This window comes from Globicephala melas, chromosome 19 (genome assembly GCF_963455315.2).
Source record: "Globicephala melas chromosome 19, mGloMel1.2, whole genome shotgun sequence".
Lineage (NCBI taxonomy): Eukaryota > Metazoa > Chordata > Mammalia > Artiodactyla > Delphinidae > Globicephala > Globicephala melas.
The window spans coordinates 56,119,709-56,394,366 of NC_083332.1; the positions used below are offsets into that span (position 1 = coordinate 56,119,709).

A 274,658-nucleotide genomic window follows, 5' to 3' on the forward strand; every position below is an offset into this window, starting at 1 on the left:
AAAAAAGAAAGAAATTCTACACATATATCGTTGTAACAATATATTATGTACATTAGATAACATGTACCAAAATAGAAATGATAAAAGGATTGATGGAAATAAATATAAATTGAAGTTGTTAAAAAAAAAAGGCAAAGAAATTTAACCCAGATTCAGCCATCATTCCTGGGGAGTTGGCCCCATGATTACACGTGGTGTCAAAGATTTCTTTAAAAAATGGTGCAGTAAGTGATCTGTGGGGAATAGCAACTAGTACACCCCGGAGCTAGGAGCAGTGAAAGAAATAAGTCCAGATTGCCTAAAGTCAGTGAATGAGCCCTGTGGCTTTAGGTATTATATTTTCAGCCAGAACGATATTCATAGATTTAAAAAATGCTGTAACTCAAGCGGCTGATGAGTAGAACTGACGTGTCCTGACAGCTCTGTAGGTGACTGGAAAGCTGGCTGCAGTCACAACGGACTGTAGGCAAAGATGCATATGAAAGGTTTGAATAAAATTGCTTCATGAAACAGGAAAGTGGAAAAAAGCAATATTTCTCTTAAAGAATATGTTACATCATACAATACGTGACTTGAGGTAGGCTTGGTGTAGCCAAATGAATCAACTAAATACCGTCATTAGGCATTCGACCATGTCGTCTATATGCTTAGAAGTTTATAAAGTGAGCCATAAAAAATAATCTCACTGGGAAAATGGGAGATCAATTCCCTAGTATTCTAAGTTCCCTACAACAGACTTTTGGGGCCGGCACTATTGTGATCATGTCTGACAGATGAGAAAGCTGAGCTGAGGGTATTTACGTGGCTTGCCCCGGGTAGTAAGAGGCGGTCACCAGCGCAGCCTCAGTAACGATTTCAAATTAGGGCCATGACCTGCCAATTCCCGTTGATTATATTAAATGCATGTAAAACACGTGTGTGCAGTAGGAGCTCCATAAAAGCTAGTCTTTGCAAGTGACTTTGCAAGTGAGGAGGGGCAGGTCGATCCCCTCCGGCTGCCTCAGTTTCTTTCTCGGCCCACGGAGGCGGGGTCCCAGGCCTGGTCCGCCCCCAGGGAGGACGCGGCGCCGGGGGTGCCCTGAGCTGCGGGCCGGGGGTGGGGCGGGCCGGGGCGCGGGGGGCGGCCCCGGAGGAGTCACGTGGCGCGCGGCCGCGGCCGAAGCAGAAGTAACGGCGCCCGCGTCGGAGGGCGTGCGCGGCAGGGAGTGCCCACAGCCAGGACGGCGGGCGGCTGCGCGCGGGACCCCAGAGCCGGGACCCGCAGCGGGGGCGCGGCCAGGTGAGTGTCCCGGCCGGGTGCGAGCGCACGCGGGCGACCGCGGAACCCGCGCTCGGGGAGCGGCGTCCAGGGGGGACCTGTGCCCGGGCGCTGCCGGTGCTGGCAGGGGTGGGGCACGCCGTCGGGGCCCCCGCCCGCTGTGCCCGGGGCCGGCGCGGTGACGGCGGGGGTCCGGGCTTCGTCGCCGGCCACTTCCTCACTCTGGGCCGGCGCCACTTCGTCGGTTGGTGTCCTGGGTCCGTCCGGCTTTGAATGAGAGCCTGGAGGAAGCGGCGCGGCTTGCGGTCTGGGGTTCGTGCGAGCTCTGGTGGTGTAGGCTCCGGTGGCCGGGGGGGCGGGCGTGTCTCCTGACCACCTCTGTGCCCAGGGCTTGTTGATTCCAGGCGGAGCCCTTCGCCCTGAGAAATAGAGCTTTCGGGGGATTCAAGATTCCGTCTCCCCCCGCAATAGTTGTACGCATCATTATGTGCGTCTCTGAGTTTTCGTGGTTATGTTGTGGAACCCCAGAGAGGTCGTTACCCCCATAGCGGAAGAATTCGCGGGAAAGATGTGTCCCGTTTCGACGGGGGGCGGGGGGCGCTTGGCGCCTGGATTCCAGAGGGGGCCCGGGAGGGGCTCTTGTAGCACCCTGATCTTGAACTAGAGTGAGAAAGTATGGAGGGGGGTGGCACGCGCATGGGAAACAGGAGGCCTTGTCAGTCAGTGTAATTCGAATTTCTGTTCCACCTGTGTAACCTTGGGCAAGTTGAAGAGTCTCTGAGCCTCAGTTTCTTCGCCTGGGTACTTGGGCCACCCAGGCCTCCATTCCAGGGCTGTGTGGAGAATTGGGGCTTATCTGCTACTTCTTCACCCTATGCTTAAGGGCCCTGCCTTGGGGCTCGGGCCATCATCCTTAGCTACAGTCTTGCAGGGAGTCTTAATTTAGGGGTTCCTGGCCGCCTCAGGCAGCTACCCTTATTACAAAGATATGAATGCCCCGTGTGTACCAGCTCAGGACGATACTCACTGCAGGTTTCCTTGATGCTGAAATGACCTAATCATGCTGCAGCCCTCCCCCCTCCCTCTCCCTCTACCTCTACCTGGAGCCTGTGAAACTCCTCTGAAAGAGGCCAAGCCAGGAACCCCATAAAGAGCCCTTTGGCTGAGTGGAGTTGATGGAAAATTGCGGGTGAGGAAATTTTTGAAAGCACGTCTTCATTTGGAAAACACTTAAAAACACAGCAGAAAATCTCATCCATTATGTTAGCACTTAAATCAGTAAAAAGTCAGGTCAGACCCTTTACCTTCTCCCGCTCTCCAAAAGTAACCCCTCCTCCTGGGTTTATAAGCAGACCGCCTTTTAAAAAATGTAATTATATTTATGCTTTTTAGTTTGCAACTCTTCTTTCATCCACCTCACGAATCTTTCCAGATCAAATTGCGTGTAAATCTTCCTCATTCTTTCCAATAGCTACTGAGCATTCTTTAATGTGTGTGTCCCATCATTTAAGGGACCACCCCCATTCGTGAGCTGTTGAATTGTTTCTTGTTTTTTTTTTTTTCTCTGTTACAAATGATGCTTCTGTGACTATTTGTGTGTGTGTTTCTGCACAGCACTGGATCAAAGCATATACACGTTTTACATTTTAGTAGGTGCTCACAGGTTGCCCTAAAAAAAAAAAAGTTGCAGTAATGCACATTCCTACCTGCTGCAGCTGACACTGCTTTGTTCCTCCAATGAAAATATGTATCGCTTTAGCCGCATAGCACAGGGATATCAGCCTGGTGCTTTGTGACCACCTAGAGGAGTGGGATAGGGAGGGTGGGAGGGAGGGAGATGAAAGAGGGAAGAGATATGGGAACATATGTATATGTATAACTGATTCACTTTGTTATAAAGCAGAAACACACCATTGTAAAGCAATTATACCCCAATAAAGATGTTAAAAAAAAAAGACAACCAACAAGGACTTACTGTATAGCGCAAGGAACTATACTCAATATCTTGTAATAACCTATAATGGAAAAGAATCTCAGAAAGTATATATATATATATATATAACTGAATCACTTTGTGGTACACCTACAACTAACACAACATTGTAAATCAACTGTACTTCAATAAAAAAATTTTTTTAAGTATAAAAAAAAGAAAATATGTACCGCTTTGTTGCTGCAGGGTGGGTGTGAGATGCAGCGGTAACATCCCTCGGGCTGTAGGATGGGCTGTTACCTCTCAGGGATGCGACTGTAGCAAAGCCTAACAGAATTGTTTCGTGGGATTTTGTATGAAATTCTGTGCTTCTCTAACGTGTGCGGAGAGCACTGAAGAGAACTCCCCTGCTTCCTGGTTCTGGGTCCTTGTATCCCAGAAGTTTATTTTTTATTTTATTTTTAATTTTTTATTGGAGTATAGTTGATTTAAAATGTTGTGTTTCTGCTGTACAGCAAAGTGAATCAGTTACACATATACATATATCCACTCTCTTTTAGATTCTTTTCCCATATAGGTCATTACAGAGTAATGAGAAGAGTTCCCTGTGCTCTACAGTAAGTCCTTATTAGTTATTTATTTTATATATAGTGTAGTGTGTATATGTCAATCCCAGTCCCCCAATTTATCCCCCCTCCCTTCCCCCCCCCCCCCGGTAACCATAAGTTTGTTTTCTACATCTGTGACTCTATTTCTGTTTTGTAAATAAGTTAATTTGTACCATTTTTTTAGATTCCACATATAAGCAGTATCATAGGATATTTATCTTTCCCAGAAGTTTATTTCGAATAGAAGGACATGAAAAGTAGAATCTTGTTAAATCTCAGCCACATTTGTATTTACACCATAAGTCACTTTTATAAAGTTACCCAGGGAGGATGAGAAACAGGAACAAAAAAGGGATTTCGAGGCTATTTCTTTCTTTTTCTTTTTTTGAAAGCAGAAGCAGAATAGAAATTGCCTGTGATGGCTCGTGCCCTCCCCTGGGGTCAAGGCCTCGGAGACCTCCTTGCCTTAGTTGCTGAGCACTGAACTCTGGAAGGCTGAGTTGGGAGCCGGTGGATTTTGGTGGTTGACTCCAAGGATCTTGTGGCCGTGAGGATGTCTTCCCAGTTCTTGGGGAAGGACGTGAGAGACTTGGTGTTTATGGTTGAATCAATCCCCTGGGCTTCTAAGTGGGAAGTAACCAGAATCCTGGGAAGGTTAAGTCCAAGGCCCTCCCAGAGTCAGAAAGAACTGAGGGCCTTGGTGCTTCCCGGTTGGCTGGTTTACATGGCAGTGTTGTGAGGGGTTGTGTGTTTCCTATTTGTGCTCTGCTACATGTGGGCCTTGAGCCCTGGGAGTGGGGAACTCAGGAGGTGTATGGCTGGGACCTGGTCCAAATCTTGGTTCTGACACTTTGCAGCTGTGTGACCTTGGACAAGTCCTTTGACCTCTCTGCCAAGTTAGTTACTGTCTGACCAGATTCTGCCACCAGATTCTGGATTCCAGAAGGCGGGTGCTGAAGGAGCAGGGGCATGGGATTCAGACCGGGGTTCCGATCCTGATGTCACCATGTGTCTCTGTGACCTTGATCACATGATTTCACCTCCCAGGACTTGAGTTTTCACCTCCGGTATTTCTCGTTGAAATAAATGAGATGAACGAGATACGGCAGGTGCAGGCACCTGGGGAGGGCCGATAAACAGCTAGTTTACCAGGATGAGACTGGCCTCAGGCACCTTGTTCATCCCCTGACCTGGGTTCGAGGGCGGTGAGGCAGGAGGCTCAGGTCAGGCAGAGTTCTTGGCATACTCTGTAGTCCTGCTGCCGGGCCTTTGCTTAAGCCTGTTCCTCTGACTACAACAGTGTTCCCTCCCGCTTCATCTTTTTTTAAAGCTTGGATTCAGATGCTGCCTTCCCCCAGAAGCTTCCTATGAGCACTGTCAGTTCCCAGCCTTACCCCAGACTAAGTTGGGGACCCCTTCTTGCTACTCTCTTTATTACCCCCACCCCCATGTCTCTGCTACTGCAGAGTCATTGAGCTGACTAGTCCCTTTCCAAATGGGTGGAGAACAGGTATAATTCATGACCTTATCGCTGGGCTGTCAGCATACCTGGGAGGTGCCTTTGGCTGTGGGTGTGAGGTAGAGGGATGAGGGAGCAAAGGACAGGGCCTGGGCCGCTCCCTGCACCCCTCATTTACATAAAAGTCCACCCTCCATTTCTGTCATAGAGTTGACCCTTGATTAATGTCTTGACCAGCTGGCTGATTAATATGATCAGAGGCCCTGCTAGATGCTGGGGGCTGTACATACACTGTGGCGTCTGCTCCTTCCAGAGCCCCTCGAGGGTGGTATTGTTATCCCCATTATACAGCTGGGGAAGCTGAGGCCCTGATTTTGAGCAACTTGGCAAAGAGACTGTGGGGAGGCTGAGCCAGTGTGGAGGCCCAGACAGCCTCGACTGAACACCAGTTTCTCTCCAGAGTAGCAACTGTGGGAGCCTCAAGGGATTTGGAGGAGGGGAGGAGGTAAGAAAGAGACAGGGGACAGTGGATAGTGACAGTAGCAGGAGCTGAATCTGAGGAGCATTGACTTTGCATCTTTGTTCTACGGGCTGAGATATATTATCTGGTTCGATCCTTACAGGAACCTTTGGAGGTTCTTTCATCTGTCATCTTCCCCTTTACAAGGGTGGCAATTCAGCCTGTGGGTGTAGGTGACTTGGGGTAGGGGCTGCGGTCTGCAAGCCTGAAGTTAAGTCCCTTCTGAGTGAGGGGCAGTGTGTCTTCGGACATTTGGGAGGCAGACTGGGGGGAGGGTTTTTGCAGAGCAGGGGCTTAGGGAGCGACATGATTTCACTCTTGTTCTTAAAGCATCCTTTTGGTTCCTGGTCTGAGAGTGGACTGTAGGGGCTGGAGCAGAAGCAGGGAGACCAGTTAGCAGGCGATCAGAATGACCCAAGTATAAGATCCTTGGAGGGACCAGTGAAGCAGTGAGACTGATTGCATTCTGGGTTTGCCTGTGGATTGGATGTGGGCGTGAGAGAAACCAGACAAGGAAGGCTCTGAGATTTGGGGCGCAAACACCTCTCTGGGAAATGCCAGCTGTGCAGGAGGATGAGGGATAGCCAAGGATACCCCTGGATGTTGAGCGGCACGCCAGGTGCTTCACAGGTGGCTTCCTAACTGTTCTGATGAAACTGAGGCTCACGGAGGTCACGCAGCCTGCCCAGGTCCACACGGTCAGTGGGAACCTACACCACGATTTGAACGTGAGGCTGCTGGGTCCTGCTGTCTTCTGCCCTTTTTGCCCCAGTTCCATGGACACATTCGGAAGGGGTTTTTTTTTTTTTTCCTGTTCCCAACTTCACTCGGGAAGTAAAGGGATGGTTGGAAATCTCTTGGCAGGCTGTCAGGGGTGGGGACAGGAGTCAGTCTGGGCTGCTCTGGCTATTCAAATGTTCCACAGCATCAGAGTATGTGGGGAAGGAGTGGTAACAGCCAGGCTGGAGTGATTTGGTTATTTAAAGCCGGGATAGTGGTTGGGTCACTGAGGTCGAGGGCTCCACCCACACCTCACTTCCATTTAAACCTCTGTGTGTCCTGCCTGGGCTCTCTGAGCGGCCAGCAAGTCTCCGCCACTAGAACCTTCTCCCCAAACTCATCCCGATGGGCATGAGACAGGATCTTCACTCTTGAAGTCGAAGCCAAATCCCACTCAGTTAACTAAAAGCAGTTCCCTCCTTTATTCCGCCCTTCCAGCCTCCCTCGTTCTCTCACTCCTTGCCTCCCCCTGGAGCTGGCAACCATGAGCACCACGGTCAACGTGGACGCCCTTCCGGAGTACGAGAAGAGTCAGATCAAGAGGGCCCTGGAGCTGGGCACGGTGATGACGGTGTTCAGCTTCCGCAAGTCCACCCCGGAACGGAGGACTGTCCAGGTGATCATGGAGACCCAGCAAGTGGCCTGGAGCAAGACGGCCGATAAGATCGAGGGCTTCCGTGAGTACCTCCTCCCCTTCCTGCCCAGACCAGTGGTCACGGCAGTTGTTGTCGGTTTGATACCTTCTGAAAGTGAAAGTGGGGCCGCTCTGTCTGGGTCTCTGAATGGGTTCAGAGCAGGTGGGGGAAGTTAGCCAGGAAACAGCAGGTGAAGGAACAGGAACCTGCGTGGGCCAACTTGGAAATGACATCCAGACAGCTCACCCGGGATGGCAGGGGCTGGGCTCCCTGTCTCACAGCATCGGGGACCATTTGGTTCGAGCTGATGGTCAAGCCGTCTGCCCTTTGAGGGCTTAACTGGCCAGAGCTTGTGGAAACTCATAGCTTGGTAGCCAGACGAGCAGAGTGAGAAGCCTGTGCTTTAGCTCCAGGTGGACAGAGCGCACTGCTGAATGTTCTGTAGCTCTCAAGTGAAGTTCTGGTCCAGGTGGAGGCATCTTCTTCTCCCCATCCTCTTTACATTCGGCAATCGGCTCAGTGCCTAAAGTTTCTAAGACTGTTTTTAACAAACAGAGTTAGGAGACTTAAGCAATTTTCAGTTGCAGAGACTTGTTTAATTTGACTTTTTTATTGGCTACTTTTTAATTGAGGAATTAAAACGTACACTTGGGGGAGAATGAGACGATTCTAAATAAGTGTCTCTTCCCCAGCCCACGTCTTGCTCCAGCGCAAGCTCATTACCAAGTTCTTTGGTCTTCCAGAAGTATTCTGTGCTCGTGTGATGTGTGTATTGTGTTTCCTACATGAATGGGTACCTACTACGTACACCTCTGCACTTTGATTTCTTTTTTTAATTTAACAATTATCTTGGAGGTGGTTTATTATTGGCCTGTTGAGCTGCCCTTTTCTTTCATGGCCACATAGCATTCTGGCTACAGTGTAACAGTTTAACCCCTAGAGACGGGCACTTTGGGCCTTTCCAGTCTTTTGTTATTAGCTGCAGTGACTATACTTGGATTCTAGTTTTTTTCTTTTTTTTTTTTTTTGCGGTACGCGGGCCTCTCACTGTTGTGGCCTCTCCCGTTGCGGAGCACAGGCTCCGGACGCGCAGGCTCAGCGGCCATGGCTCACGGGCCCAGCTGCTCCGCGGCACGTGGGATCTTCCCGGCCCGGGGCACGAACCCGTGTCCCCTGCATCGGCAGGCGGACTCTCAACCACTGCGCCACCAGGGAAGCCCGGATTCTAGTTTTTTAAAAAAATTTTCTGGTAACAGATTTATGGAGATACAATTCACATACCATGTAATTCATCCATTAAAAATGAACAGTATATTCTGATATGTGCAACCACTACCACAATTTTCATCACGCCAAAAAGAAACCCTGCACCTTTTAGCCATCCCTCTGTTCCTCATCCACCTGTCCTGCCCTAAGCAATCATTAGTCTCCTTTCTATCTCTAAAGAGGTCCCTGTTCTGGAGATTTCCTCTAACAGGGACCATATAGTATCTGGCCTTTTGTGACCGGCTGCTTTTACTTAACACAATGTTTCCCAGTGTTTTCAAGGTTCGTCCACGTTGCGGTGCGTCTCAATACGTCCCTCCTTTATGTGGCTGAGTAATACTCCACTGCATAGATATTCCACAGTTTGTTGATCCATCATTTGTTGGTGGACATTTGGGTTTTTTACACTTTCTGGCTACCATGAATCCTGCTGCTGTGAGCATTCATGAGTGATTTTTTTGTATGGCTGTGTGTTTTCATTTCTCTCGGGTATCTGTCTGGGAGTAGCATTGCTCCTAGGTCAGTATGGTAGCTTTGTTAATCATTCTAGGAACTGCCAGCCTATTTTCCCAGTTGTGGCACCATTTTACCTTCCCACCAGCTGTGTGTGAGGGTCATCCTTGTGTTATGCTTTCATGCACACATGTTTTGTGTTTACCTGAAGGACAGCTTCCTGTATGTGTTATTTCTGAGTTAAAGGGTACAGGCTATTTTAACTTTGAAAGGACAGTTGGAGAACATCCCACAGAGGCCCATGAGGTGTTGAGGGCACCTCCCGTTCCCCACACCCTCGTCCACTCTGCCGTGGGGTTCTGAACTTGGCCGTTCACAGGTGGTCTCTGATAGCTCCGTGCAGTTCTTCGTGTGATTTCTTTTAACATGAGTGAGATTAAGTAGCTTTCCAAAAGGTTTCTCCTAGCTTTGGAGCCGAGCAGGCCTCCGGTGGCACAGAGCCAGAAGCCCGGCTTTGAAAGTGCCCGTGTCTGGAGGCAGCAAACTCTCCTCCCAGTTTGGTTTGCATTGGCCACGCTCCACCTCCCAGGTGGCCCAGAGACCTGTGGCAGCTGGGGTGGGGGTGGGGGCCTGCCTGGGGATGAAAGGGCATAGATGGTAAATACAGGTGTCCTGTACTGAGAGTGGATGGCTGGTCCCTTCTCTTCTGGGGGCTGAACATCGGAAACACCTGGGGGGAGCATTTAAAGATACAGCCTACTGGAACTTTCTCCTGAAAGTTCTGATGGGTGTGAGACAGGATTTTGCCTCCTGAAATCCACACGCTATAGTTCTCCCCACTCATTAACCAAAAGCAGTTCCTCCTCCTCCTTGGAGTGGCTGAGGAGGTCTGTCATTCACCAGGTTGGTTGGGATTCAGTATTTTAATAGGCTCCCCAGGTGATCCTGGTAGCTAGCCAGGTTTGGTAGGTACTGCTCTAGAGACTCCCTCCCTCCCTCCATCCTTCCATCAGTCCATCCACCCTTCCCTCCCTCCCTCCCTCCATCCTTCCTTCCTTCCCTCCTTCCTTCCTTCCACCCATCCTTCCTTCCACCCATCCTTCCGTACCTCCATCCATCTATATTTGAATGCCTGCTCTCCCAGGCACTATTCTAGGTCCTGGAGATACAGCAGGAATTACATTAGACTCCAGTCCTCGCGGAGCCTACATTGTTGGATTAGGTACAAGCAGCGTGGAGCTTGACTTCCAGCACATTTGATGAGCTTTGCCATGTGACTGCAGGGCAAGTTACATGCACTTTCTGAGATCTAATTCTCTTATCTGCAGAATGGGAGTAATATTGGTATCCATGCACACGGTTACAGTTGGGCATGAGTAAATGAGTCGATACATCAGAGGGTCGAACATGGTGAACGGCACAGGGTAAGCCCCGGACCAGTGGCAACTGCTGCTGTTACTTTTGCCATTGGCTGTTGATGACGAGCGGCATCCAGCTTGTCCGGGGCAGCAGGGTCTTGCTTAGGTGTTTGGACCTTTTCTGGAGAGCAGTAGGGTCCACCGAAGTGTTTTCAGAAGAGGGACGATGTGAACACGTTTGCGTTTTTGAACGTGCGCTGGCAAGTCTGTGCGCTATGGCTGTGTCAGTAGTGTTTGTAAAGCAACAGAAAACCCAAGTTGGGAGTAAAGAGCTTAGAAAAGGTGCTCCCCTGACCACTTAGAAAGAATAGGCCTGTGGGCCCTAGATGGGGACTCTCAGCACCGCATTTTCAGCCTCCTGACATAGGGGTGTCCTGGGGGGACCCCCACAGCTGTAGTGTTGCTTCAGCGGTCCTAGTTAGCGGGATCCTCCAGGTTACTGTGGCGTCTGCCAGGGGCAGGCAAACAGGAGGGAGCACGAGCGTGTGGTCCTGGGGTAATTGGCAAGCAGCCTGTGACCTTTGGACAGCTGTCACAACACCCCTTTCAGGCCTGGGTGAAGGTAGACACCCAGGGGTCCCACTGTGCAAAGCAGTGAGTGGTTCTCAGCCGGGGCAATCCCACCCCCACCCATTCAGGGGCATCTGGCAATGCCTGGAGATGCTGTTAGTTGTGATTATTTGGGGGGTAGCTTCTGGCATCTAGTGGATTGGGGCCAGGGGTGCTGCTAAACACCTTACAATGCACAGGACAGTCCCCGCCCCCACCAAAACAAAATGATCCTATATAAAGTGTCGGTGGTGCCAAGGTTAAGAAGCCCTGGTCTAAAGTCACGCGTTTGCTTTGCTTAGAACCGTAAAATGGCACTGGGTATGTTCGGGTTTCTCTTTGGACCCTGTCATGACGGAGCTGTGTCATGTCTTCAGCCCATATTTGCTGTCATATTGGGTGCTAGCTTCTGCTAAGAGAGAGGAGGAAGGATGGAGTCCCTGCCCTGGAGGGAACAGATGCAGCAACTGGGAATTGCAGGATCGTGTGGTCGGTACACAGTGCAGGTCTGCGCTGGGTACTTGGCGAGGAAGGAAGGCTCTTGTCCCCCTCAGTGGGGATGGGGGGTGGTCGGGAATGGGGGGAGGCATCATAGCAGAGGAGCTGCTTCTGTGGAGAGTTAAGGGAGGGGCTTGTCAGGTGGCCAGCAGGACGCCTGCCCTGAAGTGGGGTCAGTAGGTGCCATTGGATGCAGGTGCGTAGATTTGGGGGTCAGTGATTCGGACACGGCTTAGCTGGACGGTTCTTCTACTCTTTGTGGCCTGGACTGAGGTGGCACTCAACTGGCATGTCACCTGGTCTGAAAGGTTCCAGAACCTTGACTCCCATGTCTGGTGCTGTGGTGGTGATGGCTGGAAGCCTGGGCTCAGCCGGAAATGTTGGCTGAGCACCTGCTGCTTGGCAGTCCCAGGGTAGCTGGACTTCTTACATGGTGCCTGCTGTCTCCCCTGGGTGTGTGTCCCAAGAGTCCCAGGCCAAAGCTTCTGGGCTTCTTATGACTTAGCCCGAGAACTCCCAGAAAGTCATGTGCTCAGGTCACCAGGGCCAGCTCGGGTTCAGAGCATGGGAAATCTCCTCTTGGGGAGGGCGAGGCTTGCACGTCCAGGGCGGGGAAAAGTTGACGGCAGCCACCTTGGAGCCAAGTGACCATGAGAACAGCTGGACTCTGGATCCAGACTTGTAGCTCAACTCCCTGCTTGACCAAATACTAGGTGCTGCGTGATCCAGGGCAGGTTGTTTGACCTCTCTGTGCCTGTTTCCCCGTTGGTCAAGTGAAATGATAATAGTCCCTACCGATAAGATAAGGGTGAGAATCAGATGGATTTTTATTATATGTACTTTTTTATTTTTAAAATTATTTTTTAATTAATTTATTTATTTTTGGCTGCATTGGGTCTTCAGTGCTGCGTGCAGGCTTCCTCTAGTCGCGGCAAGCAGGGGCTCCTCTTCATTGCAGGGCGCGGGCTTCTCATTGTGGTGGCTTCTCTTGTTGGGGAGCACGGGCTCTAGGCGTGCGAGCTTCAGTAGTTGTGGCGCGCGGGCTCAGTAGTTGTGGCGCACGGGCTTAGTTGCTCCGTGGCGTGTGGGATCTTCCCGGGCCAGGGCTCAAACCTGCGTCCCCTGCAATGGCAGGCGGATTCTTAACCACTGCACCACCAGGGGAAGTCCTTATGTACTTTTTTATATGTACGTGTTTTATCTGTATATAAAAGGTACATATTTTAATGGATGGGAGTCCCAAGGCCTGGCTTCTAATAAAGACGATGGTCTCCAGCCAGACACTCACAAGACGTGGCTGTCATTCTCCCGTTTACTTTCCAAGGCTGATGGGCAAGGTGGTGCCCTGGGTTCCTTCCTGCACTGGCTCCTGAGGCTCTGGATGTCGGGAGGGAGCTCATGCCGGGAAGTGCTGCCTCTCTGGTTTTTCTTTCTTTCCAGGGGCACCAGCTGCGCAGACGCCAGCTGGAAAGGAGCCCTCTTGGGGACCTTTCTGAGTTGAACCTTTGGGGTCCTCTTGCATGTTGTCCATCTGGGAGGCCGGTCTGGAATGCATCTCAGGAGCCAATGTGATGCCAGCTGTTTGTGGAGTGTGGATGGGGCCAGCTGTGCAATGAGCTGCCTTTGAGGACGTGGAGCATGTCCATTTCGACTGAATGGGCCCTTTATCCTCAAGTTTTCACTTCTGCTTACGCGTGTTTTCTCCGTCTGCTTATTTTTGGCAAGTGGTGGCGGCCCGTGAATGAGGGATTCTCGCAAATAGGAGCTGTTCTGTTTCCCTGGTGTGAGGTCCTTGGCTTGCCTGTGACCCTGTGAACAGGAAGCAGGAATCATCCCCACTTTATTACGAGGAAACCGAGTCCTGGGGAGACTAGGTGACATGCCCAAGGCTACACAGTCAGGAAGGGGCAGAACTACAGTTTGCCTTCGTTCAACCTGCCTTCAGAGTCGCAAGTCTTCTGCTCTGTGTTGCTGTCTCCTCTTACATGATATCAGAGATGTCTGAGTGCTGTATGGGATAGAGAAGCACCCTGCTGGGGACCTAAGAATGATAGCTTCGTTCAGGTTTCGTTACGACAGGAGGGAAGGCACCGGTTCCTATTCGCGCAGAGGACACGCTCTGCCTGGTGCTGAGGTGCCAGGGGAAGGAGACTCGAGAGGTGCCTGGTTAGCGGGGAGCCAGACATGCCTGCTGGAGACCCCACGGTGGAGACAAGTGCGGACACGGCCAGGGGCGCTGAAATGGGCTCGTCCTGTATCCTGGCTTCTTCTGAAATCCAACCTTGAGCTTCTTACCCATCTTTTTAAAAAAAGTATTTTTCCAAGTTCTTATTTTAACAAAGTGTTTTTCAAACGATGGAGAAATAGATGTTTTTTTTTTCCACTGGCATCTTCTGTCTAAGAAGAAATCCATTGTCTGAAAGTGGTTCCCAAGCTCTGTCAGTCAAGTGTCCCGTCAGAAATAAGATTACACCAGTGCCCCCAGTGTGTACAAACTTATTTTTCTTTTTAAAGAAAATTTTTTCTTTTTTAATTGAGGTATAGTTGATTTACAATGTTGTGTTAGTTTCAGGTGTACGGCAAAGTGGCTCAGTTATACATATATCTCTTCTTTTTCAGATTCTTTTCCCTTATAGGTTATTACGAAGTATTGAGTATAGTTCCCTGTGCTATAGAGTAGGTCCTTGTTGGTTATCTTTTTTTTTTTTTTTTTTTTTGCGGTACGCGGGCCTCTCACTGTTGTGGCCTCTCCCATTGCGGAGCACAGGCTCCGGACGCGCAGGCTCAGTGGCCATGGCTCATGGGCCCAGCCGCTCCGCGGCATGTGGGATCTTCTCGGACCGGGGCACGAACCCGTGTCCCCTGCATCGGCAGGCAGACTCTCAACCACTGCGCCACCAGGGAAGCCCTATCTCTTTTATATATAGTAGTGTGTATATGTTAGTCCCAAACTTCTAATTTGTCCCTTGCCCCTTTTCCCCTTTGGTGACCATAAGTTTGTTTTCTGTGTCTGTGAGTGTGTTTCTGTTTTGTATATAAGATCATTTGTATCTTTTTTTTTTTTTTTAAGATTCCGCATATAAGTAATATCCTATGGTATTTGTGTTTCTCTGTTTGGCTTACTTCACTTAGTATGATAATCTCTAGGTCTATCTGTCTTGTTACACATGGCATTATTTCATTCTTATGGTTGAGTAATATTCCATTTTGTGTGTGTGTGTGTGTACATACAATTTTTGATTATAGATGTGCAGTTATGGTAACAGCACAGGCTCTGGAGCCCGAGTGCCTGCCTTCAGATCCCAGCCCTGCCTCTTCACTGGAGGGTGACCTTGGACCATTCATGTCACCTCTTTGTGCCTCTTTTCCAAGTCTGTAAAATGAGAATAGTAAAAGAACCTGTCTCCTAAGGCTCCTGTGAGGATTAAATGAAGTAATACATGTAACCTGCTTTCAGCAGTGCTGGGCACAGAGGAGGTAGGTGCTCAGGCATCTGCTGCTCTTGTCCGCCTCCGACGTGAAGGGAAGTGGCATTGTGGAAAGGATGACGTGAATATGAGAACTTGCATTTATGTGACGAGATCCTTGTTTCTTTCCTGCACCCGAATGGGTTGTCCTCCTCCTCTTCTGGGGTGCGGATTCCCTAGGGCAGAGCCTGCTGGTGTGAGAAATAGAGCTCTTGTTTTCATTCCTGACATTGATGGAGACCTGCCTGTATGCTGGTCAGTGGAGGAATTGGTTTCTGTGTTCAAGGGCTGTCTTCTGCCCTGGATGACCATCACTTGGTGTGATGAGAATTCAGCCGTCTGTTGGTTTAGCAAACACTCAGAGGGCTTGGTGTGTGTCGGGCGTGGTGCTCGAACCTGGGGACAGCGTGGTGAGCGGGACAGTGTGGACCCCCAGAGGCGCTTACGGTGCCACGGGAAAGGCAGAACAAGCCAGGCTAATCACCCAGTCATTCTGGATCGTGTTGGCTGCTAAGAAAGGAAGAAGCAGGGCGCCTTGGCAAAGAGTCACTGGTGAAGAGCGCTGTTTTAGGAGGCCACGCCTCAGGGAAGCATTTCCATGGAGGTGACATTTGAGCTGAGAACTTGAAAGGTGATAAGGGAGCCATGAGAAGCTCTAAGGGGAGAGCATTCTGGGCAGAGGGCACAGCAATAAAGCTTCTGTATTAGTCAGGTTAGCCTAACAGCCGTGACAAGTGATTTCTTGATCTCATGCAAGTTTCTCACTCAGGTCATGGTCTAGTGGAATTGGGGGGTGGGGCTCTGCTGTCTGGTGGTACCACTGTCCCCTCAGGCATCTGAGGCCACTGCAGGGTCTTCTCTTCGGCCAGCATGTGGTGGAAGAGGAAGAGTGGGGGATGGCTTAGGAGGTTTTAGGGGTCATTTCTGGAACCGATGTGCCTCTTCCCTCCCATCTTCCATTGACCAGAACTTGGCATGTGACTGGCTACAAAGGATGCTGGGAAACGTGGCCCAGTTGTGTGCCAGGAAGAATGGGAAAGGGGCTTGTCAGGTGTCCCCCAGGCTCTTCCACGGCCCCTAATTTTGGAAGATGCAGAGGTGGCTGTAGGAGCCCCACTGATGGCTAGAGAATAGAATGATTGCAGGGATTTAGGGATTCTTGCAGGAATTCAGGGAAATGAAGAGCCTTTGCACTGGGCCTCCTGGGAAGGGGAGGTGATGGCACTGAGGACTCTCCCATCCCATCTGTGACAAGAGCTGCCGGTGGTGACGTTTCTCCATAGATGGGCTTTGTCGGCCGTCTTAGGTTTCCTCATAGTCATGGCTAGACCCTCCCCAGCAAAGCTCTCCACTTTGACAGTGTCGGCCCATCAGTGAAGGCTTTGGGTCCCAGCCTCCCAACGATGGATGCCTCTGATTGGCTGGGTCTTCTGAGCCCGTGCTCGGGGGTTGGCTGCCCTTGAGACCAGTGTCATCTCCGGTCAGCTTTGGTGTGGAGGGTGGGTTAGACGGGTCTCCTGCTAGAGAACATGGTCTGGCTTCTTCAGGACTCTGGGCAGAGATGGGTCCCTGTTATGGGTGAATTGTGTCTCCCTTCCAAATTCATGTGTTGAAGCCCTAATCCCCAGGACCTCAGAAGGCGACCTTATTTGGAAATAGGGTCTTTGCAGATGTAATTAGTTAAGATGAGGTCATGCTGGCACACGAATGGGCCCCTAATCCCATATGACTGGTGTCCTTATAAGAAGAGGGCTCGCGCGCGCACACACACACACACACACACACACACACACACACACACACACGACGATGCCTCTGTAAGCTCGGGGACACTGAGGGTTGCCGACATCCTGGGAAGCCAGGAGGGAATCAGGGAACCGATTCCCTCTCACAGCCACAGAAGGAGCCACCCCTGCCAACACCTTGATCTGAACCGGGAGACAATGCATTTCTGTTGTTGAAGCCACCCAGTTGGGGGTGTTTCGCTACAGCATCCCTAGCAGACTAACACACTCCCCTTTAAAAGGAGCCCGAGGGGCAGGGAGGTGAACCCAGCGGTTGATGTATCCACGTGGCCGCAGATAATATGGACAAGCTGGAGTTTGTTGTAAAGGAATTTGAGAGCCCTTGCTTTCTTCCAAGTGTCATCTCAGTTCCTGGCTGCATTGGTCTTGGCTGTAAGGGTGTGAGAGGCAGTGTTGGGTGCTGGTTAAACGTGGGGACTGGAGCCAGCTTGCTTGGGTTTGAGTCCCAAGTCTGTGGCTTGGGCAAGAGACTTCCCTCTCTGTGCCTCTGTTTCCTCACCTGTAAAATGGGAAGAATGACAGTACCCACCTTATAGGGTCTTCAGGAGGATCAGATGAGCTCCTGAAGGTAAATCACTTAGAAAGGTAGGGGAAGCGCTATGTGAGGTTTGCTCTCGTTACCATGGCTCAGGCTTCTCGCCCGTCTCTTGGAAGTACATCCCTTGAATTCTCTCCTAGTAACCAAGCCTCCCCTTTGGAGGACGCTGTGCGTGTCTGGTTAGTTGTGGTCCATCCAGTTCCCTGTGCTCCCAATGGCTGTGGAGGTGTGGACAGGACTCTCTTTTGGTCTGGCTTTTGGGGATCTCGGTGTCCCAGCCCAGAAGTCCATCTGGCCGTTGGGGAGGAGAGGACAGGAGAGAGGGGCAGCTGCAGTGTGGACACACCTGAAGCCAGAGGGCCGGCACAGGGAGTGTCTGTGCTGTAGTGCCAAGCCCTGGGAGGCACACGTGTTGCTGCTTCACACAATTAGAGGGTCCCCGACAGTGGGTGCAGGTTGGCTCTCTTACGCATGTCTGACTAGGGGAGGGAGCTATTAAAAGGCATCCCGTGGTGAATCCTGTAGGAAAGAAAATAATCTGCCTCCCCCTCCACCCTCCCCAGCCCACCCTCACCCCTACCCCCGTCTGTCTTCGCTGAAAACGAACATTTTCCCGTGTCAGGCGGGCGAAGTGACACGTCTTGTTTTGCCTTGGAAGAGACCTGAGTGCTGTGCACCTTGAGGTTGAAGCCAGACATCCTGGTGTTGACTTTTCCTGCCCGCTGGCAATGCGTGACCCCAGAGCCAGGCCCTCGGTGCCTGTCACCCCACACACTGTGAGCTCCGGGAGGCTGGGGCCCACGGCTTCTGATCACCAGGGAGGCATCCCAGCACCTGGCCCACACCTGACCTGCAGTGGGTGCTTCTCAGAGACGTGGTCAGCAGATAGATCCAGGAAACCACCCCTGGCTGCCCTCTCAGCCTCTGTCCCCTTCTCTCTCCCCAGAGGTGGCAGTGTCTGGGGTTAAGATAGGACAGCTCTGTGACGACTTCTCTAACCACACTTGATGCTTCTGGCCTGGGCCTGTGCTTGCCTCAATTTCCTCATGCGTGAGATGGGTAACGAATGGCTGGGCTACCCTGTAGGGTGGTGGTGAGGATTACATTTGTAAGTGCCTCTGACACGCATGGTAGGTACCTGACAGAGCTTGTGTGTGCCGCATCTGTGTGTGCCTGGGGGCGCTGGGGGCGGCCGTCGTGTAGCCCACCCATGTAGAGGCTGGCCCCTCCTGACGCGTGTGCGTAGGGGTCCTACAGGGTTAAGGTCCCTTGGGTTTGAGCCTGGCCGTCGGCGGGCAGCCCAGCTCCCTGCCTTTCTCCCTGCGCAAGTCCAGGGAGGCCTGGAGTTGGAGGAGGAGCGTCCACAGGGCAGCGGTGAAGTTTCGGTGCTGATGCCACTTTAGAGCAGGAGAGCCTCTCCCACACTCCTGGCACGGTAGGGAGAAGCTGTAAGATGCTTTCATCTTACACGAGGTGTGCCGGTGGCCATGGTTGGGAGTGAGTTTTGAGGGGTAAAGTGTCTGTGTGTGAAGGACTCTGTTCTGAGAAGGAAAAGCCCGGGAACTTGCTGATCGGTAGAATGGAAACTAGCAGTTAGAGTCAGCACCGCACAGTCGAGAGCGATGTGGCAGGAGGAGGCCTCCAGGACTCACAGGGGCAGACGCACCTCAGGACTGGGGGCCCGCCGGGGGCTCCCTGCCTCAGCTTCTCAGTCCGATTGGATCTCACCGGCCAGGTGTCACCTGCCTGCCATGCCTGGCCACTCCAGGCCACTCCTGGCCTGCTGCCAGCCTCTGCTGGTGGGAGCAGGGACCTGGCCGGGGGAGGACCGACGTCCCTGGGGAGGCAAGAAGGGCCTGAGCTGGGGTGGCCGATGGTGAAAGTTACACCCATCTCCTGTTGAAGACAGCTCCCAGCAAGGCCCCTCTGACGTGGTTTTATTTCCCCCTAATTAAACGGCTCTTACTTTGTTTTTCTTGAAGAAGTCACATGTGTCCATTAGTAGAAAGATTTTTTTTTTTTTTTTTTTTTTTGCGGTACGCGGGCCTCTTACTGTTGTGGCCTCTCCCATTGCGGAGCACAGGCTCCGGACGCGCAGGCTCACGGGCCCAGCCGCTCTGCGGCATGTGGGATCTTCCCGGACCAGGGCACGAACCCGTGTCCCCTGCATTAGCAGGCGGACTCTCAACCACTGCGCCACCAGGGAAGCCCCTAGTAGAAAGATTTTAAACTTTGGTGAGGATTACGAGCTCTTCGCCACCCCCGACCCAGAGGGATGTGAGTTCATACTTGGTGTAACCCTTCCAGATTTTTTTTTTTGCAAGACACAGTTACATTTTTACAAAACATAATCCTTTCATAATACTCTTTAGTAATATGCATTTTTCATTTTGTGCTATATTGTGACCACCTTCTTCTCTTTATGAGTTCTTTAAAATGTTGAGATTGGTGTAGAGACAAAGATGACAAACGCCTGTGTACTTAAGAGCATGTCCTCTAGGGTCTGACTGCCTGGGTTCAGATCTTGGCTCTGTCACTTACAACGTTTGTGACCATGGACAAGTTTTTTAGCTTCTCATTTTCCCATCTATAAAATGGGGTAATAGTAATGCCTTCCTCACCGCATTCTCATGAGGATGAGGAGAGCTAGCTAGCACACTTTGGGCCTCACGGACGGCTCAGAGCACTCAGTAAGAGTTAGCTGCTGCTATTACGACCACTACTACTACGACTACTGCTATCATTATTATTATTATTTCTATCTATTCTGGGGATAAACCACCCTGCCCCCCAGCCCAGTATTCACATCCTAATCCTCAGAACCTGTGACTCTTGCCCAATGTGGCAAAAGGCTCTTTGGAGATGTGATTAAGTTAAGGATCTTGAGATGAGGAGATCATTCTGGATTATCTGGGTGGGCCCAGTGTCATCACAAGGGTCCTTATGAGTGAAAGGGAGGGACTTCCCTGGTGGCCCAGTGGTTAAGAATCCACCTGCCGATGCAGGGGACACGGGTTCAGTCCCTGATCCGGGAAGATCCCACATGCTGCAGAGCAAGTAAGCCCGTGGGCCACAACTACTGAGCCTGCACTCTAGAGCCCACGAGCCACAACTACTGAAGCCCGCGCGCCTAGAGCCTGTGCTCTACAACAAGAGAAGCCACCGCAGTGAGAAACCCGCGCACCGGGATGAAGAGCAGACCCCGCTCGCCGCAACTGGAGAAAGCCTGTGCGCAGTCCCGGAGACCCAACGCAGCCAAAAACAAATAATAATAAAATTTTTAAAAAAGAAAAAAAAGAAAGGGAGGGAGGAGGGTCAGAGTCAGAGGAGGAGACGTGACGTCAGAAGCAGAGGTTAGAGTGATAAAGTCAGTGCTTTGAAGGTGGAAGGAGTCCACGAGCCCAGGGATGCCGGCAGCCTCTAGAAGCTGGAAAAGGCAAGGGAACAGACCTTCCCCGGCACCCCCAGAAGGAAGGGAGTCCTGCTGACACCTTGATTGTAGCCCAGTGAGACCCATATTTGACTTCTGACCTCCAGAACTGTAAGATAATAAAAAGATAGTAAATGGTGGCCCTGCATTGGTGGTAATTTGTTACACAGCAGCAATAGGAAATGAATACACCCTCCTAATCAACATAGACACATTGTAGTATTTGCTTTGGATCTTTTTTGTCTGTTTTTAAGAAATTAAATATTACAGTTAAGTCCTCACGTATACCCCTCCTTCCCTGGAGAAACCAGTATCATGCTTTGATAAGTGTCATTCCCATGCATATTTTTTACATTTATTTCAAACATTTTAGTCTGCAGTTCATAATAGTATATTATTTGTGAGGTGTCCACACGGTATCAGTAGCTTTATCTGAACCGCCCATAGCTCTTTTACTACATTAGTTCACCTTGATAGATGCACCTGTCCTTTAGCTTATGGAGACTTAGGTGGTTTCCAGTTGTCAACATCTTTCCAGTCCAAGTATATGCCTTCCCTTTTGTTTTAAATGGCTATACTTTTCTACCTTACTTTTTTTTTTAATAGCTGTTATTTAATTTATTTATTTTCCTTAATTTTTTTTTTGGCTGCGTCGGGTCTTAGTCGCCGCACACAGGATCTTTGTTGAGGCGCGCAGGATCTTTTCGTTACGGTGCATGGTCTGCTAGGGTTTCTCTCCATTTGTGGCACGCGGGCTTCTCTCTAGTTGCGACTCGCGGGTTTTCTTTCTGTAGTTGTGGTGCACAGGCTCCAGGGCGCGTGAGCTCTGTAGTTAGCAGTGTGTGGCTTCTCTAGTTGAGGCGCGCAAGCTCAGTAGTTGTGGCGCGAGGGCTTAGTTGCCCCACGGCATGTGGGATCTTAGTTCCCTGACCAGGGATCAAACCCGCGTCTCCTGCATTAGAAGGTGGATTCTTTACCACTGGGCTACCAGGGAAGTCCCTCTACCTTATTTCATAATTTTTATTTATGTATATTTTTATTTTTTTACCAAACTTCTATATTTGTATATTATGTAGTTTGTTATTTTGCCATGTCAAACAGTGATCCCGGGAACATTTTCATATCTAACTCATAGGCACATCCCTGTTAATTTCCTTAGGATAAATTTCTAGAAGAATTTCTGGGAGGAAGGCAGGCTGTGTCGAGGGCTCTGGGCATAGAGTTCAGTTGTCCCCAGGAAAGCTTCACCGACTTGTATGCCCACCTACCACCCCTACCAGCATCTGGATGTCCGTGGGCTCTCACATCTTTTACAGATATGAAATTCACAGGCAAATGAAGGGTCTTGTGAGTGTTGTTTGGGCGTCCTTCTCCTCCCGGTTTGCCTTTATTCTGTCCCAGGCTGCGAATCTAGCAGCTTGATTCCCCTGTTGGCTGAAGGCTGTGTGTCTCGCCGTGACATCAACAGGACCACTTTGGATGCTGGCGGAAAACTTAGGAGCCCGTACTGTGGGCCGAGGCTGCTGATGGGGCCTCACAGTAACCCCAGAAAGTTGATAGGAGAAATTTGATGCTGAGGGAAGCTGAGGAGCTTTCCAAGGGTAACCGTGGGGATTTAGTTGCAGTTATTCTGATTGCTCAGCTCATGCGTTTTACTAGGACAGGCTCTCTTCTGGGATGTGAGTTGGGTGTCATTTTCCTTGCTCGAGAATAAGGCTCTGGACGAGCTTCCGTTTTGAAGTTGGTTCCAAAAATGTATGGCTATGCAGAGTTGCCGACCAGAGCTGGGTCTGGAATGAAAAGACTGGACTCTGGTTCCTTAAGGCGGGGGTTGTCTTGTTTGGTCTCTGTACTTCTAGCTTCTGGCACCAGTGCCATCAGTAGGTGCTCAATAACTGTGTGCTGTTGAGTGAATATCTTCCACCATGATCTACCACTTTCTTTTTTCTTTTTTCTTTTCTTTTCGAGGAGGAACTACTTTCTCTGTCTATAGATTTGCCTATTCTGGGCATTTCATTTAAATGGACTGTCTACCCTTTGGCCCCTGATGACTTTCGCTTAGTATACTGTTGTCAGTGGGCGTCCACATTGTGGCATGTATCAGTACTCACTCCTTTTCATGGTTGAAGGATATTCCATGGTAAGGATAGACCATAGTTTGTTCATCGCTTGATGGACATTTGGGTTGTTTCCACTTTTTGGCTATTGTGGATAATGCTGTTGTGAACATTTGTGTACATATGTTTGTGTGAATATATTTTCATTCTCTCGGGTGTATGCCTAAGAGTGGTTTTGCCAGGTCACATGTAACTCTGTTCACTTGTTTGAAGAGCTGCCAGGCTGTGTTCCAAAGTGGCTGTACTATTTTACATTCCTGCCAGCAGTGTATGAGGGTTCCAGTTTCTCCACATCCTCACCAGCACTTGTTCTCGTCTGTCTTTTTCTTCTCCCAAATATTTATTTATTTGGTCGCGCCGGGTCTTATTTGTGGCATGCAGGATCTTTAGTTGCAGCATGCGAACTGTTAGTTGCAGCATGTGGGATCTAGTCACCTGACAAGGGATTGAACCCTGGCCCCCTGCACTGGGAGCCGGGAGTCTTAGCCCCTGGACCACCAGAGAAGTCCCTTGTCTATCTGTCTTGATGTTAGCCATCCTGGTGGGAGGGAACCATATCTCATTGTGGTTCTGATTTGCATCTTCCTTTTGGCTCGTTGTTCTATTTTATTTATTTATTTATTTTTGGCTGCTTTGGGTCTTCGTTGCTGTGCACAGGCTTTCTCCAGTTGCGGCGAGCACGGGCTACTCCTCATTGCGGTGTGCGGGCTTCACATTACAGTGGCTTTTTTTGTTGCGGAGCACAGGCTCTAGGCACAGGCTTCAGTAGTTGTGGCGCGTGGGCTTAGTTGCTCCGTGGCATGTGGGATCTTCCCAGACCAGGGCTCGAACCCGTGTTCCTTGCATTGACCGGTGGATTCTTAACCACTGCACCACCGGGGAAGTCCCATTGTTCTATTTTATTTTTATTTATTTATTATTTTTTTAAATCTTTTTTTTAAATTAATTTTTAAATTAATTTTTTGGCCGCGTTGGGTCTTCATTGCTTCATGCTGGCTTTCTCTAGATGCGGCCAGCAGGGGTTACTCTTCTCCTCTTCGCTGCGGTGTGTGGGCTTCTCATTGCTGTGACGTCTCTTGTTGCGGAGCACAGGCTCTAAGTGCGCAGGCTTCAGTAGTTGTGGCTCACGGGCTCTAGAGCGCAGGCTCAGTAGTTGTGGCACACGGGCTTAGTTGCTCCATGGCATGTGGGATCTTCCCGGACCAGGGCTCGAACCTGTGTCCCCTGCATTGGCAGGCAGATTCTTAACCACTGCGCCACCAGGGAAGTCCCAGAACCATTTTTTGAATGGGCTGGCTCATCTTACTTTCGTTAGTAAATTTCAAGTTCACTTGGATGTGGTGGCTGAAGTGTGGCACAGATTTTCCATCACTTCAAGATTTAATGCCTTGTCCCCAGGGTGTCCATACTTGGTGAATCTTTTCACAGAGCCGTGGAAATGCCTCCTCCTTTCTTAACTGTCTGCTTGAGCCCTTCTGCCTGCCATTTGGCTGCCAGCTACCGTCTAAGGGGAGTTGCGGGGGGAACTGGGAGGCACTGCCAACAAGAGGACAGGAACACCTTGAAGGCAGAATAATTATTGCATTTATTGAGCATGTGCCATGAGTCAGCATCATGCTGGGTATTATAAGCACATATGTACCCATGTGATCATGTGTATGGATATTCATGTATAGTGTCCAGTCATCACAATAAACCTGTGAGTTTTACCCTATTACTGGTGAGTTAAGTGAATTAGGCAAGTCAACCAAAGGTTACCAAGGCTGTTAGAGGAACTAATAAGGTTAAAATTTCCCAATCACTATGTGCTATAAAACCTTTAGGTTGAGATTGAAAAGACAAGGCATAGACTGGGAGAAAATGTTTGCATAACATGACTAATAAAGGACTTGTATCCAGAATATACAAAGAATCCCTAAAACTCAACAATAAGAAAACAAACAACCCAATTAAAAATGGGCAAAAGATCTGAACAGAGACCTCACTTGCTCTTTCCCCCATCCCACCACACTGCCCACCCACCTGCCTCTCCATTCTGCTGTAGTGAAGGTAGGCTACTTCTAGACCAGCTCTGTCTAAAAGAAATATAATGAGAACCACCAATGCCGGGTACATGCATAGTTTCAAATATTCTAGTCACGACACTAAAAAAAGAAAGAGGTGAAATTAATAATATGTTTTATGTAACTCAGCATATCCAAAGTATTATTTCAACATGTACACAATATAATTTTTTTTTTTTTAATTTTTGGCTGTGTTGGGTCTTCATTGCTGCACGCAGGCTTTCTGTAGTTGCGACAAGCGGGGGCTACTCTTCGTTGCAGTGTATGGGCTTCTCATTGTGGTGGCTTCTCTTGTAAGAGAGCATGGGCTCTAGGCATGCAGGCTTCAGAAGTTGTGGCACGCAGGCTCAGTAGTTGTGGCTCGCGGGCTCTTGAGTGCAGGCTCAGTAGTTGTGGCTCACAGGTTTAGTTGCTCCGTGGCATGTCAGATCTTCCCAGACCAGGGCTTGAACCCGTGTCCCCTGCATTGGCAGGTGGATTCTTAACCACTGTGCCACCAGGGAAGTCCCCACAATATAATTATTAATGAGATTTTTACATTTTTGTTTTTGTTCTGAGTCTTCAAAATCTAGTGTGTCTTATACCTACAGAACATCTCAGTTTAGACCAATTCAGTTCCAAGTGCTCACGAGCCGTATCTGGCCAATAGCTACTGTATCGGACAGTGCACTTCTAGAATATACCTACTTCCTCTTTTTGCATTCCCCACTTCCTTTGTGATCCCCATACTCTTCCTTCTTCCCCAAGCAGCAAAGCTGTTCTCCGTGTGGCAGCTGCTGTGATGCTCCCGAGGGCAAATCTGCATCCTGCTTCATGAGGTCCGGTGGCTTTATTTTCCCACAGCGACTGAACATGTGGAACTGTGCATGTCTGCTGGCTCTGCCATCTGCCTGGGCATCTGTTCTAGATTTAGGTGTGACACCTGATCCCCGGGGCCTGAGCGTCCACTTCCAGCTGTGCTTCTGCAAATTATTTGGTAGTCCCAGTAGAACCTTCTTCTGGTGGTGCCCTGCATCCCGGGTGGCACTGGTCAGCTAGCAAACTGGGGAGCACGTGTGTGTGTGTGTGTGTGTGTGTGTACATATGCATGTGCCTTTCCCCTCTTGCTGCCAATTGCCCAGTCTCCTCTGTTACCTCTGTCCTCACTTTAGAGAGAGTGTATCTCATGCCCAGTTCCCACTGCCCCGAGCATGAGTTGGAATCTTTGGGCTGCAAGGGTCAGAAACCAGCTTACGCAAAAAGGAGAATATACTGGAATGTGTGGCCGAGAAGGATGCTCTGTAACTCACCAGATCCAAGGAGCTGGGGCCTTGGGAGCAGAAACGGAAACTGCCTCTCTCATCCTTTGCTCACCTTGCTGCCGGTCCTTGCTTTTTGCCCTGTTCTCTCCTTTCAGAGACAGGCCTCGCTATAGAGCAGATCGTGTAGCCATGAGCAGCCCCAGCCCAGCAGCCCTACAAGAGTGCCAGTTGCCCTCAGCATCCACCCTTGGTCCTCACTCGTGGATTCCACCTTTCCAAATTTGCTTACTCGCTAAAACTTATTTGTAACCCCCGTACCAAACCTCGTGGCTTCTGTAGTCATCTGTGCACATGCGTAGAGCCGTGAACTTTTTTTTGCTTTTTTGTTTGTTTGTTTTGGGCCACGCCTCTCAACTTGCGGGATCCTAGTTTCCCAACCAGGGATTGAACCTGGGACCTCGGCAGTGGAAGTGCAAGTCCCAGCCACTAGACCGCCAGGGAGTTCCTAGAGCCGTGGACATCGGAGTTGCCCGAGGTATGCGTTCCCAGCTGGCTGCGTGCTTGTTTCAGCTCTCGCAGTGTAACAGGCTAGTTAGCACCACGCTTTTCTCACTTTTTTGCCTTTTGGGTGTGATTTTGTCATTTAAAAGGCCCCCAACGGCTGTCTAGTGTTCCTATGAAGCACAAGAAGGCTGTGCTATGCCTTATAGAGAAAATAACAGGTGTTACATAAGCTTTGTTCGGGCGTGAGTTACATTGCTGCTGGCTGTGAGTTCAGTGCTAAGGAATCAGCAATATATGTTAAATAAGGTGTCTAAACAAACGTATAAAACAAGGTTTTGTGTTGATCAGTTGAGGAAAATGTTGTGACCAGAGGCTCGCAGAAACCTAACCTTGTATTCCCCCGAGGAGTAATGGTTCCAATATTTGCCTATTCAGTGTTTACAGTGACTTTACAGAATGTAACTGCTGTGAAAGGTGAGAATTGACTGTATATGTCAATCCAGGGGCAAGACTGGCTCTGCTTTGGTCTTGGGGCCCCCCACTTGAACCAGTGACGTGAATTCTAGAAGAGGATGTGCAGAGGCCAGAGAATGGGTGGGAGCGCGTGTCTGGCCTCTTCCCCGGGCTTGAGAGAGCGTCTCCTGCCACCAAAGCCACCCACTGGAAGTCTTGGCGAGAAACTCAGGCCCACGTTTTGCTTTCTAGAACCTTCTGCCTGCTCTTCCCACAGCCCCCGGAGGTACCACACCTCAAGTCTGAGAGGGAGGAAGGTCTGTTTCCTTAGAATTAGCCTCTTCTACTGTAAGGTCGTGAAAGCCCTTTGGGAACCGTGGTTGGGAGAACACGTCTCAGCTGTGGCTCTCAAAGGCTGGTCAGGAAGAGAGGCTGCCAACGAACTGGTTGTCTCTTTGCTTTTTTTTTTAATTTATTTATTTTTGGCTGCATTGGGTCTTCGTTGCAGTGCACGGGCTTCTCATCGCGGTGGCTTCTCTTGTTGTGGAGCACGGGCTCTAGGCGCGTGGGCTTCAGTAGTTGCCGCACGTGGGCTCAGTAGTTGTGGCTCGTGGGCTCAGTAGTTGTGGCACACGGGCTCGGTTGCTCCCTGGCATGTGGGATCTTCCTGGACCAGGGCTCGAACCCGTGTCCCCTGCATTGGCAGGTGGATGCTTAACCACTGCGCCACTGGGGAGGTCCCTGTCTCTTTGCTTTTATTCATCATTGCTGAATTCATTCCTCCCATTATTTATTCATTTAATAACTAGTGATTATTTGCCAAGGGCAGGGAACCGTTGAGTTCTGATCGAAATAGACATGGTCTTTAATTTCACGGACATTATTGTTTGGGGGATCCGGCAAACATTGGTAGAATCCACATACAACTGCCTTTGTAATGAAAATGAAGATAAGTTCTGACACGTTCTTTGAGGGACCACGGGAGGTTTCATACCTGACAGGAGCCCAGGGAACAGCAGCCAAACGGATCTAACTGTGGCCTTTCTGGTCCCAGGGGCTGTGCTTTGTGGCTCGAGGCCAAATCTGACCTGTGTCCCAGAGGGCTGTGAGTGTGCACTTCCTGGGGGGACCCTGGGGCAGCTGATGGGCTGCGGGAGGTCACATCACGTGTAACAGCAGTGTTGGAATTGGACAAGCCTGGGCTTGAGTCCTGGCTCTGCTACTCTGTCTGTATGTGACTTCCTGCTTCAGTGTCTGCATCTGTCAAATGGGTGCAGTGATGGTACCTGCCTTGTGAGTTGGTGTGCAGACCAGAGGCAGCTCTGTGAAGCCTTTAGCTCAGTGTTAATTGAGTGCTTTTGTTGGCAGTGTCATTGGTAGGGGAAGGCTTTGCTTACCCAGGGTCCCGGACTCACAAAGGGGGAGACCTTTCCTGGTGTCAGTCTCCTGGGAAGGCGATACGCCCTCTGCCTCCCCATCCCCCAGGCCTGGAAGCCAGTTTGGGGATGGTGTTTCAATTCTCTATTGCTGTATAACAGACCATCTCAGAACACAGTTTTGTGGGTCAGGAATTTGGGCAGGCCTCGGCTGGGTGTGGTTCTGTCCTCCTGGGGGTTGACTGCAGTGCTTCACCTGGATGTGGTCAGCTACTGGCTGGGCTGGAAGTCCCAAGAAGGCTCTCCGGTCGTGTCTGTTCCTTCATGCTCCTTCCTGCAGTCAGTCTGTCTGTCTGCCTCCCTCCCTCCACATGGCTGGCTTGGGCTTTCTCACAGCTCAGTGGTCTTGTAGTAGTTGGACTTCTTACACGGTGATTGGCTTCTGTGGGCGGGGGGCACAAGAGGGAGAGGAACCTGCAGGTCCTCTTTTTTTTATTTTTATTTTATTTTATTTTATTTTTAACATCTTTATTGAGGTATAATTGCTTTACAATGGTGTGTTAGTTTCTGCTTTATAACAAAGTGAATCAGTTATACATATACGTATGTTCCCATATGTCTTCCCTCTTGCATCTCCCTCCCTCCCACCCTCCCTATCCCACCCCTCCAGGCTGTCACAAAGCACCGAACCAATATCCCCGTGCCATGCGGCTACTTCCCACTAGCTATCTACCTTACTACGTTTGTTAGTGTGTATATGTCCATGACTCTCTCTTGCCCTGTCACAGCTCACCCTTCCCCCTCCCCATAACCTCAAGTCCGTTCTCCAGTAGGTCTGCGTCTTTGTTCCTGTCTTACCCCTAGGTTCTTCATGACATTTTTTTTTTCTTAAATTCCATATATATGTGTTAGCATACGGTATTTGTCTTTTTCTTTCTGACTTACTTCACTCTGTATGACAGACTCTAGGTCTATCCACCTCATTGCAAATAACTCAATTTCGTTTCTTTTTATGGCCAAGTAATATTCCATTGTATATATGTGTATATATGTATATATATATATTCCATTGTATATATGTCTTCTTTATCCATTCATCCGATGATGGGCACTTAGGTTGTTTCCATCTCCGGGCTATTGTAAATAGAGCTGCAATGAACATTTTGGTACATGACTCTTTTTGAATTTTGGTTTTCTCAGGGTATATGCCCAGTAGTGGGATTCCTGGGTCGTATGGTAGTTCTATTTTTAGTTTTTTAAGGAACCTCCATACTGTTCTCCATAGTGGCTGAACCAATTCACATTCCCACCAGCAGTGCAAGAGTGTTCCCTTTTCTCCACACCCTCTCCAACATTTATTGTTTCTAGATTTTTTGATGATGGCCATTCTGACTGGTGTGAGATGATATCTCATTGTAGTTTTGATTTGTATTTCTCTAATGATTAATGATGTTGAGCATTCTTTCATGTGTTTGTTGGCAGTCTGTATATCTTCTTTGGAGAAATGTCTATTTAGGTCTTCACCTGCAGGTCCTCTTAAGGGTTGGGGTCGAAAGTGACAAGGTGTCACTTCTGCTGCGTTCTTCTGGTCAAAGCAAGTCACAAGGCCAGCCCAGAGTCAAGGGGAGGGAAGTAGATTCTACGTTGTAATGGGAAGAGTGGCACAGAATTTGTGGCTGTCTTTAACCCACCAGAGATAAGACTGGTAGCCAAGGAGTCTCTCTGACTCTCTGGGCCTTGACCTTGGACATGTCTGGATGTGCAGAAGGCTGCTCTGGTAAGGGCATATTAAGAGGGTCTCCTCCTCAGGGAGAGAGGGTGGGAGGTAGAGGATGGGGAATCCAGGCCAGGGTCTGTACAAATGTCTTAAAACACAGTAAGAAGGAAGCACTTGGGTCTGAGGGATGGAATGTCTCTTTGCTGTTCGTTTTCTGTTCCACTGTTTATGTCACTGTTGTCCTTGGTGGACATAGTCTTTGGAGGCGACCTGCCTGTTTTAGCTGAGCCAAGGGGTAGGGAAATAGTCTTAGGTCAGAGCGTTCAGGAGTAGAGGACCTGCCTGGGGGGATTAGTGAGGTGAGTATAGCAGGGACTGGACTGAAAGGCACCCCATGGGAGATGAAACACAGGGAGGTTGGAGAGCAGAGCCCCCAGCCCCTGTCATGGCCCTGTGCTCCCTTGCTGTGTGACCATGGGCAGTTGATTTAACCTCTCTGAACTCAGTTTCTTTGTACCGTGGGACTATCAAGGGTTGGGGTAAGGATCAAATGAGCTCACACGTGCTAGGTTTGTAGCACAGGGTTTGGCCCAGAGTAAGTGCTCTGTAAACATCTGTGCTGAGGATCATGCTAGCACGTAGCTACTTCTGTAACTCCTGGGACTGTTTGTTTCAGAAGTCCTGCCAGGGCTTCCCTGGTGGCACAGTGGTTAAGAATCCGCCTGCCAATGCAGGGGACACGGGTTCGATCCCTGGTCTGGGAAGATCCCACATGTCACGGAGCAGCTAAGCCCGTGCGCCACAACTACTGAGCCTGTGTTCTGGAGCCCACGAGCCACAACTACTGAGCCCGTGCGCCACAACTACTGAAGCCCGCACGCCTAGAGCCTGTGCTCCACCACAAGAGAAGCCACTGCAGTGAGAAGCCCGTGCACCGCAACGAAGAGTAGCCCCTGTTCACTGCAACTAGAGAAAACTCATGCGCAGCAACGAAGACCCAACGCAGCCAAGAATAAATTAAAAAAAAAATTAATAATAATAGAAGTCGTGCCAACCTGACAAATCTCCTTCCAGGACTAAACCTTCTGGCTGTTGAGGTTAATTTTTAAGCGTTTCTTTCTTCCCAGCGTTGAAAGGAATGTGTAGTCATTGTTCACAGTCAGGCAGTTCAGAGGCTTAAAGTGAACCACTGTGAGGCCACCTCCTGCGATGGCCGTTCGTGCCGAGTGTGAGTGAAGGGAGACGCAGCCGTTGCACGAGGAGGCTTTCTGGACGGAAGAGGGGAGGGGTCTTTCACCTGGAGGGTCTCTGCTCTCCCTGTGGGGCCAGGCTAGCCGGTGAGCCTCTCCGAGTCCTCCCCAGGGGGTCTTGGCCTGAGCAGGTGGGGGCCACGCAGGACAGCGAACTGCTCATGCTCGGCCAAGCCCTCAGGGTCCCAGAGGCAGAAGATACAGCCGCAGGGTGACCTGTCCCTCCAGGGGCAAGTCTGGGGGCTGTGAGACCCGCCTCCAAGGCTTCCTGATTTGTTTCTTTAGAACCACCATGGTTGGGGACTGTTTTCCCTTCTGCCCAGCCCTGCTTGGGTTCTGTCGACTCATCCTGTGGCCCTGAGCTTCTCCTGGCCCTTCCGAAGGTTAAGGGAGCTCCGAAGCCGTCCAGAACGCAAGTCCCTCTCAGGCAGCCCAGGGCCTCCTTGGGGGGATCCAGTTTTGCTGCCTGATGTTGTCCCAGCCCTGGTGTAGCTGGCTCCTTAGATGCCCGTGGCCTTCTTGGCGGAAACCCCTGAGGGCCTGTAATGCATGGTATTTAGCACCCTTACACTTAGCCCTCAGACACTGAGTTGCTCGGCACTACCCAGTTTGGGCCATGAAAGGGCCACGTGACAAGTCTGAGAAGGGGCCCTTGTCCCTGGTTAGAGATGACTACTCACTCCTGAGAAGGTGGGTTTCCAGAAGGGAGAGCCAAGATGGTGGACACATTGTTACTGTGCGTGGGGCAGGGCTCGGATGCCCGGGGCCACGTCCCGGTTCTTTCAGCTGGGCTGTGGGTCTCCTCTGAGCCAGTTTCTTTGCTCCTGTACCCATTGCTCAGCTACCTGCTTAGAGCCTGACAGGCACTAAAGGTGTTGGATGCTGCATAAATAGGCAAATGACAAGATCCTTCTCGTGACCCTCGTAGGCTGGTGGGAAGAGGTGGGTAGTGAAAGGGAACTGAAGACGAAGACCCGTCTTTACTAATGACGGCACCTCAAGGGGCGGGAGAACCCACGGCGGGGTGGTCAACAAACGCCTCTCTGAGGACGTTGAGGCCGCAGTCCCCCCATGTGTAAAATGGGAGTGTTAGCACCTCTGTCCTTGGGCAGCTGTGATGATAGAATGAATTAGGGCCTGTAAAACATCTGCCCCTTGCTAAGAACAAAAAGCTTTCTTAGGTGTTATTATTTTTATTATTACGCTGGAGAGGAGTCTTATTCTTCTGGGGAGCTTGAGCGAGTGTGTGTATGTGTGTGTGATGCCCAGAGACCACGCGTGGTGTTCCAGCCTGTTTGTGAAGCTCGGACGTGGGCTGCGTTCAAGAGTGGTACGTGGTGTGTGCCGTCAGCATTTTCACAAAGAAGTAGGCAGCGTTGATCCAAAGGCAGTCGTGTGGCTTTAGAATGAACGTATCAGTCTGGGGAGACATAAGGAATTTCGTTACTGTAGAGAGAGGCCAGTGTAAAAGAGTGGTTAAGAACCAACACACTGGAACCACACAGTCTGTCCAAATCCTGGCGTGCTCTCTCTCTAGCTCTGTGACCTGGAGCACACTACTTCACCTCTCTGGGCCCTTTCCCCATTCGTAAAATGAGGATAGTCACAACTACCTTGCCAATTGTGGTGAATTTTTAGTGAGTTAATTCATGCAAAGCATTTTGTTGAATTGCTAACATACAGAGAAAGCTGAATCAATGTAAGCTCTTATTAGTGGTAAGGGATTAAGATTGTGGGCTTGAGTCAGAGGATCTGAGTCCAGATGGTCACCGGTGGGTGTCCTTGGGTAAGTCACTTCACCTCTTGACACCCTAGCTTCCCCTTTATGTAGAGTAGGAGAAAACGTTATCCACTTTATCAGAACGTTGTGTGGATTAAATGAGTTAATGTACGAGTGATGAGGAGAACTCCTGGCACATAGTAACTGCTAAACGAACGGTAGTTTTTGTTGATAGTGGTCATAATGGTTTCAGTTAGCTATGGCTCTGTAACAAACTACCCCAAAACTTAGTGGCTTAAAACTGCACCCATTTGTTACGTTGCACGGTTCTGAGGCCGTTCCTCTGCTGGTTGTGCTGGCCTCACTCGCGTGGTTGGCAGTTGGTGCTGGCTGTTGGCTGGGGGCTTCTGTTCTCCGTGTGGCCGCTCATCCTCCAGTAGGCCAGCCTGGATCCCTAATGTGGCAGTCTTAAAGAAACGTTCTGATGGGAACTTCCTTGGCAGTCCAGATGTTAAGACTCTGTGCTTCCAATGCAGGAGACGCGGGTTTGATCTCTCGTCAGGGAACTAAGATCCCACATGCCGGGCAGCCAAAAGAAAAGAGAAAAAAAGAAAGAAAGAAATGTTCTCAGAGGCAGAAGCGGCAAGGTTTCTTGATGTCTGGGCTCTAGAACTTGCACAGTGTCACTTCTGTCTCATCTTGTTGGTCAGAGCAGGTCACGAGGCTGGCCCAGATTCAAGGTGAGGGATACCCCTCTTGGTGGGAGGAGGTGTGAGATGAAATGCACCCACTTGAGGGTCACTGTCTACTGCCTCGTCAAGGTACTTTATCAGTTGTATATTGTGTGACTACAGCTTCAGTAAGCACAGTTGGTCAAAGTGAAGTTCTCCAACTGCACCTGCCCTTCAGGAAAGACTGCAAATGGGAATGCAGCATTTCAGAGGGTAGGTGATAATTCTGTCACGTAACACATTTATTGAGTACTTTTGACACATGTGCCTGGTCGTGACACGTTGCCTGCTTGCACGGAGCATTTAGTCTAGTGTCCCTTCCTCTCTGGGGGAGGGAAAAAAGGATTAAGTGAATCTTTGGGGTTGAGAGCAAGACTGAAAGGAGAAGTCAGATTCTGGGAGGGAGGGGCACGACGGAGAGAGCTGGGGGTCATCTCCTCTCTGTTCCTTCCCACCATGTGACGTGGCTCAGTCACTTCCTCTCTGCGGGCCCAAGTGCCCTATCTGTCAAGTGAGGATTGCAGGACTTCGTAGGGCGGTCGTGAGAATTCAGTGAGCTGGTGTCTTAAGGTCTTAGAGTTTTCCTGACCACTTCCACCCTCTGTGCCTCGGTTTCCTCCCTGGTGAGGGCCTTTCTGGCTCCGGATCTGAGTTCAGTTGACTCCTAGCCTCCTGCCTCCCTGTCTGGCACACGTCCGCGTTATTCTCTCTCATTCCACCACGCCCTTCTCCTGGGGAGCTTTGCGCAGCTGGTGATCACTCCTTATTTCTGTGGGTTTTGCATTTGTGTCAGCCCTTGGAAGGGGGGCCGTGCTTGTTCTGCTCAGTGTTCCAGGGCACTGCCCAGTGACCAGCACATGCTGGGTACACTGTACACATCATCTCAGTGGATGAATGCCATCCTTCCCCTGCCTAGCCTAGCGATACCCTTCAGCTGTAGTGAAATGCAGCTCTGGAGACCTGAGCTTCAGGAACCATCTGTCCAGCGAGGGCAGTGTTTCTGGAGGCCTCTGTGGTCTGGATGACAGCCAGGCCAGAGCCACCCATCCAAGCACAGCCTTCGTCAGATGTGGCAGGCCTGGTTGGCACTCGCAGGCAGAAGGAAATGGTTGGCGTAGTTTCCTTGAGGGTGCCCCTTGTCATGAGTTTCCATGGAAACGGAGGGCTGCCTACCTCATCAACTTGGCATAAGGGAGGAGGATGGAGGGGAGCATCATGGGAGCTGGTGGGTTTTTTTTTTTTTTTGTGGTACGCGGGCCTCTCACTGCTGTGGCCTCTCCCGTTACGGAGCATAGGCTCCGGACGCGCAGGCTCAGCGGTCATGGCTCACGGGCCCAGGCGCTCCGCGGCATGTGGGATCTTCCCGGACCAGGGCACGAACCCACGTCCCCTGCACCGGCAGGCGGACTCTCAACCACTGCGCCACCAGGGAAGCCCGTATCTGGTATTTTAAAAAAAACTTTAAAAAATGAACTTTATGGAGAGATAATTTACATGCAATGCAATGGTCCCATTTTAAGAATATGGTTAAGTGCATTTTGACACGTGTACGCATGTGTAACCACCACCCCTCCATCACCCCAGAAAGCTCCCTCGTGTTCCTTTTGCAGTCAGCACCCGCCCGTTCACTCCTGCGCCAGTCACCTCCTGACCTGCTTTCTGCCTTTCTGGGCTTGTTTTGTGTGTATTAGAATTTCACTTAAATGGAATAGCACATACAGTATGTGCTATTTTGTGGTTGGCTTCTTTCACTCAGCGTGGTGTTCTTGAGGTTCAGGCGTGTGGTTGCAGGTCCTAGTAGTCTGTTCTTTTCTATTGATGAGTGGTATTCCACCCACCCTTCTGATGGATGACCTTGGGCACCTCAGTTTCCCCTTCTGTAAAATGGGGGGAAAATATGGTCCACTCCACTGGATTGCTGTGAGGATTTAATGAGTTCCTGTGAGTGATGGGGAGAATGCCTGGCACACGGCGAGTGCTAAATGATGGTGGTTGTTACTGAGAGTAGTAATAATGGTTTCAGTTATCTCTTGCTTATAACAAACTACCCCCAAAACTAAGTGATAGACATTGCAGGCGTTTTCAGTCCGGGGCTCCTTTGAATAACGTGAATGAATGAAGAAAATAATAAGAAGGGCAGCCTCCGTGGCCGTTGCCTTTGTCGCAGGCTTGGACGCTGTGCATTTTGGCGACAGGCTCACGGGCAGACTCTGCCGCTTCTAACATGGCTCGGTTTTGTTTGGAGGCGGGCCCTGGGGTCTCTGACCTGCTCGGAGCTGGCCCTGCTTCTTGCCCTGCGTCCTGCTCTGAGCCGGCGCTGGTCTTGCTGGGCAGACTCCCCAGCTTGCCTCATTTGAGCCTCAGGAAGTGGCCTCTGTAGAAAAAAATGTATAAGCAGCGGGTGGTGAGTTTGAGGCCGAGTAAGCAGATCACTGGAGCGTGAAGCCCCCAAATAGATCTTTCTCTGCTCAGTCTCCAAGCGAGTGGAGGCAGTGGCACATGCTTTGCATAATTTCCTACCCAAAAGGAAGGGTTTTTACTGTGAACAACTTTTCAGGACCAAAAGAAAAAAAAAATCTCAAAAAGATCCAAGTTTTTTCTGTGTAGCCCAGTGTGAGAGCCGGCCAGGCCTGGATTTGAACCCTGGATGCACCATTTGCAGGCTGTGAGATCTTGGGCAAGTTCCCTAACCTCTCTGAGCCTCATTCTCCTCTGGGCTAACTGGCAAAGGTGAGACCAGACTCTCAAGTGTGTATGCAAAGCACCTTGCCCTGCGTTTGACACACGGTGGGCTGCTGCAAATAGGGAGTTGTTTTTGTTTTTGTTTTTTCTTTTTCATTTACCCTCTTTCCTTGTCCCAGAACTTGTGCCTCAGTGTCTGGAAATGTGGTAGGCATGAGGGGAAGGGGAAGCTTTGGCTTTCCTGGAAAGATACTTGCAAAGCTGTCTTTGAAGTAATACCGTGCTCCTCTGCAGATCACTGATAGGGAGAGTTGAAAGGTAGGGTGTGCATAATGGCCCCAAAGATGTCCACGTCCTAATACCCAGAACTTGTGGGTATATGTTCTTTTATGTGGCAGAAGGAACTTTGCAGATGGGATTAGGTTCAGGATCTTGAGAGGGGAGGCCATTCTGGATGGTCTGGATAGGTGGGTCCAGTGTGATCATGAAGATCCTTTCAAGTAAGAGGCAGGAGGGTCAGAGTTAATAGAGGCGATGACAGAAGCAGAGGTTGCAGAGATGTCCTTGGAAGCTGGAGGAAGGGGCCACGAGCCAGGGAGTGCAGACGGCCAGGCCACTGGATGCTGAAAACCATGTGGAAATGGGTTCTCCCTTAGAGCCTCCAGAAGGGACCATACCCTGTCCATACCTGGATAACCCAGCTTAGCCTCGTGAGACTGATTTTGACCTTGGAACTGAAAGAGAATAAATTTAGGTTGCTTTCAGCCACTAGATTTGTGGACTTTGTTACAGCAGCCAGCAGAGGCTTGCACAGCCTGCCAGGTTGATGTTGCTATGGTTCCGCAGGAGGTCACCTCCCGTGATGGCCCCTGTGCTCATTTTTCTGTTCTTACCCTTCTGGCGTGGATGGACTGTTTTGCTCAGGCCTTTGGGACATGAGATACTCTGGCTTCCCTGGGGCCTGGCCTCGGCGCCTTGGTCTCTGTGGTCAGGTGGCCGCGAGCCCCCGTGGCTAGGGGAACTGCTGCACAAAGGCTTCCTCTCTCGAGCAGGAAGAGAAACGAGCCATGCGTTCTCGGGGCCAGGCTTCCTGTGTGCCGCCTTCGCCCCCCGCTGTGTCAGGTTCCAGGTGGGGCGGGGACGGGACTCCGCTACCCGGTGTTCTCTGAGGCGAGCTCCTCTCTGTCTGGTGTGGGCTTGTATTTAATTTTTTTAAACGATTCTTTTATTGTGATGTGGCACTAAATGACCCCTGGAGATGAGACCACTGCCAACCTCCGTGGAGAAGCAGGCCCTGGTGCTGAGTGGGACTGACTGCAGGGCTGGCCGTGCTTCTCTGTTGGGTGCGTCGTGGGCCTTCTTGCCGTGTTCCTCATGTGCCACATTTGTGAGGTGATGGGCCGTGGTAGGAGTTGGGCATTGAAATTCAGTAGTATGTGTTGTAATGAAAGAACAGCACTGGGGCTGAGGCATAAAGCACACCCCATGGCGGGGGTCATCTCTCTGGTTGCCATCTTGTGACCTCTAACCTTTTGGTCTGTTCCCAGGACACCCCCCTGTGTGGGTAGAGTGGTGGTCCCCAAAGATGTCCAGGTTCTAATCCCCAGAACCTGTGGATATGTGACCTGACATGGCAAAAGGGACTTCGCAGGTGTGAGTAGGTTAAGGGGCTTAAGATGGGAGATGATCCTGGATGGTCCAAGTGGGCCCGAGGACATCACGGGGTCTTTAAAAGATGGAAGAGGGAGGTCGAAGATCAGAGTCAGAGAGAGGCTGAAAGATTCTGGCTTTGAAGATGAAGGGTCCACAGGCAAGGGACGCAGGCGGCCTCTAGAAGCCAGAGAAGGCAAGGAAACGGATTCTCCCCAGAGCCTCCGGAAGAGGCAGCCCTGGTGAGACCCATCTTGGAATTCTGATCTGCGGAAATGTAAGATCATAAATTTGTATTGTTTTAAGCCTCTTAAGTTTGTGGTCGTTTGTTAGAGCAGTAACAGGAAATGAATACATTCCCAAATATGCATCTCCTTCCAAGATCTTTTAGATTGACCCATTTAGTAAAGACTTATTGAGCACCGACCATGTTCTAGACAGTCTGCTGGGCAATGAGGTGACCAAGCTGAATAAAGCAGAATCCCATCTCTCAGAGGTTCACAGTCTGCGGGGGAGATAGACAAGAGGTGATGATGCTACGACAGGGGTATGTGCAGGGTGCCGTGGAATTGTCGGGAAAGGCGTGGGACCAGACTGGGGGCCGCGGGAGGTTTCTCATAAAAGTCATTGGGAGGATCTCCGAACTTGGAGTAGGAACTCTAGAAATGTCCAGTTGCGTCTTGGTTATCCCTACTTGGACCTCTAGTAAGTCTTTTAAGCTGAAACTGTTTAAAATGGAACTTGTCACTAAAAAAAATGAAGGCCTTGCACTTCCCTGGTGGTCCAGTGGTTAAAACTCCAAGCTTCCAATGCAGGGGTACGGGTTCGATCCCTGGTCGGGGAAGATCCCTTGTGCCGCGTGGTCCAGCCCAAAAAAAAAAAAAAAAAAAAAAATTAAGGCCTCCTTGTTTAAAACCTACTCTTTGTTTCTCCACCTTGTTGAGAAGCTCACCGCACCCACCCAGTGGCTCATGCCAGAAAACTGGAGTCCTCCTGACTCCACTCTCTCTCCTTCACCTTCGACACCAACCCTGCCCCCAAGGTCTGTGGGTTTTATCCCCACCTGGAGGTATGCTTCCCTCCTGCTAGATGCACAGCACTAGCATCCGGGCTCAGAGACGGAGGGGAGGATTGAGAAAAACATCCAATGTAACCGGTTTTCTCATACAGGTAGTAGGAGGCCGTAAGTGTCATGGCCAAAAGGGTAGATTCCAAAGATGGACTTCCCGGGTTCAAATCCCAGCTCTGCACTTAGCAGTGTGCTCCTGAGGTCCAGGTGCTTCACCTTGAGTGCCTCAGTCTCCTCACGGACGAAATGGGAATAAAAATAGTACCTATGTCATGGGGATGTTTTAGAATTAAAGATGTTAAAATATGTGAAGGACTTAGAATGATATCCTGTATAAATGGTGGAGGTTGGTGGAGAAGCACTAAAAATCCTAACAGCAGCAGCCACTTTCCGTGTCCTCTGAAGGGTCTTAACAACCTCTGTCCTTGGTGCTTTATAAATCCTCCTTATAAAGCCTCCCCATTTTACAGATGGGGAAACTGAGTCTCACAAACTAGCGCGACCTTCCTGAAGCCACTTAGTCGGAATGGCTCTGCCATGATTTTTTCCAGTATGTCTCTCAAGGTGGCCTGAGACAATTTTGAGCACCTCTTGGGTTTTTTGAAGGTTCTTCCTGTACCCACCTGGAAGTCTGGCTCTTACTGCTGGAGATGAGCAGAACCAGGCTCCTGCTTCGTCTGGATCAGGTGACTGAAGCCAGGGCACTTGGCCCCGAACTCCTCTCTCGGTTCAGCCTCCTCAGTCCCCTAAGGAATTGCTTCATGATCTACGGACTGTGTGTCACCGTGCTTGAGTGTCCTGAGGGTGCATTTCCCTGTGAGCTTGTGCTGCAGTCAAGACTCACTGGGCGTTTTCCTGGGACCCCGTAGATGGGATGTGTGAGAAGGAGCCTAGTAAATTCATGTCTGCTGCAGTTATAGAGGGTCTCTGTTGTTCTGGGGCTCTGGCTACTTCTGTACAGCATCAGTTAAGTTTTCAGGTCCAAAAACAGAATTTTGCACTTATTCCTTTAAAACTCTACCTCCTCTGTTCCAGGTGAAGGACTAGAAACTCATCTACTTGTAGGAGGCCAGGCAGGTGACCTAAATAAGAGAACTGGACAGGGTCTAGGGAATGAATGACAGCACACCTGGGCCGCAGAGTGGGTGAGATACGAGGGCGGGTGGGAACCGTGGTGGGTGGGGAGCCCGTGTGTGCCCGGTACGAGGTGAGCAGATCGTACCCCACACTGTAGGCACAGGGTCGACAGATCCGCAGCTGGAAACGTAGATCGTTAATGCAAAATCGGCTCATTTTTAAAACGTGCTGACTCATTTAAACAAATAAGCAACACGATCTTGACCTAACCAAACACGTCTGCAGTCAGATGCAGTTCCCTGGCCAACGAGTGAAAGTCTGTTTTAGGCCGATGAGGGTGTTTGTGATTCTTATTGTTGCGTGGCACGTGGTGCCTTGTCCTTTGCTCGTTTCGGCCACAGTTGCAATCAGTGGGTCTGCAGGGTCCACAGAGGATCCTGGGAAGACATGCTTGTGTGACCTTAAGCAAGTTATAGAACTCCTCAGAGACTCTGCTGACCTTTATAGCACCACCCTTGCGAAGCTGCTGTGGCGGTTGAACTTGCAATGTTTTTCAGAGCGTGAAAGGTGTGCTCCATCCAAGGTTTCAGTAAATGTGAATTTCTTTCCCATCAATTTGCATTCCTTCTCTTTTCCAAATTTTGGAGTAAAATTTAAAAAAGAGCTGAGAAAGGCCGAGAACCCTGGGGTTTATCCCTAGAGACCTCTTTCCAGGGAGACACGGCACATCTCCCAGGCATCCTGACACCTAGCCCTCTGTCTGGGTTTCACGTTTGTTTTTGTTGGTCTTGTTCAGACTAGGCTCGGGTCTGGAGATGCCCCTGGCAGTCTGGCATAGAGGGAAGAGTGAGCGCCGCAAGAGAACGGGTTCTGAATCCTGGCAAATGCCAAGGTCCCGTAGCCAGAGAGCATTTGCTGTGTTTAAAAAAAAAAAAAAAAAAGGCAAGGAGGGTAGGGTGCTGATGAGAAGCAGGGTGGCTGAGCTGTGCGCATGTGGTCATTATAGAGACTCTGCGGCATCGACCGTATGACTGTAAGCTTTTTTTATGTTTTTAGTTTGAAACAATACACATTAAATATTCAGTATAATGACTAATTATTAGACGAACTACCATGTAACCATCACTGAAATCCAGACCGAGAATGTTGCCAGCTCCCAGAAGCTTCTCCTTATCCTCCCAATCACCCCTCCTCCCTTACCAACCAGCCCTTCACTTTTCTTTATAGTTTGACCATCTATGTACACAGAGGGTTTTTTTTTTTTTTTGCTTTTGTCACTGAAGAATAGCTCAGGAAATTTCTCCAATTCAGTTGACACAGATAGTCTACTACGCCCTTTTTACTGATTACATAATAACCCATGGTGTGGCTGAACCAAAGGTAAATCACCTATTCTTCTGCCTTTACTACGTTTCCAGTTTTTTGTTTTGTCAGTTAGCCACTGTGAACATTGAGACAAAGGGGCCTCATTCTTGCTGTATTATTACAAAAGCATTACCTGCTTACTATAACAAACTCAAAGAATGTAAGTGAGGAAAAAAAATGTTCTGTCCTTCCTTCTCCCAAGTCTTGAGGTAACCAGTGTTAACCGTCTAGTGTATTTCTTTTTACATCTTTCCTATGTATGTATATATCCATATGCACACTTATACACATAAGTTTACGTACAGTTTTTTAAGCAGAAATAGGGCCACACGATGCACGTTGTTCTGCAGCTTGCCTTTTCTCTTTACTGTGCTCTGTGCAGCTGTCTCATCAGTACACGTGGGTCTGTTCCATTCTCTTTTGATGGCTGCCTGGTGTTCCAGACAGTGGCTGCGCTGTCGTTTCTTTAACCCAAGTTCCCTACTGGTGGACAGGAGGGCACTTCCAATCATCCAGAATAGAAGTGCCCCTGGACCTGCATCTTTGTGCACCAGTGCTACCATTGCTGCAGGGTGAGTTCCTAGAAGTGGAATTCCTGGGTGTGCACATTGAACATTTTAATAGATTGTGTCATATTATCTCACCAGCTGCATCCTGGTTTTAGAGGGAACACTGAATGAAGTCTCTGCTGTGAGTGTTGAATCTCTTAAAGATTTCTAGACTCAAAAATAGTCACAGCGTCACAGAATCTGGGTTTTCATGATGCTCAGGCACGTGCCTTAGCTCTGTCCTGCCTTTTTCTGCTTCTGTGCTTTTCACTCATTCATGAACTTTTAATTATTTTAATAAATACATGTTTGAGTTTTTAAATTATGAAATATTTCAAACATAAAAAGCAGAGCATAGAAAATAACATAAACCGTACCTACGCACCATGACCCAGTTTCACCAGCTCTTAGCATTTTCTTCATTATATTTGCTAGAGATCTCTTTTTAGTAAATGTTATAGACACGGCTATAAAGCCCTCTGTCAGTTCTCCCAGAAATAACCATTTCGTGATGAAGATGTGTACCCTTCTCTCTCTCTCTCTCTCCTTCTTTTTTTTTTTTTTTTGGCCGCATTGGGTCTTTGTTGCTGTGCACGGGCTTTCTCTAGTTGTGGTGAGCGGAGGCTACTCTTCGTTGCAGTGCGCAGGCTTCTCATTGCAGTGGCTTCTCTTGTTGCGGAGCACGGGCTTCAGTAGTTGTGGCGTGTGGGCTCAGTAGTTGTGGCGTGTGGGCTCGGTAGTTGTGGCTTGCGGGCTCTAGAGCGCAGGCTCAGTAGTTGTGGCACACGGGCTCAGTTGCTGCGCAGCATGTAGGATCTTCCTGGACCAGGGATCAAACCCGTGTCCCCTGCATTGGCAGGTGGATTCTTAACCACTGTGCCAGTGGGGAAGTCCCTACCCTTCTCTTTTATGTCTTATACTTTTCATACACTGGGGTAGCTGGAATAACAGATACGCATGACAGTTGGTTTGTGTCTTTTATTTATTTATTTTCTTTTAAAAAAATTTCTTTCTTTTATTTACTTTTGGCTGTGTTGGTTCTTTGCTGCACGTGGGCTTTCTCTAGTTGCGTCGAGCGGGGGCTACTCTTCGTCCTGGTGTGCGGCCTTCTCGTGGCGGTGGCTTCTCTTGTTGCAGAGCATGGGCTCTAGGACCGTGGGTTTCAGTAGTTGTGGCACGTGGGCTCAGTAGTTGTGGATCACGGGCTGTAGAGCATAGGCTCAGTAGTTGTGGTGCACGGGCTTAGTTGCTCTGCGGCATGTGGGATCTCCCCGGACCAGGGCTCAAACCCGTGTCCCCTGCATTGGCAGGCTGATTAACCACTGTGCCACCAGGGAAGCCCCGGTTTGTGTCTTTTAAATAAAAAGTCATTACCATTTGTATAAAATTTCAAACTTTTGCAACCTTTTCTGTGCTTAGCATTTCTTGAAACTAAGCTTTTAATTTCGGAATAATTTGGATATACAGAGGAGTTGCAGAGATGCAGAGTTCCCATGTGCCTTTCTCCTACGCTCCCATCTTACGTTACGTGATGAATTTGCCCAGACCAGGAAATTAACATCAGTGCATGGCTCTTAACTAAATTTCAGACTTCATTTGGATTTTACCAGCTTTTCCACAGATGTTCTTTTTGTGTTCCAGGATCCGTCCAGAGCAGCACGTTGCACTGGGTTGTTTTGATTTATCCACGTTACTATGTGTAGGTCTGTCTTTTTTAATTGGTGGAGAGGGATCCGTGGATGAGGAGAGCCAGTTTGCTCAACTCCTCCAGTGATGGATGCACACGTTGATCCTCTTTTCCTTCTGCAGGTGTGAGCTGCCCCACAGTCAGCCTGGGTGGGTGTTTCTCATGGGTGGATGGACTCTGAGAGGTGGAATCGCCTGGGGAAGGAGTGTGCATTTCCAGTGGCTTTGGTGATTGCCACGTCGCTGTCCAGGGGCCTTGTTCTGCCTGTTGGCTGAGTCCCCCCTTGGCCAGGTACTGAATGCTGCAGATGCAGAAGTGAGAGGGGGACAGTTAGCCATTTAGTAGGTCTCAAAAAATCATGCCCAGAAGCCTCCTTGTTAGCAGTGCAGGGACTTCAAGAAGACCTACTGCTGTGTAACAAAGAATTGGACCGGTCTTTGTCCCTGGTTCCTGGGAAGGAGAATCGAAATCTTTGGAATTTCCCAAGTAAAATAAGTGTCCTTATTATGTAGAGCCGTTTGGATCACACCTGAGTTTATACTAATGAGATGAGATGACTCAGGATGGGGCTGGTCAACAAAAAGCCAGACTTGTGATGAGAGGGTTGGGATGTTAAAACAGCCTGACCTCCAGTGAGAGAAGAGAGGAAGGGGTGTTGGAGATTGTGTTCAATCATGAGGTCTACGTTCAATCAATTATGTCCATGTAATGAAACCCCAGTTTGAAAAACTCCGGACACCAAAGCTTGTTGGTACTTCCTGGTTGGTGAACATGCCGAGGTGCCAGGAGAGTGCTGAGCCCTGATTCCCCAAAGAGAAGGGATGGAAGCTCTGTGTTTAGGACCCTCATAAACCTTGCTGTACCTCTCTCTTCATCTGGCTGTTCCTGAGTTCTGTCTTTTATAGTAAAACTGTAATCATAAGTATATAAAAAAACATGGCGCCACCACCCACCAGGGCCACAGCACACTCCAGAGGACCCCAGAGAGAGCCGGCTGGTTACAGTGGGTGACGGTGGACAGGGATGAGAAAGGTGCGGGGATGGGGCTCCAGGCAGGTGCAAAGGCCGTACAGGTGTGTGCGCCAGGCAGGAGGAATGACTGAAGGTACACATGTGGAGCTGGTGTGATCAGAGTGTACAGGTGGGAGAGGTGAGATGGGCAGGCACTGGGGGCCATGGAGGCTCCAGGGAGCACATGCCGTGTGTCCGGGCAGCGCCCTTCTGTTCCTCACATCCAGGAGCTGAGCAGAATGCAGGACACACACGCACATCATTTCCCCTCGGGGCCTTTGTACTTGCTGTTTGCTCTTCTTGGAATATTCTTCCCCAGACATCTACATGGATCTGCCCTTGCTTCCTTCAAGCCTCAGTTTAGAGAGCACCTCCTCCGAGGCGGCCTCCCGCATCCCACCTGCTACCCAAGCTTCTCCCGTACCCCGTCACCCTCCAGGCCTCACTCTACTTTGTTTTGTTCTTTTTTCGGCTGCACCACACAGCATGTAGGATCCTAGTTCCCCAACCAGGGATCAGACCCTTGCCCCCTGCACTGGAAGCGTGGAGTCTTAAGCACTGCACCGCCAGAGAAGTCCCTGCTTTGGTTTAATTCTTAGAGCACTTACCACCACCAGATATAATACATATTGATTTACCTGTCTGCCTCCTTAGAATAGAATTCCTTGAGGGCAGGGATTTGGTCTGCTTGGTATCCACAGGCCCTGCCACTGGGCCAGGCCCGTGGACCCTCAGCGCCTCTGCCAGCTGGATGAGTGGTTGGGCATTACCCTCATCGTGATGACCTGTGGGTGACAGCAGCGAGCATTTAGCACCAGATTGTGTCCTGCGCACCTCTTTGATGTGAGCTGTCGACTCCTTAAATCCCCGCATCACCTCCATGAGCCTGACCCTACTTAATGTGTCTCTCTTTTGCAGGGGGAATGGGAGCTGGCAGGGTTGTGGGTGGAGTGACCGTGGGGCTGGGACTTGACCCTCTGATGCCCCGAGCTCCAGTTGGGAGCACAGCCTGGCTCCCTGGCAAATACTGGGAAAGAGGAGGCACGCTGTGGGTTTCCGCCCCAGGCTGTGGAGTTAGACAATCGTTCATGCCCCCGCGCTGGACTCATATCCTTGTGCAGGGAGGTCTCGGGGTGGACCTGCCTGGACTGGAGTGCTTGGGGGACCCTCTTGCCCCAGTCCTGCCCTCTCTTAAAGGGAAGGAAGGCTCTCACCTTCTAGCTCGTTGTAACAGGAACTGCCACCCCCTACCCCGCAACCTTGGTTTGCAAAACTCTGAGCCTCGTGGGGAAATGAAGGGCTGGCTCGCTAACCACAGTGAAAACTCATTTGCAAAGGCAAAGCAGGGGCCACAGGGCCCTTCTCTGCCCCCAGCAGAAGGGACCGACATCTGCAGGCTGCTGTCTTGCTGGAACTGGTCATGCCCCGCCGTTGGGCTTGGGAGCCTGGAGCCAGTTACCAGCTGCCGGCTTTCTAGTCTTCCAGCCTCAGTCTTCCCCTCTGTTAAATGGGAGTAATCATAATAATATTGTGGTGCTCTGATGCTCAGACGAGGAAATGCACGCAGTGCCTGACGCACTGTGGATACCGGGAGGCCATTAGCATCATTTCCATGGTGGCGATAGATGGTCGGCATCCTTCTCCCGGCCTCCGCTCCACATAGCAGCTGCTTTTTAGGAATAACCCTCAGGTTAAGCAGCAAGGAGATAAAGGCATATTTCCTGATGCATTCATTCCTTTTCCTTTTCGAGCAGAATTTGCCATTTTAGTTAACCTTCTCTGAGCAGTCTGATACTGAGCTGACTGAGGGCATCGTGAGGGCCAGAGCCCATTCCTGCAAAGCTGAAGAATGAGGCAGAGGCTGGCCCTCCTGCCTTGCGTCTGGCGGGGGAGACCGCGGTGCCCAGTTAACTGTAGGGGAGCATGATGGGAGCCGGCACAGGCAGTTGTTAGGCTCCCAGAGGTCCAGGCGTCCGCGCCTGTAACTGTTTGAAGGCTTCTAGCGTGCCATGCTTGCCCGGGGCCCGGGGCCGGGGCCGGCACCGGCGCCAAGGTTGTAGCGCTAAAGCAGAGGAACGAGTAATTACCGTAAGTGTGATGAGGACCCGGAAAGGGGAAGTTGAGAAGAGGAAGGAAAGCCCTCCCAGAAAGGGGGCATTTGAGCTGGGCCTTGGGCTGAGATGAATGCTCTTTCCTGCTTCTGGGCTTCCGGAGAGTCTGCTCCTTCCCTGCCTGGAAGGCACTGTGTTGGGGGTTTAAGGACCCCACGAAGGCCCACGGACCCCAGGATGAAATCCCCCTTTAAAGGATGAGGGCTTTACTTCTCTGGAGGGCTTTCTAGGCCGGGAGGGCCGGGTGGGAATGACCAGTGTGTCGTGTGTTCACCGCAGGACTCTGGGGACGGCTTCTGGAAGAGCAGGGCCTTCTTTTGCGGTCTGTCCTCATCCCTCAGAGCCCTTTCCCTTGATCATGGCCCTGTCAGTCACGCCGAGGGTCCTGAGCCGTTTTTCTGGCCAGCACGGCCCAGTGCCTGCAGGAGAAGCCGGAGGGTGAAAAGGTATCTCTGCCTGTCTCATCCAGGGATTGACTTTGGCAGTGGGAGCCCCGAATACGCTTGGCATCTCCCTCTGCCCCCTGAGGCTTGGCTTCAAAGAGAGGAGCTACGTTTAGCCAGTATCTGTCCTGTTCACGCAAGGGTTTTCGGAGAGGCCCTGGGGGGAGCAGCCCGCTCGGAAATAGAAGTGGGGAGGGGAGAGAGCCAGGCTCCCCGGTTTGGCGGGGCGCTCTCTCTACACCACCACCAACCACATCGCCACCCTGCTGCCTTTGTCATCGAGGCCCAGCCAGGTGGCCCTGAGGGAATGACTTCACCTTCCTGAGCTGAGCCTGGAAAATGGGGGTTTGTTCCCAAGGTTGGCAGAGGATTAAGGAGATGGTGAGGTCAGCTCTGGCACCTAATAAATATTTTGTAAGAAGGGTCTGGTCTGTTTTCCCTCCAACTCAGGTGTTTCTACCCTGGGCTTGACCTTGGCCGGGCTCCGTTTTCTGCTGGCGGAATTGGTTGTTGAGTCCGCCTGGGTGGGTGCTGGAGTGTGCCGGCTCTGGAGCTGGACCAGCAGGACTCGCACCCGGGTCACCCAGCCTGCCAGAGCCTGTTTACTCCTCTGCAAAGTGGGGGTGCTGACAACGGTGGCCACTCACCCCTTAGGGCTGCAGGAGGCACCGCTGAGGTAATGGACACTGAGTATTACACTTGGTTGGTGGTCGGTAAACTGTGAACTGTCAGAGTTGCTGCTGTCTGTGTAGGGCTTTCGGAGCCGGGACCCTTGCAAGGATGCTCCCGAGAGGAAGAATCTAGCAGGACCCAGTTGGCCCAGGGTGAGGTCTGAGCAGCGGGGAGGTCTTTCTTCCCTGTATAGTGATTAAGAGCACAGGCTGGGAACCAGACTGCTGGGGTTCAAGTCCTGGCTCCACCAGTGTGGCCTCAGTCTCAGTGTCCCCATCTCTGGGACGCAGATGACGATCTCGGCTCACATCAGAATCCCTGATGTGTTGCCTGGCTGTACTAGATGTTTCTGTGAATGTGGCTTCCCTGCCCTTTTGCTCCTCTTTGGTTTCCTCTGAAGCCAAGAGGTTCCTGGTAGAAAGATGAGGACCAGCGTTTTCCATGGGAAGATTCAACATCAGTCAACCTCGAGAATTTTCTCTACACAAACCTGGTCAAAGTTGAGATAATTGTCTGTATTCTCAGAACCTTTCTTTTCCTGTGAAAAAATAACAAGAAAAGAACCATCAGACTCAAAGAATGAGTGTGTGTTTATGTGTAGTGCTGCTGGTTGGACTGAGGTCAGGCAGGGGGAAGATGGGACGAGAGGCTGTTCTCTTGTTACAAGGGGAACCCACGCTGTCCTTCTGCAGGTGCTGAGAACTCAGGCTCCTTGCGGACGTACATAGAAATTGTGTTTTTGGCTGCCGTCCTTGGCCTTTGCAGAATGAGTGGGGCCCCAAGCTAGGCCCCGCCGTGGGTCCCCTGCAGGCCACTTCCTCTGGGTTTCAGTGACTGACTTATCGGCCAGCCCCATGCGCATCTGTTTCTGGTCCGGCTAGAAATAGTATGGATTCCTGGTGGAAGGAGGAGCACAGGGCTGGCTCCTAGAATGGAGAATCAGCCTGTGGGGAGGGGTAAGGGATGCTGTCCCCAGTGTCCCCCAGGGGAGACCATGCTCGGGGCCCTGGCAAAGCACGATTTCCAGGCAGGGCCTGTGGAACGTGAGCCGGTGGTGGGAGCATCCTTCGCTTCAAAGTTCCTTTCTGGTCTTTCTAGTCATGTCAGGGAGAATATCTGTTTGCTACTAGCATGGTTGGTTTCTTTCTTTCTTGATATTCTGTATTTCTTTTTTTTGTAAATTTATTTATTTTTTATTCATTTATTTTTGGCTGCGTTGGGTCTTTGTTGCTGTGCACCGGCTTTCTCTAGTTGCGGCGAGCGGGCTTCTCACTGCGGTGGCTTCTCTTGTTGCGCAGCACGGGCTCTAGGCGCGCGGGCTTCAGTAGTTGTGGCACGTGGGCTCCAGAGCGCAGGCTCAGTAGTTGTGGCGCACGGGCTTAGTTGCTCCGCGGCATGTGGCATCTTCCCGGACCAGGGCTTGAACCCGTGTCCCCTGCATTGGCAGGCGGATTCTTAACCACTGAGCCACCAGGGAAGCCCCATACTCTGTATTTTTAATTGAAAATTTCATTGAGATAATTGAAGATTCTTTTGAGATAAATGAAGATTCATTTTCCAGGTGGACTGTGCTGTTTCCCCCAGTGGTCACATCTTGCAGAACTGTAGTGTGACATCACAGCCAGGACGCTGGCGCTGATTCAGTCCACTACCCGACTTACTCAGATTTCCCCAGTTGTCCTTATACTCTGTGTGTATCTGTTTGTTTTGTACGATTTTATCCCATGGGTAGGTCCCCGTATCCCCCGCCACAGTCAAGATATTGGAAGTTCCATCACCACCGAAATCCCTCTTAATAACCACACCCACCTGCATTTCTAAAATTTTAACACGTCTCATTTTGAAAGGCATTTTTCTTTAATAAGATATAACAAACCTATGGTAAAAGGCAAGCGAGGTGAGCCTGAGCTCAAATTGACACATGTCCAGCTCTGTGGCCACTGTCCCCACGAGGCAACCACCGCTTTGCTTCTGTGTCCTTCTGTGAGTCTTACTTACTATGGTGAACTCGGCCTCACGCCCTCTAACACGCCTGCTTTTGTCCTCTTACAACGCAGAAGCACATGAGGGTTTCTTTTTGGCATCAGCTGGTTTTAGGCAGAATTTAACACTGTCCTGTTTCCACTGACTGCGTTATTTTACAATTCCTGTAACGTATGGTGGGCGGGACTGGTTTTCTTTTTACCGTAAGGCATAAACCCATTTTTTTTTAAATAAATCTATTTATTTATTTTTGGCTGTGTTGGGTCTTCGTTTCTGTGCGAGAGCTTTCTCCAGTTGAGGCGAGCGGGGGCCACTCTTCATCGCGGTGCGCGGGCCTCTCACTATCGCGGCCTCTCCCGTTGCGGAGCACAGGCTCCAGACGCGCAGGCTCAGTAGTTGTGGCTCACGGGCCCAGTTGCTCCGCGGCATGTGGGATCTTCCCAGACCAGGGCTCGAACCCACGTCCCCTGATAGGCAGGCAGATTCCCAACCACTGCGCCACCAGGGAAGCCCCCCATAAACCCATTTTTAAAATACATCTGTTCAAGTGAAAAAGGTGAGTTGATTTAAAGATAAATATTAGACAAACAGTGCCAGCACCATGCAGGTACGGCTCACTTGACAAAGTTGATAATCAAATGACTGACATTTGAGAAAGTGTCAAAAGCACATATGACTCCAAAACACCCCAAACCAAAAACTGGTTGATTCCCGTGGGGGAAATATCTATATATAGCCTTTGTACAACGAAGGCCTTCTGTGTAATTTTGATTCACAATACTGGTCTAAGGCAAAGCAAATTAAAATTTTAATAGGCTGGGCGTAAGGGAGTGAGTCCTTCCTTTAATGCCTTAATGATGTTTGAAATATCTGCACAATACCTGTTTTATATACATATTTTAAAATGGACTCTTTTTAACTTAAATTTGTAGAGAAGGAACTTTGATCTCACAGTTTAGAGGATGCTAGATCTGTATTTTTCCAATTCCTATTAAAATACATCACAATTAAGACATCAAAAAAATGTAGCTACTCTTATTAAAGTCCTCTCCCATATCACACGCATGGGATGATTTCATTTCCAGCAGGAGGGAGGAAACATGAAGTTTAAGTGACACTAAAACAATGCATATTTAAAGAATTATATTTGATGGTTAGTTAGTGCTTGGGGTTTCAGCTGACCAGTTCATAAGACTCCTCTTTCTCTCATGTTCTCTTGAGTTTGGAAACAAGAACTGAAACTCAGGTAACTCGTAACTGGCTATGAGAAGGTTTGCTCTGTGTTTGAGCTGCCTTAAGAGTCTGGTTTAGAATTGACCTCTGGCCCCTGACCCCTGACCTGCTCACTCTGTCACTGGCACTGTTGGATGTCCACTCCATGTGGCAGGGAGTAGGGCAGGGCATGTGGTTCTTGGGGGATGGATTGGACCAGATCTGGACCAGGAGGCTGAGCTGGGCAAGCCCGGTTCCTTCTTCCAGACTCTGCTGTCCGAGAGCGTTCCCTGCTCCCATGGGGAGAGGGAGTCCCCGGAGGGAAGAGGAGGCCAGTCAGTTTCTCCAGGATCACTTAAAACTCATAAACACCCATAAAACAGTCCTTCAAACATTTTTGCCTGGATACAGAGCATTCCAGGAACAGCTAAATAATTATTGGCGTGTTGTGATTCTGGAAAAGTCTCTCTGTGGAAGCATGAGGTGGCATATTCTCCTCTGGCTGTCAGCACAGTCTCATCCATTGTTTCTTACATTTTCAACAAGGAAGATGAGAACGGCCCCCCTCACTTCCCATCTCTAGGCTTTAAAATAATTTTTAATGTTCTACCAAGTTCTTTTAGGTATGTCTACCTGTGGGAGGGATATTATTTCCCCATGTTACCTATAAGAAGGCAGAGGCTAGGCTAGAATAAAGAAACCTGTCCCAAACTGCATAGCCGGGACAAGTAGAGTGGAACTTTAAGCACGTGTCTTCTAGATTCTTTTAAAGTTGGGCCCTTTCTCCTCTCCCACGTTGAACCTCTTGTAACTGTGTTCTGTGGTGCATCTCAGTTTTTTTATCTGACTTCAAGGTCAGATGCTGCTGTGTATGTGAAATAATCCCACACCCTTGGTTTTGTAAAGCAGGGTCCTTCACTGAGACAGAGCAGCACTGAGACAAAGTGAAACCACCAGCAGTGGTGAAGGTGTTATTGAAAGATGCTACGAAAGAACATTCATCCCAAGAGCTCAACTAACCCTGACTGTGAGACCGCCTGGGGGCCACTGCAGTTTTTATTTAATGTAATTTCATCTTGTTTGCAGAGCAGCTCAGTGAAGGAGCTACTGTACCACTGTGAGTGCAGATGAGGAAATTGCAGAGAGAAGGGAGGTGACTTGCCCAACCTCCCAGGCGTCTTTGGGGAGCAGAGCTGGGATTTGAACCAGGGTCTCTGGAGCCCGGGACTCCTTCCAGGGCTTTCTGCTCCCCCTTCACCAGGATAACTCTAGCCTTCAGAACTCAGCCAAGATGCATGCCCCCGAGAAGCCTTTCTTCTCCTTGCTGGGAAGAAGCCCCCGTGTAGACTTGATTTTGCTCCCTTGAGGTGTTTAGCGTGGTGGTGGGTTTACGTGCTTGTGTGCAGGTTCGGACAGGGTCTGTCCTCCCAGGCTCTGAGCTTCTGGGGACGGGGACCGTGCCTGTCGGCTTCATCCTTGGCACTCAGCGAGATGGTCACTACCTACCTGGTTGGTTGAATGACTGAAAGATGGAAAAAGGAGGGTGGTGGGTATGTGCAGGAAGGTCCCCGAACCTTCTCTGTCTCTTCCCCTTGGGTACATCTGGAGCTTCCTTGAAGATACTTTGTTCAGCTTGTTGGGGGGTGGTGCCACTTGAGGTCGAGTGAGGAAATTGGGGAATAGGTCACGTGAGGATAGGAGGATGTTCCAGGCGTGCGGCGGGTCAGCAAGACGCGGCCCAGAACCAAGAGTGGGAGGAGGAAGGAAACAGGAGTCGAAGAACAGGGGCATGGGGACAATCGACAGAGGGGGCAGAGAACCCCAAGTGTGCATCTGTAGGTGATGGGTGGGGAGGGGTGGCCGGACCTGGGGAAGACCCGAGGTGATGCCGGGAAGCAGGGGGAGGTTTCAGAGACAAGGCTTTGCTTCTGTGGCTGTGTTATCTTACTTCTTCAAGCAGGAAGCACGGCTGCAGAGCCCGACTGCACGAGCACACTCGGCCCGAGCTCTGGCCACCAGAGTCGACTTGGAAAGTAAAGTCGGTCCTCTTACCGACTCTGTGCCCCTTGGCCAGAACTTCAACCAGTGCAGATCAAGCTCCCGTTGCCGCCGTTTGCGCATCCCCCTTCCCACCAGTAATCCCTATGGTCAGCAAATTGGTGGGAATCTCTTTTTTTAACGTTTTCTCATGCTTTTACACACATATGAGCACATGTACAAATACAGGCATCCCTCCTTAGCTGAGCCTAATGCATTCCTGGAAACACAGTAGAGAGCATCTTTCTTTGGATAGCAGTGTATTATGTCATATTACATGGATACAAGTGGTGGCACATTACCAACAGCTCGAAAAAACCCAACCAGCTTCCCCAGTATTGCTTGACACCCTTAATCACCTAGAAACCAGCCCATCAAATATTTCTGCAACCATACGAAGCATTGACAGCAACAAATACCTAACGATTTGATGCTTTCATGAACTTATTACTCATACATATGATACTACATGGTATTGGTTCTGAATTTTGATTTTTTTCTGTCCTGTAACTACTTTGTAACTTGATAGAAATGACAATGAGATCTGTTAAAAATACTGAAGAGGTCATCTAAATTGGACTGTGGCTTGCCGGAAGTAGACACTAAGACTGAATAGGGTGGGCAGGACACTAGGTTTGCTGCGTGATGATTTTCAGCGTCAGGGCACTGGACATGTTCCTCTCTAATGCGGACTGATACACAGCAGTATTTCCACAGGTGCCTGCACCTGACCTTCCTGTAGCAGGTGTGTGATCTTTGTGGTGCATTTTAGGTAAAAAATGTTTGCGAGTTACAGTAAATATTAATATAGTGAGAATTCGAACAGCAGCGGGCACCTGTATACAAGGTGTGCACGCACACGTTTGTACATACATGTGGACCCACACACGCACAGATGCAGGCACGTAAATCTGGTGTCCTGTTTATGTAAGCTGTCGTGGAGCTTTTCCACATCACTACGTAAGAATCTGCCTCTTCAGTTTCCACAACAGATAAAAAAAAAATAGTAGCTGACAAGCACTTAGAAGTTACTACATCTTCATTAGTTAAAATTACCAGACACTATTTTAATTCACACGCACGCGTGCATGCACGCACACCTACGGACACACTTTCATTTAATCCTCAAAGAACACCGCGTGGGGAGACCATTGTTTCTCCTATTGCTCACATGAGGAAATGGAGGCAGGAAGAGGTGAAGTTACTGCCTGAAACCACCTGCTGGATTTGAACCCAGGTGGACTGGTTCCAGAGTCTATCTGCTCCTCACCAGCCATGGGCTTGTCACGACCTGGGGGACCCTTGGAAACCTGTGGATTTGCATCCCCGGCACTAGGGTTTTATTCCCAGCGGCAGGTCCGAAAGGTGGTTTGGGATTAACCCGGCTGGGTGCAGCCGGCCTTACGCTCTTGCTGCTCCGCACGCCTGGTGTGCTGGGACCACCCTTCAGCAAGGAAGGTGCCCCCGTGTGATGCAAGATCAAGTACTGGGCATGCCAACAAAAATGCCCAAAGGGCCCTTGCAGACTCTGCCAGTTGTCAAATGGAAAACCACTCCCACTGGCCAGGGATTTCCTTCCTGACTTCCTGGGGCCCCTGGTAATCAAGGGGGTGGCCAGAGAGTGAGCACCTCTGTGTCTCTGGAGGTGGCCCCTGCTTGCCCAGAAGGCCTGGGAAGTAGTGGTGACAGCTTTGAAGGGCTCGGTGGTAGCTCACGCACAGCAAGTGACTGGCCACCTACATACGGGCACCATCGCTGGCCCGGGTTGGTGGCTGGTCAGCCGCGTGGCATGAAGGGGGCACGTCACCGTTACACCTGCAGCCCTGAGGGTATAGTCGATAGAGGACCAATTTCCACTCCTACCAGAAACCTGAGATAACTGAAAACGGGTGTTCAAAAAGAAACCTGTATGTTCAGACAGAAACCTGTCTGCAGATGTTCATAGCTGTACTATTTACAATAACGAAAAGGTGGAAACAACCCAAATGTCCATCAGTGGGTAAATGGATAGACCAAATCCATACAGTGGAATATTATTCATTCATAAAAATGAAGTACTGACACGTGCTACAACACGGAGGAACCTCAGAGATCTTCTGCCAAGTGAATTTAAAAGCGAGACACAAAAGACCACGTATCGTATGCCTCTCTCTATATGAAACATCCAGAACAGGCAAGTCTCTATAGACTGAAAGTAGATGAGTGTTGTCCGGGGGCTGGTGTGGGCTGAGTGGGAAATGTGGAGGCTGAAGGGTATGGGTTTCTTTTTGGGGGGATGAAAATGTTCTAACATCGATGCTGGTGGTGGTTGCACAAGTCTGTGAATATACTAAAAGTCATTGAATTGTATACTTCATGTGGATGACCTGTATGGCATGTGAACTATATCTTTAAAAAGCTGTCACATTAAAAAGAGAGAGTGAGCGAGGGAGTGCACTGATACCTGTAATTCCAGAACCACCTGCTGATCCAGGATACCTCTGGGGCTACAGAACGTACCGGGGCAGTAACATCTCGTCCCGTCTCCATGTAGGATCTCTCCTGGGGGAGCCCAGAGACGCTGTTCCCGCAACAGCTGGGACTTGTCCACATCTGCCACTGTTCTGCCTGAACTAGAGAGACATTGCAGCTTTGACCCCTCAGACATCTGATCGCCGGGTTCCATGGGGGTAGCATAGAAACTACCAGTTCGATAACCTGATATAGCAGAGGATGCCGAGGCCTAACCCTGCTGCCATATTAGTCACTGCTGCACGTTAAAGGCCCGTTGCCGTGAATGCTGCAACTCTTTGCCTGAGGCCTGGGGAGTTAAGGGCCCCTAAAAGCAGCCCTCAACCAATAGCAGTTGGAGGTTGGGGGATAACACCCCAGCTCCCTCCCTCTCTCGGTGGGGCAAACTCTAAGGGGCTCCCAGATCCCCATGCAGCTCCCTGTGCCCCTGGGGTACCAGGATGATGACATAGCAGCCTCCTTATCAGCGCCTTCCCTTCTCTGTCTCACTTCCCTGCTCCTCTGCTGGTGTTTCCTGGGATCAGCTCCTGGATAAACTGCATGTGCTCAAATCCTTGTCTCAGGGTCCGCTTCTGGGGGAAGCCAAGCTGAGACACCCAGGAAACCTAATCATGTGTTCCACGGCAGTCTGAATTTCTGCTCTGATCCAGGCTCTGACGTAGCTGGGTGTGAGGCTCCAGTCGTGAACAGGGCGGACACGACCCTTGTCCTCCTGGGGCTTAGAGGAGAGAGCAAACAGGCAGCCAACGAAGAAACCTATGAATGCGGGTGGTGCTGGTGAGGAACTCTATGGCACAGATGTAAAAATGACGGGCTGGATCAGTGCAGGGAGGGGGAGAAGGAAGGCGGTGTCGAGAAGTCACTGAAATGAGAGCCGACATAGCCAGGAGGCCCATGTACGGTGAGACTTGCTGACTGGAGCGCGGTGGGAAGAGGGCTGCGTGTCCTGACGTGGCTTCTCAGCGTCGCCTGCTTGACCGTGAGAAGCAACGTAAGGGTTCAGATCCTGGCTCTTCCACTTGCTGGCTGGTGACCCTGGCCGAGGTACTTCACCTCTGCATGCCTGTTTCCTCATCTGTATAATGGGGACAGTCATGGGACAGCAAGAGGACAGCCTCGCTGTTTCCAGGAGACTCACTTTCCTGGTGTGATCCAGGCTCCAGCGCCTCCTGTGACCATGCTGAAGCCCGTCCCCTGCTGGGACCACAGCCTAGCTTTATTCTCCTGCCTCATCTATTTCTGCAGTCCTTTGTCCTTTGACCACCCTCCCGCCACCCCACCGCCCAATAGAAACCTCAAAAAGAATCCTTGCCTCAGGCTTGGCTTCCAGGGAACCGACCTGTGACATGTGCAGAGCATTAGCACTGTGCCTGGCATGTAGGAAGTGCTCTGTAAGAGTGGTACATGATTATTATTATTGCCTTTATTTCTAGTCTCATGGATGAAGCTAGTGTGTCTGTAGGACCTTTGGAGGTCAGGAGTGTGTACATCCAGGAGAGCGTCTGGCTGACAAAGTATGCTGAATAAATACTCTGCGTTTATGGATAGAAGGACTCAATATGTCAGTTCTTTGCAACTTGGTGTAGAGTCAACACAATCCCAGTCAATATCCCAGCAAGTTATTCTGTAGATATTGACAATCTGACCCTCAAGTTTCTATGGAGAGGCAAAACACCGAGAATTGCCAGTGCAGTATTGAAGAAGAACCAAGTCAGAGGTGTCTGCTGCCCCACTCTGAGGCTTACTAGAAAGCCATAGTTATCAAGACAGTGAGGCGTTGGGGAAATAATAGACAATTAGATCAATGGAACAGAATAGAGAGAACAGAAATAGACCCACACACATCATCAACTGATCTTTGACAGTGGGACAAAGGCAATCCAACGGAGAGAGCGTAGTCTTATCAGTAGCATGATGGATAGGCCAGTACTTATCCCGGAACAGGAAAGGGGGAAGTGAACAGGATGACCTCATGGAGGCAGCCAGTCCTGGCTGGCGAGGGTGGATGCCTGCGGCCCTTTCCTGGGACAGGGCTGGCCTCCAAAGGATCCTTGCTTGCACTGAAGTGAAGGGCGGTGTAGGGCTGGTCAGGGCTGCTTGCATCATCAGAGTGGCTGTTTATATTTTAGTCTTTTCCCGTCTTTTCCCATGTTTCTTTCTCTCTGACTTTGTACGTTGCATGGTTGTGTCTCCCTCCCTCCCTCATCTGGATGGCTTGTCTTCTGTTCATATCTGGTTGTCTCTGCCCCTCTTTTACCCTGTCTGGTTGTTTCCATTTGTGTGTGTTCGTATCTGTGTGTATCTGTCTCCCTCTGCCTCCCCCTCTGTCCCATCTCCAGTTCTGTCCCTGTCTGTGTCTCCATCTCTCTCTGTCCGCTTCCTCTTTCAACAACTATTCATTGGGCCCCACTGTGTACCAGTTGCTCTGCTAGGGGTGGAGATACAGTGGTGAGGAAAGATGCACCATCTAGGGAAGGAGCCATGAATCCACGGTTCACACCACTAAGCACTTGGCGTCTTCAGTGGGGGAAGGGGGGCTTGGTGTGTGTAGTAGCAGTAGTTGGAGGGTATTCTGTGCGTCTGACGGTGATTGAGCTGAAACTGGAAGGGAGAATGTGGAGCTAACTAGACTAAAAGCGTCCCCAGCAGAGCCAGCGGTGGTGTCCTGTGGGGCAGTGAATGCAAGCTGCTGGCCAGTGTGGCTGGAGCACAGCAGTGAGGATGCACAGTTGATCCAGATGGCGTCGGCAGGGTCATCACGTGGCCTTGGTTCTTAGTCCTAATAGTACTGGGATGCCATCAGCAAGCTTGAAGCCCAGGGGTGGCTGGAGCATGTCTGCATTTCATAGAAAAGACTATGGGGGTAGCTCCTGGCTACTTCAGTAGCGCAAGCGAGAGGTGGCAGTGGCTTGGATTATGGTGTCGGCCCTGGGAATGGGTAGAAGATAGATTCAAGAGTGATTTAGAAGGAATTGATAAGACTTGGTGATTGCCTGAAGACAGTGTTACATTATCTGAAATTTTTTTCTTTAGTTATGAACGCATCAAATTTTTATTATAATTTTGCTGTAAGGAAAAAAGCTCACAGTTGGCCAATTCAGAAATTCCCTCTTAGAGATATTTTATGGGGAAAGAGAATGGTTAGATAATCATTGTTAGACCAGCTAGGAAAAAAAAGAGTATTGCTTAAGGTCACTAGACTCTTAACTGGCAGTCAGCTGGGTTGGGTAAGTAACTGATTTCTGAGAACAAACATTAATACCTCAGATGTTCTCAGATAACTGCTGAAGCAGGTAAATCAGCAGTGCTGATTTAACCCCCCAGAAGGTTGTGAATCTGAGCGCGCACAAAGACTCTGTGTTTTGTTGTTAGTTTTTGAGGAATGAAGGACCCCCTTGACCCCACCCCCACCCCATAATAGGACCACCCATAATTAAGTGGGTTTAAAAAGATTTTTTTAAATTTATTTTTGGGCTGTGTTGGGTCTTTGTTTCTGTGCGCGGACTTTCTCTAGTTGCGGCGAGTGGGGGCTGCTCTTCGTTGCGGTGCGCAGGATTCCCATTACGGTGGCTTCTTTTGTTGTGGAGCACGGGCTCTAGGCGTGCAGGCTTCAGTAGTCGTGGCACGTGGGCTCAGTAGTTGTGGCTTGCGGGCTCTAGAGCGCAGGCTCAGTAGTTGTGGCACATGGGTTTAGTTGCTCCGTGACATGTGGGATCTTCCCGGACCAGGGCTCGAACCCGTGTCCCCTGCATTGGCAGGCGGATTCTTAACCACTGCACCAGGGAAGTCCCTTGATAAGTGTTTTAAAAGACATTTTAGTTTGAAATAATTTTAGACTCATGATGACATTACAAAAATAATACAGAGTTTCTGTGTACCATTCATCCAATTTCCCCCTGTGATAACATCTTTCATAACCATAGTTGTCAAGCCCAGGAAATGGACACTGGTATAATGTTATTAAATTACAGACCTTAATTAGTTTTTTTAAATTTATTTTTTATTCAATAATAGTTGAATTACAGTATTGTGTTCATTACTGCTGAACAGCAAAATGACTCAGTTATACATATGTATACATTCTTTTTCATATTCTTTTCCATTGTGGTTTATCACAGGATACTGAATATAGTTCCCTGTGCTATACAGTAGAACATTGTTGTTTATCCATTCTACATATACCAGTTTGTATCTGCTAATCCCCAACTCCCCGTCCAACCCTTTCCCACCCACCTCCCCCTTGGCAACCACCAGTCTATCCTCTATGTCCCTGATTCTGTTTCTTTTTTGTAGATAGTTTCATTTGTGTCATAGTTTAGATTCCACATATAAGTGATATCATGTGGTATTTGTCTTTCTCTTTCTGACTTATTTCTCCAAGTGTGATCATCTCTAGTTGCATCCATGTTGCTGCATATGGCGTTATTTTGTTCTTTTTTATGGCTGAGTAGTCAGACCTTAATTAGTTTTCACCATTTTTTATGTGGACTCAACTTTTGTTTGTTTTTGTTTTGGTGTATAGTTTCAAGGAATTTTATCACATGTTTAGACTTGTGTAGCTACCACCACACACAGGGTACAGAACAAATGCTGTTTATTTAAAGTCTTTTCACTTCACTTCATGATTCTTGTCCCCCAAACTGTTTTCAGTCTAGCTAGATCCATGGTAAGAAAGTGAAAAGCCTTCGGTTCGGGCTTCCCTGGTGGCGCAGCAGTTAAGAATCCGCCTGCCAATGCAGGGGACACGGGTTTGAGCCCTGGTCTGGGTAGATCCCACGTGCCGTGGAGCAACTAAGCCCGTGCGGCACAACTACTGAGCCTGCGTCTAGAGCCCGTGAGCCACAACCACTGAGCTCACGTGCCTAGAGCCCGTGCTCTGCAACAAGATGCCACCGCAATGAGAAGCCTGTGCACCGCAACAAAGAGTAGCCCCCGCTTGCCGCAACTAGAGAAAGGCCGTGTGCAGCAACGAAGACCCAACGCAGCCAAAAATAAATTAAAAAAAAAAAAAGGCTTTGGTTCATTCCATCCCCTCCTCCCCTAATTTAATACTCTGTCTCCTCCTCCTACTGTTATGTGTGAGTGGCCGTGAACCTTTCCTGCCAGTTCAATTCTGACTCTAAAATGCCTGTGTTCACTTGGGTCTATTTGCTTCCTTGATCTCAGGTCAAAGCTGAGGTCTCCTTCCCTACTCTCTCATTTCCAGGAATACCTCTTTCCTGTATCTCTGTGCAGTGTAAGAACAAAGATGTATGTCCCAGGATTCTTATGGTTACATGTGACAGAAACTCATTTCCCACTAACCAAAGCAAAAAAGAGAATTTATTGGGTCACCCAGGTAGCATGCTCCAGGGCAGAAGTGGCTTCAAGCCCAAATGGACCCAGGGGTCAGTAGTGCATCAGGGATGAATCTTTGCTTTCTGTATGGCAGGCCACATGGCCTGCTACCCCCAGCCTGGCGGCAGCAGCAGGAGAAATTTGATGAATAGCTTTGGCCACATAAGTCCCAGGAGGATGCTGATGGGGGCAGCTTAGGCCGTGTGCTCATCCCTGAGCCCATCACCGTGCCAGGGGTGGGACATCGTGGTCATTCCTGGGACCTTGGCCCCTCCTTTGGCTTGTTGTGGTGAAAGGAGCCGGGGTGTGGATCATCTTCACCTCAAGCACGTGAAATGGGTTCATCCCAGGAAAAGGTGCTTTTTTGACAGAAGAAAGGGAGGAAAGGATGGATGGACTTGCCACTCTGTGACACTCCTTAGTTCACGGGACATCCTATGGCAGGAAGGGGGGGTCTCCCTTGAATCAGGTGGCCATCCTGTGAGGGGAGGGGGTCATTCTTGGGCCAAATGGCCACCCTGTATGTGGGGGTCACCCTTAGATGAGATGGCCATCCCATGGAGGGAGGGGTCACCCTTGGGTCAGGTGCCACCCTGGCCAGGTAGGTTTTGGCTAGGCGTGAGTTGGCATCACGTGGCAGCAGGGGTTCTAGGGAGGATGGGTTTCCTCCTTTTCTGTCATCTATTGCTGTACAGCAAGTCTCCCGGTACTTAGTGGCTCAGAACAACAAGCATTTCATTTTTTGCACATCATCCTGCAAGCTGGCCCAGCTTGTCTTCACTCTGGGGAGTGAAGAGCTGGGCTCTGTGTGTCTGGGGTGCAGGCACATGGCTGCAGCCTCAGATGGAGTGAACTCCAGCTTCTGATTGGCTGATGTTAATTTTCCTTCAGTGGATATCATGGAAATAAAGGAAATCCGCCCAGGGAAGAACTCCAAGGATTTTGAGCGTGCGAAAGCAGTCCGCCAGAAGGAAGAGTGCTGCTTCACCATCTTGTACGGCACCCAGTTCGTTCTCAACACGCTCAGCTTAGCAGGTGGGTGCATGGCATGTGCTTTTCTCCCTCCCTGGGTCTTTGTTTCCTTCCTAGAAGGTTCACTAGCAGGATGCTCACACCTGCCCAACCGCTAATGCGTGTTTAGGGCGTCATGGTTTTGAATCCTAACCCTGTCCCTTTCTAGCTGTGTGACTTTGGGTAAGCGACTCAGCCTCTCTGAGCTGCAGTTCGCTCAGCTGTGAAACAGGGAGCCCAATAATGCCGACTCCACTGGCACGTGGAAAGGATTACGTTAAGGGCCTACCTGGCTCGTGCAGAAAGCTGAAGGCAGGTACATTTTTCGTCCAGCAGAGTCTGGCCTGCACCATTTATTCAGCTTAACTGATCCGAAGGAACTATCCTGAAATCTTCCACCTCACACATGTAAACATGCGTACATACACTTAACAGTAAACGCATACATGCGCACACACACGTGCACACACGGAGACACACGTATCTGGAAGTGAGATTTCAGGCCATCCCTATGAGTCCACCAGAAAGTCCAAGAGGCCTCTGAGCAGCCAGGAGAAGGGCTGTGAAAAAGCCCAGGCACTTTGCTCAGGGGCAGAAGCCTGTAGCTGCCTTCAGGTCTAATCCCAGAATGTATTGACTTAGAACTTGACGTACAATCATGACTGACGAGAGAGAAAGTAAGTAGCATTAAAAGTAGACCAAAGTGGGGGGAAACCGTGAAAGCTGAGTAGCGTTAGAGACTTTGAATTTAGGGTCAGGTAGGGACTTCCCTGGCGGTCCAGTGGTTGGGACTCCGAGCTTCCACTGCAGGGGGCCTGAGTTTGATCCCTGGTGGGGAAACTAAGATTCTGTAAGCCATGCAGCACGGCCAAGAGAAAAAAAAAGTGAAAAGACAACCCACAATATAGAGAAAAAGAATTGCAATTCGTATGCCTGATACAAAACATATCTAGAATATTTAAGAACTATTACAACTCAGTTATAAAAGACATATAATTTAGGGTCAGATAGGTCTCATTGGTTTGAGTTCTCATTCATGCTTGCATCAGGCATCTTTTGAGCATATGCCCTGTGCCAGGTTGTACTACGTGTCATTGGGGCTGTAAAGAGGAATAAGACCCAGTTGCTGCCTTTAAGGAGCTCACAGTCTCCTTGGGGAGACAGATGTGTGGACGGGAACTTAGAGTACTCTGTGATAAGAGCAGTAGTCCAAACATAAGCGTGCTGCAGGAATACACAGTGCCTCATTCCCTGGAAGGCTTTGCAGGGGAGGTGACTTTTCAACTGGGTTTTAAGGCATCAGTAGGAGTTGGGGTTAAAGAGGGAGGATGGTCCAGGGAGAGGACATTGCATGTGCCAGGGCTTGGAGGAGGGAAATTAGCAAGCTGGATGTAGGAAGTGTTGGGTGGCCGTCTGATTGATGGTGTGTAGCAGGAGGCAGAGATGGGGCAGGAGAGAGGGGCCCGTGACTGTGTCCCTGAGCTCTGTCCACGTAGCCCCCCTGCAGGCTGAAGCCTGGGTGCTCTTCTTGGTAGGGAGGCCCTGAAAGCCCAAGCAGGACGTGGAGCCCAGGGTGATGTCTGGATCCCAGCTTCTTATTTACTGGCTCTGGGACAGGTCCCGTCACTCTTCTGAGCTGTAGTTTTCTCCTCGTCCACACGGGAAGAGTGAGAGCAGAAACCTCAGCATGCTCTATCTAGACTAGCAAACTCCCTAGCTTGGAGATGTTTAATAACTGGACTAGTTGTTTGCATTGCCATCTCCACTTTACTGGTTAGGAAATGAGGCACAGAGAGGTTAAGTAACCAACTGAACATCACACAGCCCTGAAGCGGTACACTGGGACTTGGCGATGATGCCAGGCTCTTAACTGGTACTTGTTGCCGCTTCCCTTACAGGCATCAGCATCACCTACTTTCCACCCCTCTCTCTGGCCTTGAAGGGAAACAGGGGAGATGCTCAGGGCTGCTCAGGATTGTGGTACAAGTTATCCCAGGTCCTGCCTCTTGTTTGTTAGCATAGGGCTAAAACTTTTAAAAAGTCACCGGCTTGTCACCCCTGCTGTAGGAGGCTCGCCATGGGCATATGGCCTCATCTGAGACAAAAAGTAGGTCCTAGGAACCAGCACAGGCTCCTCCCAGCCACGTGGTCTGTGTGGGGCTGGGAAGGTGGGGCGGGGGTCCCTAAGCAGCAGTCTGTCTTCCCAGGGAGTAACAGAGCATTTCTGTCCCCTCACCTCTGCAGCCGACTCTAAAGAAGATGCAACTAAGTGGCTCTCTGGCTTGAAGATCTTGCACCAGGAAGTGATGAGCGCATCCACCCCCACCATCATTGAGAGGTGACGGTTTGGGCCTGTTTATCTCTGTGTTCCTTCACTCAGGCATTTATTCTGCTCCCTTTAGCCAATATGGTGAAAGAAAGAAAAAGGGAATATTGCGTCTTGGAGGCTCATGGAGTGTCCTGTATGCAGTAGGTGCCCATTAGTGGCTGTGGACTCTCCAGCATCTCACAGAAAAGCCTGTCTCAGTGCTGGGCCTTGGTCTTCGCCTGCTGGAGTGAGGAGGGCCCTGGGGCTGAGACAGAAGCTCCTACTGATGTTGGGTTGGAGGGGAGGGCCCGAGGCTTGTTTCTTAAAGGATTTAGGAAGAGGGATTAAGCTGACTGATCCGAGGACCCCAGGCTTGAGGTCCAGGATTTTCCACCTGCCACTCCCTTTGGGTGGGATTGGTGTGTGAATTACTGTCCCTCCAGCAGACCAAAGCCCTCTGATTTACACCATTTTCCTTACCAGCTTTTTGGGGATTAACTCATAGAATCAGAGGGAATTGTCAGTTTAAAGATTGCCAGCCTCTGTCAGAGGGGCCCCTTGGCCCAGCTGGAGCATTTCAACCACAAGGAGAAACTGCTGCTTCCCAAGTCGCCTGAGTTAGAAAGTTGGAAAACCTTCCTTTTCGTTTCCAGTTTCCTTTGTCCCATCCTGTAGAACTCACTTAGACTCGTGCTGTTTCCTAACTTTCTCTCTTTGTCTCAACTCTCTTCAACTCTCTTCCCTATAGAACTCGCTTCGACTTGTGCTGTTTTCTGACTTTCTCTCTTTGTCTCAACTCTCTTCAACTCTCTTCCCTATAGAACTCGCTTCGACTCGTGCTGTTTCCTAACTTTCTCTCTTTGTCTCAACTCTCTTCAACTCTCTTCCCTGTAGAACTCGCTTCGACTCGTGCTGTTTCCTAACTTTCTCTCTTTGTCTCTCTTCCCAGTTGGTTGAGAAAGCAGATTTATTCTGTGGATCAGACCAGAAGAAACAGGTAAGGTTCGCTCACATTTTTGTAGTTTTCTCCCGATCGTTTTGGACTCGGATGTTCATTCTTTCTTTAAACATTCTGAGGGGGTTGGAGCAAGTTCTCTGCTGTGGAAAGCTCCTCATGAAGTTAGATTTGACTTACAAGGTGCCGGACACAGTGCTAGGTGGCGGGGGTCACGGTGACAGACTCTCCACCCGTGCAGGACCTCACTGCGGTGGAAAATTCCGGTCCACCTGCAGAGGTGGCTCCTCTTTTGTGGAGCACTTGCAGCACGTCCTTTAGGCCTTCACATGTGAGCCCCTTCTGTGTCCCGGGGAGAAACAGGGTCACCATGGTGCCTGCCCTTCCTCTGTGCTGGGGGATTGACCATCAAGAGGTAAACCCAGTTCAGTAGCGATGGTCGTAAGGGCTGGGTGGACGTGAGTGGGGCGATGTGATAACACGTAATTCAGTGTCCTTGACCGGTTCACCGAACAGCACGTCTTGGAGTGGTTCCCTGTCGGCACACACAACGCTCCATGCCAGACATTTTTGTATCCAATGCGGTTTGTCCTTGGATGGATGCGGTGTAATTCTCTAACTGGTGAGAAATCATTTCCTTCTTGATGGACATGAAGTTGTTCCTGGTCCTTTATTATCATACCGTGAAAGCCTTCACATCTCCCTTTTTGTAAACTTAGGTGATGAGGGTATGAGCAGGATAAATTCCCAGAAGAGGAATTCCAGCGGCCAGGTGTCCTCGGGTCTGAGATTTTTGAGAGAGGTGGTAGCGATTTCTGTTTCTACCAACAGTGCAAGAAAGTACTTGTTTCACTATGTCTCCAGAGTTTGACCTTTATTAATCTGTGGGTAAAAGGCAGCAGTGGATTTTGGCTTAAATTTGCGTTTCCTTGTTTATGGGCGAGGTTGAACATCCTCTCCATTTTTTTTCGGTTATGATCCAGTTCTTGTTAATAACGTAATGACAAAAAAAACCAGCATTTATTGAGCACCCAGCATGCCAGGCACTGTACTGAGCACTTGACAATCAATTGTATCATTTTAGCCTCACATCAGACCTCTCTGAAAGTTTTTAAATGTTTTTCCTTCCTTCCATTCTCCATTAAGATGTGGCAGCATCACGTCAGTGAGGCAACAAGTAACCTCTACAACTCACCTCTCTTGTTCCCGAAAGTCTTTCCATCCCTGAGGCATTCTAGATTCAGGCTCGTGTCATCCATCACTTGTTGATTTCAGAGCCTCTGTGGTCTCTTGTACACGTGCCCCACGGGATGCTTTGCAGATGGTAACCAGGAAGCGGTGAAAAGTTTAGTGACGTTGTTAGGTCAGCCAGCAGCTCAGTCCGTGTCTCTGTCCGTCTTCCTTTCCCTCCCTCCCTCCTCTCAGCCAGCGTTCTGTGGTCCCACACCTGGGCCTGGCCCGTGTTACGGAGGGTGGATCAAACGAGGTCCCCTCGCTGGGGGATTTTATACACACTGGCCTCTTTCAGTCTCGGAGGTGGCGCCTCCCATGACTGTTTCCCTTCTCTGTGGCTTTGGGGTGAATCACAGCTGAGGTTGGCACAGAGCTGAGAGAGGGAGCCCTCCTGGGCCCTCTCTCCACATGGTGGGGTATGGCGTTGTTGAGCTGGTTCCACAGTCTGCTTCTCCAACTTCTGTTGTCAAGAAGGGGGAGCCTCCCTCCAGCTCTCTCGCTCAGAATGGATTCTTGCAAGTCCTTTACAGAGAAGTCCTTTCCAGAACCTTCAGCAGACAGCAAGTCTGTCTCTGGCCATGATTCCTTGTTCCCTGCTTGCCGTTCCCGCTCCCCGACCTCCCTTCCGCTTGGCGGAGCCCTGCTGCTCTGTCAACACGTGGAAAATCCCACCTTTCCTGTGGTTCTGGGAGGCCCAGAGGGAGTTTTTCAAAAGGAACTTGACCAAGGTGCCAATGAAAGGGCAACTGACTTCTGCCAGTCTCCCTCCTTTCCTGTCTCGCACAGTGGTCCCGTTTCCTGGAAGAAAACAAAGGAGCTGCAGCACGAAGGAAAGAGCCTGGGGATGGGAGGCAGACTGTGGGCTGGCCCGGCTCGGGCAGTGTCCAGTCCCGGGTTTTTGTTGGCCTGAGCATGTTTCCCTTTTCAGCCTCTCGAGAGGCAGCATGGCAGCAGCTGGCGTTTGTGAGGAGTCACTTTGTAACCCCCGCCGTTCTGAGCACTCTCCTTACTTAGGGAATTGGGGAAAGCTTATGGAAAGAAGGCTCTCAGACTGGCGAGCTGGGCACCCTCTGGTCCATTTTATGAGGATACTGAGGCCAGGAGAGGTTAGATCACTTGTCCACAGCAGCCTAGCCGGTCAGCTGTGGCTTAGCTGATCACTGAGCTGGTAAGAGGCAGAAATCTTCCCTTCCCCACGGGGACCTCCTTTGACTGAAAATTACGTATGGGTTTCATTGTGGTGAAATATACATAACATAAAACTTGCCATTTCCAGTGTACGCTTCTGTGCGTTCGTGTTGCTGTGCTGCCATCACCATCCGTCTGCAGAGCTCTACCCCTCTTGCAGAACTGAAGCTCTGTACCCATTTAGCCCTCACTCTATTACCCCCTCTGCAGCCGCTGGTAACCGCCGTGCTATTGGCTTGGCCAAAAAGGTCGTTGAGGTTTTTCTGTAAAATGACATTTACGGAAAAACCTGCACGACCTTTTTGGCCAACCCAATATTTTCTGTCTCTGTGAAGTTGACTCCTGTGGGCCTGTGAGCGGAAGGATGCTGCATTTCGTGACTGGCGTACTTCACTGAGCACGATGTCTTCATGGTTCATCCACGTTACTGTAGCAAGTGTCAGAATTTCCTTCCTTTTTAAGGCCGAATAATATTCCACTATGTGCATGTAACACGTTGTGTTTATCTGCCCATCTGTCCATGGACACTTACTCCAGGTGCTTCCACCTTTTGGCTATTGTGAGTATTGTTGCTGTGAATATGGGTTTCTAGTCTCTGCTTTCAGTTCTTTTGTGCATTACCCAGAAGTGGCATTGCAGGATCAAATGGTAATACTCTTCCATTTTTTGATGAACTGCCTACTGTGTTCCACGGCAGCTGCAACCATTATACATTCCCACCAGCAGGGCAACAGGATTTCATTTTTTTCTCACTTCCTTGCCAACACCTAACCTTCCTTCCTTCCTTCCTCCCTCCTTCCCTCCCCTCTTCCCTCCTTCCTTCCTCCCTCCTTCCCTCCCCTCTTCCCTCCTTCCTTCCTCCCTCCTTCCCCTTCTCGCCTCCCTCCCTCCCTCCCTCCCTCCCTCCCTTCCTTCCTTCCTTCTTCCCCCCCCCACCCCCCTTCCCTCCCTCCAGCCATCCCAGTGGGTGTACAGTAGTATCTCATTTTGGTTTTGATTTGCATCTTCCTAATGACTACAGATCTTGAGCATCCTTCCATGTGCTTTTTGCCATTTGTATATCTTCTTCAAAGAAATATCTAGACAAGTCCTTTGCCCATTTAAAAACATCACATGGACTTTTTTTTTTAGATATGGTAAACAAGCCTATGTTTTATTTAATTTTATTTTTTGGCCGTGCTGCAAGGCATGTGGGACCTTAGTTCCCTGACCAGGGATTGAACTGGCGCCCCCTGCATTAGAAGCTCAGCGGCGTAACTGTTGGACCACCAGGGAACCCCCAAGCCTATGTTTTTTTGTTTTTCTTAAACATCTTTATTGGAGTATAATTGCTTTATAATGTTATGTTAGTTTCTGCTTTATAACAAAGTGAATCAGCTGTACATATACATATATCCCCTTAGCCCCTCCCTCTTGCGTCTCCCTCCCACCCTCCCTGTCCCAGCCCTCTAGGTGGTCACAGAGCAGCAAGCTGATCTCCCTGTGCTATGTGGCTGCTACCCACTAGCTATCTATTTTACGTTTGGTAGTGTATATATATTATGAAAGTAACTCATGTTCGTTATAGAAAATTTTGGAAATACTGAAAACTAGAAAAAATTTGTGTGAGTTTGACATTAAATGGTAGGCACTGTTTAACTCTGGGTACAATTGTTTTCAGTTGATTTCCATCCTCAACTTTATTGGTTTGTGTTCATTTTACTTCATTAATATGTAACTATATATATGACTTTACATTGTGTTCTTCTTTAACTAATTTTAAAATTTTGGAATAATGTTACCTTTAGAGAAAAGTTGCAAAGATGGTACAGAGATTTCTCATATACCCCTTTGGCCAGTTTTCCCTACGGTTCACATCATTCATGTCAAAACTTGACAAACCACATTTGCTATATGACCGTTACGTAAACCCTAGACTTTATTGGAATTCACCATTTTTTCCACCAGTGTCCTTCTCCTGGTCTTGGATCCCACCCAAGACCCCACATTGTACTTAGTTGTTCTGCCCCTTTGGTGTCCTCTAGGCTGTGACGGTTTCTCCATCTTTCCTTGTCTTGCATGACCTTGACAGTTTTGAGGAGTAGGTCTCAGGTATTCTGTAACATGTCCCTCCATTTGTGTTAGTCTGATATTTTTGTCATGATAAGACTGGAGTTAAGGGTAACCTGAGGTTGTGTTTGGGAAGAATATCACGGAGGTGAAGGTCTTTTTCTTCACCTTGCTCAAGAGATGCCTGCTTTCACCGTGGCTTGTCAAGGGTGATGGAAACCTTGATTACTTGGCCAAGGTTGTGTCTTCCAGATCTCTCCTTTGTAAAGCCCCCCCCCCCCCACCCGCCTGCCTCCACTCTATTTTCTGGGAATCAGTCACTAAGTCCAGTCCACATGCAAGGAGGGGAAACTATTTTCACCTCACCTTAAACCATAAACACGTTTACATTTTGTTGCAACTCTTTGGGAACAGTATTAACGTCTACATTGTAATTCAACCAATGGGATCTGATATTTGGCTTGAAAAGTTGCCTTTTGTTTGTCATTTAGTTTGTGTCTGGTTTTTATTAATGTTCACAGTTTCACTGAATTGCGTTCAGAGGGAACGTTATGGAGCGACCCTCACGAGAAGCGTGTTTCGGGTCATCGTAGGATTCTCGGTCTTAGTGCTAGTCTGTCCCGTCGGCTGGACGCTCTCTGCTTTCTTAGAGTCTTCCCCCTGTTGTTGCTGTTCACACCGGTGGGGGCTCTCGAGGTCGGGGATCCGGCTGGTTCGGTCTTTGTAGTGTTGGTCAGATGAACGAAGCCCTCCCTTTTCATTCGTAGACATAGCATCGTAACAAGGGACAACCAGAACGTTCTCGTCCTTATAACATTTCCAGGCCTGGGGAGACTGAGTCAAAGGCATGAATCGTTTAACATTAATCTTGACCAGGTTTCCAGAAACCCCCTCTTTTTGAGTCTCTAGAGTTTAGTTGCCTATTACCTGGGAATTAGGTTCTAAGGTCAGTGCATTAGGGGAAAACTTCTTCGGTCAAAATACCCCTTGCGAGAGCCCCTGAACCTTCGGGGGTGGAGGGTGGTCACTGGAATTGCATTCCTCAGGGTGAGGCTCACGGGCTGAGTCCTGCAGAGGGGCCAGCAGACCTACGGGCTGGGAGCAGGTTGTCTCTGTGGACATCTCTTTCCCACTTTGCCCCTTGCCCCTCGGCATGTGACACTGACTTTGCATAAACCGAGTGTGCACTTCCTGTTCTCGCTCAGCCTGGCCTTCAGGAGGCGGGAGGGTTGGGCGTGCAGGTGGGAGGCAGGTGTGCGGTCCAGTTCTGTCTTCAGCAGGCATGCAAATAGGTTCCCTGCGGTCAGCAGTCCTGGCTCCAGCACGTCGGACAGCCTGGGGGGGCTTTACCTGCAGAAGTGCGCTGCCTGTCCTGCAGAAGTTCTGTTGCACTGGGTCTGGGTGGGGATCATGAATGTGCCCTTGTAACAAATTCCCAACTGATGTTGATCCTGGCGTTCCGGGGACCCTACTTAGAGAAGCAGGCTTCTAGAGCTGCACTGTCCACCTGTGACTATTTAAATCTAAAGTAATTAAAATTAAATAAAAATTTAAAAATTCAGTTCCTTGGTCGCCCTAGGCGCATTGGACAGCCCTGATACGGAACGTTGCCATCATCCTAGAAAATTCTGTTGGGCAGCGCTGAGGTTTGAATCTCAGCACTAACGCTTACTGGTTGTATGAGTTTGGGTAAGTTCCTTGACTTCTCTGTGCCTTCGTTTCCTAATCTGTAAGAGAGATCATAGTTCCTACCTCCTGGGATTGGTTTGAAGATTCAGTGGTTTCATTTGTGACGAGTGCTTGGCCAGTGGCTGGCTTACGGTAAACACTAATGAATGTTTATTACTGTTACAAGAAGCTGGGGGTGGTGGAGGTGTTGGTTACCAGCCTCAGGGTGGCAGGTAAGTTTCCCGGGGCTGCCAACCTCAGTTGTTTGGTAAAGGCTGCCCCAGGGGGCAGCGTTGTAGCATCTGGGAGCATGCCAAGCTGAGGAGGGAAGCTGACAGGATTGTTCAGTGCCCGTGGGGAGGGGGTAGTTTTTGCCATCCCTCCCCAAAGGGATTGCCCTGGTTCCCTAACGCACGGTCACAGGCCGAGCCTGCAGGAAGCAGAATCTGAGATGGGCTTTGTGTGCAGGAAGCTTATGGGGAGTGTGTGCGGGGCCACACCTGCGAAGGCAGCTGGATTGTGATGCAGGCACAGTCACGGCCTCAGCTGGCCCCGTGGGGAGCTCCGGGGAGGCCCTGCAGAGCTGTCCTGAGTTACGGCCAGAGGGCAGACCATGATCTTGGCTGAGATCTGATGACAAGTCCTGGACGGGGAGAGGGGTGAAGTTGGGAGCTGCTGGCTTCCTACCCGCCAGCAGCTCCACGGGCCAGTCCTAATCCACGTGCCCAGAGCACGTGGAGTGAGGGCGCGGCATGGGGAGTGGAGTGGAGTGGCTAGTCCCTGCACGGGAGCCCAGAGAAGCTCTCTGGCCCCCACCTTTACCTGGGGGCTCAGTTGCTCCACTGTAAGGCGGGACCTTTGGAGACGGTGGGTTCAGATGCCCCAGTGCTCAGATTCTCGCGCCCCCGGGCCCTATGTTTGCCCCACTGGCCCCCCCGGCAGCTGCACTGGCTCCCAGCTCCCCAGTCTCTTTGTTCCTGGGTGTGGGAAGGTTTCCTGGCCCCATTTCTGCCTGGAAGTTCTGGGTTCCCCAGGGGACGCCGACCTCTTCCTTGGTCCTGGGTGAGCCACCTCGGCTACCAGCTAGGCCAGACCCTCTCCCTGCCTCGTTTTACAGCGCCATCCCCCACCACTCCTCGCCCTTCATCCTGCCCTGACCAGGCTCTTCGTGGACACCCCGGGGGCAGGGTCCTAAAGGAGGTCTCAGCCAGCCTGCTCACTTCTCTGTGCGGCCAGCCCCGCCGGGCCTGCCGAGGGCTTTGTGCTGCCCTCACCGTCTCTCTGGAAAGGCCCTGGGTGCCGGCCCCAGGAGTGGTGGGCGGTGGGGAACACGTGGCCCATAAAGGTCTCCCACATTAGGGAGGCCGTTAGACGAGAGACAGGGATGCTGGAGGTCGGGACACTGGGGTGGCCAGGAGTCCTCTTGGCGGTCTCCCGGGGCAGCTTCCGAGTGTGACCTGCTGCTTCCTCCCGGGCGTGCTGGCAGAGGCCGGGTAGACATTGTGGCGGAAGCTGGGCCGTTCCTGCCCACAGCCCAGGCAGACTTCCTTCCTGGCCACGCACAGCCCCTTGCTAGTCTGACGTCTCCAGGAACGCAGACCAGTTTTCTCTGGCCACACCAGAGGCCGCCCAGACCACCCTCTCTCGCTCTGCCGGACACTTGGCTCCGCAGCCACGAGGGTCTGGATCTCAGGCCCTTGACCCGCCGCCCTCCATCACTGTTCATGGCGTTCCCTGAGAGGCTTCAAATGCAGTGGTTACACGCAGACCCGGAGGCAGGCTGCACTGGAGTCCGCCTCCGCCGCGTGGTAGCACCCAACGTCTCTGAGCCTCGGTTTCCTCACCTGCCGCGTGGAGTGATAATGGTGCCCACCTCCTCAGGTCGTCAGACCAGCTCCGACCTTGAGCCGCATACCCTGCCCCCATCCCCGTTGCCTGTTCTGAACCCTGGGGCTCGAGAATGCATACTGTGTGGGGGGTGAGGTGTAGCGAGGGGTGAGGTGACGTCATTGCCTGGAGATCCCCGGGGCAGCCTGGCACATAGTAGGTGTTCAGAGAAGGTTGGCTCCTTCCCCTGCCTGTCTCTGGCCTTCAGTGACCTCGTCTTGGCTGGAACCCCTGTGACATTTCGCGTCTGCCGAGGTTATCCGACACCATTTCTGCCCTCACTGCGCATCTCCAACGTGATCCGTGTCCACAGCCATCTCTGAAGGGTGGAGACCAGCCTTGCACATCGGGTGTCTTGATCCCAGAGTCTGTGTTCCCAGCTGGTGGTGGAAGATGGGAGCTGACAGGAGTAGCCAGATCCTCCACTCTTGACACCCCTCAAGGCTGACGGGGCTGGGGTTCCCCTCTTTTGCAGCATCAGCCTCCGAGAGTTGAAGACCATCTTGCCCCTGGTCAACTTCAAAGTGAGCAGCGCCAAGTTCCTCAAAGATAAGTTCGTGGTAAGTTTTGTGTCTCAGCCTGGCGATTCTGTGAACCCAGGGCTACGTGTGCCTTTCCCATGAAGCCACTACGTGCCTTTGAGCTCCACTGAATGGTGCCCAAGGAAGTCCCCCGCCTCCAGATTCATCCATCCTAGTCCAGACAGAGGGATTGTGTGAAGACCTTAAGCCCGTGTTCTCAGTCATGGCAGAGGACGTCATCCACGAAGACCATGTTCACCGAGCTGCTTGACTTGGGACGTTTCCACCAGTCCAACTTTCCCTTTCCCTCACTATCCCACAGCCTGTTTTCCTTTTAATAATATGAACACATGTGTTTCTTCTGGAAAATATTATGGAAGATTCCTTATGTAGGTTGCCAGGGATGTGGCGTTTTGTATTCAGGTCCTGATAGCGTAGTTGTCAGAGGCGACTCTTCTCTGCCCTTCCCCTCTCCTCGCACCCACCCCTCCCTTCATCCACTGATCCTTCCTCCCACCCATCCTCCCATCCCTCCATCCCTCCATCCCTCCTTCCGCCCATCATTTAATTTGTTTATGTTCTTGTGTAATTAAGCCATTGGTAGATCTGAGGCGGGTCATTCCATGAGTGATGGGGTAGCAGAGGTCAGGTGGGGCTCTTCTGAAGGGTGTAAGGATGGAGGTGATCCATAGGCATTCTTTCTGGCCTTCAGAGAGATATTGACTCTCGTCAAGGAGCCCAACAACACTCCATCCCAATAGTCCCAGTTGGTGGACTCACAGGGGCATGTCACCAGATTCCTCAGCTGAAGAAGCTCATTCATTTTTATACCAGTGAGCTCCCGGAACAGTTAACCCACTTTATGGCTTATCCAGCCATCTTTTGGCCCGCCCCCATCATTCGAACTGGTCCAAGAAGGCAAAACCAGAGGAGGGTGGGGACTGACAGAAGAGAGATGGGAGAGGCATTTACCACTGACCGCCATGTAGTTGGAATTTTGTTCCTTATCAAGCCTTTACCATGCAGGTGCTACGTGGATGTTCTCTGGTTTGGTTTCAAGGAAGTCCGAGGAGGGTAATGGTGGTTCTCCCATTTTACAGATGAAGAAACGGAGGGTCTGAGAGGGTCAAGTGATTTGCCCAAAGCTGTTAAGCCATTCAGGGGACAGACCTTGACTGGAGTTGAGGTCTGTTAATTCTAAGGGCTCGGTTCATTTTCTTATGCTTTTAAAAATGACCTATCTGTACATACCCTATAAATATGTCTAGATTTGAAAGTGTCTTCTGCCCCCAGAAGGAGGAGTTCTGCATTATGGCTCTTGGAATTCTGGCGAAGATCCTTCCCTTCTGGGGAGTCAAGGGAAGGATCTCACCAGGGATCCCTGGTGGGTATGTTCTCCAGGCAGATAAATTAGGAAACTTGTGGATAGTTGGGTTCAGAGGAATGCAAGTTTGATTTTAACCAGTGTTGTAGCAGAGCCATGGTATTTCTGTGAACAGGGAAGAGGCATTCTTGTGGTGGACAAGAAAAATCGTGTGGTCACTTTTTTTATATATTTACAGGAAGTAGGCGCACACAAAGATGAACTCAGCTTTGAACAGTTCCATCTCTTCTATAAAAAACTTATGTTTGAACAGCAGAAATTGGTAAGATGATTCTTTTTTTCCCATTCACTTTTTGAAGGTTTTGATAGTCTTACCTTACTTTTAAAAATTGAAGTATAGTTGATGTACAATATTATATGAGTTACAGGTGTACAATTCACAATTTTTAAAGGTTATCCTCCATTTATAGTTATTATAGAATATGGGTTATAGCCCCTGTGTTGTACAGTGTATGCTTGTAGCTTATTTTATATGTAATAGTTTGTACCTCTTAATCCCCTACCCCTATACTGCCCCTCCTCCCTTCCCTCTTCCTACTGGTAACCACTAATTTATTCTCCGTGAGTCTGTTTCTTTTTTTGATATATTCACTAGTTTGTTGTATGTTTTAGATTCCACGTGTAAGTGATATCACATAGTATTTGTCTTTCTCTGTGTGACTTACTTCACTTAGCAGGATACCCTCCTTACTTCACTTAGCAGGATACCCTCCGTGTTGTTGCCAATGGCAAATATTTCATTCTTGTTTATGGCTGAGTAGTATTCCACTGTGTGTGTGTGTGTGTCTATATATCTGTATATCTATCACATCTCCTTTATCCGTTCATCTGCTGGTGGACACTTAGGTTGCTTCTATATCTTGACAATTATTAATCATGCTGCTGTGAACATTGGGGTGCATGTATCTTTTCGAATTAGTGCTTTTCTTTCTTTCGGATACATACCCAGGAGTGGACGTGCTGGGTCATATGGTGACTCTGTTTTTAGTTTTCTGAGAAATCTCCATACTGTTTTCCACAATGGCTGCATCAGTTTATATTCCCATCAACAGGGTAGGAGGGTTTCCTTTCTACACACCCTCCCCAGCGTTTGTTATTTGTGTTCTTTTTGATGATGGCCACTCTGACGAGTCTGAGGTGGTATCTCATTGTGGTTTGGATTTGCATTTCCCTGATGATTAGTGATGTTGAGCATCTTTTCTTGTGCCTGTCGGCCATCTGCATGGGTAAGATGATTCTTGAGCAAATGATCGAATGATATTTTTGTTTCCCCTGTGTTTCAAAGTCCGGCATGTTCCTAAGAGACCCATGAGATGTGTTCTGTCTCCCTTCTAGTCAAGGAAATATCAAGTGGGAATGGCAGTGACATCATATTTTCATCTGTTAGATTGGCAAAAGTTTTAAATGTTATAGAGCTATGGGGACAGTGTGGGGAAATGGTGCTCTCATACCTTCGCGGTGGGAATATGAGTGGCCGTCAGTCTGATTGGAATTTAGTCTGAGCCTATTAAAGTAAAAAAAGTTCTACTAACTCTATCATCTTGTTCTGGAAGGAAATTTACCAAATTATTAATAGTAACTTGTCTCTGGGTTGAGGGATTTTTGTATGTTGTTCTTTTTATACTTTTATTCCTTGTTAATGAGAATATGTTTTTTGATTAAGATAATATGCTATTGGGACTTCCCTGGTGGCGCAGTGGTTAAGAACCCGCCTGCCAATGCAGGGGACACAGGTTTGAGCCCTGGTCCGGAAAGATCCCACATGCCATGGAGCAACTAAGCCCGTGTGCCACAACTACTGAGCCTGTGTTCTGGAGCCCGCGAGCCACAACTACTGAGCCCGCATGCCACAACTACTGAAGCCCGCGCACCTAGAGCCTGTGCTCCGCAACAAGAGAAGCCACCGCAGTGAGAAGCCTGCGCACCGCAACGAAGACTAGCCCCGGCTCGCCGCAACTAGAGGAAGCCTGTGGGCAGCAGTGAAGACCCAACGCAGCCAAAAATAAATTTAAATCAATAAATTTATTAAAGAAAAGATAATATGCTATTTTAAAATTAAATTAAGATGTGCGTACATTTTGACCTGACAGTGGCATTTTGGGGCCTCTGTTTTAGAGAAATGAAAGCACTGAGGCCTAAGAGTGTGTCACTAGATTGCTTATTGCAGCATTATTTATGCTGCCAAAATACTTGGGAGCCATCTGAATGCCTCTCAGTAGAGCAAAAGCTGGGTAAGTTATGGTCCATCCATACTGTGTGACACTGTGCAGCTGATTAAGAAGCCTGAGTCCATTGTGTTTCTGTCCATCTGGAGGGATGTTCATGGTATTTTGTGAGGAAAACCAGCTGCAGATTCATGCAGGGAGCTAGGTCTGATTTTTTGGTAACAAACAGTGCTCCTCCTATATATGTTTGTGAGTGTTTTTTATGAACAAGGAGAAGGTATGGAAGAGTATACATACCTCATGTTTAATGGTTTTTTTTAATAGATTACTGTGGTTTAAATTTATTTATTTTATTTATTTATTTTTGGCTGCATTGGGTCTTTGTTGCTGCATGTGGGCTTTCTCTAGTTGTGGCGAGAGGGGCCTACTCTTCATTACGGTGCACAGGCTTCTCATTGCTGTGGCTTCTCTTGTTGCGGAGCGTGGGTTCTAGGCACGCAGGCTTGGTAGTTGTGGCAGGTGGGCCCTAGAGCGCAGGCTCAGTAGTTGTGGCTCGCGGGCTCTAGAGCACAGGCTCAGTAGTTGTCGTGCATGGGTTTAGTTACTCCACAGCATGTGGGATCTTCCCGGACCAGAGCTCGAACCCGTGTCCCCTGCATTGGCAGGCGGATTCTTAACCACTGCGCCACCAGGGAAGTCCCTCATATTTAATGTTGAGTTTGTGTATGTCCTGGAGGGATTTGGAAAGATGCTCAGGAGAGATAATTAAATTTGTCTTTGTACCACTCCGTTTTCAACTTGTTCCAAGTAGCACATTACTTTTGCAATTAAAAAAAATGTCCCATAAAGCATAAGGCTTAAAAAGGGAGGCATTCAGTTCAGTGCAGGGAGTGGCGTGCCTGGTGTGTGGTTACTGCTGTTACTGTTGGAAAAGGGCTTTGCAGGGGGCTGAGGTGGGTCCAGAGCAGAGCCGCGAGGGAGCAGAGAGTGGGTAGGACTTGCAGCAAGACAGATCTGCTTTCTTCGGCTGTGTGACCTTGGGCCAGCCACTGACCACTCCCAGCCTCGGTCTTCTCATCTGTGCAATTGGGGCTATGATTCCTGCCCCACCGGGCTCTGCGGAGGACTGACGAGGGACTGGAGGTCAAGAGTGCAGGCATTTTAAAGTGATGAGTGTGAAAGACAGTTATCAGTTGCCTTCTCCCTGCAGGCTGGGCGCAGGATGAGGCCTCTTGTTAGGTGACCACTGGCCTTGGGACTTCGGATGTATCTGAGGTAGAGAAATGGGAGAAGCATTTCTTTTCTGCGTAGATTGGGGAAAAATACATTATTTCACAGAGTAAAAGATTCAGTCGCAGTGTGTTCACTTTTTCACACAAGTGATAATTAGTTCTTGGTTTGCCAAATAGAGTAGAAAGATCGTAGGCTTTGGAGGTTGAAAGACCTGTGTTCCAGCCCCAACTTGACCTCTAACTGACCAAGTGATTTTGGTGAAAGCCATCTTTCCCCCCGTCACTCAGCCTCCTCTGTAAAATGAAGGTATTAAATCAGGTCATCGGTTATACAACTTTAAAGCTATCTAACCCTGCTCCCCTTTTTTGTACGAAACCTTAATTAAGAAAACTCTGCTGCATAAAAGCTGATCAGAACACTTTTTATGTGAAAATCTGTATCTTTCATTCATAATCAATTCTTGAGAGCAATGAAAATGTTGTGATGATAGTATATAAATGAAATCCAGAATAATGACAATTGCTGTCTTAGGCAGTTGACCAGAACTGAGAAAAACTTGATTCGCTCAAGATAAGTAGTTGCAAAAAGCAGGTTTTATAATCGTTTGTCTGGAAATTTCAAGATACTGTCTCATCAGGCAGAGAGCAGGCGAAGCTTGGGAATAAGGTTCCCATGAAAGCTGCTGCACCTGCCAATACAGGTTACCCGCCACCGATGGTCTCCACCGCGATAAAATTCCACACAAGAGCACTTTGCGTTGCGGTTCTTTCTAAAGCTCATGTATGTGTGTTTGAGAGGGAGAAGGAAGGGAAAGAAATTTGAGTCAGATTTCTGCAGAATCCCTGAGTCCTCTGGGCCTACCCTAGATGGCCCAGTTTTGGGGAAAAACATCTGTACGTACCAGAGGTGACCCTGGTGGCCAGCATGCCACATGCAGCCAGCATTCGGCTGTACTTGGCCTAATGGTTTAAATGTTTTTTCAATGAATTGCCTACATTTAAAACTTGGGGGATTTCTTATTAAGATCCAGATTTTTCACTTCTCTTGGGGAAAAAAAAAATCGAGATCTGGCTAGATTTGGCAACCTCTGAGCGGAGGGAAGCATCCTTTCTCTGGTTTGCCCCAGCCCTTCCCCCAACCCCCCTTCCAGCTCTCTCTGCTAATTTATGTCACCTACCCAGTCCCTAAGACCTTCTGGGTCAACAGCCTCTCCATCACTGGAGGGTATAACTGTCCAGTCTGGCCACTGCATATTTTAATTCAGTGACTTGGAATTTGAATAACAGAGCCCCGGGCTCTATAGATAGTTACTGGCCAACTTGAGAAGCTCAGTGCTTTTGCGTAGGTAAATGCTTCTCCCTTGTCAGCCTATCATTTACTTACTGAGCTCCTCACTGGAAGCTCAGGGCAGAGAAAAGCATTACCTCCGTGCTGTTAGGGGCTCAGCTGGCTTTCCTGGGCTCCTTGGGGAGACAGGGCCATTCGTGCTGATTGATGATGCCCAGACCTAAATCCAGGGAGCGGGGTCCTGCTTATCAGTAGCTCCAGGTTTCCAGCTTGAAGCTGCCAATCCCTCCTTGTGTCTAACCACCCGCTTACGTTGCTGCTGTGAAGCCTCAAAGCTTCCAAAAGTTCGGCAGCAGCAGGAAGATGAGAAATTTAATTCCATGTGTGTCCCCCTGGGCGGGGGGACATACCTCTAACTAGGCTGTCATAACAGTATTGTGAATAAAGATCAGAGCTAACATTTCCTAAGTGTGACCTCTGTGCTGGGCGCTGTGCTATATGTCTTACATACATTGAATTCTCCTGGCAACCCTGTGGGAGAGCTACTGCTCTTATCCTCACGTTGGGGATGAACTTGCTGACACTCGGGTTACTTGCCGGAGGTCGTGAGGTTGGTAGAGCTGCAGAGCTAGAATTTGAGTTCTCCTGTGCTCAGCTTCACTGCCCACCCGCTGGTACTTCTTTTGAATTTTTTAAACTTTGGTAGTAAGGGAAATGTCAAACAGAGACAAGCAGAGATAATAGTATAACAAACCCCCAAGCACCTGGCAGCCAGTTTTCAGCAATGGTCAACTCATGGTCATCTTATTTCATCTATGCCCTTACCCACCTCCCTCTCCTCAGATGGTTTTGAAGCAAACCTAAGACCTTGTGTTTTTTCTTCCTTAAATATTTGAATCTAATACCCAGCTTCATCACTGCTACTTTGCTGCCTCCCCAGCAAACCTGTGAAGTCCCCCCTTGGTTACTGGAGGCTGGGGGTCTGGCATTTACAGGCCCTGATTATGAGTGAAGATGGTTGACTGATATCACTCTTGGTCTCGGCCCAGGACTGGAGTTTCAACCCCATGGGATGAGGTGGTTGGGTTACTGTTGATTCGTCTGTTTTTACCCCCTGCCGTTTCGCATGCTCTATTCTTGCTGCCCTCTGGTAGATTAGTTTGGAAATGCGTTAGCGTTCTGTATTACTCGTGTATTGCTTACGTATTATGTGTATGAGTTCTGTACTGCTGGCATGTACATAACAGTATTACCACGATGCACGTTCTCTCTCTGTTTCTGGGGCTCAGGCATCCAGGTGTGCCTTAGGCTGGATTCTCTGCTCTGGGGTTTCACAAAAAGCTGAATTTAAGATATCCACTGAGGCTGTGGTCTCATCTGAGGCTCAGATGGGAAAAGATCGGCTTCCGTGCTCATGCGGTGGTAGCAGCATTCAGTTCCTTGCCGTTGTAGGACTGAGGGCTCCAGCTTCTTGTTGGCTGCCCGCAGCTCCTAGTGGCTGCCCACGGCTTCTCCATGTATGGGGCTCCCTGCCTGGCTGTTTGTTTCCTCAAAGCCAGCAAGACAGGTTCTCCAAGCATATAAAAACATCATCATGTAATCATATGCACATAATTGTGTACCTCCATTACCTTTGCAAGTTACAGGGATAAGGCAAGGGTTTGCGTACCAGGAGGTGGAGATCCTGGGGCCGTCTGTCCACCATGGGTTCCCATGAACCCAAGTCTGAGTCGCTCTCCAGCAGCTCACAAATAATCAGTAATCGACTCACAAATTATGTCCAGTGCAGTTGAAAGAACAAATGCCTTCCCAGCCTTGCAAGGTGCCAGGGAACATAAACACACACAGCTCTCTGCCATCCCATTACTATCCCACTGGGGTCTGAATATAGGTGATTTCTGTTGCTTGTTTGCCTGTTAAAGTAGAAAACAACTCTGCTATAATTTAAGGTGGCACTGATTTTCCTTTAGCATTGCTTTTGGCTAGGAGCAGTGTTAAATTTCCTGACCGTCATGGGGCGACGGTGGCTATCCTAGATGGTTGTTGCGAAGATTAAAAGAACTGGTAGAAAAAAAACAACTGGAAGGTCTCAGTCAGCCAGCACCGGGTCTGGCATGCAAAGCTGCCCTCAGAGCGTGGTATCTGCTATTACTGTCAGCCTGTCTCTACGAGGCAGAACCCCCCTGGGAGGAGGTGAGGGCAGCCGGCCTCTGGTGCGCTTGCTCTCCTGTTTCTAAAAGACCATCTGGGACACGGAAGCAGCCTAAATGTCCATCAACAGAGGAACGGATGAAGAAGATGCGGTCCATATATACAATGGAATATTACTCAGCCATGAAAAAAGAATGGAATAATGCCATTTGTAGCCACGTGGATGGACCTAGAGACTATCATACTCAGTGAAGTAAGTCAGAAAGAGAAAAACAAATATCACACGATATCACTTATATGTGGAATCTAAAATATGGCACAACTGAAGTTATGTGTGAAACAGAAACAGACCCACAGGCGTAGAGAACAAACTCGTGGTTGCCAAGGGAGAGGGGAGGGGGAGTGGGGGAGGGATGGATTGGGAGTTTGGGATATTAGTAGATGCAAACTATTATATAGAGAATGGACAGACAACGAGGTCCTACTGTATAGCACAGGGAACTATATTCAATATCCTGTAATAAACCATAATGGAAAAGAATATATAGATATCTATATAGATATAGGTATATAACTGAATCACTTTGCTGTGTGGCAGAAATTAACACAGCATTGTAATCTTCAATAAAATAAATTTTTAAAAAAAGACCATCTTGGTCACAATCAGTGGATTTCCCAGCATGTTCTTTGATATCTCATGTACTGAAGCAGAAGACTAGGCAGCCCTCGACAGGAAATTTGTTTCTGATATCTGGATACATTTTACTACAAGCAGAGTAATGCATATTCAGTCCATAAAAGTTGAAAGTGCATTATAAAATAAAAAGGAAATTAAACTACCTGCAAGCCTACCCGTGATTAGACCTACAATTAAACGTTCAAGAAGAAGTTTGATGTTTTCTCTTCCAGATTTTCCATGGGTGCGAGCGTGTGGGAAGAGAGCGACTAACATTCTGTCATGTGTTGGTGGAGGAGTCTAGGGAGTATCACAGGCTATCCTAATCAGTGGTCAGGGGAGAGAAGGGTCCCCAGTGCAGAAGTTAGCAGTGAATCGGGTTAGCTTTCCTATCACTGTGGTTTGTCCCCATGGCCGCTTCACATGACCTGCAAAGCACAGACACTGTGGAGGGCAAGTTACAGCCCCAGAGGATGTGATCACCCACAACGATGTGGGAAGATGCAATTCCCTGACCTTAGGTGGACCTCTGGGCCGTCATTTATGTCCCCTCCCTTTGGCATAGCCCCTTCCCTTGTCTAGCTGGTAACTGCCTCTTCTCCTGAGGACCAAAAGTCATAGGTTACTTTTCCCTGTAGCCTTTTTATTATTATTATTATTATTTTTTATTTTTGGCTGCGTTGGGTCTTCGTTGCGGTGCGCGGGCTTCTCATTGCAGTGGCTTCTCTTATTGCGGAGCACGGCGCGCGGTCTTCAGTAGCAGTGGCTCACGGGCTTAGTTGCTCCGCGGCATGTGGGATCTTCCCGGGCCAGAGCCCCTGCATTGGCAGGCGGACTCCTAACCACTGCGCCACCAGGGAAGCCCTCCCTGTAGCCTTTTAACTTAACTTAATTTTAATTTAATTTAGTTTCCCTGTAGCCTTTTACTTTTCCCCAGCGAAATTAATTTATTATTTTAGTCATCCATTCAATAAACGGGTGACACAAGAAGGCACAGTGGTCAACTAAACAGACGTCACCCTGACCTTATTGAGCCTTTATTGGGGTCTCAGGGCGTCAGAGGTGTTGCCCAGAGTCACAGAGGGCTGAATGCCCTGGCTTGGTAGGATTTGGCCATGTAACCGTACACGGCAATGTGAAGATAAGTTAATCGCTGCCTCCCCTGTGTGCTCATAGTATCTAGAGCGTTCTGCCCTCGTTGCTGGGATGTTGTCATTTATATTATGTGCCTTTGCACATACTGTGTGGGGCAGTGGCGATGGACCAGGGTGGGCCTGGGTTGAAACTCTGGCCCCTTGACGTTCTCGGTATATAACCTTGGAACAATTACGTGTGCTCCCTGAGCCCGTTTCTTGCTTCTGAAACAGGGTTTATTTTACTGCTTTCCTAATAGGATCGGCACAAGGAGTAACCGAGGTCGGGGCTGCCCTGCATCAGCTCGCAAACGTGCCGTGTCCGTTTCCCAGGGTGGCCGTAACAAAGGACCCACAACTGAGTGGCTTAAAAGAGCCAGAACTTCATTCTCTCACAGTTCTAGAGGTTAAGTCTGAAGCCAGGTGTGGGCAGAGCCACACCCCTTCTGATGGCTCTAGGGGACCATCTGTTCCTCGCCTCTCTGCAGCCTCTGCCGTTTGCTGGCGATCCTGGGTGCTCCTTACCTTGTAGACGCACCTCTCCAGTCTCTGCCTCCATCATCCCATGGGCACCATCTCTCTGTGTGTCTGTCTGCAGATCTCCCTCTTTGTAAGGACTCCATTCATTGGATTTAGGGCCACCCTAATCTAGCATGACCTCCACTTAACTTGATGGCATCTTCAAAGACCCTGTTTCCAAATAAGGCTGCATTCACAGGTGGTGTTAGGACCTGGATGTGTCTTTTGGGGGACGCAGTTCTACCCATAGCACGTGCTGCACATTCTTCCATCTTTAGAACATCCTCCTGACACACTTCCCCCTTCCGGCTGCCGCCCCATTTCTCTGGCCCTGTAGAGTGACCTGTTCCAAGAGTGCCATCTACGCACCGTCTGCGCTGGCTTCCCTCCCTCCACCTCTGGAGCCCATTCCAGTCGTGTTTCCGTGCCTCCTACCCCACAGCAGTTCACCTTGTCACATCACCACTGACCTCCGCCTTGACAGGTACAGTGGTCCACCCTCTGGTCTTTGTTTTGTTCGCTCCGTGGCATGTGACCCGCGTGGCAGTTGGCCGCTGTCTCCTTGATGTTGTCGCTTGGCTTTTGGGTGCTGCACTGTCTTCCTTCTTCTCGTGCGTCGCCTCCTGCTGGCTCTCAGCCTCTTTAGCTGGGTCTTCGGTTTCTCGGCTTCTGATGGTTGGCATGACCCAGGTGAGGCCGGTGCTTGGCAAGCAAGTGCTGATACCAGTTGTTAAACTAGTTGCTGCCGGAGGGAGCTGGTGACTCCCCTCTGCCCCACCAACCCGCTGGTCCCCCAGAGTCTTGAGTGGACCCCACGGGGGACCATGCAGTGCCCGTCAGCTCCTCAGCCAGCCCCCTGCTCACACGCACTGGCGTGTCCTCAAGCGTCTGTGGCCAGAGATGGTGAGGGACAGCTTTCCCTGCAGTTATGCTGACACCCAGGCGGAGAAACGCCCAGTACCCGCTGCATCCCCAGACTGGCCTCCCAGCTGCTTTCAGGAAAAGACCCACCATGCTATTGCTGGTTTTTTGTACATCCCTACCCAAAACTCAGTCCACAGAACTCTTGTCTTCTCTGTTTACTCTTGGTGTGATCCTATCTGGTCCCCCGGCTTCAAATAGCATCTTTATGCTGATTACTCCCAGAAACACGTCTCCGGCCCCCACATCTCCTCTGAATGCCAGACTCCCCTGACTGCCAGCTTGCCTCGCATCTCACGCTAGAGTGTCCAGAAGAGGTGGCGTGATACTCAGCACCGACCCCCATCTCCACTACCATGCACCCATACCTGGCTGCCCCACTGGGACAGCCCAGGAATCATCTTGATTCCTCTCTCCCACTTCCCACGACCCCTGCCCCCCAGTGCATTCTGCCCATCTCCTAACGTATCCTCAGGCACCTTGGCCTTTGAATTCTGAGAGAACTGGCTTTGCTTCCATGTGTGCTACCTGAGTGGTGAGCCCTGGGCTGGTCATATTTGCCTCTTTGATTTTAGTGCGTTCTCTGCCCTGCTCTGTACCCCGAGGGGCTGATTCTTACAAAGAGGTTCCCAGGCACCTCTGCCTCCAGGGGGTTCAGCAAACGGGGTGACAGGAGATTGCAGGCAGAGGAGTGGGGGAGCTGAGGTGTTGCTCCCCGTCTTCCCTGGCTCTGGAGAATCTCCACAGTAGAGGCACCTCCTCCTGCATCCCAGCTCCTCATGTAGCTGAAATGGGGTGCAGCTTTTTCTGTACATCATCGCAAGGCAAGGCAAGGCAGGGGCTGGTTTTAAGTAAGGACCGCGTGGAGTGGACAGTTGAAGGGGGGTCACAGATGGCCTTTCTCCAACGTAGGGAAACCAGTTTCGGGATTTGGGTTTGGAAATGATCCGGCCTTAAGCACCAGATTGACCCAGTGATCTAAGGGCCAAATGACTCCAGATAACAAACAGCTGGCACTGCCTAAAGTCCCTTTTCTTTTTAAAATCAATAGCCTTGCTGTAAATGACACATAGATGAAAGGAAGTACTTCTAAGTCATTCTGAAAGCGACTCCTCATCATTTTTGGTGACCTGCTTCCTTGAGATGCTCATTAAAGCTGTGCATCATCTTTCCAGAAAAAAAAAAACCCAACATATTTGCACAGACTTATGCAGATCCCCTGATTCTTCCCAGGGGCCTGTGGATACCTGTTCTAGAACATAGAGCTTCCACGTCATCCTGGAGTGCAAGCAGTTTGGCAAGAGGACTTGGGGAATCTAGAGCAGGAGTTGTTTTATATCGTTAGCATTTGTAACCCGCCAGGGGCTACATTTCCATCTGTGCCCTGAATTACTCAAATGCTTATCCAATCGCAGTCTCATTAAAGATTATTTCAGTGATGCTACCTAGCCAGAAATGGGCGCAGTATGGGTGTGCGTGTGTGTGGCGTGTGAGTGTGTGCATGCATGCATGCGTGCGCGTGCATGTGGAAAATGCGTGGCCAGTGAGTGGAGGCTGGGGGTTGGGGGACCCCAGGCCTTCCTGGTGGAGGAGCTCGCCATCCTTCCATCAGTGGTTGGGAGATCAGTAGGCCATGAAGTGTAGGACCAGAGCTGTCGAATATTTGTTTCTTTCTCTTGAATTCAAGGATTAGAAATGAGCTCATTGAAATATTAAGGATTGGAAATGTACCCGTGAGGGTGCAGAAAAGGGTGTGCATTCTCTGGTGGGCCTGCGGGTCAGGACAGCTGTTTTGAAAGCAATTTGGTGAATCTGCCAAAGTACACACCCCGTGTCCAGGCGCTTTCCTGCCCAGGAAACTACCCACTGGAAATGCTGGCACAAGTGCACAAAGATATACATGTATGAACGTTCTTTGTGGGACTGGATATAATAGCAGAAAATTGAAAGACAGACATGTTATGGAATACACTGTGGGTTTTGAAAGTAGTGAGGTAGGGCGCTTTGAGGTTGCTGAATAATACGTAAAGCTTGAAACAACAGCAAAAAGTTGGGAGACATAGATGTACTATAATATGATAAGATAGAATTAAATGAATATCCATAAAACAGACTCGAGACGGGAGAGCTGCCAAATCGAGTGATTGCTTTTCAGAAAAAAGACTCTGCAAGGGTGAGGAAGACTTCCACCTTTTGTGTAAAGATGTAAATATTTGAACATTTGCAAGTCACATAAACGACAATGATAAGTTTTTAACAACAAAAACATCTGTTTATTTGCATTAAGTGGCTCGACTTGTCTAACGTTGTTTCATGGGTGTGTTCCTTCTGTTTTCTATTTTAGATTCTTGACGAATTCAAGAAGGATTCCTCCGTGTTCATCTTGGGGTGAGGCGCCTCTGCTGGGTTGTTGTTCTGGGTAGTTGTGCCGGGCGTTGGTGCCCTTGTGGGTCCTCCCAGCCTTGCCATCGGAACTCCAGGAGGTCACCTCTCTGGCAGGCACTGGTGGGGTCCCCCTGTTGGGGAACTGGCCATCCCAAGCCTGTGCCACGAATAAACATGCACAGCAACAGGGCTTGTGGAATGTTGGGAGGGTGGCCCAGAAGGTTCTGTAGAGAAGCCTGCTTGCTTCAGGACCTCCTTTCCCAGAGGTGAGTTGGGGAGATGCCTGGCTAAGCAGAGTGAACTGAATTCAGATGAGTCGAAGCATATCAAGTGCCTCATGTGGTGCATGGCAGGGCTCGTAAATAGTGCCAATGATGTTATGATTAAAGCCTAAGTGCTGCAGGACTTGTCAGGACCTCTACTACACTTACTAATTCCCCTAAGTATAAAGTGGTCTATGTCCTCCGAGCCTGTCTACCTGGGAGAGATGTTTGCCATGGAGTTAATAGCGCCTAGAATGGGATTTGCGGCCCGCTGACCTGGGCCTGCTTTTTGGAAGCAGCCCTCATTGATGAGGATGCCCTGGCAACTGTTCCCTCTGTTACCTTCTAAGCCAGAAACCCCAAGACTCTAAAATGTATATAAAACGAATCCAATTCTTACGTGGTATTTTAATGAAAAGATTAGTATTGTTGGACCATGAGGCTGGTTAGGAAAGAAGGTTGGAAATGCACTCAGAGACAACAGACTTCTGGACCCTGAGTGTTTAGTAAAGAGAGAAAGCTTAAAGCTTGTTTTACCTCCTGTATTTCAAAAGAGACCCTCCACCTTCCACCCCCGCTGCATGTGCTCAGGGAAAAGTACAGATTTCCCCGGAATGCTCTGCTCTGCCGGATACACTTTCCATAGCGAACAGGGTTCCCAGTCCAGTGAGGTTCTGGTTTTCTGGTAGCTATGAGCATCCTCTCCACGAGGCCATCAGTCAGCAAGCTGCCGGCCGAGGTGGAATCTCCCTTTATTCAGAGTGAAGGGGTCCGTGTCAAATGGAAAACTCTCCCAGCAGCGGGCCTCTGCTCGCTCCACAGCTCTCATCTTGCAGGTTCCAGCTGATTCTCCCTGTCCGCCAGAGTTGGGGGCTTCATCTGGCCCGCACCCCTTCTTCAGAGCCCTCGACGGCTCAGCCAACTCTGGAGTCGTTTCTCCAGCATCGCCTACCCCAAACGCTCTCCACATCCAGCCCTGTCCGGGCGTTTGCTGTCCACGCCTGTCTGTGCCCGCCCACCCTCCCTCCCCCTTCCTTCTGCCTTGCACCTGGACCACCTGGGAGCAGCCAAGTGTAGATTCCAGGGCCCAGTTCTCCCAGGTTCTGGTGTCAGGGCCCCTCTGAATCCTCCTGGGTCAGGCATGTCGTCTGGGTCACCTTCGTCTTCCTGTTGGCCAGCCTGCACCAGGCCCTGCAGGGGGCACTCGGCTGGGTGTCTGGGTGGCCGTCCTGCTGGCTGGGATCGCCTCCTGACTGTTGGCTGCCCCTCTCTCAACACCCTCCCTTTCCCCGAGGACAGCAACACCGACCGGCCGGATGCCTCCGCTGTTCACCTGCACGACTTCCAGCGGTTTCTCTTACATGAACAGCAGGTGAGAGGACAGCAGGGCAGGGGCTTCTGGGGTGGGGCTGCCCCAGCGGTTGCTCACCTTCTCACCACCTGCCGTCATGAAACAGGTGTCGTCTCCCTGCTCAGTGCCACCTCGGGGGCTTAAACTCTGGAATCAGATTGGCCTCTCATCAGCCCCTTTCCCAGGCCCCAGCTGGAGGAAGGGAAGGAGGACACCACAGGGCGGGCGGACGGTGTGCTCACCTGCCGGCTTCTGCTCCTCTCAGCTCATCTCTGGTGTCGCTTCCCCAGGAAACCTTCCCTGACTCGTGGAGGGTGTGACTAAGGTGGATGGGCCTGCGGGTCCTCTGGGGGATAAGGTGGCACAGCTGTCCTTAAACAGATGACACGTGGACGTCTCCCGGAATGTTTGCGTGTGGGCTCCAGGCTGGTGGCTGAGTCAGAGTTTGTGTCGGGCAGTGGTTTTCTAGGGGATGGTTCTGCCCCAGGGCAGTGGCTGCAGACTCGACTCAGAGCTGCCACTGCCATCTGGTGCGTAGAGCCAGGGATGCTGCGCAATAACTAAAGGTGCACAGGTCAGCTCCCCGCCCCCCAACAAGGAATTACCCAACCCCACATGTCAGTAGTGCCTCAGCTGAGAAACTGAGTTAGAGTGAGAGAAACCTGACATCCTCTCACCAGCTCTGTGACCTTGGGCAGGTGGTTTGACCTTTCTGTGTCCCACTTTCCTCCTCTTTAAGTGGGGATGAGAACCCTACCTCTCAGAATTGTGGGGATTAGACAAGATGGCCTTGATCTTTTTTTTTTTTTTTTTTTTGCGGTACGCAGGCCTCTCACTGTTGTGACCTCTCCTATTGCGGAGCACAGGCTCTGGACGCGCAGGCCCAGCAGCCATGGCTCACGGGCCCAGCCGCTCCGCGGCATGTGGGATCCTCCCGGACCAGGGCACGAACCCGTGTCCCCTGCATCGGCAGGCGGACTCTCAACCACTGCGCCACCAGGGAATCCCATGGCCTTGATCTTTGTGTGTGTGTATGAGTACATGTATATTGCGTAGTCACATATCTATTTCAAAGTTTTGTTTATATCACTGGCGTTTCATTTGCTTTTATTCTCTTTAGTTTTTTTTAATAGATTTTTTCATAATAACAATATATAGTCTTTTTCATAGTAATATTCAGTTCATTTACTTTAAAAAAATACTGTGTATTATAGAACATCTCAAACATACACAAAAGTAGACAGGCTGGCATCATAAGCCACCCTGTACCCATCACTCTGATTACAAAGAACATTCTGCCGCTTTGATTTTGTCCATCCTCCATCTCCATACCCACGTATCTCCCTTCCCTTCTTTCCTTCTTCATTTACTTGCTGGCAAATTCTAAAGTAAACCCCGGACTGTGTATCATTCCATTTGAAAATACTTCAACGTGTCTCTCTTATGAAATGGACTTTTTTTTTTTTTTTTTTTAGAAAACATGGCCATAATACCCCTGCTACCCCTTTCACAATGAACACGAATTTCCTAGTGTCAGGCAGTACACATCCCACGTTCAGATGTCATTGATTGTAGGGAACGTAAACAGACGCACGCTTGCGCGAGGGGCAGAGCTGGTAGCTGCTGTGGTGCGTGATGAACGCTGACCGAGGGCTCTGAGATGTCGCGCTTTCCCCACGTGGGGTGAATGGCAGTGACCAAGAGAAGGCTTCCTTGCCCCGCCTGAGACTACAACCCAGGGCAGGTGAACCGAGGGGGGATCCGTGAATTCTGTTGAGCACGATTACACGCACGGTGCGGTGCTGCCAGGAGAGTGAAGCAGAGACAGAGGCCCAGGCTGTTTGCTTTTCCGCCGTGTGCTTCCTTGCGCTGAATTACTCAGTTTTGTACAGAGCCGTTGAAGTTAAACAGTTAAACTCCTAGAGACAAGTAGTCTTATATCCTGGAACCCACCACCTCGTGCTCAGTAATTTTATTTCAGGGGAGGCTCACAGGCTTTCCCTACACCGGCCCCGTGGCTGGGCTGCCCTCAGAGATCAGGGCTGTGGGCCTGGAGCAAGGTACAGGGCGTTAGGATCCCGCATCCGGGAGTGAGGACGCAGGCAGCCCATGAGCATGTGTGTGGGTGCGCGTGACGGGAAAAAGATGTGCTGCCAGGGATGGGGCCCCTGAGCCGTACGTTTCGTGGACCCGGAATGTCCCAGCTTCCAGCGCTCTGTGGGATGCAGGCATGGAGCAGAGTCAGTGACCTAGGACGTTTGTTGGGGGTGGTGGATGCTCATATGTGGAATAACCACTGTAGCACTTGGTGTGCGAATTAGTACAGGTTTTTAGAAAACACATTGGCAATACACAATTAAAATGAAAACTTTGAAAAAAGGCTTATATACTTTGATTAAATAATTGCTCTCCTAGGAACTTATCCTAAATAATGGCAGCATTTTTAATAGAAGTGAGAACTTGGAACTGATCTGAGTTTCCACTCGAGGGCTGGTTAAATGCGCCACAGTCCAGCCCTGGGAGGCATGGGTGACACTGACTGACCCGGAACTGATGTGCCTGTGTTGGTCTTGGGCTCATCATTAGGTCAACTGAATTAATGACTGAAGCCTCAGCTTTCTTATTTATATAACTGGAGAATAATATTATATGTCCTGCCTGGGCTTATGTGAGTTCAAAATGAGCCACCATGTGACAAGGTTGAGCACAGAACCTGGTGGGCTGCCCCTGCCCAGTGTTGACGGCCTCACCATGCTGGTTCCTCTCATCACTACTCTGATCATTTTCATTATTACATTGATAGTTGCCCAACTCAATACCCCACACCAAGTAGATACATTTTTCTACCCCCCCAGACTATTCATATTTTAAACTCCTTTAGGTAGAAGATTTCTTATTCACAGCTAGTGCAGTTCCAGGTTATAGCAGCTAAGTTCCCATTTTTTTGTTTTTGTTTTTTAATTAACTAAGTAATTAATTTATTTGGCTGCATTGGGTCTTTGTTACTGCACGTGGGCTTTTCTCTCTAGTTGTGGCGAGCAGTGCGTGGGCTTCTCATTGCGGTGGCTTCTCTTGTTGCGGAGCATGGGCTCTAGGTGCGCGAGCTTCAGTAGCTGCAGCATGCGGGTTCAGTAGTTGCAGCTCGCGGGCCCTAGAGTGCAGGCTTCAGTAGTTGGGTGCGTGGGCTCAGTAGTTGTGGCACGCGGGCTCAGTAGTTGTGGCTCATGGGCTCTAGAGCACAGGCTCAGTAGTTGTGGCACACAGGCTTAGTTGCTCTGCGGCATGTGGCATCTTCCTGGACCAGGGATCGAACCCATGTCCACTGCATTGGCAGGCGGATTCTTAACTGCTGTGCCACCAGGGAAGTCCAGTACCCGTGTTTTTTTATGCGAAAGCTTTTTAGGAGAAGGAAGCAGGAAGCTTTTGGCCTTTTGGGGGCGTCTAGGGCTGGCAAGGCATTTGCATTAAGTATCCTACAATTTGAGTTTCATGCTCTGGTATTCAAGGATTGCATCACTGCTGTATTCAAATGAACTGGATGCTCCCCCAGCTCCCAGCTATTGGGTGTCCTTTATCCAAGTAGATTTGCAAGGATGAACAGCAAGGCTTATTGTTGATTTGCACCCACCTCATTTGTGTCTGCCCTTACGCTTTTCCTTGTTTCAAATGTCCTGATCTGACCCTTCCCATCCAACTGCACACATCGGGTAACACATGTGCTTTTATGATTCTTAAAGATGGAGATTTTAGAATGTTTGGAACCCAGAAACATGAGTCAAAGTGGAACCTGTGGCTCAGGTGTCATCCTCTTGTCTATGAATATTTGGGGTTTTAGGGTTTGAGGAGGAAAACAATAAAGTTACTTTATGTTATATATCCTTTTTCTAAAGGGCTTTCGAAGTTCTGAGACCGTGCAGAAGCTGTTTTTGAACTGGTCATGTATGTTTCAGACGTTACTGTTGTCTGAGCAGCACACTGCTTCACTGATCTGGACTGATTCTATATCCGTTTTCCAAAGTTCAGTTATTTGGAAGCCCAGCTCTCCTACTTACCAGCTGTGTGAAGTCGGGATCATCATGTGATGTCCTGAGCTTCTGTTTCCTTGTCTGTAAAATGACAGTGACAGTGTGTGACCTGCAGAGTTTTCTGGACTAAACGAGATGTCACGGGAGGATGACGATTGCTCACACAATGCCGTGATTTGAGCACCTTCCGTGTACCGGGTGCTGTGTTAAGCACAGACCCTTATTTCATCCAGCCCGTCACAGCCTCTGTGCGTAGGTACCATTACTCCCATGTAACGGATGAGGAGGTACAGAAAAGGTGTGTAACCTGCTCAGCATCAGCCAGGCGAGTAACCCCAGGGGTCTGATGTCACTGTGCTCCCCGCCTCCTTGTGATAACGCGTATAAAGAACTAGCGTAGAGCAGGAGTCGGCAGACTACACCCAGGGGCCAAATCTGGCCCACTGCCTGTTTTTATAAATAAAGTTTTATTTACAAACGCAGCCACAGTTATTTGTGTGCCTGTGGCTCGTTTTGCACGACAGTAGCAGAATTGAATGGTTGGGGCCCAGAGTCTAAAATGTTTACTCTCTGGTCCTTTAGGGAAAATGTTGGCCCTGCACAGGGTAAGGCCTGGATGGCATGTGCATGCAGAATACGTCCATGTTTGGGTCTTCGACTGAAACCGGATCCTGAGAGGCAAAGAATTTTGCAGTTCCTCTTTCTGATGATTTCTTGTTCTCTTTATCATTCTAAGGAGCTCTGGGCGCAGGATCTGAACAAAGTCCGTGAGCGGATGACAAAGTTCATTGATGACACGATGAGAGAAACTGCCGAGCCCTTCCTGTTCGTGGATGAGGTAAGTGGGCCCCTCGTCCTGTTGGCATGGCTTTGTGATTCAGGTGTCTGTCCTCCGAGGTGTATTTTCTGGGTCTCTTCCCTCGGAGGGCTTTGCCGTTAGATGCCCCGAAACTGGCTCTCTTAGTCGAGAACTCTTTTTTTTTCCTTCCAGGTCCTGAACCATCACAGCCTTTGACTTTTCTCTTCCTCTATTTGATCCTGTAGCCTGGGCGGGATCTTTGCTTTTGTCACTAGAGGGCGTGTGCTGCCAGGGAGTCTCTAACCATTACAAGCAGAGCAAGGAAATTCCAAGGTTTCTGGGGCTCTTGCACGATGTGGAAATGGGTGCTTTTGGCCCTGTGTGAGGGGGAACTGGGAGCTCCAGTCCCATGTACCGTGGTTCCCAGGAAACAGAGTGTTACCCGCTGTCCCTCAATCTTCTGATTTTTCTTTTTTTTTTAAGGGGTCAGGAACTGGGATATGAAATTTCCTGACTTTTAGATGTTACGATACTGGCATGTTCTGTTTCTCATGTAGGTTCACAACTGTTCGTAATGTTATTATGCCTTAAAACTTATATGTGGGCAGCATATACTCTTGTAGCCTCACATATTTGAGGCTACACATTAAAAAGGTAAATACCGTACAGGTCAGTGAAACGTGTGTTGCTACAGCCTATTGCAGTCTGAGTTTTCTGCACTGAAAACTTGGGTAACTGAGGTCTGGAGACCATCTGTTGAATATTCATGTACCATCTCCCCGTGTTGACACAGACCCAGAAGAACCCGGCACCACCCGTCCTCAGTGTGATGATCCCCTCTTTGTGTTTGTGACTCTCCTAGTTCCTCACGTACCTGTTTTCCCGGGAGAACAGCATTTGGGATGAGAAGTATGACGTGGTGGATGTGCAGGACATGAACAACCCCTTGTCCCATTACTGGATCTCCTCATCACATAACACGTGAGTTTCACCGCGAGCCTGCAGCGGGTCAGGCAGGTGAAGGGCAATACGGTGGGCGCTCAAGGGCACTGCTCTGGCAAAGCGCGTGGGCAGAGTGCAGGCCCTCGCTGCTCAGATTGGAATATATGAAAGCTTCTGGAGGATGGGGGGACGCATCTCTCTTTCCCAGTTGGTTTTGCAATAATAAACCTTTTTCTGTGGCCCTAAGAAGCAAGTCAACAAAGCTGGTTGGCTGTTTGGGCATCCCATTCTTAGTGGTCACAGGAAAGCAACTGAATTAGTCACTGAACTGATATTTACTGAGAGTTTGCCCTGTGCCAGGCCCTGTGCTTGCTGGGTGCTGGGGATACAGCAGTGAAAAGGGCAGGAGCAGCCCCGTCCTCATGAGCTTGGAGGGGAAAAGGCCTCCTTTGAGTCTTCAGATGAGCCGCCGTTGGTGAGAGAAGAACAGGTGGCGAGGCGAGGAGGAGGGTTCAGACAGAGGAACGGCATGTGCGAAGGTCCAGGGGCAGGAGGAACTGGGGGGGTTCTAGTAGGACTAGAGTGTAGAACCTGGCAGGGTGAGTGGCAGGAGAGGAGGACAGGAGGGTCAGCTTGAGTGGAATCGTTGAGGTCAGAGCGAGGGCAGTGGCAGTGGGAGCCGCTGATAGCTTTTAGGCCAGAGAACACCACACTCAAATGCGTATTTTTGGAAGATTACAAAAAAGAGCAGACGGGAAGGGAGAAATGGGTGTTACACTCAAATTCTGATACTCAGTCTGCTTTGTCAGGTGAGGGGGTGGAGGCCCTGGGTCCTGGGCATCCAGAGAGCTGTCGACTGGTACTTTACCAAGTGTCAGTCCAGGCAGGAGTTGGAGAGAAGGCCCTTAAGTTCACCTCCCGGCATTTTGGAAGGTACCTTCCTTTTCCGGGGCCAATTGACTTCATGGTTCTCTCTTCCCCACCACGTCCGTTGGTTTGAGTTTGTGTCTTAGAATGGTCAGTCCTGCCAAACCTAGAAAACAGCTGAGCACCACAGACTCTTAAAGGGGGAATGTGGTCAGGAGGAGAGTGAGAAAAATAGGTATTTTCACGTCAGTTTTGGTGGACATAGTTCATAGGGTGGTAAGTCCCATCTGTTCTGTGCTTGGCCTGGGGCCCTGGTATCAGAATGATGGCCCATCTCTGCCCTGTTGAGACTGAGGGCCTAGTGGGCAGCGGTGGGGCAGGGGGGTGGTTAATTTATCATTATACGTCAGTCTCCCGCCTGACACCCTTTGACCGAATTCTCCTCGAAAGAACACACGTGCTCGAGCCCACACTTGGATTGCCAGGATGGTTATCCTTATAGCCCACGATCACGGCCTGAGTCTCATGACTGGCTCAGCCACACGACTGAATGTGTCTGGCCTGGATCCTAAATGGGGGTCTTTGTGGACAGGGAGAACTCAGGCCTTTGGGAGCTCGGGCTGAGGAGTTCCCCGGGGATGCCCTGAGCTGCAGGCCTGCTCCCACACAACCGCCCACCTCCTCTCGTCCAGGTACCTCACGGGTGACCAGCTTCGGAGCGAGTCGTCCCCGGAGGCCTATATCCGCTGTCTGCGGATGGGCTGCCGCTGCATTGAGCGTGAGTACCCCCTTCGTGCTGGCGGCCACGCGGTCGGCAGGCTGAGACTGGCCGTGTTGTTGCTGGATGCTTTGTTTGTTTGGAGGCCCGAGTAGTGGGGATGCACGGGACAGATGGAGGGAGCACCCAGGTGCCCGTAGCATCTGGGGTGAGCCACGCGGCCACCAGCTGGGGACCTTTCCCCAGAAGAGAAGGTTGCCACGACGAGGAGTGGTGTTGAGCCGGGCCAGGCTGGAGCCACAGCACCTTGGGCTCCAGAAAGTGTCCGGATACAGTGGAGGGGCTGGGAGGCCAGTAGCCAGGACGGCCTGACTGTCCTCCTGTCCCTCGGCTTCTTTCTGGGCTGCTGTGTTCGAGGCAGCAGACACCCTGCGTGCTTTAGCAATGGCCCTGCCATGGCCGCCACCCTGACTCTTTTTTTTTTTTTCCTGCGGTACGCGGGCCTCTCACTGTTGCGGCCTCTCCCGTTGCGGAGCACAGGCTCCGGATGCGCAGGCTCAGCGGCCATGGCTCACGGGCCCAGCCGCTCCGCGGCATGCGGGATCCTCCCGGACCGGGTCACGAACCCACGTCCCCTGCATCGGCAGGCGGACTCTCAACCACTGCGCCACCAGGGAAGCCCCACCCTGACTCTTCTGTCCCCAGTTGCTCACAGCCACCCCGGCAGAGGTGATTCCAGGCCCCGGACGTGGCCGGGGGCCAGTGCTTCCTCCTGTCCCCCCACCCTTCGCCCCCGGCCCGACTCAGCGCCAGAGGCTCATGGCTGTACTGGGCTGAGAAGAGGCACAAACCACTGATGTAGGCTCCGGTTTTATCAAAGCATCCGTCACGGCATCAGGCCTTAACGGCAGTTATTCCTACAGAGTGTTCTTAATTTATGCCTTTGTCCCCCCTTAGGAAAAAGCAAACGTGAAAAAATCAAGTTTGAAACTGTCAGCTCCTCTTCCTATTTTGGGGGGTCAAAAATATAGGGGATGCTCACCTTCTGCATAACCTAGTTCGGTCTGAATATTTTACCGTGAGTCTTTAAAAATAAATTTCCCATTGCTCTGTATTCTTTCCGCTGGCAGAAGAAGCAAGCCAAGGTTTAGACAAGTCAAATCAGAAGATAAAACACATGATAAATCTCTTGTTAAAAAAGAAACGTTTCGTTTCTTTTGGACAGCGGGACCTTTCATTAGACGACCAAAATCTTCCTGTAACCGCATAGGTAACACGCGTCCTCATGTTGGTGGCCCCTGAGGGCGATACCGGGTCTGGCCCCAGGGTCCTGGTGACTGAGCCAGTGCGGGGGCCAGGGCTGGTGGCGCGGTCATCACCCGGGCAGCGTGGCCGCCCTCAGAGGACTAGGGAGGCACGGGTGCTGAGATTGCACGTCTCTGCCCTCAGTGGACTGCTGGGACGGGCCCGACGGGAAGCCCATCATCTACCACGGCTGGACGCGGACCACCAAGATCAAGTTTGATGACGTCGTGCAGGCCATCAAGGACCATGCCTTTGTCACCTCGAGGTCAGTTGGCTGATTTCCTTCCTGGTGGTTCACCTTTAAGGGGAAGGCGGCTAGGGTTGGGTGGACACACACACACACAAACACATCCCCCCTGCAGACACACCCCACATGGACACACACACACACTCAGAGACACCCTCTCACAGACACGGGCAGCCCCCCCACGGATGGGCACAGACGCCCCCTTCCCCCCAGCGCACGCGCACGTACATTCACGCACATCCCACACAGATGCTCACGTGCAGAGGCACCGCCCGCATAGGACACCCCCAGAACACAAAGACACACAGACACCCTCTCCGCAGACACGTGATCAGACGTATATTCTCCACGTACAGACACACATGTACACCCCACATAGCGACACAGATACCCCCCCGCACACACACAGCCCACCCCAGGCTCCATCCTGGCCAAAGTCACTGCTGAGAAGCCCCAGCTGAGTGCTGGCGTGCCCCGAGGCCGAGAGCACAGGGCACGCCCTGGTCCCGGAGGCCGGGCCAGGCAGCCCTGCGGGGGCGGCCCCCCGTGCTGAGCGCCCCTCCCTCCCTCCCCGCCCGCAGCTTCCCCGTGATCCTGTCCATCGAGGAGCACTGCTGCGTGCAGCAGCAGCGCCACATGGCCAGGGTGTTCAAGGAGGCGTTCGGCGACCTGCTGCTGACCAAGCCCACGGAGGCCAGTGCTGACCAGCTGCCGTCGCCCAGCCAGCTGCGGGAGAAGATCATCATCAAGGTAGCGGCCCGGGGCTGCCGCTCACGTGGGGAGAGCCGGCGGCTCGGGGCACAGGCTCCCCGTTCTCCTCACTGACCTCGCGCCTGACCCGGGCCAGGTCGCTTCACCTCCCGCTGCCTCTGAGTCCTCGCGGTCTGGGGGTTCACCACAGAACCCGCATCGTTCACGTGCTGCGAGCGTAACGCGGAAGGCCACGTGCGGAGCGCTTGGAACTGCCCTGTCCCACAGCAGGTGCCCCAGAAGTGTTCACTCACTCCCGTGCATTTGTTTTGGCCAGTCTTCACCATGTCCCGCTCTGCGTCAGGCCCTCGTGAGGAGCTGGGGCTGTTCCACCAGGCTCTGTTCTCACGTGGGGGCTGGGCTGGGAGTGAACAGTTGCCCCAGAGGGCTGCGTGTACTAGGGGCGACAGGTGGCTGTGGGGAGGGATGAGTGACGGCTGTACCACAGATGCCAGGAGGGGTGACGTTTGGGCATGTATATTACTAGGGTCAAGAGACCAGACGGACCGTGGCTTCAGTCATGTAAGTTCAAGACTCGATGTGCGGGAGAGTATTCTAGGAGCTCTGAGCTCTGGTCCGCGAGGCTGTCCGGGGACTCAGGATGTTCTCATCTTGGTCTGCGGTCTCCCAGGGAAGGGGTTTTCAGATGGGGTTCTGCAGACCCCCAGACAGTCCACAGATAAAACTTGTGAGGTGGTGGCATGTGAACTTTGGGCAAAAATGGTGCCTCTATTAACATGTAGGTGAAACTTAACATTTCCTTCCATTATGAATATTGGCGACAAGCCGCTTGAGGCTTCGTCACCAGCAGAAATCATGGATAATTTCATAGCACTTCTGCCGTTGTTGCCAATATCTCAAGATAACGTGTGCTCGTCACTACTTTAAAATTATGATGGTTATTAGATCTGCCTGTAGATCTTTTGGAAGATGTTAGTAAAGAAGTACATGTATTAGTATATTGCAAGTATTTTTTATTTACTTGGTAGCTGTATTTCGATGCAATTGGATTCTCCTTTCATTTTATGCATTATAAACATTATTCTGAGAAAGGCATCCATAGTCTTCCCCAGACTTCAGAGGGGGTCCATGCCACAGAACTGGCGAAGGCTCTGCCCTAGGGGGCACTGTCCTTGCGTGTGGTCCATGCTGGGTTGCAAGGCACATTGAGCTCCAGCTCGTAGAAACGGGAATGTGAGGGGTCCAGGGCGAGTGATTCCTGGTAAGCAGGTGGGACATCAGTTGGACAGTCCTGGGCTGTTGTGTCCAGTGCGTGAGAACTTAGTCACATGACCGCACCATCTGCAGGGGCTGACTCTAGCTGGGCAGCCATAGGTGGGAGGAGCAGTGTGGATTTCAGTGACAGCTGGCAGGTTCGTAGGAAGGACAGACAGGGATTTACCAGGCAGAGAAGGGAGAAGGCCCTTCAGCTTCGGGGATGACATCCATGAAGGTGGGGTAGTGTGAACGCGTGGTATGTTCCCTAGATTGTCACTGGACCACTAAGATGCATTGGGGACATTTCCTACATGCCAGGAGATCACGGTCTTCTAGGGAGACAAACCGCTTGACAGAGAAACACCAAATTGCGAGGGGGCTTTGGCTGAGGCCCATCCAGAGAGGAGGAGGCTGGTGCCCTCAGGGATCAAAGCACCAGCATATTTGGAGAAATCGGCTAAGATCCCGGGGCAGGTTCCGCTGAGACGCTCAGGGAAGCTTCCAGCGTGAGGAATGCGGGATGAGAGGCAGAGGGTGCTTGGCCGGGCTGGGGAGGTGTCCAGGGCTCCTCAGGTTTGGCAGTCAGTCTTCAGGGAACCTCGTTGCATCTCTCTGTTCCCGGCTCCCCCGTGGCTTCCCTCTGTTTCTGTTAGAACAGCTCTCTGCGTGTCCCCAGGTATTTTCCAGTGCTTGTTTTAGGGTGTGAAGACTCCTTTTAGAGCTCCCACTGCCCCACCTGTGGTACCTCTTGGTTCAGCCCTTTCAATTTCAGGGAAAAGGGGTGGAAGTAGCATTTGTGACGTGATCACTGAGTGCCACACACTGGGCTGGGCACGGTCGTCAGTGTTATTCAGTCTCAGGGCAGACCTGCAGGACTGATAATCCCGGGCCCCCAGCCCACCTGACAGGTGAGGACCCTGAGGTCTAGAGGTTGACTCAGCTGAGGTTACACAGTTAGTTCCTACCAAAGATGGAACAAAATGGAACATTTATGTCGTGCTGCACTATCTACAGGTATCCTACACGCCCACTGCCTTACGGGACAGGGGGGCTATGTTACCCCCATTTAAAAAATATATTTATTTATTTATTTGGCTGTGCTTGGTCTTCGTTGCGGCATGTGGGATCTTCAGTTGCGGCATGTGGGATCTTTAGTTGCGGCATGTGGTATCTTAGTCGCAGCATGCGAACTCTTAGCTGTGGCGTGTGGGATCTAGCTCCCTGACCAGGGATCTAACCCAGGCCCCCTGCGTTGGGAGTGCGGAGTCTTAGCCACTGGGCCACCGGGGAAGTCCCTGTTACCCCCATTTTACAGGGGAAGTTACTGAGACAGATGGTCATGCAGCCAAGGCCACACAGCGAGGAAGGTGATAGGCCCTGAATTCAAGCCCAGGTCTGACTCCCAATCCTGAGCTCCCTCCACCAGGTCACCACAACTGGGACTTATCAAGGCTAGTCCACATGGGCAGTCAGTGAACTCGCCCAGGTGGGCGTTGTCGTAATCATCCTCTTAGGCTTGCGGATGAGACATGAGAGGTTCAGAGAGGTGCGGCCACCTGCTCAGGGTCACACAGCCGATACAGCAGCAGCAGTGCTGTTTGCACCCAGGTCTTCTAAGTCTGCATCCCCAGTGTGCCTTCCACTGCCCTGCACAGCCTGTGCCCATGGGCTGGCTGTGATCTTGCCTTGCCCTCTGTGTGCTGGAGAATGCGGGCGCATCATTGATTCATTGAATATTTATCGAGCGCTATCTGCTAACCTAGTGCAGGAGGTTCAACAGGGAACAAAACAAAGTCCCTGCCCTCATGGGGCTTATAATCTAGCAGGGAAGACAGACAGAAGACAGATAGATACGTAGATACACTTAGGCTAAAGAGCGTGAAGATGAACTGCCAGGGGCTAGAGAGTGGCAGGGGTGGGAGGGGGAGTGTGGGCTGTTTTTAGGGAAGCTCCTCTGAGGAGGTGACGCCGAGCACAGAGCGCAGTGTAGTGAGAGAGAAGCCGGGCAGAGAACAGACAGTGCAAAGGCCCTGAGGTGGGACGATCCGGTGGATGCCTGGCTGATGTGAATGAACGTTTGCTGGCTCACAGATCCTAACCTGGGTCTTAGGGAGACAGGCTTTGTGTATTTTTCCCCTCAGCATAAGAAGCTGGGCCCCCGAGGCGACGTGGATGTCAACGTGGAGGACAAGAAAGATGAACACAGGCAGCAGGGTGAACTGTACATGTGGGATTCCATCGACCAGGTGCGTCTTCTCGCGCCCCTTCTCAGAGCCCTGAGAAAAAATCCTCCGGGAGGATTCCTGTCTCACTCCCACTTGTGCCAAGTGAATTTGTCATTTTAAGGAAACTATTCTTCTTTTGCATCATTAGTGTTTTATTTTGAAGTAGTTTTATATTCAATGTAACATACTCTAGATTCTCACACACATACAAGCACAGAGAGTTCTCATACGTGCTTCACCCAGTTTCCCCAAATAGTAACATCCTCTGTAACCAGAGTATAATTATCATAACAAGGAATTGAACATTGGGCACAATACTACCAACTAATTTGTGGACCTTATTCCAGTTTGTCCACTCATGTCCTTTTTCTGACCCAGGATGCAATCTCGGATGTGATAATGCAGTTCGTTGTCCTAACCCCTTAGTGTCCTCCAATCTGAGGCAGTTCCACTGGAAACATTATTACTGTTATTTTTGGCCGAGCCACGTGGCTTGCAGGATCTTAGTTCCCCTGACCAGGGATCCAACTCGGGACCCCCTGCAGGGGAAGCGCAGAGTCCTAACCACTGGACTGCCAGGGGAGTCCCAAGGAAACATTATTTTTTGATGGGAATGAGGCATTTTGAATGTTAATGCCACTTCTCATATCCCATAACCTAACATGGCAGTCTATTTGAGTAGGTATTGATCAATTCATTGATTCACTGATTGAAGTGTATTTGATTTACAATGGTGTGTTAGTTTCAGGTGTACAGCGAAGTGATTCAGTTATATATATATGTATGTATTTCAGATTATTTTCCATTATAGGTTATTACAAGATACTGAATATAGTTCCCTGTGCTATACAGTAGGTCCTGTTGCTTATCTATTTTATGTATAGTAGTTTGTATCTGTTAATCCCATATTCCTAATGTATTCCTCCCCCCAACGTTCCCCTTTGGTAACCCTAAGCTTGTTTTCCGTCTGTGAGTCTGCTTCTGTTTTGTGTTTAGGTTCATTTGCATTATTTTTTAGATTCTACATATTAAGTGGTATCATGTTATGTTTGTCTTTCTGCATTTGAGTATGTCTTTACATGTCTATTCTTACATTCTAGGAATAAAAATTTAAAATGGTTGAAATTTAAATATAGAATGAAGTCACATTTAAATGTTGAAGAAAGGGTCTCTAGACAGGCTGGCTGAGAAATCCTGAAAGTCTTAAAAAAATGGGTGAAATAGAAAAAGGCAGTCGTGAGGACACACACACACAGAAAACAATCCCATCATTCGTAAAAGCCTTCAGATTAAAGGAATACAATACTACGTTGTGTCTACCCTTAGACACACTGAATAAAGAAGCCCTGAAAATGCCAGAAGAACCCCAGAATAAATAGATGTTTTAAAAGAAATGTCTCACAGGGGATCGAATTCTGTGAAACCACCATAAATGGCTCCAAGAGTGGGAAAGGCGAGTCCCCAGTGGATGCTGGGGTGATGCCAGGCAGGGGCCTTGGGCCTCAGAGTTGATGGAGCAGAGACTTTGGGGAAGCCCTAACGCTGGTTTCACTTTGTAGAAATGGACTCGGCACTACTGTGCCATTGCTGATGCTAAGCTGTCCTTCAGCGATGACATTGAACAGACTATGGAAGATGAACAGCCCCCGGTAGGTGGACACCTCCTGTAATGCTGCTCTCACCCGGTGGCCGGCAGGCCTGGACATGCTCAGTCCAAGGAGCTGCCTCTTCGGGTACCAAGGCTTGCCTGGCTCTTCTCGGATTGGCTGGCTGGCCCATGTGCTTAGCCAGTGAGGTTCAGGTGTCTTTCCTGCTCTCTGAAAGGCGTGCTTGGCCTGTGCTCCCTGGGGAGGATGGGGACATTTGGATGTTCTGTCCAGCCTTACCCACTAGCCTGTTCCTGGCTCTGCTGCCCTCCCCCCCGGGGCTGCTGGTCATCCTTGGTACTGTCCCTTGAGTGCAGCCCCCACGGTATTATGGCTCTCAGGCTTCCCGTACAGTAGAGTTGAGGGCTGTACTGGGGACCCCTTATCCCGGGACTCAGAACTCCAGGAGGCCACCACAAATGGGGAGGTGTCAGGAGTAGGTGGCTGGAGGGTGGGGAGGGCAGTGGAGGCTGGCTTCCCAGACCTCTTGGGGTAAAAGTGAGCTGAGGCCGTTTTTGGTCTGTTACCCAGTCCAGTCTGTTATTCAGGAATCAGCATACACCGAGGGACTAGCCTGATGATACTGGGGGTCTGGTCCGGGTTTTCAGAAACCCCTCCTCTCTTTGCGGCCCAGGATATAGCCCCCACGGAGCTGCATTTCGGGGAGAAGTGGTTCCACAAGAAGGTGGAGAAGAGGACAAGCGCCGAGAAGCTGCTGCAGGAATACTGCGCCGAGACGGGGGGCAAGGATGGGACCTTCTTGGTGCGGGAGAGCGAGACGTACCCCAATGACTACACCCTGTCCTTCTGGTAACGGCCGTCTTCCCCGGGGCACGCGCCTTCTCCTCGCAGCTGGTGGGGTGGGGTGCCGTGAGGCAAGTGGTGGCAGCTTAGGCCAGGCTTGGGTGGGGCTGGGCTGGAAACCCAGACTTTATTTAGTGAGCTGTGTGGGGCAAGACTTGGGTGAGGGCCCCCAAACTTAGTCAACAAGATTAGCGATATTTCAGTGCAGTATTTAAAATTGTCAAGTGGCCTTATGGAACTGTGGGTGAGGCTGTATTGACTCATCATTGACTCAGTCATCTGTGCATGAATTCATCAAAAGATATTTATTTATTGGGTACTTGGTCTGTGCTAGGCACAGTGACTTAGCAGTGACAGACAGACAGGGTCCTTGTCCTGATGGAGATTAGAGTTTCAGGAGGGAGATGAACAGTGGAAAAGGAATCAGGCAAATGATACATAATTCTCGTTGTGACATGCGCAGTGGGAAAAGCGCAAGACGTTATGAAAGTCTGTAAGAGAGGGGTCTAGTGTGATGTTGGGAGAATAATCCAGGAAGACTTCCTGAAAGAAGTGGTGTTTAAATTGAGACCTGAAGGATAAAAGTTCTAATATTAACAACATACAAATAATCGCGACAGCTAACGCCTGTAAGATGCTTACCAGGTACCAGGCAGCGTTCCGAGCCCATGCTGTGTGTGATCTCGTTTCATCCTCAGGACATCTCTGTGAGGAGGATACTATCATTGTCCTTGTTGGACCACTAGGGTAATAATAGGGAGACTCAGGGAGGACAGGTCACTTGTTCACGGTCACTTAGCTCCTCAGTGGCAGAGTCAGGATTGGAACCTAGGCTGTCTGGCTCCAGAGGAACAGTTACGTAGGTAAAAGGGGACGGCGGGTAGAGGAAGTAGGTAGAATGGTCTGGAATCCAGCCCCAAGGATCAACTTGTGTGAAAGCGCTGGGCCGGTGCTAAGAGCAGACGGAGGCTTGTGTGGCCGCATGTAGCGTCCACTCCTGGGGCCCCGGCTGCAGCTGTGGCCCACCCTGTGCTCTCTGCCGTACCGGCTGCGGGAAGGGCCAGCCGGCCGGGCCTGGGCTCTGACGTGGTCCCTCTCCCGGCAGGCGGTCGGGCCGCGTCCAGCACTGCCGGATCCGCTCCACCATGGAGGGCGGGACCCTGAAGTATTACCTGACTGACAACCTCATGTTCACCAGCATCTATGCCCTCATCCAGCACTACAGCGAGACGCACCTGCGCTGTGCCGAGTTCGAGCTCCGGCTCACCGACCCAGTTCCCAACCCCAGCCCTCACGAGTCGAAGCCGTACGTGTGCCCTGTGCTCTGGGGGCGCGACTGCGTTCACGGATCAGAAACACCAGCCTGGAGGGTGTGCTGGGGCCCAGATTCCCACGGGGCGCCTCACCCGGGCCCACCGGGGTCTCTTGCAGTTCCCCAGGGTGGCCGCTGTCCAGTTACCTATGGCCTGTTTCTCTCTCCTCTCCCTCTTCCTCTCCTTTCCTTTCTTCTCCTTTATCTTCCTTGTCCTGAGGTCTTGAGCGTTGATTTTCAGAGATAATTTTGGCCTGGTGTTACTGTTTTCTGTCCAAGCTCGTTCCTTTTGGTCTGAAAGCGAAAAAATAATTGTCAAGTGAGTATCAGTTAGGCCTTGCAAAGGGTTGACTAGTTGTGAAAAGCAAAGAGTAATTTTTAAGCAGAAGGCTGCTCAAATGCACATTTCACAGGAAGCCATGTAGCTATGACACCTTTATTTTTTACTTTTCTTGTCCATATTCAGATGGATTGCCGTAAAATTTGCTATTTCACATCTTTAAAAACAACCTAAAAACCCTATTCCCTATCTTTTCTGCCTCTGCTGTTCTGAGACACTGTGGTGACTGTGCCACCCTCTGATGCTTGGGTCGGGGGTGGGGGGGGTCGGGGTGGGTGAAGATGTAAGTTGATTTATTCGCTTATGCTCCAAGCAGACCCACTGCATGAACGCTTCACCCAAACTGTGTCTGGGTGATCTTTTTAAAAACTTCTGTCTTCAGAGGTGATTTCGGAAGCGGAGGCCCACTGTGTAATTTCCGTGGTGGGTTCCAGGGCCGTGTCTCAGGCATCCCGGGAACCCACCGTTTCCTCCTCTGCTGCCGGTCTCAGCGGCCTCTCCCTTGGCCATTTTCCCGGCCCTGTGCTGCAGGTGGTACTATGACGGGCTGAGCCGTGGAGAAGCGGAGGACATGCTGATGAGGGTTCCCCGGGATGGGGCCTTCCTGATCCGGAAGCGGGAAGGTTCTGACTCCTACGCCATCACCTTCAGGTAGGTGCACGGGCTGGAGCCCACTGTGTGCTCTGCAGAGACGGCTTGGGAAGGGCAGGTGTGGAGAACAAAGGGGGAACTGCAGGTGGAGGCTGAGCTCTGTGTCCTCCGCCCAGGGTGTCTGCCAACCACGACGATGGCGATAGTAAAGAGCGAGAGCAGACTATACTGACGTGTGCTTTCAGTGTGCTGGGCGCTGGTCTGTATTCTCAGGAGCACTGTGTTTTATATTAATTCATCTCATCTTCCAACGACTGTGGGATCAGCATGACCGTGATCCCTACTTTTCAGAGGAGGAAACTGAGGCACAGGGAGATTAAATAACCTGCTTGAAACATGCAGTCTGTGAGTGGTGGAGCTGGAATTCGAACCCAGGCAGCCCTGGCAACCCAGATGGGTGATGTTGTAGATGTTGTTTCCTCCCATCCACAGTTGACACCCCACTGCCAGTGGTTGTATGGACCAACCATTTCTAGGACTGTGGTTCTCTTCGTTAATTCTACCTCAAGATGCCCAATTCCTCCAATTTCTACCAAAAGCAATGTGAGGGAGGTTCAGACCCAGTTCGTCATACTTTCCCTCCGTCTCCCCATTTTCAGGGTTTCCCTGTGTATTCTTGATGATGGTAATAGAATGCTGGCTACCATATATTGAGTTCCTAACTGATGTTTGGGACACTGGGCCGCCTTCAAGGCCTCACCTGTTCGAGGCCATCACTGTAGCCCATGAGGGGTAGATCCAGTTATTACAAGTAAGGAAATGGAGGCGCAGAGAGGTTAATTGACCTGTCTAAAGCCACACAGCCTCACCCTAGGCTGAGTCAGGGTTTCAGACTCAGGCCTGTCCTCCTCCAGAGCCTGCGTGCTTTACTGTGAGGTCTAAGCAAGAGGCTTGTGGGCCAAATTGGGCCTCTGGGTGTTTTGCTCAGCCTGCACGGTGATGTTAAAAACGGAGAAGTTTTACCTGGAAATTCAGATTGCTTCTTATGAAAAATGGAAGGAGTTGGAAGCTCTGGGCCCACGGTTCCCCGTGGTGAAGGTGGTTACCGGCTGCACAGTCGGGGCCCTGGTGCGCCAGCCTGCTCCTGTCCTCCCCTTCCTGTTGCCCTCACCCATCCCCCTTGGCTACTGTTCCAGTCTGCCCCCCATCCCCCCATTAGCCCCGAGCTGCCTTCTTGGGGGTGGTGATGGTCATTATCACTGCTGTTTATTGAGGACCTACTGTGTGCCAGCTCCATCCAGCGTGGCTCTTTTGTGCTTTGTGCCGCCAACAGAGGGGTCTCTTTGCTCTTTTCCCCACAACTCTTTACGGTGCCTGCTACCCCTGGATGGGAGTTGAATGTGTTTAATTGAATCTGTGCTGTACCAGGCACTGGGCTGGATGTTGGGGGTCACATTGTGCTATAGTCTGTCGTCAGTCGGGGTGCTTCTGGGTGCAAGGGACAGAAACCAAACTCTGTGGCTGAAAGAAAAAAGGTGGGGATTTAGTGGCTACAGGCTGAGATGCCCAAGAGGTGATACTGGCCTCCAACACACTCGGATACAAGCCTCGTCTGTGACCCTCAGGAGACTAGCTCTGAGCATCTCGGTGTTATGCTCCATTGGCTCTGTTCTCACTTGACCTTGGTGCCAGGACAGCGTCCACAGAGAGGATGAGTCTTGTGAGGTACTCCCACTGGCCCCTGCTTGAGCCCGGTAACTTGATTCTGATTGGGCACCTTCAAGCTGGCGATGAGGTTGGGGTCACTGGAAATGCATGGATGAAGCGGCGGGCTCCCAGATTGATACTCAGCTTATATACATCCACCGTGTTCTGCTTGCACATCTGTCCTCCCCATGAGATTGGAGGCACCCTGAGAGCTGGAGGTTTTCTTTTTTAGAAATCAATAGATGTTTGATAAGCCCCTGCTCTGGGTCAGGTCTAGAAATTCAGGAGCGATAAAAACAGCCCAGCCCTTGCTCTCATGAGGCCAGTGGCCTGGTGGGGATGAGAGGTGTCATCACAGGACTTACAAGGGACTCCCCTTCTTCCTTCCTCCCTCCCCCCATATATCTGTGGGGGTACTTCTTCTGTACCAGGCGCCGTTCTAGGCCCTGGGAACATATACTAACCTTCTGTATGGATTTCCACAGGAGGGAAGTGTCTGCTTTCAAATGCATGCAAAGAGACGAGGTTGTTTTCTGGGTGTGAGTGGTGGGAGGCGCCCCTCCATGGGATGAGGGGCTTCATCGCGAAGCTAAGCCCTCAGGCGTTAGTGTCCACTGGCTCGTAGCAACACACTCCGGGAGGCTCATACTCCAGCCCTGTTCTCCCCTTTTGATTGTTCTGTCTCCCAGGGCAGTTTTGGCTTGCCTGTGAATATTTTCCCAACCATCCATTTCTTTAGTTTCTTCTGGGTGCCAGACACCTTGCAAAGGGCTTACCCTGGGTTACCTAACAGACAGCAGTCCTGACACTTACCTTGAGACAGAAGCTGTGCATCCCCAGATCTGTGCATGATGAAACTGAGGCTCAGGGAGGTTACCTGAGGCTCAGGGAGGTTACCTGCTCTGAACCTCGGTACCCCAGAGCCTCCCTGCCCTGCGGAGCTTTTGTATAAAGTTTTAAAATTAATTTTTCACTACGTAAGTATATTAGCCTTATAAAAAATGAAGATACTGCAGTGAAAGCTAAAGCCCCCTATGGTCTTTGCCATCTCAATCTTTGTTTTGGTAGAAAGCACAGTTTTGTAACTAGCGTCTCCATCAAGACTCAAAAAAAATTTTTTTTTACACACATATGTATGTACCTGTGGGAAATATATAGCGCCATTCTGTTAGTGGTATTTTGTTCCGTTAAAAAAAATACAAATAGGATCATACTATGGCTGCATACTGCAACTTGTTTTATTTACTCAGCAGTATTTCTTTTCTTTTTTAAAATAAATATTTAATAAAATATCATTGCACGTAAGCTACTGAAGAAGTAGTCTCCTAGCATTTTTTTTTTTAAAATAGGAGTTTTGGAAGAAATGGCTTAACGGGATGTATTTTTTAAAACAGTAAAAAATGTCTGTTAAGGTGCAAAATTTTTAAGAGAAGTAGTTTGAGCATAGTAACTATTTCTGTTGCAGTTTTCACGTGCTCTTGGCTGTAAAGTTAGGGTCAAACTTACTGTCACAGATATTTCTGTTCTTGCTGATAAAAGTTAGTAAGACTGAGGATTCTATTTTCTTTTGGATTTTTTTCTGCCTCTTGTTTCAAATAGGTGAGGAAATAAAAGATTTGTTTCCCCTTTTGGAAAAAAAAATTCCATTTGTGCACTAGTTGGACCACTAAAGATAAGATTTAAGGATTTGGGCATCAAGTCCCAGAGTTCTCGAGTAGAGATGGGCTAATGTTTTCTATAAAGGATCAAAGGATAAATATTTTAGGCCTTGCAGGCCAGTTGGTCTCTGTTGCAACTGCTCAGCTCTGCCGTTGCAGAGTGAAAGCAGCCACAGGCAGTACATAAACAGATGAACATGGCTGTGCGTCAGTAAAACTTTATTTACAAAAACAGGAGAGGGGGGTGGATTTAATCTGTGGGCCATAGTTTTCTGACCCTGATCTGGACACTGGGGTGTTCTGTAGTCAAGTCCTATAGTTGGGGAGGAAGGGAAGGGCCAGAGGAGCTATAGCTGTTGAGTCACTCTGAAGTGTTTCTTCTGAGGTACCGGTTCTTCTGTATCTGATTTGCAAAGACCTACATCCTTGTATTCCATGGGAGGGCTGTGTGCTCTTCATTTATTTGGTCCCCTAGGTTGGATGACTAGGTTGTTTCTAATTGGTGGGCTTATATGGCCACCATCTGGCTGCCAGGATGTCAGCACCATGTGGTCTCCCCCCAGGGCCAGGGGCAAGGTGAAGCACTGTCGCATCAACCGGGACGGCCGGCACTTCGTGCTGGGCACCTCCGCCTACTTCGAGAGCCTCGTGGAGCTGGTCAGCTACTACGAGAAGCACGCACTCTACCGGAAGATGAAACTGCGCTACCCCGTGACCCCCGAGCTCCTGGAGCGCTACAATATGGTAGGTGGTTGACTCACTCGAGATTGGGTGGAATATCTTGTCTGAGGTTACGATTCATCTGTTTGTTCATTCAGCAAACCTTTCCTGAGCACTTACGTGTGTCCCACACGGCTCTACGTCCAACAGCGTGGACAAAGACCCTGCCCTTGGGCTCTTACAGTCTAGTGTAGGGGAGACAGACAACAAATGAAATTTAAAAAAATATACAGAGCATGTATCAGCTGGTGGGTGATAAGTGCTATGGAGAAAAACACACTGAGCAGGTGAATAAGTGGATAGAGCGATGGGTAAGGGGCTGCACTTCTCAAGGGTGCCCAGGAAGATCTCGCTGACAAGGAGACATGTGGGCAGACACAGGAGGTGGAGGAGGGAGCCCGCAGCTATGAGGAAGAAGAAAGAACAGCCAGTGCAAAGGTCCTGAGGTGAGAGCGTGCCTGAAGGCACAGAAAGGAAGCTGCTGTGGCTGGTGAGTGAGCCAGGGCGGGGGCAGAACTAAATAAGGATAGAACTGGGTGGTGTAGGGCCACTGTGAGACACGGGCTTTTATTCTGAGCCGTTGGGAGGGTTCTGAGCAGACAAGACAGCCGATCTGATTACCATGTCTCAGTTCCTATCAGATAGAGTCATTAACTTACTGAACAAGTGCTCTTGGCTGTAAAGTTGCACATGGTTGGCTGCACCAACCATGTGCCAGGAACTGTTCTAGATACTGGGAGTATGGTGGAACACCATCAGCCGCTGGGAAATTTGGGCTCTAGAAAAGGGAGCTGGGTGACACACACGCACCGGGCAGGGTGAGTTACAACGAAGAAGAGAAAACAGGATGGTGTGCTAAGGGATGGGGCACTTCGTTAGACTGGGGCCACAGAGGTGGGAGCAGGCCTCCTGCAGAGGGTGAGAAGGGAGCCCAGGGAGCAGACTGGCCGGGAAGCTGTGCAGAGGCCAGTTCCGGGGGTGGGGGAGCAGGCGTGCACGAGACGGGAATGTGGCTGGTGGGGCTAAAGGCCAGTGAGAGAGGCAGAGGAAGGGCAGGAGGGATCTTCAGTGTGTGCTGGTGGAGGTTTACCCACCTCTCTGTGAAACAAAGCCCTGGTTTGTGGCATCTGCCAATTTCTGTGGTGTAAATACTGCCACGGTGGCCAGCGTCAAGCTGGTGACGTTGAGTGGCGGTCGGGAAGAGCGGTGAGCTCGCTCCAGCACACCACTGGATCTCAGGGTGTGTGTTCTTTTCTTACGTAGGAGCACTACACTGTGCCTGGCACAGTGTAGGCCCGCATGGGGACCGCTCTCATTTTGGGGTAAAATTTCCAAGTTTTGGGGAACTTCTTAATAGCTTTTTACTGTCTCCACCCGCAAGGTGAGTAAACGATGAGGTTTCAGCTCTTCTCCTAGAGAGCAAGAAACCACAAAGGTGCATAGCATCCTTGTTCTAAGGAAGGGCTGTCCCGGGAGCTTGGATGGCTCCATTTATTTTTCTCTCTTCTTTTTCAGGAAAGAGATATAAACTCCCTCTATGACGTCAGCAGGATGTACGTGGATCCCAGTGAAATCAGTCCTTCCATGGTACGGTGCCGAACTTCCAATTCACGCTATTCCTTAGTCGCTAGATTGACATGGGGCCCACCCCCAAGTTAAAAGAGGGTAAGGGAGCATTTTGGAAAACTTGGCCCCCCATAATGTTTTTTTGAGAAGAAACTGATGATTGACAATACGACATCTAGTTTCAGGGAAGAGGTTAATAGAATTCCATCCAAACGCGACTGTGTTTTGCTAAAATTCTGAAGTTTGATGAACCACCTTTGGGCCACACAGCTTCTAATTAAAAGTCTTTCACATGTTTCTTGCTGAGTGACTGAGCCTGTGGTGTTCATAAATTCATTTGGTTCAGTGACTTCTTTGCAGTGCAAACGGTATCTTACATTCCCACCCCAGCTGCTCTGTAATTTCATGCAGGTGGGCCTGGATTTTTACTGTTAGCCTGCAGCTCCTGGTTTCATCTCAAATTCAGTTTGAGCCTGCGGCGAATTTTCTGTTTGGGGGGGCTGTCTGGTACACGATTAGTGTACAGTTCTCACTTAGGAAGGGGCCCTGCTGGTGGGCTCTGTAGAAATCCAGAGAGAAATTTGTTTAAACTTATAATCCTTGGCCAATGCAAATCCCTTTCAGCAAGAAGTGAAGTCTTGAAAAGTTGTGGGTGAATGGAACTGGGTGTGAAAGGCATTAGGGCACTTGGCTAAATAGCAAAAACTTTTATTAGAAGTGACAGATGCTTTGGTTATGAGAATGACATGGCCTCATGTCAGCCAGGTGTCAGGGTTTGGTGGAGGCCACGGTAAACTGGGGACACACAGCCCATCTCAAGGGCAGCCGCCCACCGTTAGGAGTCGATGGCTGCCTTTCCAGAGATAAGGCTGGGTCTTCTGATTTCTCGAGACAAGCCAGTAATCTGGATGTTTGAGGTGAAATCTCCCCATTATAAAATCCTGGCAACTAAACCAAGTTGTAGAGAAAGTCTTCCTACACTCAGTGAGCCAAGTAAGACATGATTGTATGCAGAATTTGATCGCAAGCTGCCAGACCATGGTGAGTGCTTCAAAATAAAATTATTATTACTGTGACTGAAAAAATGATGTAACAATTAAAGAAAACACTTTGAAAGCAAGAAAAAGAACCAGCCCTGGTCTCACCATCCCAGTGCAGTAGCTGTCTGCGTCTCTGGGTGTTCCGTCCCTTCTCGTCTTTGTCCGCATGGAGGTGTATTTTAGCGTCACCACCACCAGCACCTGCCATTTTTATTCTGCTTTGTACACCTGCTGCTTGGCCACAGGTTGAGTTTCTCCACTGCTAAGCTACTTAATGACCATTTTTGTTTAACCTGGTAAGCCAGGCAATTTAGATGAAGTACATGGACTGGAATTTTAACTTAAAAAGAGAGTGTGTCTTATGCTGTAGAATATTCTGGGTGACTGTGCCCATTTGGCTGTGTCCCCATCAGTGGCCATTTGGGTTGTTTCTAGGCTGTGCTCTTCTCATTAACACTAAACTGAACTTGCTCACCTGTGAGGCTTTGTATCTTTTGCTTTATGTCCTTTACATGAGCTCTTAGAACTGGAGTGATCAGATCAGTAATAACAGCTGACACATACTGATGACCACATAGAGAGCATTGTTCTAAGCACACGATGGCTCATTATTCCTCATAACAGCCCCAGGCATTGGGTACCATTTTTGTGCCCATTGTACAGATGAGGAAACTGAGGTACACAGAGGTTGAATAATTGCTGAGGAAGGTGTGGAGCTGGGATTTGGGTGCTCCCAGGAGTGCACTCTTAGCCAGTTTGCTGTGCCACATGCCCGCTTGGTCATCCAGTGGTGGTTCATTTCTCTAGTTCATGAGGGACCTGACATGAGGACCTCTCCTGCCATCTGTCAGGCTGGAGACTTGCTCCTTTGGAAGCCGTTATATGGCCCCCCCGCCCCCCGCCACTGGCTATACCTTCCTTGTGGCCTTGGAGTCTGGCAGTGACCTGTAGGATTTCATGGGGTAAGATGTGGCTCTGGTCCTTAAGTCTGCCCTGGAAGCAGGATGCACAGGTAGAGCCTGCACTGTTTGCAGGTGGGCGAGTCAAGGGCGAAAGCTCTGGTGGGAGGTTCCTCTGGCAAAGTTCATAAAACCCACATTGCTTCTTATGGAACATCACGAACTATGGCAGTAACTCATATTAATGGGTTCTTTCTCTGCTCAGTCACTTACCAGTTGGTTGACTTTGGGCAAGGATACTTCTTTGTGTACCTCTGTGTACCTCTACTTCCTCATCTGTAAAACAGGATATACTCCTACTGCTTACCTACCTGTGAGGGTTGTTGTGAGGATTAAGGAGATACTATAGATAAAAGGCCTAGAACAGGGCTTTGACTAAGAAATGCTAGCTCTTGTCATTTTTATCCTTTCGTGCATTATCTCATTTAATAGTCTCAGTGACCCTGTGAAGTATGTAAAGTTTTAATTCCTGTTTCACAGATGGGGAAACTGAGGCTGAGAGCGCCTCAAGATTATAGAGCTGGTAAGGAAGGGGCACACCGAGGATTTTAACCCACGTGTCTGACTCCATAGCCCATGCTCTGAGGAGTTTTATGGATTCCTTATAAAACCCCCATCCCCATTTCCTTGGGTTGGGGGAGGGGCGGCCACTGATCTAAACAGGCTGGTTGTTTCTGAGGTTTTCCTCTTAGTGTTTGCTTGCTGTGTGTGTGGGTGTTCATTTTGTCATTGATTTATGCTTGCCAAGCAGCCGGCATTAAAGCAAGTTCACTGAAGAGAAATTTTGTCCTAAGTTCTGTCTTGTTTCTGCCAGTGCAGAGACCTCCTTTTGGTGAATTTCATGGAGGAGCACCTCAGTTACTCTTGCAAAATGTCAGCATCCTTCAGGAGCCTAGTTAGGGGATCACTGGCCTAGGTGAAAATGCTGGTGAGACTTGGGGATGTCCAGAAACGGTGTTGAGCTTGAACTTCCGGGAGGATGGACTTCCGGGAGCACAGGCACTGAGGACTTCAGAGGAGGAGCTTGTGGCTTAATGTGAAAGGCATGTCCTTTCCTTGTTGAGGAAATCGAGCAATACTGGCTCACTCTGAGGGGCCCTAGGCTCCGACTTAGGCCAGTCCCCATCCCCACTCCCTGGTATATGTCCTGGGGGCCGTGGCTCCCTGGCAATGCCAGCCCTTCACCAGCAGATGGCGTGGTAACCTTGGACTAAAGCCTCCCTCTCTTTTGAGAGGAACCAAATGTGCCAGAAAATGCAGCCGCCTCCTGCTCTTGTTGCCCGGCCTGACCTTTACCCTCTTGTTTTCCCTGAAAGCCTCAGAGAACCGTGAAAGCTCTGTATGACTACAAAGCCAAGCAAAACGATGAGCTGAGCTTCTGCCGTGGCGCCCTCATCCACAATGTCTCCAAGGAGCCTGGGGGCTGGTAAGGCTGAGGGGAGCTCTGACCCCTTTATCTGCTGTTCTGGGCTGGCTTTGACCTGTTGTACTTTCTGTAGGAAGGTGACTGATGCATGCTGTATTCAGAAAAGTGGATAAATAACAATTACAATTCTCATGTCCTTTATCATATCATTACATCTTATTATGTATTATTTTAATTATAACAGCAGCTGCTATTTCTTGAGGTCTTACTGTGTGCCAAGCACTATGCTGACTGCTTTCATACAGTAACCAAATCCTTGTTACAACCCTGCAGAGTTAGGACTATGATTATCCCCACTTATAGATGCAGTGAATGAAGCTTTCCAAGGTCCAGCTACTAAACAGCACAAGCCTGTGCGTTATTTTAAATTCAAATTCTTGTGCTATTCTTAGTCCCGTGCCCTACGCGCTGGCCCCATCCTGGACTGAAGAGGTACATTTTTAGGCCAAAGGCACCTGGGTGTTCGAGGGTTGAGTTCTCTCTTCTCCTTTTTCACCTGGGAATAAGAATTCTCTGCCCATCCATAGGTCCCTAGGCAAGTGGGTTCCTGGGATGATTCCTACTTTAGAGCCATAAGGACTTGTTCATAACCATGAGCACTTGCAGAGACTCAAGCACCTCACAAAATTGGCACCTCTTCCTCCTGCAAGATAGCTGCACCTGACTTAGAAATCTGAACAGCAGCCTGAATGGAGCACTGTCAAGCACTGTCTTAAGCACTTCATTTGAAATAATTCATTTAATGCACACAGTGATCCTAGAAGGTTGGTTCTGTTCTTACCTGCATTTTACAGACGAGGACACTGAGGCACAGAGAAGTGTGCAGTAACTTGTCCAGGGACACACAGCAGCCTGAGATTTGAAGCCAGGCCTTCTGACTCAAGAGGCCACACTTTTTCCTTACTCATGTGCTAGACCCAGAGGTGTTCAGACTTTTTGTTTTTTTAATTTGGAGAACCCCCTCTTTCCAACCTACTTCTTACCTGGATCCCCAGAGATCTTGTCTCAAGATGAGTTAAGAGACTGGAGTAAGTGCCTTTAGTGAGGGACTGAGGGTAGACCTTATGCCCAGCTGAGGTCCCCTCATTTCTTATTCTCTCCCTGGTGACAGTATTGCCACCTAGTGGGATGTCTGCCTCAGTCCACATTTTTTTGCATCCTCCCATGCTAGAGGACCAAATAATTGTGGTTCAAACCAGGATGCATTCGAGAGTGGAGGGAATGCAGTGTTGACACTACATCTGGACCACAGGTATAAACCATTCAGTTCTGGGCAAATGGTCCATACGGTCGCCCTGAATACAGCCAGACTTTGCTGGAGATGGGTCTGGAGAAATGAAGGTGAAAAGAATGTGAAAGAGGCTCACAACTGGCAATTCTGTGTTTCCACCAGGTTGTGGGACAGTCAGTCCTCTCTGCTTGTTCAGGTTAACAAACATTTGTTAAGCGCCCCCGAGGACAGATATGATTGAGACCGAGAAAGGTCTCACATCGAGGAGAAGACCGATGTATAACCGTTAAGTTAAATATAAGGCACGGACTGGTTTGACGGCTGTGGGAACAGATGCCAAGGAGCACAGAGGAAGAGCACTCAGCCTAGGTGGCAGTCAGGGAAGGCTTCTTGGAAGAGGAAGGCCCCAGCTGAGTCTTAAATGGTTAGGGGCAAGCTGGCTATAAAGGGCATGGACCAAGGCATAGAAGTTAGACAGCATGGCAGGGCCACATGGGGAGGTGGCCACAGGTGGTCTGGAATGAATATCAGGTTCAAGTCACAGAGAGGTAGGAGTCGGGGTCCAGGAGCCCCTTCGGCTATAGCGTTCCAGGCTCTGATTGCCAGGCTGAACAGTCTAGGCTTAATTTTGAAGGCCTCAGGAGCTATTGGTATGGTGGGGTCAGAGGTGCATTCTGGAAGGAGCCCCCTGGCTGCAGAAAGTGGCCCACAAGAGGGGTTGGAGGAGGAGCCCTGCATGTCCAGGCACCGGACCTGGGGGCACATCTTGGAGGTGCCGCCAGTTTGGTTGAATCAAGACACGTACAAAAGTTGATTATGTCTCGTGTTATTAGTGTTGCTACAGAGGTGGGAAGGTCAGGGGTGGGGGGCACGATTTTAGCTGAGTAACAAGAACCAACACTGTTGGCCGCTTAATATGTACTAGGTGCTACTCAAAGCTTGTAGTGTATGTTAACTCATACAGTCCCAATAAAACCCTCTGAGGGAGGCACTGGGATGATCCCCACGTACAGATGGAGGGTCTGAGGCACAGACACCTCGTAGCTGATGGTGGAACTGGGTTTGATTCCAGGCCGTCTGGCTCCAGAACCTTTCTTATCCCACCCCTGTCTCTAAATTCACAGCCCTCCCTGAAAGGGGGCTGGGCCTCCGCTAGAGCTGAGCTTTCGTCTTGTATGGCGTCTGATGTCCACTTAAAGCACTGAAACTTTTGACTTTTGGTGGCTTTGACCGAACACTAGGATCATGGTAAGGGGAGGACGTGACCTCCAGCACTCACTGCTGATAAAAAAAAAAAAAAAAAAAAAAAAGCAGAGGATCCCTTTGATAGGCTCCGCTGTCACAGATAACGACCCCCTCTACTGGCCACTCAGTCACTTGCCCCCTTCCCCCTCCCCCATCGGCTGGGAGCTAGTGAGCAGTGACCATCGCTCGGCCAAGGCCCTCTGATCCCCTCTGTGTTTCCATATAGGTGGAAAGGAGACTACGGAACCAGAATCCAGCAGTACTTCCCGTCCAATTACGTTGAAGACATTTCAACAGCTGACGGGGAGGACCTGGAAAAGCAGGTGAGTCTCCATCGTTCATCCCAGGGAGGGACCCACCGATCCTATTCTGGGGGGTCCACTGAGCCAGCTCCACGTTTTGTACGCGCTGTCCTGTGTTCCCCAAGGAGCTCCCGAACAGGGACAGCAGAGTGACGGGGAAATTGGGACTGTCCCCCGAGCTGTGGGTGACGGTCACTGTGACAAGACAGTCAGGTTTAAATCAGGCTGCTGCGCTGGGCTGGAAGGCTTTGCATATGCAGAATTCCCTCCGCAGTGAAAACGGCCACGGCCAAGCGGCCTGCGGATGAAACGTTTCGCTTGGCCAGCCTGGCATTCAGAACGTGCTTGGTGTAAGCAGGCCGGCCCAAGGGAAAGGTGCGTCGAGGCCCTCCTGGTGACATTGCAAACCTGGTTTCTGTTCCCCGCTGCCTCTTGCTCAGAAGGCTCGAAGAGCAGCTACTTTCAGTGCAACAGCAGTGCTCCAAGGCTGGAATCTTAGACTTTCTTCTAAGGGACTCGGGGCACTTTAGGAAGGCTGCATGGAGGAAGAGGCCTTTGAGTGTTAAAAGTCAAGTTAGAGTTCAGCAGCCAGAGACCAGCAGAAGGGAACTGCAGGTGGGAGGTACAGCCTAAGCAAAGGTGTGGTAGTGGAAACAGTTTTGTTCATTGCGCTCGGCCTGAGGCAGAGACGGTAACGCCCCCCCCACACCCCTCCCCAGCTGTGTCCATCCCGCATTGCCCTTTACCCGCACAGTCGGCATTAGCCTGGGGGAGGGGTGGGGTAGTACATGTGATGGGCAGATACACAGTTCTTCCAGCTTTCCCGAGACCAGGAAACTCCCCACCTCACCTGACCCCTGGGATGGTTCAAATGTGCCGTGCGAGAGGAAGAGCTGGAAGACTGAGCAGGGCCCGGAAAGCCTTGAGGCGAGACTGCAGAGCTTAGGTGTTGCTCCCATAGGACACAGGGAGCCACAGAAGGTTCTTGAGCTGGGCTTGGAAAGGGGGCCAGTCCCATTTCCTGATAATGTCAGAAGAAAGGGTCTAGGGTGTTTCTGAAACCAGATCCACGGAAATGCTTCGAAACCTGCTCTGGAATTCACAAGGCGCCTTTTTACAGATTGGAAAATGAAACGCTGAACCTGCCAGCACCTGCTCGCTGCTGGGTCCCCACCAGCAACATGCTTCGTTATTTAGCTCTCTCCCCGTGGACGTAGCCTGTGATGAAAGTGCATTTTAAACAGTTCCAGAGGCAGTGCCTCTGCTAAACGGTATACTTTGGAAACTGGTTATCTTTTCACTATTCCCTTTAAGACGAGCGTGAGTTATGTCTTGTTTCTTCACAGATTATTGAAGACAATCCCTTAGGGTCTCTTTGCAGAGGAATACTGGATCTCAACGCCTATAATGTTGGTATGTGCACACATGGTCTCAGCCCAGATTTCCACCCAAATCTCCCCCCAGCCTGGCCTCAGGACCGCCCCAGACAGGGGGTCAGCTGTCCTGGGTCCTTCCAGCTTCGACTTGGTTGCTGAAGCTGAGTATTGGGCCAAGCTGGTTAATGGCTATCATCTTACATCTTGATTGCTATGCTATTAACATCCGTAAAGCGCTATAATCTGGTGTTATATACCCTGGTGCGTATATATTAAGTGCTGGACTAATGGTGGCTGTTGTTATTCCCAACATCATCGTCCTCATTGCAGGGGTCTGCCTGGGTCTCCCATGCTTTTCTAGGAGGAGCTGAGACGTTGGCTGGGCTGCAGTGGAGCATAGAGTTGGGGGTGTCTGGTTCTTAGCCCAGCTCTGCCTCTCAGTTGCTGCGAGACCCTGGGCCTGTCATTTCCCCTCTCAGAGCTGCAGCTTCCTGGCAGCTCAGCTGGGCGTCAGGAAACCTGGCCTCCCCCTCAGAGTCTGGTGCAGGAGGGAGCCCACAGCCTCAACCGTGGTGACAGGGGTGTGAGATGCATGGTGCTTCCTGGGCCTTTGAAGTGAGCATATAGCAGCTTCCAGACGAAGGAGCTGAAGGCAGTGAGGAGAGACTTTCTGGGCAAGAAGCCAGAGCGCCTTTCTTCTCTGAGCAGCCCGTGTTTCCATAGCCGGCCTCCGTGCCCCCTGTAGTCCGTCAGTCCACTAGCCTAGGCAGGTGGGCAAAGGATTCTTGGTTCCATTTCCAGTTAACAGATGAGAAAACCAAGCCCTGTCATGACCACAGAAGCTGCCTGAGCTTCCACTGCGAGTTGTGAGACGAGCTGGGTCTGGGGCACTGGGGGCTCGTGCCCTCCCTGCTGTTACCCTTTGTATCATCCTGCGCTGAACTTGCACAGGCACGTGGCTCAGGGTGATGAGGAGAGAGCTTGGAGTCAGGTCTGACTTGAGCCCCAGCTTTGCCACTACCAGCTCTGTGACCTTCCGTGGGTTACTCTGCCTCAACAAGTCTCTGTTTCCCCTCCTGTGAAATGGGCAGAACAAGAGTAGCACCCCAAAAAGCTGTGATTAGACTTAAAGAAGATACAGAGCAGTGCCTGGCACGTGCGAGCCCAGAGATCTTCGTTGACGATATCACGTGGCCGATAATTTCTCCTCTCGTAGCCTTCATTTTCTCTTTCCAGAAAATACTTTCCCTGTAGAGAGAACCTATTCCACGCCTAGCTGCTCATGGCTGCTGGCGGTCCGTGGCTTGAGCTGATCACTGCAGTCTCTGCCTCCCTCTTCAATGGCCAACTAACGCCCCTGGGTCTCTGCCTCAAATTCCCTCTCCTCTCTCTGATGAAGGACACTGGTTCCTCGATTTAGGGTCTACCCAAAATGCAGGGACGATCTCATCCTGAGATCCTTCCGTACATCTGCACAGACCCCATTTCCAGATAAGGTCACATTGACAGGAACTGCACATTAAGACGTGGACCGCTACCTGATACAAGGTAGATGTCCCGGTCGGCGCTTTGACAATGATGGTGGGGTTGGGGTCATAAGAGAAGTGGCCTGGGGAAGTGGAAATCTGGTCTTCTTGGGCTTTCTAACAGGCTGATCAGGCCTTTTGTTATCCTTTCCTAAAGTAAAGGCCCCACAGGGGAAGAACCAGAAGCCTTTCGTCTTTATCTTGGAGCCCAAGAAGCAGGGTGACCCTCCGGTGGAGTTTGCCACAGACAAGGTGGAGGAGCTGTTTGAGTGGTTCCAGAGCATCCGGGAGATCACCTGGAAGATCGACACCAAGGTAAGCCTTTTGCTTACCTGGGCTCAGGTGGGCCTGATATTCTCAGGCTTGTGGTACTCTGCTGAGGTGGGGTGGGTCCGGGCTGCCGGAGGAGCAGGCCCAGCGGCCCCACAGAGTTCGGGGGTTAGAGGGGGGGTGTTCAGACGACAGGAGCACTGCGGAGAGGAAATGGGTACTGGAGGTCCACCTGCGGAGCTGGGTCTGGTTTGAACCTTTGAACCTGAAGGCTCACGGTGTGTGCAGTGTCCCTTGATGTTTGGGGCCTGTCGGGTCCTGTGTGTCTTAACAAGAAAGTTTTGCCTTCCTCATTTGGAAAGTTTTCTTGTTTCTTAATACTGTTCAAAGCAGCCTGGATCCTTCCGGTGCACGTTCACTGAGCTCACGTCTCTGGACTGGAAAGGGCCCTGGGAATACTGTAATCGACAAGACACAGCCCTTTCCTTCCAGAAGTTTGTATCCTTGTGGGGGGAACTTCCAGTCTTGATGGGAATGAGCTTTTGAGGGTTTATCCTCAACGGAGCATTAGGGTTTGTCTGGAGGCCTTTTGAAAAGGGCGAGGTTCTAGGTAAGAACAGGAGGTTTAGAATTAAGCCAACTGGAGTTTGCATCCTGGCAGGGTTGGACCCTGAGCAGGTAACCACCTCTCTCTGGGCCTCAGTTTCCTTGTCAGTAAAATGAGGAGCCAGATACCTAACTCACAAGATGAAAGGAGATGATGCATAGAAAGTGCTGGCCCAGAGCCTGACCCACGGCAAGGGCTCAGGTCACCACAGGATTTAATCATCACGTTGTCTTCATGCCAGGAGGACATGGGGAAGTGTTGCTGTGTCTTGGATGATGGAGCAAGGTGCTGTCTGCTCTTTCTTGTGGCCACGGAGCTGGGAAGAAGTTCTAGGGTTTCCCATGTACCCAGTTGCTTCTAGGACTGACTTTAAGGCTTTCTCAGGACCTCCTGGATCCCTCTGACCTCGGGTTATAATTGATGAGTCTCCCTCCTCCAGTGTACTTGGCTTGATTTTTTCTTCCCCCTGTGGGGGACTTTGCAGCTTGGCCAGTCTGTGGTCACCAGAGGCCCCCTGACTCATCCTTTCGACACCCTGGAGTAAAGTCCTCTTCTTTCGAAGACTTTGTGCCGAGAGCTGTTCAGATGGGCACCCTCCCTGGCAGGGCCTGCCGTCTTTCCCCCATCCCAGAATCTAGTCAGAGGCCCTACATACGGGTCCTTATTCTTCACAAGACCTGTCACATCATCACATCAGTCACTTGGGATGAGCCACGCGCTTGTGGCCAACAAGGCTGTTCCCACCTTCCCCCATGGGGCCATCTCATCTGCCCTCGGTGCCTCCAATGCAGTAGGGCTCCGAGGCCCAGGGGGTTGCCACTGTCCTGGGGTTCCTCTGAGAGGTGATTTCCTCCTGTCTTCTTCTGCGTGTGTTTTCATGGTCGGCTGAGTGGCTGTCGTCAAGATCTGCACGGCACCGTTTGCGAGCATGTGATTGTCCTGAGCATCTTCTAGTACTTGGGACTCTAGGCCCGTGTAGCTGAGAACGGAGAAAAACACCAGTGAGGAGGAAGCCTTTAGCCACTTTATTCTCAGGCACTCACGCCCCCTCTGAGTGTGGGGCTCGGAGGGAAGGGGCGTGGCGATGACACCCTCAGCCGGGTGCTTCCTGGCTCTCTCCCTTTCTCTTAATGGAGGAAAATGTGACTTCACCTGAAGGCTGTCCCCTTCATTCCCCAGCACATGACGGTTTCTGAGGCTAAGCCTAGCTCTGGAAGGCTGCTGTGCTCTGCCTTGGTCTATGTTCCTTTTTAATTAGCTTTTACATCTGCTTAGTCTTATCACATTTCATACGAATGTTAAAAAACAGAACAGGAGTCAGCAGAATTGACAGAGGTTCCACTCTGAACACAACCAGCTGTAGGGCTTGCCGGTGTGGGAACAAGCAAGGTGGACCCATGCTGCCCCCGGGAAAGCAACACGAAGTGTGCTCTCAGCTCACTGCTGGGAGCTCCTCACCGAGGCCCTAGGAACCTGCTCAGGGCTCTGTAATTTCACATCATCTCTGGCTTCTTTTGGTCAAATGGCAGAAGACCAGTCACTAGGATTCATCTAGTTAGTGAGTTTCCAAAGCCTGACCAATGAAGTGTGTTGTGATTTCAAACTCTGAGATGGCCTATGGGCAAAGTCTGTGGGTCTGGAGAGTAACTGTTCTACAATTTTGCAGTAGCGACTGGTATTTCATCGTGAACTGATACTGTTTTCTACCGAGGTTGAGAAAAAAAGTGATGCCCCATAACACTACATGGCTCTGTGCCTGGTGAAGCCAGAGGTCCACACGTGGACACAGCTGTGGCTTGCCTCAACCCACCCTTACTTCAGGCGGGCCTACTGTCGTGAGAAGTGAGCTGTGTTGTTGCTAGGGTTTCCTCTCCCCAAATAACCTGCGGGGAAAATTGTGTACTAAGAGGACAAAGCCAGACCGACACAAGGATTAGGAAAGAACACCTGAGGTTTGAGCTTAGACAATGCTTCAGTCTCCCTGACGGCATCTGGCCGTAGACGATCTGGCTGACACCTTCTTTGTCTCTTGCTCCGTGCCCGTCCCACCCACACCAGCCCTTGGAGCCTTGCCGCTACCTTGCTTTGTGCCCAGGAACATTCAGGGAGTGTGGGAAGGACTGGTGAAAGCTGGGTGTGCTTCGACGAACAAGGGCAGATTTCACGTTCTGATCTTCCCTGGTGATGTGGCTGCTGCCGGAGCTCATGTAAAAAGCTCGTTTGCTGGTCACTGCCAGGGTCCACTTGGGCCCCAGGATCTTTGTCAGCAGTCATGAGTTGGAGGCATTCTTACAGACGAAATGGGGTGCCCGCGCCTGCTTGTTTAAAAAGCGGATGCTCTTGTCCTTGGCCCGGAAAGGCATTTCTGGGGCAATCCGTGTCGCACCCCTTGTTTGCCACGTGATCGGCAAGGGCAGAGGCCTCCTTCTTTAATTCTCTCAATAGCTCCAGGAGGTTAGGTATTCAAGTTAGCCTCATCGTACAGTTGAGGAAACTGAGGCACAGAGAGGCTAGGTGACTTATGCCGTCGGCAGAGCCAGCAAATCGGGCCAGCTTTCAAACCCGCCTCTGAGTCCAGTCCCCACAGTTGTAACCACTGTGATGCTCCTGTCACCAAATCACCACCTGTCACCAGAAGACTCACCCCCTGCAGGGTCCTGCTCCCAAGGGACGTGCCTCAGTGTGGACACTGGTCTGGACACTAGTGTTGAAAGGCGCCAACATAGATAGTCGGACGAGAGACAGTGCAAGGCCAAGACCGGGTGAGGCAGTGGGCATTCTGGAAGGCTTGAGGGATGCAGCATCTCTTTCCCAGGCCTGGATGGAGTTACCCAGGAAGGCGTCCTGGGGAAGGAGTGATCTGGGTGGCATCCAGAATCCTACGGACCTGCAGAGGAGGGAGGAGGATGGGGGCGGCAGGATGAGGGGCCAGGACGTTGTCGCTGTGCTTCAGAGGGACCTGGGATGTGAACCTGGCGGCCTTTCAGACAGGCCTCTTCCCGTACCTGGTGGCTGAGGGTGGAGAGGGGGCGAAGCAGAAGGGTAACACAGGTGAGGCCGATTGCTTAAGCATCTGGTCTCGGCCTGCTGTGGAGCCCGGGGTAAGCTACTCAACCTCTGTGTGTGCTGTAATGTCGTGGAAGAGTGGAGATAAACTGTACCTCTCAGGGACGTGTGGGCTTAGGTATAGTATCCATCAAGCACTTAGTGTGCACTGCCTGAAGCTAAGCAACCTCCCGGATGGTGAATGTTACCATCTGTGAACGATATTCTCTCTAGGGTTCCCCCGCTTGGCCAATGGGGGATGGGTCAGAAGTTGGTGAGGCCAGAGAGGGTTGTCTGGTTTGGAGTGGAGTGAGAGCCCATCCTTACCTGGAGATGGATTTGACCGTGGGCGAGTGGCTCCCAAGTCCTTGGTGTGTGGCCCGGGCCGTGGAGAGTCCTCTGCAAAGCGAGGTGCACGTTGCAGGGAGGTGGGGTGCAGGGGACAGCGAGTGAGCACAGGGAGGCCATGGCCTAGAGTGGTCCTGGGCTTGAGAACTAGAATCTGACGAACTGTCACAGCGTGGTTTCAGGAGGAGGGATAGGGCAGCGCGCCGAGAACAGAGGGTTGAGAGAGGGGTGGTGACAAAGAAGAGCCCTCGTTCCCCTGTATTCTCGAGAGTTGTGGTCAGAGACTGAGCTGGACAGCGATCCTGGGTGGAGACAGCTTGGTGGAGAATTTCCAAAGTAAGAGGACGGGCAGGGGAGAGGAGAACTTTCCACCACATTTAAGATGTGAGCATGTGTGAGGGCCAAAGAGAAGAGGGGACCCAGAGGAGGAAGACGCCTGCCAGGTGCTGGGAGGATGGGATTTCGCAGGTGCCGGCTTGAGGGCTGAAACTCGGGATTGGCTCCACACAGGAGAACAACATGAAGTACTGGGAGAAGAACCAGTCCATCGCCATTGAGCTCTCGGACCTGGTCGTCTACTGCAAACCAACCAGCAAGACCAAGGACAACCTAGGTACCGTCTCCCATCACTCTGCCCCCCAACCTCGGGGGAAACTCTTGATTCCCTTTGAGTCTGGCGTTGTGAAAAGCGTTCCTACTCGTCTTAACTGTGCTAAGTGGGAACCTCCCCTTCAGTTTGTCCTCAGGGCGAGGATGCTGGTGAAACAGGCCCTTCTGGTATGTTCAGAAGGCAAACCCTCTTAAAGGGTGGATTAGTTTCTCTGCTGCTGTAACAAGTTACTACGAACTTGGTGGCTGAAACAACACGTATTTATTCTCTCACAGTCGTGGAGGCCGAGGTCTAAAATCAGTATCACTGAGCTGAAATCAAGGTGTCAGCAGAGCCCCACTCCCTCCAGAGGAGGATCTGTTCCTTGCCTCTTGCACCTCTGATGGTTGCTGGCATTCCTTGGCTTGTGGCCGTGTCACTCCAGTCTCTACCTTTGTGGTCATATTGCCTTCTCTTCTACGTAGTCAAATCCCCCTATACCTTTCAGTTATAAGGACTCTGTGGTTTCATTTAGGGCCAGATAATCTCCCCCTTTCAAGCCCTTCAATTTAATCAATCTGCAAAGTCCCTTTCCTATATAAGGAACACAGTCACAGGTTCCAGAGACCAGGGCCTAGATGTCCCTGGGGGCCATTATTTGGCCTGCTGCAGAAGGATGCAAAAATGGATCTCCTACCAAATCCTCCAAAGTAGCAAGTTCTTTCATCTAATAATGGTCCTGTTCATATTTTCTTCCTCCTTTTGAGCAACTCGTGTCTCTGATCTCCAGAATCTGTAATTCCAAGGCAGAGGACCAGAGAAGCAGTACTAAACCTCAGCATTAATGGTCACTGGGAGGCTGGTCCCTGGGTACCTCCACACGCAGGGAAAGATGTCATAGCTCTGAACCAGACGCGGCCACGCTCAGCGTGTTAAGAGCTGTCCTACCACAGCTGGATGTGAAGCAGCAGAGCTTCATCCAAGCAAAGGATTGTTTGCGTTTTCCCACAAGTCTCCTCCCATTCATTGTCCCCTCACCCACACAGGCATCCCCTCTCCTGTCACATCCCTTCCTGCTGGCATTCGTTTCTCCCTCCACCAAGATGCTGGGTTCACTCATCTTGTGCCTGCAACACCTTTGATGAGGAACAGATCCAACGTCCGCACCTTCCACTCCTCAGATCTCCTCCTCCCTGCGGATCCCATTTCCCCCACTCCTTTCTGTAACTGTACCGCTTTTGTGGTTTCTTGTACAAGGCTGCTGGTAGTTCTAAACAAAAAGTAAATTACAATAATGCTAGACTAAAAGGCTGTGGGAACACTGGGCTCCCTCTTAATATCTGGGAGCGGCCCCCGCCCCCGGCCCCGGAGGGGAAAGCCCACAGCAGAACCAATTATGGCAGTATCGTCATAACCACTTGAATGTCTCATCCGGGAGAGATTCCTGGTTTCATTTCACGACCTGCACATCCCGCCAGTACGTTAGGCGTTAAGAAAATGTGCGAGACACAGAATAAACGCGACTCCCTCTCTTTGTGCAGAAAACCCCGACTTCCGAGAAATCCGCTCCTTCGTGGAGACAAAGGCTGACAGCATCGTCAGACAGAAACCCAACGATCTCCTGAAATACAATCAAAAGGGCCTGACCCGCATTTACCCCAAAGGACAGCGGGTGGACTCCTCCAACTACGACCCCTTCCGCCTCTGGCTGTGTGGCTCCCAGATGGTGGCACTCAATTTCCAGACACCAGGTAAAAGGGGGCTGATTGTGGCCAATAAATCTGAGACGACGGAGCATCATTCCAGGCACAGTCTGCTGGGGCCACCGGTGTGATGTGGTGTCTTAGGAGTTGTCAGAGTTCAGCCAGCCTGCTAGCGCGAGGCCCATCCCCTTGAACAGAGTGATGACGGGGACCCCTGGGCATGCCAGGTGCTTGTGTGACGGGCTCCGTGATGGCAAGTGACAGACGCGAAGTCAGTCCGGTTTAAGAGAGAAAGGAAATGCATCCACACACGTAATTTAAAAGTCTAGGAATTGAGCTTCAGGCAAATGGATTCAGGTGTTCAGTGGCTGTCTTCCGGTCCCCTCTCCGGGCCCATCCTTCTCTGAGGGCTTGCTGCCCAGGCTGTCTTCTGGAGATAATCATATGCTGGGAAAGGCCAACACGCCCAACTTCTTTATGCAAAGGGTGGCATTAATCACGATGCTTTGCACTTTGGTGGGTATTTAAGCCTCTTTGGAGGACCTGTTGATCAGTCATCTCCTTTGTATTTTTGTGCCTGCATAGGATTCCACTGAGCAGAACCATAAGGTCTTCACCTGATCCCCTGCTGAGGCACATTTAGGTTATTTCCCTTCATTTGCTACTACAGACGGCACTACCCCCTGTAACCTTATGTGAGCATCACTTTAGATATGGGAGCACGTCTGTGGGGCAGAATTCTCAGAAGTGCAGGCTGGGTCAAACAGCTTTGATCAACTTGGCCCTGAGGAAAACCACTGCACACCTGTATCCAGGAGGGTCTGAGCGAAGACACTTAGCCACCCTGCTCTCCATGGGGACTGCAGGCAGGAGTGCGAGCGGGCGAGACGTTTACACCCTCTTTGGCAAAAGTTGACCAACTTAGTTTTAGCAAAACTTTTCAGTCTTTGATAGGTGAAAACTGATGTTACACTGTAGTCACAGCTTCCCTTACTGGTAACTTCTCTTTTTATGAGTAACATTAACCAGGTTTTCATGTACTTAAGAAGCATTTGTGTTTTCTTTTCCACAGACTTCATTCATGCTTCTTACCCAGTTTTTCTAAGGGGGTTTAGGTATTCACAGCACACAGTTACCAGATTTCTTAACAGGTTAAATTTATATGTAGATATTTACCTGTCAGTTGAGTTAAATTGATTTTTCTACAGCACATCAACTTTTATGGAAATTTTGTTCTTTGCGGCAATTTTTAGCTTTGAATACATTGTGGATTTTGTATCTTACTTGGAAAGGTGTCCCCAGTCTGAGATTTTTTTAATCCCACATTTTCTTCCCGTAACACTGGTTTTCAATAGATTTTTTTAAACCCATATTTTTGAGTCTGATACCTATTTTAACAGCTGCCTCAAATTATTTTCGGAAAAAGATATAAATCATCCCCTACCCAGCACCTTGGGGCCCCTTTTCTTGCCTCACTTTCATCAGCAGTTATCTTTCCTCTCCAGATAAGTACCTGCAGATGAACCACGCCCTGTTTTCCCTCAATGGGCGGACTGGCTATGTCCTGCAGCCCGAGAGCATGAGGGCGGAGAAGTACGACCCCATGCCGCCCGAGTCCCAGAGGAAAATCCTGATGACTCTGACGGTCAAGGTAAGGCCCAGCCCTCCTTCCTGGCGCAGGGGGCCGGGGCTGTGCAGCGTGGGGATGGCCCAGCCCGCTGCCTAACGACACCGGTCACCTGGTTTAAACCGTCAACACCCAGACACGGTTCAGGATCTTAATTGCAGTGCCTGCCACGGTCATTGCAGGGGAAGAGGGGAGGGAAGGGCACCTTCCCAGGTCCAGCTTGGTCACCTCCCCTTGTTTGCGGGGGCGAGCTATGAATCTGTCTCTGGCTGGGTTCACCAGGGTCCCTGTGAGGTCAGCATCTGGTCAGAAAAAAAGGGGAATCAAACATGTGAGAAGTGGCTCTCTGGTCTTTGTGGAGGAGAGAGCTTGTCCCCATCGTGGCCACTTTGAGGGGTGAAAGCTTTTCTAAACTGGTCCAACTTTCAGAGAAGGTGTTGTCTCTTTGTTAGAGTTTTTGTTTTCTCCCGTTTGGGAAATGATGCAAGGTAGGGAAATGAACTGCATTTCTCATAAGATTAAGGAAGAAAAACTGAAGCATATATAAATAACCAAAGTTCTTAAAAATTTTTAAAAAAAGGCCTGTTACAAAAAGGATTCCACATTCTCCCCCATCCTTTCCTGGGAGGGGCTGAGAAATTGAGTGACTGAACTCCATCTCTGTAGGTGCTGGCCTGGGTGTATGCATTTCTGTGCACAGGTGAGGTCCACCTGTTGAGTCTCTTGGCACTGGGGCTGCCATCCCAGCTCATCCTTACCAGCTGTGGGAATCCTCCCTGACTCTCCACCCCTAGTTCCTCATCCACAAAAGGGAAGCAGTAGGGGTGTCCACTGTAGGAGGGTCTAGTACTTCACCAGTGAAGAAATGAGAACCCACCCACGTGGAACTTGTTGGCTCTGCCCAGGATGGAGCCGGGAGAGTTCTAATCCTTGCGTTTGGTGTCCTAGGTTCTGGGGGCTCGTCATCTTCCCAAACCTGGACGAAGTATTGCATGTCCCTTTGTGGAGGTGGAGATATGCGGAGCCGAATATGACAACAACAAGTTCAAAACAACAGTTGTGAGTAAGTTGCTGGGTCCTTTCTTCAATTAAACTTCAGGCAAGTTGAATCCCAGGTCGGGGATGCTAGTCATCGGGGATGCGGTAATGCACTGGTGTCCAGGTCTTTCCCTTCATCCCCCTTGCCTGCTATGGGGAGCTCGGGGTGGGGGGGGAGGAAGCAAAGGGCCACGTGATGAAAGAGTTGGACATGGACCCACTGCTGTGTTTCTCAGCCTGTAACTCTGGGAGGCCCCGGCAAGGCTCCAGCTCTCTCTCACCTGTGCATCAGCCCTCACCTGCTTACCTACTGAGTCCAGGGCTAAGAGAGGATGTGGCTGACCTGACCCAAAAGGCTGCAGCCCAACCTGGGTGATCTTAACCCGCAGAGGGCAGGGAAGCCCAGAGAATGCTTGTTCTGCCATCTGAGGCCTGGAAAAACCTGAACTGTGGGCCTTTTAAGGCTTGGGACCACTGTCCCTGGTAGAAGGTAGCCCGATGAACAGCTCACGTGCTGACCAGTGAAACTGGCCTTTGTGGAGGGTGAAAGTTAACTACCTTACTCCCTGAGGCTGGTTCTCCCCTGGCAACTCCAAATCCCACTATCTCTTCAGAGCACCTAACCCACCTCCCCCATCAGACGAGGGATGTGGCTCCCATGTCTCCTTTTCTCTTGTCCAAACCTAGCTGTTCCTGCACTGTTGTCCACCCCCCAATCCCAGGGGGTTGAGGTGGGAGATCTGTAAGGGGCGGTGGTCGCCTCCCCCCTGCTTACTGAGGGCCAGGCCTGTGATGGCATTGGAAAAAAATTATTTCTTAGCTCCTGGCCTAGATGTGTATTTACACCGTTGCTACGGAGATTCAAAGCCAACGGATGTAGAGATGGTGTAACCAAGAGGGGGCAGGATGAATGGGGCCTCTAAGTGAGCTTGGATTTCCTTCCAGATGACAACGGCCTAAGCCCTGTTTGGGCTCCAACACAGGAGAAGGTGACGTTTGAAATTTATGACCCAAACCTCGCGTTTCTACGCTTTGTGGTTTACGAGGAAGATATGTTCAGCGACCCCAACTTTCTCGCGCATGCCACTTTCCCCATTAAAGGAATCAAATCAGGTGAGACCCGTTTTAATGATAACGTTTGGCTTGGATTGGCATCCTTTTGGGTCTGGGCTGCTGGCTTTGAAAAGAATGAAAAAGCCTTTTTCCTGGCTTCTATTAAATCATGGGCAGGTTGGACAGCTGATCTCGTGGGAGTTCCCGTGAGCTGGGACAGGGACCGCGGCAAGTGGCAGGATGAGATGCCGGGCTGGTCACAGTGGGGCTTCTGCATCCAAAACGGGATTATTAGTTGACGGTCCACCTGGCACTGTAGTTTGGTTTCCTTTTGGAAGGTTAGAAGCTGTTGGCCTCTCCTCAGGCAGGTTCAGGGGCTGGTAAGCTGCTCCCGGGGAAGGAAGAGACCCGGAACTACAGTCTTAGGCCTGCTTTTCCCCACGTCACCCTGGGCAAGTCACCTGGGCTGTCCGAGCACCACCTTCCTCTTCTATGAGGTTGGGATGGCTGACTCACTTCTTCTTCTTGTGATTCCTTTCCCACACGAAACCCCTTCCTGCTTTGAGAAGGGCCCTGTATTTCTGAGAGACCCCAGTCATAGATCCTTCTAAAGTCTTCATGAGGTCACTCACTGTTCCCCTATTTTCCAAGGGTCATTTTTCGAGAGCCAAAGATCACTGTCATTTCAGTGATTGGTATACAAAGATAGTCTTTTCTCTTGATGTTGTTTGGAAACCTTGGGTCCTGTTTCCTATTTTTTTTTTTTAAATTTTTTCTAAACTTGGAACGTACCAGATAGTCCCTACATTTATATCATACACACCTAATCATTTCTACAGCTAGACCTGTGTGGGGGTGCTCCAGTTAGAAAATGCAGGCCCATCCCAGGGTGTTCCCGTTCAGCCAGGCTGGGTGGGCCCAGGAATCTTCATGTGTGGCCAGCTCCTCAGAGGGCACTCGGAGAAAACCGGGTGAGACCTAGGCTGCCCATCCTATCGAGGAAACACAGTCCTAAGCGAATGAGTAGATGAAACAGGAACTTGAGAAGAAGTACCATCTTCCTGATTTAATGACAGCAGTGAACACTCAGTTGGAAGGTCCAAGAGGCCTGACGTTTGCCAGCCCCCTTGGTTAACTTGCCCCCACTGGAAACTAAACCCAGCAACTTAGCTGCAGGACTTTACTCTGCAATTTGCCTCTTTTACATTAGCCCAATAAGTAAGGCTTAGGACACATTTCTTTTTGTGGTAACTGTGCCCACCCCTTCCTAACCCACCTCCCCTGGACGCATCCTGCACAGAGCAGTGGCTCTGCTGTTTCCCCCTCCTTATGGGGTCCCTGAGGAGGGATGTGAACCGTAGCCCCTCCCAAGGCTTAGAGAGAGGTCAGCCGAGGAACCCTCTTGACCAGCCACCTAACAGTGTCCTGTTGAATCATCTAGAAAATGCTACGGCTTAGCTTGGAGAGATTTAAAAAACAACATCTCAAGGATGATAAAAAAAACGTGACCCTTCCCCCAGCTGTGAGATGCTCCCAGTAAGACCTTCTCTCTCTCTGTCCCGCTGCTAGCACTGCCTCGTACATCCATATTCATGGAAGGCGTGACACAGAATAACAATACCTTTGTGCATAAGGCATCGAACTCGGAAAATAAACTCTGCCTGTTGTCATTAGAGACGCACTTAAGCTTTTAAGCCAGCTGGAGCTCGGGAAGGAAGGAAGCAGCCTTTACTGTGCTTGCTGCCTTAAACTCTTTCTCTTTTAATCCTCACAGCAGTCCTGTGAAAGGGGTTTTATCATCTCTGCTCTTTAAATATAAGCACTTTGGGCCTAGAAATGTTCATTAACTAGGTCAAGGTCACGCACCTTTCCGACCAGAGCTGGGATTCAAACCCCATGTTCTTCCCTACTCTGCAGGCCACCCTCAGGGCCTCCCCTACTCCTAATAAGCCAAAAATACTGATGCTACGTCCAAAGATGTCTCTGTTTCCCTTTCCTCTGTGATGTAACCAAAACCAGAGGGAAGAAAAACGGAACCAAACTATTTTTAGTGAAATTGGCAAACACCGTTCAGCCCTACTCCCAATCTATGTGAAGGGCTGCTCCTAAAAATGAGGCTTGAGCAGTGACAGGAGGTATGTGGAACTGGAGACGTCCAGCCGAAGGAGGGACAGAGCTCACCTCTCCAACTTTGGAGGCACGCGCTGGGCCGCACCACTTTGCTCGGGGTGCACGGGCTGCCCCCCAGAACGCCACAGCGCACAGCAGTTCAGCACGTTCTAACATCAATCAATACCTAGACTGACTGCTTCCGCACTGTTCATAGATCAGCTCGGTAGAGATGCAGAATCTCGGCCCCATCCCAGATCTCTGGAGTCAGGATCTGCATTTTAATAAGACCCACAGGTGATCCACACCACCATAATTCCCAACACCTCTAAGGGGAAAATAGGCCAGAAAACTTCTCTACAGCAAAATTCAAGGAGAGCAGTGGTCCCAAAATCCTCCAGGGAAAAGAGTGTGACCTGAGAGTTTTATACCCACTCACACTGTCACTCAAGTATAAAATCACAGGATGGATGTGTTCACACATGCACAGTCCAGGGATTATATGTCCCATGAGCTCGTATTCAAGCATACAAAAGACAAATTTAGCCAGCCAAAATATTGATGGAAGAGTTCAGTTCAGTAAGAAGGTGGTGAGCATTGGACATTTTTAAAAATTTGTGCATTTCATTGTAAATTTTATATCACAAAAGGGACACTGAACAAATATTGACTTCTTGTTAATGAGATTCATGCTGACATAAGGAGAAGTGTACAGAGGCCTTCATCTTTCTTTGAAATATGAAGTAAATATCACACATGATAGACTGGTGGGTGGATAAACATAAGTATAGTAAAAGGTTAATGGTAAGATTTAGGTTGTGAGTATACAAGTGTTCCTTGTCATGTTCTTTTATAGAACTAAGCCTCCCTTTGTGGGAGAATTATGGTTACAAAATGGAACACAAATATTACACACCATGTTGATGGAGAAATAATAATACACCTTACCCAGATTAGGGGAGGAAAAGGGAGAGAAGCTATAGGGTTACGTAAGCATGCCAATTTCCTCATCATTAGCAGTGGAAAGTGAGGGATTCAATAGGTATTATTTAAAGGTGATAAATCAACTGACAGACTTAAAAAAGTTCTCTAAGAGAAATAAGACTAGTCATCAAACAAGCCAAAACCTGAGTGGTGGAAGGCACAGAGAAACTAGCCCACATGCCCTACTTTGAGCGTTGCTTGTCCCAGACAATCAGTAGATACACTGCAAATAAGAAGCTTTCAAGGTACAAATCTCTCCTTACAAAGAAGCTACTGGGATATAATATAAAAGCATAAGGAATATGGCCAGTAATATTGTACTAACTTTGGGCACAGATGGTTACTAGAATTATTGTGGTGATCATTTCATAATGTATGCAAATATCAAATCACTATGTAATACACCTGAAACTAACATAATATTGTACGTCAACTGTATTTCAATTTAAAAACTTTCAAAGTGATACTAGGGCTATATAGTAAATCCTTAAGATACAGTGGTCAATGGAAACTGTAAGGTACAGAATTGCTGGGCAGCGTACTATCCTTTGCGATTTTAAGGGAAACAAACATATGCATAGGCTATTTTGGAAAGATACTGTTAACAGTGGTTCCTTCTGGAATAAGGGGTTATGAGTGGGTGGAAGCGAGACTTTCATTTCTACTGTGTATTCAGTTATACTACTTCATCAAAACAAGCAAACCAACCAACTTTGAGAGGTGTTGCCTTAAACATTACTTAATGGGGAGGGGTGGGGGGAATTCAGCCCCACCTCAACCCTCTCCTAAATAAAAAGAAACATTTAAAAGACCGTCAGACACAGGTCCTAATTGTAAATTGGGAATGGGTTTTAGAGGAGAATGATCAATGCTGCTCTGAACTGCCAGGGGACAGGAAGATTTCTTCCCCTTGGAAATCTTTAAAGAGAAAACACTCCCTCGTCCTAAGCTTTGTAAAGGGCTAAGTGCGGAAACTGAATGTGGGGATTCATTACTCCTTTGAGTCTTTGGCCTCATCAGGAGTATTTAAGGAACTGAAACGACAGCTGTAGTCGCTCTGAATTCAATGTGCAATGTTCTGTGGGTTTTAATTCGCTCTGAGTGAGTCATTTTCATTTCTAGATGACGGGTATTTTTAACTTCACTTCTCCGGATGGACCTGTCAGTCAAGGCTGTGTTCTGCAGCCTCCCTCCCCAGCCATCAGGGTGGGACCTGTGGCATCCAGGAAGGAAGTCAGCCCCCAGCATGGGGCACTGACTCCTCTGCTCCTTGTACTGGGTATGTGATCCCTGGGTACTCCAAGAAAGCAAAGGTGTGACATTAACTGCCTGCCTTGGTGTTGTTTCTCCACTCTGCAGGATTTAGATCTGTTCCCCTGAAGAACGGCTACAGTGAAGACATGGAGCTGGCTTCCCTCCTGGTTTTCTGTGAGATGCGGCCAGTCCTGGTGGGTGGAGACCCTCCAGCTGGGGTGCCCTGAGCTACGTATGTCTGCTGGTGGGGTGGAGGCGACCAATGAGTGTGGCTGAGGGGCTTGGAACACGTGGAGGATTATCTAGCCAAACATGCCACGTCATAAAAGAAGGGTTCCTTTTAGCTACAGATCTCCTCCGAGGTCCTAGGGTTTTCCTTCCAGCGGCCTTTCTTCTGGCAGGATGCTATATGATTCTGTGAAGAGGTTGTGTAGTTGGAAAGGGAGAAGCTCTTTGGAAGTTCTTTGGTTTCATTTTAGCCAGAGCCAGGCAAGACAGTGCTCTTCTAGGTAAACGCATCTTCCCTGCGTGCTTTACCTCACCTGTTGGTTTACCTCACCTTCCGAAGGTCTGCAAGCATCCAGCAAAGCTTTGTCATGGCTTGTCCTGGGGAAGGGAATTCATGGACCTCAAGTTCCCACAGCGAGCGGCACTCCTTTTGTGGTTCTGTGTGCTGTTGGTGGAGCCTGCCTTCTTGTTCTTTCGGTTTGCAGCAGCCTTGAAGACACTTATTCTCTCCTTTGGTTAACCAGTTTGGGTAGGCTGGATGGAAAGGGCTTGGCCTCCTTGAATTATGAAAGAGGATGAGATAAGGTGGGTGAGGACCAAGGTTAAGAACGCAGCACCGAGGAGTGGGGAGTTCCGGTCTTGGGTTTGATGGTATGTATTGTGATTCTAGAGCTTCCGAGTCTCTGTGACGGCCTCTCTTATAGAACGAACCCCACTAGGCCCCATATGTGGCCAGTACAGTCTCCCAAGGTCTTTCCACTCCCCTAACCACAACACTCAGCATGGGCTGGGTGAATCTGTGCTCGCCCCAGTTCTCTTGGGAGAACCTGGAAAACCCGGAGGGCTGACGTGGGCTTGGTCAGTGTTGCATACCTCGTTTTATTGCGCTTTGCAGATACTGCGTTTTTTTAAACGAATTAAAGGGTTATGGCAACCCTGTGACCAGCAAGTCTGTTGGCACCGTTTTTCCAACAGCATTTGCTCTCTTCTTGTCTCCGTCTCACGTTTTGGTAATTTGCATATTTCAAACTCTTTCATTATTACTGTATTTGTTATGCTGATCAGTGATCTTGGCTGTTATTACCATGACTTGTTCAGATGACGGTTAGCATTTTTTAGCAATAAAGTATTTTTAGTTAAGGTAGGTACATTGTTTTTTAGACATAGTTAATATAGTACAGTGGAAACGTGACTCTTACATGCACAAGGAAACCAAAAAATGTGTGTGACTCGCTTTACTGCACTATTCACTTTATTGGGATGGTCTGGAACCCAACCTGCAGTATCTCCCAGGTGCGCCTGTAGAGCTGAGCACCGTCCAGTGGGGAAGAGAGAAGGCAAGGAGGGGGATGCCTTTGAACAGCCATAGTCATCGCCCATGCAGTTAAAAGCCTAACGTTAGGTTTTCTGCATAGCTGTTTGTTTGCCTTCCGTTCAGTTTTGATAACCTTGATAGTTTCAAAAGCATTTTAGAAGCATCAAGGTGGAAGAGGATGCAAAAATACCAGGCACAGTAGGTGGGGCCAAAGAACCTCAGTGACAGTTTGTTGGTATAAAATAAGCTCGTGATGATGAAACTGTCAGAAAAAGATAAGGGGACGGATAATGAAGGTTTTCCATTTTGAAACACACTTTAAATGTTATAGCACTTTGGACTCTGTCAAAGTAAATGTAATGTTTATATGAAGATCAGTTTTCACTTGAGCCTTAAATTATGGATCCAAAAAATGACCTTTCATGATTCGAAGTGATAGAAATGCTCAACATGAAAGTTTTTTTTTTTTTTTTTTTTTTTTTTTTGCGGTACGTGGGCCTCTCACTGTTGTGGCCTCTCGCGTTGCGGAGCACAGGCTCCGGACGCGCAGGCTCAGCGGCCATGGCTCACGGACCCAGCCGCTCCGCGGCATGTGGGATCTTCCCGGACTGGGGCACGAACCCACGTCCCCTGCATCGGCAGGCGGACTCTCAACCACTGCGCCACCAGGGAAACCCGACATGAAAGTTTTATATACGTTCCTCCCTTTCCTGGTAGTCCTCGTTGAGCATTCGTCTACACACTGCTCTACAAAGCTGTCGTTAAACAACCTGGAAGCATTATAAAGAATTTAAATGACTAGGTAGCACCGGCGGCAGATGCAATTAGTGTATTTAAAAGAAAATGTATTTATCCAGCTTTGACTTCCTTAATGAGGGAAGCTTCTGCTGGGGAGGCCACTGAGAGGGTGGGGGGAAGAGGGGGCTTTGTGTGGGGTTCCCAGGGGAAAAGCTGTCTGAGTACGTGCAGGTTTCATCTTTGCTACTGCTTCCCGAGCTTTTATTTAATTCCACACCTGTCACCTGGTTGTAAGCCATTCACAGGCACCATCTGGCCTGTGTGCCCCACACTGTGATGAGAGGTGTGTGTTTGGGACACCTGGGTGCCCAAGGTCAAACCACGTTTTATTTATCATGTATCCTCTGTGACGCCAGGCACACTCTCTGGTAAACAGCTTCCAGAAAGCCTTGTCTGAGCAAAGAATGGATCCAGTGCGAGCTGAGATGGAGTTTACTCGTGAAACACTGGCTGCGATAAGAGTTTAAAGCCCCCAGAAAGCTGTCAGTAAGCACGTTGAGCCCTTTCTGAAGAAGCCATTTAAATGTCACAATCACTTATCAATTCTGTTACTCTGTTAGCTGTATATATGGTTTACAGAGGGTCTTTTTAACACCATTTTATTACCTATGATACTTAATTTGAGAAGTAGGAAAACGAAGGAAGGGGGAGGTTGAAAAAAATCCCATAAACCACCTGTACATAACTACTGCTAGCATTTAGATATCTTTCCTTTGCCTGATAATTTTTTGCGTATGGTATTTTCATAGTTGGATTCATATAATATGAATATGTGCCCTTTATTCACTTCACAGATGATGCTAAGCATTTTTCCATATTCTTACCATTTTCAAAGCCATTAATGCCTGTTTCATCAGGTGGAGGTCCCTAATTCACTTAGCCTTTCTCCCACTGACGGACAGTTAGGTGGTTTGCACCTTTTTACTTTATAATAATGAAGGTCTTCATATAACATTGATTAAAAATTACTTCCTGAGGCTAGCTACTTCGCAATGGAATGGTAGGTCAAAGAGGAAAATAAAAGACCATATATTTTTGGATACATGTCGAATTGTGCGCTCTGGAAGTAAACAGTTTCTTTTAAGTTGATGTGTATTATATGCAATCCTGCCCTTAATTGAAAACGGCCTCCTTCACTCAAATGATCTAGACTTGTGAGATTCAGAAGAATGGAGCAGGAGAAATACGGAAGCTTGAATAGTCACCCTAATTATTATCGCCGGGCAAGCTAGCAGTATCCGGAGGGTACGTTTGAGAAAACTGGCAGCCCCAGGATCTCTGAGTACAGATCCCGGGGTCGTCAGCGCTCACCTTCATGCTGGGTGGGAGCTAAGGTACAAGGGGTAGAGTAGCCTAGTTGGAAAGACCAGGGTCTGTGGTTCCCAGCAAGGCTCATCCAGAGCCGACGTGTGGATTCACACATATCCCTCTGGAGAAGGGCTGCGGGGCACACTGAACTCCCGGAGGATGAGTAGGGGGTGCTGCACTCGGGAGCTGAGCTGGACCTGGCGTTGGACATTGGGAAAGACTTCTTTACAGTCGGGAGACCTGGAGACAGAGAGAAAGGCCCTCCTCGTGCCTCAACAGCCAGAGCTGGACCAGTGCTGCTCCCAAACAGCAGAAACCAGGTGCCTCCACTGTGTCCCAGTGCCTTGGTGGGACTGCTGCACATACAGAGCCGTGAGCATGCAGTGGAAAACCAGGCAGTAGCGACTAGGAAAGACCAGGTGAATACCCGGTACAGGTGCCTGGCAGTTGAACTAGAGCTGCTGGAAGCATCTTATGAGAACCCTAACACATCAGTGCTTTATTTGGAGGTACATTAAAGCTCTAAAAAAGACCTTCTGGAATTTGAAACCAAAAAAAAAATTATCTTTTGAATTTAAAAATTCAGTACATAAACAGAGCCACATTAGTCCACTCAACGACCAGCAAGCTACAGTGCTGGACACCCTATGCCAAACAACTAGCAAGAGAAGAACACAATCCCACCCGTTAGCAGAGAGGCGGCCTAAAATCATAATAAGGTCACAGACACCCCAAAACACACTACCGGACATGGTCCTGCCCACCAGAAAGACAAGATCCACCAGAACAAACAAATGAAGAGGAAATAGGCAGTCTACCTGAAAAAGAATTCAGAGTAATAAAAGTAAAGATGATCCAAAATCTTGGATACAGAATGCTGAAAATACAAGAAACGTTTAACAAGGACCTAGAAGAACTAAAGAGCAAACAATGATGAACAACACAATAAATGAAATTTAAAATTCTCTAGAAGGGATCAATAGCAGAATAACCGAGGCAGAAGAACGGATAAGTGACCTGGAAGATAAAATAGTGCAAATAACTACCACAGAGCAGAATAAAGAAAAAAGTATGAAAAGAATTGAGGACAGTCTCAGAGACCTCTGGGACAACATTAATTGCACCAACATTCGAATTATAGGGGTCCCAGAAGAAGAAGTGAAAAAGCAAGGGTCTGAGAAAATATTTCACGAGATTATAGTTGAAAACTTCCCTAATACGGGAAAGGAAATAATCAAGTCCAGGAAGCACAGAGGCCCATACAGGATAAATCCAAGGAGAAACACACCAAGACACATACTAATCAAACTATCAAATAAAATACAAAGAAAAAATATTAAAAGCAGCAAGGGAAAAACAACATACAAGGGAATCCCCATAAGGTTAACAGCTCATCTTTCAGGAGAAACTCTGCAAGCCAGAAGGGAGTGGCAGGATATATTAAAGTGATGAAAGGGAAAAACCTACAACCAAGATTACCCAGCAAGGATCTCATTCAGATTCGACGGAGAAACTAAAACCTTTACAGACAAGCCAAAGCTAAGAGAATTCGGCACCACCAAACCAGCTTTACAACAAATGCTAAAGAACTTCTCTAGGCAGGAAACACAAGAGAAGGAAAAGACCTCTAATAACAAATGCAAATCAATTCAATTAAGAAAATGGTAATGGGAACATACATATTGATAACTACCTTAAATGTAAATGGATTAAATGCTCCCACCAAAAGACACAGACTGGCTGAATGGATACAAAAACAGGACCCGTATATGTGCTGTCTACAAGAGACCCACTTCAGACCTAGGGACACATACAGACTGAAAGTGAGGGGATGGAAAAAGATATTCCATGCAAATGGAAATCAAAAGAAAGCTGGAGTAGCAATTCTCATATCAGACAAAATAGACTTTAAAATAAAGACTATTACAAGAGACAAAGAAGGACACTGCATAATGATCAAGGGATCGATCCAGAAGATGATGTAACAATGATAAATATTTATGCACCCAACATAGAAGCACCTCAATACAAAAGGCAAATGCTAATAGCCATAAAAGGGGAAATCGACAGTAACACGATCATAGTAGGGGACTTTAACACCCCACTTTCACCAATGGACAGATCATCCAAAATGAAAATAAGGAAACACAAGCTTTAAGTGATACATTAAACAATATGGACTTAATTGATATTTATAGGACATTCCATCCAAAAACAACAGAATACACTTTCTTCTCAAGTGCTCATGGAACATTCTCCAGGATAGATCATATCCTGGGTCACAAATCAAGCCTTCCATACCTTCCTAGATTAGTATAGATAACGGATTACCTACTTCATTGAGTCTGTATTTTTCCCATAAAACAACCTCGCTCTTGCATTTATTTTGTATTTGGGTTTACCAATTCAGCCATTTCTAAATTTATTTTCACTGATTCAGTCTTTCCTTAGCCTTTTGTTCTTTTTATTACTCCTTGTGTTTGGATACATAATTTATGTATTTCATTTGTGTGTGCTAATACAAATGGGACTGTACACAGGCTGTACACAGATAGATGGCCTGGGGCCAGTGGGATTCACTCTTCTGAAACACCCTTCATAAAAAAGAGATTTGGCTGGTGCCCAGGACTTAGGCCAGCAGTCAGCTGCTTGCTTGAGGGGATGGGATAAAAGGGTTAGTAGTATTCCTGAGAACCTAGAGCCCCAGACTATCACTGTAACACTGCTGGCCCTGCCCTTGGGAGTCCCCCATTTAGAGCATTCAGAAAACCAGATGCCGGTGTATAGACTGAAGGAGGAAAGAAACTTCCCATTCCAGATGAGCTTGCACATTAAAATTTTAACACTCAAGGAAAATAATGCTAATATATCTCACAAGCACAAAAGCAAGAGAATTGACTCCAGTGAATCTGAAAATAACTTTGAAATTTAAAAAAAAATTTAAAAGGGAACCCAGTGGATGCATGGATTTTAAAAAGAGCCGCCCTTCTTAAAATTAATCAGAAAACGTAGGAATGAAAGGACCAATAAAGAAATCACTGGAAAGACGAATCAAAAAGTCCTGAAAAAAGTTTTTAAAGATTAATAAGTAGGAAATTACAGAATGGGTACAGTTAAGGAAAGAATTAATAACTGTGAAGATTGTGTTTGGGGAATTTGCTTTAATACAGCAAGACAAGGTAAAAATACTAAAAGAGCAAAAAAAAAAAAAAAAGCGTAAAATGAGAAGCTCCAACATTGGAATAACCATGGCTGAGAATGTTCCAGCATTGAAGAGACAAGCATCCTCCAACTATAAACAGAGCAGTATAGAGACCCACATTCAGGCTGAAATGGCAGAATACAGAGTAAAGAGAAAATTATAAAAGAAAAGACAGATTAACTACAGACGACTGACACATAACAGCAGTGCTTCCATGTATAGCAATAGCAGCCTGAAGACTAAGGGATACCTTCAACATGCCTTAGATACACAGCTGTGGGTCTAGATATTCTACATCCTAAGAGCTACCATTCAAGAGCGAGGGCAAAATGAAGGTATTTTCAGAAATGCAAAGACAGATAATTTAGTACTAATAAGCTTTGCTAAAAGAATGACCATGGTAAGCAAGAAGGAATGTAATGCAAGAAGCAATGGTGAGAAAAATTGGTAAGATACGTGTATTAGAAAACAGAAATAACCATTGACTTGGAAAAGAAAAACTAAATTTTTGTGACAACTCAGACTCAACAGAAAGCCAGGAAATAATTATCACAAAATTCTAAGAGGGAAGGAGGGAGTCTTGATTGGGAGGGGTACGTAGAGTAGACCATGCTCTGTTTCTTGACTTGCTGGTGTCTCCATAGCTGTTTGCTTTATAGTTATTCACTAAACTGTATATATGTTTTACGTACTTTTCTGAATGTATGTTGTATCTCATACGACTAAATTATATCACAGCTGTAAATGCTTTGGGATTCAGAAAAGGAGACAAAGGCCTGCAATTTTAAAAGCATTAGTGGAAAAGGTGTATATATATTTTTTACATCCTTATTGGAATATAATTGCTTTACAATGTTAGTTTCTGCTGTATAACAAAGTGAATCAGCCATATGCATACATATGTCCTCATATCCCCTCCCTCTTGAGCCTCCCTCCCACCCTCCCTATCCCACCCCTCTAGGTGGTCACAAAGCACCGAGCTGATCTCCCTGTGCTATGCGGCTGCTTCCCACTAGCTATCTCTTCTACATCTGGTAGTGTATATACATCAGTGCTACTCATCATTACACATATGAAAGCAACATAAGTTGTTTTCTTCTAGGCGGAGAGCAGGTGAAAAGAGACCATTTGTAGTACAGCGTGAAGACTTCAGTGTGGCTTTCGTTTTGTTTTAGTTTTAATAGGAGGGAAAGCTGGTCTCCTTGAGGAAGGATAAACGTTTAAGACAAGTCACTATGGACCCTTGCCAGTGCCTCACTCAGTACGTTGAATCAGTTACCAAGAACTACCCATTTTACCTCCACTCCTTATGCAAAGACAATCATCGTTTTACTCCTCGGCACTGTGCCAGTGGCTAGAATAACCTTTACCATCTCTCTCCCCACTCTCCAAAGTCAGAGGCTACCTGTTACCCCGGGGATATCCATGATGGTTTGTTAGGTCGTTAAGGTGAGAAAAAAATTTCAGACCAAGCTATGGTCTAAGCCACGTTTTATAAAAGTAAATGACAAAAGCAGCCCACTTGTGTATATGGATGCCCGTTTTTAGCCCTGGAGTCTCTCGACCTACTGCACCAGTGGTAACAGCCACTAGACCCACCCCCTGAGTAGCCATCCTTTGCACAATAGACAGAGACCTTTTAAAAACATCAGTGAGGCAACACACCCTCCTCCTCCCATGCTGAAATACAAACACCTTACCCGATAAGATTTTTTTTTCCCCTTAGCATAATGGGGGGAATATTTTGGCTCGGACAACTGCGGGGTTTAGGAGTAGGGCTTGTTACAGTCATGGCTGGATCCAGGTGCTCTCCCAGTGGCTCTGTTTCCCTCTCCTTCTCGACGTGATAGCAAAGGGACCGCTAGCAACTGGAAACAATCATCAGTCTTTCCACTGATCCCCAAGAAAAGAAACTTGCTTTTTACCAAGAGCACTGACCAGAGGCCCAGGGCTGCTACCCATCTGCCTGGTTTGGGTCACACGCTGGAGGCGGCGGTGACAGGGGAGTCATCATTACTGGCCAGAGTGACAAGCCCATCTCTGGGGGTATAGCCTAATGTTTCCCTGCCTCTTTTTGCCACAGCGGGGGTGACAAGTTTATTGAGCTATAATTCGTATACCGTACATTCCACCCACTTAAAAGCATACAGTTCAGTCGTTTTTAGTCTATTCAGCGTTGTGTAACCATCATCATGACCAGTTTGGGAATATTTTCATCACCCCAGAAAGCAACTCCTGCTCATTAGCTGTCTCCACTCACTCCAGCCCCCAGGCCACCACTAATCTACCTCCCATCCAGGCTGCCCTCTGCCTCACCTGCTGTGTTCCACTATAAGCACAGAGCCTTTGCATTTGGATGAGAGCCAGAAGGTGACACAGACCCACGAAAAAACAGATTTGATTAAGAAACAGGATCAGCGGGCAGTGCATTTGTTATTTCAGTGTTTCACAGTAAAGCTCCCCCTCCTCGAGAACCAGAGTTTCTAAACCGCTTGCTTCCTGTGGAGTAAGTGACTGCAAGTTTATCTTTGGTTGAAAGAGGCCCTAGATTTTCTGGGAAGGTCCCAGCAGATGACAGGTCTGCCCTGTGCTCCCTTCCCTCACACCCTCCAGGTGCCATGCCCCACATCCTGGTTTGGAGGACACTGTGCCCACATGGTTGTTCTCACCTCTGTTCTCCAGGAGAGCGAAGAGGAGCTTTACTCCTCCTGCCGCCAGCTGCGGAGGCGGCAAGAAGAACTGAACAACCAGCTCTTTCTGTACGACACACACCAGAACTTGCGCAGCGCCAACCGGGATGCCCTGGTCAGAGAGTTCAACGTCAACGAGAACCAGCTGCAGCTGTACCAGGAGAAGTGCAACCGCAGGTGGGTCAGCCCCCCGCCCGCAGACCCTGTAGCCACTGTGATGCTGGGCCCTAGGGCCAGGGCTGCGGGAAAGCCTCCATCTTTAGAAATCCTGACACCCTTGCCTCTACTTCTCTTTGCTCCATCAATTACTTACAGTTAGAGCTTAAGCATCTGCACCTTCCCTAAGCCGAACTGTCCTCATGAGAGGGACACTTGAGTGTCAGAGTGCAAATAAGCCACGACCACTACTGTTTAAGGAACGCTTCCGGACTTCCCAAGCATGGGCTAGTCCAATGGTTCCTAAATCGAAACAGAATCCCTCCCCTCCGCAAGAAGGGATGCTTTGAATTGTGCTACGGACGCGTAAGGAGGGCCAGCCAAGTGTGCCAGGCAGTCCTGCTCCACCAAGAGCTATCGTCAAGAAAACGCCAGCAGCAACCTCTGTTGCAAACAGCATGGAGACTCCTTACCATGTTACTTCCATTTCCTCTTGACCACGCCTACACGGTAGCAGTGACCCCAGGACAACGACCAGTGAGGAAACAGATCCACGGAAGTTACGTGTCTTTGCCAGGGACTCACTTCTCCCAACTCTGCCCTGTACCCTGCAGCCCCGAATATCCTGCACATGTGTGGACAGAGAAATGTCAGAGTTCAGCACGTGGCCCATGTCCTAGACTAATGGATGACGGTGAAATCTGTTTCATTTCAGGTTAAGAGAGAAGAGAGTCAGCAACAGCAAGTTCTACTCATAGAAGCCGGGCTCCATGTGTAAAGGTGTCGTGTGTGCGCGTGTGTTTGCATGTAGGACTGTGTGCTCTCTTCGGACCCTGGGAACATGCTCATGTGTGACGTCATCCTCTCCTCAAGCCTGTCAGCGAGATGACGTTTCTGAAGTCGACCCAAGTGGCATGAGTTGGGGTAATTTCCTGGTAACTTTCTCGACTTGGACAATTTCTTAACTTATAGTCTCTATAGAGGACCCCCAAAACCTGCTCACATTCGGCCTCTCGTGTTCCAGACCTCACTGAATAAAAGCAATGCAACTCTTGATCGGTTAGAGCTTCTGTGCACGACCTGTAGAGTGAGCAGGATTCCTTCCCTGGCCCCTAAAGACCCAGGTAACTGACTTCCACAGAAGATGAGCCCCATCTCTAAGGAACTAATTCATTAGATTCTGGAAACGATTTGAACACCCTTAAGGCCATCAGAATTTACCAGGGTCCAGAGAGGAGCCCTAGCCTTGCCCCGGGTCAAAGCACTTTAACTACCACCAGCAGGCTGAACCGACCTGCTGCCATACACGACACGGGGCTGGGGGTGGAGCCCATCCATTAAGACAGAGACTTGCTTCGCGACTGGGGCAGTGGGGGGTCAAGTGGGGCCTCTTTGATTTACAGAGCTGATCAGAGCCCCTGAAGGCGCGGCCAGCTTCTCACTCACCCCTGCTCCGTCCACTTATGAGCTGGCTGCATAGCCACAGGGAAGTTCCGGGTCTGCAGCTGTCCACAGGCAAGAGGTCACTCACTGCTTAAACGGCGTGATACAGGATAGGCTCTCTGGATTATCCAGTTTTCTGGAGCAGTGAGCGAAGCCTTAGGAAACTACAGAAAATCTCAGATTCGGCCACCCACAAAGGGGCAGACCGACCTAGGACAAGATGATCCTCCTCTACATCTTGAGATGCAGTTTAATGATTTGTACAGTGTGATGCTTTAATAAGGCTTTTTCAAGGCGAGGATAGTGTGCGGGGGGTGGGGAGTGGTCCGTAGAGCCACAACTTGGTCAGAGGGAACTGAGAACTAACTTAGGAGACAAAAGGGAACTATGGGAAACAAGTGACTGATGGGGAGCCACAAACCAGCAGTCAGTCTGGTGGCTTTACTTGGATGGAACTGTGTCCTAGAAATCCACTCCGCCCACCCCTTATTATCCTGGGTTTAGCGTGCACGCATTAGCTGGAGAGTACCTTAAAGGCAGCCATGCTCTGTCTCATCAAAAGACCCCATCCCTCCATTCCACGCAAGTTCATCAAGTACTTCCATACACCAAGCACTGTGCCAAAGTCTGGGGGTTCCAGGTCTTAAAAAAATTAAGAAAAAAAAAGCCATGGTTACCGGTCTCATGGAACCTATCCATGTGCTTCTAAAAGAAATGCGTTTTATCTTCCATGAAGCCCTGAGTATACCTAACAGCCTCACCTTGGTCAGGCTGCTCTTATTACTTAGTTATTCCTTGAGTTGGAGTTGCTATTTTATTTGGCAGCCAGCAACTGAGGGAAGAACATTCCCGATGGTAGCAAATGTTCAAATCAACATTCAAGAAAGGTTAGATGGAAAAGACACTGAATTGAACACTGCATGGAGGGAATTTTCAGACTCTGTAGCCAGTGCCCCATTGGCTGTTGGCCAGGAAGCCACTGGAGCCTAATTATTGCACCTCCAGCCACAAGCCCCTTTTGGCTCCAGCATTACCTCTACAAGCTCAGGTGTTGATGTCATTACCTGTTTTCAGCTAGGGATGAATAAAAGACATAAACCTTCCACCTCACTCCATTTTAAAGCCAAAAGGTAAGACCAGGATCCCCTTTCTGCTTAAAATGGATTTTCTGCTACTGTGTCAAAAAAAATTAAGAAGTGGTAGCACAGAAGGCAGAAGCTAAGCATCTTTTCAGCTGCTATCTCGTAGAATCCATACCGAGCCATACTCATGCAGAGACAGAGCAGGCACATGAGAGGGTTTATACTCTCGATGGTGCTGGGAAGAACCCTCTCCCCTAAAACCGGCTCCTGCTCCTCTGTGCTACAGTGACTTGAATCCACCATTAGAGAATATTTGCTTTGGCACTACACTCTCCCCTTAATAGGGTAACACATTAATCTGGTTCTTGGTGGTGGGAGGATTCTCTAGGTTGAGACACAAAGAAAGTGAGGGGCCCAGATGCCACATAACCTAAGTATAAAATATCTAGCTGAGATTGTGGTTTAACAGCCATGTAATGAGCACAGCCAGTTCAGGTCAAGGAGAATCGTGATTGATAGGAACAACCTGAAATAGCAGGAACGTCGATGGAGTCAAGCCGTGATTGCCTATGAGTAAAATAGTCTTTATTCTAATTGATAAAGGAAATGGTGAACATCTGTTATTACGTGGAAATATAAATGGAGGAGGCTGGTTAGATCATTTGAGTTTGTGAAATTTAGGTTATAGAAAGTTAATTTCTCTACTGTAAGACTTGGCTATTCTAATGTGCACGGTGAAGAGGGGTATAGAATATCCCTTTCCCAAATTTGATCTGAGAACCCTTTTGCCAACAAACATCTTACGGGACTAGTTACAGTGGAATACATTTGAGGACCTGCTGCTCTATTAATTAAGAAGGCGACATAATCTAATAATTTATATGCTTTATGACACAGTTAAATAAAAACTAAACTTAAGCCCCCAAGGCCAATAATTTTTAAAGTGGGCCAGTCTTACCCCTAGCAATCTACCAGACCTTTCCAGGGAGTTAGTTTTAGGGGATCAATTTTCAGATCCTCCCCTTCCTACTGTACTCTTTCCTAAGATTCATCTGCCCGAGAAAATGCCCTTTTCTCTCCTTACCGAAGAAAACATCTTTCCCCATAGTCAGTCTGACTGTAGAGCATGACTCAAGATGTAAACATCAAAATATGTTGTTTGGAAAGTGAGAGCCTCTTTAACAGGATACAAATCCTTCCTTCTGCAATGCTGGTGGTTCCCAATTCTTTGCTTTCAACAAAATTGAAGGAACACCCAAGATTTCTGAGTATTTACTTTAGCACGTAGTTCTGAAGGAGTTGGAAGAATTCAGCTACGCTGCTGTCACATAATTCCTTCTGTTCCCATCTATCTCTGTGAAAGACCACCAATATTTCCATACATAAAATCGAAAAGGGAGAATAGAAGTGATACTGTACCATGACAATTCTAACAAAGATAATATTAATCTATACAGAGATGAAATAGTTGGAGGAAGAAGCCTTCTTCAGCTCCTTAAGTGATACATGGCCAATGAAATGTTACTGTGTTTAGTTAGTACTTTATTAAAATGTGCACCCTATTTGTTTATTAAACTCAGTCCAGAAGAAGTGTAGAATATGTAAGAGCCTTATGATGACAGGATATGTAATTTTGTTACAGATATGCAACTAAACAACATAAAAGCCAAGAATAATTGCGCTAAAATTTTGAGGGGGAAGTAGAATAAAAATACAAATTCAGTGAGTAAAAACGAAACATGTAGCATTTCCTACCATTAAAAAATTGCCTTGTTTAATTTTTTGAAAGGATGGTAGTGGCTACCACCTATTGTACTTAGAGCCTCTTGGCTAAATTTAAAGGGGATGTAACCGTTTTTGCAGCATCTACAACATGCAGACACTTCGATCCTTTGCAACTATTTAGGATGAGAAATTTGAGACATCAATTTGGAAATGTGTAAGGGCATACACCGGTTTTCAAAATTCACTGCTGAGGTCTCTGAACATAAAATTTTATAGTCGCTGATCTAGGGCCACTAAGGATGAGTCGTCTTTGGAAATAAGGACAGCTAAAAGGGGCTCTACTTCTTTTAAGTTTCAGAAGGAATGTAGCTGAACTTTCTACGTAGGTGACATCTAACTTTTTGGAGACAACCCTAAAAGCTATATTCTTGCCAACAGAAAGCTAATAGGTAGATTAAGAAATATGGAGAATTACAAAACTGGCGTTTGAAGAATACTCAGTGATTTGCCTCAGGCTTTTCATTCTCAAAATATTTTCTTCTTGAAGAGCCAGCTTCTACAGTGATCCTGTCTCAGAAGTGTCCATATTTCTTACTTTTTGCTAGGCTTTAAGAAGATGCATTTGTAAATGTGTTTCGTTATTAAAGCTTAATTTATTTTTTATGTAGTGTGTGCTTGTGTGTACACAGAAGATCGTGTGAATGAGTTACACAAACGTTGGCTGTTGTTAACGTGAAAGTTTAACGCTGTGTCACATTAAAAAAAAATAAAATTTGGTCTCATTGAATACAGCAATCTACCCAGAAGCATTTTGTTGTTATTGTTTTTAAGTGCTATTCACTTTTTTTGTTCTCCTAAAAACAAGAAATAGGTCAGTCACAAGATAGGTACAGTTACAATTCTCTTCAAACAATCAGTTTTTCTATCCTTTACTCTTTTCTCTAGGTTACTGGTCTTACTTTCAGCAAAAGCTCACTCTATGTAGAAACCCAAGTTTCTAAAACTAACACGTGACCACTCTGCAATTTGTCAGTCTTTGGAAGAATGCTCTGTGCTAGAGGGGCAATAATGTTACTAAAAACACCTGTATTTCTCGACTAAGTGATAGGGCACAGGAGAGCTGTCAGCCATTGTATTTTCTTGTCATCAAGTCCCGTGGGCAGGAAGCCACACTGTGTACCTTACAACTGTTTTATCCCCAGCCCTCATCCACTGATGACTGGACGAGTCACCCTGGTCCAAAAACTTGAGAACAATCTGTGACAAACCCTTGCACTTGAAGGTAAACAGGGAGGAGTAAAAAGCAAAGGAATTAGAACTGCTAAAAGGTCATTTTTTAAAAACAGATAAAATCATAACTCTCATAAAGATATAAAATTGAACACATGTCCAAAAATTTATTTAACTCCTTTATTAACAAAGGAACCAAGAAAATGTTACAACTGGTTCAAAGGAGAATTCAAAGAACAATACATGTTTAGGCTACCAGCTGTCCTGATTATCTGATTCTACACCTTCCACTGTGAGTAATTCAGATGATTCTTGCCCCTAGAAATGCAAATTGTGTCCAGTGGAAACTCAATTGATCATTGGCTGTGAGTCAGTACTCAGTTTTTGCCATTTATTTATTTATTTATATCTATTAAGCAAATTCATTTTAGCATCACCAATAGACACGAAATCTGACCCCTACTTACACCACACAAAAATCAAGCCCAGTTAGGGCTTCCCTGGTGGCACAGTGGTTAAGAATTCGCGTGCCAATGCAGGGGACACGGGCTCGATCCCTGCTCCAGGAAGATCCCACGTGCCGCAGAGCAACTAAGCCCGTGCACCACAACTACTGAGCCTGCACTCTAGAGCCTGCGTGCTGCAACTACTGAGCCTGCACGCCTAGACCCCGTGCTCCGCAACAAGAGAAGCCATCGCAATGAGAAGCCTAGGCACCACAACGAAGAGTAGCCCCTGCTCACTGCAACTGGAGAAAGCCCACGCTTAGCAATGAAGACCCAACACAGCCAAAAAAAAAAAAAAAAAATCAAGCCCAGTTAGATTACAAATCAAAATGGAGAAGATAAAACAGTAACAGTTGCAGAAGGCATTCACAATCTTAGAGTAGACAGCAGTTGCTTCAGCAGAACACCAAAAGCACTACTCCTGAAGGAAGACAAAATTAGACTCTGCTAGAGCTCAGAGCTGCTGTTTATCAGAACATATAATTAGTAGAATGGAAAGGCAAGCAACAGGATGGAAGAAGACATTTGTAACAATCTATCTGACAAAGAACCTCAGTCAAAATGTGACTCCATCCCTCTAAATCAATAACATAATTCATTAGGGAAAGGTGTATTTCATAAATAAGCACCTCACAAGAGTACATCCAAATGGCTGATAGGCAAATGAAAAGATGCTTACTCATTATCTGTAAGAGAAGATGCAAATCAAGACAATAAGATACCACTAATTGCTTACTGGAGTGGCAAAAACTGAAAAGCCTAACAATACTATCAATTGCTAGCAAGAATGTAGAGCAACTGGTTGTTCTGTAAATTGGTAGCAAACTACATTGTAAAGACGTTTGACTCTCTCTACTGAAGGTAACCACGTGCATACCCTATGACCAGCAATTCCACTCCTAAATACAGTTGGCCCTCAGTATCTGCGGGTTCCGCATCCGTGGATTCAACAAAACTTCAGGTAATGTACTATGTTTCCAATCCACACTGGCTGACTCTGCAGGAGCCGAATCCGTGGATAAGGCGGGCCGACTGTGAGACTTAAGCATCCTGGGAGTATTGTAGCACAGCAGGTCCTAAAACCAGTCCCCCACAGATGCTGAGGGACAACTGTATACCTACTAGAAGTGCATACCTATGCCTCCAAAGGACATGTACAAGACTGTCTGTAGTACTGTGATTCACACTAGGCAAAACCTGAAAGAGTTCTACTGTCCATCTACTGCACAACTGTTAAACTGTGTGTCTTTACACAATGGAGCAAACACAGCGACTACAAATCACTGAGCTGTAACAGCATGGATGGATCTCACAACTATAATTTGAGTGGAGGGAGCTACATACACTCAAAGATAGCAAAGGAAAAAAATGGAACAACACAAATTAGGAGGAGGACATGCAGGAAAATGCAGGCTATTTGAAAGATGGAATAGTATAAGGAGGTGAAATGGAATGGAGCTCAGCACATATACACAACATGGATACATTTAAACAATACAGTTTGAGAAAAGCGAAATGCAGAACCATGCATACCCAGTGATACCATTTATACACATTTAAAAAACGACATGCAAAACAATATTACATATTGCTTGTAACAGACATATGGATAGATAGGTAAACGTATACAAATGGACAGAGAGGAACATTCAAAAGTCAAGACAATGATTGTGTTGGAGGGAAGGCAGTGAGTGAGATAAGAAAAGGTGGTTTTAGCTCTATAGTGTGTTTTATTTCTTTTTTAAATATTGGAAGTGCTGCTCTGCTTGGTAGAAATGTAAAAGCAGGCTTGCTTACAAAGAACTTATACCGATCCTCCTCAAACTCTTCCTAAAGAATGAACAGGAAGGAACACTCCCAAAGACATTCTATGAAGCCACCATCACCCTGATACCAAAACCAAAGACACTACCAAAAAAGAAAATTACAGGCCAATATCTTTGATGAATGTAGTCCCCCAAATTCTCAACCAAACATTAGCAAACCGAATCCAACAACACTTAAAAATGTCATACACCAAGACCAAGTTGGATTCATCCCAGGGTCACCAGGATGGTTCAACACACACAAATCAATCAATGTGATACACCACATCAACAAAAGAAAGGACAAACACCACATGATCACCTCAGTAGATGCAGGAAAAGTATTTGACAAAATTCAACATCCATTCATGATAAAAACTCTTACCAAAGTGGGTATAGAGGGAACACATCTCAACATAATAAAAGCTTTTCATGACAAACCCACAGCCAATATAATACTTAAAAGCTGAAAGACTTCCCGCTAATATCTGGAACAAGACAAGGATGCCCACTCTCACCACTTCTTTTCAACGCAGTATTGGAAGTCCTAACCACAGCAGTCAGACAAGAAAAAGAAAGAAAAGGTATTCAAATTGGTAGGGAAGAGCTCATACTGTTATTATATGCAAATGACATGATACTACATACAGAAAACCCTAAAGACTCCACACAAATACTACTAGAACTGATAAATTCAGCAAGGTAGAAGGACACAGATTAACATACAGAAATTGGCTGCATTTCTTTACACTAAAAATGAATTATCAGAAAAGGAATGTAAACAAACAATCCCTTTTAAAATCAAAAAAACAATAAAATACTTAACGGAATAAACCTCACCAACGACGTGAAAGACGTATATGCCGAGAAATACGAAACGTTAATAAAGGAAATTAACGAGAATTCAAAGAAATGAGAAGATATCCCATGCTCCTGGATTAGAAAAATTAATATTTTTTAAATGGCAATACAATCCAAAGTAATCTATAGATTTCATGTGATCCCTATCAAATTACCCATGACATTTTTCACAGAACTAGAAAAAATAATCCTAAAATTTATATTGGACTATAAAAGACCCAGAATTGCCAAAGCAATCCTGAGGAAGTAGAACAAAGCAGGAGGGATAACCCTCCCAGACTTCAGACAATACTATGAAGCTAGGGTAATCGGCACAAAAACAGACGTATGGATCCATGGAACAGAATAGGGAGCCCAGAAATAAACACACACACCTACACTCAATTGTTCTTCCACAAAGGAGGCAAGAATATAAAATGCGAAGAAGACAGTCTCTTCAGCAAGTGGTGCTAGGAAAGTTGGACAGCTGCATGTAAATCAATGAACTTGGAATACACGCTCATACCATGCACAAAAATAAGCTCAAAAAATGGCTTAAAGACTTACACGTAAGATATGACACCATAAAACTCCTAGAAGAGATCATAAGCAAAACAGTCTCTGACATAAAGTGTACCAATGTTTTCTTAGGTCCATCTCCCAAGACAAGAGAAATAAAAACAAAAAATAAACAATGGGACCTAATCAAACTTACAGGCTTTTGCATAGCAAAGGGAACCATGAAAAAGACAACATATGGAATGGGAGAAAATATTTGCAAATGAGGGGAGAAGACAAGGGCTTAATTTCCAAATTATACAAACAGTTCATACAACTCAACAACAAAAAAACAAAAAACCCAACTGAAAAATATGCAGAAGACCTTAACAGATATTTCTCCAAAAAAGACACACAGATGACCAGTAGGCACATGAAAAGATGCTCACCATCACTAATTATTAGAGAAATGCAAATCAAAACTACAATGAGGTACCACCTCACATCAGTCAGAATGGTTGTCATTAAAAAGTCTACAAATAAATGCTGGAGAGGGTGTGGCGAAAAGGGAACCCTCCTACGCTGCTGGTGGCAATGTAAATTGGTACAGCCACTGTGGAGAACAGTATGGAGGTTCCTTAAAAAACTAAAAACAGAACTACCATAGGACCCAGCCATCCCACTCCTGGGCAGATACCCAGACAAAACAATAATTCAAAAAGATACATGCAACCCTATGTTCATAGCAGTGCTATTTACAATAGCTACAACACGGAAATAACCTAAATGTCCATCGACAGATGAATGGATGAAGAAGATTTGGTACATATAGAAAATTGAATATTACTCAGCCATCAAAAAGAATAAAATAATGCCATCTGCAGCAACATGGATGGACCTAGAAGTAAGTGAATTAAGTCATACAGAGAAAAACAAATACCATACAATATCACTTATATGCAGAATCTAAAATACAAGGCACACCAAATCTATGAAACAAAAACAGATTCACAGACATAGAGAACAGACTTGTGGTTGCCAAGGGAGAGGTGGGGAGGGGAAGGAAGGAATGGTACTTGGGGATTAGCAGATGCAAGCTATTATATACAGCATGGATAAACAACAACATCCTACTGTATAGCACAGGGAACTATATTCAATATCGTGTGATGAACCATAATGGAAAAGAATATGAAAAAGAATATATATATATATATATGCATAACTGAGTCACTTTCCTGTACAGAAGAAATTAACACAATATTGTACATCAACTATACGTAAATAAAATTGAAAAAACAAAAAAGAACTGGCACCTGAACAGTACACTAAATTAAAAAAACTGCTTAGAAAAAAAGGGGGGAAGCCTTCAAGATGGCGGAGGAGTAAGACGCGGAGATCACCCTCCTCCCCACAAATACATCAAAAATATGTGGAACAACCCCTACAAAACACCTACTGGATGCTGGCAGTAGACCTCAGACCTCCCAAAAGGCAAGAACCCCCCCATGTACCTGGGTAGGGCAAAAGAAAAAACAGAGACAAAAGAATAGGGGTGGGACCTGCACCAGTGGGAGGGAGCTGTGAAGGAGGAAAGGTTTCCATACACTAGGAAGCCCCTTCACTGGCAGAGACGGGGGTGGCGGGGAGGAAGCTTCGGAGCCATGGAGGAGACCGCAGCAACAGGGGTGCAGAGGGCAAAGCAGAGAGATTCCTGCACAGAGGATCACGGCTGACCAGCACCCAGCAGCCTGAGAGGCTTGTCTGCTCACCCGCCGGGGTGGGCGGGGCTGGGAGCTGAGGCTCAGGCTTCAGAGATCAGATCCCAGGGAGTGGATGGGGGGTTGCTGCATGAACACAGCCTGAAGGGGGCTAGTGTGCCACAGCTAGCCGGAAGGGAGTCCGGGAAAATGTCTGGAACTGCCTAGGAGGCAAGAGACCATTGTTTCCTGGTGCGCAAGGAGAGGGGATTCAGAGCGCCGCCTAAATGAGCTCCAGAGACGGGTGCGAGCCGCGGCTATCAGCGCGGACCCCAGAGACGGGCAGGAGACACTAAGGCTGCTGCTGCCACCACCAAGAAGCCTGTATGTGAGCACAGGTCACTGTCCACACCTCCCCTCCCGGGAGCCTGTGCAGCCCGCCACTGCCAGTGTCCCGTGATGCAGGGACAACTTCCCCGGGGAGAACACACGGCACGCCTCAGGCTGGTGCCAACGTCACGCCGGCCTCTGACGCCACAGGCTTGCTCCTCATTCCGTATCCCTCCCTCCCCACGGCGTGAGTGAGCCAGAGCCCCCTAATCAGCAGCTCCTTTAACCCCGTCCTGTCTGAGCAAATAACAGACACCCGGAGGCGACCTACACACAGAGGCGAGGCCGGATCCAAAGCTGAACCCCAGGAGCTGTGCAAACAGAGAAAGGCAAATCTCCCCCAGCAGCCTCAGGAGCGGCGGATTATATCACCACAATCAACTTGATGTACCCTGCATCTGTGAAATACCTGAATAGACAATGAATCATCCCAAAATTGAGGCAGTGGACTTTGGGAGCAATGATATATATATTTCTTTCCTTTTTCTCTTTTTGTGAGTGTGTATGTGTATGCTTCTGTGTGAGATTTTGGCTATATAGCTTTGCTTTTATCATTTGTCCTAGGGTTCTGTCTGTGCATTTTGTTTTGTTTTGTTTTTTGTCTTTTTGTTTTTTTTTACTATAGTTAGTTTTTAGAGCTTGTTATCATTGGTGGATTTGCTTTTTGGTTTGGCTGCTCTTTCTTTTTTTTTTCCTTTTTTTAAAATACTTTAAAAATTTTTTATTTGTAGTAATTATTTTTTATTTTAATAACATTCTTTTATTTTACTTATTTATTTATTTATTTTTCTCCTTCCTTTTCTTCTGAGCTGTGTGGCTGTCAGGCCTGTGCCTCTGAGGTGGGAGAGCTGAGTTCAGGACATTGGTCCACCAGTGACCTCCCAACTACATGTTATATCAAATGGTGAAAGCTCTCCCAGAGATCTCCATCTCAATGCTAAGACCCAGCTCCACTCAACGACCAGCAAGCTACAGTGCTGGACACCCTATGCCAAACAACTAGCAAGACAGCTGCCTCAAAACACACCACCGGATGCGGTCCTGCCCACCAGAAAGCCAAGATCCAGCCTCATCTTCCAGAACACAGGCACCAGTCCCCTCCACCAGGAAGCCTAAACAACCCACTGAACCAACCTCAACCACTGGGGACAGACACCAAAAGTAATGGGAACTACGAACCTGCAGCCTGTGAAACGGAGACCCCAAACACAGTAAGTTAAGCAAAATGAGAAGACAGAGAAACACACAGCAGACGAAGGAGCAGAGCAAGGCAAAAACACACCAGACTAAACAAATGAAGAAGGAAACAGGCAGTCTACCTGAAAAAGAATTCAGAGTAATGATAGTAAAGATGATCCAAACTCTTGGATATAGAATGGAGAAAATGCAAGAAACGGTTAACAAGGACCTAGAAAAACTAAAGAGCAAACAATGATGAATAACACAACAAATGAAATTGAAAGTTCTCTAGAAGGAATTAATAGCAGAATAAATAAGGCAGAAAAACGCATAAGTGACCTGGAAGATTAAATAGTGGAAATAGCTACTGCAGAGCAGAATAAAGAAAAAAGAATGAAGAGAATTGAGGACAGTCTCAGAGACCTCTGGGACAACATTAAATGCACCAACATTTGAATTATAGGGGTGCCAGAAGAAGAGTAAAAGAAAGGAAGTGAGAAAATATTTGAAGAGATTATAGTTGAAAACTTCCCTAATATTGGTAAGGAAATACTTAATCAAGTCCAAAAAGCACAGAGTCCCATACAGGATAAATCCAAGGAGAAACACACCAAGACACATACTAATCAAACTATCAAAAATTAAATGCAAAGAAAAAATATTAAAAGCAGCAAGGGAAAAACAACAAATAACATACAAGGGAATCCCCGTAAGGTTAACAGCTGATCTTTCAGCAGAAACTCTGCAAGCCAGAAGGGAGTGGCAGGACATATTCAAAGTGATGTAATGGAAAAAGCTACAACCAAGATTACACTACCCAGCAAGGATCTCATTCAGATTCGATGGAGAAACTATAACCTTTACAGACAAGCAAAAGCTAAGAGAATTCGGCACCACCAAACCAGCTTTACAACAAATGATAAAGAACTTCTCTAGGCAGGAAACAAAAGAGAAGGAAAAGACCTCCAATAACAAACCCAAATCAATTAAGAAAATGGTAATAGGAACATACATATCAATAACTACCTTAAATGTAAATGGATTAAATGCTCCCACCAAAAGACACAGACTGGCTGAATGGATAAAAAAACAGGACCCGTATATATGCTGTCTACTAGAGACCCACTTCAGACCTAGGGACACATACAGACTGACAGCGAAGGGATGGAAAAAGATACTCCATGCAAAAGTAAATCAAAAGAAAGCTGGAGTAGCAATTCTTTTTTGAGACAAAATAGACTTTAACATAAAGACTATTACAACAGACAAAGAAGGACACTACATAATGATCAAGGGATCAATCCAAGAAAAAGACATAACAATTGTAAATATTTATGCACCCAACCTAGGAGCACCTCAATACATAAGGCAAATACTAACAGCCATAAAAGGGGAAATCGGCAACAACACAATCATAGTAGGGGACTTTAACACCCCACTTTCACCAATGGACAGATCATCCAAAATGAAAATAAATAAGGAAACACAAGCTCTAAATGATACATTAAACAAGATGGATTTAATTGATATTTGTAGGACATTCCAGCCAAAAACAACAGAATACACTTTCTTCTCAAGTGCGCATGGAACATTCTCCAGGATAGATCATATCTTGGGTCACAAATCAAGCCTTGGTAAATTTAAGAAAACTGAAATTGTATCAAGTATCTTTTCTGACCACAACGCTATGAGACTACACATCAATTACAGGAAAAAATCTGTAAAAAATACAAATACATGGAGGCTAAACAACACACTACTTAATAACCAAGAGATCATTGAAGAAATCACACAGGAAATCAAAAAATACCTAGAAACAAATGACAATGAAAACACGACTACCCAAAACCTATGGGATGCAGCAAAAGTAGCTCTACACAGGAAGTTTAGAGCAATACAATCCTACCTCAAGAAACAAGAAACATCTCAAATAAACAACCTAACCTTACACCTAAAGCAATTAGAGAAAGAAGAACCAAAAAAACCCCAAAGTTAGGAGAAGGAAAGAAATCATAAAGATCAGATCACAAATAAATGAAAAAGAAATGAAGGAAACGACAGCAAAGATCAATAAAACTAAAAGCTGGTTCTTTGAGAAGATAAACAAAATTGATAGACCATTAGCCAGACTCACCAAGAAAAAATGGAAGAAGACTCAAATCAATACAATTAGAAATGAAAAAGGAGAAGTAACAACTGACACTGCAGAAATACAAAGGATCACGACAGATTACTACAAGCAACTATATGCCAATAAAATAAACTGGAAGAAATGCACAAATTCTTAGAAAAGCACAACCTTCTGACTCTGAACCAGGAAGAAACAGAAAATATAAACAGGCCAGTCACAAGCATTGACATTGAGACTGTGATTAAAAATCTTCCAACAAACAAAAGCCCAGGACCAGATGGCTTCACAGGCGAATTCTATAAAACATTTAGAGAAGAGCTAACACCTATCCTTCTCAAACTCTTCCAAAATATAGCAGAGGGAGGAACACTCCCAAACTCATTCTACGAGGCCACCATCACCCTGATACCAAAACCAGACAAAGATGTCACAAAGAAAGAAAACTACAGGCCAATATCACTGATGAACATAGATGCAAAAATCCTCAACAAAATACTAGCAAACAGAATCCAACAGCGCATTAAAAGGATCATCCACCATGATCAAGTGGGGTTTATCCCAGGAATGCAAGGATTCTTCAATATACGCAAATCAATCCATGTGATAAAACATTAACAAATTGAAGGAGAAAAACCATATGATCATCTCAATAGATGCAGAAAAAGCTTTTGACAAAATTCAACACCGATTTATGATAAAAACCCTTCAGAAAGTAGACATAGAGGGAACTTACCTCAACATAATAAAGGCCATATATGAAAAAGCCACAGCCAACATCGTTCTCAATGGTGGAAAACTGAAACCATTTCCACTAAGATCAGGAACAAGGCAAGGTTGCCCACTCTCACCACTATTATTCAACAAAGTTTTGGAAGATTTTGCCACAGCAATCAGAGAAGAAAAAGAAATAAAAGGAATCCAAATTGGAAAAGAAGTAGTAAAGCTGTCACTGTTAGCAGATGACATGATACTATACACAGAGAATCCTAAAGATGTTACCAGAAAACTACTAGAGCTAATCAATGAATTTGGTAAAGTAGCAGGGATACAAAATTAATGCACAGAAATCTCTTGCATTCCTATACACTAATGATGAAAAATCTGAAAGAGAAATTAAGGAAACACTCCCATTTACCACTGCAATAAAAAGAATAAAATACCTAGGAATAAACCTACCTAAGGAGACAAGACACCTGTATGCAGAAAAGTATGAGACTGATGAAAGAAATTAAAGATGATACCAACAGATGGAGACATATACCATGTTCTTGGATTGGAAGAATCAACATTGTCAAAATGACTATACTACCCAAAGCAATCTACAGATTCAATGCAATCCCTATCAAACTATCAATGGCATTTTTCACAGAAGTAGATCAAAAAATTTCACAATTTGTATGGAAGTACAAAAGACCCCAAATAGCCAAAGCAATCTTGAGAATAAAAACAGAGCTGGAGGAATCAGGCTCCCTGACTTCAGACTATACTACAAAGCTACAGTAATCAAGATAGTATGGTTCTGGCACAAAAAGAGAAATATAGATCAATGGAACCGGATAGAAAGCCCAGAGATAAACCCACACACATATGGTCACCTTATTATTGATAAAGGACGCAAGAATATACAACAGAGAAGAGACAGCCTCTTCAGTAAGTGGTGCTGGGAAAACTGGATAGCTACATGTAAAAGAATGAAATTAGAACACTCCCTAACACCATACACAAAAATAAACTCAAAATGGATTAAAGACCTAAATGTAAGCCCAGACACTATAAAACTCTTAGAGGAAAATATAGGAAGAACACTCTTTGACATAAATCACAGCGAGATCCTTTTTGACCCACCCCCTAGAGAAATGGAAATAAAAACAAAAGTAAGCAAATGGGACCTAATGAAACTTAAAAGCTTTTGCATAGCAAAGGAAACCATAACTAAGACGAAAAGCCAACCTCAGAATGGGAGAAAATATTTGCAAATGAAGCAACGGACAAAGGATTAATCTCCAAAATTTACAAGCAGCTCATGCAGCTCAATGTCAAAAAAACAAACCCAATCCAAAAATGGGCAGAAGACCTAAATAGACATTTCTCCAAAGAAGATGCACAGATAGCCAACAAACACATGAAAGAATGCTCGACATCAGTAATCATTAGAGAAATGCCAATCAAAACTACAATGAGGTATCACCTCACAGCAGTCTGAATGGCTATCATCAAAAAATCTACAAACAACAAATGCTGGAGAGGGTGTGGAGAAAAGGGAACCCTCTTGCACTGTTGGTGGGAATGTAAATTGGTACAGCCACTATGGAGAACAGTATGGAGGTTCCTTAAAAAGTTAAAAATAGAACTACCATATGACCCAGCAATCCCACTACAGGGCATACACCCTGAGAAACCCATAATTCAAAAAGAGTCATGTACCACAATGTTCACTGCAGCTCTGTTTACAATAGCCAGGATATGGAAGCAACCTGAGTGTCCATTGACAGATGAATGGGTAAAGAAGATGTGGCATATATATACAATGGAATATTATTCAGCCATAAAAAGAAATGAAATTGAGGTGTTTGTAGTGAGATGGATGGACCTAGAGTCTGTCATACAGAGTGAATTAAGTCAGAAAGAGAAAAACAAATACTGTATGCTGACACATATATATGCAATCTAAAAAAAAAAAAAGGTTATGAAGAACCTAGGGGCAGGACAGGAATAAAGACGCAGATGTAGAGAATGGACTTGAGGACACGGGGAGGGGGCAGGGTAAGCTGGGACGAAGTGAGAGAGTGGCATGGACTTATATAATCACTACCAAATGTAAAATAGATAGCTAGTGGGAAGCAGTCACATAGCACAGGGAGATCAGCTCGGTGCTCTGTGAGCACCTAGGAGTGGGATAGGGAGGGTGGGAGGGAGACGCAAGAGGGAGGAGATATGGGGATATATGTATATGTATGGCTGATTCACTTTGTTACACAGCAGAAAGCAACACAACATGGTGAAGCAATTATATGCCAATAAAGATGTTTAAATAAATAAATAAAAATAAAATTATCCGTCACACACTCACACACACACAAACACACAAGCAGCGCTGCTCTACCAAAAGTGTATACAGGCATGCTCACTCTCTCTCGTCCATAGGTGACCACCAAAACTGAAGAATATTTAACAATGGAAAATAAAGGCAGGAGAAGGAGAGGTTCGGCGCGGGGTCGGGGGGGGGGTGGGCAGGGGTGGAGATCAGAGGGAGGAAGAGAGACTGAGGGAGGCAGACTAAAAGAAACAGTTATTATTAGCAGCTAATAATTCTGGGGAATGAGAAGATGCCGTTGTATTATCTTTTCATTTTTCCTATTTTTAAAGTTTTATTTTCAAAAGGAATAGAAAGAGAGGAAGAAAAAAGTTATATAAAAAGGTGAACCCGGCAAAGCTGAATAAAAGCTAAGCTGGTGTAGCACTGTTAAATCAGACAAATTACAATGCAAGGTAGGTACCACTAAGGGCAACATTTTACATTGACAACAAGAACACTGCCCCAAACTGTTATCAGCACAAACGTTTATGCTTTTCACAGCATAGCTTTGAAGAGCATAAAGCAGATTGGGAGAGAAAATCAACAAGTTGCTCATTACAGTGAGGGACAGAGTTCTCTCTCAGAAATCTATAGCTTAAGGAGACAAAATAAGGACAGAACCTCTGAGTAATGCAAGTCACAGTTTGATCAAGTGCACACACATGCTTCTACAAACACACTGAGCTTTGTACACAGACGATACTTGTTTCGTCCAAGCACAGCACATTTATAAATGTTCACTAGACACCAAGCCACAGGGGCTGGGGATTGGGAGAGGAAGAACGCTTTTAATAGCTCCAATACAAGTCCAAATTCACTGCCACAAGAAGTAACAAAGTAAAGATATCCCCCCAAAGTCCTTACACTTGAAAACTTTAAAACCTATTTCTAAAATATTTTTAGGTTAAAGGGAAAGGACAAAACTTCTGCTCAAAAAAAATTAAACCTTTAAGTGTGTTTATTCCAAAACAAGAGTAAGTGAAAATAAATGAGCTAAACTTTTAACTTAGAAGCTAGGAAAAAACCTCAAAAGTAAAAAATGAAATTAATATAAAAGAAATTCATGATGCAGAGAAACTACAATCTAATAAAACTGATAAAACGGACCTTTTAAAAAGACTAAAATAATAAATAAAATAGATAAATTAAGGAAAAAAGCAAAGAAAGTTCAAATGAACAGTACTAGGAGAGAAAAAAGAGCATGCATAACTATACAGATTAAAAACTATACAGATTAAAATTTTTAATCTGTATAGTTTTTAATCTGTATAGTTATATACTTTTCCTATAGTATAGGAAAAGACTATACTCAACTCTATTAATATAATAAACATTTGGGAGCCTAGACAAACTAGACAATATTATATTAAAATAAAAATGATTAGATGTCCAAGAATCACTAGAAGCTAGACCAATCCAGTTACAATCAAAGAAAAAACAGTGGCCAAAGACCTGCCCTCCAGGGATCATCAACTCCATATGATTTTTATGGACAACTTCTACCAAACTTTAACGCAAAAGAATATTTGAAAAACCACGTTGAACAATAGATACCATGAGGTGTACCTACTTAAATTTCTAAGTGTACAGTATTGTTAACAATGAGCACAGTGTTGTGCAGCACGTCTCTAAAATTTTGCATCTTGCATGACAAACTTTTTTTTTTTTAATTTTTTTTTGGCTGGGTTGGGTCTTTGTTGCTGCACGTGGGCCTTTTCTAGTTGTGGCGAGCAGGGGCTACTCTTCGTTGCGGTGCGCGGGCTTCTCATTGCAGTGGCTTCTCTTGTTGCGGAGCAAGGCTCTAGGTGCATGGGCTTCAGTAGTTGTGGCACACAGGCTCAGTAGTTGTGGCTCGCAGGCTCTAGACTGCAGGCTCAGTAGTTATGGCTCATGGGCTTAGGTGCTCCGCAGCATGTGGGATCTTCCCAGACCAGGGCTCGAACCTGTGTCCCCTGCATTGGCAGGCGGATTCTTAACCACTGTGCCACCAGGGAAGCCCTGCATGACTAAAACTTTAAATCCAGTGAACAACAACTCCCCATTTCCCCCTCCCCTCAGCCCCTGGCAACCACCATTCTAATATTTTCTGTTTCAACGAGTTTGACTACCTTAGATGCTTCATGTAAGTGGAATCATGCAATATTTGTCCTCTGTGATTGGCTTATTTAACTTAGCATAATGTCCTCAAGATCCATGCATGTTGTAACATATGACAGGATTTCCTTTTTTATGGTTGAATAATATTCCACTGTACGTATATACCATTATTTTCTTTATCCATTCATCTGTCTATGGGCATTTAGGTTGTTTCCACATCTTGGCTATTGGGCATAAAGCTGCAGTGAACACAGGACTGCAGATATCACTTCAAGATTGATTTTGGTTTTTGCATAAACACACACAAGTGGGAGGAAGAGGGAGAAGGAGGGGGAGGGGGGAGGAAGGGAGACATAAAGGAGGTGGTAGGGAAGGGAGAGAGAGGAGGAGAGAGGGAAGGAAGAAGGGAAGGGGATGAGGGAGAAGGGGAGGGAGACACAGAGGAGAAGGGAGGGAGAGAGGGGAGGACGGGAGGGGGGAGGAGAGGGAGAGAGAGGAAGGGAGGTGGGTGAGAGACAGAGAAGGGGAGGGAGAGAAGAAATTTGAATTTAGTAGAAGGATGAGTAATCCAATTATACTGAGCCAGATGACTGTTCACTGAGAAGACACCAAGTTAGGAATTTACTTCCCATTGTCTATACAACTAAATACAAGATAAAGGTAACAGGGTAAAAAACCAGAACTTTAAAATTATTATAAGAAATATTCAATATTTTTTCTTCTGAATGGGAAAGACTTTCACAAATAAATATCAAAAGAAAAACAGGGGGCTTCCCTGGTGGCGCAGTGGTTGAGAACCTGCCTGCCAATGCAGGGGACACGGGTTCGAGCCCTGGTCTGGGACGATCCCACATGCCGTGGAGCAACTAAGCCCAGGAGCCACAACTACTGAGCCTGCGCTTCTGGAGCCTGGGCTCCACAACAAGAGAGGACGTGATAGTGAGAGGTCCGCGCGCCGCGATGAAGAGTGGCCCCTGCTTGCCACAACTGGAGAAAGCTCTCACACAGAAAACGAAGACCCAACACAGCAAAAATAAATTAATTAATTAATAAACTCCTACCCCCAACATCTTCTTAAAAAAAAAAAAGAAAAAACCAAAAAGATGCATTAATTTGATGTCAAAATTAGAAGTACTATATAATTTAAAAGACAACTGAAACAAGGTTAAAAGGCAAGTGGAGATAGATACTGTCCATGCCTTCTTTTTCTTCCAATTTTACGGAGATACGGTTAACATACAGCATAATGATGCGATTTACATACACCATGAAGTGATTATCACAAGTTTAGTGAACATTTATCATGTCATATAGGTACAAAATTAAAGAAACAGAAAAAAATTTCCTCTGTGATGAGAACTCTTAGGGTTTGCTCACTTAACAACTGTCATATACAACGTACAGCAGCGTGAATTCTATTTATCATGCTGTACATTACATCCCTAGTAATTCTTTACCTTATAACTGGATGTTTGTATGTTTTGACCATGTTCATCCAATTAGTCCTCCCCTGACCCTATCCATGTCTTATGTGATAAAAGACATGACCCTGAATATATCCTACAAACCCATACAAAGAGGATGAGAGAAAAATGTGACCATGCAATTCAAAAGAGAGAAAACCCAAAGGTCTCCCAAGTATTTGACGAGGTACTATCTTCAGTAGTAATCACAGAAGTGTAAATTGTTTAAAATGATAAATCATTTTTTACTCATCAGATTGGCAAAAATTTAAATGTGAGAAAACTGGGGTGAGGGACTAGCAGGTCTGGGGGGAGGGTAAACTTGTGCAGCCACTTCAGAGGCAGACGAACAGTGTGGCCAACCCAACCCAACCCAAGCCCCACCCAGACCCCATCTCCCTCACTACCTTCCAGTGCTGGTCTAGGGGTCGCTGTGTGTCTCAGTTCTGGACAATGGTTGTGAGAAGAAACCACTGATACTAAGCAGCTGTTAAAAGAATTAGGTATGACTACCTTATGGTGGTCATAAATATGACATGTTCCATGACATCATCATATCACAAAGTATCACACATGTTGTGGTCCAGTATCACAAAGGCAAGATCTACACTGGGGGCCACCAAACTCACACTCCTAGTCTCCTCCTTCAAGCTAAGTTGCAGCCCAGCATCGTGCCCAGGGTGGGAAGCAGAAAGGCACCCTAGGAGTTGGACCTCCCTGCACTCAGACTTCACCCTTGAGGGCAGGTGAGTCAAGCTGATGATGTTGGAAGACCGGCAGGGAGGTGGGAGATTAGATGGAGCACAACCAGAGGTACGTGGCGACACGAGTTAGGGAAGTTCTGGTGTGCACACAGAACAGGAGCTTTTCCCACACCTGGGGAGCCACAGGCTGGCAGTTCCACCTGAGCACCTGTTCCCATAGGGCTGGCCCAGGCTTTCCCAAGTTTGATGCAGCAATGTGATTACTAGAATAGTAACCATAATATTGAGAATGACAATGCATCGTTTGAGGCTATTATTGACTCAACTACTAGCACGGTGATGGCCAATCATAAGGAGAATTACCGGCGCTCAGGCAGCGCAGATGGCTTTTAAAATTTTGCAAAAATGAAAAGTAAAACATTTATAATGCATTTTACAAATACTTTTGGACTCAGGTTGCTGTATTTACTGAAATAGCAAGCTCTATTTGAATTGAAATGTTTTTCTTGTTGCTTGAATACTATGGTATCCTGAGAAATAGTTTATTTTACTTCAATCAAAAGGTTGGTATTGGAATTCTTTCAAGTGTATTCATTGTCCTGCATAATTTGTACCAATACTGACTGAAATACTTTTTTACATGCACAATGGCTACTGGCAGAGGAATTTATTCAAATGTACTATAGTTTGATACATGGCTTTGTCCATTTTTATTTGCTTTATTTTGCATGCATGGTAGAGGCATTCCTTCAAATATGTTTTACATCGCGACTTTTTCTAGTTACCAGCATTCAGTGTAGTACAGTGCCAGTGTCTGCTCTCAGACTCTCGGATGTGAGATTACCTTCTCTTCCACCAGTAAATCTGTTTTGCTGCCAGTTACATTAAAGGATTGCTGATAAACACATACATAAAATTCTGTTTAGCTAGGTAATTTGATAACGATATTTCAGTGTTGGTAGAATATTGCTGCATACTCAGAATTTAGCATTTCCTACTAGATTCTACTGTACACATTCAAAGTGATTATTTTTCCCTCAAAACCACTTCACTACAACTTGTAATACAGATATTATGGGAAACTATGTAATCCTTTCTATTATAACTGTAGTATCTTATATAGAGAGTGACCAAATAATTCCTTATACAAAATGGGACACATTTGAGAGTGAAAAGGGGCAGTATTAAAAATTCGGATGGGACTACAGGCATAAAATCACAACTGTCCTGGGCATACAGTCAGACCTGGGACATACAGTCACCATATTCATACACCTGCACACCTCCTACATCAGCGAACAAGGAATATATACTATTATCAGTAGATCATCATGATGCACAATTCAGTGAGAAACACAAGTAGCAGAAGAAAATGTGAGGTAGAATACAATAGTATGGAGATAGTAATGAACACTACAGCCTAATCTGCTATACAATACCTACATGTACATAATTTGGGACACATTGGTAAAAGGGTTCTTCAGCCTCGTCTGCAGTGTTTTAACTTCTTATAAGGAAAATTCCTTTATGAATTATTTATAGTTACTTTAAAACTGAAAAGAAGTATTCTGCATACAGAATTAAGAGCTTGACCCTTTCAGCTTTAAAACCAAGACACAGTGATAGGGATAGAGTAGGATAGTTACACAGGTAGCTTTAGAAATCCCACTGGAGGATTATAGATAGAGAAGGAGCTTTAGGGAATTTTGGGAGACCACTGTGAGCTAATGATAGCTCAGGAAAACTATCAGAACACCACGAAAAGAAGCAGGCTTGCTGAACTATAAGACCCTAAATAAAAAGACAAGATATGCCCTAGGTCATTAAGCGAAAAAAACGAGGCCTGCATCCTGCTGGTCGACTTCAGCAAGATAATGATCCTTAGGACCAAGGACAGGAATATAAGGGAAAGGTGACATCCCGAAGCAGAAGACCCTCATTATACTGAGACCTGAGATGATTTAACATATTTTAGTGTATGTTACCACCCTTCTGCTGATTTGAATAGCGCCATGACAGTCCTATTTGGCCTTACAGGGTCAAACACTCTCCTACCTGATGTGAAGGAGGAGCTAGTGATGTAAGCCTGACATCTACTCAAAGAATGAGGAAGAAGGTGGTCTTCTCTCCTTCCCCACTTTCCTTTAATTATAAAAATGTAGCCCACTTAATTCTCGGGGCAGAGCCCTTTCACCTGCCCTTTTGTATCCCTCACAAACGTCCTATATTAATAATCTACTTGCCTATCACTTTTCCTCTCCCTGAATTCCTTCTGCACTGAGAGATAAAGAACCTGAGCTTCATTAAGTCCTGTGACCAGGTGTGCAGTTTTTTGTTTTTTTTTTTTTTGTGGTACGCGGGCCTCTCACTGCTGTGGCCTCTCCCGTTGCGGAGCACAGGCTCCGGACGCGCAGGCTCAGCGGCCATGGCTCACGGGCCCAGCCGCCCCGCGGCATGTGGGATCTTCCCGGCCCGGGGCACGAACCCGTGTCCCCTGCATCGGCAGGCGGACTCTCAACCACTGCGCCACCAGGGAAGCCCAGGTGTGCAGTTTTTGCTGGGAGATTGTGAGTTCAAGTCACACCTGAAGTGTGGCTGGGTTCCAGTCCCATGCAAAGGAGTGTGGTTCAGAGATTGTGGGTTCCAGTCCCAATCTGAACTGTGCAGTTTCAACAATTGTAAGTGTTTAAATATATCAAAATTTAAAGCAAAGAGGCATAGGTTACCATTTTTTCTCTAGCATGGTATCATCTACCTGAAACTTAAAAAATACCGTCTCATTAATCTCCAAAATGTACAAACAGCTCATGCAGCTCAACATCAAAAAACAAACAACCCAATCAAAAAAATGGGCAGAAGACCCAAATAGACATTTCTCCAAAGAAGACATACAGACGGCCAAGAGGCACATGAAAAGATGCTCAGCATCACTAATTATCAGAGAAATGCAAATCAAAATTACCATGAGGTATCACCTCACATGGTCAGAAAGGCCATCATCAAAAAAATCTACAAACAATAGATGCTGGAGGGGGTGTAGAGAAAAGGGAACCCTCTTGCACTGTTAGTGGGAATGTAAACTGATACAGCCACTATGGAGAACAGTATGGAGGTTCCTTAAAAAAATAAAAATAGAATTACCATATGATCCAGCAGTCCCGCTACCGGGCATATACTCTGAGAAAACCATAATTCAAAAAGACACATGCACCCCAATGTTCACTGCAGCACTATTTACAATAGCCAGGACATGGAAGCATCTGTCCATTGACAGATGAATGGATAAAGATGTGGTACATATACACAGTGGAATATTACTCAGCTGTGAAAAAGAATGAAATAATGCCATTGGCAGCAACATGGATCATACTGAGTGAAGTCAGAGAGACAAATACCATATGATATCACTTACATCTAAAACATGACACAAATGAACTTATCTATGAAACAGACTCACAGACAGAGAAACTTGTGGTTGCCAAGGGGAAGGGGAGTTGGGGGAGGGATGGAGTGGGAGTTTGGGGTTAGCAGATGCAAACTATTAATATACAGCATGGATAAACAACAACATCCTACTGTATAGCACAGGGAACTATATTCAATATCCTGTGATAAACTATAATGGAAAAGAATATGAAAAAGAATGTATATATATGTATAACTCAATCACTTTGCTGTACAGCAGAAATTAACACAACATTGTAAATCAACTATATCGCAATTAAAAAAAAAAAAGAGTTGGTGTCTGGATTAAGCTTTGCCACTTCCTAGCCAAGTGACTTTGGGTGACCTTGGGCAAGAATACTCCACCTCCCTAGAGCTCCATTTCCTCACATGTACACTGGAGATGATAAAAAGTGCCCACTTTTAAAGCATTGAGAGAATTAAATGAGCTTAAGAAATATAGAGAGTCTTACACATAGTCATAGCTCAACAAATTGTAGTAATTAACTAGTAAGAATGAACTTCTTTGAATAATTTCATTAATGAGAGTGATGGATTACATCCATCATTATCCCAATGATAAACATGCCCAGAGGCAAAAACCCCCTGAAGAAGTTGCATGACCCCAACTCAGTGAGGGTGTTGTAACTGCCCCAGCAACACAGCAAATAATTTCTCTTCAAAGCTGGGCAGCATTTCATACTAGCTATTCAGGACACTAGCTCCTAGAGGTGGTTAGGAGCGCATGGCAACTCATTCTAATAACAAAACCTAAAAATATGTATTGGTAAGAAAGTATTTTACTTTTAGATCTGTAATAAGGCTCCCCTGGAGGACCGGAGAAAAATAATACATCTAGAATATTTGCCAGGATTAAAATTCGACATATTAGTAATGAAGAATTTTTTAATTACTTGCATGCTTCAACCAGCTGTTAAAAATAAACATTGCAAATTACTGCAGATCAACCCCTGTTGGCTGAAAGACACTTGCCCAGGTCATTTTGTTATACGTGATTTCTTGGTAGTAAGCTAGATTTTGCCTCCGTCATAATTACTCGAGTTCAATAGCAGAAGTATCTTCCCTGGTGTGCATGGAGTTCTAAAATACAGAAGGGTAACGTCGTATGGATTTGCATAGCTTAGAGATGCTGTGGTCTGGTTGACTCCATTTCTGGTTAGATTTTCAATAGCAATGGCTCCTTTGTGCCCAAAAGATCAGGTAACCAGGCCCAACCCGATGGGTTGCTAAAGGAGCCTTTTGGCCAAGGGAAGCAGGTTCCAGGTGGCCTGGAGGAGTCAGCACTGAGAAGTAGCGTGCTTGTCAGTCAACAAACAACTGGGCCTATTGTTGAAAAGAGGACGCAGGAGGCCACCTGAGTCTAAGGTCCTTTGGTGAGCCCCATCTCCCCCTCCATTCATTCAGCAAAGGTGTGCTGAGCACTTGCTGTAGCAAAGCACTGGAAGGGGAAGAGCAATGAGAATTCAGGAGCCGCTCACTTAGCGTCTTGCAAAGGGAGCACGTGTTTGTTATCCGGCAGCATTTTCCACCTCCTTGTTGGAAGATAAGAAACACCTGGAGTGCAGATTCCCAACACACACAGACCTGAACCAGAACCGCCAGGGGAAGAGTTCAGACTTTGCATATATTTACGCATACATATATTTTCTTGTGTGTGTGTTAAAGTATACATAAGCGTTCTGCAATTGTTGGTTCAATTTCCTCCCAGTTTAGTGGTTGTTTTGGCAAAGGACTGACCCTAGAGCTTCCCGCTCTCCTATTCTGCATGACATCACTCCTCTGGAACCTGTATTTTCTTTTCTTTTTTTTAATCAAAACTGTATATATTTAAGGTGCAAAACATGATGACTTGATATACATAGACAAAGTGAAATGATTACTACAGTCAAGCTAATTAACATTTCTCCTCGCATAGTTAGCTTTTTTTGTCACGAGAGCCTCAGAAATAAATCTAGAGACTTATATTTAATATACAGCATGATGACTGTGGTTAATAATACTGTATGGAATACTGTCTTTTTAAATACTATATTTTTAAACTCGGGCCTCCAGTGTTCTCTTTTTCAGGTAGGGGTGGGAGCTACAGGTTTAAAGGAAGGAATAACTGGGATATCAGAGTCGTAATCTCAGGTGAGGTCACTTGGCTGATAAATGCATTCAGCCAATCAACAAGCATTTATTGGATCGATGAAGGAACATGTTCTCTGAATAAAGAACTCAACAAAACAGACATGGTCCCTGCGCTCACAGGACGCCAAAATTCCGAGGAACAAACTACTTTGTCAAATAATTTTCTTATCACAGAACAAGAGAGGTTGAACAAGACTGCTTCAACACGGGCCCAGCCCAAACATACACGACTCTAGAAAAGGAAATTAGTCTGTTCTGGAAGAACTCCAGCAAATGTTCAGTTCCCCAGGAGCTAAAAGAGGCCCCCTTTTTAAGGGAAGAGGGCACACAGGAGAATGGAGTGTCTTTGGAAACCACAGAGTATGTTCACCTGTGCCCAGGAGTGGGCTGTGGAGACTATAAGCCAAGACCTTTTCCAATTCATGGAGAAAAACCCAACTCAAAAGACTAAGCAGAAAATAAAATATACCGAGACTCACATGACAGCATGATCCAGGATGAAGTTAGCCTTGGGCACGGGTGGGTGGCAGAGCCGCAGTGACGTCTTCAAGGAACTCCTCTCTCTCCATTTCTTGGTCCGGCTGTACTTAATTCACAGCTGGGAGCCAGGAGCCCAAACATTATCGGAATTCAGTCTCTCCTTTGGGGTAGGCCAGTCCACGGTAGCCCCAAAGCCTATCCACCCCACAGAAGCAACCTCCGCAAAAAGACTTTCCCTCCAGAGCTTTCGGAGAAAAGTTGAGAGGAGGACGCTCATTGGCTCACTTTGGCCCAATGACTGCGGTCAGAAGGATGACAGCCTTCTGATTGGTCAGGCCTTGCAAGTGGAGGTCAGCCCTACCGAAGGGCTGGGAATGGGTTTCTGGCTTCGAAAAGGGGAGTCGAGAGTCATCTGCCACAGCAAGGGATGCTAGCAAACAGTGGCAGTTTTAATAAGCCACGAACTGCTGGTGTGAGCTGCCGGCTAACAGGGGGGCCATTAGCTCCAGGGTGCACAGCTGGGTTGAGGGTGGGTGCGAGGAAGGGGGTGGAATTCTGCAGGCTATTTCTTCTAACGTGTCTGTAAGGCTAGGGGAACTGCTGGAGATTTGGAAGGAATACAAGGTAGAAGTTGCCCCAAGAATTGTTAGTAAACCAATTAAATCTATGACAAAGCAATACTGGCTTTCTTACAGTCTCCATGTTAAGTGATTTAGGAAAATTAAACCTCTTGAAAAGAATCCCTGGGCCTACTCTGTAGGCTTGAGAAATACTATAGCCTAGGTAATTTGGTGTCAGAATTAGTCATTTGGCCCTCGGGTAACTGCTACAATTCGTAACAGGGCACCCTCTGCCACCCATGACGGGAGCAGCACGAAGGACATCACGGACTTGAACAGGCGTACTAGGCCCCTCTTCCTTTTTGCAGACATGGGCAGCTTTGGCATTACCTTTGGGTTCCATGACAGGAGTCTTTGTCACATGGTGTGATCCTCCAGCAGGCTTACGATACCTGCCCACCTACTCCTTGGAAGCAGAGGTTGGGGTGGCAGTACTGGGTGGCTTATGCCCAGGCATCTAGGAGAGCCTCCACACCCACAGTGTGGCCATCATTTCATGGCTCTGTGCAAGTTTAGGGATTCCACCCACGGTTGAGGAAAGGGGAGGAAAGTTGGGAACCGTAGAATAATGGAATTCCTCAACTGCAGTATCTCCTGACCCTAGAAAGGAAAGCAGTTGCCTTTCAGATAACAGATTGAGTTCTTTAAAGTGGTCAGTTTGGCTCAGATATGGAGGGAGTGCCACCACATCATATGCAGAATAACATTATTTATTAGACTTCATCTAGTCTTGACTTAGTCAACACACAATTCTAATAGGTTGGATATTTTCCCAGTCTTCAAGAGATTAGAAACAGTAAGTTATATACGCGACAGAAAGGGGTAGTCACCCTTAGAAAGAAAAATAGCATGAATTCAACAAATACTTCCTGAATTCCTGTATTGTACTAGGCATTAGGGGTACAATAGCAAGCAATATGAAGTTCCTGCCCTCGTGGAGTTTACAGGCATTCCACAAATGATTACTCAAACTATTACAGTTGTGATAAAGGCTATAAAAGCAGGGTGTTATGAGGGCTTGTAGCAGGAGGACCAAGCCTAAATTGTTAGGATCATAGAATGCCTCTGGAAGAAAATTAAGCTGAGATATGAAATAAACATTATAAGGTCAATAAGTGGGGCAGGAGGTGTGAGAAGCTTGGAACTTAGGAACCTGCAAGACGCCAGTGTAGCTGGGCAGAGAAGGCAGCATAGTGTGAGATGAGCAGGGAGCAGTAGGTGGGGCTCAGATCAGGCAGAGTTTCGGGTTACAGTGAGGATTCTCAACCTAAACCTACAGAGAGTTTCGAGCAGGGAAGTGACGTAGATTTACATCTTTATAGGACCACTCTGCTCGGTATGTGGAGAATGGATCCAGGCATGGAGGGATGCAGAAGTGGATGCACATGGAAGAGAAAAGAGGCTATTGTTGGAGCCTAAGGGGAGAGAAGTAACACCTGTACACTGGGCGTGAGCAGAAGGTAAGATCAAGGGCTAAAGGTGGATTAGGTGTGTCAAGTTAACGGGAGGCAGGGGTCAAAGATTATCCCAGATTTCTGGCATGAGAAATTCAACCCTGGTGACATCTGTTAAGGAAAGGAACCCTGTAAGAATTTGGAGGGATTGTGAATTCCATCTTGGATACGTTGACTGAAAGGTGCTTGTGAAATATCCAGGCGGAGATGCAGAGGTGGCTGGCTGGCTGGGTCTGGAGCTGAGAAGAATGGTCTGGGCCGGAACTATAAACGTAGTAGTACGTATTCAGAATAGAGATGGAAATTAACACCAGGGGCTTGAACTAGATCACTTAGGGAGAAACTTTGGTGTTAGCAGAGGGCCTAGCACTGAGCACTGAAGAAATCTACCATGTAAAACTGGTGTGGAGGAGATGGGAAAACTGGTGAGATGCAGAAATGTGGTAGCAGTCTCCCACATGGCCTCCAACAATCCCCACCTCCCAGTATTCATGTCCTTGAGTCTCCTCCCATGTGGAGTAACCTGTGTAGCCCATATATTATGGAAATGACAGTGCACGACCAAGGTTGTAGCTAAAATCTTTTAAGGCCCAGGAGAGACCTAAGGGGGTGCCTCAGAGGGCTGTTCAAACAGCAAGGCTTCTAGGAAGCTTACGGGCACTTGTCCCTCAGCAGTCTGAGCAGAAACCCCAAGTAGAGAAGAATGTATCTCAAAGAAATTTGTGGGTGTGGCTTTTGCCTAATGGAGTGAACTGCAGTGAAGACTCAGAGGAGACACACAGTGTTCAGATTAGGACTGACAGGGATACGGTACAAAAGGCAAAGAGGCTTTGGACACCCCAAATTCTACTGGGTGGAAGCAGGCTGAGAAAACTGTGTAGCTGTATATGAGCTACCTTTCCTGGAAAAGAAAGGATGAGTCAGAGGGTGCAGGCCAGCCTCCAAGATGGCCCCCAACACTCCCCTTCCTTCTGGTACTCATACCCTTGGGTAGCTCCCTCCCACACTGAAGAGGATTGACCTGTGGGAACTGTGTATATTGTGGAGTGCAGTATGTGACTTCTGAGGGTAAGTCATGAAAGACACTGCAGCTTCCACCTTGCATTCTTGAATCACCTGCTCTGGGGGAAGACAGCTGCTGTGTCATGAGGACATTCAAGCAGGCCAACAGAGATGCTCACGTGGTGAGGAACTGAGGTGTCCTGCCCACAGTCACGGGGATGATCCTGGAAGTGGATCCTCTAGCTTCAGTCAAGCTTTCTGATGACTGTGGCACCAGCTGACATCATGAGATGACCCTCATGAGACCATAAGCAAAAGCTTACCCAGGTAGGCCACACGCAAATACCTGACCCACAGAAACTACAAGGTAATGTTTGTTATTTTAAGATATGTCTTGAGGTGACTTGTTATGGAGCAATAAATAATTAACACAAGGAGAAAGGCCAAAAGAGTTCAAGTGCATGAAAAGTAAAGGAACTGTGTTTCAAGGAGAGGGTGGACAACTGTGTCAAATGTTGCAGAAAGGCCAAATGTCTCATACCTGGATAACAATAAAGCCCACTTATCAATCCTGAATTTCATTTAGACACCTTGATTGTGTAAAACAAGAACAAAACAAGAAACACACCCCCCTCCCCGTGCTCAGTATACCTAGTTTAAGAAAACTGAGAAATGTCTATCATTCTTTTGAAGGACTTCATTAAAAACATGTTTTGAAAGTCTGTGAGACCTCTCAGTAACAACGGATCAATGTTTTCCTGTACTTACCTGGTTTCTCAGTCACCTTTGCGTATGGACACACCATGCCATTACTGGACTGTAAGTCTGTAAAGGGCAGAGAAACCTGCCCTTTAGCACCCGGAGTGTTACATATGCTGTAGGTACTCAGACAACTTCGCTTCAGACTAAAAAGCAAAAGCATCTCATGATATAAAAGACTCTACAGTTACTTTACGAAAAACAATCACTACCACCACCTCATGTTCACATTGCAATTTATATATTAGAAGTACTTTCGCTGCGTCTTATTTTACGCACACAACCAACCCTGTGTAGAAAGGGCAAATACAGTCATTCCTATTTCCCAAAGGAGGCAAATGAGGCCCTACAGAGGCTTCAGCTACTTGGTTAGGGCCACACAAGATATTCATGGTTACAGGTCTTCTGGTATCAAGATGAGCGCTTTTCCCAAAACAGCCAGGTGGCAGGTGCCAGGGCCTATTTCTCCAGCATCCTCCTCCTACAAATACTCTCAGGACAACTCTAACATGACTTTCCACAGCCATCTGTCCTTCTTAAGATGTGTGAATACTGTCCTTTCTATAGCTGGAAACATGGATTGGGTAAAGACTCTGGGTCTTCTTTCCACTTTCGTTCCCACGCAACAGTGCAACCTGAACGTGTGCCACAGCAGTCACCGGGGTGGCCAGACGATGCTGCCATCGTTCAGAACATTCCTCACTGGAAGTGGCCTTCAGAGAACCGAAATTCTTCCCAGTAAGAAAACCAGTCTATCGCTTGAGAGTTATGCTTTATTTTTTAATTGCAAATGGCATCATTAGCTTGAACATCCTCATGAATCATCAGCTTTTTAGCTGTTTCCTAGACTTCGATCTCTCCTCAGAGACCACAACTTTACAAACACTGAATATATTTAAACACGCTCGTTACAGACTCTGAGGACACACCACAAAGGCATTCCAGAAAGGTCAGTCACATCAGCACCCTCTAAACAGAATACCCTGAGGAAGAAAACCCTCATAAGGAATGCATAATAACAATATTGATAAAAATAATGGCTTAGGGCTTCCCTGGTGGTGCAGTGGTTGAGCGCCCTCCTGCCGATGCGGGGGACGCGGGTTCGTGCCCCGGTCCGGGAGGATCCCACATGCCGCAGAGTGGCTGGGCCCGTGAGCCGTGGCCGCTGAGCCTGCGCGTCCGGAGCCTGTGCTCCGCAACGGGAGAGGCCACGGCAGTGAGAGGCCCGTGTACACCAAAAAACAAAAAAAATGGCTTAAGCGTGTTGAGTGGCACTTTATATGCCTTGTCTAATTTAACCCTCAAAAGAATCCTGCGAGGCAAGAGAAAGGTCTATTTGTGATTTGTGTCAACATCAACATTACCATGTGGTCACACAGGCATAACACCCTTATATCACAAAGGGCAAAAGCTAATTCCCAAAACGCACGCCGTGAACAGCAAATACCTCCTCTGTGACGGCCACCATCTCCTCAGAGGCTTGGGCTGTAGCCCAGTTGGTGTTTTTCACACATTTTCAAGCCTGTTAGCATCCTGCCGTTCCCGTATCAGTGTGTGTTTTAGCCCGCGTGAAGCAGATACCGAGTGTACGGAATGGAAGTAAGTACATTTTTGGCTTCTGAGAAATTCAAGCAAGACATTTCCCATCTAAGCAAGTTTAGCTCTATGGCTCCAGAGTGACTTGTACTGTACTGATCGAAAGAAGGACCCAAGGAACCAAATCTCAAACTTATCTTTTTTTTTTAAACATCTTTATTGGAGTATAATTGCTTTACAATGGTGTGTTAGTTTCTGCTTTATAACAAAGTGAATCAGTTATACATATACATATATCCCCATATCTCTTCCCTCTTTCCCTTCTATTTCTCCCTTCATGATTTGTGCAAGGAGGTAGGAAATAAAGACTTAATCCAAGAATCTATTCTTAAGCAGCGATTTGGAGATCCAAAATCTGACACCAGGTCTATCTGTCTGTCTATCTGTCTGTCTATTTTTCAAACCTGTGTGGGGTTTTTTTCCTATAAATTTATTTATTTATTTTTGCTGCGTTGGGTCTTCGTTGCTGTGCACAGGCTTTCTCTAGTTGCGGCGAGCGGGGGCTGCTCTTTGTTGCAGTGTGTGGGCTTCTCACTGTGGTGGCTTCTCTTGATGCGGAGCATGGGCTCTAGGCGCACGGGCTTCAGTAGTTGTGGCATGCGGGCTCAGCAGTTGTGGCTCGAGGGCTCTAGAGCGAAGGCTCAGTAGTTGTGGCGCACGGGCTTAGTTGCTCCGCGGCACGTGGGATATTCCTGGACCAGGGCTTGAACCCATGTCCCCTGCATTGGAAGGCGGATTCTTTACCACTGTGCCACCAAGTCCAAAACCTGTGTTTCTTGAAAACCATCTCAGCAAGTGTGATCAGCTCCTTATTTCTAGCTCCTCCTTCACACTGACAGAATCACAGAAGGCGGCAGCCATGCGAGAACCGCTATAACCAAGAGTACGACCAACAGCCCATCCCAAACAAGACACTCAGAGTCACGACTTCCAGGACTTCTGCCATGACCATGGGCTTTAAACCATTCTACTACTTCCTGGAGGTCAAATGGCTGAGCCTCATAACCTAGCTCCTCCTTGGCTTTCTCTAGGCTAAAGTAATGTGTGACGCCGGTTTTGTAAACTTCAGTGCGGGTGAGGAAGGGCTGGAAGTTGTACAGTCGACCCAGAATGAAGTGGGCCGTCTCGGTTAGGAAAGCAAAGTAGTAGATGAGAGTCAAGGGCAGGCGGATGGATGGGAACTTGTAGCCCAGGCCCTCAACCAAAGGCCGGAAGAACTCAAAGTTGTTCACAGGTCTGCCATCTGAGATGAAGTAGGGCTGCCCAGAGGCAATGTGGCCCTTGTCAGCTTTCAGGGCCACTGAAGCCAGAATGTGAGCCTGCACCAAGTTATCCACATGGACAAATTCAACCAGACTCTTGGGGTCTCCGTACACAAACTTGAACAGGCCCTTCTCAATGTAGCTTACTATCCTGGGGAGGTGCCTCTGTTCTCCAGGCCCATAGATGCCAGCCGGCCTCAGAGCACAGGTTCTCAAGACCCCATCACTCCTTTCCAGGGCTGTACCATTGGCCTCCAGCACCTTCTTCTCTGCAACAGATTTGGTCCGAGAGTAGTGATCAGGATGGAGGTGAAGAGGTAGGTAAGGCAGAGATTCATCTCCATTTCTGATAACTTGACCTCCGAAGATGACATTGAAGGTGCTCGTATAAACTAACCTTGGCACCCCTCGCCTCCTGCAAGCCTGGAGGATGTTGTCTGTGCCCCCCACGTTCACTTCTTCAATCAGGTTTCGATTCAGTTGCTCGCGCCCTGACATACCGTAAGAGGCAATATGGAACACACAAGCGACATCCACATCCTGGAAGGCTTTCTCTATGTCAGAGAGGTGGCGGATGTCTCCATGGATAAACTTGATTCCTTCTGGAATGGTTTGAGCAGGGCTGCTGATGTCAAACAGAATCACACGGACTCCCTTCTGGTTCAGAGCACAGCCTAGGCTGAAACAAGCAAGAGTAAAAGTCAGATCAAATCACTTCTAAGCTGTGCCTAGGAGAAGTGTGTAAAATAATTTTCCCAGTCTTCTTGGCTTATCCTGAGCTCCTCACTTTACATGTTCACTGGTACAAGTCTTACTTATGCAAATATTCAAAAATGAGAATCTTCACATTCACTTAAATTAAAATGAGAGAGGCTTTATCTTCAAAGACGGTGATGTCTACATGTTACATTCCCCCACCCCCCATTCACCATCTATTCTTCAGAATATTTATGAATGATAAGGTAATTGTGAAAAAACAGCGATTATGTTAAATTGTTTTCGGTGGTGTGCATATCTCCCCTCCCGCATTCAATGGCTTTATAAAGAATTTTTCTTAAAGCAGCATGTACCTGTAGTTCTCCATTTCAGTATCTGAGCCGTGGGCAACACGGTTCATTCCTGGTTTAACACTATATAAACAAGTAAAAGTCTGCACTGCATTAGTGTGAGCTGAAAGCTATACTTTTCCCAGCAACTACCAATAAAATAATTCCATGGACATATTTTGCAGATGCACTGACCGGAAGCCAAAATAGCCACCTCCTCCTGTAACGAGGACTGTTTCCTTCAGAGAGTTTTGGGAATCCATATATGGCAGTCAAGGATAACTGGACCTATAAGAAAGTAGTACGCATCACTGTTACTGATCCAGACGCAAATGTGATTGTCCCTCATTTGGAGTTAACAAAAACAAAAAGGCAATACGCTCGAGTAGAAAGAAAAGCTAAGACCTGGGTTCCCGTCATGGCTTTGTGACATTAACCAACTCTTCCCCACACCCCTCCTTTCTCTTCTTGGGCTTCACATTTCTACCTATGAATCATGGGAACAGTAATATCTGCCCTGACTGCCTGGCAAGGTCAATGTGAAGGTTAAATAAGATAATGTACATGGGAGTGCTTTGAAAACCACAAAGCACTCTCCAAATGTAAGGCATTTATTCTGAATCCTCAGAAAATTAGAGCCTTTTGGAAAAGAAGTCGTTCACATTTGGTAGAGAGAGGCATCTTCCCCACACACCAGAAGAAACTCCAGGACAGAACTTTAAAGCAATTTCCAACATCTTTGTTTTTAAACAGCACACTACAGCACAGTTTAATACTGGTGTTTTGGGACTTCCCTTGTGGTGCCATGGTTAAGAATCCTCCTGCCAATGCAGGGGACACGGGTTCAAGCCCTGGCCCGGGAAGATTGCACATGCCACGGAGCAACTAAGCCCGTGCGCCACAACTACTGAGCCCGTGTGCCACAACAACTGAGCCCATGAGCCACAACTACTGAGCCTGCGAGCCGCAACTACTGAAGCCCGTGCGCCTAGAGCCCGTGCTCTGCAACAAGAGAAGCCACCGCAATGAGAAGCCCGCGCACCGCAAGAGTAGCCCCCGCTTGCCGCAACTAGAGAAAGCCTGCGTGCAGCAACGAAGACCCAATGCAGCCAAAAATAAATAAATAAATTTATTTATTTATTTATTTTTTAAAAATACTGGTGTTTTATTAACCCTATATGTAAAAAAAAAAAAAAAGGTGGGGGGGGACAAAAACATCCTTTGTGTAGCAAACCATGTTCCCCCACCCAGGAAATCTTCTAAGTACAGCATGTGCTCAATACCTATGGGGATCTTGCTTCTCCCTCCCTCCGCTTCTATGCTAAAATAATAATTATTTTTATATTTTTATTATTTTCTCAAGGCTCCAAGAGCCCTTTCTCTCAAAAACAAGACAGAACAAGCAAAAAGTGGGCCACTCAACTCTTTCCACTTAAGAAGAAATGGAACAGGAGGCATGCGGGTCCTCAAATGTGTTGGGAATACACACATACACACACACACACACACACTCACTCACTCAAGTCACTGGAGACACTCAGCGGTGCGGTTAGACAGGGAGACTGCAAGCAACCAAGAGCCCTATCACTTGGACAAGCTCGTCCCTCTGTGCCTGTTGCTGCATCTAAAAAGCGGAGCTAATGATAAGCTCACAGGCTTATGGAGACCGAATGGGACAGTGTATGAAAAATGCCTGACATAGTGCAGGTGCTCCACGGATGTCACTTCTTGAATTTCCTTTTCTTCAGGCTCTAGAGTCTGGGGATTTGATTTTTCTCTTACATTCCCACATACCATGATTAGGTCTCTCAAAAGCACAGGGTTACAAAAAGTTTGTTGGGTTCTTCTGGAAAACTCTACTAAGGAGATGTGAGTGCCAGGAAAGCCAATCAGATCATTCATGCAGAAAGCAGTTGGTGTGACAGCTGAAGACAAGATTCAGCAAGTGACTGTCTCAGTGGCTTGAGGGTATGCAGAAGACTGAGAAATATTAGGAAAACTGAGCAAAATGATGTGGAGGATGGCTGATGGAGTCCCAAGGTTTGACAAAGCAATTGCCGCTGCCACTGTGCTTACAAGAAAATCCGTAAAGAATGAACATCCCGGCATCCCTTTAATATACCCAACAGTGACCTTATGTTTCTATTATTTTCGGAGTGCAGAACACTCCCACTTGGATTTGGAGTAGGCATAAAACTTGCTGTAGTCAATTCTATCATTTAACGTAATCACGTGACTTTGTTAACAGATGCTGCTTCCAAACACAAAAGATGTCAGTCACTGACATTTCAACCCAGACTTCTTACTGTCACCATCACGACCTGGTGGCAACCTCCTTCTCTGACTTCAGCTCACTCTTCCACCACTGGTACTCTACCCTCCAGCCACCTGAACTTTTCCCCTTTTTTGAAGATGCCAAGCTCATCTGTGCCCTGAGGTCTACACACACTTCTTCTTCTTTTTTTTTTTTTTTTGTGGTGCGTGGGCCTCTCACTGCTGTGGCCTCTCCCGTTGTGGAGCACAGGCTCCGGACGCGCAGGCTCAGCAGCCATGGCTCACGGGCCCAGCTGCTCCGCGGCATGTGGGATCTTCCCGGACCGGGGCACGAACCCATGTCCCCTGCATCGGCAGGCGACTCTCAACCACTAAGCCACCAGGGAAGTCCCTACACACACTTCTTGCTTCACCTCTGGTGAACCACCTCTGCACCAGATCTTCGCCTGGCTGCATCCTTCTCAATATTTAGGTCTGCTCAAGGGCCACTTACTCAACGCAAAGAGGTGTTTCTGATCACCCCTTCTCGAAGAGCTCTCCCTTATCTAAACGCTGCTCTGTTTTCTCCATCGCACATTTCACTATCTAAATTTATGTTTCCTTTTTGACTCCCGATCTCCTTCCAACAGAACGTAGGTGCCATGAGAACCGAAACCTTCAGCCTTTCTCACCGGCGTGTTCCCACCAGAACCTCAGAGACAGTAGATACTCACAAGCATTTGTTGCTTACGGATGATTTTGAACACTGTGAAATAATACATGCAATTTAGTAAAATGATGATGGGCACAAATTATGCAGGGCACTGCAGTGTCTAAGAGTCGTTATTATGTATGCCAATCAATGTTGCCATTTTAATTTAACATCTCTTAAAAATAAAAGTTCTGGCGTGAAAATGACATAAAGCAAAATGAGACAGAATTCCTGCATTCTGGAGCTTATGCTGGAGGAGAGAAGCGTCTACAAATACCTAAAGTACATGGCAAAAAGGAGAAACCAAGATTACTGCAATGTTGGTATAAACCAGGTGCCGTGGGGGCACTGAGGTCGAAGGGAGATGGGATAAGTTGATTCTGAAGGGCAGGTCCGAGAAGACCTCACTGAAGAGTAAGCACTAGAGCAGACCGGGGACAACGGGAGGATGGAGGCAGGCTGAGGCTAGGCAGAGGGCTACTACAGGCTGAGGGGGCAAAACACATGAACAGAAGAGCAACAGGGTGGGCTTGTGTTGGGCAACCGATACGGGGCGTGCAAACTGAAGCCGAAGTGTGTGGCTGGTGATTTAGGGCGGACAGATGGCTGGAGTCGGCTTGGAGACAGCTTGGCATCCCCTTTGGGGGAGCCTGAACTCTATTCTATAGACTAGAGGTTCCCAACCCCTGGACTGCCGACCAGTACCGGTCCATGGCCTGTTAGGAACCGGGCCGCACTGCAGGAGGTGAGCGGCGGGTGGGAGGGCGAAGCTTCACCTGCAGTTCCCCGTCACTCGCGTTACTGCCTGAACCATCGCCCCTGCCCCCGGCCCCCAGTCCGTGGAAGAATGGTCTTCCACGAAACCGGTCCCTGGTGCCAAAAAGGTTGAGGACCGCTGCTCTAGACAACAGAGGGTCTTTGTACGTTTACGGAACATCGGGCTCACTTTGGTCCTTGTGAAAGATTAAGCTTTCCCTGGAGGAGGAAAGAGTCTAGGCAAGGGCCGATGAGGGTGAAATGCCAGGGTGCTCAACTGAAATTAGGATGAGGTGGCGGCAACAGGCGGGGCCCGGGTGAAGTGTGAGGAAGGTGATGTCGTTAACCGAAACAGCCCACACGGGTTTTAAAAGTGCTCTGTTTGGTTAACAGAGTTTTCATTAAGAGGATGCCAGATAAAAAAGGTTAACATATTCTTAGCATCTCCACAAGAATTCCTCTGTAAGGAAATCAGAAAATGGACAAGGCCTCAAAGGGTCCAGTTAAAAATTTTCCAACAGAAATTCTTCCTAATCTTTCATTGTCCTTTGTTTTTTAAAACTGCACATTCCAGTCCAGTCATAAGACCACAGGTCAGTCATGGCTCATGTGCACATTAATCACGCCAGGAATGTACAAGTTCAAATTATCAATGCTTCAGGGTACCTGTCAGGCCTATTCATGCTACTCCTCATTACCTTCCAACTCGTCCAGAATGATCTGGGGCAAGAACTCGTGTAACTGACCTGATCTGCAGGGTCAGACGCGTGGTGACGAGTAAGGAAAACGTAATCATTTCACAAGATAAACAGCAATGGAAGAAGCCTGCAACCTTCGCAGATGACCAGCCATTAACAAACGGTATCACCCAGAGGCCACCTCCTCCTTTCCTGGTTCCCTGCGTCAACGAGCACAGAAAAATCGCTGCAGACACATTTTGCAGGCAACCAAAAGAAATTCCCACGAACACTAAGCCAGCGGGGAGAAAGAGAGTGTACACAGTTTTCTCTCAATCAGCTGCCTGATTTTTCATATTTCATGGCTTCTGTTTTATTAGTTTCCACCTGATTCCTTCTAGGGCTGGGTACTCAGACCAGTGTTTATAATCTCAGTTTCTTTAAGGCTCTTCCAAAACGTGGCTTTGTTCAGTAGTTGCTTCCCTCTGGGTTGGGGGGAGGGTCACATGTGATCTGAGCCATCATTTTAGCAGATACAGGTTAAGGTTAAGTACACGATCCAAAAAAAGGAATCTTAATTACAAACAAGAAAAAATGAAATTTAAAATCTGCCTGACCCCTTGATAATACTAAGATAGAACGAGGGTAATAAAATTGACATCTCACAGGGAAATTATGAGAAGAAACTCATAAAAATGACTGGGAGTACTTTAGATTTACAAAGACCTAATTAACTGCAAAGGATCAGTAATAAGAACCTTAACTTATGCACACAGTTCCTTCATCTCCAGGGTTCAACAGGACGATGCCACTAACTCTCTGGTATTATAATGCAATATACAAACCTAGGTGCCACTAGAGTACGGAACAGAGAGCAGAATTGAAGATGGCTTTCATAAAAACAAAAATTTACCGTATTTACTTTAAGGGAGATAAAAATATCTCCAGGTAGTTTAACCCTTTGATGGTGTGTTTTAAATTACTGCCCAAGTACTGACCAGAGGCAAAAGGTAACTGTGTTCTTACTGTATTGAGACCAGGAAAGTATATTGAGACTAGAGGGCTTAGAAATGGTGCTGTTGAAATTCCATATGTGACCTGAAAGTTATTTGTGTTCAATACAAAGCAGTCAAGGCCATAAAGATGAAGAAGTTAGAAACAATAAGGAGAGTCACCCTGATACAGGTAAAAGGATGTGAGGTGCGAAACCTAAAAGGCCAAACGCATTTGGGAAGAAAACTAAGGGCACAGCATTAAGTGGAAAGTTGATATACTCATGACAAACAGTGGTATTTGCACACACAGTTTTGAATACAACTGACGGTGGGCAGGGAAGCTAATTCTCATCACCTTATCTTCTCATCCAGCTACCCACTCAAACTCCTTTTGCCTAGATATTTGTTGCACAAAATATCCTTGCAATTATTCATGATGCTTATGATAAAAGTAATTACATAATTTTATAATCGGTATTGCCCACCTGCTTCCCAAACTACCACATAAACTCCATACAGGCCTAGGCCACTTCCCCAGGAATGTCTGCAGGAACGAGGAGTATTTGGTGGATCACACACCCGGTAAATCCAAATGCAGGGAATGCTCTGCAAACTTTTCAAATGCCCTTTTCTGCTGTACCTGCAAGTACTACACTTGTGCTTCCTCCCCTCTAGGTCAGCATGCCTGCCACTTCAACATATCAAAGTATTGTCATCTGGCATTTATTAAGCACTGACTGTGTGCCAGGCATCATGCTAGGCCTTCTCCACAAATCATTTCCCTTGACGCTCCTAACAACCCTCTGAGGCGAGTACTAATTGCTTAATCCCATTTACTGCAGCTAGTAGATGGGGGAGCAGGGAGCAGTACCTACTGGAACCCAGGTGCGTCTGACTCCACAGCTTACGCCTCAACCACAACAAGCACTCGGGGCTGTGCAGAGTCCCTGACCTGAAGCAGCCAAGTCAGTGCTGACCAGAGTCCTGTGGGGGCTTTAACAGCTAACATATTCTGCAACCTGAAAGGAGTCCTTCCAATTTCCAGCGGGGAGGCAGGAGGCGCCCCATTCCCTCCCATGAGGTAGAGTTTGGAGGCAGGGTTAAGCTTCCGAGGTTAGATATCAGAAAATCTGGGTCCTAGACTTGGTTCTCCCACCAATTCCCTGTGTGACCCTGGCAAAGTCACTGAACCTCTCTGATCCTGTTTCCTCCTTGCTAAAATGAAAATAACAACTATGGCTATATTTATTAGTTATTATGGGCTAGGTGCTTTAAGGTTTACCACTGAAGCCTCAGGACAATCTTCTGAGGTAGTTATTATCCTCAGCTTTTCAGATATGAGGAAAAGGCTTAGAGGTTAAGAACCTTGCCTACGCATAAATATATCCAAAGTAAATGAAATCACTATCTGGAAAAGGTACCTGCACCCCCATATTCATTGCAGCATTATTCACAATTGCTAAGTCACAGAAACAACCTAAGTGCCCATTAATGGATGAATGGATAAAGGAAATGTGTGTGTGTGTGTGTGTGTGTGTGTGTATATATATATATACACACACACACACACACACACGCACAATGAAATATTATTCAGCCACTGAAAAGGGAAGGAAATCCTACCATTAGTGACAACACAAATGGACCTTGAGGGCACTGTGCTAAGTGAAATAAGTCAAAGACAAACACTGCATGATATCATTTACACAAAGAACCTTAAAAAAGCTGAACTCTAGAAACAGAGAGCAGCCAGGGGCTTCGGGATGGGGGAAATGAGGAAATGTTGGTCAAAGGGTCTAAGAATTAAATTCTGGGGATCTAACATACAGCATGGGGACCATATTTAATGATACTGTATTACATGCTTGAAAGTTGCTAAAGGAGTCCATCTTTAAAGTTTTCACCATACACACAAAAAAACTGTAATTCTGTGAGGTGATGGAGATGTTAACTAACCTTATTGTGGTTATTATTTCACGATATATAGGCGTAACAAGTCATCACACTGTACACCTTAAAATTACACAATGTTATACGTCAATTATATCCTAGTAAAGTTGGAAAAAAATCTTTCAAAAACAAACAAACAAACAAACTGGTCCACAAATTATGCAGGTGTCAGTGGCTGAGCTGGACCTAGGACTTGAAGCCAGGTCTGTAGGAGTCCCCAGCTGGCTTGGGACAATGCAGTGCTGTGCACTTCCCACGTTCATAATTTCTGTCACACCTGGTATCTCTGGTACTGTCTTCCCTATTGTGTTTCATTTAAAACTACTTATCTTTTAACAATAAATACGTTCATTTTAAATGGTAACCTTACATGGCCACTTAAATGGAAAACCAGAATCATTTGTCATCAAGAGAAGGTAATCTTTACCCCCAAAGTGCGATGAAAATTAAAAATGTGAATCAAGTCTAGCTCGATACAGATGCTTGTTGAAAGCTCTGAGCTTGGGGCCCAAATATCTTTAAAAAAAAAAGAAAACAAGGGCTTCCTTGGTGGCGCAGTGGTTGAGAGTCCGCCTGCCGATGCAGAGGACACGGGTTCGTGCCCCGGTCCGGGAAGATCCCACATGCCGCGGAGCGGCTGGGCCCGTGAGCCATGGCCGCTGAGCCTGCGCGTCCGGAGCCTGTGCTCCGCAACAGCAGGGGCCAAAACAGTGAGAGGCCCGCGTACCGCACAAAGAAAAAAAAAAAAAAAAAGAAAGAAGAAAACGAGAAAAAGAAGCTAGCCTGTGCTTGAGACCTTCGCGACATTCTAGAAAGCCACGCTGAGCCCCACTCCTTGGAATCCGAGAGAAGTAAAAAGGGGAGGACTTCGGTCATCATCACTCACGACCGCGCCCCGTACCAGAAGCCAGTGGGCTCGTCCCACCTGGGCTGCCACCCGGCGCAGGTACGGGCTGGGTCGCCCTCCGCGGGTCCCGAAGCACGTGCGAGCCTGAGAGCCCCCGTCAGCCGAGCCCAGGTCCCCGCGGAGGAGCGGCCCCCCCTCCCCAGGCCCACTCACAGTAGCAGAAAACGACAGCGACGCCGGGTCTGCTCGAGAACTTGCAAGCCAGGCCTATCACGATCGCTACCGCCCGCGCTCGGCGCCGGAGCCGTCAGACCGGCCACCTGGCTCCACTTCCGGGCCTCTCTAGGAAGCGCGGAGGTCTTCGCATCTCTATGATGTGCAGGTTGCTCGTCCACCGTCACCTATGCATCATGCTCACTACATGAGTCTCCCGACGTGTCCAACCCATGTGTTCCAGCTTCGCGGGAGCCCTTTCAGGGCACATCTACTGCTGTAACTACCTCCAATTTCTGCCTTTAGACCTGCACCTCCGTCTTTGTGCACCCCCAACGCTGAGCACAGGCAGTGCCTGATAAATAGGAGGGGCTCAGCTCAATCAGTTATTGCTTGTATGGATGAATGGATGGGTGGATGGATGAGGCTCTCCAGACTCCTGAATATTCACTCTGCATGTATCTTTTAAAATCTCTATCTCTGAGTTTCCATGTTTTCCCTATTTTTACAGTTCCATTTCTGATCACTGAGCAGGCAATGATGCTAAGACTAACCTTTGCTGCTGAAGGAACCAAAGACTTAAAAACCATGTAGAAAGGAACGTTGGCATCCACCTTCAGAGGTCTCCCAGAGAGGCCAATATTTTGTCTCCTTGTCAGGAGTCTGGTTCTATGGAAAGTTGCAGGCGCTGTGTACACACACACACACACACACACACACACGAATTGACCCCTGGCTGGGAAGGATTTCATTTTGGTGGCTCAAAGGATGAGAGTTTGACTTCATACGCTTCTCTTGCCACATGCAGACTCAAAGAAGCTCATATGAAGTAAGTCATTTACTGCTAAATATTCACTGGGACCACAAAGTCACAAGGAAAACCTCAAGCCCTGGAATGTAAAAACTGATGAAGGCCATGTGAAGAAAGCTAAGTCCCCAGCATCGGCGTCTCTAATCTTTCCTCTCTGATCTTGTCTGTCTGTCTTGTCCTCAACTGGGGTTCAGCCATAAGTCTTAGGAGACTGAGATATGGTTGTACCAAGTAGCCCTAAGGAACAGCTTTTCTCTGGCTGCCCTGGATGTACAAAGATTAGAAGAGGAGAAGAGGAAGGCTAGTGAGGGGGCTAGGTGACCAGCAACATGCTCTTCAGACCAGTAGCCAAGGAAGAAAAGATTCCTCCAAGGATCCAGTATGTAAGACAGATTTCCTTTGGGGAATTTCAGGGTCCTCTAAGGGTTGCCCAGATTTACTGCATGTTGATGGCCCATAAGAAAAACTGTGGCAAATTTAAATGTTAATATTATTATGCCACCAAGGACTCTTTTAAAATCTAAGCACTTATGTTTTAAGGGAAAATTATAAACTTTATAATTACTTCCTTAGTTTCCACTGCAATTTAGTGAGCTGATTTTGTAAAGGTCTGAATAAGAACTCTAAGACAGAAATGACCAGAGAAAGAAACTGACCTCAGTATGAGTTTATATGTCAATGCTTTTTTAGTTTTTTTCCCTAATAATATATCCAGAAAGTGGATACATTTCAGAAACATCAGTTTACTGTTATAATTCCTCACAGATGGCCAACACTTTATACTTTACTATACCTATTAGCTCATCAGGTTCTCGCAGAAAGTGGATCCATTAAGGTTCTTTGGGTTTCAAGTAGTAGAGAATAGCTCTAGCTAATTTAAGTGAAAAAGGGCAACTTTTAGAATCTCAGAAAGAGTTTAACAATTTGTGTATTCATGGTAAACAGTTCTAGTTTTTGTAATAAACCCTGAAATCTCAGTGGTTTAATGAAAAAATGTTTATTTCTCACTCTCATCACAGTCCAATTAGCCTTCAGAGAAGGGGTGAGTGGCTCCCCTGCACACAATCACAAGGGACACAGCCTTCTTTCATTTGTTACACCATTGTATTCAACATGTGGTCTCCAGGGTCACTGTAGAAAGGGAAGGCAGAGCTTGGCTTTCCCCAACACACCTGTTTAAAGTAGGTCTCCTGCAGCCCTTGAAATTCGCCAATCACTTCAAAGCACTTAGCTTACCTGAAATTATCTGGTATGTTACTAGAGTGAATGCTCTATGAGGACAGAGACCCACTTGATTGACTGGTATATCCCCACTGCTCATTATAGTATCTGGAACAGAGAGAATTTGAAAAGAACTGCCGAATGAACGAGCAAGTGAATGAATGTCCCAGCTCTGGTTGTCTCTGTTCAAAACCGGATTTGCAGGTGAGAACTTCTTTTGGCCGAGGTTGGGTCAGAAATCACCTCTACTGTAGTCAGCTTTGGCAAGGGGGTACAAGAACAACTATTAATAGCCCACCACTAAAAGCTGAGGCAGTTTCTAGAGAAGGAAAATCATTGTGAGGCTGGAAGTCACCCTAAACCTTGTTACCCCAAAGTGTGAAGCAGCAACATCAACATCACCTGGGAGCTTATTCAAAATGCAGATCTTGGGTCCCACTCCAAATGTAACAAGAATCCACAAAAGTCTTTCAAAATTTGGAAGTCCCCAGGGAATTCCTATGCACAGTAAAGACTGAGAGATACTGCTCTAAAAGGTGTTTATCACTACAACTCTCAGATATGCGTAAGAGATTCCTGACAGTAGTCTCATGCTACACCTGGAACCCAAGTGAGATTCAGCAACTTACCCAAGGTCAGAGATCTGGTAATTGGCAAAGCTGGGGTTAAAAGCCAAGGCTTCGGACTACAAATCCCTCTCCACTCCATGCTCATGCTGCTCTATCTCCTGGATAAACCTATTTTCTTCCACTAATGAAAAAGATTCAAAAGGGAGAAATAAATAGGAAAAAAAAGAGTTACATTTAAATGGTGGTTAATGGTTTCAAGAATTGATGAAAAGGAAACAAGCATTTATCACTTGCAGGGCATTTCATACACTGTTTTTCCCCATTACATATTAAAGAACTCTCCAAGTAACAAAATGAATGTTTATATTTCATTTATTCAGCAATTAGGCATCTTAACCTTCTCTTATAAGCATTTACAGCACTTATTCAGAATTATCAAGCATCCTATTTGGGTCAATGGTTTTTCTTTCTCCTTCTCTGATTAAACTAAGAGTTTAAATAGTGCTAATTAAAACTACATGTTATTTTGAGCATCTTGGCCAAGGGTTGTCTGCTCAGGGCTCAGGTATTTGGAGCTTTCTTAGTAGGTCACAAAAGACCCCCGGAGATAGCAAAGCTTACCTCTGCCACTTTTGTTCTTTACTGTTTTCAGAGATTGAAGAATGTAGATACAAACCATGTTAATCAGGTCTATTTGGGTTGCAAATCACAGAAATCCATCCCAGTATAGGTAAATCAAAGGCAGAAATGATTGGCTCCTATGACTGGAAGCTCAAAAGTTGGATCTAGCTTCAGGGCCTCAAACGTCATCAGAGTTCTATCTCCCCATCTCTCAGCTCCCCTTGTTACTGTTTGAGTGGTTCTCTTCCTAGGGCAACAAGATGGGATTTATTGGCAACCAAAGCCAACAACTTCCTTATCCTTGGATCCTTGAGAAAGATGATTTCTTCTGTTACATTTAGCAAAAGTCCCAGGGAAGACTGTGATTGGACAGTCATGGGTCATGTGATTATCTCTTAACCAAACACTGGAGATAATATATTCTGATTGACTGAAACTGGATTATCATCTGCCTTGAGATAGTATATTTGTTTCCTATGGCTACTGTAACGAATTACCACGAACTTGGTGACTTAAAACTGTACACATTTATTCTCTTACAGTTCTGGAGGCTGTAAATCTGAAATTAATTTCACTGGGCTAAAGTCAAGGTGTTGGCAGCTCTGACTCCTTCTGGAGGGTCTAGAGGAGAATTTGTTTCCTTGTCTTTTGCAGTTTACAGAGCCATATTCTTTGCATTCCTTGGCTCCTGGCACCTTCCTCCATCTTCAAAGTCAGGAACATAGGGCTTCAAATCTCTCTTTGCTCCCCTTGTTGTCACATGGCCTTCTCTCTCTTCTATAGTTTAGTCTTCCTTTGCCTCGCTCTTATAAAGATACTTATAATTACATTTAGGGTCCACCAAGAAAATCTAGGATAATCTCTCTGTCTCAAAATCCTTAACTCAAGCACACCTGCAAAGTCCCTTTTGCCATGGAAGGTAATATTCACAGGTTCCAGGGATTAGGACTTGGATATGTGTAGGAGCCTTTATTCTGCCTACCACAGATGGGAATCAGTCCCACCCAAGCACTGGACAGAGATTATTATAGAACATGTCAGACGTGGCTTTCTAAAGAGAAGGGATTCTTGGCATATAACCAAAGAACATATTACACCAACCAACAAAACCAACGTGTGCTTTGTGGAAGACTGCTAGTTGTTACCCAAAATATACCTTTCCCTTCTTCTGTAATAATAGGGTTTTGTTAGCACATGATAATCCAGAATAAAGACAACATTTACCAGCCTCCCCTGAAGCTAGATGTGTGCATGTGGCTAAGTTTTTGCCAATACAATGTGAGTGGAAATTATGTGTGCAATTTCTACATCGCAAGCTTAAAAAAGAAATTGCTTGCCCTCTTTCTTCCCTTCTTGTGGACTGGAACTCAGCTTGGTCTGCAAAGAATATCTTTATTAAATGAGAGCATGTGTTGGGCACCTGCTGTGTTCTAAGCATCATGCCAAGCATGGGACAATACAGTGAGAGGTAAGACAATCCTAGGAATGACAACCACAGCAGTTAGGTTTATCATTCAGCTGCCCATTCCCCACTGCTGTGCAATAAGCCGGTTATACAAGACGCTCATCCCCACAATGACTAGGGATTGTCCTCCAGGAGACATCTGCTCCAGACCTGCTTCTTTTGAATTCCTTTCAGGAAATGAAGAACAAACCCCATCAATATTTCCTTCTTGTATATGGGGAGTCCTCTTAGGAGGGGGTGATGTATCTCAGGCTTTGCAAGGAATTCTGGCGATTGGATTGTGAGAGAAAACCACCGTGTCCTAGTTTGAGCTTCCCCAGAAGCAGACCTTGAGGCAAGGATTCAAGTGCAAGTAGTTTATTTGGAAACTGATCCCAGGAAATACCAGTACGTATTTTGGGTGTGATGAAATGTGGTGATGGTTGCATAACTCTGGGAATACTAAAAACCACTGATTTGTATACTTTAAATGGGTGAATTGTGTGATTTGTGGATTATAGCTCAATAAAACTGTTACTTAAAAAAGATTACAACTATAATAATGCCAGTTTCATAATTTCAACGTTGTTTGAGTGGGAGAGGACAGGATGGCCTGTTACCCCAGATATGCCCATGAAAATGTGTCATGGGTGGCAAAATCAATACATGTAAAAGTTTAGGAGCCATTGCCGTAGAAAAAAAAACATAATTCTCCTGCTCCACCATCTAGATAGGATGGCTTTTCCACTGGGACGTTCCTGTCCCCTCCTTTCTTCTTAGGGCAAGGAGAAAAAAGCACAAAGCAGGAGGGAAAGTGAGGTTTGAATAGTAAGGGGTTTTCATTTAGCTGCATTGAAAACCAAGGGTCGACATGTATTAATTTTCATGATCAAATTACTTCATTTTGTCTCTCCTCCAACCGTGAGGGTAATTTTGTGCCAGGATTATTTTAGTCATTTTAATTATGCATGCATCAATATTTAGCGAGTGTTTACCTAACCCACAGCACACCCGAATGTTTTCCACCCTCAGAGACCATGGCAGTACAATATAATGTAACTAGGTGGTGCACAGTACAGAGATGAAGTTCCTTTTACTTCTCCATCTTCGTTTGTAAGGAACATTCAGGTGGCGTTTCTTGAAAATCAACATATGTACTATTCAGATGCATCCGTAAAACCAAAGGCAGTGTTGTGAATGCTATGAGTTCACTACATGATACTAAATGTAATTCTTGCACAGATGTTTCATTAGGGATTCAGTTATGTAAGACAAATTAAAATTTACCATTTGTTTAGATTTTCCTTCTTTGCAAAGAACCTTCCCTCCCTTCTTGTCATGCATTGTCACAGACGATATTGCTTATCCTAAACTTTTCCTATAGAATCCCTTCTCCTTTAACTATTTATGTTCTTCTCTGTTCTTCTCTGTCTCCTCCCCCTCCCCTCCTCCTCCTTCATCCTTTCCCCTCCATTTTCTTTCTTTGGCTCCTTTGTATTTTCTTCCCAGCTCCTAACTGTGTAAAACCTAAGACTGAACCTTGAGCCTTTTATTCTTTTATGTTTACATCCTTCACTTAAAGGAACATTGCATTTCTCTTCGTCTCAACTCTGAACCCCAAGCTGACAAATTCCAAATACATAAGAATTTGGCACTAGGATGTATTTATGGGGATGGTCCATTTATCTTCACCTGATGTCCAGAAGTGGATCGCTTATCTCCAGCAATAGCTGTCATTGGCTGTACCGTTTTTTTCTTTTTTTTTTGGACGCGCCATGCAGCATATGGGATCTTAGCTCTCCAACCAGGGGTCGAACTCGTACCCCTTCAGTGGAAGCACAGAGTCTTAACCACTGGACCACCAGGGAAGTCCTGGGCCGTACCATTTTGATACCTCCCTTCTTTTCCTTCATTCGCATATTAGTTTAATTTTGCCTCGCAAAGTCTCTTGGACTCATTCTGTCTTTCCATTCCTTCTGCTTCCACTGTGTTTTCCTGATGGTTTCCTAACCAGAGGAACACCCCAGAGTGTCAGCAAGTTAATCTTGGTGGTCTGCAAGGTTTGATCATCTCTTAGACAATCCATCCTGAAGCCGGACCACAGAGTTGCCTTCTTTCTCTATTCTTCCACTACCAGGATCGAAAGACACCTGGCCCCTGCGCCATTCCCCAAAGTCCTGTGGAACAAGATAAAGCTGAGAGAGAGCCTTAGGTAAGAGAGTAGGATGAAATGGGGCAACACAGGGGAGGGTGTTGGGGACCAAAGGCACAACATGGACCACAGGGTGTTGAGAATGTGGAAGGAGAGAGAAAATACCAGGGGAAAGGCTTCCTGCCTATTAGTGGGATATCCCTGTGGAATGGATGTTATTCTTCCATTCAGAAGAATCTTGTTTAACTAGGTGTCCTCACAATTGGGTAAATCAAAACAGTGTTCATTTCAACACAAATGCAATCTTGTGAACACAATATTTTTGATGAAATACTTTAACCTTATCATGTGTCTTAAACATATTTTAAAGCAACTCTGTAATTCAAGATTTACCTCATTCAATTTAGAAAATATTCATCATATAGTTGGCAAAGCCATTCCACATTGTGCAGTCAATTAGGCAGATCAAAGTATTTGAATTCTTTTTGAGTTGTATGCCCCAAATTATATTTAATGATCATGTTAGAAAAAATGACTTCATATTTCAGTTTGAATGAACATAACAACATTCTCATGACAACTGTTTCATTTTTGGCAGATAGATAGATAGACAGACTGTAGCCTTTGTTGTTGCCATGAGTTTGTTACTTAGGTTGAGGGAGGAGGCTGTGGGGGCAGGGTGCCCTGAGCAGAAGACCTTGAAGAAGGAATCAGAGAAGGTGAGAGAATTAAGCAAGTAGACAGGAGTATTCCAGGCAGAGGGAAGAGCTGGAGGGAGACTCCAAGGCAGAAGGTCCTGCCCGTGTGTTTGAGGAGCGGCAAGGAGGACCTTGTGACTAGGATGGAATGAATAACAGGATAGAAGTCATAGATCGAGAGCAACAGGGGCCAGATTATCTAGCCTTGGAGCCACTTGAGGATTTTGGCTTTTACTCTGGGTGAGATGGGGAGACCTTGCCAGGTTTTTAGCAGATGAGTGATGCGATAGCACTAAGGTTATGAAAGGATTTCTCCAGTGCTGGGTTGAGAATGGACTGGAGGGAGACAAGGGTGGAATCAGAGGGACCCACTGGGAGGCTGTTGCTGTCATCCAGGCAGGAGGTGATGGTAGCCTGGACCAGGTTAGTAGCAGTGGAGTCGTCAGGTAGTGGATATGTTCTGAAGGTAGAACCAGCAAGATTTCTTGATGGATTAGTTGGGGGTTGAGTCCAAGATCAGAGTCAAGGGGAGTCCAGTGCTTGTATGCTGTGCTACTAGAAGGATGACCTTGCCCTCACTGAGATGGGGAAGGATGCAGGTGAAGCAAGATTGGAACATGTAAATTGGGGCATTAGAGTGAGCTGTGAGCTGAGAAATCTGCAGGATAGAAGGAGAAGTTAAAGTCCATGGGATAAGAAGGGAAGGAGGAAGAGGAGGGGGTTAAAAAGACAGTGAGAGAAGCACAAAGAAGCATCTATGAGGTCGGTGACACTCCACAGTGCTGATGGTGGGAGGACACGTAGGCCCTTGTTAAAGCTCCCGGTACTATTACGTGCACTTCGGTGATTGTGTTAGTTTCCTAGGATTGCAATAACAAATTACCACAAACTTGGTGGCTTAACCAACAGAAATTTGTTCTGACAGTTCAGAAGACTAGAAGGCCAAAGTCAAGGTGCCGGCAGGGCCATCCTCCTTCTGAAGGCTCTAAGATACTTCCTCGTCTCTCCCAGCTTCTGGTGGCTCCAGGTGTTCCTTGGTTGTGGCACCATAATTCCAACTTCTCCCTCCATCTTCACGGGGTCTTCACCCCGTCTCCCTCTGTTCACGGGAATTAGGGTCCATCCTAATCCAAGATGATCTTATCTAGAGAGGCTTATGTTAATTACATCTGCAAAGATCCCTTCTCCCCCAGATAGTGTCACCTTCACAATTTCATGGATTTAGGACCTACACATATCCTAGTGGGGCCACTGTATGCAACTGCAGTGATGCTCCCACATCCCCTCCATCTCTCCCACCTGAACTTCCAAGCCTCTAAAAGTAGGAGGAACTTCAGTAAAGTTGACTTTACTGCTTTAAGTTTTGTTTTACAAATGAAAAAGAGAGGTTGGTTTTCACACTGAGCTCAGAATGGTAGTGAGAAGCAGTGACTTACAAGAAGCAGAAGGAGCTGTGAGAAGGTAGATCCCTAGGATCTTGAAGAAATCTTAGTAAGGCTTTGACACCCCCAGGCTGTGGGATTGGGAATTTGAGCCAGTCTTACCTGGATCCCAGAGTTTAGGAAGTTCCTACTGATATCTGGGTTATGAGGACATAAAATATGATCATATTATATATTCTACTTTATAATCTGCTCTCCTTGCTCAAAAAATATTGCAAAAGTTTTCTCAAGTCATTAAATATTCTCCAACAACATGATTTTTAATGGCTGCATAGCAGTCCATCATATGAAAGTACTGTAATTTATACAACAAATCCTTTATGGTAAGCCATTTAGGATGTTTCTGTGTTTAACATATGAAAAATAACACTGAAATGAACAAATTTCTCTATAAATCATTGTGTACATCTTTGATTATTTTCAAATGGTCTCATTTTAAATAACCATGAACAATTTTGTGATAGCAATTTCTGCTCATTGTTTTCATCATGAACTAAAACTTTTCCTTCAGGCAAAAAAAAAAAAAAAAATGGAAAAGAAGTTCCTGGAACATCTGTCTTATGGTATAATTTACTTTTGGTATTCAGCTGTGCTCCCAAATTTTGAAATGCCTTCTTTCTAATAGATTCATCCTAGATTTAATCTCCCTTCTGGAGATACAGATGCCAGCACGTTTCTTTCTGTGGACCTTCAGCCTGGGAGCCATGGCCGCAGGAGAGAAGCCACGTCAAACTGTGCATTGGTTGCCTGCAGCTCCTATTTCTCAATTTGTAAGTCCCAAGAAGGGACGGAAACTGACAGAATTATACTGCTGGAGTTTTTGTTGAGGCTGAAAAGATTCCTGTGATAATGGCAGCCATGGAAAACGCTGATATGCCAGGCCGTTTACATAGATTATCTTTATAACCAATACGAGGTACAAATTATGATCCCACCATTGGTGAACAGCCTGCAGCTCAGAGAAGAGAGGGCAGTTCATACAGTCAAGTAAGTAGCAGAGTTGGATTTCTACCCAAGATTTATCTTACTCAGATCCACCATGTTGTATGTTAGAGGGACTCCCACGTTTTTGAATTTTGAACACTGGTAAGATTTCAGATCAAAATCTGGGAGACACGCAGTTTCGCCAACTTTTAGTTTTGCCAAGTAAGGGCATCAAAACAGAAACAACAACCAAACTGTGATATCCTATCACCACCATTTCATACACGAAAAGATAGTTTAATGCCAAAAAGAGAGGAAGGCTATACTCTCCAAAGATAATCCTTTAAACTAAATGAATTCAATCGTATGCAGACTCAATACACTGTCCGTACTGATGACCTTCATGTCGCCATGGATCAGTGAAAGGCGAGTGCTATCTCTAGACCCCATTCAAGAACTGCTTTCAGAGGTTCTGTTGTCATCACTGCCTCGATGGATTGGTTTCTCTGCCTTGGCTGACCAACATGGAAGGGGACGCATGGCCTCCCTTCTGCTGCAGGAAGGAGCTGGCAAAGCACTCAGCCTAGTGAGAGTGGGGCATTCATGTCATCACCATCCCCCACTTTCAGGGGAGAATTCTTACACTCCAGTCCTTTCCAAGAGTGAGGAAAGGAAGTGGAGACCGGGGTGTAGACTAATTTCAAGACATTTAAAAGGGAGAATGAGAAGAGAGAGAGAGGGCTTCCCTGGTGGCGCAGTGGTTGAGAGTCTGCCTGCCGACGCAGGGGACGCGGGTTTGTGCCCCGGTCCGGGAAGATCCCACATGCCGCGGAACGGCTGGGCCCGTGAGCCATGGCCGCTGAGCCTGCGCGTCCGGAGCCTGTGCTCCACAACCGGAGAGGCCACAACAGTGAGAGGCCCGCGTACTGCAAAAAAAAAAAAAAAAAAAAAAAAAAGAAGAGAGAGAGAAATATTTGGATACATGGGCAGAAATATTTGGGGGCTGATTCCTTAATGTATTCATAAGAAGTAGAGCTATGTGGATGGAGAACCCCTGTCAGTCTCCAAGTGGATAAATCAAAACAGAACTCATGGATCTTTAAAGCTGGCCCTTTACTAATATGGTTGTTCTGATATACAATGTACAGGAGGGAAGGACGATGGATCACGAGCCCAGCTTTCCACTCCTCTGCTCGCACTGGGTCCCTCAAGGACTACGAGGGGTCTTGGCACTGAATGGACACTAGGTAAGTAATTGATGAACCACGAAATAAGCAAAAACCAGTTATTACGTCAATCTCTTACTGTTTAATTTTAGTAGCTCACTCCACCCCATCCACCCTCATTGCTTCATTATTGGATTTATGGTCGTAAGTGGCTAATAAAGGCAAAGTTGGCTTGTGGATGGTCTCCACGGTTGGAAATGTCAGCAAAAAGGTCACGAAAATGAAGGTCAGGATGGTCTCCTGACTCAGGAGTGAGGTCGGCGTTCCTGAAGTCAGCCGTTATTGAATGATCACCTTGAACCTGACATCGTACTAACCGCTTAACTGGCCGTGAGCTCACATGATCCTGCTAAGAACACAGTGAGGGAAATACTATTAATATTATCTCCAGTTTACAGACTGCAGAGACCACGGAGGTGCTTAGTGGCTGGGCTAGAGAGCTGTAATGGAACAAGGATGGAAGCCACATCAGCCTTGCACACACACAGCGCAGGCACACATACATACACTCACACACAGACACACCCCCACCCACACACATACACACTCCCACAAATACCCACACAAATGTGAACATACACATAATCTCACACCTACACATATATGGACACACATACCCGCAGACACACATACACAGTCATATATATTCACAACTACACACATATAGTCATATAGACACACGCACACGCACACACACACACACACACACATACACACACGGCCCTGGTTATATAACAAATTCTGATGCTCATTGTATGACTCTAGTTGAATGTTATCCCCTCTCTGTTCCTCAGGTTCCTCACTGCAAGTTTAGATTAAATCAGAGATCATCTGGTCATGTGTCCAGGAGCCCTTGGGTCCTGTGGCGGTGCCTTGGGGCTGCCTCAGGGGTGAGAGAAAAGCCCGGCAGGACAGCTGCCCGTACCTCACCTCGGCTTCAACCAGGACAGCTAAACTTTCCTTTGTTTCACCCGTTGCTATTCCACTTAATTATTTCATTAGCACAAAAGTACTGGAAGCAAGCAGGGTAGAGTCCCGGGGAGAGGATCAGCCTGAGAAAATGCTCCAGGCCAGGCAGGGCCAAGGGGTTTCACTGAGCAGTGATGGTAAGCAATTAATGCTCGGGTAGTCCTCGTGCAGCCCCCTAGTGGCCATCTCCCACCCTGCAGCTTCCAGGGAAAGTCTGTCAGACAGGAGAGCCTTGTCCTACTGACGCCGCAGGAGATTGTGTGAAAGGGTATTGAACAGAAGTGCAGCCTGTCTCAACTCACCCTTATGCTGAGGACAAACACGGTGATCATTCTGCCGTGTGAAGAGAAGGCTCTGGGCTCGGAGTCCCACGCAGCCGCCTGAAGGGAATCACTGGGGTCCAAGGGAACTGAATTGCTGGTAGGAGCCAGACCGGGACCTGGACCTGCTGGTGGCAGGAAATGCTTTATGAGAAATGTAACTCCCCCCCAAATCCTCAGGGATAATGTCGAGTTCTGTATGAGGCATTAGGACTCCAGCCTTATGAGAGAGAAGGAAGGTCCCAGAAAGCCAAAGCCTTCAGAATATTCAGGTTTTATATCTATGTGTACCTAAAGCCAAAATTACCGTCAGGTTGGCAGAGGAATGTTTAAATCTTTTTTTTAAATCGAGATTACAAACCTACTTGGCAGGAGGAGGACTACCTTGTAATCCGTGCTTACACATACTTATTGAACTTAAAGGGTGTGTGTAGGTGATCCGGTGCGTGCGTTTGTACTTGGCTTTTCCATTTTGGTGCTTGTTGTTTATTACCCCTTGCTGTGGTCAGTGCTAAGAGTCAAGAAGGGGATGGGCCCCCAAACAAGAGCAGAGATAAAAGTATTGGGATTTCACATGCTGCTTCCTATCCACAGAATCCATAACTTGTTCCCTACGTCTCTTGAGCATGAAATTCTGTCGTCTTAAGAACAAGACTTTTCCATTCTTACACCTCACATTTTGGTTCCCAAGTGGCAATCCATTGCCTGCTGCCAGTTTGGTGACAAAGTTTTTCTTTCCTGGGGTGATACCTGAAAAAGGAGGACAACATAGAAAGTTTCTTATAAAGTTAAAATCAATCAGTATGAGACCACATTTTATTCTGAGACTGTGTCCATCTTTTCAGTTTTAAAATATCTTTTCTTGTGTAGACTGTCGGTAGTTGATTTCTTAATGCATTTTCATTTGGCAAAGCTAAATATTTGTGACTCCATGTGCATCTGTCTCATTTTGAAAATAGTTTACTGGTCTGTGAAGTGAAAAATTTGGGAACTACTGATCTAGGCAATTTTTTTTATTAAGTTGCAGTCCAATTATTTAGTTACAGTCCCAGGAAAATTAACAGCCAGAATCACAGCAAAGATTTTCTAAGAAAATTACACAGGAAGAGTTTTGCAGCCTACAAACTAAAAATATAAAATGTTACTACACTTAAAGATAGGATACCTTCCTCTGTGAAGCTGAGATCCAGATTTGGATTTTACCTACAAACAACCATGATGCAATGGGCATAGTCATAGATTAAAATTTTTTCTTCCAGTTTTATTGAGATTATAATTGACATATAGCACTATATAAGTTTAAGGTACACAGCATAATGATTTGACTTACAGAAAGAGAAAGACAAATACCATATGATATCACTTCTATGTGGAATCTAAAATATGACACAAATGAACCTATCTATGAAACAGAAACAGACTCATGGACATAGAGAACAGACTTGTGGTGAGGGGGCTGGGGGAGGGATGGAGTAGGAGGTTGGGGTGAGCAGATGTGAGCTTTTATATACAGAATGGATAAACAACAAGGTCCTACTGTACAGCACAGATAACTATATTCAATATCCTATGATAAACCATACTGGAAAAGAATATAAAAAAAGAGTATACATATATATATATATATATATATATATATATATATATATATATATATAACTGAATCACTTTGCTGTACAGCAGAATTTAACACATTGTAAATCAACTATACTTCAATAAAAAATAATAAATTGACTTACATACCTCATGAAATGATTATCACAATAAGTTTAGTGACCATCCATCATCTTGTATAGATCAAAATTAAAGAAACAGAAAAGAATTTTTTGTGTGTGATGAGAACTATTAGGACTTAGTCTCTTAACAATCTTCACATATAACATACACAACAGTGTTAATTATATTTACTATGTTGTACTAGTACTTATTTATCTTGTAACTGGAAGTTTTTACCTTTTGACTGCCTTCATCTAATTTGCCCTCCCCTCCACAACCCACCTCTGGAAACCACAAATCTGATCTCTTTTTCTATGAGTTTTTTTGTTTTTGAAGTATAATTGGCCCATAACACTATGTTCGTTCCTGTTATACATAATGATTTGGTCTATCCATGTTCTTTTTTTAAATAAATTTATTTACTTATTTATTGGCTGCATTGGGTCTTCGTTGCTGCACGTGGGCTTCCTCTAGTTGCGGCGAGCGGGGTCTACTCTTTGTTGCGGTGCATAGGCTTCTCATTGCAGTGGCTTCTCTTGTTGCAGAGATGGGCTCTAGGTGTGCAGGCTTCAGTAGTTGTGGCACACGGGCTCAGTAGTTGTGACTCACAGGCTCTAGAGCGCAGGCTCAGTAGTTGTGGCACACGGGCTTAGTTGCTCTGCAGCATGTGGGATCTTCCCGGACCAGGGCTCGAACCCGTGTCCCCTGCATTGGCAGGCGGATTCTTAACCACTGCGCCACCAGGGAAGTCCCATGACAATGTTCTTCTTGACCAAGAAGGTGTTATAATTTATTTTCATTTGTTGGAATATATATATAATATAATGTGTAAAATTATATATTATCTCAAATACATAAAACTATATATTATATAATACTTGTTATATTTATATATAATATATAATAGATCACTATGTATGCATATATATGTACCATACATGTATATGTATATATAAATAAAATTCTGTACTATCTTCATAATTCCCTATAAATTTATTAAGATAAAAACTTACTTAGATATATTTATATCTGTTGCTTCATTTATGATTTATTATAATATACTGTATATAATATGTACCATTATAGTTATTATAAAATTAATAGTTTTATATTTATATATTACTATATATTTAAGTAAACTTTTTATTTTAGAATAGTTTTAGATTTATAGAAACATGTGAAGGTAGTATGGAGTTCTGTATACTCATACCCACTTTCCCCTACTGTCAACATCTTCTATTACTGTGGGCCATCTGTCCCAACTAATGAGCCAGTAGTAATACATTATTATTAACTAAAGTCCATACTTTTTACCTGATGTCCTTGTTGTGTTTCTGTTCCAGGATCCCATCTAAGACGCCACATTACATTTACTCATCATGTGTCCTTAGGCTCCTCTAAGCTGTGACCATTTCTTAGAAGTTCCTTGTTTTTGAGGACCTTGACAGCTTTGAAGATTGCTGGTCAGGTGTTTTGTAGAATGTCCTGCAATGATAATGGTGGCATTTTCATCACATGACTTATCACTGGTCATGTTGACCTTGATCACCTGGCTGAGATGGAGTTTGTCAAGTTTCTCCATGTCAGGTTCCTCTCTTTCTCAGTTTCCAGGCTGTGTGTTTTGGAAGGAAGTCACTATGTGCAGCCCACACTCAAGTGTGAGGTCTGTTTCACCTCCTTGAGTGGGTATATCTACATAAATTATTTGGGAATTTTCTGCATGGGAGATTTGTCTTTTCTCCATTTATTTACTTTTTCAATCATTTATCTATATCAGTATGGACTAATGGATATTTACTTACATTTATATTTTGGATAGTTTCTCCACATTATATTTTACAACAAAGTAATTTTAATGACAAGAAAACTACAAAGATTGGAATTTTACTTGATAGCAAACACAATGGAAGTAAATCATAGGGCACTACTGTCAAAAAAGCAAACGAGTCTTTGGACATATAAGTAAAGATATAACTTCAGGGATAGGGGAGGTGAAAATCTTGCTCTATTCTGTGCTGCTTGCACCGTACTGAAAGTATTGTACAGTTGTATTCGTATCTTCTGGGCTTAACCTTTCGGAGGAGAAGTAAATACTTGGGTTCCATTCTAAGAAAGGCCATGCTGCTAAGGATCCTTGAAACCCTATACAATAAATTGAGATCTGACCTATTTGGAATTAATGATTTAGACATCTTCACCATAGTTCAGTGACAGGAAAAAGACTCGATCCAACACCACCATCTGGTTGTCTTTTCCGCCTCCCAATGTGAAATAGAGAATAGATATATATTTGCACAATTACTGCTCAACACTTAAAATGTTAGTTATCATCCAAACGCTTGAAAATCATAACAAAACTTGTGCTACCAGCAAGACCACCTTGATGTCCGTGAGATGATCTGTTATGACGTGTACCACCACATCTATATCTTGACATTTGGGTCATGGTGACATCAACACATGGTCATTCTCTGCTTGGTGAATCACGTTGTCACCATGCTACATTCATCATAACAACATATTCTTCAATTATTGCAACAACATGATTTTTTAAATGTTTGAACTCTTAAAAATGTGGCTGCTTCAGGCACTAAGCACCAGATAAAACATTTTCTACCATATATAAGGGGCAATTGAGAGAACTGAGCACCATCCACCTGGAGAAGGTAAGACATGATAGTAGTCTCCAAATATCTGAACGAAACAGGGACTGAATTGGCCTGTGTGACTCCAAGTGGAAAAGGAAGGACAAGTGACATGATCAAGCTCAGTCTAGAGGAGATCTTTTTTTTTTAACATCTTTATTGGAGTATAATTGCTTTACAATGTTGTGTTAGTTTCTGCTTTATAACAAAGTGAATCAGCTATACATATACATATATCCCCATATCTCCTCCCTCATGCATCTCCCTACCACCATCCCTAACCCACCCCTCTAGATGGTCACAAAGCACCGAGCTGATCACCCTGTGCTATGCGGTTGCTTCCCACTAGCTATCTATTTTACATTTGGTAGTATATATAAGTCCACATCGCTCTCTCACTTCGTCCCAGGTTACCCTTCCCCTTCACCCTGTCCTCAAGTCCATTCTTTACATCTGCATCTTTATTCCTGTCCTGCCCCTGGGTTCCTCAGAACCTTTTTTTTTTTTTAAGATTCCATATATATGTGTTAGCATACGGTATTTATTTTTCTCTTTCTGACTTACTTCACTCTGTATGGCAGACTCTAGGTCCATCCACCTCACTACAAATAACTCAATTTAGTTTCTTTTGGTGGCTGAGTAATATTCCATTGGCTATAGGTGCCACAGCTTCTTTATCCATTCATCTATCGATGGACACTTAGGTTGCTTCCATGGCCTGGCTATTGTAAACAGAGCTGCAATAAACATTGCTGTACATGACTCCTTTTGAATTATGGTTTTCTCAGGGTATATGTCCAGTAGTGGGACTGCTGGGTCATATGATAGTTCTATTTTTAGTCTTTTAAGGAACCTCCATACTGTTCTCCATAGTGGCTGTACCAATTTACATTCCCACCAACAGTGCAGGAGGGTTCCCTTTCCTCCACACCCGCTCCAGCATTTATTGTTTGTAGATTTTTGATGATGGCCATTCTGACTGGTGTGAGGTAATACCTCATTGTAGTTTTGATTTGCATTTCTCTAATGATTAGTGATGTTGAGCATCCTTTTGTGTGTTTGTTGGCAATCTGTATATGCTCTTTGGAGAAATGTCTATTTAGGTCTTCTGCCCATATTTGGATTGGGTTTTTGGTTTTTTTGATATTGAGCTGCACGAGCTGCTTGAAAATTTTGGAGATTAATCCTTTCCCAGTTGCTTCATTTGCAAATATTTTCTCCCATTCTGAGGGTTGGCTTTTCATCTTAGTTATGGTTTCCTTTGCTATGCAAAAGCTTTTAAGTTTCATTAGGTCACATTTGCTTACTTTTGTTTTTATTTCCATTTCTCTAGGAGGTGGGTCAAAAAGGATCTTACTGTGATTTATGTCATAGAGTGTTCTGCCTATGTTTTCCTCTAAGAGTTTTATAGTGTCTGGGCTTACATTTAGGTCTTTAATCCATTTTGAGTTTATTTTTGTGTATGGTGTTAGGTAGTGTTCTAATTTCATTCTTTTACATGTAGCTGTCCAGTTTTCCCAGCACCACTTATTGAAGAGGCTGTCTTTTCTCCACTGTATATTCTTGCCTCCTTTATCAAAAATAAGGTGACCATATATGCGTGGGTTTATCTCTGGGCTTTCTATCCTGTTCCATTGATCTATGTTTCTGTTTTTGTACCAGTACCATACTGTCTTGATTACTGTAGCATTGTAGTATAGTCAAGTCAGGGAGCCTGATTCCTCCAGCTCCGTTTTTCGTTCTCAAGATTGCTTTGGCTATTCGGGGTCTTTTGTATTTCCATACAAATTTTGAAATTTTTTGTTCTAGTTCTGTGAAAAATGCCACTGGTATTTTGATAGGGATTGCATTGAACCTGTAGATTGTTTTGGGTAGTACAGTCATTTTCACAATGTTGATTCTTCCAATCCAAGAACGTGGTATATGTCTCCATCTGTTGGTATCATCTTTAATTTCTTTCATCAGTTTCTCATAGTTTTCTGCATACAGGGCTTTTGTCTCTTTAGGTAGGTTTATTCTTAGGTATTTTATTCCTTTTGTTGCAGTGATAAATGGGAGTGTTTCCTTAATTTCTCTTTCAGATTTTTCATCATTAGTGTATAGGAATGCAAGACATTTCTGTGCATTAACTTTGTATCCTGCTACTTTACCAAATTCATTGATTAGCTCTAGTAGTTTTCTGGTGGCATCTTTAGAATTCTCTATGTCTAGTATCATGTCATCTGCAAACAGTGACAGCTTTACTTCTTCTTTTCCAAATGGATTCCTTTTATTTCTTTTTCTTCTCTGATTGCTGTGGCTAAAACTTCCAAAACTATGTTGAATAATAGTGGTGAGAGTGGACAACCTTGTCTTGTTTCTGATCTTAGAGGAAATGGTTTCAGTTTTTCACCAATGAGAACAATGTTGGCTGTGGGGTTGTCATATATGGCCTTTATTATATTGAGGAAAGTTCCCTCTATGCCTACTTTCTGCAGGGTTTTTATCATAAATTGGTGTTGAATTTTGTCAAAAGCTTTCTTGGCATCTATTGAGACGATCATATGTTTTTTCTCCTTCAGCTGGTTGATATGGTTTATCACATTGATTGACTTGCGTATATTGAAGAATCCTTGCATTCCTGGGATAAACCTCACTTGATCATGGTGGATGATCCTTTTAATGTGCTATTGGATTTTGTTTGCTAGTATCTTGTTGAGGATTTTTGCATCTATGCTTATCAGTGATATTGGCCTGTAGTTTTCTTTCTTTGTGACATCTTTGTCTGGTTTTGGTATCAGGGTGATGGTGGCCTCGTAGAATGAGTTTGGGAGTGTTCCTCCCTCTGCTATATTTTGGAAGAGTTTGAGAAGGATAGGTGTTAGCTCTTCTCTAAATGTTTTATAGAATTCGCCTGTGAAGCCATCTGGTCCTGGGCTTTTGTTTGTTGGAAGATTTTTAATCACAGTCTCAATGTCAGTGCTTGTGATTTGTCTGTTTATATTTTCTATTTCTTCCTGGTTCAGTCTTGGAAGGTTGTACTTTTCTAAGAATTTGTCCATTTCTTCCAGGTTGTCCATTTTATTGGTATATAGTTACCTGTAGTAATCTCTCATGATCCTTTGTATTTCTGTAGTGTCAGTTGTTACTTCTCAAGAGGAGATCTTTCTAATACTCCAAGCTGTCCTGAACTGGAAAGTCACCTTTAAAGGCTTTGCAGTGCCTGTTACGAGAGACGTACTGGCAGTAGACAAAATGACCACTTGGTGGGGATGTTACAGAGAGAATCCCTTTTTTAGATGGGACGTTACTTCTTCAAATTTCCGTTTCAACTCAAGAGCCATAGATTCGAAGAAAGTATACATTCCAGGATTCCCAGCATTCCCCCCGCCCGCCCCCCCCCCGCCTCCCCCCGCCCCCCCCGCCTCCCCGGGTTGAGAAATCCTCCATTTTGGGTAAGATAGTTGTCTTCAGAAGGCGCCTTCGAAAAGGTACCTCCACTGGCAGAAGGAAGCAACACATTGACTCATTTGGCATCATTAATAAGAATGAGTTGATCCAATTGGCTCCTTCCCCCTGTAAAACTAAGTGCAAGTTTGCCAGAAATGGAACATTGGCCAAGCAAGGATGATCTCAAGGAAAGCTCTAAGACAGAATGATGGGGATGAAAAGGAGACCCAATTCAACTCAATCAGATGGAAGTAAGTCAGAAAAAGAAAGACAAATACCATATGATATCACTTATACGTGGAATCTAAAATATGACACAAATGAACATATTTATGAAACTGACTTACGGACATAGAGAACAAACTTGTGGTTGACAAGGGGGAGAGGGTTAGGGGAGGGATGGAGTGGGAAGCTAGGGTTAGCAGATGTAAGCTATTATATATAGAATGGATAAACAATAGGTCCTACTGTAGAGCACAGAGTACTGTATTCAATAACCTATGATAAACCATAACGGAAAATAATATTTAAAAAAGAATGTATATGTATGTATGTATAACTAAATCACTTTGCTGAACAGCAGAAATTAACACAGCATTGTAAATCAACTATATTCAATGAAAAGATAAATTAAAAAAATAAAGCTCATATTCTTAATGTAGCATACCACCTTCCCCGTCAGAAGGCAAGGAGAATTCTTACCTAGACTTCTACATCACGGCAGGGTTTGCCTTCTCCGTGGGAGCCCCAGGACTGAGCAGCTGGGAAGCCACGTAGGCCGCCACCAGGAGATTTGCTTCATCCTTGGTGGGCGTGCACCATCAGGAAACCCACATGGGTGTTTGGCCCCAGCCCCAGCATGGGAGCCACTGACAAAGTGCTGAGACACCCAGCAAAGAGCCGTAACTATCCCGCATCCAGTTAAGTCATGGGTGTGGGTCTGGACCCACTACTGTCACTTAAGTAACTTATCCTCTTCCAGCCTCAGTTTTCCTCTCTGTAAAATGTGCATAATAACATCCACCTTGAAATATTTCGTGGTTCAAATGAGGCTAAAGTGAAGAAGGGCGAGTACATAATGTACAAACTGTCTTTTGCCTTTTTCCTAAGGCAGGCCGTAGAGTGGTTAGAGCATAAAGCTCTGAAACAAGGCTGCTTGTTTCCACTTCTGTGTGATCTTGGGCAAGTCTCTTAACCTCTCTGTGCCTCAGGGCGCTCACCCATAACATTACTACAGTAATAGAACTTACTTCATAGAGACATAGCGTTCAAAGAGACTGAGCGTATTGACTGTTGAGTGCCAGTGCCTGGAGCAGAGCCTGGCAGAGAATAGGGTCTCAGCTGAACATGGCCCCTGGCGCAAATAAGTACCAATAGGTACTGACCATTATTTATATTGTTATTATTGTGTTATCTCTCCCTGGCCTATCTTTCCTCTGGTGAGACCAAAGCACTTCTCATCTGCCAAGAATCTCTTCCTCTACTCTATTCTCTTTCCATCTGACCCTTCAGTCTGACTCTAGTGGGGGATGGCAGGAGTCCTGCTGATGTGGGCAAAATCAGTGATGCACACACACGCACCCTTGAGTCAGGAAAAGGGCTCCACAGATGGACCCACCACAGTCTCCTAAAGCAGAAGAGACTTCCTGCGAGCTAGAGGTTTTGTTATTCACTGTTCAGACAGATTGAATTCTGTCAATTATTACCCAACTGGTTATCTCTCCAGGGGTCATTAAAAAAAATGCGTGTGTTTGTTGTGGGTGAGTATGCATCTGTGTTGTGTGTGAAGTGGGCGTGCGGGGAACAGTCAAATAGGAAGTGCTCCAGTATTTACATTAAACTGCAGACTGGTTTAAATTACCCACCAGGAAATATGTGGCCGTATGAGTATGCTTAATTCATGCTCATTCAAGGTGTTCCGGGGCTGTTTTCTCCCCCTACCTTCTTGCCTCTCCGTTCAAATAACCCAGGCTGCCTGCAGCCTGTCTTTGCCCATTTGACTCAACAGGCCCTGAGCACGGAAAGGAGAAGAGAGTCTCTGAGAATGGGCACTTTCTTCTCTGAGCCAGGATGGCTTTGCCTGACTGTCACCGCAGTGCTGGGAGGAACAATTTTTTGCAAACTCAAGAAGAACCAAGGGCAGGTGGGGAGAAAGGTGGTCTGCCTGGCGGGCCTCTGGGGAGGGGCTTGCCTGCTCAGCCTGTCCCTCTTCTGGGGCTTGATCCTCTTCTCCCTGTCATGTTTCCTCGTATATACTTACTTTTCTGGCCAAGAGTTGTTACCTGCGGATCAAAAGGCGGTGCTGATCACAGGTAAGCGGATGGCACTGCGATTCCCCCTCAGGGTGGGAACTGACACTTGCTTTGCCTTAGGGGGACTCTTTCGGATTAGTTTTAAAAAGAAAATACTTGGCATGGAGTAAATGAAAGCACATCCCCAGTGTCTTTCACTACACTGTTTCGGTTTGCTTTCTTTAGGAGGTGCACTTGACGGGCTGATGGTGAGAGGGACTGGGAAAGGGACGTGCACCTAAGCCACGAGTTTGTTAATTTCCCAGCATATATAAGAGTAAGCAAACGCCGTTTGTTTGTTTCATTGTAGCCAGGATTGTCGCCTCAGTTTTTTGAAGCTTAAACCAAATTTCGTTCTGAGATGAATGTTCAGCTGCGTTCTAGACTTGGCCTCTTATTCCCTAGGTGCGCAAAAAAGCTGTCAAATTTAGGTTATCCTTGTACTTTGCTTCGTTTTTTAAAGATCGAAGAGACTTACCTGGGCTGGAAATTTTGCGGTTTTCCCCCACTGCTGTCAAGAACCTTGTGTCTCATCTGAACCTTTGTCTTCAGATCTGTCATTGGACCGCTAATATTTACTAATTGGATCAAGCCGGCAGCGTGTCCAGGAGGCGGCTGCTTGTTGGCTGAGCTGCCAGCTTTTTCCTTCTTTTGTGTTTCTTTTTCTGCTGCAAGTGTGAGGCCAGATTAAATTCCTGGGTGTTGTAAAACTGGTTTGTTTGGTTGTGAAGTTTGATTTTTGGATAGGGCTTTAATTAGGATCACCACAGTGTTATCCTAACCTAGAAAGCCCAGCCAAGGTGAGGATACCAGCTGCAGAATCATTTGCCAGGAGGTCATCACCCCACCCCACCCCGCCCCGCCCCCCACCCCCAGGCTGTGACCTGCGGGAGTGAAGGCAAACGGAGTGTGAACAGAAGCAAATCAGGCGGTTGCCCAGTTCAATGAGAAATGGACTAGAAAGTGACTTGTCTATCTTGCCTTTGACTTTAACTCAATAGTGAAATTCTCTCTTAAAATGAGACACAAGTTGGCCCTTGCTGGAGTTGTGAAGCGCTGCAGAAATAAAGCTTCTGCGATGAAAAAAAAATAACCAAAACAGTTCAAAGGTAGAAAATTCAGCTGATCCGTGGGATGCTTATCTCTGTGAATGTCTGGTATCACCTGGAATCATGCACCCAGAAGACTGGCTGTGTTTTCCGCTCTTCCACTTGAATTCTCTGGGGCTGGCTGGGTGAAAAGCTATAATAGCAGTATAAATTTTTCTGTTCTGTGTGTAGTAGCAAGTACCCATGGTCTTCAGGGTAATTCTAGGTCAAATTTATTTTTTGTACTTTTCCACTTGTACGAAAGAAGACAGAACAATTAAGCATGTTAAAAAAAATAATAGCAATGCTGTGGTTGACACTAATGGAACATGATCTCCTGGAGGTCCAAATATTCCTGGGAAATCAATTTCAGGGAGCAGCGTTTCTAAGGCTCATAGATAAGAATACTAAAGCTTAGGATAAACAGAGGCAAACTTCAAGGTAACCGAGAAAATAGGAATTATCTCTGGCTTGTTTGTCTTGTCAATGTTCTTTATCCTCTGCTTTTGAAGATGTAGGCATGCAGAAACGCACCAAATACACACCCAGTTCAGTTAGTTCACATCACCCATTGAAATGTCCTGACTTGTGTTCAGTGTCATGGAAAATGACTGATTCAATTAGGCAATTTGAGCCCAATGACTAATCCCTCAATGAAATGCTTAACAATTAGAAAGCTTAGAATTAAGAAAGGAAAGACGTACATTAAGGCTAACTGAAATGTGCCTCTCAGGTTCTTTGTCATTTTCATGAAGAATGTCATAGATTCCACATAATTCTAGAGACCCTTTCAAGACCTTTGTACTAAGTAGGGAAATTTTAAATGACTTCATTTAGTTAGACCAAAACTCATTAAAAAATAAGTCATCGTGACTTGGAATAACCTTTGTTTCAGGTTGGCTTATGTTACAAATTGGTACACATTTTAGTGTCGGGGAATACAGAGAGAAATGTCTCAGTATACATCAAAACCATAAATATTATTCCTTTATCTGATAATTCAAGATTTGGACATTTCTCTTAAAGAAATAATCTGAAATGTAAAAAAAGGGTAGATGCAAACCAAAATGGCACATTCACAAAGTTGTTCAACACAACCTCATTTAAAATTGTGAAATATCAAAAGCAATAAAAATGGTGACAACATTGTAAAATTAGAAAGAAAACAATAAATGTCATTAAAAATGAAAAAAAAAAAACAAACCCGAAATGGTGACAAATTACGGTATATCCTCTGGATGTAACAATAGGCAACAATTAAAAATGACAACCACAGGACTGTGTTATAACATGGAAACTGAACTAAGAGAAAACACTCTGGGGATCTAGGTGTTTGGAAAAGACTGCCTCTATGTCACATGAAGAGGAAAAAGCACTGGAAGGAAACAGTCTGTGAATGGTTGGATCAGAGTACCTGGATTTGTTTTTCCCTTAGAATTACTCTAATATAGTTATATTACTTATATAACAAAAATATTTAACAAAGAGATTATGTTAAGAGGGTGAAGTCCATCTTAGTGCCTAGTTAATTATGGACCCAGGTGTAAGACAATGACAAGAACAATTTCAAAAAAATCTTTTTCTTTGAGTCCCCTACTTCACTTTGCTAAGATAAAGGTCTTTTGTCTCCGAGACATATATTTATAGCAAGAAGAAGAAATAAGCAAGCACTGGGCATTTGAATACACATTTGTCCTCAAGGCCCCTGAAGCCATAGCAGCCATTCAATATTTTAAATAACTCTAAGATTAGTGAAGAGCAGGTCCACAAGATTGCAATAGCATCTCAAGCACAATACAGTGAAAAGAATGTTGAAGTCTGACAGGCTTGGCTTTGAATCTTGCATTTGCTTTGCCTTAGGGTAGGTTCTCCAGGGGCAGGGCTTGAGATGAAGATTTGTGTGAAAGGGATTTATTAGGAAGTTCTCCAAGGAACAGAGGTCCCAGAGTAAGGAAGATGGACAGGGAAGGGGAGGAGGCCAAGCCCTGATTCAGCATCAAGAGAAGCCTGCTGAGGGTCCCATGTTGGCTTAATCCCCCGGGGCAGATCAGGAGGCACTGGTGGGTCACAGGTGAGAGCCATCCCCATTGTGGGCCAGGGAGCTGTACTCCTTATACCCTCACACCTCAATCATTAGTTAAGGGCTGTCACCCTCATCCTCTTTGGTGGTAGGAGGGGAGGCTTAAACTCCAAGCACTTTTGGCTCTCCATGCTCACTGGCTAAAAGGACCCCAGCATCCTGGGCAGCGCTTGGACAAAGTCGCAGGTGGTTGGGAGTGAAGGTGGTAAGGATTAGAGCACCAAAAAATGGTCAAGGGATCTGGGGCAGCATGACATCTGCTACATACCTCTTACTAGAAGTGTGATCCCTGAAAATATCCAGTTTTAGGCTTTTGAACTTCTGTTTTCTCCTCTGTAAACTGGAAATGATACACACCACACACACACACACACACACACACACACACACACACACACACACACTGTCTCATAGATGGAGTTAGTAGATGAGAGAGGGAGAGGAAGGGAGGAAGATAGGAGATTCTGTGTGTTGACCAGGTGGGGTTGGGGTTAGGGAGAATAAGAAGAGAACAAAATGAAAAAAGAACAGCTGACAAAGAAATAGAAAGAAGAAACATCCATTTATTCATTCAGCTATTGATTGAGTCCTTGGTATGTGGCATGTATTGTCCAGAAGCAGTGGAGGAAGAAAGTTAAAGACCATGCAGTTGTTATGTTGTTAGGTGATGGGATCTGAGTTCCCTGTTGTCCTTAACCTTGGACCCACATCCCCTGGGGGTTCCTTCCTCTTCTTCCGAGGTTGTGCATTGTCATTCTCAGCCTACCCTTTGAATTTCGTAGAAGTTCACAAGTTCACAAGTAACTTTGATTTTCTACCCTCAGGGCTTTCATCCTGGTCCCTCCAGTGTTTCTTGCCCATCCCGAAAGTTAACTACTGATTTGGCGTCTGCTGTGTGCAAGGCAGACACCTGGAGGCTTTCCTAGTCTCCTGGGACAGATACGGCCGCAGCTCACTATAGCCATGAGGTGGGGTACAGAGGGTGCCTTCAGGAGGGTTCCCAGAGTGCCATGGGTCCCAGTGTTGGGTGCAGGAGGGGCCTCATTAGGAACTGAAAAGTAGCTTTCTACAGAGAAAATGAGGTCTTCCAGGCTAACTGGTTAATCAGGTATGACACACATCCAGCCCTCATTAAAATTTGTTGAGTTGGAGAATTTTAATTGGAATTTTCAAAATTGGGTACAATGGAAGAGAGATCAGGGAGGGGGAGAAAGATATGTTTGATGTGGAAGTCTTTATCTTATGCTCCAAACAAAGTGCCTAGGTCGATGGTGACCCCCTTCTAGGACTTATTAGGTAGTCTAATTAAGGTTCTAAAATGGAATACTGTTGGCATCAGCTTGGGGTTTGGGCTCCTTTGACTTTAGTGGTAGACTATTGTAATGGATAAACATTGACAGTGGACTAGGGACTAAAGCAAATAACATCTCTGCACTCAGAGCTTTACATGCCTTTTATATTTGACTCCCATAACACTAATAACTAACATGAATGCGGAAACGGTGTCCAAAGTCCCTGAACTACTAAGCAGCAGACATGGGACTAAACCCAGATCAGACCCATTTGCCATCCAAAGCCTTTTTCTTAACCACAGTTATTATCAGTGTTATAGCTACAGTTACTAGTAGCCTATAAAGGTTTCCAGGATATAAAATGTGTCCATTCATCGGCAAGTAAGTGTTGAACATCTTTTATGTGCACAAGGCTCTGCTTCATACAGAACTTGGCAATTGATTGGATGCAAGATATGCCCATGAGAGCAGATAAAATGAAGGCACCATGGATGGGGATACCTTTGAAAAGGGTGATAACTGAGAGATGACATATGGTGAATTTGACTTCGGGTTTGAGTTTGAGGGCAGTGAGGGGGCAGTGCAGGTAAAGAGTCATTGGCAGTTGGAAATACAGACCTAGACCTTGGTTAGGTTTGGAGAAGGAGGATGGAGAAACACAAGCAATATAGTGATGGTTAATACTACAAAGGAAGAGGTCATTGGTATATATTGTATGAATCAATACTGTCCTCAGTGAGTCTATAATTCAGTCGGTCTGTCAGATTTTTTTTTTTTATGAGCACATATCCTCTTTTATCATTCAGTTTGAGCTTAACCTTAGCCCTCTACAGAGAGGCATAAAAAAGGTATTGCTAACTTGGGTAATTTCGTAAAGGTTTGAACGGTGACTTTATTAGGCATTTTAGATGGCATGTTTAGGTTGGTGGATACTCTCATGGAATGAAGTCCCCCAAATGTATCGTAAGCTGTTTGATGGCAGGGACCAGATCTTTTTTTATAACCAAGTCCCTCCTCAGTCTCTGAGCACGTTAGATCCAATACAATGTTAATGAGTGAGTGAGCCCTGAGTGAACGAACCAAGCTGGTGAAATGTCCTCCCCTTTTCGTGGTCATTGGTTAGACACAATGGGTTTATGCCAATCTGCCCACCTGCTTAGGTACTTATCTCTGCCAGTTCTTTTCGCTGGGGTCACCTGTGTAGAAAGGGCAGAGTGACATGGCCGAGCTCTGAAGGCCCCATTGTTCTGCAGTGAATTCATTGTTGGCTTGCTCTGGACAGGGCTTTGTGATGACTTGGTTCTAAGCATCTCACCCAGGATGTGGCACGAACAGACTATCCTCTGGTCACACCCCCAGCCCCTCCCACCAGGCTGCTGAAGCTGCTCTCCCAAGGGTCACTGGTGCCCTCCTAGTTCCCAGAGCTTGGTTTCTACTCCAGCACTGCTGAACATATTTTCCTTCTTGACACGGCCTCCTTTGCCTGCTGGGATACTACATTTCCATGCTTCTCCCCCACGTCTCCATCCTTTGACCCCTCCGGGTCCTTCTTCCTACCCCTCCCACTAGGTGGCCTCTACGGCTCTGTCCTTAGCCCTCTTCAGAAGGGTTCATGGTACAAACAAGTTCTTATCTCTGAAAGTGATCAAGGGTATCCTTGCTTACCCCCTCATGGCCAAAGCTGCCTTTTCCATTTGTTTATGTCAGTCTGAGAACCTTGATTACCCCACAGATTTTGGCATCCCCTATTTATGCTCCTAAAGATGAACCCTTCCCAGATGCTATTCCTTTGTTTATACCTTCCAGCATTGGGGTTCAATGCTGAGCCTCAGAGTTGAGGATTACACTAGATCGTAGGGTGTCAATATGTATCTGCTAGGACATGGTGTGGGCAAAGGTTCTGAAGCAAGACCGGAGATATCAGGTTAATGGGTAGATGGTTCAGATAGTTCCATTTTGCTGAAACAAATGGAGATAAACAGACACCTGGGGATGACACACGTCAGTAAATCCAGGGGCCAAAGAGGACAAGACGGGGGCAAGGTAAGCAGGGAGCATGAGGAAGTCTTGGGCAGAGACAGAGTGGAATGGAGAAACATGCCTATCTTGGATGATACAGGGACCCCTGGGTCTGTCCCATTCACCACTGTCACAAAGTGGCATCTCCTCTTTAACATGGAATTCACTGCATGCAGCACCCTGTGTTCCCTGACCCCCACCCCCTTGCCCACTAGTCTGCATCAGGAGATCCTTCCTCTGTGCTCAGAACTGCCATCTCCCATGGGTTTCATGCCATAAACAGGACACTGAAAAGATACATATACTGCTCGCCAGGCAGGGTCTGGTCACATGCAAGGGGGTCTCCCTTGGCCTGACTCATTTGTAACAAGCCCGTTGTGATACTGGGTGGAAAAAGTAATGAGGAGGAAAGAACATCTCATCTGCCACTTTGGCATTTACACAAGCTATGGATAAACCTCATCTCCACCATGAAAAGGTACTGAAAAACAATTCTAAAATTCAAAAACAGAAGCCACTAGGAGCCTTGAATGCCCTTTGTGTGCAGAGGACTCAAGGTCCAGGAACTGGGCCAGATGAATTTTAATTTGAAACAGTCAGTGGCCAGCATGGTCTCAGGTTGAATAGAACCCAAATTCCACTTTTATGGATCAAAGGCTTTGATAGGGCAGTTGAAACACTGGAAAGGGATCTGGATTTCATTGAATTCTATTTTCTAAAGACTCACATCTACCGAGGTCCTGTGGCCTGTAGAGTCAAACCAAACCTGGGCATCATTAAGGAGAGGAATAGAAACAAAACCAAAACCATGTTCCTCTCTTGAAACAACACATGTGCATCTAAGTGCAGGTCTGGTCACTGTCATTCAGGGTGGGCAGTAGGTTGCAGTGGTTAACACCAGACACTTAGGACAATGACAGATATGGCTACCAGCTCCTGCCTTGCCACTTACTAGCTTTCTGACCTAGGGCAAATTAATTAACCTGTCTGAACCTCAGTTTCCTTATCTGTAAAATGGAGATAATCATAGTAGTGATCTCACTGGGATTGTTGCCAGTATGGAAAGAAATAACACCCATAACGGGCTATGTGTAGATGGTAACTCTCATTCTTAGCCAAACAGGGCAGCATGAGGGTGGTGACCACATAGTCAAAGGATGAGGTTGCAGAAAGAGTCCTCCAACTCTGGAAAGAGAAGAATGAGCATGATTGCAATAGGCTCTGGAATATGAGATGGAGGGAATCACCTCCTTAGGATCCTCCCACCCAATACCAACACCTTTTCCCACTTAAAGTTTGAGAGAAGATTCTAGAAGCCACAGAAACTGGGTGTTCACATACAGATAGCAAACTGATAAGTCATCCTAGGGAAATATCATTGTAGGGACAATGGTGTAGGGGCTGGGGTTCCACTGCATCCTGTTCCCCAGGGAGGGTCTGGTCACATGCAAGGGGCCCCTGACCTGACTCATTTGTATCAAGCCCATTGTGATACTGGGTGGAAAAAATCATGAGGAGGAAAGAACATCTCATTCTGCCACTTTGGCATTTACACAAGCTATGGATAAATTTTATTTCCACCAGCCATCTCCCAATGCCTGAATGACCTTTTCAGGATCACCCATTTAATCCAGTGGGGTTACCCCTGTAATGGAAAACTCATTACCTTCTCAGGGAAATCATTTCACTTTTATCCAATGCTAATCATTGTAAATATTTTCTTTATAATGAGCCAAAATACGCCTCCCTGAAATATCCAACAGTGCACTCAGTTCTGCCCTTGGAAGTCACATAATCTAATTAAACCACTCTTTTGCACGGTAGCCCTTGAAAAATGCGAAGACTGCATCATATCATAGCCAAATCTGCTTTGAACTAAATCTTCTCATTCGTTTTATCATTCCTCCCATGACCTGGTTTCCAGAACTTTCACCATTCTACTAAGTCTCCTCTGGACCATTTCCAATTTCTTGACATTCCTTTGAGATGTCGACTCATTTTTAACATCAGGTACCATCTCAGTATGAGCAATACACACCAGACTGGAACTAATGCGGTGAAATTAAATCAGTATACATGCAAGGTTCTTCTTGGATGTTGTTGCTTTGTTTGGTGGGGTCAATCCACAACTCCCTTTTTAATATCCCCAGCTGAGTTCTGAACTAATAGACGTAGGCAAGTGGAAATCGAGATGTCAGCTTTATTCCCGATAGAAGCCTTGGAGAAGGTGTCTTAGATGTGTAGGACTAATGGTGCACCCAGTCAAGGCGGGTTGAAAAGACTCAAGCCTTGCCCACAAGGTAGGGCTTGGGTTGGACAGCTAGGCTATCACAGCCTAATTGCACAGGTGTTTTGCAGGCAGGGCGATGCCGAGGAGAAGAGGAGAGTTTCCATGTGACACTGTGCCCTCTTGAGTTTTCTGCTCTATTTCTCAGTCCTGATCATTTGCCCTGAACTGTCCTTTTGGTTCTTCTGTTAGAGAGAGAAAAGACCTTTGCATCCAGTGAAACGGTCTTGTACAGTTCTTTCTGTCAAAATCACCAATCAGATGCTTTGCTCCACCTCCCGAGGGGGAGGGAGGAGCGAGAGACAGAGGAGGTCCAGTGTCACACTGATAGATATCCCTCTATACTGAAGGAAGCATAGGCAGTGAGGAAGAAGTGTTCGCCCTAATATTAGGCTCAGAAAGCGGCTCTCTGGATGGAGGATGCTGTGTCTAAACTGTGGCTTATGTGATAGAGGTCCAGGGAGGTTTGACTACAAACTTAAATGGGGTCAACAGTGGGCAGTTTGCCCACAACCTACCGCCCCCACCCATCCCAACACACACCCACATACACACACAATATCTAAAAGAAGGTATTAGACCACCGACTAGCTCTGGGCCCTTGAACAAGTTGCTTCACCTCTCTGAGGTTAGTTTTCGTCCTGTGGAAAAAGGGAATCATGATGGATACCTCTTCTCAGGATTACATAAGATTACAAATATATATGTATGCTCCGTGGCACATAGTAGATGCTTCCTGAAATATAATAACTTTTGCCCTTCTCCATCTTGTCCGGTTTAGTAATCCCCTTGGCAAAGGAGATATAAGCGGAATAGGAGTTTGGTAATTCTGCCTCCTGTACCACTCACGAACACCACCTCATTGGCCTCCATTCTGCCTGCTCCTTTGTTCTTGTGCTTTATGACCATCATTTGAAAGACAAGCCTTCTTTCTGTGGTTAACTCATTTCTGCAGGCCTCAGACTCATCTAGGTTTTCACTTACAGATGCTTTTCTTACATGGGTAGGGCTTCTCCCGTGTCAGGACCCTTAGTTCTGTGCTGTACCTACCTATGGCTCTTGCCCTTTTAAGCCCTGGCGTCATCTGAGAGCTCCCTATGTGGTCACTCTAGCCTCTTGAGTTTTCTCCCGTGATTCTTCTCAGTCTTGATCCTTTTCTCTGCGTTGTCTTTCTGCTTCTCCTCTTAGAGAGAGAGTCTTTGGAGGGCATTGGATCAGGAGCCCTTGCTCTGGGTATAGTGCTCAGCTGCTGTCTCTCCTCCTGAGTCTCCACCTCTATATGAGAATCCTAGGCTGGGAGCGAGGGGTGCCGAGAGTGAAGAGGATGTGGGATTGACTTGAGCTGCGATGGGAAACACAACTGGTCATTGTCTTCACGTTTCCAATCACCACTTGTCAACGGCCCCCTGAGCACACTTGACATACAACGGGGAGCAAAGACAGACAAGGTCTCTGCCCTCATGAAGCTTAATTCCAGTGGAGAAAAACATAATACAAACCAACCAATAAATAGATAAAATAATCCCAGCATGGCAAGACTTTGATGGCATGGGTAGTGACTTCACTGTACTGCTCAGAACCACCTGGTATTGGAGGCTTCCTGTGTGTTAGAAACTGCGTCAGGCACCGTGATTAGCATTTTCCATGCCTAATTTCAGTCAGTTTTCACAATGCCTCACAAGATAATTTTTTTAATATATGCAAATCCTTAAATATATGAAAGTAGGGTAAATATTCACAACATGCCCAATACCCATATTCTAAAATCATGATGGAGAGATCGATGAGATAATATCTGTCATTAATCCCATTCAAAAATGAAGAAATTGAGGCTTTCAAGGGATTATACAACTTAGGTCATATAACAAAATAAGTAAGTGGCAGTGCTAGAATTTAAATGCAAGTATTCTATCCTTCTTTTAGTTCAAGCAGATGATAGAGTAGTGCAGACAGGGGAATGGCAGATGTGCCTCTTCTGGGGGAAAGGGATAAGGATGGTCAAATGTTTCAGACCTGCTAAGCTGTCTCAAGCATCTCTGGCTTCCACATTCAGGCCTAGGGTGTGATGGTAAAGCGGACTCTCAGCAATGGAAGGAGAGGTCTATCACCCAGCAAGGCTCACCTTAGCAGCTCCAGAAAACCCTGAGGACTGAACAAGCAGGGACTTCCCTGGGGTTTCTCTCCAACAGTAGGGTTGTTATGTTTCCCATGAGAAGCCGTTAATGCCCCCTGCAAGGTGACTTCTCATAGGGAGTCAGTCTCTATTTTCCAAATATTCCCAGCTGTGCCCTGGGGCTGTCACTTGGCTACCTCTAGGTTATTACTTCAAACCTACCTTGTGTACTGTTGAGTTTTGTGAAGTTTTCGGTAGTGTGCAAAGGGGATTAGAATCTATTCATTCATTATTTCACCAATAATTATTGGGCACTCTGTGCTGGGTACTGGGAATACAGGGACAAATAACATGCATTCATTACACTGAATAAACTTACAGTGTAGTTGGGGGGATAGATAAGAAACAGGACATTACAAGGCAACGCAACATGTGAGTGTTCAGAGAAGGGAGAAGAAGTAAGAGGAGATAAGACCCCCTAGGAGTCTGGGGCAGAGGCCAGGAGTTTGGAGAGCAGCAGCTGATTGGAGGGACCTTATGATGGGAGAATCAGAGGACTTGCTAGCTCATTGGGTCTAGGTAGAGAAGAGGAGACAGCCACTGCACATTAGACTTTCCCTACTATAACCCTCAGCAAAGCTCTTGGTGATTTCTTTGGACAGTCTATCTTGCTAGACGGACGGTGAGCTCCACGAGGGCAGGCAATATGTAAAGCGTGGTGGCCACGACAAGCTCAAGGAATGAATTCATGAACAAATGAATGTAGACCATGATTCTGAGGCACTGAGAATGATTCTTCCTCCTAAGAGAAACAATAGATTTTGAGAGGCTGAGGGGAAAGAACTGACTTTGAAGAAAAGATAAAGCCTTTTGTTTGAGACACTTCAAATCTGAGGTGCCAAGGTTGTACCCAGGTGCAGTGTCCAGATGAATTCGAAAAGTGAGGCTAAAATCCAGAAGGAGCCCAAGACTGGAGATACAATTAGGTTAGTCTTCCACATGGGTAGGATAAATAAAGCTCTGAAAGCTAAAACAATGCCTGAGAGAAGAGTGTAGATAGAGATTAGAACAGGGAACTGGGCAGTGAAGGCCACCCAAATCTATAGAAAAGGAGGTAGAAGGTAGATCTGAATGGTGTAGGAGGCAGATCCAAGGAAGAGGAAAGTTCCAATGAGGAAAGTTATAAACAACTTCCAGTATGGAGGACAGATTGAGTGGGATGACAAGATACCTCTGGATTCAGTTCTCTGGGGAAACTGATTAGAGAGATTTCAGGAAAGGGTATAAGAAGGAGCCCCAATGCAAGGACCGTGAGGGGATGGTGTTGGTGAGCAACTCTGAAGTTTTGAGAACACTGGTGGAAAAAGGAAGGAGCAAGATGGGAGATTAGCTCTAGGGAATAGTAAGATCAAAAGAACTTTTGGAGAGGGAGAAATTTGGGGCAGTGGTTTTGGAGCCCCAAAAGAAAGGACTCAATGAAGAAGACATTGAAAGTGCAACAAAGATTGTGGTAATTGATGAAGTGGGAGGCTCTTGCCCAGGGGATGAAGAAGAAGTACAAGCAGTCACTGTCTCAGCTTTCCTTCAATTTACTTTATTTCAATTCACTTATGTAGTGAATCGTCAATGGTTTGTGGTGCCAGTTATGGTTATAGGGTAGTTACGAGAATAAAATCATATAAGTCATGCCAGATGCTTAGTACTATGCCTGCTGCATAGTACAAAATCAGTGAATGCTACGGCAGGAAACTAGAGAAGACAAAAGACAATAAAGCAATCAGAGAAAGCCTCATGTTGGAAGTAATACCAGCTATTTTTCTGGGCTGGAACAGGTAGTCTCCACGTTGGACTCTTATCTCTCTGTTCCTGCCAAGTTAAACAGAATGTCTCCTGTCATCACATTTGCCAACCTTTATGAGTATTTGTTTGATGTCTTCTTCCTTCTAGAGCAATAGCTCTTGACTGGAGCAATTTTGCTTCCCAGAGGACATTTTAGCAATGACTGAAGATATTTTTGGTTGTCACAACTTGGGGGCATGGGAACAGTCCATTGGCATCTAATGGGTAGAAGCCAGGGATGCTGCTAAACATTGTACAATGCACAGGATGGTCCCCATAACAAAGAATTACTTGATGTCAGATGTCAATAGTGCTGAGGTTGAGACACCCTGTCCTAAGGTGTGAGCTCCCTAGATCACGGGCCATATCACTTTTATTGATCATGGTGTCCCCAACTGCCAGGTACAGAGCAAGTCACATGATGGGTACCCAATAAAAATAAAAGGAAATGAAAGGAAGTGGATAAAGAAGATGTGAGATACACACACACACACACACACACACACACACACACAAAGGAATATTACTCAGCCATAAAGAAAGAATAAAACATTGCCATTTGTGATACGATGGATGGACCTAGAGGGTACTAGGCTAAGTGAAATAAGTCAGACAGAGAAAGACAAATACTGTATGATTTCACTTATATGTGGAATCTAAAAACCAAAACAAAAAAACAAACATGATAAAACAGAAGCAGAGTTATAGATACAGAGAACAAATAGAGGGGGGCGGCCGATGAGAGAAATAGGTGAGGGAGGTTACAAGGTACAAACTCCCAGTTGCAAAATAAATGCATCACGGATATGAAACGTACAGTGTGGGGAGCGTAACTATGTAATATCTTTCTATGGTGACATATTATAACTAGACTTGTGGTGATCATTTTGAAGTGTATAGAAAGACCAAATCACTATGTTGTGTAACAGGAACTAACATAGTCTTGTAGATCAATTATACTTCAAAAACAAACAAACAAACAAACAAATTCATAGAGAAAGAGATCAGATTTGCCATTACCAGAGGCGGGGAAGGGGGAATTGGATAAAGGCGGTCAAAAGGAAGGAAAAAAAAAGGAAATTGGGGATTGAACTGGAGCTTGAAGAATAGGCCAGGTCTGAATGTAATTTTCTCTGCTTTGAGTACACAGTGGCAGAGGGTGCTGGGAGTTGTTTGGAAAAGAAGTTCACAAAGGAGACTAAATATTCTATCCCCAATGGAATGGAAGAGATGAAGCAGCCCTGGGGCTTTACCAGGAGACTGACACTGCTATAAACGAGAGAGTCTCAGAACAAAGGGTTTGGAACTGAAGGTAACACAAGAACATCCCAGACTGAGCACTTCATTGTTTTGACAGATAGAATTCAGCCAGCCTCAGAAGCAGCAGAGATAGAATTTTTTTTTTTTTTTTCCGGTACGCGGGCCTCTCACTGTTGTGGCCTCTCCCGTTGCGGAGCACAGGCTCCGGACGCGCAGGCTCAGCGGCCATGGCTCATGGGCCCAGCCGCTCCGCAGCATGTGGGATCCTCCCGGACCGGGGCGCAAACCCGTGTCCCCTGCATCGGCAAGCGGACTCTCAACCACTGCGCCACCAGGGAAGCCCAAGCTACCGTTATTTCTTGATTAAATAAACACTTTGCTAAATGACATCTCTTGGTCACGACTTCCGGTTCTCCTTGTTTCTTTGATCCTTCATCTAATCATAACTCATTAACTAAAGTGCTTCCTAAGAACTTTTCCTAGCAGCACAGGCTTTGGCTGCACTGAAGGTGCAGAAACATAAGGATCCACAGCGCCCGTGCAGATCAGAACCCGTGCAGATCAGGCACTTAGTGACTTGGACCACAGAGAAAAGAAGGCAAGCCAAAAAGCACTAAGAGCAGGGGAGATTTGGAAGAGGCACGCATTCCAAACAGGCTAAGATTAACATGCCCCTTGTGCAGAGTCTACAGAGGAGACAGAGATCCTTGAAATCGTCACCATTTTTCATTCTCCTGAGTTAAAAACAATGACAGGGATTGCAAACTAAGACAGCAAATACCAACATAACCAATGATAAATTTAGCAGGAATAGGAAAAGTCCATAGTGCCAGCCATGGACTCTGAGTTTCCCACCAGACAGTAAGCCCCTTGAGGGCAGTGACTGGGTCAATCTCGGTCAGCATTCAACCCCCAGCATTCAGCCCAGTGTGAGGCAGAGAGAAGCTGAGTGAATTAATGAGCGAGACTCTTTGGTTGGGGCTAGCTTCTAAAGGTGTTATAAATCAACTCTGAGACTATGCACAGAGAAGACTTGACTGTGTGTGTTTTTGTCCCTGAGGGAAGCTTCATCTCTGGTTGCTGCTGGGAACCAACAAAAGGCTGGACGTGGAGAGTCGCCCATGGGCAGGGTATCCCCTTGGCACTATGCAAGGAGGTTCTAACCTAGAATATATAACCATAGATAGAAGTTCACGTTTTGGTTTAATCAAGCAAATAATCAAAGTGACTCATATATCAGGGAGGGTCACCCTGCCCCATTAAGTCAAGATATCATCTGCTTGAGTCCCTATATGAGGGGCTCATATACCCTGTGAGAGGTCTATCCATGCTCTCTAAACCATGTTTGCAAATCCCCAATCTTTCTCCAAGTCAGCTCTGACTCTCATTTCCAGTGAAGGTGAACTCCTGTTCTCCACACTGCTTTCCATCAAACCATTTAAGAGCCCCTTTTCCTTTAATACTCACCCTCGAACCACCTACCAAAAAAAAAAAAAAAAAAAAAGCCACACACACCACACACACAAATCAGCTGAAAGTAGTAAGCTTTCCAGAAAATTCAAGGCTCTTCTGTCATAGCAGACATGGTAGATATTAGACTGCCCTATTCTTCTATTATTTTTTATATCTTACTTTTTATTGACTTATAATTCACATACCATAAAATTCACCATTTAAAGTGTACAAGGCAGTGGTTTTTAGTATATTCATAAGGTTATCCAACTGTCACCACTAACTAATCCCAAATTTTCATCACCCCCAAAAGAAACCTGGAACCATTAGCAGACCGTTCTGTTCTGAAAATGTCACTTAGTCATTTCTGCCTATTCGACTTCTCAACCTCCCGACATGTTGCTTTCCATCCCCACCACCTCCACTTCATCTCTTTGGGGTGTCACTCATTCTCTCTTTCTATTAGTGTTTTTAGCTGGAAGGGAATAGTACATGGCACTGCTGTCCAGTGGAAATATAATGCAAGCCACATAAGTAATTTAGATGTTTCTAGTAGTCACATTTTAAAAAAATGAAACAGGTAAAATTAATGTTAATCATATATTTTACTTAATGCAATATATCCAAAATGTTATCACTGCAGTATGTAATTGGTATAAAAGTTATTAATGAGGTATTTTTCCTTGTACTAAATTTTTGGTGATTTGTTTGTATGTTACTTCCTTGGAGAAGTCTTCCACGATCTGCCTCCTCAAGGCTGGTCCCGTCTGCCTCAGTTATTCATCACAGCACTCATTTAGTTCCTCTGTAACACTCAACACAATTCATCATTTTCTTTTTTATATCATACAGGTAATGTCTGTATCCCACACTGGACTGTAAACTTTGTGAAGATGGTGCTATAGTCTGAATTACGTTCTCCCCAGGAATTCCCTGGTGGTCCAGTAGTTAAGACTTCATGCTTCCACTGCAGGGGGCACGGGTTTGACTCCTGATCGGGGAACTAAGATCTCACAAGCTGCGTACGCAGCCAAAAGAAAAAAGAATTACATTCTCCCAAAATTCATATATTGAAGCCCTAGCCCTACCACTCCCCCAAAGTGATGGTATTCAGAGATGGGGCCTTTGGAAGGTGACTGGGTTTAGATGAGCTCATGAGGGTGGGGCCCCCATGATGGGGTCAGCATCCTTACAAAAAGAGATACCTCTCTGTCATGTGAGGAGGCCTGCAGTGAGCTTTCTTCGTGCAGGCCAGGAAGATAGCTCTCACCAGAACCTGATCATGCTGGCACCCTGGTCTCTGATTTCTGGCCTCCAGAACTGTGGGAGGATGGATTTCTGTTGTCGAAGCCATCCAGTCTACGGTATTTTGTTATGGCAGCTGAGCTGACTAATACAGATGGGGATCACATTTATCTTCCTCATCAATATATCCCAAGTGCCTACCACAGTGCCTGGCACACAGTATGATCTCAGTAAAAACTTGGCGAATGAATGAATAAGTAGATATGGATGTCAAAAATTATTAAGGTGTAGCAATAGCTACTTAGGCAAGTCACCTAGAATAGTATCCATTGGGAACTTTTCTTTCTGGGAATTGTCACCAAACTTAGAGATTGTCCTCCTGGGAATGGGCCACACAACGCAAATGAGATTTACTCATAGCTGTGGTCCAGGCAACAAATGTTGAAACTCAGTTCTCTTGTCTGTGAAATGGGGATAAGCAGATTGACCCTATGACCCATTTATTCACTCAACAAACACAGAGTTCCCAGTGTACTCCAGGCACTGTGCTAGGTGCTAGAGATTCAACAGGTCACAAAGCAAAGTTCTTGCCCTCATCAAGCCTGCATTCTACTGGGAGAGACAAATATTTAAAAATTAACGTACCAGGACTTCCCTGGTGGCGCAGTGGTTAAGAATTCGCCTGCCAATGCAGGGGACACGGGTTCCATCCCTGGTCCGGAGAGATCCCACATGCCACAGAGCAACTAAGCCCGTGTGCCACAACTACTGAGCCTGCATGCCACAACTACTGAAGCCTGCGTGTCTAGAGCCCGTGCTCCGCAACAAGAGAAGCCACTGCAGTGAGAAGCCCGTGCACTGCAATGAAGAGTAGCTCCCACTCTCCACAACTAGAGAAAGCCCGTGAGCAGCAACGAAGACCCAACACAACCATAAATAAATAAATAAATTTATTAAAAAAAAATTTAACGTACCAATATGTCATACAATGTCAGGTACTGGTAGGAACAATGAATAAAAATACTGAGGTATCCTAGTTAAGGTGTGTAGTACAGTGTCTCAAATATAATAAGGGGCCAATAAATAGTAGCCTTTATATCTTACTATTCAAGTTATGATTTACTACACAGTATCTAAAGAGATACTTTTAAAATAAAAGTCAGCTCATGTCACTCCTTTGTTCAAAACTTTCTGATGTCATCTCATCACACTTAGAATAAAAGCTGTAGTCATCACCATGGTTGAAAGCAGGGTTTCTCTATCTTGGCACCACTGGCATCGGGGCTGGATACTTCCTTGTTGTAGGGCTGCCCTGTGCATTGCAGGATATTAAGCAGCATCCTTAGACTCTACACACTAGATGCCAGTAGCACCACTCAACTGTGACAACTAAAAATGCCTCCAGGTATTGTTGGATGTCCCCTGGGGTGGGAGCCAAATCGCCCCAGTTGAGAACCATTGGCTTAATGGCCCCACTTGAACTGGCCTTGAACCACTGCTCTGATTTACCTATTATTCCCTTCCTCACCTACTCTGCTCTGGTCAAAATGGCCTCCTTGTTCTTCCTCTAATAATTATGTCCTAAGAGCTCTTCCCTGTGCCTGTTCAGCCTTCCCTGGATTATCGGTTCAACTGCTCCTGCACAGAGGTGCCTTCCCTGACCTCCATACAGAACCTGGCATCCTCCTCCCCAGTCGCAGCACTCATCACCTCTTAATATCATATGCATTTGTTTGTGTGTTTATTGGATGTATCCCATCTCCTTCTACCATGTAAGTTCCATGGGACAGGGACTTGGATGGTTTTATGTACTTCTGTACCCCCATGATCTACTATGTGCATAGCACATAGTAGGTACTTAATAAATAGCTGTTGAGATGGCCAGTAGGCACATGAAAAGATGCTCAGCATCGCTAATTATTAGAGAAATCAAAACTACAATGAAGTACCACCTCACGCCAGTCAGAATGGCCATCATTAAAAAGTCTACAAATAACAAATGCTGGAATGGGTGTGGAGAAGATGGAACCTTCCTACACCGTTGGTGGAAATGTAAGTTGGTGCAGCCACTGTGGAAAACAGTATGGAGGTTCCTCAGAAAATTAAAAATAGAATTACCATATGATCCAGCAATCCCACTCCTGGGCATATACCCAGACAAAACTATAATTCAAAAAGATACATGCACCCCTGTGTTCATAGCAGCACTATTCACAATAGCCAAGACATGGAAACAACCTAAATGTCCATTGACAGAGAATGGATAAAGAAGATGTGGTACCTATATACAACGGAATATTACTCAGCCATAAAAAAGAATGAAATAATGCCATTTGCAGCAACATAGATGGAACTAGAGATTATCATACTAAGTGAAGTAAGTCAGAAAGAGAAAGACAAATACCATATGATATCACTCATATGTGGAATCTAACATGTGACACAATGAACCTATCTATGAAATAGAAACAGAATCACGGACATAGAGAACAGACTGCTGGTTGCCAAGAGGCAGTGGCGTGGGAGAGGGATGGATTGGGAATTTGGGATTAGCAGATGCAAACTGGTGTGTATAGAATGGATAAACAACAATGGAATGAAAGCCTGGATTCAACTAGAAAATAACACAATGTTTTGTGTGTGAGTAGGGATGGCAAATAACTTCCTCTCTTTGCTGTCTCTGGTTGGTTAGGCGTATGTGGGGGAGTGGGTTCTAAGGGAGAAAGGGCTTTGATTGAACAACATCCATGGTGGCATCAGAGGGGTGTGGTGGCAGTTGGGACATCCCAACTCTGTTGGAAGGAACTAAGTCATTGACGGTCATGGTTAATGAAACAGAAAATAGAGAACTTCTGTAAATCGGAGATCTCTTGGATTTCTGGGCAGGATTTTAGTCAATTTTGGCAGGTAGCATCTTGCACCATTATATGTTAGAAGCAGCCAAGTGAGTTTTTGGCTACATGTTGGCAAGAAGGACATCCTGTCAGTCAGGAAACACCTTTCCTGTGCAAAAGATACACAGAGACATTATTAAGGCAGTCCTTTGCCGATGAAACTATAGATAATCATAGGGAGGAGGAACTAAGCCACCCTGGGATAATGCGGGAATTTAACGACATGTCCAGGTAGTTTTCCCTTCTTTGTGTTATGTTAATCTTAAGTAAATTTACTTTTTATGTAATAGTGTGCTATTTTTTTACGGAGTTGCTTAACATGTTTTTACAGGTGTTACTTTGCTTGTAAAATTTCTTGTGAAATACGGGGTTGGGACCTTTTGAAAAATAATTCCACTAACCAAACCACCTGAAAACAAAGCATCCTGCAACATACTTGACCAGTACTCTTTAAAACCATCAAAGATATCAAACACAAGGAAAAGTCTAAGAAAATGTCGCAGCTGAGAGGAGCCTGAGGAGATAGGATGAATAAATATAATATGGGATCCTGGAACAGAAAAAGGACATTAAGTAAAAAGTAAGGAAATCTGAATAAAGTACGGAATTTAGTTCATAATAATGATTCAGTATTGGTTCATTAATTATAGAAAACGTAGCATACTAATGTAAGATGTTAATAATAGGGGAAACTACCTGCAGGGCGTATGGGAACTCTCTACACTCTCTTCCCAATTTTTCTATAAATCTAAAACTGCTTAAAAAATTAAAATCTATTTTTTTTAAAAAGACCCACTTTACCTTGAGATCTTGGGCATGAAATAAGGTAACATATATAAACATAAGGCTCTCAGACTTTTGGGACCTAGATCCCAGCACTGTTTTAGGCACAGAGGACTGAACAGTGAAGTAGATAACCCAGTAGATTCCCTGCCCTGATGGAGGTGACCTAGTTCTTTCTCTTTCCTGCCTGTATTCTTCTCCAATGGGGTGTTCACTAAAGAAGGGACTTTAAGTTCTCTGTAAACAAAAACTATGGCCTGTACTTCCCAGGACTTTTCTACTTATAACATTCGTTACTCTCTGTTTTAATGATTTACCTAATGTCTGTCTTCCCCCAGGGGTTCTTCACCTCAGCGCTATTGCCGTTTGGATCATTCCTTGTAGTGGGGTCTGCCCTGAGTGCTGTGGGCTGTTGAGCAGCATCCCTGGCTTCTACTACTGGAGGCCAACAACACTCTCAGAGTTATGACAACCAGAAATGTCTCCAAATGTTGCCATGCATCCAGGGGGACAAATTCACCTGTGACTGAGATCCCTGCCTTAGGTGATTCTCGACCCTGGCTGTACACTGAAATCACTTGGAGAGCTTTAGAAGCTATTGCCAATACTAAGCCCCATCCCAGGCCAACTAATTAAGACTCTCTGGGGATGGGGTCTGGGCACTGACGTTTTTTAGAGTATCTCAGTGATTCTAGTGGGACTCACGATTGAGAACCGCTGTTCTAGGCAGTAAGCTTCATGAAGGCAGGGACATGTCTTTCTTTTATGGTGGTATTTCTAGGACCTAACACAGTGATCCCTTAGTGAATGAAAAATGAATAAATGAATGAATGAATAAAGGTGGAGAGAGGCAGGAAGACGTGTCAGAAGTTAAATGTGGCATTTAGGGAAAGCCAGAGCACCACTTTTTTTTTTATGGTCATGGACACCAACAGTTGAATAGATTCTTCCTACTTCTTTTCGAGGAGATGGGCATTTAATAGATTTTAGTCTCTGCAAAGGCACCCTAAGTGGAAATGGTCTGGGGAGGTTTGGCTGAGGCCCCTAGTACTGCCAAGAAGTTTTCACACTCTTGTCTAGATACTTAACTCACCTCTTTCTAATGGCTTCTGGTCTAGGCTGAGGATTTCTGAAATTCTGGCCATCTCAGCTGACTGAACATCATGTCCATCAGCATCAATTTCCGGGATGTCAGTAATGAGTCTCATGTCTAGTGTTTCTTAACTGGCATACTCTTAACACATGTAATATGAAATCTTGGACAATTATGATGTTATCTTCTGTGGCATTTGAGGATGTATATCCCTAACTCGGTGGCAATCTGATGGGAGGCTGAGCTGAGTTGGCTTTTTTTTGTCATGAAATGCAGAAAAGGAGCTATAGATAGATGTCAATGTCTTAGGATGAAAGGCATGGGAACTGAATGGAGGTGAGGATTGGGAGAGAAGGTTTTGGTCCTAAGTAACTGGAAGGAGGGTGATGCCATTTAGGAGAATAAGAAGTTCCAGAAGGTGAAGCAACTGGGGGCAATTGGTGATGAATTCTGTTTGAATTTGGAATGGCAACAGGTGGAGCTCAGGAGTGGTTTCAGGACTGGACTGTGGTCTGGAAATCCAGCCATTTGCTCAAACCCAGCAGGGCTACTTTTTTTTTTTTTATTTTACCCACAGGATATAATCATTATTTCTTTTTCCTCTAACAATACATTTTATTTATTTATTTTTAACATCTTTATTGGAGTATAATTGCTTCACCATATTGTGTTGGTTTCTGCTTTATAACAAAGTGAATCAACTATACATATACATATATCCCCATATGTTCTCCCTCTTGTGCCTCCCTCCCACCCTCCCTATCCCACCCCTCTAGGTGGTCACAAGGCACCGAGCTGACCTCCCTGTGCTATGTGGCTGCTTCCCACTAGCTATTTTACATTTGGTAGTGTATATATGTCCATGCCACTCTCTCACTTTGTCCCAGCTTATCCTTCCCCCTCCCCATGTCCTCAAGTCCTTTCTCTACGTCCAGCAGAGCTACTTTGATTGGTTGCTTACTTTGCTGCCCGGCTAGGAGTGGCTCCCTCATGCACCACTGAGAACAAACCCATTGCATTTTTCCTTCTGGAAGAGCCGTTGTAAGTCATTTGCACTGTTGCATGGATGATGGGACTCCATCCTCTGTGAAGGGAGCTGGGACCAGTGATGGGGACCCCTCTCAGGCAGAGAGCTTTCATCTTTGGTGTCCCCACTTTGTGCACCCCCCACCCCCACCAAGTGCTCAAGGAGACGATGAATGAATCATAGCAGTAAAAGAACGTGAAAGAGCAAGGGTGGGTTTGAGAGCCAACTCTAGTACATCCCAGCTGTGTAGCCTTGAATGAGTATATAAACTCGTGGCATCTCAGTTACCCACCTTAACATAGGAATATCAATAGTATAGAAGAATTATTCATAAAGGTTACATTCCAGGAAAAATGCATCTATTTTCATTAAAAAATTTACGTGAGAGAGACTTTCAAGATGGCGGAGGAGTAAGACGCGGAGATCACCTTCCTCCCCACAAATACATCAGAAATACATCTACATGAGGAACAACTCCTACAGAACACCTACTGAACGCTGGCAGAAGACATCAGACCTCCCAAAAGGCAAGGAACTCCCCCACGTACCTGGGTAGGGCAAAAGAAACAAGAAAAAACAGAGACAAAAGAATAGGGACGGGACCTGCACCAGTGGGAGGGAGCTGAGAAGGAGGAAAGGTGTCCACACACTAGAAGCCCCTTCGCGTGCGGAGACTGCGGTTGGCGGAGGGGGAAGCTTCAGAGCCACGGAGGAGGGCGCAGCCACAGGTGTGCGGAGGGCAAAGCAGAGAGATTCCCGCACAGAGGATCGGTGCCGACCAGCACTCACCAGCCCGAGAGGCTTGTCTGCTTACCCGCCGGGGCGGGCAGGGGTTGGGAGCTGAGGCTCGGGCTTTGGTTGGAGCGCAGGGAGAGGACTGGGGTTGGCGGCGTGAACATAGCCTGAAGGGGGCTAGTACGCCACGGCTATACGGGAGGGAGTCCAGGAAAAGGTCTGGACCTGCCTAAGAGGCAAGAGACCATTGTTTCGGGGTGCACGAGGAGAGGGGGTTCAGAGCACCGCCTAAACGAGCTCCAGAGACCAGCGCGAGCCGCGACTATCAGCGTGGACCCCACAGACGGGCATGAGACGCTAAGGCCACTGCTGCCGCCGCCAAGAAGCCTGTGTGCGAGCACAGGTCAGTATCCACACCTCCCCTCCCAGGAGCCTGTGCAGCCCGCCACTGCCAGTGTCCCGTGATCCAGGGACAACTTCCCCGGGGAGAACACACAGCACACCTCAGGTTGGTGCAACGTCATGCCGGCCTCTGCCGCCGCAGCTCCGCCCCACACGCCGTACCCCTCTCTCCCCCCAGCCTGAGTGAGCCAGAGCCCCCAAATCAGCTGCTCCTTTAACCCCGCCCTGTCTGAGTGAAGAACAGACTCCCTCAGGCAACCTACACGCAGAGGCAGGGCCAAATCCAAAGCTGAACCCCAGGAGCTGTGCAAACAAAGAAGAGAAAGGGAAATCTCTCCCAGCAGCCTCAGGAGCAGTGGATTAAATCACCACAATCAACTTGATGTACCCTGCATCTGTGGAATACCTGAACAGACAAGGAATCATCCCAAAATTGAGGCGGTGGACTTTGGGAGCAAGGATATATATATATATATATATATATATATATATATATATATATTTTTTTTTTTTTTTCTTTTTCTCTTTTTGTGAGAGTGTATGTGTATGCTTCTTTGTGTGATTTTGTCTGTATAGCTTTGCTGTTACCATTTGTCCTAGGGTTTGTCTGTCCGTTTTTATTTTTTGTTTTTGTTGAGTATGGTTTTTAGCGCTTGTTATCATTGGTGGATTTGTTTTTTGGTTTGCTCTCTTCTATCCTTTTTTCTTTTTTAATTTTTAATAATTATTTTTTATTTTAATAACTTTATTTTATTTTATTTTTTCTTTCTTTCTTTCTTTTTTTCTCCCTTTTCTTCTGAGCCATGAGGCTGACAGAGTCTTGGTGCTCCGGCCAGGTGTCAGGCCTGTGCCTCTGAGGTAGGAGAGCAGAATTCAGGACATTGGTCCACCAGAGACCTCCCGGCTACACATTATATCAAACAGCGAAAACTCTCCCAGAGACCTCTATCTCAACGATAAGACCCAGCTCCACTCAATGACCATCAAGCTACAGTGGTGGACACCCTATGCCAAACAGCTAGCAAGACAGGAACATACGCCACCCATTAGCAGAGAGGCTGCCTGAAATCATAATGAGGTCACAGACACCCCAAAACACACCACCGGACGTGGTCCTGCCCACCAGAAGAACCTCACCCACCAGAACACAGGCACCAGTACCCTCCACCAAGAAGCCTACACAACCCACTGAACCAACCTCAGCCACTGGGGGCAGACACCAAAAACAACGGGAACTATGAACCTGCACCTGTGAAAAGGACAACCCAAACACAGTAAGATAAGCAAAATGAGAAGACAGAGAAACACACAGCAGATGAAGGAGCAAGGTAAAAACCCACCAGACCAAACAAATGAAGAGGAAATTGGCAGACTACCTGAAAAAGAATTCAGAGTAATGATAGTAAAGATGATCCAAAATCTTGGAAATAGAATGGAGGAAATACAAGAAATGTTTAACAAGGACCTAGAAGAACTAAAGAGCAAACAAACAATGATGAACAACACAATGAATGAAATTAAAAATTCTCTAGAAGGAATCAATAGCAGAATAACTGAGGCAGAAAAATGAATGTGACCTGGAAGATAAAATAGTAGAAATAACTACCACAGAGCAGAATAAAGTAAAAAGAATGAAAAGAATTGAGGACAGTCTCAGAGACCTCTGGGATAACATTAAATGCACCAACATTCAAATTATAGGGGTCCCAGAAGAAGAAGAGAAAAAGAAAGCGATTGAGAAAACATTTGAAGAGATTATAGTTGAAAACTTCCCTAATATGGGAAAGGAAATAGTTAATCAAGTCCAAAAAGTGCAGAGAGCCCCATACCAGATAAATCCAAGGAGAAACACGCCAAGACACATATTAATCAAACTATCAAAAATTAAATACAAAGAAGAAATATTAAAAGCAGCAAGGGAAAAACAACAAATAACATACAAGGGAATCCCCATAAGGTTAACAGCTGATCTTTCAGCAGAAACTCTGTAAGACAGAAGGGACTGGCAGGACATATTCAAAGTGATGAAACGGAAAAACCTACAACAAAGATTACGCTACCCAGCAAAGATCTCATTCAGATTCTATGCAGAAATTAAAACCCTTACAGACAAGCTAAGAGAAGTCAGCACCATCAAACCCGCTTTACAACAAATGCTAAAGAACTTCTCTAGGCAGGAAACACAAGAGAAGGAAAAAACCTACAATAACAAACCCAAAACAATTAAGAAAATGGTAATATAGAAATATACATATCTATAATTACCTTAAATGTAAATGGATTAAATGCTCCAACCAAAAGACATAGACTGCCTGAATGGATACAAAAACAAGACCCATATATATACTGTCTACAAGAGACCCACTTCAGACCTAGGGACACATACAGACTGAAAGTGAGGGGATGGAAAAAGATATTCCGTGCAAATGGAAATCAAAAGAAAGCTGGAGTAGCAATTCTCATATCAGACAAAATAGACTTTAAAATAAAGACTATTACAAGAGACAAAGAAGGACACTACATAATGATCACGGGATCAATCCAGTAAGAAGATATAACAATTGTATATATTTATGCACCCAAAACAGGAGCACCTCAATACATAAGGCAAATGCTAATGTACATAAAAGGGGAAATTGACAGTAACACAATCATAGGAGGGGACTTTAACATCCCACTTTCACCAGTGGACAAATCATCCAAAATGAAAATAAATAAGGAGACACAAGCTTTAAATGATACATTAAACAAGATGGACTTAATTGATATTTATAGGACATTCCATCCAAAAACAACAGAATACACTTTCTTCTCAAGTGCTCATGGAACATTCTCCAGGATAGATCATATCTTGGGTCACAAATCAGCCTTGGTAAATTTAAGAAAATTGAAATCGTATCAAGTATCTTTTCCAACCACAACGCTATGAGACTACACATCAATTACAGGAAAAAATCTGTAAAAAATTCAAACACATGGAGGCTACACAATACACTACTTAATAACCAAGAGATCACTGACGAAATCACACAGGAAATCAAAAAATACCTAGAAACAAACGATAATGAAAACACAACTACCCAAAACTTATGGGATGCAGCAAAAGCAGTTCTAAGACAGAAGTTTATAGCAATACAATCCTACCTCAAGAAACATCTCAAATAAACAACTTAACCTTACAGCTAAAGCAATTAGAGAAAGAAGAACAAAAAACCCCACAAGTTAGGAGAAGGAAATAAATAATAAAGATCAGATCAGAAATAAATGAAAAAGAAATGAAGGAAACAATAGCAATGATCAATAAAACTAAAAGTGGTTCTTTGAGAAGATAAAATTGATAAACCATTAGCCAGACTCATCCAGGAAAAAAGGGAGAAGACTCAAATCAATAGAATTAGAAATGAAAATGGAGAAGTAACAACTGACACTGCAGAAATACAAAGGATCGTGAGAGATTACTACAAGCAACTCTATGCCAATAAAATGGATAATCTGGAAGAAATGGACAAATTCTTAGAAAAGCACAGCCTTCTGAGACTGAACCAGGAAGAAATAGAAAATATAAACAGACCAATCACAAGCACTGACATTGAGACTGTGATTAAAAATCTCCCAACAATCAAAAGCCCAGGACCAGATGGCTTCACAGACGAATTCTATCAAACATTTAGAGAAGAGCTGACACTTATCCTTCTCAAACTCTTCCAAAATATAGCAGAGGGAGGAACACTCCCCAACTCATTCTATGAGGCCACCAACACCCTGATACCAAAACCAGACAAAGATGTCACAGAGAAAGAAAACTACAGGCTAATATCACTGATGAACATAGATGCAAAAATCCTCAACAAAATACTAGCAAACAGAATTCAACAGCACATTAAAAGGATCATACATTATGATCAAGTGGGGTTTATCCCAGGAATGCAGGGATTCTTCAATATACACAAATCAATTGACGTGATACACCATATTAACAAATTGAAGGAGAAAAACCATATTATCATCTCAATAGATGCAGAAAAAGCTTTTGACAAAATTCAACACCCATTTATAATAAAAACCCTCCAGAAAGTGGGCAGAGAGGGAACTTACCTCAACATAATAAAGGCCATATATGACAAACCCACAGCAAACATCATTCTCAATGGTGAAAAACTGAAACCATTTCCACTAAGATCAGGAAGAAGACAAGGTTGCCCACTCTCACCACTATTATTCAACATAGCTTTGGAAGTTTTACCCACAGCAATCAGGGAAGAAAAAGAAATAAAAGGAATCCAAATCGGAAAAGAAGAAGTAAAGCTGTCACTGTTTGCAGATGACATGATACTAGACATAGAGAATCCTAAAGATGCCACCAGAAAACTACTAGAGCTAATCAATGAATTTGGTAAAGTTGCAGGATACAAAATTAATGCACAGAAATCTCTGGCATTCCTATACACTAATGATGAAAAATCTGAAAGAGAAATTAAGGAAACACTCCCATTTATCACTGCAACACAAAGAATAAAATACCTAGGAATAAACCTACCTAAGAAGACAAAAGACCTGTATGCAGAAAACTATAAGACACTGATGAAAGAAATTAAAGATGATACAAACAGATGGGGACATATACCATGTTCTTGGATTGGAAGAATCAACATTGTGAAAATGACTGTACTACCCAAAGCAATCTACAGATGCAATGCACTCCCTATCAAACTACCAATGGTATTTTTCACAGAACTAGAACAAAAAAATTGCACAGTTTGTATGGAAACACAAAAGGTGTCAGTAGTACAACTGTCAAGTATTTTCTCTTCCTGGATTAGGAGCTGAGCCTTGCATGGCTCTCAGGGAAGTCTTAAGTGCACTAGAGTTTTATTCTATTTATCTACCATTTAATTATACCTCAATCTATTTTATAGGGAACAGGCTGTGTCAACATGAGGGTGGCAATCTGATGGATTGCTTAAATCTTAAACAAGGAAGGGAAAAGTCCTTTCCTCCTTAGTTTTCCACAGGTTTCCAGATAAACAGGGCTAGCCCCAGATGACCTTTGTTAAGTGGGACAAAGAATTGCCTGTGTGCTGGGCTGCGGGCAGGGGGGTGGGTGGTGGGGTGGGTGGTGGCGAGTCCCAGTGGTGAGGATGTTGCCCATAGAAATGCGCATGCGCATTAGGAAGTGGTGAGTCCTGATCTGAGAGCATGACCCGTGGGAAGGGGCAGCTTTGGTATCCTCAGCTTGAGCTCCTGAGTTCATTGTGGGAACGCAGGCCCGGAGTTGGCCCGTCTCCTGGTTAATCAAGAGAAACCATCGATCTGGCTTTTCAGGTGAAATAGCTGGACTCTAAGTGTTTACTTAAATTTTTTACGAAACACAGTGTGTGGGCCAAGCAAAACACATACTCAGACGGTGTCCTCTTATTTGGTATCGATACATAGCAGGTCCTCAATTTGTGTTTGTCTATTCCACTGACAGAACTGAAATTCCACTATGAGAATGGGCCTTGATACCTCTGAAGACGCTCATCCACTGAGAAGCTCTGCTTTAAGCTGCTGTTGTTCAAAGATATTGACAAAGGGGAGACTTGGAGGAGCTTTAGGGACAGGGTCTGGGAGAGACGGGACCACTGGCAGAAAGCAGAGGGTAGTCCTTGGCCAATTCATCACTGTGGTTAGAATAGCTGTGATGACCTTCTGAGATAAGAACTGAACTGAAAATCCTTTTGGTTCCAGGAACTAGAAGTAGCCAATGAAAGGAGTAGCATGGATTAAAAATTTTAAAAATACCCAGTTGCCATTTATTTAACTAACACCTGGATGGTAACTGCCATGTGCCAGGCTGTGGTCCAATTACTTTAGTATATATAATCATTTAATCCTTCTAACAATCTTATGAGGCAGGTCCTAGTATCACCTCACTTTATAGATGAGGAAACTGAGGCACAGAGAGGTTAACTGGCCAAGGTCACACAGCTGGTAAGTAGCAGAATGAGGATTTGAACCCAGGTATCCTGGCTCAAGAATCCAGGCTCTCATCATTTCTGTCTCTACTGCATTTTGACGGGGAGAATTTTATCCAATAGTGAAAAATGATGATTTATGGTTTCGTAGACTATGTAGAAATAGCGAAAACTGGTTTATGTAATATTAATTTAAAAATTAGTTGTCAAATCATATGTGTGCTATAACTGTAATTGTTAAAGAACACTGTATAGGAAAAAAAGACTAGAAGAAAAAGTACGAAAGTTATGAAAGTTATGTTAGATTGGTGAGGTGATGGATGGTTTCTTCTTCTTTTGTTTATCTTTTTGTTCTTAAAGTTTTATTACTTATATGATGTTTTACTAATGTCTAGAAATTGTTTACAGGCTTGCAAATTCTTCCCCCTTCATCTCTCTTTCTGAATGCAGCTTCCAAGGGATCAGCTTGTGTCCAAGAGCACATGCAGTCTGTCTTTACAGGGTGGGTGTGTTTCATTCAAGGGACCTAGCCCTGAAGAACTTCGGAAGTTGAATTATTCACATCTTGCCTAATTTAAGACTTGACCCAACAAATGATGGGATGTGTTTCTGTTCAACAGCTAATCTGGCGCCCCCATGTGGTAATAGCGTAAATCCACTTACAATTAGCCCACCAGCTCTGAAACTATACAATTCTTATTCTTCTGAATTAAAGTGATTCACGTCTTCGTTTTTCACACAAATTGACTTTATTAATATTTTAGAATAAATCACTATTTCACATTCACTCCTATTTTGCAAAAATGGGACTCTAGTACTCGTTGCTTGCTCCAAGCTGATGGATTTCCAGGCCACTAGAGATAGAATGATCTCAAAGGGCATAGCTTAAAACCACCCCCAGCATTTTCCCCACCCTCTCTTGGGGTAGACATCCAACTCAATATGTTTTCTGGGACTTATTTTTGAGTCAGGAGCCCTAGTGCCATAGGACTCTCTCTCTCTGCATTTTTAAGGCATTAAGGCCAACGTCCTTTTTCTTTTTCTTTTAACAATTATTTATTTTGGCTGCACCGGGTCTTAGTTGCAGCACGCAGGATCTTTGTTGTGGCATGCGGGATCTATAGTTGCGGCATGCAGGCTTCTTAGCTGCAGCATGTGGACTCTTAGTTGTGGCATGCGTGTGGGATCTAGTTCCCTGACCAGGGATCAAACTCGGGCCCCCTACATTGGGAGCGCAGAGTCTTACCCACTGGACCACCAGGGAAGTCCCAAGGCCAACGCCCTCTTAAATGCCCATTTAGCCAACTCATGCTTTTTTTTGATCACCTACTATATGCTAAGCCCTGTGCTCTGGAAGCTTTGATATTTTATACTCCAGATGTTTATATGCCAAACCCTGCCTGGGTTCCAACCTACCTCTGCCACGTGCAGCTGAATGACTTAACCCTTCTGTGTTTCAGTTTCCTCCTCTGTAAAGCGATGATAGTAAAATGACTTATCTCCCAGGGTGGTTGGAGTTAATATGTGTGAGGCTGGCATTAGAGTCATACTAGGTATGATACTTTTCAGAGGTTACTATTGGGTAAATTATGAAACACTTTGCCTTTTCACAAAGGCCCCCACCTTGTCTTTGGGTTTCTGGAGTGCACAAGGGCTACTCTATCTAGACAGGGAGCGGCTCCCCAGCCACATACTTTCCCAAGGCCCTCTTAACCCTGCACAGCCCTAAGAAAACCAGGGCTAGCATAGCCTGATCTCTAACAGGAGATCAGAAGTGATGTCTGGGTTAGAGCCACGCTACTGATAACAAGTCACATATGACAGGCGGGGCCTTGTGCAGAACATCCTCTGTCTTATTGACTTCCAAGGTCAGCCTAGGAGGGAGGTACTGGTATAACCCCACTTTCCAGATAAGGAAGTGGAGGATCCACATGACTATATGTAACATTTCCCAAGGCTCAGACATGGGAGAGGCAGAATCAAGCAGTCTGAGTCTTAACCAAGATGTTTAGCTGACTGTCAGTAGAGGCAAACTCCCCATCTAGCAATATCATGAATGTAAAGGCCTGTCAGTCAAGAAGGATGTCATGTGCCTAGTATTATTTTAAAAAAAAATCTATTATAGTAATTACAGGGACTGTTAAGCACATCACAAATATCAACTGGTGTAGGCACCATTATCAAGCCTATTTTACAGATGAGGAAGCTGAGGCACAGAGAGGTTAAATAACCTGACCAGGGTTGCACAGGTAGGGATGGTGCGGCCAGGCTCAAAACCAGGCCTCTATGCTACCTTTTCTCACTGGTAAGGACAAACAGGTGGCCTCCCGTGAACTTTGGCTTTCTTCATTCACTGTCAAATAAAAAAAACAAATCCAGATTTTGTATGGAAAGACTTTATTATACAGGATTACTATGGGGCCAGGGGCAGGACTGTTGCAGTGAAGGGAACACTTTGACCACAGGTCTGCAAGTATCTCAAGGGTTAGACAAAAAAGTTTTGCTTTCATGGGGAGGGTGAACAAGTCTGAAAAGAACCAGGTGAGGGGAATGGGGATAGGCCAGGAGTGATCAGACGGCAGAGGAGGGACCATCTTCTCTGAGGCCAGCCTGTTCTCAGGAGGGGCTATCTGCTGCCTCAGGCTGATGGTGGGCCAGGACCTGGGGGAAGGAAAGAATCTATACCACATTTTGGTTAACAAGCATTTTGTTCCAGTGACTCTCTGGGGACAAACAGTTTAGCTTGTCATTTATGAAGCAAAGGGTTGGAATTTGGAGGGCCTGGGTCTGGCCTTGTCATTGGTAAACAAGGAGGGCATCCCTGAATCCTCTCTGATTCACGTGGAGAAGGTGACTCCTTTGCAGGAAACTATTTCCCAGAACGCAAAGAGTGGAAGTAGTTTTTTGGTTTTTTTTGCGGTACGCGGGCCTCTCACTGCTGCGGCCCCTCCTGCCGTGGATCACAGGCTCCAGACGCGCAGGCTCAGCGGCCATGGCTCACGAGCCCAGCTGCTCCGCGGCATGTGGGATCTTCCCGGACCGGGCACGAACCCGAGCCCCCTGCATCGGTAGGCGGACTCTCAACCACTGCGCCACCAGGGAAGCCCTGGAAGTGTTTTTTAACTTTTGCTGTTTTCCAGGACCACAGGGCTCAGTAAAGTTCAATATGTCATCTCTCATTTTGTGGCTAGCATCTCCCGTAGGCCAGGCTCTTTCTAGGAACTTTCCGAAGAGAGTTAGATCCTGGATTCATGAAGCTGCCTAAGCTGGTCTAAGGCATTACCTTGGAAACTGTCTTTGGATCATTCTCTACTCAGAGAAAATGGGGTCAGGATCAAAGTGTCTCCTCCTTCTTTAACTTAGCATAATGTTTTCAAGATTCATCCTTGTTGTAGTGTGTATCAAAACTCCATTCCCTTCTATTGCTGAATAATATTCCATTGTATGGCTAGACCACGTTTTGTTTATCCACTCGGCCACTGATAGATGACCCTTTCTCACCTTCCTTGGTAGGCACCCTGGCTGAGTTTATTTGCTGCGTGGAGGTGAAGGTCACAGCCTGCATCTCTGCACCACAGGATGATTCTCTCTGCGCAGAGGCAACATGCTGGCATCCTGATATGACACAAACCTTTCAGGGGAACTGGGAGCTTTAAAACCCATGGCCCCAGTATGCCCAGCCACACCACCCAGGAGGCAGAAGCACAGGGTGTGGTGCGGCGCAAATGGGAGGGGCCTTCTGTGAACACCTGCTCTCACCCAGCAGAGTGTGTTTCATCTGGCTCCAGGGTCACGCTTCACTCCAGTCTGGTTCTGAGTTAGTTATTTCCAGGTTAATTTCTATCCTTCCTTGCTGGGCCACAAGAGGCTCATTCAGAGGCTGGCTTCCCCAGACCTTCCTTCTCTGCTTTCACAGATAAAGGAGAAGGTGGTTCAGGATGACAAAGAGTCAGGCACTGGGATTCAGGTCCATCCCTTCTATCTCTGTGACCTTGGCCTCTCTCATTTTCACTTTCCCCATCTGTAAAATGGGAATGATAATCTCTACTGGAGACGCGGGGAGAATAATTTTACAAGACAGATTTGACCACCAGTGACATTTGGTGGTTTCCAGGGAGAGGCCACATGCATTGCAGCCACCACCTGGTGAACTCGCCACTGTCAAAGATCTGGCTTCAGATCTTTATTTTTTTTTCCTCTAAAATACTTAGCTTTATTAGAGAAATGGTACTAAAAATAACAAAGATTCAAACAACATTTGCTCTATTCTACTTACATATCATAAATAAGAAGCTTTGATGCAAGACACACACTCCTTCGCAATCTTTCCACGCAGACCCTGAAGCTGGATTTGTCCAGCGGCCGGTCCATTTCTACAGGGCAAACCTACATTTGCAGGGCTCGCAAAATTGTTATACGCATGTAGTATTATATTTTAAAACCAGAATTCTAATGTGCTAATTTACAGCACAGCAGAGATCTATCACGTGGCCCAGACGCTTAGGTCTGCCTCAGTTGGTATGGTCTCCATCTCTGACCAGGACCAGGCAGGAAACCATGCACACACAGGTAGATGTGGACATACAAGAAACAAAGTAAAGTGCAATCAACTATGGTAACCAGACGCCTTCATCTTGTGTTCGGAGGGGCAGGAGTGCCCACATCTTCTGTCTGAGGGGCAGAAGCGCCCGCACCTCTTCCTAAGGCTGCACCCTCTTGGGCAGTGTTTGCAGACACCACCTACAATGGCCTCTTGGTAATACCTTTTCCTATACTTACAGGGCCCATCTTCATTCTAATTGGCATGACCTTTAAAAGAAGAGAAATTACACAGGAAAAATCAGTACTCTCTTGCAGCAAAAATGGAAAACATTGTAAAACAAAGCTCTGTCCATTCTGCCTCTCCTCCTAGAGGCAACTACTATTACCATCTTGGTGTCTCTCCTTCCAAATCTTTCCTTTTATATTTGCATGCATGGGTAGGTAGAGAATTAGTTTCTTCCACCCGTTTTGGGTCATAAATTGGATTCTTTATAATAATTGCTGTACTATAACATTTTATTTCACTTAACGAAGTATCTTGGAGCAGTATCTATTCCAGTTTATATAGTTCTACCCTATCTTTTAAAATCACTGTGTCATATTCCATCATGGGTACCATAATTTATGCAACCATTCTCCAATTCATGGATGTTAAGGTTAATTCCTTCTTTTGCTATTATATACAGTCCTGTAAAGAACATCCTTTGTCTCTGAATATATGTGAGTTTTTCCTCTAGGATAGATACTGAGACTTTTTGGGTCTCAGCATCTAAAATGGTCATAGATTTCACCCCTTCACATTTATCAGCAATATCTGTGAATGCCTGTTTCTCTGTCCTTTTGCCTTTTGATGGTGATTATCTTCTCTTTGGAGACAGTAACACTTCTGGTCAGATTCCAGGCAGGTCTTGTTAGCTTCGAAGTCAGACATCTTTTCTGATCACTGACATACTGAACCTTGAGTTGACTGTCAGCATGCTGATTTCCTGAATTTTCTGATTCTTAGGGGGATGCCTGACTGTAGCCCCCAACTGCTGACAAGACAGATTCCCTCAAGGTTTACAGGAAAGACTGCCTGACACAGCCGATGTGAAGATGATCTCTCGTCTTTAGAGCTGTAGAAACATATTAATTGTTACACGTTTATTCTAGTATGGCTCAAAGGGTAATTTTATGTCCATGTTGTCTTCATCTTCGGAATTTCAGGTATCTACATTTGTACTTGTGGGTGTGAAACAATTTCTCTAGGGTCCGTAATATCCTCCAGAGTGGGTTGGGTAAACTCCCATCTCAAATTCTGGTAGGCTTGACATGTATTTTACATATGATCTTATCCTCTGGTTTCACAAAGCAGTGCACTTAGGGATTTCTATCTGGTTTCTGTTGCAGGTGTCTTCCTAGGATTGATGTCTATTCAGTGGTTTGGGAGAAGGCCATGGCTAGGGAAAAAGTTCCGAAGAGGTGAGAAGGGCAGGTGGCTATGAGCCTTCATCTTTCATAATCCAGAAGGAGTTGGCCCCTGTGGGCAGCCTCTGCTATTGTCCTGGGTCCACTATGAAGCAGGACACGACACTTTGCTACATCTTTAAAATGAAGAAACCAACTCCAAAGTACTAGTTTGTAATGAATGTTTTACCGAAGATTTTATGCAGTGATGGAGGTTATTACATAAAATACTACATGCGGAGATTAATAAAAAAGCTTCCATTAGATGTCTTAGTTTTCCCTCCTACCTTCTTTGGCCACCAGCCACTCCTGGGCCCCTCCCCCCCATCAGCATTTCTCCTCCCACTTATGCCCCCACCTCAAATTCTACCTCACCTCCCTTTCTTTTTCATACAGAGAACTTTGTCTCTTGTGGCTTCTCTGCCCATTTTCTCACTTAGCAAAAATAAATAAATAAATAAAACTTCCTCAAGACCTACTCTCTCCAGAGAACATGGACCATCATAAATAGCATGCAGTGATTTTTTTCTTCAATGATTTTTCCTGCCATTGTGGTTTGAGCCCACTTTGTATTGCCTTGACCCCTTGCAGGTGGCGATTCTGGGATTGGCCATGCTTTGTCCAAGTATCTGGACGAGTTGGGCTTCACGGTATTTGCTGGAGTTCTGGATGAAAAGGGATCTGGAGCAGAGGAATTACGAAGAACCTGCTCCAAGCGTCTCTCCGTGCTCCAGCTGGACATTACCGACCCGCAACAGATAAAAGATGCCCACAGCAAAGTGAAGGAAAAGCTGCAGAACAGAGGTACTGCCTTCAGCCACCCGCGCCCTCGAGTGCCCTCCACCCTCCTTGCAGACGCCCAACACTGGTTCCAGCCTCTGATTACCATTGTGCTCTAGTCTGTTCTGGCACCTGGAGGCCCCTGTACTGAGCACCTGCCACACGCTGGCACCTTTTGCAGACATGAAGACATTAGGAATGAGTCAGGTGTGGTCCGTCCTCAGAACTTACAGAATTCTCCATCCCATTCCCTCCAGCATCTGCTTGGTCACTCTCCCATTAATTACTGCCCCTCCACATTTCTTTCCTCTCACCGATATTAACTTGTATTAGACTTAAGAAAATAGCTGCATAATCACTGCCTTCCCTTAGCCACTGCCTTTCTCTTCCTCTTCCTTTGCAGCCAAGCTCCTTGGAACCCTGCCACCCTGTTTCCACTTCTCACCGTGCCTCCCTAAGTGGTCTGGCCAAGCGAATCAGTGTTATCCTAAACACCAAGCTCTTAATTTCTCTGCTGTGTTTCAGTGTGTTGATTATCCTCCCCTGCTTGGGCTTTGGGGTCTCCAGCCCCCTCTTGCCCTCCTAGTTCTCTGCTCATTCTTTCTGCTTCTCCTGTATGAACCTCCTCCTCCGCCCCTCCCCCCATTCCCCTAAATGTGAATGTTACTGAGGGCTCCATCCCCAAACTTCCCACTCCATGTTTCCCGGGCTGTACTGTTCTCTCCTTATACCAGGAATTCTCACCTGGGAAGTGTTTTAAAATACCTGTGCTTGGGCCCAGGATGGGCTATGTAACTTGGGGGGGGGGGCAGGGCAAAATGCAAATTATGTGGCGCTCCTTGTTTACAAAATGTTTAAGATGTTTAGGTGGTGCCGGCAGAAAATGAACCAAACATGAGGCCTTTCTGAAACACAGGTCACACACCCGTGATACCCACGCAACCCGGGACCTTCCCCCAACAGATTAAATCAGTACCTACAGACAATAACTCAGCTAATACTTCCACAGTGAGGCCAGTACTGTTGCCCTCCTTTTGCTGAGAATGTCCACTGTAAAGAAGATCCCATTTGGGGGTACCAGGCATCAATACATTTGAAAGCTCCCCAGGTGATGCTAATATTCTGCCAGAGTTGAGAAACACTGCGATTTAATACGATAACTTCTGAATGTGTGTTACCAACCTAGCTCTCCTCTAAACGTCAGGACCTATAGGCATATAAAATTGGTTAGCAGACATCCCACCTCAATTTGTCAAAAACTGACCTCATTATCTTTTTCTCTGCTGCCGGTCTGCAAATCAGTTTACCCTCCTGCATCCAACGACTCAGACACTGGCTCAAACGCCAGCACTGCCACCTAATCTGTCATTCAAGTCAGCAACCTGGGGAGTCACTTAGACCTGCCGCTTACCCTCGATTTCTGCATCCTATTGGTCCGGAGTCCTGTCAATTCTACGTCCTAGATCTTTGTCATCCCGCCCCTTCCTATCATCCCCAGGGAGCTGTGCCTTAACTGGGGCCCTCATCTCCCGCCTGAGCTCCCACAATGGCCTCCTTGCAACAAGGCTTTCCTTCCCCATTGCTTTCCAAATGGAAAGTGGTCTTTACAATGTGCACATCTTATAGTGTCATCCATTTCCTGAAAACCTTTTTTTTTTTTTTTTTTTTTTGCGGTACGCAGGCCTCTCACTGTTGTGGCCTCTCCCGTTGCGGAGCACAGGCTCCGGAAGCGCAGGCTCAGCGGCCACGGCCCATGGGCCCAGCCGCTCCACGGCACGCAGGACTCCCCTGTACCGGGGCACAAACCCACGAACCCCGCATCAGCAGGCGGACTCCCAACCACTGCGCCACCAGGGAAGCCCATCCTGAAAACCTTTTGATAATCAGAGCCTCCATGTCTTGCGTTCCTCCCAGGAGCAAGGCCTATGCTTTGCCTCATTGAATGGTTCTATGGTTCTCCATCCACCACCAAACACCTTAACAAGGATTCGAAGGCCCTTCAGGAAAATGGCCTTTGCCAAACCCTTAATCTGCAATACCTGCTGGTCCACTCAGTAAATTCTGGAATGGTTTCCAGAACAGAATGTACTAGTTTACATCTTTGCATGTCCAGCTTCCTCTTACCCAAATTCCCCTCTTGCCTCACTGCATTCCTCTAGACTCTTGCTTCTGTCCAGCTGCAGACTCTACTCTCAAAGGAGACCTAGCTCAAACATCTCTTGCATGACCCTCCTCGTAATCCAGGTAACATCATTCACTTCCTGTTCTGGACCTTCACCTGATATCCGTTGCACACACTGGTCTTACCAATTATACAAATCTGTCCATCTCTCATTCCTCACCACAAGGTTCCTTGAGAACCAGAACCATGTCTCCAACAGGATCCTTTCAGACGCAAGTGACACAACCCAATTCAAAATTGCTAAAGCATAAAGGGAATGTATTTTGCTTATATAACTAAAAAGGCCCGTTGATTTCAGGCATGTCTGGATCCAGGCACTTAAGCAATGTCATCAGCACCCAGTCTCCGTTTCTTAGCTCTGCTTTCTCCTGTTTATGCCTTCACTTGGGGGTTTTCTGTGGAGGCCTCAAGCACTTCCTGCTTACATCCTCTTTACAGCTGACCTTCCCAGCAAAAAGAGAGTAATATTATCTGCTTCATTTGGTAGTTGAAGGAGTAGTTATTAGATACGGAGCACTTACAAGAGTCCCTGACATGAGGCAAGCAGTCAGTAAGAACTCCTATTTTCCATTCATTCAACATTAAGCACAGCCCCTGGCATATAGTAAGTGCTCAATATATATCTGAGAAATGAGATGTATATCACTCAAGATACAGAACTGTTCCATCACCACCAGGCTTTCTCATGCTACCTTTTTAGAGCCCTATTCTCATCCTTAACCTGTTCTCTATCTCTTTAACTTTGTCATTTAAAGAATATTCTATAGATCTGCCACCTGTTTTTGTGTAGCCTGTGAGCTCAGGATGGTTTTTACATTTTTAAATGGTTAAAAGAAATCAGAAGATTTTTCTGACGCATGAAAATTATGTGGAATACAAATGTCAATGTCCATAAGTTTTACTGGAACACAGCCACTCCCATTCATTTACAGATTGTCTGTAATGGCAGAGTTGAGTGAGTAGGACGTGCAGTGCTAAAATATTTACTATCCACCATTTTATAGAAAATGTTTGCTGGCCCCTGTTTTAGGGCATTCTCAGGCTGCCACCTGCATGTGGACTGGTCAAAGGTGTGCATCAGGCTGAGTGAATTAAAACCATCACTTGGAGGTGGGAGTAGAGGCATCCTCTCCTCCCATCACCATCCTTGTAATAGCTGTTGAGCTCTTACTACGTGCCAGGCATCATCTCACTTAATGCTCCCAATCATTATTGCATGTAAATGTCAGACCACCAACTCAGGTGTGCAAGAAATGTAATTTTATTTTCTATAAGTCAGTGCAGTTTCTATTTTGAGCCATCTTTCTGCCACGTGGCGAAAACTGTTTCAGTCATTTTGAGCTTTATCCCATTTCCCCAGGGTAGCATCTTAAATTCCTGGGGATGGGACATTTCATCTTCAATGGTCAGTGCCTCATGCTGGACTCTGCTGAGATGTCCAGTACTCTGTCCAGTCCTCATGCAGGTTGGCTGCTACCTACCTCTTGGAAGCCATCAGAAAGGCACTGTTAGGGTTGGTGCCTCCTGCCATTTCTGGGCTTTTGCTAGCACTGAGGCTCGTTCTGCTCCTCTGCATAGCCCACTGGTTCTCGCACTTGGGTGTGCATCAGGATTACCTCGAGGGCACGTTATATCACAGTGCTGAGCTTCAACAACAATTTCTGATCATCAGTTTCTGATCCAGCTGGTCTGAGGTGGGGCTCCAGAATTTGCATTTCTAACAAGTTCCCAATTGATGCTGATGCTCCTGGTTTTGGACCACACCTTGAGAAACAGCTGGTCTAAACCATGCCGAGGCTCAGGGAACTCAGAGAATCTGCTTCAGGTCTATCTAGCTGAACATACCCTGGATGTTGCTCCTCTGTAAAGAGGACCCAGGGACTTCGCTGGTGGCGCAGTGGTTAAGAATCTGCCTGCCAATGCAGGGGACGCAGGTTCAAGCCCCAGTCCGGGAAGATCCCACATGCTGCGGAGCAACTAAGCCCGTGCGCCACAACTACTGAAGCCTGTGCACCTGGAGCCCGTGCTGCGCAAAAAGAGAAGCCACCGCAATGAGAAGCCCGCGCACCGCAACGAAGAGTAGCCCCCACTTGCCGCAACTACAGAAAGCTCGTGCACAGCAATGAAGACCCAAAGCAGCCAAAAATATATAAATTAATTTTTTTGAAAAGCCCAGAAATTAGAAAATAAAGAGGACCCAGGTCACTCACTTCTGCTCCAGATCCCCCTCCTCCAAAACATCTGCAGTTTTTGTATTACCTGTCTGCTACCGTTTAGGGCGATGATTCCAAAGCTTGGTTGTACATTGGAATCACCTAGGTAGGGACAATCCAGACCCCCAGGCTCAGCGGCCATGGCTCATGGACCCAGTCGCTCCACGGCACGTGGGATCTTCCCGGACCGGGGCACAAACCTGTGTCCCCTGCATCGGCAGTCAGACTCTCAACCACTGCGCCACCAGGGAAGCCCCTTGGTAGGGACTTTTAAAAACTACTAATGCCAAGGTGCCCTTTCTTCACCACCCCACAATTTCTGATCTAATTGGCTCGGGTGTGGCCTGGGCATTGGGGTTTTAAAAAGCTCCCCAGGTGATTTTAATGTGAAGTCAAAGATGAAAAATCACTAGTTGTGGACAGTGGTTCTCCAAGTGTGGTCCAGGCCTGCAGCATCAGCATCACGTGGGAACTTGTTAGAGATGCAGATTCTCAGGCCCTACCCCAGACATCCCCAGTCAGATTCTCTGGAGGTGGGGCCTGGCGACCTGTGTGTGAACAAGCCCTCTGGGTGATCCTGGTCAGTCAAGGGGATCAGGCTGGCTGGGGAAGGGCCTAGAGCTCAGGGACTCTGCAATCTTTTTAGCTCTTGGCAATTCTGCTCTAGTTTTCCCAGACTAAGGAATCTTTTCTAGTCGAAGGAAAAGGGAAGACAGGATCTTATACCATTGCACTGCATATAAGATATATCGTCTTATATCTGCATGTCCGAAAGGTATCATTCTGTCTCCACACACTCCTTTGAGGGAGAAACATGAGGTAGACTTTGATTAAATCTCCTCCTTGCTGTGTCATCCCTCCACAGGTATAACAAATATCTAGCTGCCGGATGTAGGAAAGGGCTTTGAGGCAAAAGAATATTCCTGCAAAAAATCATTGCTTAATATTTCACAAGTAATCAAGGAGACTACGGTTTGAGAGTTGAAGTGATCTGCCTAGATCCTAAATCTCAAAGGGGCCCTTTTGACTTCAGAGCTTGAAGGGTTAAAAATCTTCCCACTCTCCCATCTTGCCTGACCTCAGAGTTGTTCCCTTCTGTCCTCAGGACTGTGGGCTGTGGTCAACAATGCTGGGATCCTTGGCCTCCCAACTGACGGGGAGCTCATTCCCATGACCGAATACAAACGATGCATGGCCGTGAACTTCTTCGGGGCCGTGGAAGTCACAAAGGCATTTTTGCCTCTTCTTAGGAAATCCAAGGGGAGGCTGGTGAACATCAGCAGCATGGCAGGTGAGTTGACCTTTCCCCACAAGGTCGTGGGTGCTGGTCATGCAAGATGTGACCCTCAGTGCTCCCTGGGGGCTGAACGAGAAAGCAGGGCACTCTCACGCAGGGCTGGGTGAAGAATAGTCAAATCGTGTGTTTACCGTTGATCTGAGTACAATAAAACCTTTCTTTCCTTTCAAATCCTTGCATGTACTGATTCTTACCTACCTTCTAACTCATCTATTCATCACTGGGGATTTACGGCTCTCACACATCTTCGCAGTGTGACCGCTAATGCACAAGCTTCCTAGATTTGGAAAGGAAACCCTGCATACACTTCACGTCATCGTGACAGGGAACCTGTTTTCAACCCTCCCTGAATGCTGCACACTCTGTTGTTCCCTGTGAGATGAACAGCAAATGTCTTCACTCTGTTGGCACTGTCAGAGCCCTGTGTCTCAGTTGGCTGCCTGCTAGGGTTTTCCATAAGACAATTCCCATCGTTCTGCAATCTCAAGGCAGTTGGGGCAGGGTGTGACATTTGATAACTCATCTCTCTCCATTTCAGAGAACAGATAGTCAACAAGTCAAGGGTTTAACGATCTCCCTTCCATAAAAAACGCCCATGCATGTGATGTCTGATTGTTTCTTCTAGAACAGATATTTCCAAACTGGGGTTCCTCAGAGCCTTACTCAGCTTTGAGTGGTGTCCATGGGGTTGTCTTTTGGGCCACTGCACGGGTGAGAGGGAAGCCAAGAGGGTGGGCTCTGGACTCCAGGATCCTGCCTTCACATTGAGGAATACCACTCTTCACTGTTGGATCAGTTGGTACTGAGTGATATATATATATTTTTAAATAAAGGATCCAACTATTTGGTTGGTTGGTTTTGGTTTCTTTGTTGTTTTTTTTAAGGGAGTCATTTTTGTGTATTTTCTAGACAATCATTGTTGTCCCTCATATTTTCTTCCCTGGTTCTAACTTAGCAACTTCTTCTAACTTACTAGCTATGTGAGTGTGTCACTAGCGTTGCTGGTTGGCCTGAGGAAGGAAGGAAGGAAAGAAGGAAGGGAGGGATGGAGGGAGGGAGGGATGGAGGGAGGGAAGGAGGAAGGAAGGAAAGGGAAGGGAAGGAAAAGAGGGAGGGAGGAGGAGAAAGGATGGAGAGAGAGACGTCTAAGATGGTTAAGAGCAATGAGTACTGTATTTCAAATTTTATGAGAACCCCAAAATATTTCCAATTATTTTGCTACCTTGCTAAAGCAAACAAATCCTGAGAAAATACATTTGCAATATTTCACCCTTAACTTTCTTCTGAACTTAGCCTTTACAGTTTTGACCTCTGTAGAAACCTCACTTTTCTCAGTTCCCTGGTACAATCTGGTACATCTGGAAAAGTCTCACATGCTCCTTTGCCTCACTCATTCAACAAATATTTACTGAAAAGACTTATCATTGCCTTCTCCTTGACACAGTGACAAGGAAGTTTTTTCTCTTCCTCTCTTGGTTCTCAACTTTGAGCATAAGATTCGTTCATAAGATTTTACTTATGTATCACTGATATGCACACTACCTGCTATAGGCCCAGTGTCTGGCGTGAAGTAGAAGCTCAATTAATAAATGAAAAAATGCAAATGTGCAGATGAATGAATGGGCAAGTGACGAATTTATGCTACAGAGGATGCCCATTCATACACCTTCAACTTGACCTCTAAAACTTCTTCTAAGCCAAGACTTTGAATGGACTTGTCACATATTTCCACTGGAGGAAAATGTTTGAGCATTAAAATAAATCACACATCTCACTCCTATTCTCACCACTGGACATGCATAATCTTTTATACCCAGCCTTACTAGTTCCATTTCAGTATCTTACCATCGTCACCAAGTCAACATGTCTGAAGCTAAACTTTCTATCAGACCATTCAGAGCTTCCTCTCTTGACTTCTTTCTGTTCATCTCCTAGTCTTTTAGGTTTCAGAGCTTTGAGCCTTCTTGGATTTGTTTCTCCCTGTGCCTTTCTCTCCTTTTCTCCCACCCAGTCAGTCACCAAGATGTATGGAGTCTTCCTTCATCACATCCAGCTTTGAATCCTTATGTTTCAAGGAAACTCTAGAAATAGGTTCATTTGCAGGACTCAGAAACCACCCAGGGAATTTTATAAAGTTGTTAAAACAATAGCATGAAAGCAGAACAGAAAGGAAGCGTATGTACTCGACAGGGCAGGTGTTTGTAAGAGGACAGGAGCCAAAGATCTTAAATCATGCTTATAGTTTCCCTCATTGATGAGGGGCAGAGGAGTTCAGCAGAATCCCTAGCATTTTGCTGATGAGTGTTTTGCAAAACAATGGAAAAGATTTTTGAGCAAGGGGATAAGAAGCTAGACTGTAACACAAGAATCAGAAAAGTCATGGCATGTGTAAAAGACACTATATAACCAACCACCAATCCACAAAATTCACATCCAGTGTGATGCCTTGATGATGTGTCTCTTGGCGAAGCTAATGTAATAGTAATTTTGGAAAACGTACTTATTTGGGAGTTCACCCTGGTCTTTTTCTAATTTTGAAGATGGAGGTATGGAGAGAGAGGGAGACAGCCAGTAAGTGTTCTCCAAAAGGAGTTCATGGTTGCCCTGACCCACAGGTTGTCTTGAGTCTGGCACCTCGGCCACCCTCTGCACGACAAGAATTTCAATGGTGTAGATTTATCATGGAAGTTTGCATGAGCCAGGAGGAGCTGAGATGGAACTGATGACTCTGTTCAAGTTATCCACTGCTGCGTAGTAAATAACCCCAAAGCACGTGTCTCAGGATACTGTGAGTAGGCAACTGGTCTGGTAGAATAGTGGTTTCTCAAATACATGCATGACCTAAAACCTGGAACCTGGAATATGTGACCTTACTTGGCAAAAGGGACTTTGCAGGTATGACTGAGTTAAGGATCTGAAAGGCAGAGATGATCCTAGATTATCTAGGTGGGTCTGATGCGGTTACAAGAATCCTTGTAAGAGGGAGGCAGGAAGGTCAGACTCAAAGAGAGGTTGGAAGATGGAGGAAGGAGCCATGAGCTAAAGAATGCAGGTAACTTCCAGAAGCTGGAAAATTCAGGGGGGATAAACTGCCTAGGTTTTGATCCTGTCTTTACCACTGACAACGGAGTGACCTAGGACAAAGTCCTGAACTTCTGAGTTGCAGCTTCTGCATTTTCCGATGGGGATAATAATGATCGTTTCTTCTTAGGGCCATGGTGAGATGAGATGAAATGACACGGTTTTAAGCATCAGCCTTGCACCTGGCATGTGGTAGAGTTAGAGACCCAAAAGCCATCTGCCATGAAGAGGCTGGCTCTGTGTACACCTGTGGCTTTTTATCCTGCCAAGTGCTGGCATTGCCACCTGGGACTGTTCCATCCTGCTGCTGTCACACACTAGCTCCTGGGCAAATAAGCCCAACAGGTCACTACTTCCACATTTGACCACATCTTCTCTGGGAGGATTTTCCACCCCCCTGTAATCATGTTTATCATCCCTCCCACAGAAATAGAATAGCTCTTTAACCCAAATCCTGGCAAGGAAGTTTGATAAATATTTAACCAAGGATTGTAGGAAGTGGGAGATGACTCTTTGATTGATTGTACGAAGGGCACTTGAAAAACCTTTATGTTTGACAGGTCTAAAAGTCTTTTCTGGCCAGTTTTCCTCTTAAGAAATTGCAGAGTAAATACCCATGTTATGTCATAAGCTGTGATTGAACGAGAACAGCTGAAAGCAAACCTTATAAAACGACTAAGGCCTCAGGGATTTTGAGCCCGTTGTGCTTTGAATCGTGCTCCTGTATTACTAGCTGGGTGAACTGGGGCAAGTGGCCCCACTTGTCTCTGTCCATTTCATCTTCTGTCGTGATAGGGTGGCACAGCTCCTGAGTCTAAGGCAGCATTTCTCAACCTGAACATTATCGATATCTGGGGGAGACTAATTCTTTCTGTGGGGGGCTGTCTGATGCATTCCAGGATGTTTAGCAACATCTGTGTTCTTGACCCATTAGATGCAAGTAGCACCCAGTGCTGACCTTCAGGTATTACCACGTGTCCACTGGGGTGGGGGTGGGATGCAAAATCAGCCCCAGTTGAGAACTTCTGGTCTCAACTGTAGATCTAAATGCATTGTGGATTCTGAGTGTTGAGCACAGTTACTGGTACACAGAAAGTACCCTAGTAACAGGGACCTCTCTACTGAGAGACAGTAATGGTTGCCCATCACTTCGAGCTATTTAAAATGCATGAAAATTACTTGACACCAAAGTAAGTGGCCTCAGAGAGTCTTACAAGTCTACAGACTTTAGGTATCTGGCAGATTTCACAGTTCCAAACTTGAGCCTGGTCTTACTTAGTCCGGAGGAGTTGACAAGGGGATCATTCCTGGATTTTTTTTCTTGCCGAGTTGGCTGCCTTAAGGGAATCATCTGGCAAATCATTCAGCCAGTCTCAGCTGCTCAGTGACATGAGAGGAAGCCAAAGCTGAGATTTGTTTCCTTAAAACTCTCACGCTAGCCAGGGCTTAGCGTAGGGTAAGGGGGAGAGGGGAGAGCAAGATGGAGTGAACGTCTTCATGCTGAGTTGAATTCGATGCTTACACCCCTGAAGTCATTCAGTTCTAACATGTGCAGGGTGCAGATACTGATTCCTTTTTAGATCAAGCACACTCTAGCCCAGGATCATCCAACTGGTAAACAATGAAGTCAGTGCTGGTAACTGGGTCTATTTAACTCCAAATTCTGGGTTCCTCTCACTTTTCCAGATTACCAAGCAAGAACACACCAGGGAAACGGGGGGCGGCGGGGGAGGGCAAAAAAACAGACCCTAACGCTAGTACGTTTAAGCAATGATTAGGAAGTGTAAGCAATTTAGGGCTGCCTCCTACACCAGTGCTTCAAACATTAATGTGTATAGTGATCAGCTGGGGGTCTTGTTAAAATGCAGAATTTGACTGAGTTGGTCTGAGGGGGGCCCAAGACTCTGTATTTCTATAACTAGTTCCTAAGTGACTGCTACTGGTCCCTGGACAATTTTTTCAAACTTCAGATGCATTTGATACACCAGGAGGCTACATAATAACGACTGCAGGAAGTCAAAACTTCAATGAGATAATATTTCACACCCACGAGGATGGCTATAATCAAAAAACCAGAAAACAGCACTTGTTGGCAAGGGTCTGGAGAAACTGGAACTCTCCTGAGTTGCTGGTGGGAACGTAAAATGGTGCAACCTCTGTGGAAAACACTTGGCAGTTCCTCAATAAATTAAACGCAGAGTTACGACTCAGCAATTCTACTCCTAAGTGTATGCTCAAGAGAACAGAAAACAGGTGCTCCAACAAACGCTTGTACACAGGTATTCATAGCATTATTTATAACAGCCAGAGATGGAAACAACCCAAATGTCCATCAACTGATGAATTAATAAACAAAATGTGGTCTCTCCATACAATGGAATATTATTAATCCATAAAAAGGAATGAGGCACTGATACTCTGAAGGGTGAATCTTGAAAAGATTGTGCTAAGTGACAGAAGCCAGACACAAAAGGCCATATCTTGGGACAATCCTATTTATGTGAAATGTCCAAAACAGGCAAACCCATAGAGACAGAAAGCATTTTAGTGGTTGTCAGGGGCTGGGGTATGGGGGTTCCTTTCGGGGCAATGAAGATACAGAACTAGATAGTGCTATTGGTTGTACAACATTGTAAATGTACTAAAAGCCACTGAATTGTACACCTTAAAAGGGTTAAATGGTGAATTTTATGTTTTATGTATTTTACCACAATAAGAAAAAAATTCTGCCCCACCCCCAGAATTTCTGATTCAGGGGGTCTGGAGTGCGACCTGAGGGCTTGCACTTCTAACAGATTCCCAGCTGCTGCTTCTCAATCACACTTTGAACAAGGTCCCAGACATTGATCTTGATACCAAACAGTTGTCGAATCCCCAGAGATTGTCAAATTACAAGGAAACAACCAGATGCTATTAGTCTCCAATTTCTGCTAACCATGCCTAAAGTTTTTGGGTTTTCTTTTTTTGGCTGCACCACGCGGCATGTGGAACTTCCCCAACCAGGGATCAAACACAAGCCCCCTGAAGTGGAAGCGCGGAATCTTAACCACCTGACCACCAGGTGGTGGTTACTTTGTTTTCCTTTTTTTTTTTGGCCGCGCTGCATGGCTTATGGGATCTTAGTTCCCCGACCAGGTATTGAACCCGGGTCCTCGGCAGGGAAAGCTCAGAGTCCTAACCACTGGACCGCCAGGGAATTCCCGGGACTTTGTTACTTGAGTTGAGTCCAGTTGACCTTGGAGGAGGCAGAAACCAGCTGGGAGCCCTCATTACTTTCTCCTGAGACAAGGTCATGGGTGTTCTGGCTTGCGAAGGTATTAGAAAATGAGAAAGCTGCTGTGGGCATGGGACCCTGGTACTCCTATAAAAGTGTCCTGCACCTGGTTCCATATTGGAGACAGGAGTTACCTCAACACCAACAAGCAATGCTCAGATACCAGCAGGGTGTCCTACAATTCAACTCAATTCTGAAGCTCTCTACCTCTCTACCTGGAGATAGCATCAGATCCCACAGGTTAGGGCTCAGTCCTACAAGACTGCCCCCCAACCCCACTTTGGATGCCAGTGGCAAGCTCAGGTTATCACCTGTGCTTCTGACCGATTTGCTATAGATCAGAGGTACCAACTACCCCCCCCCCCTTGGGTTTGCTTAATTTGCTAGAGCAGCTCACAGAACTCAGGAAACCTGCTTACTCACTGGATTACTCACTGGTTTATTACAAAGGATATAAAGGATACAAATCAACAGCCAGATGAAGAGATACACAGGGCAAGGCACAGGGAAAAGGTGTGATGCTTCCACACTCTCTGAACTCACTACGCTCCCCAAATCTCCCTGCTCACCAACCTGGAAGCTCTCCCAACCCCCTCCTTTGGGGTTTTTATGGAGGCTTCCTTATAGCATGTGATTGACTAAATCATTAGTCATTGGTGATTGATCTCAATCTTTCTCCCCTCCCGGGGGAGAGACTGAAAGGTCCACCCCTCTAATTGGATCCACTTGCAACCAGCCCTCCGCCCATCCTTAGGAAAGGTTCTCCTTCCATTAACATAACAAAAGTCCTCGTTAACCTTTGCCACTCTCATCACTTAGGAAATTCCCAGGGTTTTAGAAGCCCTGTGCCAGAAACAGCAACCATGACCAAATACATATTTATTATAAATCAAAAAATCACACCTTACCTATACAGCCTCAGGCTGAAAAGCTGCAATATTTCTGTCCTGTTAATAGAGCACTCGCTTGGAAAGCCCTTTCTTTTCCGTAATTCCTATATTGTCATATGTTAGCTTTAGGTCAGGAACAAGAGGATCTCCTGGTAGGTGCTGATCATTATGGCTAGGAGGAGTGTTTTGAGGCCCTGTGTTACCTCAGAGGACATCAAGAACATTTGAATGCTAGAACCTTGGGAAATGTTACTAACTTGTTGCTTATGTCACACCAAAGGAGTCAGGCAAAGACCAGGACCGAGCCCCCTGAGGGGGCTGTGGGGAAAGGGCCTCACAATTCTGTAAGCTCCAGGATTGTAATTTCAAGTTTCCCTCCGTGTTAGCCACGGCCAACAGTATGCCATAAGGTCAAAACAAGGACCACCAGAAAGACAAGGACCACCAGAGTGATCAGAAACATGAATGCTGAGTTTATTCCTGCCAGGGAACAGATTCACTGAGTAGTTCCCCGAGGCAGAAAAGCTGGGTTGGGCGGGGGGTGGGGGGGGGACTGGTATGTTCTAGAAGACAGGGGGATGCTGCCTTCATGGTAGCTACACCAAGTAGGGCTAGATGATTTGCAGTTATGAAGGATGGAAAGAGTCCATAGGTCTGTACGTGGTTGGTTAAAACACGTCCCATTGTTGACTAGGTGTTCCATTAAGTCACTGAATAACAAGGTCACCCCATATTCTGAGCCATTTACCAGCACTGGCTACTTAGAAACGATTGGGGGGAACCCCAGCATTCAGTTTTTGTACCTCCTAAGCGAGTACTGCTCTAAGGGCAAAGTTTTGCCTTTGCATTAGCCACGTCCATCAGTGATGGGGGTGAGCGTGGAACGGAGTGAGGAAGAAGTATATTGTCACTTTAAATTTGGTTGCAGCCTTGGCAGAAAATGTTTCAAAAGCTCTAGCTTGCTTAGGGCGCTTCTCTCATGTTTTAACATTTCAAATTAGCCAGGCCTTGATTTTGGGGCCTCCCATGCCAAACTTCAATAAACTTAATTTTTAGTTTTATTTACCAAAATGTTAGGAGACTTTATGATCTTGGTATGGCCGAAGACCTACATGGGAGCTAGGCAGTTCTCCTGACCTAAACGTGTCTTTTAATTTTTCTCTTAAAAAAAATTTTTGGCTGCATTGGTGCTGCACGCGGGCTTTCTCTAGTTGCGGCAAGTGGGGGTGACTCTTCGTTGCAGTGCGTAGGCTTCTCATTGCGGTGGCTTCTCTTGTTGCGGAGTACGGGCTCTAGGTGCATGGGCTCAGTAGTTGTGGCTCACGGGCTTAGTTGCTCCGCGGCATGTGGGATCTTCCTGGACCAGGGCTTGAACCCATGTCCCCTGCGTTGGCAGGCGGATTCTTAACCACTGCACCACCAGGGAAGCCACCTAAGCGTGTCTTAAACGGAGTATGCATTTTAAAACTTTTTATTTGGAAATAATTAGACTCACAGGAAACTGAAAGGAAATGTACAGGGAAGTCCTGTTCGCCCTTCATCCAGACTCCCCTAATGATAACATTTTACATAACTACAGTACGATGTCAAAGCCATTGGTACCATGCACAGAACTTATTCAGATTTCACCAGTTATATCTGCACCCATTTATGTGTGTGTGTGTTTATAGGTCTGTGCAGTTTTATCCTACGTATAGCTTCCTGTAACTATGAACACAATCAAATACAGAATGGTTCCAGCACCATAACGATCCTGAGATACCCCTTTCATGGCCACATCCACACACTCACCCCATCCCCAACTCCTGGCAACCACGAATCTGTTCTCCATCTCTGTAATTTTCTTTCAAGAATATTATATAAATGGAATCATACAGTATGCAACCTTTTGAAACTGGCTTTCGCTCAACATAATTTAAAGGAAATATATTTTGACCAAGGCATATGTAGCTCAAAAACAAACAAGCAAAACCAAACATATAAGCAGAAGAACTTTCTTCCAGCATAGCACTAGAAAGTCTCTTTTAATTTCAGTCTCTTGAAACACAACATACCTTATGCCCCACATCTGTGAGACTTGGATCAAGGATCAAACAGCACTGCCAGGTTACTATCCAACTTCTGAGGTCACAACTTCCACAACCAAAACAGAGATCTCATTTTCCAGAGCCCAAGCTGTATTAATATTTACATGTCCAGAGGACAGAAATAAATGGAAAAAAACATAGATGTTCTCTAGAAGTGTTTAACAACCCTATCTGCCCGTTGGAATCACCTGGGGGAGCTTTTAAAAATCCCAGTGCCTTGGCAAATAATAGGAAGGCCTAATAGGGAGCTTATTTTGTGCCAAACACTGTTCTAATATATTAATTCACTTAACTTTCACAAAAACCCTGTGATACATGTATTATCATTATTCTTAATTTATAGATTAAAAGACAGACACATAAACATAAACTGGTTTTCCTAACTTTAACTGCCTTTCCTAATCAATGGCAGAGCTGGGATTTGAACACAGACAGTGTTGGCTCCAGAAGCTGGCTCTTTACCTGCTGCCCTCTGCTAACCTTCCTTCCAACTGGCCAAGCTCACCTCACCTCTAAAAACCGTAGAGAAATGAGCATAGTCTAACCGCACAGACTGGGTTGAAACTTTGAACAAGTTGCTTTAACTTCTTTGGCCGTCCTCCCCAGTCAAAGGAAGGAATTGGATTTTGAACTAAGATTTGATGAAACTAAAAATCACTTAAACAAGCATCAGCTGGTCATACGTGACAAGATGGGAACCAGAGCTGAATGTTTGATGGCAGATACTATACTGAAATTTCAGCAGTTAAGCCTCAGGACTCTTCCTTTTAAGTGACAGGGCCAAACCTCAGACTGACTTAAAGAAGGGAGAAGGAGTTGATTAGCTCACCGACTGTTTGGAACCAAGTTTCGAGTCATCGTAACTCTCCCCCACCTCCACTCCCCGTTTCCGTCCTCAACACCTACCTCCAGCTTTCTGAACTCCCTTCTCGCTCCTCTGCTTCCCTTTGCTTCCCTTCTCCTGTGTGGGGGCAGAAATGGCCCCTGGGAGTGCCGGTGTTGCACCATTATCACACTTAAGTAGCCAGGAATAAACCATAAAAGCATCTCCTTTCCACGATCTAGATCAGGACTCTGGCTCAGCTGAAGTCACGTGCCCAGCCCCAAACCAATCTCCGGGTCCAGGGGATGGGGTATTATGATCGGTCAGGCTGCCTCTCTGAATGAGGACAGAACGGTTGACTGACAGCCTTCCTACAAAGACAGGAAGGTAAGGATGAGTTTTTCTCAAAAGGAAGTTATGTGAGCCAGACCAAAGCTTTTTTTTTTTTTTTTTTTCATTTTGGCCACACCGCACGCGGCATGTGAGATCTTAGTTCCCCCACCAGGGATGAAACCCGCGCCCACTGCATTGGACTGCCAGGGAAGTCCCAGACCAAAGCTTTAATAATCATGTAAGAATAATGATGATAATTGACATTAGCTATTCTAGGTATCTCTACTTCAATGCCTATATTCCCTTCCCCCAGTTTTATTGGGCTATAATTGGCATATAACATTGTATTAGTTTCAGGTGTACCGCATGATTTGCTATTGTATATGTTGCGAAATGATTACCACAATAAGGTTAACATCCATCACCTCACAGTTACAATTTTTTTCTTGGGATAAGAGCTTTTAAGATTTACTATCTTGGACTTCCCTGGTGGCACAGTGGTTAAGAATACGCCTGCCAATGCAGGGGACACGGGGTTCAAGCCCTGGTCCGGGAAGATCCCACATGCCAGGGAGCCCATGCGCCACAACTACTGAGCCTGGCACTAGAGCCCGCGAACCACAGCTACTGAAGCCCGTGCACCTAGAGCCCGTGCTCCTCAGCGACAGAAGCCACCGCAATGAGAAGCCCGCACACCACAATAAAGAGTAGCCCCCACTCGCCGCAACTAGAGAAAGCCCACGTGCAGCAACAAAGACCCAACGCAGTAAAAAATAAAAAATATAAATAAATAAATTTTTTTAAAAAAATTACTGTTAACAGCTTTCAAATATACAACACAGTACTGTTAACCATAGTCAGTATGTTGCACATTACATCCCCAGAATGTATTTGTTATAACTGGACGTTTGTACGTTTTGACCTCCTTCACGCATTTCCCCAGCACCCCACCCCTCACCTCTGGTAATCACCAATCTGTTCTCTGTATCCATGAATTAGCGTTTTCTGTAGTTTTTTTTTAAAGATTCCACATATAAGGGAGATTCCATGGCATTTGTCTTTCTCTGTCTGACTTACTTTACTTAGCATAATGCCCTCAAGGTCCATAGATATGTACCTAGGAATTCATCACCACAATCAAGATAGTGAACATGACCTTCATTCCCCAGACTTCCTTGTCCCCCATTCTAACCCATACCCTGGCCCCCCCAGGAGATAACCACTGATCCATTCTATCACTATAGATTTGTTTGCATTTTCTAGAATTATAAATAAATTGAATCATACAATACATACTGTTTTTTTGTCCGGCTCTTTTTTTCACCATAATTATTTTGAGACTCATCCATGCTGTTGTGCGTATCAAGTTCATTCCTTCTAGTGACTGAGTTGTATTCCATTGTATGGCTGTATCACAGTTTATTCATCAATTCAGCCAGTGGATGCTTCTTTGACCAGGGAAATCTTTGCCAAACCTGGGACCCTTAATGTCATGGGCTCAGTCATCCTGGGTTCCCCATGAGGTCTCCTGGGTGCTCTGAACCCCTTCATAATCTCATGTCTTCCAGTGAAAGAACACCAGGAACACACCCGTATTCATTTCCTAGGGCCGCTGTAACAAATTAGTGGCTTAAAACAACAGGAATCTATACTGTCAGAGTTCTGGTGGCCCGAAGTTCTGAAATCAAAGTGCTGGCAGGGCCACCTCCCTCTGAAGGCTGTAAGGGAGAATGCCTCCTTGCCTGTCCCAGCTTCTGTAGTCCCAGGCATTCCTAGGTCTGTGGCAGCATCACTCAAATCTGTCTCCATCTTGACATGGTCTGCTCCCTTGTTTCTCTGTGTCTTCTCTTTCTCTGTCTCTTACAAAGACAGACATCATTGGATTTAGGACCCATCCTAATCCAGGATGGTCTCATCTTGAGATTTGTACCTTAATTACATCTGCAGAGAACCTTATTCCAAGTAAGGTCACACCACTTTTCTGGCTTCCTTTGCTTCTGCCTTCCATAGCTCATCCCTCACAGCTGGTCCAATGAGAGATGCAGTTTAAGGCTCAATCTCTCTCAACTTCTAAAAGAAATGTTTTTCAAGTGGAATAAAGAGCGTCTGCCCCCAGCCCTAGCCAGCGCTCCTAGAATAAGTCCTTTCTCACACCCTCTTTTTTTTAACCCCCAATTTATTATTTTACAGTTCTACAGGCCAGAAGTCTGAAATGAGTCTCATTGGGCTAAAACCAATGTTTTGGCAGGGCTGAATTCCTTCTGGAGGCTCTATGAGCAAATCCATTTCCTTGTCTTTTCTAGGTTCTAGAGGCTGCCTGCATTCTTGGTTCATGGTCCCATTTCTCTGTCTTTAAAGCAGCAACATCGGGCCATCTCTCTCATTCCAATGCCCTTCTCTCCTCTCTTTCACTTATAAGGACCCTTGTGATTACATTGGGCCCACCTGGATAATCCAGGCTAAGCTCATGATCTCAAGGTTGATTAGCAACCTCAGTTCCCCCTTTTCCATATAATCTAACATATTCATAGGTTCCAGAGACATCTCTGGACATCTTTGAGGGACCATTATTCTGCCTACCATACCTCTCTTCCCTATTTTCCACTTTCTCTGTATCCCTAGTGATTTCCTCAGATCTAGATTTTAGGTAACAAATTCTCAACTGTGTTTGAACTACCATCTAATTTGTCTACTGAGTTTTTTTTTTTTAAAGTTTAGTTGATTTACAATATTGTGTTAGTTTCAGGTATACAGCAAAGTAATTCATATATATATTTCAGATTATTTTTCATTATACGTTATTACAAGATATTGAATATAGTTCTCTGTGCTATAATAAACCCTTGTTGCTTATCTAGTTTATGTATAGTAGCTTGTAACTGTTAATCCCATACTTCTAATTTATTCTCCCCCTGCTTTCCCCTTTGATAACCATGTTAGTTTTCTATGTCTGTGAGTCTGTTTCTGTTTTGTATATCGATTCATTTGTAGTATTTTTTAGATACCACATAAAAGTGATATCATAATTTTGTCTTTGTCTGACTTACTTCACTAATAGTCTCAGGTCCATCCATACTGCTGCAAATGGCAATATTTCATTACTTTTTATGGCTGAGTACTATTCCATTTCACATATATGGTATATGTATATACCACAGCTTCTTAAGCCAACTCTGTTGATGGGCACTTGGGTTGTTTCCATGTCTTGGCTATTGTAAATAGTGCTACTGTGAACATTGGGGTGTATGATGTATCTTTTCAAAGTAGAGTTTTCATCTTTTCTGGATACATATGCAGGAGTGGGATACCTGGATCATATGGTAGCTCTATTTTTAGTTTTTAAAGTAATCTCCATACTGTTTTCTATAGCGGCTGCACCAATTTACATTCCCATCAACAGTGTAATAGGATTCCCTTTTTGCCACACTCTCTCCAGTGTTTATCACTTATAGACTTTTTGATGACGGTCATTCTGACTGCTCATACCCTCTTACAGAGATGCCCCACGGTTCCCTATGGCGTGTGTTACTCCTCGTTGCAACAAGTATTAAACCCAATTTGTTCAACTACAAGTTCTGTAATGGAGAGAACGGTGCCCACTCTGCCCCCACTTCCCCAAAGATATGTCCACCCAGAATCTCAGAATGTAGGTTGGCCAAACTGGAAGGTCAGAGGCTGGGGCAGATGCTCTTTATCCCACCTAAGCCACATTTAGCTTAGAAGCTGGGAGAGATTGAGCCTTATGCTTGGTTTGCCATTGGACCAGCTGTGATGAAGCCGGCATGGAAAGCAAAAGCAAAGGAAGCCAGACAATGATGTGACCAAGAATATGCGTTCACCTGCATAAAGAGGGCATTTGTCTTCCTTCCTCTGCCTTAGTCACCACTGATACCAGTTCCTGGAATGACGTAGGTGCCATCTAAATACTTAGTGGATGAACAAATGAAAACATCAGACCTGATTTTTTTTTCTCCCATTGTTCCCATAGGAGGGGTTCCAATGGAGAAGTTGGCAGCCTATAGCTCATCCAAGGCAGCTCTGACCATGTTTTCAGCAGTCATGAGACAAGAGCTATCCAAATGGGGAGTTAAAGTCTCTGTCATCCAGCCTGGAGGCTTCCGAACAAGTAGGTGTCTGAGGCCAAGAGCCCTGCAATATTCATTCTGGAAGGGATGCTGAAGGTCCTTTGTTTTGACAGAGTTCAAGACAAACCCCTCAGTGGTGGACCAAAGAGGGGTTGGGATGGGTGGGCTTCTTCTAAGTATAGAGGGGCAGGTGCCAGGTTTTGCAGTGTACGGTTGCTCCCCTGCCGCCTTTCACCAAGGAATTAAGTTTTGATGTTATGTATTTTTCAAACACAACCTCCTCCCCTCTGAAGGACATGACCCACATCCTTCTACCCCGGGAGGAGATGGCCATCCTCTCCTCTCCGCTCCCTGAATTTCTGGACTCTGAGCGGATGTAGATGACCCCCATGGCTCAGTCCTTAGTTCTGGGTCATCAACCATGTAATCGGTGATCTAAATGAAGGTGTAAAAGAGCATATCTAATAAAAGGCCACACACTGGGAGGGATGCCTAACACACTAAAGAACAAACCCTAGAGGTCTGAATATTAACCCAAATGCACCAGATAAAAATCTAAAAGAAAAGCAGAACTTTGTCTTGAAGCATTTAGCAGCCAGGATCTCCCAGAGTTGTCCAGGAGGAGCACGAAGACTTGGTGAACGGGCTCATCTGGGAAGGAAACTGAGGGAACGAGACCTGGGCCACTCAGGTTGAGAGGCGGGACCAGGGCAGCAGGAATGGAGGGAAGGTGAAGTCTTGAGAGGGGTTTCCAACTTGGGGACTTCCTGGGCAGGTGGGAGAGTTGAGGGGAGTTGATGGAGAAGGAGGGTGGGTCCAAGATGATGCCGAATATGGCAGCCTGAGAGACAGAGCACAAAAAGCTGCCTGACAGCAGGTGGAAGGGGAGAATGATGAATTTGAATTTGAACCTGGCAGGAGGATTGAGAGTTTGGTGACACAGCCAACGAAAACTTCCAACACACAGACGCAAGATTCCCTTTGGACCAGAGAGCAACCCTGCAGTTAAGTTACAGTTTCAAGGACTCACTGAAGTTGTCATAGCTAGCATTTTGGGCAGCTGTTCTTATCAGGCACTAGCCATTTTCCGTACATTCTTTCCTGATATTGTTGAACTTATTTTTTTAATTGAGAAATATATCATATACACACATAGTTTAATAAATTATCAATATTATAAAAATTCATGTACTTAACATCAAGATCAAAAAATAAAACATTGCCAGCTCTCAGAAGCCCTCACATGGTCCTCTCCAGTTTTAGCCCTCTCCTCCCTGCAGCAGGTAACCTGTCATACTTTTTGTAACATTCGTTTATTTGTTGTTCTTGACAATGTTCCATGCATACAGGCATCCCCAAACAATAGTTTGGCTTCACTGGTTTTTGAACTTTAAATGGAATCAATGTGTATGTGGTTTTTTTGCATCTGGCTTCTTTCACCAAACATTATGTTTTCACAATTCATTTATATTGTGTGTAGCTGTAGTTCATTCATTTTCATTGCTAGTATTCTGTGAATATGCCACAATTTTTCTACTATCGATGGGATATTTGGATCACTTTTGGACAACTGTGAACAATTCAGCTGTGGACCTTCTGGCACACCTACCGTGGCGTATGTGTGTGTGATTTTTCCTATGACATATACCCAGGAATGGGATGACTGGATCATAGATTTTAATTATCTTCAACTTTATTGGATAATTCCAAATTGTTTCCTTAATTATCATTCCAATTTTACTCTCATCCTTTCCATATATGTTTTAATCTGCATCACACCCCTGAGGAGTAGGTTTAATTGACATCATTCACCAGGTGAGGACACTGAAGTAGGATGGGTAATATATAGCTCAGCATGGACATCTGTGACACCATGATGGTGGGGAATTTGAAACCAGATCCCTAGGTGCAGAGCCTGGTTCTTTCTTTTATATCAGGATGTCCTCAGTTTAAAGCTGATATTTGATGGTCTCTCTAAAGGCAACAGGCCAGACAGTGGAGGGCTGAGGACTTAAGTTTGGAGAATGACATTTGAAGTGGGGGATGAGGAAAGGAATCTTTAGGGACACAAAGAGCTCCTGAAGACATTCAGGGAAACATATCAGATTTTTTGGGTACCCTGCAATAAAAACTAGCTCAAGCATGTTGCACGCTTCACAGATTTTAAGACTTTATGTGTACAATCTCACTTAATCCTCATCTATGAGGTAGGCATCATAATATTCCCATCATATGGGTAGAAAACCAAGGCTCAGAGAAGTTAAGGAATTTCTCAAGCCACAGTGCTGATAAGAGGCAGAGATGGGATTTGGATCCACGTCATGTTACCAGTTTTATTGTGTGTAGCCCCAAAGTGGCAGGGGATGGGCAATTGTGTGTCAAAAGTGGCAGATGGGGCTTCCCTGGTGGCGCAGTGGTTGGGAGTCCGCCTGCCGATGCAGGGGGCGCGGGTTCGTGCCCTGGTCCGGGAGGATCCCACATGCTGCGGAGTGGCTGGGCCCGTGAGCCATGGCCGCTGAGCCTGCGTGACCGGAGCCTGTGCTCCGCAATGGGAGAGGCCACAACAGTGAGAGGCCTGCCTACCACAAAAAAAAAAAAAAAAAAAAGTGGCAGATGAAGGTTGACAAAAGGGTGGTGGCTTTGTCATCAATAAAGAGAGTTTTGGGGATTTTGGACAGGGTAGGCACAAGAGTGATTAGAAAGTCCATGAGGTGTTTAAAGAGGGAGGAAGTGGAGAGGAAAAGGAATCCCCTGTGAGAGTAGAGACTGGGGCAGAAGTAGCTGGAGGAACAATAGTACATGCGAACATGTTTTTTAAGATGCAGAAGCCTCTGGAGTAGTAACTGTCAGGGTAATCATTTCTTTGAGTATGGTCGTGCCTTCATGAAGAGAAATGAGCAATTGAAACTCCGTTTGCATTTCCATGAGTATAATTGGATTTCACTGGCTTACATTTCATAGTGAGGCTCCCCTGCAGTCCTGGTATCCAGGAGTCACCCAAGCTAGCAAAGATTCATCCCCACAGCAATCCCTGAGAAATCACACACTTTGTGGGAGGGAGTGTGGGTTGCTGCAACCTTTCTGGAAAGTAATCTGGCACTAGCTGTTAAAATTCAAAATGAATGTGTTTTTTGACCAGACAGCCACCCTTTGGGGACTGTAGCCTAAAGAAGTGAATGCCGAAAAACAAAAGGATACATTGTGCAAAGCTGGTGACGGCAGCGTTCCCTGAAATGGTGAAACCTAGGAACGACTGGCAAGTCCTTTGATAGAGAAATGGTGACTAAAAGCTGCTCAATGGAAAATTCTGCTGCTCTGGTTTCAAACTATAGCCATTGACCAGGAGGCAGGTCTGTGATTCATTACTTAGCAAACAAACAAAAATCAAAACCCACAAACAAACAAAAAAGCAAATTCCTGGAAAATACGTATAGTATGATCCTTTTTGTGTTTTGTTTGTTCCTGGTAAAATAAAATTAAGCCAAAGCCAAACATATCTATATGTTTGTACGAGCAAGAAGGGAGTGTAGAATGACACACAATACTGTAAGTTTCCTCAGAGGAGATTAATTTTAAAAACATATGTATCTACTTATTATTCATTATTTATATAATGAGCAGCCATTGCTACTATATTTTAAAGTAACTATATAGATACTATTAGATTTTATATAATAAGCAAGAATTTACTTCTATATTAAATATATGGTTATATATTTAATCACATATAATTTATGTTAAAATTTAATGTATTATTTAAAATGAAATTAAAATTATATTTATTAAATAGATAACATGAGGGACTTCCCTGGTGGTCTAGTGGTTAAGACTTCGCCTTCCAGTGCCGGGGCGGGGTTGGGGGAGATGGGAGGGGTGGGGTATGGGTTCGATCCCTGGTCAGGGAGTTAGGATCCCACATGCCTTGGGGCCAAAAAACCCAAAACATAAAATACAAGCAACACTGTAACAAATTCAAGAAAGACTTAAAAAAAAAAAAGATAGCATGATGCTCAACATGACATATTTTTTAACCTTTTTTTTTTTTTTTTGCCCGCATGGCTTGCGGGAACTTCCCTGACCAGGCATTGAACCCAGGCCATGGCAGTGGAAACCCGGAATCCCAACCACTAGGCCACCAGGGAACTCCCAACATTATATATTTAATTTTATACACAGAAGCAGGCGTTACTGCTATATTTTAAAAAATTATATGTGTACATATATATGTAGGTATATACATATTGTATAGATAATATATATTATATACATTATATTTTATATTGTATATAATAGTCATGAAAAGATATGTACTAGAATGTTTGTAGCAGCACTATTCGTAAAAACCTCAACTTGAAAACAACCCAAACACCCATCATAGTATAATAGATAAATAATTTATGGCATGTTTACAGAATGGAAAGCTACTGACTACACAATACATGCATCCACGTATGCATATGTCTACAGTCAGGCAAAGCTACTCTACTCTGTTCATCTGACAGGGGCTCCTGGAAAGGTGGCCGAGGCTGGTTTGTCCTTTTCTTGGTCTGGTTGCTGGTTACATGAGCTATTCGGTTTGTGGAAACGTATTCATCTGTGCACTGTTCTGTATGTATGTTTAAAAGAATAGAATTGCCATTATAAAGCACATACTTTAAAAGGCATTTGGGAATATCCTTCCCAACAGAAGCCAATTCACAAGGGCCTTCTTCCCAATTAGGGGTAGGACATGCCTGTTTTAGCCTTCCCAGCATCAGAGCCTCTCTTTTTTTCTTGCATCTCAGACATCGCAGGCACGAGTGACATGTGGGACAAGCTGGAGAAAAACATCCTGGACCACCTCACCCCTGACGTGCAAGAGGACTACGGCCAGGACTATATCCTTAGGGAACGCAATTTTCTCATGTTCATGCAAACCTACTCTGTAATGGATGTCTCCCCAGTCCTCTTGGACGTCCAGCATGCCATCTCTGCTAAGAGCCCCTTTGCATTTTATGCACCGGGGAAAATGTCTTACCTGTGGCTCTGCTTTGTCTCCTTTAGCCCTACTGGCATATTTGATTATTTTAGCAAAAAAATGCACAGCCATAGAAAGAGCATGCCCAGAGCGTTAAGCATGCCTAACTGGAAGAATGAGGCCATGTAGGCAAATCAGTG

The 274,658-nt window shown here is 46.6% G+C and overlaps 3 protein-coding genes across 7 annotated transcripts; 2 read left to right on the top strand and 1 right to left on the bottom strand.

Annotated features, from left to right (window-relative positions):
- Positions 1-1,177: 1,177 nt before the first annotated feature.
- On the top strand, positions 1,178-151,309 carry PLCG2 (phospholipase C gamma 2). The gene is made up of 33 exons (XM_030863240.2): positions 1,178-1,279; positions 6,997-7,235; positions 62,076-62,219; positions 64,440-64,533; positions 65,453-65,500; positions 73,959-74,043; positions 75,567-75,650; positions 87,818-87,861; positions 89,421-89,493; positions 94,234-94,335; positions 95,159-95,277; positions 96,798-96,883; positions 98,273-98,393; positions 98,957-99,125; positions 102,485-102,589; positions 104,128-104,217; positions 104,849-105,024; positions 106,124-106,324; positions 107,202-107,321; positions 111,190-111,370; positions 112,862-112,933; positions 116,228-116,337; positions 119,040-119,136; positions 120,462-120,528; positions 122,175-122,332; positions 126,798-126,900; positions 128,418-128,627; positions 130,085-130,230; positions 131,155-131,269; positions 132,190-132,357; positions 136,750-136,838; positions 146,178-146,362; positions 147,057-151,309. The coding sequence occupies exons 2-33, from the start codon at positions 7,043-7,045 to the stop codon at positions 147,097-147,099; spliced, it is 3,798 nt and encodes a 1,265-aa protein (XP_030719100.1). The 5' UTR covers positions 1,178-1,279; positions 6,997-7,042; the 3' UTR covers positions 147,100-151,309.
- Positions 151,310-179,882: 28,573 nt separating this feature from the next.
- SDR42E1 (short chain dehydrogenase/reductase family 42E, member 1) lies at positions 179,883-190,547 on the bottom strand. 5 transcript variants are annotated; one of them, XM_060289552.1, is made up of 4 exons: positions 190,428-190,547; positions 186,492-186,643; positions 182,220-182,312; positions 179,883-181,657 (listed from the first exon to the last, which is right to left on the bottom strand). In XM_060289552.1, the coding sequence occupies exons 3-4, from the start codon at positions 182,285-182,287 to the stop codon at positions 180,544-180,546; spliced, it is 1,182 nt and encodes a 393-aa protein (XP_060145535.1). In that variant the 5' UTR covers positions 182,288-182,312; positions 186,492-186,643; positions 190,428-190,547; the 3' UTR covers positions 179,883-180,543. The 5 variants fall into 5 exon arrangements, with proteins under 5 accessions (XP_060145535.1, XP_030719099.1, XP_060145536.1 ...); XM_030863239.2 differs by lacking the exon at positions 186,492-186,643 and having other exon boundaries at positions 190,428-190,523; XM_060289553.1 differs by lacking the exons at positions 186,492-186,643; positions 190,428-190,547 and adding an exon at positions 190,269-190,409.
- Positions 190,548-212,643: 22,096 nt separating this feature from the next.
- HSD17B2 (hydroxysteroid 17-beta dehydrogenase 2) lies at positions 212,644-274,647 on the top strand. Its single transcript, XM_030863237.2, has 5 exons — positions 212,644-212,926; positions 249,048-249,260; positions 254,737-254,922; positions 269,405-269,542; positions 274,286-274,647. Exons 1-5 carry the CDS (start codon positions 212,659-212,661, stop codon positions 274,645-274,647), a joined length of 1,167 nt encoding a protein of 388 aa, XP_030719097.1. The 5' UTR covers positions 212,644-212,658.
- Positions 274,648-274,658: the final 11 nt, after the last annotated feature.

What these genes read in the sequence shown, in the direction of transcription:
- HSD17B2 (XM_030863237.2), top strand. Translation starts at nt 212,659, where the DNA reads ATGGGCACTTTCTTCTCTGAGCCAGGATGGCTTTGCCTGACTGTCACC. An exon ending in GGAAAAGCTGCAGAACAGAG is followed by an intron (nt 249,261 to 254,736) that starts GTACTGCCTTCA and finishes TTCTGTCCTCAG; the next exon opens with GACTGTGGGCTGTGGTCAAC. An exon ending in GAACATCAGCAGCATGGCAG is followed by an intron (nt 254,923 to 269,404) that starts GTGAGTTGACCT and finishes TTGTTCCCATAG; the next exon opens with GAGGGGTTCCAATGGAGAAG.
- SDR42E1 (XM_060289552.1), bottom strand. Translation starts at nt 182,287, where the DNA reads ATGGATTCCCAAAACTCTCTGAAGGAAACAGTCCTCGTTACAGGAGGA. An exon ending in GGTGGCTATTTTGGCTTCCG is followed by an intron (nt 181,658 to 182,219) that starts GTCAGTGCATCT and finishes TGCTTGTTTCAG; the next exon opens with CCTAGGCTGTGCTCTGAACC.
- PLCG2 (XM_030863240.2), top strand. Translation starts at nt 7,043, where the DNA reads ATGAGCACCACGGTCAACGTGGACGCCCTTCCGGAGTACGAGAAGAGT. An exon ending in CCTGGAAGATCGACACCAAG is followed by an intron (nt 122,333 to 126,797) that starts GTAAGCCTTTTG and finishes GGCTCCACACAG; the next exon opens with GAGAACAACATGAAGTACTG. An exon ending in GTGAGATGCGGCCAGTCCTG is followed by an intron (nt 136,839 to 146,177) that starts GTGGGTGGAGAC and finishes TCTGTTCTCCAG; the next exon opens with GAGAGCGAAGAGGAGCTTTA.